Source organism: Phodopus roborovskii, unplaced genomic scaffold (genome assembly GCF_943737965.1).
Source record: "Phodopus roborovskii unplaced genomic scaffold, PHOROB, whole genome shotgun sequence".
Lineage (NCBI taxonomy): Eukaryota > Metazoa > Chordata > Mammalia > Rodentia > Cricetidae > Phodopus > Phodopus roborovskii.
In genome coordinates, this window is record NW_026126409.1 from 17,909,048 (window position 1) to 18,114,900 (window position 205,853).

At 42.9% G+C, this 205,853-nt stretch overlaps 6 protein-coding genes across 8 annotated transcripts; 2 read left to right on the top strand and 4 right to left on the bottom strand.

Moving 5' to 3' along the window:
* The first annotated feature begins 21,386 nt into the window (after positions 1–21,386).
* Positions 21,387–24,631, top strand: Ccdc70 (coiled-coil domain containing 70). Of its 2 annotated transcripts, none has more exons than XM_051182337.1 (2): positions 21,387–21,448; positions 23,706–24,631. In XM_051182337.1, exon 2 carries the CDS (start codon positions 23,776–23,778, stop codon positions 24,445–24,447), a length of 672 nt encoding a protein of 223 aa, XP_051038294.1. In that variant the 5' UTR covers positions 21,387–21,448; positions 23,706–23,775; the 3' UTR covers positions 24,448–24,631. The 2 variants fall into 2 exon arrangements, with proteins under 2 accessions (XP_051038294.1, XP_051038295.1); XM_051182338.1 differs by lacking the exon at positions 21,387–21,448 and adding an exon at positions 22,248–22,325.
* An 11,563-nt stretch (positions 24,632–36,194) lies between these two features.
* On the bottom strand, positions 36,195–85,511 carry Atp7b (ATPase copper transporting beta). The gene is made up of 21 exons (XM_051182109.1): positions 85,254–85,511; positions 70,631–71,861; positions 65,865–66,122; positions 64,362–64,525; positions 57,956–58,117; positions 55,810–55,886; positions 54,189–54,363; positions 52,630–52,863; positions 51,888–51,979; positions 50,845–50,972; positions 50,574–50,728; positions 50,021–50,155; positions 47,369–47,563; positions 45,924–46,106; positions 44,797–44,950; positions 41,752–41,895; positions 40,297–40,439; positions 38,969–39,172; positions 38,771–38,888; positions 37,569–37,671; positions 36,195–36,956 (listed from the first exon to the last, which is right to left on the bottom strand). The coding sequence occupies exons 1-21, from the start codon at positions 85,494–85,496 to the stop codon at positions 36,683–36,685; spliced, it is 4,572 nt and encodes a 1,523-aa protein (XP_051038066.1). The 5' UTR covers positions 85,497–85,511; the 3' UTR covers positions 36,195–36,682.
* Positions 85,512–103,939: 18,428 nt separating this feature from the next.
* Alg11 (ALG11 alpha-1,2-mannosyltransferase) lies at positions 103,940–112,855 on the top strand. The gene is made up of 4 exons (XM_051182097.1): positions 103,940–104,040; positions 105,133–105,363; positions 107,347–108,278; positions 110,390–112,855. Exons 1-4 carry the CDS (start codon positions 103,997–103,999, stop codon positions 110,659–110,661), a joined length of 1,479 nt encoding a protein of 492 aa, XP_051038054.1. The 5' UTR covers positions 103,940–103,996; the 3' UTR covers positions 110,662–112,855.
* A 1,560-nt stretch (positions 112,856–114,415) lies between these two features.
* On the bottom strand, positions 114,416–146,838 carry Nek5 (NIMA related kinase 5). 2 transcript variants are annotated; one of them, XM_051182095.1, is made up of 19 exons: positions 146,620–146,838; positions 145,016–145,100; positions 143,574–143,671; positions 142,673–142,756; positions 142,522–142,592; positions 141,409–141,495; positions 139,519–139,573; positions 136,997–137,197; positions 136,858–136,922; positions 135,829–135,895; positions 135,020–135,136; positions 133,586–133,672; positions 131,783–131,884; positions 128,849–128,917; positions 126,996–127,122; positions 124,981–125,106; positions 121,845–121,976; positions 116,557–116,665; positions 114,419–114,805 (listed from the first exon to the last, which is right to left on the bottom strand). In XM_051182095.1, exons 1-19 carry the CDS (start codon positions 146,734–146,736, stop codon positions 114,652–114,654), a joined length of 1,953 nt encoding a protein of 650 aa, XP_051038052.1. In that variant the 5' UTR covers positions 146,737–146,838; the 3' UTR covers positions 114,419–114,651. The 2 variants fall into 2 exon arrangements, with proteins under 2 accessions (XP_051038053.1, XP_051038052.1); XM_051182096.1 differs by lacking the exons at positions 136,858–136,922; positions 136,997–137,197; positions 139,519–139,573 and having other exon boundaries at positions 114,416–114,805.
* Positions 146,839–150,812: 3,974 nt separating this feature from the next.
* On the bottom strand, positions 150,813–177,412 carry Nek3 (NIMA related kinase 3). The gene is made up of 15 exons (XM_051182110.1): positions 177,245–177,412; positions 175,748–175,841; positions 175,563–175,660; positions 174,325–174,408; positions 172,345–172,412; positions 172,173–172,259; positions 169,156–169,210; positions 164,580–164,780; positions 163,637–163,709; positions 160,326–160,372; positions 156,064–156,157; positions 154,916–155,065; positions 154,031–154,165; positions 151,741–151,864; positions 150,813–151,311 (listed from the first exon to the last, which is right to left on the bottom strand). The coding sequence occupies exons 1-15, from the start codon at positions 177,359–177,361 to the stop codon at positions 151,215–151,217; spliced, it is 1,524 nt and encodes a 507-aa protein (XP_051038067.1). The 5' UTR covers positions 177,362–177,412; the 3' UTR covers positions 150,813–151,214.
* A 4,470-nt stretch (positions 177,413–181,882) lies between these two features.
* Positions 181,883–200,517, bottom strand: Ckap2 (cytoskeleton associated protein 2). The gene is made up of 9 exons (XM_051182092.1): positions 200,363–200,517; positions 192,440–192,521; positions 190,809–190,881; positions 189,884–190,707; positions 188,725–188,932; positions 187,998–188,168; positions 186,770–186,839; positions 183,398–183,647; positions 181,883–182,392 (listed from the first exon to the last, which is right to left on the bottom strand). Exons 1-9 carry the CDS (start codon positions 200,469–200,471, stop codon positions 182,140–182,142), a joined length of 2,040 nt encoding a protein of 679 aa, XP_051038049.1. The 5' UTR covers positions 200,472–200,517; the 3' UTR covers positions 181,883–182,139.
* Between the last annotated feature and the right edge of the window lie 5,336 nt (positions 200,518–205,853).

Below are 205,853 nucleotides of genomic sequence, written 5' to 3' on the forward strand. Positions count from 1 at the left end.
AATGGGCAGGCTCTGGCTCACTTGCCCATGAGCGTGACATTGCATCTATGCCTCCAGAACTCTCTGAGTTCTGACTACAAACACGTGCTGCCTACCGTGTTAGCTTCCCCGGCACCTTGGCTGTCTGCCCACACGTTTTGCACTTGCCATACGGGCAGTGTCGTTCCACTCTGCTTCTATAATCCAGACATTGATCACAGAACCCCCAGTGCCTCCTACATATCCCAGTTTCTTTCATGCCAACCTATAGGCCAAGAGTGACCCTCAAAACCACTGTGAGAGACAGATTCAAGGCAGGGCATCTCACAGTGCTCTTCCCATGCTCCACTTCCCACTAGAGATGATTACAATTCTCAAGAGGGAATTAGATACCTGGTAATCTGAAGCTATCTAAATCCCAGGTAGCCACAGGAGGATCCTACCCTTCTCCCTGTCTGTGTCTCTCTGCCTATCCAGCCGTCACTCTATAGTTTACTGTATGCCTTGACAGAAAACTCTTGGACACAGGCACATAAATTTGAGTCACGAGAGTGAGCCTCACTTAACTTTGCAGGGAGGCTGTAACTCTCCACCTCTCCAAGCCCTGCAGGTTTTGGATAGCTAATGTGGACCATTACAGGCTAGCAATTTTGAAATCCAACTCAATTCTGGAGTGTTGATCCCAGGAACTCGGTGAGTTCTTCTGAAAGAAAGCCTGTGCTGCCTTTCCAGGCCCACAAGGTGGTCTTAAACTCTGCCTGTGTCTGCTCTGTCCACAGCACTCAAAGAATCTGGGGTTCATTCCCAGGAACAAAAAAAGGGTGACACCAGACACAATTGAGATGACTGCGCCACCTGCCAAAAAGGATCTCGGGAGACAGATGTGCCCTGAAAACCCTCCAACCAGAAGCATTGTGGGCTCCAGCTTCTTACCCTCTAGGCAGGAGGAAGGCCCAAGCATGGCTGTCACTGCTGCGCTCAAGCCAGTGAACAGGCAGGAGGGCAGAAAGGCAGTTGCAGAAGATCGACCCCATCACGAGCTGCCAGGATCATCAGCAAAACACCCCAGGGCCGGGGCCCAAAGAAACGGACTTGGCCAAGTATTCAACAAGGAGTGCAAAGACCAGGGAACCAGAACTGAGCAACCAAGGCTCCCCGGCAGAGCTACACTGGCCCCAGCCAGACCTTGCACTGAGTCCCAGGAGCCACCGGCTGCCCATGTTGCAGGACAACCACTGAGGATGATCTTCACCAGAGACCATGGGGAGGGCTGGACTTCCAGGTTCGTGAAAATAGCCCCCAGTCTTCCCAATCAGAAGAAAACACCTCCTTCTGAGAGCCAGGCCTCACAAGAGAAAGGGGATGGAGCCCACTCCCAGGTCCCAAGGAGTGTCCTCTATGAGGACCTTCTGGTCTCCCTCCTCCTCCTCCTCCTGCTCTTCCTGCTCCTCCTGCTCCTCCTCCTCAGAGGACAGCGATGAGGACTGAGACTTCACCTGGAAAGGAGATGCCACCTCCCCGCTGAGAATGCCCAGATTCTCCCGGATGGAAAGGGAAAAGAATCCCAGGTGATTACTGTGTTCCTCTCCAGAAGGAACTGGGGAGATGGCTGTAAGCTGACAGCTTCACCTCCCAAGGAATAGTACCCTGAACACTCACTCCTCTCCGGCCTGGAATCACATCTGCATGCAAGGATCCTCGCCTCTGGGTGGACTCTGGACCCTGAATTGTGCTGTTGAGATGAGAAGCGATCTGAAAAGGGGACACCTGCCCTTCTCTTTTAGTTATCACTGACCTGTGGGTGATTCTGTCAATACAGTCTATGTTCATAATTTTCACCCCCTTGACATACTGTATGATTTTTATCACCATTAAAATCGTCTTCGAAATCATCCCTGTGTGGGTGTTTTCTGCGCTGGAGGCATGGGGTCTTTCACACTACCCATCATCCAATAACATCCACAAACCCATGTGGATGCAACCTACCTCATCGTGTGTGCCCTTCAACCGCTCTACCCTCCCAGCCCTGCCTTGTGAGCTCAAGAACCGTTGCCGTTGAGACGATTAATTTGCAGGCCTCCCTTTCAAACTTGTGAGAATATATTGTTTATGATTTATTAAAGCTTGACAGGGGATTCAGAATGCAAAGTCAGCCAGAAGATACTGAAGCAACTCACAAGCCTTTAATCCCAGCAGTCAGAAGCTAGGAGGTGGTGGTGGGTGCACTTGCTGTGTTAACAATCCTCTGGTGAGCTTGATTGTTATGGGTTTGGTTTCCTGGAGTCACCTGGAGGGCCTGTTTGCCTTATGTTTCCATTCTGTGGACTCCTTGTGCTCAAAGGCTAGATAGCCGTAGTCTACCTCGATGGCCATGCCCTTCCTCCTTCTAAAGCTGCCAAAGGAGAGCTAGTGTACACACCAGCAGCTGAGTGGAGGCCCTCTGCTCACGCCACTGTCTTCATACCTTGGTGGGAAAGGCGTTGTTCGCAGCAGCTCTTACCAGCCCAGGCAGAGTGCAAGCTCAATGTCAGGGTTGGCAACAGGAGAACTCATCCTCACTGCACACACAAAAGGAGCATTTGCCTGTTGTTGTGTAACCATGCAGCTACCTTATCTCTTTGTGTTGGGAAGGGGGAGGACTGGTGAAGTGATCTGGCCAATACAGAGCTCAAAGTGAATTTCACCAACCTGACAAGGATTTGAGGAGAATAACTACTTGCTTCATTATCCATTATCTAGTCCTTAAGATGCCTTAATTAGTTGCACTAATTGCCAAACTGGCTTCAACCACCATTTTCAAGTAGTGTCTCTCTGTCTCCATCTCTGTCTCTCCGTGGCAATGCCTCTCTCTATCTCTTTCTCTCCCCCAATCGCCTCAGGTGGGTCTGTGTGTGAGTGTGTGAGTGTGTGTATGATCAAGAAAGACAGAGAGTGCGTATGTGTTTTTGTGTTTGGGAGAGGGCGTGGCCCTCGCTCTCTCCCAGTGTCTACACTACCATGCCCGATTTCCCTCTGCCTCCCTGATTCTCTCTCATTTGAGTCCCCGATTGATGGCAATACAAGAAAGATACTCCCAGCGATTTGAGAATCCTCTGAGGGCATAGCTCCATTCATATTGTGCTTGGATTGAGTTTATCAGAAAGCTTGCCCCTTCCCCCTTGCTAATGATCAATACTTTGAAAACAGACTGAAGGTTGAAGGTCATGTTGAGATTGAGGGATATGGCCATGTTAAACAATTGCATTAGATGACAAGGATTAGATGTCAAGGTAGCCAAATGGAGTGTTTTGGCTTGTATACACGTGTCCTTCATATTCCTACATTCCTTATTGTTGTTAATCTTCTTAATTGACTCCTTTGGGAGTTTAATATTATGTACGCCATTGCTGCACATCCCCTGGAACTTAGGTATGGTAGCTTCATCTGACCACATCCACCTTCTAAAGAAAACAAGTCAAAGAAAGCAAGCCAGCAAACCAAAGCAAAAGCATAAAGGAACAAGAGAACAAACCAGCAAAACAACAAGAAAGAAAACACAAAGCCAACACAAACAGAAATCCACAACATCACAAAATCTTACTCCACACATAGACTGGTGGGGTTGGGGGTTGGGGGTGGAAGCCAAGGCTCTTCTCTTCCTGTTATGGCTTCGAAAGGTATGTCTATCTAAAACACGCCAACCAAAAGTCATTTTCTGAGTTGGCCATCTCCACCCCGTCCTCATTCCAGACTCCCCGATTGATGCTGCCGCGAACAAACATATCTCATTGTCATTAAAAAAAGAAAAAAAGGAAGAAAAAAATAACCTATTTCATTCAAACCTTTTTCTCGCTATAATCTATAAATCTCTAAAGTGTTTGAAGACAACCTGTGCTAAAATATATAGTTCTTGGTCTTTGAGAACATAACGCATGTGGTTACAAGTTCAATTCTATTAGGTGACTAATTACAAACCTACATTTCCTTATGATCTTATAGAGTGGATAACAGCAACCTTCAAGAAATAAAAATTTCCATTGCATTTAAGAATAAGCTGTATAGCTAAACTATCATGAACTAGGATAGAAATGTAGTTATAATGCGTCCTAACAAATTAAACTAAAATCTGTATCTATATCCTGAGTCCAATCCAAGGCAAAATACTTGAAACTAGTAGTTGCTGATTAAAAGTAGTTTTAATAATCTACCCTTTCATGGAATGGTCTCTATCCTTTTAGGAATAGATTCAATAACCTGCCTCTATATGCCATCGCATGTGAATTCTTTTTCTTCTTTTATTTGTTTGAGACAAAATCCTTGTATCTAATACACTTTGTTCCACTTTTTTCCTGCAGGTAACCAAGGACATTTTGTAACCAATCTCCTAAAACAATGAAAACACCCATAACCCCTTGAATGACACAAAACCACCCAGCCCACCTCTAGGGTATGTGGGCATAATCTTATTAAGTTCTCTCCTTCTGTCTGGGGGAAAGGATGACATCTTTAGGAGAGCCTGACAAGAAAACTCGGGGATAATAACTGTCAAGCTGGGTCCCTTGTTTTCCAGTCTCTGCAGAATGGGAGAGCTGAGGGCTTGTCTCAAGTCCTGGCTACACTACTCTGTGGGGCCAGATCATCTCAGCTGACCTCCTGGAAATGATCGGAGCAGGGTCTCTGAGGCTGGATCATCTCTGTTGGAAATTCATCAGTATCTGTGATCGAAAGCCAATGTGTACTTGGACTTGTTCGGCTTAATGATATTGGAATAGTACTGATGAAATTGTACTGGTGCGCCCCCTTCATTTTGTGTTTGGTTTGATCTGGTTTTTGGTTTGGTTTGGTTTGGTTTGGTTTGGTTTGGTTTGGTGTGGTTTGGTTTGGTTTGGTTTTCTTTTTTTTTCAAGACAGGTTTTACTCTGAGTTAACAGTCCTCGTTATCATGAATGAAACTTCATAGACCAAGGTTCTTTGGCCTGACAAGTGGTGGGATTAAAGGGGACTGTGTTTGTTTATGTGTGTGTGTGCGTGTGTGTATGTGTGTGTGTGTGTGTGTGTGTGTGTGTGTGTGTGTCTGTGTTTGTGGGTGTGTGTGTGTGTCCTCCAACCAGCTTGGCTTCAATCTTCCTTCAGGAGACTTCTGAGTTCCCACTAGGTCACATTACTCCTTTTCCTGGAAATTGTTTCTGGGCAGTTCTCCCTTCTTCTTTGGATCTTATTTATCCAAAGGAAGGTCTTATTTTCTTGTAGATGGTTGCTTTTTCTTTCCTGGAAGGACAGAAGAAACAAAGCCCTGCTCCAACCTTATCTTTTGGGAAGTTCCTAATCTAATTCTTATCAAATTTCATCTATGGCTTCTCCTAAATTTTTAGTTTTGCTTTATAAATTTCTTCATTCCTCCACCAAAATGAGGTTTTCTTTCCATAAGCATTAAGTTATTTAAGTGTTCTGGCAATGAGTTCCTACGGTAAGACCCTAATTTTGGGGTCCTGTTGGGCCGATGGGAGAGCCCCAGGACATGAGCACCAAAAGCAGGAGATGCAACAAGCAAGAGGTGTTTATTGAAGGAGTGTGCACTCGAGTGTCAGCACACTCGGGGAAAGCTGCACACCCCTCAGAGGGTTCAGGCTCTTTTTATAGAGAAGACCGCAAATCAGCATACATGCATGGGCCACATGGACAGTGAATACAAAGTATCATCTCATGTTTGAGAGGTCACCCAGGTGTGACCTCTTCTTCTTCAAAGGAAAAAAACCACAGAATGACTTGGAAAGACCCCAGACTGTCCGTTGGGCTGGTGTGACCCAGACAGGCCTGTTCATCTGGAACTGTTTGTTCCAGGGTTGGGGTCTATTTCCTTGTGGTGGGCCAATACCTGTGAGAAACTTCTTTCATACTCTCTGGCTTTCTCTTGGCTGTACATTTAGAGCCTACACACATTCCACAAACGTTTGATGATTCAGTAACTAGCGCTATTTAGCAAGATCCTCCTAGGGTATAACCACTGGCACCGTCACCATAGTAACCTCTCTTGTCCTCATAATTCCTGGTCTTTCCACCCATGTCAACGCCCATTCTTTGTGAGTTTCTCTATTCTGCTTGCAAGAACCATTCTCCTGCCCCTTTCCTACATCCTTGCTCTCCAAACTAAAGTCTTTCATCAGAATAAATGAAGCCAACAAACACCCTTACCATTTTAATTTCAAGATACAATCAACTCAATACATTTTGCATTTAAAAAAAAATAATTGTTTTTCTTCTGTTCTGTCTCAGGTCCGCCTTCGGGCATGAGACAGAGTTTGTAATTATCTTAAACGAGTATGCTTGGCTTTAGAAAAGGAGAGAGCACCACTACAATTCAAAGCCAGCATTTATCTCTTATTGGGCAAGGATTACCAAAGGATCGTTGGCATTATAGAAAATACACAGAGAAAAGCAGAAAGAAAGATTTGCGGAGATTTACACCATTTCAGTAGACCAATATATGTCTTTTCTTGGGGCAATATTTCTAAATTGTTTATCCCTCTTCTTCAGGCATCATATTGTCCTATGGTCTCTGGACTCCTTGAGTGGAATCTTTTATTCTCAAAAGGGACAAACCTAAAACACTTCCACATTCCTAAATATGAAGAGAGGTTCTCTTATGCCAACTTATATCTTAGTTTCATGGGTTCGTTTACATTAGTTGGCCATGATGCTGGATCAAACCTCATCCCTTCTAATTAACGAATATCTTATCAAATCAAATCTATCAATGTTGATGGGATACCTTTCTGTGCTGCATCTGTAGTGACTAAAGAAAATGAAGATTTAATAAGTCATAAATACTATGTCATGGCAATATGGGGATTGAGGGATATCTCCATGAGAAACTAATCGGGTTAGATGACAAGGATTAGATGTCAAAGGTGGCCAGAATAGGTGTTTGCATTTGAATGGGCTAGTCCTACAAATGTCCACATTGCACATTTTTTTTCAAGCTTCTTGATTGACTCATCCAGGTATTAGCATCATACACCTGGTTCTTGCCACACCCTTGGAACACATAATCAATCCCTCATCCTGACCCACCCATTCTTGATTTGGAACCAAGCCAAAGTAAGCAACTAAGCAAACATCAAAGCAACAGCGAACACAAACAAACAAAAAAACAACAAAACAACAACAAAGAAAACACAGAGCCAACACAAACCGAAATCCACAACATCAGAAGCATCTTACTCCACACATAGACTGGGGTGGGGGTTGGGGTTGGAAGCAAAGACTCTCATCTTCCTCTTATATGGCTTCGATAGATATGTCTATCTAAAACACAGCCACCTCCACCCAGTCCCCATTTCCCATTTCCCTTTTTTTTTTTTTTTTTTTTTTTTTTTGAAGTACTTTCCAGTAGGTGTCTGAGCAGGAACTGTAAATTAACTGTTGCTGGCTTTGAAGGGGAATTTGCCCATTAAGACGCTGTCCATGGTGTCTGAGCTTCACATACCCACTACAAAATCATATAGGCTCCCAACCACGTTAGAAGGGTGTGTTTCCCAGTGGAGATCACGCATTAGAGGGTGTGTCAAGGTTTTCTCCCAAACAGCTTGTGGGATCAGATGACGTCATGGAGCTTGTATGCAGCCTGGAAAGTACCTCCTTCTCAGTCCTGTTTGAGCCAGCCTCCTGAAAGCAGCCTGGAGCTTTTCGTGTGAGGGTCCACATCCAAGAGCTCACACAAGCTGCTGTCTACATCTGGGGAGACAGTTATCTCTCCTTATAGGCAGACTGCCTCACACTCAGCCATGAGTATGGAGGCACACAAGAATTTTCGGGGCCATGGAGCCCTTCAGACCCGGACAGACCCAGGAAAACCAAGAGGATCCATGGCTCTGATGGTTCCACCAGTGGAAGAGGAGAACCCGAGGGTAAGTGGAAACCTATATGGGTCAGAGGGAATCCATTTAGAGGATGTCCTGGAACTAGGCACCTGTGTGACTTAGGGTTCCCCCCCCACACACAAGGCACACACATAGGCTGAGCCCGATGGCCTGGGTGATACATGTTGTGCCCGTATCTGGGGGACTACTGTGGTCCCATGCTCTGTTAAAGTTGTCCCATTGATCCATGAGCCTGAATGTCTGAGACAGACAGGCATGGGAACTAATCCTCTTACCCATGGGTCTAAAGAGAGACCGGCAAGATGGTGGAGCTCCTCTTTAGCAAGATTGGTCCTAAGGTCGAGAGTAGACTCACTATCATCTCCATGGCCCCTTTGAAGCACACTTGCTTCTTCCAGCTTCAATGCAACAACACTTTCGTGTTTAAACCCTTTTATGTGTGTGTGTGTGTGTGTGTGTGTGAGAGAGAGAGAGAGAGAGAGAGACAGCATGACAGAGACAGACAGAGAGAGAGAATGTGCCAGTGAGCATGTGCGCCTGTACCTAGACCACGGCCGAGGCTGGACAGTTCCCGGATCCCTCTGTGACTATGCTCTCTCCTTTGTCACTAACAGGTGAAATGCAGAGACTGTGGGGCCTTTGGCCACACCAGGAGGAGCAAGAGGTGCCCAATCAAGAATGCCTCTGTGTTCCTAGTGCCACAGCCTCTGGCAGGCAGGAAGGAGAAAGAGAACAGGGATCCAGGCAGTCCTCAGTCACAGAGGACCAAGAGACCGAGCCATGGCCCCGGACAGAGGTGAGTGTTGGGCAAGTGCAAGGCCAAGGGGCTGGAAAGAGGGTAGGTTCCAGGTATGGCCTATCTTCTCTCCCTGCCCCTAAAGCCCCAAAGGGGCCCGAGATCTGCAAAGGCGGCTCCCCTTTGGAGACAAAGCTGACGTGTTTCCGAACCATCGACTGTCCCACAGGTGTGATGAGCGACAGAGGAAGCCTCCCTTTCAGAAATGTCCCATGGAAAGTCCAAGGAAGGGTCAACACATCCACTGGGCTGTGAGTAAAAGCCATTCTCTTAACCCAAAAGTCCGTTTCCCTGTGCCCTGCAACCAACCTGTCCCTTTTCCTGCCATGCTGCGTCTTGGCTCACCTCATGTGCCCTATGCCTATCAGCTATCCTAAATATCTGTGCTGTAGCAAGCGCTCATCTGTTCACTCTCAGGTTGGAATGGCACGGGTTTGACGAGCGAGCCTCTCTTCAGTGTATATCAGCTTTCTGGGAGAATGGGCAGGCTCTGGCTCACTTGCCCATGAGCGTGACATTGCATCTATGCCTCCAGAACTCTCTGAGTTCTGACTACAAACACGTGCTGCCTACCGTGTTAGCTTCCCCCGGCACCTTGGCTGTCTGCCCACACGTTTTGCACTTGCCATACGGGCAGTGTCGTTCCACTCTGCTTCTATAATCCAGACATTGATCACAGAACCCCCAGTGCCTCCTACATATCCCAGTTTCTTTCATGCCAACCTATAGGCCAAGAGTGACCCTCAAAACCACTGTGAGAGACAGATTCAAGGCAGGGCATCTCACAGTGCTCTTCCCATGCTCCACTTCCCACTAGAGATGATTACAATTCTCAAGAGGGAATTAGATACCTGGTAATCTGAAGCTATCTAAATCCCAGGTAGCCACAGGAGGATCCTACCCTTCTCCCTGTCTGTGTCTCTCTGCCTATCCAGCCGTCACTCTATAGTTTACTGTATGCCTTGACAGAAAACTCTTGGACACAGGCACATAAATTTGAGTCACGAGAGTGAGCCTCACTTAACTTTGCAGGGAGGCTGTAACTCTCCACCTCTCCAAGCCCTGCAGGTTTTGGATAGCTAATGTGGACCATTACAGGCTAGCAATTTTGAAATCCAACTCAATTCTGGAGTGTTGATCCCAGGAACTCGGTGAGTTCTTCTGAAAGAAAGCCTGTGCTGCCTTTCCAGGCCCACAAGGTGGTCTTAAACTCTGCCTGTGTCTGCTCTGTCCACAGCACTCAAAGAATCTGGGGTTCATTCCCAGGAACAAAAAAAGGGTGACACCAGACACAATTGAGATGACTGCGCCACCTGCCAAAAAGGATCTCGGGAGACAGATGTGCCCTGAAAACCCTCCAACCAGAAGCATTGTGGGCTCCAGCTTCTTACCCTCTAGGCAGGAGGAAGGCCCAAGCATGGCTGTCACTGCTGCGCTCAAGCCAGTGAACAGGCAGGAGGGCAGAAAGGCAGTTGCAGAAGATCGACCCCATCACGAGCTGCCAGGATCATCAGCAAAACACCCCAGGGCCGGGGCCCAAAGAAACGGACTTGGCCAAGTATTCAACAAGGAGTGCAAAGACCAGGGAACCAGAACTGAGCAACCAAGGCTCCCCGGCAGAGCTACACTGGCCCCAGCCAGACCTTGCACTGAGTCCCAGGAGCCACCGGCTGCCCATGTTGCAGGACAACCACTGAGGATGATCTTCACCAGAGACCATGGGGAGGGCTGGACTTCCAGGTTCGTGAAAATAGCCCCCAGTCTTCCCAATCAGAAGAAAACACCTCCTTCTGAGAGCCAGGCCTCACAAGAGAAAGGGGATGGAGCCCACTCCCAGGTCCCAAGGAGTGTCCTCTATGAGGACCTTCTGGTCTCCTCCTCCTCCTCCTCCTGCTCTTCCTGCTCCTCCTGCTCCTCCTCCTCAGAGGACAGCGATGAGGACTGAGACTTCACCTGGAAAGGAGATGCCACCTCCCCGCTGAGAATGCCCAGATTCTCCCGGATGGAAAGGGAAAAGAATCCCAGGTGATTACTGTGTTCCTCTCCAGAAGGAACTGGGGAGATGGCTGTAAGCTGACAGCTTCACCTCCCAAGGAATAGTACCCTGAACACTCACTCCTCTCCGGCCTGGAATCACATCTGCATGCAAGGATCCTCGCCTCTGGGTGGACTCTGGACCCTGAATTGTGCTGTTGAGATGAGAAGCGATCTGAAAAGGGGACACCTGCCCTTCTCTTTTAGTTATCACTGACCTGTGGGTGATTCTGTCAATACAGTCTATGTTCATAATTTTCACCCCCTTGACATACTGTATGATTTTTATCACCATTAAAATCGTCTTCGAAATCATCCCTGTGTGGGTGTTTTCTGCGCTGGAGGCATGGGGTCTTTCACACTACCCATCATCCAATAACATCCACAAACCCATGTGGATGCAACCTACCTCATCGTGTGTGCCCTTCAACCGCTCTACCCTCCCAGCCCTGCCTTGTGAGCTCAAGAACCGTTGCCGTTGAGACGATTAATTTGCAGGCCTCCCTTTCAAACTTGTGAGAATATATTGTTTATGATTTATTAAAGCTTGACAGGGGATTCAGAATGCAAAGTCAGCCAGAAGATACTGAAGCAACTCACAAGCCTTTAATCCCAGCAGTCAGAAGCTAGGAGGTGGTGGTGGGTGCACTTGCTGTGTTAACAATCCTCTGGTGAGCTTGATTGTTATGGGTTTGGTTTCCTGGAGTCACCTGGAGGGCCTGTTTGCCTTATGTTTCCATTCTGTGGACTCCTTGTGCTCAAAGGCTAGATAGCCGTAGTCTACCTCGATGGCCATGCCCTTCCTCCTTCTAAAGCTGCCAAAGGAGAGCTAGTGTACACACCAGCAGCTGAGTGGAGGCCCTCTGCTCACGCCACTGTCTTCATACCTTGGTGGGAAAGGCGTTGTTCGCAGCAGCTCTTACCAGCCCAGGCAGAGTGCAAGCTCAATGTCAGGGTTGGCAACAGGAGAACTCATCCTCACTGCACACACAAAAGGAGCATTTGCCTGTTGTTGTGTAACCATGCAGCTACCTTATCTCTTTGTGTTGGGAAGGGGGAGGACTGGTGAAGTGATCTGGCCAATACAGAGCTCAAAGTGAATTTCACCAACCTGACAAGGATTTGAGGAGAATAACTACTTGCTTCATTATCCATTATCTAGTCCTTAAGATGCCTTAATTAGTTGCACTAATTGCCAAACTGGCTTCAACCACCATTTTCAAGTAGTGTCTCTCTGTCTCCATCTCTGTCTCTCCGTGGCAATGCCTCTCTCTATCTCTTTCTCTCCCCCAATCGCCTCAGGTGGGTCTGTGTGTGAGTGTGTGAGTGTGTGTATGATCAAGAAAGACAGAGAGTGCGTATGTGTTTTTGTGTTTGGGAGAGGGCGTGGCCCTCGCTCTCTCCCAGTGTCTACACTACCATGCCCGATTTCCCTCTGCCTCCCTGATTCTCTCTCATTTGAGTCCCCGATTGATGGCAATACAAGAAAGATACTCCCAGCGATTTGAGAATCCTCTGAGGGCATAGCTCCATTCATATTGTGCTTGGATTGAGTTTATCAGAAAGCTTGCCCCTTCCCCCTTGCTAATGATCAATACTTTGAAAACAGACTGAAGGTTGAAGGTCATGTTGAGATTGAGGGATATGGCCATGTTAAACAATTGCATTAGATGACAAGGATTAGATGTCAAGGTAGCCAAATGGAGTGTTTTGGCTTGTATACACGTGTCCTTCATATTCCTACATTCCTTATTGTTGTTAATCTTCTTAATTGACTCCTTTGGGAGTTTAATATTATGTACGCCATTGCTGCACATCCCCTGGAACTTAGGTATGGTAGCTTCATCTGACCACATCCACCTTCTAAAGAAAACAAGTCAAAGAAAGCAAGCCAGCAAACCAAAGCAAAAGCATAAAGGAACAAGAGAACAAACCAGCAAAACAACAAGAAAGAAAACACAAAGCCAACACAAACAGAAATCCACAACATCACAAAATCTTACTCCACACATAGACTGGTGGGGTTGGGGGTTGGGGGGGGAAGCCAAGGCTCTTCTCTTCCTGTTATGGCTTCGAAAGGTATGTCTATCTAAAACACGCCAACCAAAAGTCATTTTCTGAGTTGGCCATCTCCACCCCGTCCTCATTCCAGACTCCCCGATTGATGCTGCCGCGAACAAACATATCTCATTGTCATTAAAAAAAGAAAAAAGGAAGAAAAAAATAACCTATTTCATTCAAACCTTTTTCTCGCTATAATCTATAAATCTCTAAAGTGTTTGAAGACAACCTGTGCTAAAATATATAGTTCTTGGTCTTTGAGAACATAACGCATGTGGTTACAAGTTCAATTCTATTAGGTGACTAATTACAAACCTACATTTCCTTATGATCTTATAGAGTGGATAACAGCAACCTTCAAGAAATAAAAATTTCCATTGCATTTAAGAATAAGCTGTATAGCTAAACTATCATGAACTAGGATAGAAATGTAGTTATAATGCGTCCTAACAAATTAAACTAAAATCTGTATCTATATCCTGAGTCCAATCCAAGGCAAAATACTTGAAACTAGTAGTTGCTGATTAAAAGTAGTTTTAATAATCTACCCTTTCATGGAATGGTCTCTATCCTTTTAGGAATAGATTCAATAACCTGCCTCTATATGCCATCGCATGTGAATTCTTTTTCTTCTTTTATTTGTTTGAGACAAAATCCTTGTATCTAATACCCTTTGTTCCACTTTCTTCCTGCAGGTAACCAAGGACATTTTGTAACCAATCTCCTAAAACAATGAAAACACCCATAACCCCTTGAATGACACAAAACCACCCAGCCCACCTCTAGGGTATGTGGGCATAATCTTATTAAGTTCTCTCCTTCTGTCTGGGGGAAAGGATGACATCTTTAGGAGAGCCTGACAAGAAGACTCGGGGATAATAACTGTCAAGCTGGGTCCCTTGTTTTCCAGTCTCTGCAGAATGGGAGAGCTGAGGGCTTGTCTCAAGTCCTGGCTACACTACTCTGTGGGGCCAGATCATCTCAGCTGACCTCCTGGAAATGATCGGAGCAGGGTCTCTGAGGCTGGATCATCTCTGTTGGAAATTCATCAGTATCTGTGATCGAAAGCCAATGTGTACTTGGACTTGTTCGGCTTAATGATATTGGAATAGTACTGATGAAATTGTACTGGTGCGCCCCCTTCATTTTGTGTTTGGTTTGATCTGGTTTTTGGTTTGGTTTGGTTTGGTTTGGTTTGGTTTGGTTTGGTGTGGTTTGGTTTGGTTTGGTTTTCTTTTTTTTTCAAGACAGGTTTTACTCTGAGTTAACAGTCCTCGTTATCATGAATGAAACTTCATAGACCAAGGTTCTTTGGCCTGACAAGTGGTGGGATTAAAGGGGACTGTGTTTGTGTGTGTGTGTGTGTGTGTGTGCCTGTGTGTGTGTGTGTGTGTGTGTGTGTGTGTGTCTGTGTGTCTGTGTTTGTGGGTGTGTGTGTGTGTGTCCTCCAACCAGCTTGGCTTCAATCTTCCTTCAGGAGACTTCTGAGTTCCCACTAGGTCACATTACTCCTTTTCCTGGAAATTGTTTCTGGGCAGTTCTCCCTTCTTCTTTCGATCTTATTTATCCAAAGGAAGGTCTTATTTTCTTGTAGATGGTTGCTTTTTCTTTCCTGGAAGGACAGAAGAAACAAAGCCCTGCTCCAACCTTATCTTTTGGGAAGTTCCTAATCTAATTCTTATCAAATTTCATCTATGGCTTCTCCTAAATTTTTAGTTTTGCTTTATAAATTTCTTCATTCCTCCACCAAAATGAGGTTTTCTTTCCATAAGCATTAAGTTATTTAAGTGTTCTGGCAATGAGTTCCTACGGTAAGACCCTAATTTCGGGGTCCTGTTGGGCCGATGGGAGAGCCCCAGGACATGAGCACCAAAAGCAGGAGATGCAACAAGCAAGAGGTGTTTATTGAAGGAGTGTGCACTCGAGTGTCAGCACACTCGGGGAAAGCTGCACACCCCTCAGAGGGTTCAGGCTCTTTTTATAGAGAAGACCGCAAATCAGCATACATGCATGGGCCACATGGACAGTGAATACAAAGTATCATCTCATGTTTGAGAGGTCACCCAGGTGTGACCTCTTCTTCTTCAAAGGAAAAAAACCACAGAATGACTTGGAAAGACCCCAGACTGTCCGTTGGGCTGGTGTGACCCAGACAGGCCTGTTCATCTGGAACCGTTTGTTCCAGGGTTGGGGTGTATTTCCTTGTGGTGGGCCAATACCTGTGAGAAACTTCTTTCATACTCTCTGGCTTTCTCTTGGCTGTACATGTACATTTAGAGCCTACAGTCATTCCACAAACGTTTGATGATTCAGTAACTAGCCCTATTTAGCAAGATCCACCTAGCATATAACCACTGGCACCATCACCATAGTAACCTCTCTTGTCCTCATAATTCCTGGTCTTTCCACCCATGTCAACGCCCATTCTTTGTGAGTTTCTCTATTCTGCTTGCAAGAACCATTCTCCTGCCCCTTTCCTACATCCTTGCTCTCCAAACTAAAGTCTTTCATCAGAATAAATGAAGCCAACAAACACCCTTACCATTTTAATTTCAAGATACAATCAACTCAATACATTTGGAATTAAATAAAAATCTATTGTTTTTCTTCTGGTCTGTCTCACGTCTGCCTTCGGGCATGAGACAGAGTTTGTAATTATCTTAAACGAGTATGCTTGGCTTTAGAAAAGGAGAGAGCACCACTACAATTCAAAGCCAGCATTTATCTCTTATTGGACAAGGATTACCAAAGGATCTTTGGCATTATAGAAAATACACAGAGAAAAGCAGAAAGAAACATTTGCGGAGATTTACACCATTTCAGTAGACCAATATATGTCTTTTCTTGGGACAATATTTCTGAATTGTTTATCCCTCTTCTTCAGGCATCATATTGTCCTGTGGTCTCTGGACTCCTTGAGTGGAATCTTTTATCCTCAAAAGGGACAAACCTAAAACACTTCCACATTCCTAAATATGAAGAGAGGTTCTCTTATGCCAACTTATATCTTAGTTTCATGGGTTCGTTTACATTAGTTGGCCATGATGCTGGATCAAACCTCATCCCTTCTAATTAACGAGTGTCTTGTCAAATCAAATCTATCAATGTTGATGGGATACCTTTCTGTGCTGCACCTGTAGTGAAAAAAGAATATGAAGATTTAATAAGTCATAAATACTATGTCATGGCAATATGGGGATTGAGGGATATCTCCATGAGAAACTAATCGGGTTAGGTGACAAGGATTAGATGAAAAAGGTGGCCAGAATAGGTGTTTGCATTTGAATGGGCTAGTCCTACAAATGTCCACATTGCACATTTTTTTTTTCAAGTTTCTTGATCGACTCATCCAGGTATTAGCATCATACACCTGGTACTTGCCACACCCTTGGACCACATAATCAATCCCTCATCCTGACCCACCCATTCTTGATTTGGAACCAAGCCAAAGTAAGCAACTAAGCAAACATCAAAGCAACAGCGAACACAAACAAACAAAAACCAGCAAAACAACAACAAAGAAAACACAGAGCCAACACAAACCGAAATCCACAACATCAGAAGCATCTTACTCCACACATAGACTGGGGTGGGGGTTGGGGTTGGAAGCAAAGACTCTCATCTACCTCTTATGGCTTCGATAGATATGTCTATCTAAAACACAGCCACCTCCATCCAGTCACCATTTTTTTTTTTTTTTTTTTTTTTTTTTTTTTTTTTTTTTTTTTGAAGTACTTTCCAGTAGGTGTCTGAGCAGGAACTGTAAATTAACTGTTGCTGGCTTTGAAGGGGAATTTGCCCATTAAGACGCTGTCCATGGTGTCTGAGCTTCACATACCCACTACAAAATCATATAGGCTCCCAACCACTTTAGAAGGGTGTGTTTCCCAGTGGAGATCAGGCATTAGAGGGTGTGTCAAGGTTTTCTCCCAAACAGCTTGTGGGATCAGATGACGTCATGGACCTTGTAGGCAGCCTGGAAAGTACCTCCTTCTCAGTCCTGTTTGAGCCAGCCTCCTGAAAGCAGCCTGGAGCTTTTTGTGTGAGGGTTCACATCCAAGAACTCATACAAGCTGCTGTCTACATCTGGGGAGACAGTTATCTCTCCTTATAGGCAGGCTGCCTCACACTCAGCCATGAGTTTTTGTGTTTGGTCGAGGGTGTGCACCTATCTCCCTGTGTCCACACTACCAGATTTCCCTCTTCCTCCTAGATTATCAGTTAATTCCCCAATTGATGGCAATACAAAAATGATACTATCAGTAATTTGAGAATTATTTGAGGGCATAGCTCCTTTTTTTGCCCCTCCCCCTTGCTATGGATCAATATTGAGGAAATTGACTGTTCGTTGAAGATTATTTTGAGATTGAGGGATATGTGCATTTTAAACTAATTGGAGTCAATGACAAGGATTAGATGTCAAGGTGGGTTAATGAGTGTTTTGGCTTATAGGTGAATCCTTCAGATTTCTAGATTGCTTTTTTTATCCATCTTATTAATTGACTCTTTTAGAATTTAATATTATGCACCCCATTTCTGCTCATCTCCTTGGCCTCTTGTATGGTAGCATACTGTGGCCAAGCCTACTGTCTAAACAAAACAAGTCATAGGAAGCAAGCAAGCAAACAAACAAAGAAAAGCATAAAGGAACAAAACAACAAGAAACTAACCAAAATCACAACAACAGAAAATTCTTACCTTCAAAAGCTGGCTCCTGCATGTTGCCTTCAAGCAGTAGGAAGGTCCAACTATGGCTGTCACTGCTGTCCCCAAGCCATTGTCCAGGCAAGGTGGAAGAAAGGCAGATTGAGAAAATTCACCCCATCAACATCTGGGGGAATATCGGCACAAGATCCCAAGGTTGTGCACTAAAGAAATGTACTTGGCCAAGTGTTCAACGTGGTGTTCCTAGGCCAGTGGCCCAGTGGCAAAACTGCCCAGCCAGTATCCTGTCTTGCATAGGGTCATACAGATCCCCAATGTCCGTTTCTGGGCCCCAAGCAAGAATCCTTCCCAGGGCCTTCTTTGAAACCCCCAGACTGGTGGTTCAGGTCACTCACTTTGGAGGTAAAGACATTGATATAATCAAGAGTTCAAGGCCAGCCCAGGAAGAAACAAGTTCCGGTTCAGTTTGGCCCACAAGCTATCCTGTCTCAGAAGTAAACACAATAGTATCTTTGCATTTTATGTTATATCTAATTATTGATTCTATCTCTTTGCAGAGGGAGGCAGGAGAATTGCTGAAGGGATCATTCCAGTCTGAACTACAAAGTTCATTCCAGGTAACCCTAGCCTAGAACTGAGACCTACTTTATGGTAAATAATTATCATCTGAGTAATTTTTTGTTAAAATATTCATTTTTTATAATTCTTAATATTTTTAGTATTTTACATTATTTTCAACTAATTTATTTCAACTAATTTAATTATTTCAATTAATGGGGAAAAAAGGAAACACACTTAGGCAATCACTAAGTACTGAGAGTGGCTCTTGGGATAGGTCCACTTGTTGAATGGTGAAAAAGTTCCTCTGCATCAATGATGCAGACTTGGAGATGTGCAGACCCAGAGGTTGATATAAATCATAGGTGAGCACCTAAAAGTCTTCAGTGCCACTTCTAGAGTCCCTACCACTAGTGGTGAGCTCCTTCCCTGAACCAGCTTATCCCTTCAGCCAAGAGTATGGAGGGGTTGCCTCAGTCATAGCGTATAAGCTCACCCTCAGACTCCTACATAGCAAGGCCTACTGCAGTTCAAGGCTCAGCTTCTCTGTCCTGAGAGTGCCAGAGGCCTGCAAAATACTGCAGTGAATAGGAAGAAAACATTAGTTTGGCAGAATCTAATCAAACACACCTTTCCCACTGCAGCCCAAGAAAAGGGCAATGAGTTTGTTACCCTAACATCCACGGGGCAGACTGTGGCCTTGTCTTGACAGACAAGATATATCGGTATATCTTATCATTGATTATACCTCCCTTCTGCTTAAGAAAATTGAAATCTCAAACCCAGGGAATAAGGCAGGGGAGGAAGAGCAGGATTGCCCAAGGCCTGAGCCTGGTAATCACTAAACAACTCACAGCTGTCTCACTAGGGGGCCCCTGCACTCGCTAAGAATGTGTGGCAGTACCCCTATTAATCACCCCACCTGGTGAATAACCCTCTGGGTTTGACATCCCTGTGAGTCTGTATATAATTCAAACAAGTCCACCACACCCTCCACAGAGACCCAGGTACACCTCACACTCTTGTTCCTAAAAAAGCATGAACCTCATAGCTTTGCCGGTTCACTTTAGTCTGCTGAGTTAGCTGTGTGCTTCTGCCCTGGGCTGTGAAGACATTTGACTGCTTGATCTAACCTGTCTGGCATGGGGGGATCTGGGGTTCCACCATCTCACACTGTATAAGATGGAACTCTTTCTCAATAGTGGGATCACTTGGGAGTGATCAGGATAGAGGGTTGTTTGAGCACTAAAGGTTTAGAGAAGCCTGCTTAGAACATGCTGTGTGTGCAGATCCAGCAATGCGGGCCAGCAGCCTTGCCTGTACCCACAAAGCATGGCTTTACTTCTGGGCAATGCAATAGGTCTAAACTTGCAAATCTGAGTGATGGAACAAAGGGTATAGATGGGGGGGGGTGTCAAAGGGAGAAGATACATTTAACAGACATGCTCTTCTCTTACTCCTGCTCCCAACAGCGAAATGAACTAGCACAATGTCAAGCAGAATGTGAATGCCATGAAATTAGGCTGACCTAAGAAGTGAGTTATGGAAATTCAAACTCCGAAAGAGAGAGCTCTGTTCCCTTCTTAGCTGACTCATAAAGAGCCATCAGTGGTGTCACTGAGAGGGGTTCTTCCCTGTTAAGAGTCTCCAGTGAAGATCCTGTATAAATCTGTATTTGATAAACCACTGGCTTCATTAAGATAAAGATGGCTGCAACATTCCAGTGACATACAGGCCTCTCCAGCATTCAAGAACAGATACTGATGTACCAAGGGTTCTAGCTCATATTTGGCACCTGCAGCATCTTGATAGCATGGTGTCCCACCCCTCTAGGCTCCTCCTCTGTCAGCAACCTCAGAAACCTTCAAGTGGTAGCAGCACACACCTTTCTCTGTGTGGATGTGCATTCATGGTAGGGTAGGGTGACTAGGCTCAGATCTTTGACACCCACAATGTGGAAAAAGCTATAGGCTCTTCTCGGGATACAAGGGTCAGGAGTACAACCTTGTTGTCATTTGTATCTAAAAATGTCCCCCCAAAGCCCATGTTTTGAAGGCTGAATCATCAGCTCATGAAGACCCTAACTTCACCAATATAATTGGGAAATGTTTCACATATTTGAAAATTAAGCAAAAGACTTGTAAATAGCGCATGTAGAAATAGCAAAAATGAAATTACAGTGGATATCAGGAAAGATATTTCTGTTTAGATACCTGTTTTCTTTGTAGGCAGAACTTGCTTGGTAGCTCAAACTGGCTTTCAACTTGTGATTCCTCTGCTTAGTCTCCCAAGTGCTGGGATCATTGGTACATCTACCTCAGAACAGAGATAGACTGAATGATACTTAAAATCCGGTAAGTACAGAGGGAAATTGTCTTAAGCAAAGGAATAAATTCAGTCTTAAGAAGATTTTGCTTCCTGGATCAGTCTGAAGGGTATTACACTAAATGAAGTCTGATACAAAAGAAAAATACTGTCTGGTCTCACATATATATGGAATCTCAGAAGAAAAAAGAATCTGAATATATGTAAACAATAAAACAAGAGTGGGGTAAAATGGGTGAAACATGGTGTGTCAAGTAGCAGATATCTGTGATTCATATTTCTTGATATAATTGTGTTGCCTTGAAGATTTTTTATAAGAAAGTAAATTTGGGGTGCTTTTAATTTATAGCCAAATTTAATAGCCAAAGGCTATCCACGTCTGTGAAATAATGGATTTGTTAGTTTTCTGTGCTATAGCAAAATTCTCAGTTAAAAAAGAAAAAAAGAAAGTTCTAGTGCTGGAAGTGAAAAACTGAATTGAGGAGCTTAACAGTAGATCTGAGCCAATGAGAAAAGAATCTGTGTACTCAAAAGCAGGTCCACTGATATTATCCAGTCCAAATGACAGAAATAAGGAAGCAAAAGAAACAAACCTTCAGAGGTTCTTGGGCCACCATCAGCTGCAAACATATGAACAATGTAAATCACAGAAATAGAGAAAAGAGGGTAAAAATAACGAAGCCTGTCTGAAATTGGATGAAAAACCACATAAAGTCTTCAAATATCTAAGAATCCCAACAAAAATCAACTAAGATAAACTAATAGAAACACAGACCAGGACACGCCCTAGTCAAACCACCAAAATGCAAAAGCAGATATAACAACTAGCAAGAATCCTTCATCCAAAAGGGATCCCTCCTGGAACATGGTCCCAGAGGCTCTTCCTGAAACAACACAGATGGAATCCCAGCTAACAGTCACTTTTGGTGAAGTCCAAGAAGAAAAGTATCAGCATTTTTCTAACCTTCTGGGTGCTCTCTCATAACTAGGTCTCTCATGTAGGGCCCTATCTCAGCCTCCAACCTGTGACTTAGAACTAAGTACAAAGGAATCACTGTGAGGAGTGTTGAGCTGAGCCCAAGAGACGCATCATCACTGGGATTCTGATGTGACAATGACTGCCTGCCCTCTGAGGGCTACAGAACTTTCCCAGTTGGGAAACAGCTAAGCAGTAAGTAAGCTTAAAATAAGTCCTACCCTAGTATGGTTATGAAGACCAGACATGTTTTTATTGAATTTAAAAGTGTCTACATAGATACATATTGTCCATTTTCTATTGTTCTTGATATATATATATATTTTTTATTTCTTTTAAGAGTTTGTTTTACATTTGTTTGTGAGTTTAGGTCTGAGGGTGTCACCACTGTATTTGTGTGTGTGGAGGGGTAGGGGATCAGAGAACAACTTGTTTGCTTTCTCTTTTCCATTATGTGACTTCCAGGAATCAAATGCAGGTCTTCAGGCTTGGTAACCAGTACTTTCCACCCCTAAGCCATTTTGCCAGCCTCCCCAAAGATAGTATAGTGGTAACTTGAGAAAAACTGGGAGATGATTTTTCAGCTAATATTCTAATTCAGGAAGCCCATCTATTCAGCTACTGTTTCTTGAACATCTACTCTGTGGACGAAATTACACTAGGCTAGGCCCTGTGCCTAGGGATGGGACACAGGGTGCTACTAACTGGACAGGAGGGCAACCCTGAGCTTGAGTCTGTGCAGCAGTGTGGAGAGGGCATCTCCTTGCCTAAATCTGAAAGAATTGGGTCAGTTAGTTTAAGCTATCCAGGGGGAGGGACTAATGGAGAACTTAGCATATTCCAGGGATTCTACACAAAGAACTATATAATGACATAAACAAAATCAAAGTTCTAAATTCAGTTACATTCATCCAACATTGTTTTACTAGCTGCCAGGTTATAGAGACAGCAGGAAGACATAATGGTAGGGCACTGGCACATAGACACAGAGAAGAGAGAAACAAGAAGTGAAGCCCACCCCAGAAGGTGAAGGAAACCTTAGTGTGGACACAGCTGGTGCTTTGGTATAGAGGTAAAACTGCTCAGATTGTGTCTAGAGAACTAACTATATATAGAACAGAGTGGTGAGACAGAAGGAAGTAAAGAGCTAGGCAAGCACTAGTCAATTGGCTTAGATTTTCAGCTTATGAAGTCTTTGGCTGTTTGTAAGCAAGTGTGGTGCAACAGGAAATCCATGAGGGGCAGTGAAGGCTACACCGTATAAGCAGATAATCTGAACCAACAGATCAACACCAGAGACCAGGGAGGCAGGAAAAGACATCCTACCCAGGATTGGCCATGGGAAGATGGAACAGGAAGTATCTCCACAAGATGTGAAGGGTCAGAACTGATAGGGCTTGGTGGTTGAGAAGTTTGATTAGGAGGAGCTTAGAGGTGAGCATCAGGTTTCCGATTAGTGTTACTGGAGAGACGGGAGGTCACCAGCCATATACACCATTGCCATCATCTTTTTATGTACACACACACACACCACATGGAGTGAAGGAGGGAGAAGAGGAGATAGAAAGAGAGGGAGAGACAGAGAGGGGGAGGGAGATTCTTTACTCTTTGGTCCGATGCCAGAAGAGACAGAAAGTCACAGGGACAGTCTAACTGTCCTGTAAACATCGCATGCTGCTTCACAGCATGGGGCTCTGGTGAGGACCACTGAGGACAAACCCAGCTTCCAAGAAGCACACAGTGGGATTTCTGCACCCCATTGCACACACTAGCCACATACAGCTTTCCCTGAACTCTAGGTATTCATCTTCCTCACCCTGATGGCCTTACTGGTTATTTGAAGCATGGATTGTCCTGATACATGCTACCTCAGATATATGGCAGTGTTTGGAGTCTTTATCTTCTCCCTTCCCTCCTCTTTACTTTCCTCTTTTCCCTTCCTTTGTTATTCTCTCCTTCCCTATATTTCTCATTGTCTTCCCATTCCTTTCCATCTTTCTCTTTCCTCTCTTCTCTTTCCCTTTCCTCTCTTCTTTTCTTTTTTCTTCAACTGGTGTTAAATAGTTTACGAACACAATTTTATATGACACATATGGATCCACCTCCCAAACAAAGAAATGGGATGCTGCCAGCCCCTTAGACCCTTCTCAGGTACTCACTCATCAGCTCTTAGTTGCTCCCCAATTGTTCAGCCACCAACCACCTTAAATTATCACATCACCCTTGTGTACTTTGATTCCTAGTTTAGCACCACAGTCTTTGTTGGGCAAGATTGTGGAACACTGGACCTTGAAATCACCATGTCAACCAGTTCAGAGCCATGGCCACCCAGCATTCTTCTGTATTAAGTCATGTCTCTCACTAATAGGACTAAAAGGGCAGTGGTTAAATTTCCCCACATCAGACAGTGCCTCCCATACTCATGGACGTGTTCTCTCTGGTGTACTCACAGGGTTTGACCAACTGACCTGGACGTGGCCAACAGCCCTGACCTCCAACCCACCATTCTGGCTGATTGAAAGATGTTTCCCTTCAAGGTGAGCAAATGGATGGGGCTGGCTTGCCTCCGGTCTCTGGTGCTGTCCTCACCCAGTATTCGTCAGAAGAAACTAATACACAAGCTACAAGAGGAGAAGGCTTTTCGAGAAGAGATGAAAAATTTCCATGAGAAAATAGAAGACTTTAGGGAAGAGATATGGGATTTCCGGGGCAAGATCAGGGCCTTCCGGAGCCAGATCCTGGGTTTCCGGGAAGAAGAGAGACCTTTCTGGGAAGAAGAGAAGCTCTTCTGGAAAGAGGAGAAAACCTTCTGGGAAATGGAAAAATCCTTCCGGGAAGAGGAGAAGACTTTCTGGAAAAAATATAGAGCCTTCTGGAGAGAGGACAAGGCCTTCTGGAGAGAGGACAATGCTTTATGGGAGAGAGACCGGAACCTTCTTCAGGAGGACAAGGCCCTGTGGGAGGAGGAAAAGGCCTTGTGGGTAGAGGAAAGAGCCCTGCTTGCAGAAGAGAAGGCTCTGTGGGAGGATAAAAAGTCTCTCTGGGAGGAAGAGAATGCCCTCTGGGAGGAAGAGAAAGCCCTCTGGGTGGAAGGTGGTGGTTTCCAAATCCTTGGGGAGCAGAGGCCCCAAAATGGTCTGTACAATGCCAATGAACAGTCACAGTCAACAGCCTTCCCCCGTGGCCGGGCATAGTGAACCCTGGACATACAGGGCCACGGGGTCTAGCCATCACTGCTTGGGATCCAAGTCCAGAGTGACCCCATGTACTAAAGGAAATAGACACTGATTTGTCTCTTTGCCATGAAAGAGATAATAAAGTCCTGGGGAGAGGTTTGAAAAAAACATCTCTTCAAGGAAGGTTGGCTGCATCCTCCCTCCATGTTATCTGATTCTGTGATCCTTGTATCCTCCAGACTGTATTGCTGGCCATGGGGGCTGGCTCCAGACAGTTCCCTGTGTCTTCTGCTTGTGTGGGGGCTTGTAAGGGTGATCTCTCTACTTTGGCCAGTTTGGGAAGCCTGACTTAGGTTGACAGACTTCTGGAAATCTGCCAAACTCCTTGCCACTCCTCAGGGACCCCGCTGCCCACCAACCTTATGCCAGTATTTCTTTTAAATTCATCAGTCTGTACCCTCCACATTCACTCAGTTGTTTGCTGCCCCTCAGAGCACTGCGCTCTGCCACTCTCACCTGGAATGCATCTTTAGCTCACACCCCCAGCAAGTTCCTACTCTCTGGGTTAGCTTCTCCAGGCCATTAGCCCCTCTAAGATGCCTTTCTACAAGTCTCCACTCACCCTCCCAAATAGATGGTGAGATGGCCCAGGAGCTACAGGGGTCTTATCTGTCTTGCCTCTGTATCCTCACACCCAGATAGGTTTCGCTGTACCTGCCTTCGTGTTGTCAGCTCTGTAGCCCTTGCGTGCTGACTTGTGTAAACTTTCCCATTACTCTGGGGTGACAAGGAAGGTACATCCATTATTGAGGGAATAGAGACCCAGAGACGTGAAGTGACTGCATGTGTCCAGAAACAGAACACATCTCCTCTGCCCAGAGCTCCAGATCCTTCTCTAACACAACCCAGCTCCTGGCAATTGTCTTTAGATACCACCTACCTTAAGAGGTAGAGTCTAGTGAGGTAGTTAGTTCGCTGGGACTGTGTCTTGAAGGGGGAGGGCTTCAGCACAGGCCTTAGACTAATAGACCAATCATCCATGAAGCAAAACCTCTAACACTGTAGACCCAGACTTCCCACTCTGTAGGGTAATTACCTTGGATATGAATGAATTAAAAAACTGGCTGACACGTGCTGAGAACAAGATGATGGTTTAGACACTCAGATTTCAAGAGTGATCACTAAGGTTCATACCCAACAAGACCTGTGGCATGACAGGAAACTCCAGAGCAGCAAAAGGTAAAAACCAAGCAGGCCCCAGATTCTACCAAAGTAAAAAACCAGAGTTGTGAACCCCAAATGGAAGGGATGGGGTGGGAAGTGTAGGGCAGAAAAGCACTTGATTGGTATGTGTGAGTGTGTGAGGTCATGATTCTGATTCCTGGAGCAGGAATTACAAGTATACAATGAGTAGAAATGACCCTTTTCTGTGTCTCATCAGAGACCACTGGAAGAGGCAGCTGTCCTTTGACAAGTGCCAGGAGAAGCTACCAGAGACGAGTGATGGGTCTCTTTGATTCTTTCTCCCTTTTACCCAGCACACAGCTGTGACCTTTCACTGTCCCAGTTTCTGCTCTTCCACCAGATCTATATATGGAAATGGGCAGGTCAAGAGGCAAGAGTATCTCCAGACAATAAAGGCTGGAAGAGACAAGTCTGTTTTGGAGTGATCCCTTGCTCTCCTCTTATGCTATTTGGGAGGGTGAGTGGAGACTTGTAGAAAGGCTTCCTAGAGGGGCTAATGGCCTGGAGAAGCTAACCCAGAGAGTAGGAACTTGCTGGGGGTGTGAGCTAAAGATGCATTCCAGGTGAGAGTGGCAGAGTGCAGTGCTCTGAGGGGCAGCAGGTGATGGATTCAATGTGCATACAGGCAAATTTAAAAGAAATGCAGACATAAGGTCAGTGGGCAACAGCGGCCCAATGAGGAGTGGCAAGTAATCATATATTTATATTTAAAGTTAAGGTGTTATTTGGTACCAGAAATCAAATCCAAGGCTCCCTGTATACTAGAAGAATTCATCAACAGTGTCACACCTCCATTTCTGCTAGAATTCATGTGTGACACACAGAGAACAGCATTGGCCTCACCTGAGCTTCTTAGAAATATAAAAATCATAGGCCTAACCCAATCTATTGACTTAGGGTCCTGCTTAATAAGGCCCCTGTGTTATCCGTGTGGCTTTAAAGATGGCAGCATATTTCTGTAATATGAGGGAGCATAGTAGGGGCAGTGAAGAATAGGTGAGGGTGATCATCTGCCTCCAGCTCACCTCCTTAGAGAGGACTATCCACCCCCCTGGGATGCTCATTCCAAGGTTACACGCCCTCCTCTACAGCAGACCTCTATAATTGGTAGATTCCAGATGCCCTAATCTCTGAAAAAACAAAACAAAAAAACAAAAACAAAAAACAAAAACACAGGCCCTGACCTCTTTCATTGAGTCTATTCTCCAAACCCATGGATCCACTTGGGATGATCACCAATAATTGCTTTTGACTGTATACCCCTGAGGGATGAAGTGTACTGCCATGTTTTTGGCCACAGCTGCCTTTGGGAAGTAGAAAACTGGAGATTTTCCCTTCCACCCACTCCAGACAGGACCCTAGTTCGTCCACCACCAGGCGTTCCTTGAAAGCTTAATGGGAAGCTTTCAAAACACATTCTCTTTGACCTCTAGAATGGGCAGGCTCTAAATTTGGCTTTTGTTACCCAATCTTCTCTAGACATCAAGAAAAAGCTCCAAGAGCTCAAGGTTTCCTGCTGGGGGATGTAGTAGACGGATAAAAGAGGTAGTAGTTTTCCTGATAAAAAGAAACCTGCCTCATGAGATTTCTGTGGAATGCTGAATTTAGGTTTGTGTTTGCCCAATAACAATCCTGTTTACAGAGTCCTTCTGTTTAGGAAATTATCACCAGCACTCACTTTTGAGGCCCACTTTGGACTTACTGGTAATGGGAGTGCAAACCAGTGAAACCACTACACAAATCGGTGTGGAGGTTCCTCAAAAAGTTAGAGATAGATCTGTCACTGTGATCTAGCTATAAAACTCTTGGGAATATACCCAAAGAACCCTGTATCCTACACTAGAGACACTTCTGCATTCATCACCACTCTATTGTACAATAGTCTGGAGTGGAAACTTCCATCAACTAAGGAACAGACCATGAAAATGTGGTATATTCACACAATGGAATATGATTCGGCTCTTAAAAAAAAAAAAAATAAAAGTAGGAAGTGAGCAGGTCAACAGTAGAGCAGCTGGAAATTATTGTCCTGAGTGACATCCCATGTTTCTCATGTATGGACAGTAGCATTCAATCTTTGGACATGGGTGTTCCATTCTGAATACCCATAGAGGGCATGAACTTAGTAGGAGTAATGGGGGTGTTACTTAAAGGAAGGGGAAATAGAATGCAGTGAGATGAAGGGTTAAAGGGAAATAATGGAACAGGAGGGGTTGAATTGGGGTGTGCAAGGGGGGAGGGCAAGGTAGAAGTGGGAATAAGGGATAAAGAACAAAAACTTGAAAGTAGGAAAGGTGGGAATGAAAAGGCATGCAGGCAAAGAAGGGAGTTGTAGGGAACACACACAAAGAAAGACAGAGGCTGAGCAGGACCTAATCCAGGAGTTCCAGTGCCATGCAATGCCATCCAAAAAGAAAAGAAGTGTAAATATTATGGTGGGGAAAAAACCACACAGAAATAACTGGGAACTGTGTCCTGAACAAGTGTCACAGGTAATCAGGTTTTTCGGTATGTGTGTAGTGTCCCCACAGACCAGAAGACTGCATCTGATTCCTTGGAGCTGGAGCTCACAAATGGTTGTGAACCATCACATGGGTGATGGGATCCTAACCCAGTTCTCTGAAAGAGCAGCAAGTGTTCTTAATGTGTCTGAACCCTAGAGCCTGTTTTTGTTGTAGGGTTGGAGAGATGGTTTAGCCATTAAAGGCTAGACTCACAACCAAAAATGTAAGAGATTACAATATAATTACAACATGTCTCCCCTCCCTTTCTTCTCTCCAACATAACCACCCCCCCCACACACACACACACACTTTGCACTCTTTCAAACTCATGGTCTCATTTCATTAATGGTTGTTACACTTAATATAAATAATCTAAATATAACTGGCTCATTCTGTATGGTGTTACTTTTATGTGTGTTTTTGAGGCTCACCGTTTGGTGTTGGATAACCAATTGGTCACTTACCTGGAGAAGACTCTCTCTCCCGCTCTCAGCATTCCTTAGTTGGTTCTTTGAGGCCTCGTGGGCCTTTCCTTGTCAACTTTAGTATGCCCTATTGTTCTCATTTAGCTCAAGTTTGGGTATTCACATTGGTAGGACTCTATGGATACAGTTTGAGATTACTAGGAGACAGTCTCAGAAATTCCCTGATCCTCTGGATCTTGCAATCCTTCTACCCAATCAACTGCAATGATCCCTGAGCCTTAAGTAATGGAGTTCCTATGCAAATGTATTTACTGGGACTGGGATCCACAACTCTTCAGTTTTATTGGTTCTAGCTTTCTGTAAAGGTCTCTGTTGCAGAGAGACGTGTGGGCCTATGGACAAATATTAAGATTGTAGTTAGGGAATATGCTGGTTTAGTGAAGTGGTTATAGGTTCCCCTCCAAAATCCATGACCTCATTAGTCCTGAGTAATTAGCTAGGTTTCCCACATAAAGCATATTATTGAGTCTTGAGTCCAATAAAATAAGAGATGGTTACCACCAAGGTACACTTGGCATTACAGTATCCATAAGGTTATACCATGCTGATGGTTGTGGTGGTTTATAGGCATCATACCTGGGTAGGACTATTGGTTGTTTCCTCCTTTGGAAGCTTGCATGGTGCCTTCTGACACCATGAAAGCCAGTCCTGACCAATAGGGACTTACCTTCTAACTCTGTGGCAGGCAACAAAGGTAAATAGCCTACTATTCTTATTTGGGGGGGGGGGGTAATCTCTTGGAACAGCCCTGAACAGCTCAAAAGAGGGCTTCTCATACTGGTGATGGAGTTTTATTAGGTGGTCTCTGGCTCTTGGAGGGAACATTGTTAGTACTGAAGAGAAAAGCTCATTAAAATTATATATATATATTTATACACTGAATTACATGCATGTGCTTTTTAAAAGATGAATAGCTAATAGTATGATTCCTTATAACTTTTCCATTCTCTTATTTATCTCCCTACCCCTTCCTAAGTAGAGTCCTCCCCACTTTTCCCATTTAGCCAACCAGATCCCTGGTCCTCTGTTATTCCCCTCTCTAATGCTCCATCCCACCCTACCCTGGCATAGGTCCCTGTTTTGTTGTTTGTTTTTTACTTTCCTGATTTCTGCAGTTACTCCAAGACATGTACTCACATCTGAAGATTTGAAGCAAGGAGCCTCCAACCACAGAACATGAAACCTTTGCCTTTCTGGGTCAGGGCTAATTCATCAATAGGTTATTTTCTAGTTCCACCAATTAACCTATAAGATTTATGAGCACTTTTTCCTTACAGATGAATAATATTCTATAGTATATATGTTCATAATCATCATTGTATATTGGACAGTTGAAGGACATCTAAACTGTTTCCATTTCCCAGCTATTGTGAACAGAGCAGCAATGAACACGGTCTGCCGAGTAGGATGTTGAGTTCTTTGGGCATGTGCCAAATGTGGAATAGTGCTGCTGTTAGTCTTTTATTCTTTACCCTTATCTTTGCTCTTTTGGGGGGCTGCCACCCAGCTCCCAAATAAATCACAGTCTTACTCTTTCTTATGAATGCCTGACCTTAGCTTGACTTATTTTTAGCCAGCTTTCCTTAAAGTATCCCATCTACCTTTTGCCTCTGGGATTTTACCTTTCTCTTCTGTAAACCTTTCACTCTTATTTCATGGCTAATCCCTAGAGTCTTCCTCTCCTTGTTCTATCTTGCCCCTCCCTCTCAGAGTAGTTCTATTTATTCTCTTAGCCTGCCAGCCCCATCTATCCTTTTTTCTGCCTCACTATTGGCTGTTCAGCTCTTTATTAAACCATCAGGTGTTTCAGGCAGAGAACCACAGCTTCACAGAGTTACAAACGCAGCATAAACAAAAGCAACACATCTTTACATCATTAAACAATTGTTCCAGAGCATAAACAAATGTAACACACCTTAAAATAATATTCTAAAACAGAGCAGGATGTTGAGTACTTTGGGCATATGCCAAAGAGTTTGTGTGTGTGTGTGTGTGTGTGTGTGTGTGTGTGTGTGTGTGTGTGTGTGTGTGTGTGTGTGTGTGTGTAGAATAATTTTTAGCTTTTTGAAAATTTTCCACATTGATTTCCATAGTGGCTACACCAGACTGCAATCCCCGACAGTAAATTAAAGTTCCCTTTTCCCCACACGACCTCTAGATTTGACATCCACTGTTTGGTTGCTGTTTGATTTGGTGTTCATGATTTGTTTAATCATACTGGGTAAGACAGAACCTCCAGTTTGTTCTGATTTGCATTTCCCTTATTGTTAGGGACAATGAACACGTGCACGAATTTTTTAGCCATTTTCTTCTTTTGAGAACAGTCTGCTCAGGTTTCAGGACCACTTTGTTTCTGAGTTCTTTATATATTCTAAATATTACTACTCTGTCAGATGTATAGCTGGGCTTCCTCTCCATCAGGCCGTTTCCTTACCTGTGTTAAAGTTCCACGATGTTCCACTTGTCAATTGTTGACCTTAATTATTTAGCAAATAGAGTTCTATTCAGTAGGAAGTCCTTTCCTACTCCTACATCACAGAGGGCACTGCCTATGTTTTCTTCTAGAAGTTTCAGTGTTGCAGGGTCTAACGTCATTTTTCTATGTGTGGACATGCAACTTCCTCTTCTGTTGTTGAAGTTGCTTGCTCTTCTCCAGCTTTTGCTCTTGGCATCTTAGTCAAATACTAAGTGGCTGAAGTCACATGCACTCATGTTTGTCTTTGATTTTGTTCCATTGGCTAACATGTCAGTTTTTGTGCCAGTAACATCTTGTTTTTATTGTTATGGCTCTTACAGAGTCATAAGATATATTACATATATTTTAAGATGTGGTCAATCAAAATCCACACCTCAGTCTTATGGAACACAAAAGATAACAGATAAGATGAATGGTGGTGGTGCATGCCTTTAGTCCCCAGCACCCAGGAGTCAGAGACTGGCAAATCTCTGTGAGTCCAGCCAGGTCCAGAGAGACCAGAGATACAAGGGGCATATCTCAATCAAGAACAAGACAAGGTTTTTCACTCTTTTCATACCTATTCAATACAGTACTTGAGTCTTAGCTTGAGCAATAAGACAACAGAAGAAGATAAAGAGGATACAAATAGGAAAGGAAGAAGTCAAATTATCTTTATTTGCAGAATACACACACACAAAAAAAAAAAAAAAAAAAAAAAACCTCTACCTGGAAAGTTCTATGGTAGCAGGATACAAAACTAACACACAAAACCCAGTAGCCTTCTTATATACAAATGACAGACTGAGAAAGAAATCAGGGAAAAATAGCTATCACAACACCCACCCACCCCCCAGCAAAAAATATCTTGCAATAACTGTAAACAATCAAGTGAAAGATTTGTATAATGGTATAATGAAACCTTTAGGACATTGAAGAAAGGACACCAGAAGATGGAAAGATGCTATGGATTGGTAGAACTAATATAGTGAAGATGGCCATCCTACCAGAAGCAATCTAGAGATTCAATGCCATCCCCATCAAAATTCCAAAACATTTCTTCACAGAAATAAAAAAAAAAACAGGTCTCAACTTCATATGGAAAACACACAGTAATAAAAACAGCTTAGTATAGGTATAAAAGCAGACAGATTGATCAACAGAATGGAACTGAGAACCCAGACATAAGTTTTCTCACCTATGGACACCTGATTTTTAACAAATAAGCCAGAAATACACACTTGGGGTGGGGGTTGGGAACAGGAACCTAGCATCTTCAACAAATAGTACTGATCCAACTAGATGGTTGTACATAGAGGAATGCAAATAGATCTATATTCACCACCCTGTAAAAAACAAAACTCAGATGTGATGGTGAGAGTTGTGATGACCATAGTATCACTCCAACATGTACTCAAAGTCAAAATACAAATACAGGGAGGCTGGGAACCCCAGAAGCACAAAATGAGAGATGGGACCTGCAATATGTCACAGCTAGTCATTCCTATAGTCACTGCATCTTTTCTATGCTCAGTGGTCATAGCTGATCAAGGCTGAACCACAGGAGCCACAGAGATTCTGCCACTACTGTATCCTGAGGCATCCACCTACAAAGACCAAGGATATTCCTCTACAAAATCCCGCTCCTGGGCTTTCTTCCAGACACCAGAGTGGGTTATGCAGCAGCTTTCTCCACCAACTTTCTGTTTCTACATTTAGCATCGTCACTGTAGGAATTAGAGGGTTTCGCTGGCACTGGGCTCAAACCAGGGGTTTTAAACATGTTAGACAAGCGCTCCACCCAAGTTACACCCTCTTGAACCATTTTATTTATGCTGAGAAGATATAATAGTCATTTCTACTTCAGAGGAAAGAATGTTAAATTTCCATCGATCTTATTTTCATTTTAGTCTTTGGATGGATGCTTTTACATTTGTTTATTCATTGTTTTGAATGGAAGAGAGGCAATGCTGGGATTTCTCAGTGTTACTTATCCTTCTCACATTCTATCCTGTAATTTCAGTTGTCATTGTCTTCACACAAAGGACAAGAGCAGACAGCAGACATCTCACCATGGAATGACCCTGAACAATGGTACTCTCGCCTGGCCCAAGCCCAGAGTGAAAATGGAACTCCAACAGCCCCAAACCAGTCTGCACACACACCCTCAGAGGGAAGCACAAACACCCTCAGGAAAAAAGAGCCAGCAGGCCACTTACCTTTGGTTTGTGCTCCAAAGAAAGATGGAATTGTGTTGTATGTAAACAAACCTTTTTATAACTCAGGAACTTTAAGTACATTAGGGAATGTCTTTGGAAATTCCCTTTTACTTTATTTTATTTGTGCTGGAGATTAACCCTAGGGCCCTGTGGTTCCCAGGCAAGTGATCTACCACTCTAGCCCTCTGACATAGGTATTTAAAGCCCCCAATCTCCCCAAATCTTTTAATAGGTAATGTTTTCCTACTTAAATAAAATTGTCGGATTTATTCTACCCTATATTTCTATTAGTTCCAATTCCATATTCAATTAGCACAGTAGTAGAGATCTATTTTATGACATGCCAATTTCCAAATGCCATTAAAATTGGAATTACCATTAATTTATTATAAAGGTAATCCTGTCACAATTCTTCACTTTATCAAGAATATCAGGAATGGGAAGATGCTGAAATTCAACCTGAGGCACGAGGAAGCTTTTCAGGGAAGCTTGCTAAATCCTCCCTGCAGTGAGCAACAGCTTCTTCACCATGGCACACAGAAGCTCCATGGGTGGGCTGTGAAGTCCTCTGGGGTGCACCAGAGACCAAGCAGTGCACAGCATGCAGGAATGCCCAAGGACTGGCCATCTACCTAGTCATGCCATCATGCTGAGCCACAACATGTAAATATTGGCCCTGAGATACAGATACTAAGAGAAAGACCTGTACCTTTGGTAAAGGATTATGTCACCAGCCTCTCTGGTGACACTTTCCACTCATCATGGTGTCCTGGTTTGGATGACAAATTATATCATTAGGGTATCCAGGCAGAACTTCACTTCCCCAGCAGAAGGCCCTGGTCTTGCTTTTTCCACTGTCTTCTATCCCACTCTTTCAAGGCAAGGTTCCCAAAGTATATCCTTTGCTGACTAATGCTTGTGCTGCAGAATCAACTGACTGAGGCAATGACTTCAACAAAGGCCCCCCCAGCAGTCCTGCATGCCAGGCAGCTGCCAGCCAGAGGCCTTCAGCAGAAGGGTCCTGACCATGGTAAGGCAGTAAGGTTCCTACTACTGATGGGAGATGTCATTCTATATATGTTTCTCATACTGGTTAATAATAAAGCACTGTTGGCCAATAGGAAAGGAAGATAGGAGGGACTAGGAGACAAGGAGGAAAGAGGAAGTAGGAAGGAGGAGTCAGCATGGAGAAACCGGGGAGACCAGACGTTTGCCTCACTCCCCAGTAAGGAGACCACGTGGAAATACGCAGAAATGGGTTAATACTTAAGACAGAGCTAGCCGATAAGAAACAAGTAACCAGGCCAACAGCATTGTATCAAATACAGAGTCTCTGTGTATTATTTGGGGCTGGCGTGGCGGCGGGCAGAAAAACCGTACTCCTTACATACTACCTCATGTCTCCCACTGCTAGAATCCTATTATTCTCTGTCCCTCCGAAGAAGTCCTCACCAGTCAGGCAGCATGAACTGACCATGCAGACAGAGCAAGCCACAGGCAACTCCTGGATGAAAAGAGGCAACTTTATCCAGCTCATTGGAAAGTTTCTGTAGAAGGAACTGTTCTGCAGCCATAAAAGATTCCTGACTCTTTGAACATCTAAAAAGTTATTTATTCATTTATTTGTACAATTATATAAATACTTTCACGTCTATATGCGAGCATGATGCCTCTGTTCTTAGGTTTAAAAAAAAAGTCAATACAATTAGCTTCTTTAGAAAATGATAACCTTATTCCAAAGGGAAAAAAATTCCAAAACGAAGCTAGGGATAAAATGGGTGGACACAGTGGGAAGAGACAAAGAACACACCAAATCTCTGTACTTGGAATTTTAGAAGATAAAACACAGCAGAAACTACTAATATGCAAAACTGAAACTAACCATCCAGAGTGAAGGTTAGTAACTGCACTCTAAGTTGATACAACTAATACATCTTCTGGCACATCTGCTCCTCCAGAGTGGAGGACCTTTATTTAGCTTACTCTGACTAAGCAAACTGATAGTTAAGACAACCGCAGAAGTATGGGAAAAAAGCCTTCATGCCCAACTAATTGTACACTGGCTGTGAGTTCCTAGGAAGACACTGGGCCCCTCTGAATCTGTTTCTTAGTTTTTAAAATGTACTACTGTGCTACTTTTGGGGGTAAAGAAACAGCCTGCAAAAAGGTACTAACTGCCTCTAGCAATAAGTGACATTCAATCGATTCAATAGAGGAATTTTTTTTTCTTTGTGGGGAGTAATCTGATTCCGCCAGTTTGTTCCAGGTAGTTCAGCCATTCAGTTAAGCTGGAGCCATTCCTGCCCTCTGATGCTACCTGATCACCAATGCACTGTACACTGGAGAGTTGTGGGTGTCCCTCTATTAGATGTCCCCTTAGCAGCAGGCAGCTCTCAAGAGAACTTCACTCTTCTGATGATGGCACATGCACTATGCATTTGTGACAAACTCCACTAGACCCCACTAGGTGGCAGGAAGGATCCCTTATGCATACATACCCCAAGGGACACTGCTTTAAGCACCACAGGTTGCAGCAGAGCCATATAGTGTGTGCTGGGTGGCAAGGACCCCACAGGAAAATGGACTCTGGCTTCCCTGCAGCTGTTTGGGAGCAGCAGGTACAATTCTGCAGAAGTGGGTCCATGTGAGACAGAACTCTCTCCTCAGAGTAAAGAGGGACACCAGGAAGCTTTTAGGCTGGGGTGTAAACCAGGGAGGTACCTTTAGGCAGCAAATGCAAGAATCAGATTATCTGGCCCAAGACAAGAATTCTATCCTCAGAAGACAGAGGGCAAGCATATCCCAGTATCAAGGATATCAACTACACAAGGCAAAAAACAACAGGCACATCTGAAGTACCCGTAGACTCACGTGGCCCAGGTGTGCTATGTAACTCCAAGCTTTCTGGGAGCTCCTGGTGTGGGAAAGCTCTGGAGAGAGCTCTCTGCATGGGAGGTCTCCATGGGGCTTGGCTAGGGGTTTGATACTGATGGTCCCTCATTTCACACAGTTATGCAAATGTAGTAGGCAGAGTACTGTGAAGAGTGCTGGCTTCCTCTCCAGTACTATAATCCAAACAGGGTGTGACTTTGCCCACATGGAAAACAGGGACAGCAGTGTGCTTTGCCCATCTTAGCAGGCTTCTGAAAGAGCAAACCTACACAGTCTCTGCAGATACACCAGACAAGTTCCCACATACTGTGGGAAGGCTAGCAGGACATTTGGGGCTCGTGATTAAGTTTTACTCTCCTTACTGCTGCTTGTTGGGGCTGCGCCTGCAGCCTCAACCATACTGAGTGTCACCTGAAAGAGCACCTTGGCCTGCCCAGGGCTGCCACCTGGAGCTCAGATGCACTGCTCTTCGTCCCTGTCACTCAGAAGCAGGGACCATTTGTCCCCACTGTCATCTGCTGTGCCACCATGCCGAGACAGTCTGTCTGATGTCAGGGAGGACAAAGACACTTGGCTCACATAGCTGACCTGGTCCCACGATGTGGCCCTAGGAGAATCCCGCCGTCGGTCATCCATGCCAACGTGCACGCTAACCTGGGATGCACTCAGGGGCTTCATGCGGCCATGGGCCTGTGCCTCATATCTCTCCAGGTCGGGCTTTCGATAGCTGGAAGGCAAGAATCCGAGGGTATTTGAATCACTCGTGACATAAGGCTCTTTTTCTCAGGTGAAATCTACATTGTTCAGTAACACATGTCACAAAATTTCATGGGTTTTGAAGGGAACGAATTCCCATGGTTCCAGTTCCCCTGACCCAGAAACTTTCTATGTAAATACCCCCATATACAGGCTGTCATTCGCTCTTGTTAAATGAATAAGTAAGTCAATGATTTACTTTTTTGGCAGTGTTAGGGACTGAACCCAGGGCCTCACATAAGCTAGACAGGTGGTCTACTAGTGAGTAGTATCCCTAGTCCATGAGCATCTTTGTTAAGGAGAAAAAAATGCTAATACACCAGAATCATGCGTTTACATGTGTTCATATAAAAAGCTCCTAAGACTATGAGAAAGGCCCAGCCTATGGCAACTGCTAAGTGGGCAGTTTCTTGTCCAGAGTGCTGAAAAGTAATTACAGAAACCCACTCAGGTCCTTTGTGTTGCCCCCAGATAAATAATGGGGAACAAGCACCAGGAAGCAGGCTGGCGTGCCCCCACCTGCTGTGAACTTACACAGTGGAGCCTGTGGGACCCCAGCGGGTACTCCAGGCCCAGGACTCACCACTTGAGCTGCAGAGAGGAGAGTACCACAGACACAGAGGAGGCTGCCATGGCCGCTGAGCCCATCCACGGCTGCAGCACAATGCCAATGGGCATGAAGACACCTGCCAAGAGGAAGGCAAGTGTCACCTGACAGCCAGGGGGCACTGAGAGTCCTCCTACAGTCTTCCAAAGCTGGCAGAAGGTGTGGCGAAGGGGACAGGAATCTCTCTTGCCTGTCCTGATTAGAACTATGTATTGGCAGCACCACCCAGCTCAGGGGTTGGGAACCACAGGGACCAAACACTGTGGATGGTCACAGTCCTTGTCTACAAAGATAACAATCTGGTCTCTAGGGAGGGCGGAAAGCCAGATCCCAGACAGGCATCTAAGAAGGGAATGAAGCTCCTGAGCCAGCACTGGAGCTAAAAAGACACTTGTCTGGCTTCTTGGCTCAGGAGGCTGAGGCAGACTGGGTAATTTCTATTATGGAAGTCACTACTAGCCACTTAGACACAAAAGAAAAACAGAGGCAGGAAAGCCGTGCTTAAGAACTTTAGGACAGGGGCTAACAAAGATGGTTTAGTGGGTGACTTACAGCCAAACTTAATGATCTGAGTTTGTTCTAAGGACTGCATAATGGAATGAGAGAGCTGATCCTGACAAGGAGTCCTTTGACCTCAATATCCATGTGTGCATACACACACACACACACACACACACACACACACACACACACACGTTAAAAAAAAAATAACTTTCGGGCCCTTTCAGCCTACAAAGCCTCGCAGAAGTGTCTGGAATGTTCCCTGGCCTGGTTTCATCATCATCATCATCATTATTACTGTTATTACTGGTGGTAGGGGAGGAAGGGCAGTTCCAAAGCAGAAATACCTTTTCTCTCCAGATCATTTGTAGGGATTAGACTAGAGTCTGGGCAGGATTCATTTTTAAGATAGGCTCTGAATATTCACTGTGGTGTCTGGCATAGCAGGTGCCTCAGAATACTCCATGACGCTTATTCCTCAGACCATATGTCTCAATAAAGCTTCAGGGAACAGAGTCACCTTAAATGAATGGCCAAGCCCTTGACGGCCTATGGTGGGCCAGAAAGAATGAAGCTATGAGGCCCTCTCAGAACGTCTCACACTGTGTCTGGCTGGCCAGTCCAAGTGATGGAGAGAGACCAAAGGTGACACACAGGTGACAGCTGCCCCTACCTACCTGCGGCAATAGGTATTCCAACCATGTTATAAATCAATGCCAGCACCAGATTGACACGGATCCTACGGACAGTCCTCTTGGAGAGATGAATGCTGGCCACCACATCCAATAAGTCATTCTACAGGAGAGGAGAATACTTGAATAATGGACTCATGCCAACCCCAGCCCCTCCTGTGACCTGGGCACAGCCGAGCTCACTCTGATAAGAACTACGTCTGCTGCTTCAATGGCAACATCTGTGCCAGTCCCAATAGCAATTCCCACATCGGCCTGGGCCAAAGCTGGAGAGTCGTTCACTCCATCGCCCACCATGGCTACTTTCTTCCCTTCATTCTGGAGTTCCTGGACCTTGGCCACCTTGTGAGAAGGCAGTACCTCAGCAAAGACTTTGTTGATGCCAACCTGAAAGGAAGGAAGGAAATCAATGCCTTGATGTGAGAGTTGAACAGAAGCAGAGACCACTGATGGGAGATGTCATTCTGTAAACATGTTTCTCTTATTGGTTAATGAATAAAGCACTGTTGGCCAATAGGAAAGCAAGATAGGTGCGACTAGGAGACAAGGAAGATTCTGGGAGACGTATTAGAGAGGAGTCAAGATGTAGGATGTGAGAAAGGTGGTCTAGACCCTCTCTCTGGTAAGATAAAACCACATGGAGACACAGATTGATAGAAATGAGTTAATATTAAAACAAAGCTAGCCAATAAGACACACTAGCCACAGGTCAATAGCTTTATAACTAATAAAGTCTCTGTGTGTTATTTGGTGCTGATGCAACTCTGGGACCAGGCTGGAGGGAAAATGCACGTAACAACCCACTGCAGCAATTAAGTTTTCACAGCTTTGCGTATGTCTGGCTGGTTATGATATGGTGGGCAGGGCTGGAAGTACAATGTTCAGGCATTCACCCCAGAGCCATGGTTTACCAACAAGCAGCCATCCATCAATACTGTCCTCATGCCCCAAGCTCAAATCTAACTGGGTCAACATCAAGAATTCACTTCAGTCCATCAGTTAAGTTGAACCAAAAAAAGCACTCCTGTAACACAATGCTCAAGTGACCATTTGGTTTTTGTTGTTTGTTTATTTTGGTTTGGTTTTGAAACAAGGTCTCAATGTAGCTGTGGCTGCCTGAAACTTGCTTCATAGACCAGGCTGAACTCAAACTCACAGAGGTTCGCCTGCCTCTGCCTGGGAATGCTGAAATTAAAAGTGTGTTTTTACACCAAATGCTTAGATCACTTTTATTTATTTATTTATTTATCTATCTATCTATCTATCTATCTATCTACAGTTTTGAGGCAGGGTTTCTCTGTGTGGCTTTGGAGCCTGTCCTGAACTCACTCTGTAGACCAGGCTGACCTTGAACTCAAGAAGATTCACCTGTCTCTGCCTCCCAAGTGCTAAAATTAAAGGCATGCACCACCACTTGTTTTTTGTTTTGTTTTGTTTTTAACTTATTTATTTTGCATCAGTGGGCTTGTTTGTAATTTTCAAGGACAGAGAATGTCTGGCTCCTGTCATACCTGAGTGGCAATGGCTCTGGCTGTCTTCCGGTTGTCCCCTGTGATCAGAGCCACATCCACACCCATGCTCTTCAGTGTGTATATAGCCAGGGCAGCCTCTGGTTTAACAGCATCTGCGATGGCAATCATCCCACAGAGCACACCTGAAACAAAGCATCTGAAATCAGCAACAGCACACCTGGCAGATACATGCATGAGTGCTAAGACACCTATGGTCATGCATGAGAAACAGTGCCCATCTGTGAGTGCTAAGACACCTATGGTTATGAGAAACAGTGTTCAACCCCAGTAGGACAGTAGGAAGCTGCAGAGGCCTCCATCCTTTAAAGGCTTCTGCAGTGAGGCCTCTGGAAAAGTGTGTTCCTGTTTTATCTGTGGTGGAGTAAGAAGGGGGACTTCAAATTGCCACCTTAGACAGAAGCAAACACAACAGAAAGCACTTTCCACTTCTAGGATCAGAGCTAGCATTGGATCAAGATGGAGATGGTGACAAAGGAAGGCCTCAACTCTTAAAGAACTCTGAAGAGTTCTTTAAGTGGGAGAAATGGTCTTCCCCAGGGACGAGACACCGATTGAATATCCAGTACCAAATGGTCGTCCTTGAAAATATACACATACATGCATCTACATTGTCTTAGTTAGGATTTCTGTTGCTTCAATGAAACACCATGACCCAAAAAGCAAGGGGGGGGGGGGAGGAAAGGGTTTATTTAGCTTACACTTCCAGATCATAGTCCAACAATGGAGGAACTCAAACAGGAACTTAAGCAGGGTAGGAACCTGGAGGGAGGGGTTGGTGCAGAGGCCATGGAGAAGCACTGTTTACTGGCTTGCTTCTCATGGCTTGCTCTGCCTGCTTTCTTACAGAACCCAGGACCAGCCCAGGGATAGCAACACCCACCGTGGGTTGGACTCTCCAGGATTGGTTACTAATTGAAAAAAATGCCTTACAGCTGTATCTCATGGAGGCATTTCCTCAGATGAAGTTCCTTACTCTCTGATGATGCTATCTTATGTCATTTCAACATACAAAACCAGCCATATGAATGTAATGACAGTTAATGAAAAAGAGGGCAAGGAGGGCAAAGGAAGGGTATAATGAAGAGTTTAGAGGGAGGAAAGGGAAGGGAAGATGGTGCAATTATATTATAATCTCAAAAATAAAAGTAGTAATGGCCTCAAGAGAAGAGACCAAGTGAAAAGACAGCAAGGCAACCTGAAAGGCACATCAAACTAACAGAAAGGGAGACTCCGTTTTGTCGTTGCTGTTGTTTTCAAAATAAGAAGAAAAATAATGACAAGCAAAAGGAAGAGGAGAGAAGGGGGGCAAGAAGGAAAGGAATGGAAGAGAACAGAAGGGAGGGAGAGGGAATGGAGCGGGAAGGGACGGAGCAGAGTAGGCCTCTTACAAAGCAGGGAAGGGTGAACTGTGTTCTAATCTCAGGCAGAGATTACCATCAATAGCCACCAGGATGGCTGTCTGTCCTTTCATCTCATGATCTGTCATGGCGTCATTGATCTCACTGGAGATGGTTAACCCATTGCGCCTCATCCATTCTCGGTTTCCAATCAGCACAGAGAAAGTCTGGGGGCCTGTACCTATTCAAAAGAAACTGGTTACTCCTGGACAGTCCAGCTGTACAATGAACTAAAACCCAGGGACATTTGACGGTTCACTTCTGTGACACTCCCCTTAGAGAACCAGACAGATAGATACACAGTATAAAGAATAGTAATGTGAATTAAACACAGTATTTCATGCACTCTACATGTGTGAAAGCACTGTTGGCATTTTAACATCATATAATGTCCTTACATGCCATCAGAGGTACTTATTTATGCCAATGAGTCTTTTGCCTGAATGTAGGTATGTGCACCATGTGCATGCTTGATGCTCATGGAGACCAGAGGGTATCAGATTCCCCTGAAACTAGAGTTACAGATGGTTGTGAGCTGCCATGTGAGTACTGGGAACCTGGGTCAGTTGTCTGCAAGAGAAACAAGTGTTCTTAACAGCTGAGCCATCTCTCCAGCCCCTGATTCTTTTTTTTATAGGGGTCAGAAGCTGGCATTTTAGATCAGAAAAAGAATATGCTGATTAGATTATTTTCTGGTAAGATTAGATGGCCCAAACTGAATCAATAAAATCAAGTAAGCTTGTTTCTATAATATATATATATATATATATATATATATATATATATACTATTTTTTGAGATAGTCTTATATTGATGAGGGGATATGAATATATGTCTACATACATACATACATACATATATATATCACTCTTATATATGCATCTTAAAAGCCAAACTACACTGCTCTATGTGATAAAAATCTAACAGAAATGTTTTCCTGGAAACCATGATGGTGTAGACAGAAACAGAATGGGTTAAAGTCTCACCTAGAGCTTCCTGAATTCTTCCTGCATAAGAGCCCCTTCCCCTCATCTTTGAATGACCAATATTTACAAAAGCTGCTTAAAGAAGTAACCCTCAAAGACACACTGTAGGCCCCATGTGCTAAGAAAGGAATTATTTTTGTTGTTGCTTACAAACGTTTGCATACCTCTATCACCTGCCTGCAGAACATCTATCTGCAGAGATGTTTATTCCTGCAATTTCTGTTTCTGTAAATATGCCTGTGACAGAAATCCCTTTTGGTGGGCATGAACCTCGAAGACCACCCATTAATTTCCTGACTTAGGTGAGCCACCATGTGGTTGCTGGGAATTGGACTCAGGACCTCTGAAAGAGCAGCCAGTACTCTTAAACGCTGAGCCAGATCTCCAGTCCTGAAAGTGGTGGCTAGTGGCCCATGCCATTAATCCCAGCACTCAAGAGGCAAAGGCGGATGGATCTCTGTGAATCTGGTCTACAAAGCAAGTTCCAGGACATCTAGAGCTATTACACAGAGAAACCCTGTCTCAAAAAAAAAAAAGAAAGAAAGAAAGAAAGAAGGAAGGAAGGAAGGGAAAGAAAGAAAAGGTAAGTGTATGGACACACAACACACACATATACAAGCAGTGCTGGACCTTTCCAAAGCATTACCTTGGGTTTCTGGCCACAAATAAATAGTTTCTTCTATCTCTTTAAGTATATCCTTAATCCCTGCTTGCTGGAATCTTCCATAACAATGTATTTCAGGTTGGCCTTATGCTCCTGGTACTCCTGTCCCCATCTCCCAAGTCCTGTGACTGAAGGCATCAACACACTCAGAGACTCTATAATAATCTCTAGAACCATGGCTCCAGAAAATTCAAGTGACTTGTTATCTGATATCTTCTAAAAGGACATGGCCCTGATGAGACACTACCCAGATTCTGGACGCTCTAATGAAAAAGTCACCTTAGGGACTGATACTATTAAAAGGCAGCACATGGCATCTAATAATATCACCTAAATAAAGATTTGTCATTTGCGGGATTCTAGCACTCTCTACCAGTTTAATGTAATCGTTGGAAAATGTCCTCAGGAAAAACAAAAAGGCAGGCTAGGAGATGGCTCAGTGGTTAAGAGTACTTGCTATACAAGCTTGAAAACCTGGGTTTTGATCCCCAGCACTTACATAAAAGCCTGGAAATATGAGCAAGTCTGTAACTCCAGCACTAAGGGAGGGAGCAGAGACAGAAAGGGCTTGCCAGCCCAGCCTGCAACCGTGAGCTCCAGGTTCAGCCAGAGACTCTTCAAGGGATAAAAGTGGAGAGAGACAGATCAGGACACTAACATCCTCCCCAGCCTCTGTATACACTCACATAAGCATGCCCCACCACCACGGATATATGTACATACATGCATACACGATATAAACACAGGAACGAAAGAAAGAAGTTAGAAAGACAGACAGACAAGGTAGGGGAAATGCCTGCAATCACACTCAGGAGGTGAGGCGGGAGAATCCCAGAAAGACCAGCCTGGGCTATGAATTAAGAGCTTGTCTTTAAAAAAATAAAAAATTCAAGAGGCACCTGTGGCTGGGCTGAGAGCAGGGTTTTTTCTTGGTGTGAGTAGACAGACCATTCCCCACATCCCTGGCTTTCCATCAGCTCTGAAAACATTCCACATCACAGCAGAGATCACCCAGATGGGAAAGCGATAGGAAGAACAGACTCTGCTACCTGCCACCAAGTAGCTATGAACCTAAGTCCTATGCTACTTTGGCCTTCCATAAACATCAGAATCTGGAGGCATCCAGCTAGGGTTAGTAGTGCACACCTATAGTCCCAGATACTTGGAAGGCTGATGTGGGAGGGTCACTTGAGCGCACAAGTTGGAAACTAACATAGCAAAGAAACCATTGCAAAAAAAAAAAAAAAAAAAAAAAAGCAAAGCAAAAAGCAGGCATTCATGGAGTAGGTAAGGCATGGAGTACCCAGCGATGAGCCTCCCATCTCTACAGGAAGGGAAACCACAAGTCTGGGAATGGTTTGGCTTGCCTCTGCTTTTACCCAAGATGGGTTCAGCTACCAACAGATCCAAGAGGGACAAAAGTGAGGAATACCTTTTCCTGTGGGAGAGTTGCCAACCCCATTCAGATGACCAGTCGTATCACTGTGAGTCAGGATGCTTTCCACATTGCTAACTTTACAGCTAATCCCACAGCCTGGCACTGCCTGGAAGTCTGTGCAGTATCCAAGGGTCTCTGTTCCAAGTTCCTGTGGAAGAAGCAGGAGAGCAGGGGAGATTGGGGTGAGGCCTGTGAGAAGAAAGAGGGAAGGAAGGGAGGGAGGGAGGGAGGAAGGAAGGAAGGAAGGAAGGAAAGAGACGAGGAAATGCACTGGGAGCTCAGCAGACTCAGCGTTGGTTCTCAGTCTGAACCAGGTTAAATGGCTACATCCTCCCTGGGTGAGTATCTCACAACCAGGCAGGCTGCTGATCCAAGGAAAAGACCACACAGATGTTTCCATGCTGACAGTGATTACACTACAACAATGGCTAGTGACAGAGCTACTGGAAGCTGCCAGGCAGATCACTCCCCATGTGTGATACCCAGGGAAGGGATGGGAAGTGGTAGAAGTCCTTAGAACTGCCAGCAAGCAGAGGTCCCCCTCCTGACCCATTAGAGTAGATGACAAACAACAGTGTGCTGACCCCCTCTGAGGGACAAACACAGAATGAAATTTCTCAAAAATCCTCCTTGTCAATGTTTTCCTGAGGTACCCACATCACCCCACACATCAATGATAGAATTATGTTCAAGCCACATGGACAGTGACGGCACAGTCCCCTGATGCACTCCTTAGAGCAGAAAGAGATGCTTCCATAACTGTGCCCCGCCCCCCCCCTTTCAGGCCTTTCAGCTCACCTGTGCTAGCTCCTCCCAGGCAATCCCACTGAGTGCTTGTGTCCCCACACCTTTGCTGTATAAAGAAGTTATTGAAGGACCTGTCACCCCTGCCTCAGACTTGGTTTCTCAGAAGGCAGAGGGGTCACGTCTCAGTCACTCTGTCCTGAGTGCGGTGTCATCCACTTGCTCCACAAGTAGCCATGACAGGGCTACTACAAAGCCCTGTCTGCAACAAGTGAAGACCACCTCTGAGGCAGCTGAGCACGCAAGTAGGTAGCAAGGTGGGGAGGCAAAGGCTGATGAGAGAAGGCAAGGGAATGCCAGGGCCAAGGTCTGCGTACCTCTTTGCAGTATTTAGTGACTGCCACACCTAAGGGGTGCTCACTGCTGGCCTCTGCAGTGCCCACCACAGCCAGAACCTTCCTGAGGGACAATGTAGCCATGTCCACAAGCAACAGGAACCGCATGACTCTCGGGACCCCATGGGTAATGGTGCCAGTTTTGTCAAACATAACAGTCTTTATCTGCAAGAACAATTTCATGTCAGGACTTAACTTGGAGGCAGCTTTCACAGTCCCCGGATCTTAAGGCAGAGCTTCTCCCAACCTGCCTTGGGCAGGGAACTACTGTTACCTTCCCAACTCTGCAGGCAACAACTGCTACTACCAAGAAACCATCACCCATCTGCCAGTCTATACAGCTCTGCTCTACCTTACCTTTGACCAAACAGAGGGCAGCAGGTCGCTCTGTTCAGACCATGATCCAAGAGCAGCAGATACACTGCTTGGATTCCCAAGCTCAGTGGTGGCCTCTGCCTTCAACACTGCTAAACTGTCCTCCCGCCAAAGATCCCCACCTCTCTGGGAGGGAGAAGGTCAATTTAACAGTCCGCCTTTCCCAGAATGCAACCCAGTGGCCCAAAGGAGCAGCCTATTCTACCATGTGATCCTTCAAGGCTTTCATGATCAGGCCCACCCTCAACACTTTCTCTGTCTCAGATTTTCTAACTGTTCATTAGTTCGTTCAACAAGATGTCTCCAGGTATCTCAGGATGCACTCTAGGGTCAGAACAGCAAAGAAAACTGAAGCAGATTTTGTGAAGCTTGTGAGCCACACAGCCACCTGGTCCCCTGGGGTCCTCTTCACCTACCTATTATTTCACCCCTGCAACACCCCCACTACCACTATATCTGACTAGCTCTTCCTCAGCTTCCCAGACCAACAGCACTACCTAGGAACTCTGGGATAGGCCAGGCCCCAGCACAGTGTTCTAACACTCAGGATTGGGGATACCTGTCCTTCCTACTTTTGGATACAGTCTCACTAAGCAGCTAGGGTAAAACCTGAACTCCTGAACCTTCTGCCTCAGCCTCCTGAGAACTGAGACTATAGGTACGCATCACCACGCCGACCAAGACAGGACAGAGGGTCTTGAAGAGTCACGGAATTCAGCTAATCCCAACATGTGAGTTGGCAACTTAGCTAACAGCTGCAGGCTCCTGAAGTTACCCAGTCTCCTCCTGCTGTAGTCAAGCCCTTACGAATCACATCCAGCATGTGAGACGGGGTCAATGACTTATCCATGAAGCAGCGAATTGTGCAACCATTAACCACTGCTGGTTTTGCTGTTACTCCCAAGCAGTCGTGGCTTCCCACTCCAGCCATCAACACTTATCCTCAGGCTTTCCTCTTAAGAAACAGTAAGAGATGCTATTTCTATAAGAACTCTGTAGAAAGTGTTATCCAAGTTCCCACAGAGAACAATCAGAACCTGACAGGGGCTCACCTTGTGTGCCATCTCCAGAGGCTTGCCACCTTTGATTAGGACACCATTCTGGGCAGCCACCCCAGTGCCCACCATAACTGCTGTGGGCGTGGCCAGCCCCAGGGAGCAGGGGCAGGCAATGCACAGCACAGTGATGGACGTCTGGAAGGCAAAACGGATGATCACCTCTGTCTGGGAGACATGCTTGCTAGGGTTCTGCAGAGGAGAGAAACATCAGATGGGGCAGTGTGAAGTGAGAACGCAGTGAGCAGAGTTTAGGGAATATGACTATATTCTGTGCAGTTTCAGTATCAGAGTTGACTTCCCTGCCGCATTTCCTCCTTTCCAACTTCTTCCTACAGCTTCCTTCAAGGAGGCAAGGCGGACAGGAGCAGAGTCATGTAGGTAGACCCTGACGGAGAACAAACTCAGGAGTTAGGCCAGGTAGGTCATACCCCAGCCCTGCTGCTAACTTCACCCCTCTCTGCCTCAGTTTCCCCAGGTATAAAGTGATTGAAGTAGCTCACAAAGTGCTTTGTGCTTATAAATGAGGCAATATGCACATAAACAGATGTCTGCACAGAACAGCACTGGCAAGGCACGTTAGAAATTACATCTTTTTTTTTTTTGCTTCATTGCTATGAAAGCTTCAGTAACTCTTCAAAGAATCTACATTTAGATGACACAAGGATAGTTATAATATATAATATAATTACATGTAATATAATATAATAGCAAAACCTGGGAACAATCAAAAGGGAATTGGCCAGCTAAGTTGTAGGCATGATGGAGTATTAGGCAATTGTCAGGAAGATGATGCACAAGCTACATGTACTAATGCGGAAAGGCACCAGTGACAAGGAGAAATTTAAAAGGCAGCATAAGGAAACATGCCATGGTTTTATTCATGCTGTCAAATTCTCTGCCTAATGTATTAACCACAGCATGCAGCAAAGGGTAGCACTGGGGGCACTTCTAGTAACAGTTTTTATTTTTCTGTGTATATTTCATTACCCAAAAAAAAAAAAAAAAAAAAAAAAAAAACAGAGGTCTACTCTACAGTGTGGTGGTACACAGTGAGACTGTTACTTGCTGTCTGGGATCTTCATTCACCTTGCTGCATTTTTATAATGGCTATGTCTGTGGAACATTATTCTAAGAGCCACTACATTCACTAATTACTTCTTTTCATCCTTTATTCTTTCATTTTAAAAGACACAAGTATAAAATAAGGTATATTGTAAGAGTCATTTAATTTTCATAGAAACCATTATATTCATGTAAAAGGGCATATTATTTAACAAATATTTGATTTTTAAGAGATAAAGATAATGTGATTTTTTTTTTTACAGTCATTCTTATTAAAATGACACTTGGCATTTTAGTGGCACTGATAAACTTCTAGAAACTAACATGAACCCTTGCTACAAATGATACTCTTGCCTCGGCAATGACAGTATCTAAATGAAACATGTAGTAAGAGGGCAAAGCATGGAACAGCAGAGAAACCACATACTCCCAGCTTCCCAAAAAGCAGAACACTTCACAGTCAGGCTGAGCACTCTTTGGAGCACCAAGGGGCTTCTTAGATGCTACAAAGCACTCAACTGAGACTCTTTTAACTTAAAATGCAAACACTGAGGGAGAAAATGGCATCTTAGATGGCATGAACCATGTCTGATGCACCTTTATCTTCAAGACCCATCTTTAGTTCTTTACTCCATGACTCTAAGTTAAAACAAGCCCTGGCATGAGATAAGATGAGGTGATGCTCCACTCATTAGGCAGTTGGTTGCATTGGTGGGTCATTAGCTGTTCAGTCCTGGAACTACTGGACTCTTAATCGTGGGGCTCCATGTAGATGAATGTAGCACTCCATTCATAAAAGCCACAGTGTCTTTACACACTGCTAAGTCCTTGAGAATTAGTTCTTGTTTCTTAAGCACATACATTTTTTTGAGGATACACTGTACTTTCCATTGGTTTTTGAAGATCAAGACAGTATTTCCTACAATAGGGTTCTTCACCTACTTCTTAAAATTAGAAAATGTGCATCCCCTTATTCTGCTGCTAAATAAACGTTTAATTATCAAAATGCTTTGTCTATCATGGCATACAGCTTTCAGTAACACTGAGAAACATTATTGCTTGGGAAGGCAGGATATTGAAATGGGTATTAGTGGATATATGTATCAAAAGTTACCTTTCCCCCTAAGATCTAGCATAGTATTGTACCATCAAAATTGTGCTCTATTTTCTACAATGTATGTCTTATAAACTCAGTAACAGCCAACAAATTGCGTATTATAAATCCTTGAAGCATCCCAACTGGGAGCCAAATGATGTCATGAGAATTATCTCGGAGTAGAAAACAAAGGGCATTTGTGCATGTGGGTATCAATGCCAATGACGGAACCCAGGGCCTTGCACATGCTAGGTGAGTTCTCTGCTGCTGAGCCATATTCCTGACCTTCAGAGAGCATCTTCAATAAGGACCTTTACAAGTAGACTCATTACCCTACTATGACTTACATTTTGCTTCCACAAAGTGAAAGAAGTAAATAAAATATAATGGCCAATGAAGCTCAGTGAATCCAAGATACAAAGACTAGGATTAGAGGCAAGAAGTTACATAAAGCATGACAACCACACTGTCCAAGGCATCCAACTTACAGGGAAGTATTTCTGAACAACACCAAAATCAACAAAACCGATGACAATCCATACCACCAATGTTAATGTTGAAATGATGATGATAAATGGAACAAAATATCCACTAAACCGGTCAGCCAGCTGCTGAATGGGTGCCTATGAAAATAAAGCATCAAGACCACAGGAAGTTACAACCTACAAAGACAGACAGGAGGAGTAAGGTTTGGGTCCAAGCTCCCTCCGTTACTATGTTTAGGAATCAATTTCTACTCGATAATCGGTGCTATGAAGCTTTGCAATCATCCCTCACATTTCTTTCGTCTCGAGGCAGGGTGTAATGTAGCCCAGGTAGTCTGAAACTGGCCGAAGCCAAGGATAAGCTTCCATCTTCCACCTCTGGACGAGTTAGGGATATAAAGTCTGTGTGGCCCCACCACTCCATTTCAGTTAGTGCTGGAGACTGGATCCAGGGCCTCTGCTATGCTAGGCTGGTGGTCTACCCACTGAGCTAAATCCCACTGAGATCATTTCTCAAAGGAAGGATTTCCTTGAATGTTTTAAGTCTCATCATTACCTTTGACATCTGGGCCTCTTCCACCAATTTCACAATCTGAGCCAAAGTGGTATCATTGCCCACATGGGTAGCTTTAATGAGCACAGAGCCATGAGCATTTATAGAACCAGCAATCACTATGCTCCCAGGTTTCTTAGTGACAGGCATGGCCTCTCCTAGAGGAGAAAAGACAGACATCAACCAGTCACTTAGCCCACTCAACATCACATGGGCCAGTGACTACCATGACACGTGACACTCACTGAAGGGAACATAAAACAAGCCACCTAACCTGTGATGAGGGACTCATCTGCCATGGTATTGCCTTCCAAGACTTTCCCGTCCACTGGGAACTTGCCCCCAGGGACAACCTTGATGATATCACCTCGTTGCACCAGCTCCATGGGCACTTGCTCCTCTCTGCAACAGAAGACACCCAGGTAACATCCTCCTGGCCTATAATCAGACCAGTTCCTAGGCTGATTACTGGACCTTTTACAGCTAGTCCTATGTATGTGAGAGGTCTAAATTATCAGACAAAACCAATCTTGCATCAAAAATATTCAGTAAAGGGATGGGATATAGCTTTGTGGTTCAGCACTTGCTTAGCATGTAAGAGGCCCTAGGTCCCATCCCCAGTAAAACTCTCTCTCTCTCTCTCTCTCTCTCTCTCACACACACACACACACACACACACACACACACACACACACACACGGGGGGGGGGGGGTGATAAATCTGTCTGTACTGGACATACACATATTTTTGAATTAGTGTTCTCTAAACAACACAGTATAAACCCTATTTACATATAATTGCATTATAAATGTATCTTAATTATTCTAAATACGATTTAAAGTATATGGGGAATATGAAATTCTATGCTAATACACTTCCACTTCAGAAGAGGGGCTTGAGCATGGGATGACTTGGTATCTGAGGATCCTAGAACCAAGTTTCATGGATGCCAGGGGGTGGTTATACTTGCTGCACATTGAGTAATAGAAAGGGGCTGAGCTTGAGAGGGGATTGCCCAGCTGACACCAGAGTTCCACTGTCATGCTAAGGGCTGGAGACTTTACCCTAAGAAAGCAGAGAGTTGCTGAAGGATTCCACTACACAGCGGGACAGACAGACTGCTACATTATAGACCTTTAGAAAGGTCACCAGTCTGAATGTGGAGAAGCACTAGAAGCCAATGCAGACATAGGGTGGTGCCTCAGGGTAATGACTATGGTGGCCTGAACAACATCATTAGCTACAGGATGGACACTTGTTGTGAACTATGTAGATGATGTCAAAGGATCTCAAGATCTACTGAAGGGCACAACCCACCTGAGGATTAAGTTGTCCATACCAAGGGTCACAACTGTGGCTTCTGTGGCTTGGAGTGACATGAGTTTTGCAAGGGCTTCCGAAGTTTTGCTCTAGGAAAGAACCAGAATATAAAAATGAGAGCTGACTGTCCAAATCCAGGCTGACACGCACAAGCATGGGGTCAAAGGTGGCTGGAGCAAAACACATGGTCACACCACCAACCGCTAAGGCAGCCATGCATGTCAGCACCACAAGGAAAGCCCGGGGCCAGCGCTGCCTAAGCAGATCTTGAAATTCCATTTCAGACAAGAACAATTCCAATCCGCCCAATGGACATTGCCTTTCACCCTCAATATCATTTCCTTACTCCCTCTTTTACAGGCTCCATGCCAATGCTGGGCTCAGTGCAGAGTGTTACTCATCACCCAAGCCTGAAGTGGAGATGTGAGATTCTACACTAACTACAATCCATTAGGCACTAAGAGACCATGTGAGCTCTGGCATAAAGTTCAGAGTCTGTTCCTCTGCACAATTACTCAAACAAAGGTTTTACTAATTAGCCAGATTAGCTGGGATTTCAGAAGGAACAACCAACTAGGAGATTAGTGACTGCAGCCCCTAATTACATGTGGGTTCAGATTCCCGTCATTCTCTATAGCGGTATGTAATTAGTGGTTCTCAACATATGCTGCCAATGGGCCTAGACTCAGATTACCCAAAGGAATGGTTCTTTGCTTAACCTGTAGCTAGCTGTGGCTACCTTTGCCACGTGCTCCAGCCACCGCCCAAGGGCGATGAACACGAAGAGCATGGGGGGTGTATCGAAGAATGTCACGGGGCTCTTCTCAGCCTTCTCAGCCACTGCAACCACCAGGATGACGAGGGAGTAGGCATAGGCAATGGTTGTGGCCAGTACGATGAGCACATCCATGTTGGCTGACTTGTGTCTCAAAGACTTGTAGGCTTGAACATAGAAGTACCACCCACCCAGGAACTGAAAGACAGGGAGGGCAAGGGTTAGACTAGGAGGAGGAGGTCCAGGAGCCCTCAGGATGATGATTCTAGGTTCATGTGCGTATCTGACATCACCCTGTTCTTGGCAATTATTTGATACTGATGACACACTCTGCCTCAGCCTCCAGGGAAGCATACTTTCTGATCAGAGTAGTGCTGGCCACAGAAGTAGATAAGCAAGAATATGAGACCTTTAAAATGCAGGCAGCCATGCAAATGTCCACAATAAAAGAATGGTAACAATGATGATGCTGGCTCATTTCTACTGTAAATGGTCTCTAGAGAGAAGGTAAACCAATGGCATATATCTATGATTGAAATAAAAGAGCCAGCATTATTATGTCTAACACAATCCCCACTTCCATTAACAAACATCTGTGCCTATGTAGAGGAACATGCATCCATACACATAAACACACACACACACACACACACACACTTGCTCTATTTATGAGATAGGAGAGATATATGTCTAACTTCTGAAGATACAGCAGCAATACTAGAGAACAGGACTGGGCCAGAGGAGGGTGTATTTTGTCAGAATACGGTTCCCTTTGCTTTCATATTGCTGAAATTACTTACAAAGCTGGTTTGCCATTAAAAGAAAATACAGGAAAGTAATTTAGCCTACAATTGGTTACCCCTAAATAGTTCCAGTTTTATATGCCAAAATGTACACGTGCAGGCATTCTCTTTGCATCAATATGCCTGCATGCACAGCAGACATTCTGCAAAGCCTGCCCAAGTTAAATGATAATTTTACCCAAAGGTGAAGACCATGGCTTTGCCTTTCAGGATAAACCATTCAAGGGAAGCATGAGTCCCAGGGAAATTCATCTAATAATACTAACAACAAAGGTAAACTAAATTAAATAATAAGCAAATCAGGGAGATGGGGACGAGATGTGACTGAGCAATGGCATACTTGCCTGGCATGTATGAGGTTCTGAGTCTTGTCACCAGTAATACACACACACACACACACCAAGAACAGACAAGCTCACTAAGTTTACAAGGAGAGGGTAGTTGTTCTGATAAGTTTCAATCACTTGCAATTATGTGTGAAGTTGACAGTGAGACCAGATCTTTCTTGGTTTCCACGTTTGCAGCCCCCTCTACACTGCCCTCCCTCCCGGTCATAAGACAGAAATAACAGTAGCAGCTACCCAGAGGTAAGGCAGCAAAATTGCAATGAAGTACAACTGGGACCAAGCTAAAGGGCTGTTGACACACTTGAAGAGCAGAGATCCTCTAGTATTGCCTGGGCACAAAGGGCAGAGGTTTGCCCAGCTTTCCAACACATACTTGCACAAAGGTACACAGAATGAAGAAGATGAGATTTAGAACGGACAGTCCTGGAATGATGTTATGGTCGAGCACCATCGGCTCATGGGGCTTATTGCTGGGGATTAACATGTAGATCATCAAGCCCATGACAGGGATGCCAAACACCAGGCTACACAGGAAAGACTTTTTCCACCTAGAAGGCAAAATCAGCAACATAGACACATCAGAACCACTTGGCACTGGGATCAGGGTGGATTTAAGATGGACTGAAACAAAAGTGAGGCTCACCCCTGATACGGTTATCAATCTAAAGGGATAGGCACCGCTATAAAGATGTTTGGGCTTAGCTCTGCCTTTTTATAAGATAGTACTTGACCACCAATTTATAGGAGCAGCAGTGGAGGAAGATGAGAACTGGCTCCAAAGGCTACCACTCCTAGCCTACAGCAGCCTAGAGTTCTCCCTGTTGTCTTACACAGATTCCCCTCAAAGCAAGAAATGGATGGGAACAGTTTCATTAGTATAAGCTTATTTACACAATTTTTAAACAACTATTTAAAATAAGAGTATATGATTAGTGTAGCTGTCAATAAACACAAAAGCTTAGGACCAAGGGTGGCTTCATGTGAGCTACCACATGCGTGATATTCCAAACAGGAATTCACTGGAGGTACTTTTAAGTTCTGTACCCTAGTGCAGACCGTGCATGCTCAGGCTGCTGTCTAAGGCTATCCAAGAGGCAGACCCACTAGCCTCCCAAACACTCACCTGACAGTCCCCTGCACCTTAGGCAAGCCAACTGGACCAAGCTGCAGGCACTCCAAAAGGCCCAGGAGGATCCTCACTCCCTGCTGATTCCTTTAGCTTAACACACTTCTCTGAGTCCCAGATCCTGGGTCTCCTGCTTCCTGGACCTTCCAGAATCTGCCTAAGCCACTGATGTCATAGTTCACTCACTCGTTCCCAACAAGACAAGAAGCCACTCTATGGCACTGCGCTATATACAACAGTAGCCTTCAAGTGTGTTAGAAGACTATGTGACCATCTGGAACTACGAATTAACCTATATTTATATCCTAGGCCATCCCACCCCCACCCCCACCCCCATTTTGTATTAGAGATTCTGGGGCCTTGTGCATGCTAATCATACATTCTCTCTCTGAGCTAAGCATCTTTCCCTGAACTGGCTGTTTCTTTTCCACTTAGTTCTAGAACTCATGCAAAGCAAGTGTAAATAGAATGTAAAAGAAAAAGCCAACCTTCCCCTCCCTCTATCCCAGCTGAGCCGCATACAGCATGTCAGCGACAAGTGACTATTTTATTTAAATTAATGAAACCAAATAAATAAATGTAAAAACCTCAGTTCTATACTCATTCTAGTGCATTTAAAGTGCACTACCAAGCTGAGCAGTACAGGCACAGCTGCTGCCAACATCCAGAAACTTCTACAAATGGCATAGTCCCAGCTGATGGCATCCCAAGAATAAAAAGGCAATGAGCACAGGTGGAAGCCTACACAGGAGCCTGGGGTGGCTGAAGCATAGCCAAGCATGATGACATCTCCATGAGGCAGAGTCAGTGGGCAGGGGAAGATGGAGACTTAGGCAGTGCTACCATTAACCCTCTGTCTTCTACCTACTGTTTTATTTCCATCTTGTGGTCCAAGTGATGAGCGCTGAGATTTCTCTGGGCCAGGGAAGCATGGAACCCGATTTCCTTGTGATTAAAAGAGTCAAGTGAAGAACAAGGGGAAAAGTACTGTTAAAATACAAACACGTGGAAAGCATTTCCAGCATTGGAAATTAAAATCTCCAAGTCCCTCTGGTGACCAAAGGTTTTCTCTCATGACTCATTTCCTCTTAGTCCCAAATGGCTGTCAAACCCTGTTCAGAGGTTCAGCACTCTGTATGCTGAGAGACTGTACCACCCTGTGAACATGGCACTTGAAAGGCCATTCCTCTCCCTAGTCTAAGTAAAGGCAGATGGTATTGTCACACTAACTTCACAGGTCCCAAAGCCAACCAGGGTTGACTTCAAAGATAAAACTTGAGATAGAGTTCCAGATGCCGTGTGGGCTGGTACTTCACCCATGCATGAGAAGGTGAGGACCGGAGAGAACAAGTATGCTAAAGTACTGGGTGTAGAGTGTAGGTCTCCAGGTTTCAGGCCAAGCAACTCCCCACTGTGTTCAGGGCCTCTCCACTTGACGAGTGGCTTTCTCCATGTCCTGACAGAGTGTGCCTCAACCCTGTACTTTCTCATGCCCTGCTGCCACCACCTTCATCTCATCATTACATCTCTGCTTCTCCTTGTGAATACACACAGGGAAAGCTGCCAGGCAGGAGATGTCTAGTTAGTCAGTGTAACAGAGAGGGCCCAGAGTGCTGGTGCTGAGCTCCTCCAAAAGGAAATGTCACGGGAGAAGGGCAAGTGAGCCAATACAAGACAAATTCTCCCATAATTTGTATATCAGGGAAAGCTGCCCCGGAGGCACAAGCCTAGAAGCCAGGAAATACTCCGATATTTCTCCATTAAGGACTGAGGTCCAGGAAGCTGTGCCAAATCACTGAGCAGGATGGAGGCAGCTAAGGGATTGACTGATTAGAAGTCAATAGTGGAAGTGAGCCTCATTTGAAGACTCCACTGAAAACTCCCCTTCTTGTTTATAGCATCATGGTGAGTCCTTAGCCCTACGAGTGATATGGGCCACCCTTCTCAGATTTAGGGTTCAGTAGAATGAGACCTGAGCTGGGAGTGCCATCTTGCCTCTTGTGAGCTGGGTATTTATGAGCAAGACCTTAACTCCTCTGAGGCTCTACTGCCATTTAGTGATCCAGCCGTGAAGTTAGTCAGCCTGCTTGTATAAAACAGCAGCAATGTATCCACATCCAAAAGCTCCGCCGGGCCACACAACAAACATCTACGCACACATGCCTGAGGAGAACACATTAAGGACAACATGGCATTAAGCCTGGTGTAAAGTTTCAATTCATAAGCAGTCGGGTTCACTAAGTAATTAAACCTCACCCATGGTTGCTACAGATTAATCTTACTTGGTTTGGGCTGTCTTAACCCATTCCCACCACCATGGAAGGTTAATCTCTCAAGGTCTGGTATGATACCAACATGAAGAAGGAAATGGGGGGAGAGGTCTGTGGACAGACAGAAAGAGCAGGAGGAGGGGATAGTCATGGCCCCTCTTTTTCCTAATGCAAAGATAACAGAATTCCCCTACAAGCCTAGCAGGGAGGTGAGTGTGGAATTACCTGTCTAGTGCACACATCTGGCACAGACAGAAATAATATTTGTAAATGGTGATTGTGCAGATTAATGCTTCACACCAGGTATCTTGTCAAGACTGATGATTCTCAGGAAATATTTAAAACTAAAATTATCATCTCTTCCATTTCACCCCTTTCTTTAAAAAAAAAAAAAACAAACAAAAAAAAACATTGTATAAGTGACTGTATATACATACATGGAAGTCTGGGAGTCTGGGATGACAGCTTTGGGGAGTCAGTTTTTGTAGACCATGCATTGTCAGGCTTGTACAGCAAGCACTTTCCCCTGCTGAGCCCCCAGCCAGTCCTGCCTCATCTTTTTCTTACCTATTACCGACACTGCTTGGGAAACCTGCTAACCTTCTTCAATTAATTAAGCGACCTTACTACTCTTTGGAAAAGTCAATAGCTTTTTGATGACTTTTTAATTCAGCTTGACTTTCTTCAACTATTATGTATTGTTCCTTTTTAAAAGTTGATACAAAGTTTTCAGGAATTAACTACCTCAATAATCTTGATGATATCCCGTGGGCCAATGATTTCAGGATCAAACTTCAAGTGCGCTTTGCTGGTGGCGAGGGCCACAGAGGCATAGGTGATGCCATTTGTTTTTGTGAGCTTGGACTCGATGTTGTGAACACAGGAAGCACAGGTCATCCCTGTGATCTGCAAGACAGGAGGACAAAAATCCCAGGACTGAGAGGAGCCTCTCCAATGTACCTCAGGGACATGAGTGACAGGCAGTTACTTCCTCCTCCGCAATTTCTCCCCAAGACACTGGACTCTTGCTCCTAAATCCATGTACAATATTCTATCCCATCAGCGTCCCAGTGGCTTCTAGGGCTTTCCTCCAGGCCCGGAATAGGCAATGGCAGTCATTTAGCCAATGGCTGCAGACCAAGGTTTGGCTTTTGGCTCTGAAAGAACCGAGTTTTTGGAAAACACTCTCCATTATGTTTTCTCACCAGCAACACTACAGCAATCACTGCATATCAAGTTCTTGGAAGTGCACCCTTGCAAAATCTTTGGGACTCTTCAAGTGTCATTAGTATCTGGTCTGCGGTCTTTATCTGGACCTTCTGCCCCAGTGCCCTGCTGGCTCCAGTGGAGTTAATGTCAGTGCCACCATTATCAAGAGAACAGGATTTTAAAAGTGACTGATAAGAGCTGCTCCTAAAACATGGAGAAGGTGTTGACAGGTGATGATAAGGCTAACAATAGAGGGGTGTAAGGAGTATGGTTTTTCCGCCCGCCACCGCTGGTCTTGTCCTGCCGCCGCGCCAGCCCCAAATAATACACAGAGACTCTGTATTTGATACAATACTGTTGGCCCGGTTACTTGTTTCTTATCGGCTAGCTCTGCCTTTAATTATTAACCCATTTCTGCTGATCTATGTATTTCTCTTACCAGGGAGCCAGTGGCATACTGCTTTCTTCAGACTCTCCATCTTGACTCCTCCTTCCTACTTCCTATTTCCTCCTTGTCTCCTAGTCCCTCCTATCTTCCTTTTCTATTGGCCAACAGTGCTTTATTATTAACCAGTATGAGAAACATATACAGAATGACATCTCCCATCAGAGGGGGAAAAATTAATAAATAAATGAGCAAAGGGACAGCACCAGCACAGCATAGGGTGTTCAGGCAGCCATCAGCAACCAGGCCTGGCAGGGCCCTGGGAACACAAAGAGGAGGAGGAAAGCCTGAAGCACTGGTTGGATCCATGGCATGAAGGCATGAAGGCCTGTGTGCACTCAACTGAGAAGTGTTGCTGAGCTGGCAGCTGCTGCAAAGCTATTGGAAGGGTGATGAACATCAAGACATGGGATTAAAACTGCACTTCAAAGTGTGCGGTGGAACTCTAGAACAAATGCCCTATGATCCATGAGAGATCCATCTTGAATTAGGGAGCAAGAAGGGAATTCACCTGTTACCGACACATTGGGCTTTCAGCTCGGCATGGTACCCAAGAGCAAGGCAAGAGTGGGAGGGCCACCCGGCAGAAGCTCACAGTGTTGCAGTAACAGACACTTACAAGTTGACAGATACTTCAGTAGAATACCTAAGTTCTCTTTCATCCTTGCACTCATAATTTTATCACACACTTACAACATGCTAGGTTCTACCATAGACACTATAATGCTCTCATCAGGCCTAAGAAGGAGGCCTCTAACCTAAACTGCTGACTGGCTTACTAACTTGTGCATCCTCTCACACCAGTGAGGGGCAGAGCTGAAGCCTAAACCCTGAAAACCTGGCTCCTATGTGTACTCTGAGAACCTGAGGTCTACACAGTGAGCCAAGTTGTTGGAGACCAGACTAGCAAATGTCCCTGCAGCAACAGGGCAAGGATTTTAACTATGGCGCCTATGTCATACCCTTGTGTCCTGTGACCCTGAAAAAAAAAGAAAAAAAAGAAACTTAGAAAGTGTGACATACCACTGCTGGATATAAATGAGACACATCAGAGAACATAGACTACAAATTAAGTGCAAAAGTTCTAGGTTGAGGTATAATTCAGAGGCAGAGTGCATGTCTAGCCTGTGCAAACAAATACGAGACCTGGCGGCGGGCGGAAAAACCTTACTCCTTACATATGGCGCCCACGTGACTAATAAGAACTAATAAGAATTTGTTAAAATTTAACAAAAGCTTTAAAAAGGGGTTTTAGAAACAACAGAACAGAAACAAGCAAGGCTTCTTACTAACAGCATTTTTTCGGTTAGACTCTGATTTGCAAGAGACAACCAGATATTTACGCGGCTCCTTTAAGGGATGATTCCTGACTTAGCATCAGCGGCAAAAAAAAAAAAAAAAAAACCCCGCACGGCTTTTAAATAACTCTGCTAACAATTCATTGGTGTGTATGAGAGCTGGCAATGGCAGGGAGCACATCTCCAAGCCGGCAGCATGCTTGCTGGATGGCAGCGCAGACCAAGGTAGTGAGGACAGCTTTTACTGCTGGCGGTAAAAGTACCTGCTGCCATCTTTGGTAAACTGCGGCAGAAACAACCATGACTTTCATTTTAGCAATGTTGTTGTTTATCTGATAAAAGATAAAGATTTACATTAAAGACAGATTCATATTAAGAAAAACCTCTAAAGGTTTACAGTATGTTTTAAAATATACGTAGGCTTGGGAGAGAAAAGAAATAAAATGGTTTTAAAAATACAGGGAGGAGCTAGGTGTGGTGACACATACCTTTAATCCCAGCACTCAGGAGACAGAGGCATGCAGATCTCTGTCTTTGCAAAGTAAACCTGGTATACAGAGTTAATTCAAGGAGAGATAAGAGTTACACAGTGAAACCCTGTCTCAAAAAAAAAAAAAAAAAAAATAGAAGAAGAAAGAGAGTAATAATAATGCCATGTAAAAATGAAAAGCTCAGAGAGAATGTATACTGTATGGCATTATATTGTCTTTTTATCGTTTGACTGCTGAAGAAACAACTGTTAAAGGAAATAATGCTGGATTAATTCAATTTATATATTTTAAAAATGCTTTGACTTCAAATTTTAAGTCTAAGGACAAGTTATTGGGGAAAAGGATTTCTATTTTTGTTTCCACAGAAAATGAAAAGCTATGGATTCCTTCCAGACTAATGTAGTTTGATCAAGCCAGACCCCCCTGAAATAGAGTACCAGGTGATCCTACATTCAAAACAGCCGGACAAAGCAGCCTTGCAGACTACAGCCAGGATTTCTGTGTCTTCTTAGGGTTCCCCATAACAGCGCCCCCTATCAGCAGGAAGTAGTTTGGAAAGAACGATGCCCAAATTCCCAAATATTGTTTATAAATGTTTGTTTTCATTTAAATGGGGTTGGTTATAAGTGGTTAATGATCACAGCCAATTCTTTTTAAAGGTAAAAAGGGGATTATGGTATAGATATGAATACTTTGTTTTGGAATGGATTTTCATTTATTGATAAAATTTAAGGAAAATTTTGTGATGTGTCTATTTCTCCTCTTGTTTAGGTATTGTGTTTCTATAGCTCATTTAGAAATGTAATGTATAATTTAATACAAATTACAGATAGTTACCTATGATAGTCAAAGCTTACAGTTAAGTTAGTTATGTTTTTCAAGATACACAAAGATGTATTTGCGATAGATAGGAATTCTTCAAACCTTTCAAAGACCTACAGAATATGGCATTTAAAATGGTTTAGGGTTTTTCTTGACAGTGCAACATAAATGCTCCTGGCAACACCACCTGCATCAGAAAGGAAAATGGACCTTGAAGAAAGGAGTTACGAAGTTTGCTCCCAATATGGCAAGACTAGCCATTTGGACAAGATACTGCTCTTGTCTGGACTGTTTGACTTTATGCTGTATAAACTAGACATGCAGGACACACAGAAAGTGACTGCAAATTCAGATGGACATTGCTACAGAGTTCCTGCTTCATGGAAGAGTCTGCCAGACAGTCTGCAGGACACAGAGAAAAGTAACTGACAAACTGCCAAAACAAGAAGACAGTTTAAAGTTTCCTGCTTTGCTGAAGAGTCTGCCAGACACACTATGGCCTATGGGCTGAAAATGGAAGATTACAGAAGAACTTCAGATGACTGACAAGGCAAGATGTCTCGGTCATTTCTAGAGTTTATATATTATCCTTCTGTGGTCTTTGAAGGAGTTGAAGACAGATAGTTATGGTTATAGTTTTTCTTAGTTAGGCTTAAAGATAAGTTACATATAAGTCTTTAGACTCACAAAGATAGAATAGATGATGGGATATTTTCTTAAATCTTGCTAAATGTTAATGGACTAAATATTGTTAACTGTGATTCTTATTTAATAACTGTTATGTGATATATTTTGCTATGTTAAGGTTAAAACCCTTCTTTTTTATTTAGACAGAAAAGAGGAGATGATGGGAGATGCCATTATGTATATATGTTTCTCATACTGGTTAATGAATAAAGCACTGTTGGCCAATAGGAAAGGAAGATAGGAGGGACTAGGAGAGAAGGAGGAAAGAAGAAGTAGGAAGGAGTTAAGATGGAGAATCTGGAGAAGGCAGAACCGCCAGCCACCTCTCGCTGGTAAGACCACATGGAAATACATAGAAATGGGTTAATAATTAAGACAGAGTTAGCCGATAAGAAACTAGTACCTGGCTAACAGCATTATATCTGATACAGAGTCTCGGTGTGTTATTTGGGGCTGGCACGGCGGCAGGACAAGACCAGCGGCGGGCAGAAAAACCATACTCCTTACACACAGAAGTTCACATAAAATGTTCAACTGGGTACGGTGGCACAGTCCTTTAATCCCAGCACTCAGGAGGCAGAAGCAGGTGATCTCTGTGAGTTGAAGCCAGCCTGGTCTACAGGTCAAGTTCCAAGCCAGGCAGAACTAAATAGTGAGACCCTGTTTAAAAGGCATGAGGAATGGCTTAAGGAAAGAAGACTACAGTGAAGCATGTTGTTTAAAAGTGTTTTCACTTTTTCCAATTTCTATTCATTTATTTACTTGTGTGGTTCATGAACCTAGGAATGCACTTTCCAAGGTCCACATATGGAGGTCGAAGAATTGTGGGAGTCAGTTCTTTATTCTCACTATGTAGGTTTTGGGGATCAGATACAGGTGATAGGCTGGTAGCAAGCACACTTGCCGGCTATATGTATTTATTTTAGGTATGTGTATGTATGCCTGGTGTGCACACGAAAGTGGGAGGTGTAGTTTGACATCAGGTGTCTTCCTTGACTGTGCTCCACTTTGTTTATCAAGGCAGGTAGGTATGTCTCTGAACCCAGAACTTGCCAATTCAGCTATTCTAGTCACAGGGATAGTCTGTTTCCTTAACAGTGGCACGACAGGAAGTCCTCCAGGCCTGTCTGGCTTTGTGTTGGGGATCTGAACTCTGATCTTCAGGGTTGCAATTATTTCCTGAAGCATCTCTTGATTTAGGTTTTCTATGCAGTGTCTCAGTGGGGCCAAGGTATCTACTATGTGTGATGAATCCTACAGGATTGCATCAGGATTCCTCCCCATATTATGCTCCCTGCTGTAGCCAGTAAATATTAACTCTACCCTTTATCATACAGCCTCTGGGACCAGCACAAAGGATAGGTGCTTTAGGGAATACCACTTATCAGGAACTCAACGTACTACACGTCCTCATGTTTTTTCTTCAAACGTTTATTTACTTACCATTAATGGCAGAGACAAAATACACAAGGAAGCAAAGGCCCCACTTGCCTCAGTGAAGCAATATTACTCAATTGTGCCTGAGGGGAGGGAGTCTTTACATATCCCTTTGTTCACACAAAAGCATTTTCTTCAAATATGTTTTAAACAGAGGATACAGCAAATGCCAGAATTAGCTATGGTTTTCAATAACTTGTTGACATTCAGCTACAACAACAGATGGACAGAATTTGCCTCCTACTGTTTTAAGACTCTTGGTCACTCATCCTGTAGACATTGGTGTCTCTACAAGTCACCCCGATCTTTGTGTTGTTTTTCATTTTGGGGAAAACAGGATGGAATCCAAGGTCTCAAGCATACTAGACTAAGATCTACCTACTCCAGCCATTGATATGTCATTGAATGGGGCTCACTACTCCAAGGACTTCAGTATTCTGTCTAGAAATACCTACAGTTGGTTGACCTTTAGACTTGAAGGACTGTGCCACAATGAGCCTCCTAGTTTACCACGTTTACTTACCACCATTTGTGCCTTCTCGTCTCTCAACTTTTACACTTCATCATCTATCTCTCTTGACCCTAGGTATACCCAGTAGAATGGCCTCCTCTCACTCCAATCTTCCTCCCCAGACTAAACAGGTCAAACGAAAGCAAGCATACAGCCCAGCAGCCAGCAAGTATAAGGACAGCAGCTGCCATAGACTCAGCCCTACACCCTCCACAGCCTGCACTCTCTAGGTGATAGCCACTGTACTTACAATCAGTTCGATGTCACCTTCAGAGACTGTATTGTCCTCCATGACTGTTGCTTCAAAGCCCAGGTCCTGGATGAGCTGAGCTATTTGGGGTGGCTGGATGACCTCTGGATTATACTTGACTTCTGCCTTCCCCGACATCAAGGCAACCAACACAGAAAGAACACCTAGAACCGTTGAGTTACAGCTGAGACACTGGATATGATAATGGGCTGGTATTGTCAGCACAGTTTAACCAAGAAAAATACATCCCTAAGGTTCCTGCAGAGCACTAACTCTCAGAATTTGCTAGGCATGAGCGGGGGAGCCATGAACAACTTTGATGTCTCCTAGAACAGACCTGACAAAACTCAGTATCTCCCAGGGTAAGTGCCAGATGACATTTTTAAAAAGGTTCTTCAGGTGACTCTAACTTATATTCGAGAGAGAGAGCTACTGCTCCAAAAGAGTATGTCTCAAACATCAATGGGCATATGAGACACCTGAGGACCTTGTTAAGTCAGACTCTGATTTGGTGGGTCTGAGACTCCAAATGCCCATCCAGGCCAAGCCTTTAGAAGGCCCACTAATTGCATGCACTTCAAAGCAACAGATGTAGCTGTGGTAATCAGAATCACTGTCACAGAACGGGCATACCTTTCTTTCCCTTTCCAGCATTCAAGATTTTCTAAATACAGTTTTACTTACTCTTCTCAAACTTTTAAGGATTTCCAAAATCAAAAACCCTATTAACCATCCAGCTAATACTATCATGTTAGTTTGTGGGGGAGGAAGAGTCACATTCAAATAAGTGAAAGGTGCTTTAGAAAATACACCATGAATAGCAGCAGAAATGTAAGTACTATGAAATTATATTTTAATTTATCCACAACCAGGCCACAGTTGACAAAGGTCCTCCTGCAACAATCCCCATTTAGGATGATGACCCAAGAGCTGTGGTAGTTTTGAAGAATGACCAGAAGGCTGGTAGAACAGGACATCCATCCAAAGTTAAGCCTGATGAAGGACCAGCAGTCAGAGCAGAAAGTTTCAAGCAGCACTGGTCAACTGCACTCCGGTGGGACAGGCAGAGCCTCTACTAAGGGATTTCCAAACAAAAACAAGAACAAGATTATCGCTGCCCTTGCAATTTTAAGGAGCAGTATTATGAACATCATCTGGAGGGAAAACCCAGCAGGCACAGAACTTATAGCCCCTAGCATCAACAGGACAGATATCCAAAACCGGAGAATTTAAGCGCAGGCTAGTTTTCCATTTTCTAGAGGACTGGTGTGGGTAGGAGACTGAATAATACAGGGAAAAGCTAATTGAGAAGAAATCTTTCCATAGAACACAACATGACCTTCGGACTAGACTTCCATGGCTAATGTCCTCAGAAATATATACTTTGTGACAAAGTAAATGCTACCTAAAGGACAGAATGCCAATCTACAGGGACATTAGACAAGCATCTATATTATCATGTGATGGGCTTGCCACTGGATGGCTGGGTGGCAGGCCTCTTACCAGCATGCCTCTGAAGACTCCTTTCTATGTTAGACACACAGGACGCGCAGGTCATGCCTCTGATCTGTAAAAAGCACTTCTGTGATGCTGCTGTTCCCGGCGATGGTGGGGTATCTGACGAGTGGCCGGGGTTACTGTTTGTAGGGATCCCTCTAGTGTTGGAAGCCATGTTCTGCACAGACACTGGTGTGCCACCCAGGGTATGTGGCACAGAATTCCCAGAGCTGAAGTTTCTGACATGGTTGATAGGAAAGTCTTCTATAATAAAATGTGAGAAATAATTAGAAGACAGAAAGCAATTTTGCTAGTTACAACAGGAGGTTCAAGCATGACAATACTCAGATTAAATCTCCTGGAGAAGCTGCATGGGAACTGATATTGCCAACACTGTCTCTCCCCCCTGTATCTGTCAGATAGCTTGGTCAGTGACAAGCGCTGCAAATGTGCCCACCAGGCCTGTGTTTTGTGTTGTCATCCTTCTGATGATGCCTTTGGTAAACAAAGTTCATATGTTAATAAAAACCAACCTTTATAAATGCTTATTACTTTTAATAGATGCTATCTCAACTTGGCAAAAATATTAATGCAGTTTTCTTTGTGCATACATGTGACTTCTCTGTGTGTGTGTGTGTGTGTGTGTGTGTGTGTGTGTGCGCGCGCGCGCGCACATGAGTATGTGTTTGGGCACACAGGTATGTGTTGGTGCATGTGGATATACATGTATGTGGGAGACAGAGGTTGAGGTTAACATCACGTTTCTATATATATGGGGTACAAGTCAGTATAAATTCATGAGGAGGATTCAAGTTGATATCACATGTCTGCACATCCATGTGTGGGGGCACATGAAGAAAGACATGCATATGGAGGACAGAAGTTGACATCACGTGTCTTCTTTGATTACTCTTCACTTCATTTATTGAAACAGCATCTCTCACTAAACCCAGAGCTACCTGGAAAGAAAGCAGTCTCCTTCCATAGCCTGAAAGGACCAGCATCTTCTCCCCCAGAGTTCCAGTGACACAAATGGGCTGCCTCTTGGCTCTATAATGTCTACTGACCTTTTATGTCTATCTGTGAACTACTATAACACTGTATATTTTTTTGAAGGCACAACTTACTTAGAAAAGATATACAAATCTAAAGGGTAAGCACCTCTCCAAGTCTAAAAGACATTAAGTTAGCTTCTTCCTACTACTATAACTATAAATTGCCACAAACTTGGTGGCTCAAAGGTCACAAAGTATTAGAGTACTCTAGTCAGTTACACAACACTATAATCAGGGCATCAGGAGGGCTGTGTCCTCCATGAGGTTCTATTGGAGAATCTGTTTATTCCCAGGTTCCCAGACCCAGTTCCTCATATTCAAAATTGACATTCTCAAATGTCTCTTCAGTTGTCACATCAAACTGGCCCAGCCAGGAAAGGTTCTCCACTTTTACTGGATGATGGGACATAACTGGGTCAACCTGGATAATTCAGCATCTTCCTACCAAAGATCCATTCTTTTCATCCCATCTATACTGTCTATTATGGTATTTAAGATCAAACATTCAAAGGTTCCAGGTACTCAAGTGTGGATACCACACCACAGGGACCATTCTTTTATCTACCACATATACACACAGACAGAACTAGCCAGCACTGTGGTGGATTGAATAAGATGGGCTCCCTGGGGCTCATGTGTTTGCATATGTTTAGTTCCCAATTGGTAAGCTATCTGGGAAGGATTGGGAAGTGAGGTTTGTTGAAGGAGGTGTGTCACTGGGAGTGGGCCTTGAGGTTTCAAAGGCCCATGCCAGCCCCACCCCCACCCCCATCTCTCCACCTGTGGATCAGGATATAGCTCTCAGCTACTTCTCCAGTACCATGCCTGTCTGCCTGCCACGATGCTCCCTGCCATGATGATAATGGACTAAACCCCCTGAAATTGTAAGCAAGCCTCCAAATGAACCCTTTCTTTTATCATAAATGTTGCCTTGGTCTTGTCTCTTCACAGCAACAGAACTGTGACCAAGACTATATAAACTAATATAGAAACATATTCATCATTCCATCATTCATCATAATGCAAAATACTCTTAAGTGTATGTAGAAATAGAAATAGTGTGACTTGATGATAAGACTGCCATTTATTCTAGTACAGGAGACAGGATGACTAGTGACCACTCATGCTGACAACAAGCTATGGAGTCCAACTTTTTCTTCTGAACAAATCTCAATGTTTGTCGGGATGGGTTGCTCATTTTCTGTGACCTGGTAAATAACCTCCACTGATCTTGTGTACCAGCTCTTCAGCATCATAAGCTCAATGACAAGTTAACCTAAATGAAAACTGTCCATACAGGATATCCAGTTAAATTTCATTTCCAAGTCATTGACACTCTTCTCTAATGTAAATATACCTTCATTGTGAATATATTTATACAAAAGAAATCATTAGTACTTATCTGAAATTAGCTGAGTGTTTATATTTTTAGTCACTAGATCCCACACACTTAGTGAATATAATCCTCACAGTTCAACCTAATATAAGTTAGTTCTTTTCTTCCTGTGTTTGCTCAATCAAGTTCAATTCCTTTTAATATGTAGTTCCATAGTCATTCTCTTTTGGTGCCAAAACCTGACTGTACCATAGAAAGATTAAGCCTCACACAAAACAGTTTATATTGAGCCTTTTCAATATGTCTTTGGAGTACAAGATTTACTGTTCTGTTATTTTCTTTATTGACTTTGTTTAAACACAAACACACCACATTCTTTCCAGGGTGTGGAGAACAAAACGTGGTGAGGAAACAAAACAACCCTGGGAACAAAGAAAAAAGCATGTGGCCTCTGTATTTCCCATGCTGCACCTGCTGGGGTGGGAGCTGTGGCTGGTTCCCGAGTGGAGCCGGTAGAGTATTCCAACAGAGGGGTCTTTCCAAGGACACAGCTCAGCTCAGTGGGCAGACAGACGGTATGCAGGCTGGGAAACAAGTACAGAGGCCCTGGGTGCTGCTGGGGCTTTGCCTGGGTGTTCTCTAAGTAGCCTTAAGGGCCAGCACAGACACACCAAGAGCAGCAGCAGGCTCCAAGCAAAAGGCTCAGTGGCCACCATGATCTAGGCCACCATGATACAGACCAGGGAACTAAGGTATTTCACAACATCACAACTCAGAGCTGTCTGCTCAGCAGGTGTCCCAGTCAGCTCTAGTCCCCAACTGGGTAGACTGTGGTCAGGAATGCTTAAGCCCAATGCATTTGACATTAACCTGGGCTACAAAAGTAAAGAGGGAGGGAGGGAGGGAGGGAGGGAGGGAGGGAGGGAGAGAGGGAGGGAAGGAGGGAGGGAGGGAGGGAGGGAATACCCTGTCCTTCATTTTGGGCCTCTCTGGTACCTGCTGCCTCTATCCCCCTCTACATGTCCTCTGCTCTACTGAAAGCCTCCCTAAGAAAGCCAGGCTCCTACTTTCCCTGTGTGTAGAGGACTGATAGCCTCTCCCTAGCTAAATGTGATAGAAGCTGCTCACCTTGGCTTCCATGGCCTCTTGAGCTGCCCTCACCTCCAGGCTGCCATCTGAGAAATGCTACCTGTGTTCTCATCCCCAGCACTCCTTCACTTATCTCCAGCTTCCACACCATCCTTCAGCATCTCAAAATGGGAGCCCTTCCTTATGAGCCCCAGCACACCCACCCTTCCATAAAGGCTCTGTCTAAAAGCCATCAAAGGAAGCAGGAACAGTCATTGTAAAATCCTTTCCTTAATTTCTACTTTTAACAGACAACCCTTCAGTTGCTGCAAGTTTTGAGGCTTTGTTATTTGGTTTTTTGAGATAGGGACTAATATAGCCAACACTAGGCTTGAACTTGCCATGTAGCTGAGGGAGGCCTTGACCCTGATCCTTCTGTCTCTACCATCCCCATGAGGTCTGAAATGTCAGGCATGCAATGTGCCACAATGCATGGCATTTTGTTTTTCAGACAGGGTCTTGCCACTTAGCCAAGACTGTCCTTGAAAACACACACACACACACACACACACACACACACACACACACACACACACACACACACCCCGCATCAACTTTTTGTTTGTTTGTTTTGATTGTCCCTCAGCCTCTTAAGCATTGGCTACAGGTATGTGCCACCATGCCCTGTAAGACTAAAGTTCTGCTGCTTGTTGTTGTTGTTGCTAAAGATTTATTTGTTTGTTTGTTTATGCAAGCTGTGTCCGGCCTGCATGTATGCCTGTATGCTAGAAGAGGGCACCAGCTCTCATTTTAGGTGGTTGTGAGATGCCCTGTGGTTGCTGGGAATTGAACTCAGAACCTCTGGAAGAGCAGCCATGGCTCTTAACCTCTGAGTCATCTCTCCAGCCCCCAAGTTCTATTGCTTTTATGTTGTTCTGTGTTGTAGAGAAATCTTCAGGGAAAGTAACAACTGTCCCTTCAGGAAGAGAAGAGTCTGACAGTCCTATCATATTCGTTTAGAGAATACATGCTCAGACAATGCTCATTTAGAGACTCTCAGGATTCTCTCTAGGAAAGAAGCCCATCATGAATCTACCATCTGAGCATCAGTTATATGAGAGGCAGTAACTGGAAACAGCATTTTCACTCTCCTGCTACTAACAAATGGCAAATGAGCAAAGGTCAGCAAACCTGACTATAACTGCCAATGTGTGAGGCAGTGACAGGGATCACTTAATTCAACTACCTGAGAACCATCATAAGACATCAAGAGAGAACCCCAGATACACTTCAAACAGGTAACAATGACATACCAGAATTCACTGACACCTCAAATCCCATGTCTTCTACAGCAACTCGGAGCTCATCTGAGCTAACTACTGAGGGATCGTAAAGAACTGTTGCAGTCCCTTCAGCCACAGAGATGGATATTCGCCGCACACCTTTTCTCTGGGACAGCATGCCTTCGATGGGCTGAACAGATGATGCACCAGTAATGCCAGTGATGGTGAGCTGTGCAGTGTTGTACCAGCCCTGCTCCTGAGGCCTCTGGGAAGAGCCAGGGAAGGGAAAACTGGAAGACCTTCTCTGAGGCTCATCGCCCTCTACTCCATCAGGAAGAGAAACCTTAAAGTGCCCAGGGGGCAGTGCCTCAATGGCCGTCTGCAGGGACAAGGGGGTGGTACAAGAAGGGTCATACTGTATTTGGGCAGTTTTGCTCTCCAGGGACACTTGAATATTTTGAACCCCTGGGAGTTGGCCTATATTTCCTTCAATATTCAAAACGCACGATGTACAGTGCATCCCATCTATTCTCAGTTGGAGGGTGGCGACGTGGTTCCCCTGGTGCCCCGGGGTCTCAGAGTTATTGGAGTTCTGGTTAGGAGAGACTGCTGGTCTCTTGAGGTTAGTGTTTTCCAACTTGTCTATGTCAATTGGTCCCAGCCTTAAGGGGGCCGTTCTGCTCTTGAGGGCAGCTTCAAATCCCATGTCACAGATGTGGTCCCTGAGGTCCTCAGGTTGAATGAGGTAAGGCTGGTAGGTGATGACTGCCTCTTGGTTGCTGAGGGAGACTTTGACTCTCACAACCCCTTGTAGTTTCCGGATCTTGCCTTCGATGGAGCTGACACAGGACTGACACGTCATGCCCTCCACACGGAGCTTAACCACGGCCTCCTGGGCTGGGGAGGACCTGGACGGCCAGGAGGCTGCCTTTCCTTCTTCAGCGCTGGCCTCAAAGCCCATATCCTCAATCTGAAGGCAAATCTGCTGCAGGTTCATGACTGATGGCACATACTTGACGGTGGCATTGCCTTGTTCCAGAGAAACCTTAATGCTCACAATGCCTTTCAGACTCGAGATCTTGTCCTCAATGGACTTGACACAAGAGTGGCAAGTCATGCCCAGGATGCTAACCACACTGGTGGTGGCTGGGAGTGAGCAGGTGTGGTCCAGACCCCCCTCATAGCCAACATTGTCAAAGGCGAAGCTCTGTTTCATTGCTTGCTCCCAAGGACGTGCAGGCTTGGCAAGCTTAGGTAAGACCTAAAAGGAAAGGAAGTCACATTTTTATCCTTAAGGCTGAGTATTTTTGATAGGGATGCCACACTTGCATTGCCAGTTCTATAAGCACCCACTGCCTGAGGGAAAGTCATGAGCGCCTCCCCACAGGCTCCTGAAGATTGTGAGAATCCTGAAACTCTGCAGAAGGTCTGCTCCTGGGCATAGAAATCCGACTTATCCAGAGTTGAGCTGGAACTACTCCCGAAACCCTGGCTGAACATCAACAGTAAATTTCCCAAAGACTGAATGCTAAGCCCATACGGCTACTCAACCACCTGACAAGCTGTGGTAACAGAAAACAGAGCTAGAAGCAGCCACTCAACAAGAGAGAAACAAGATTTTCATACCGAGCAGCCCAGGACTACATGTCTTATAGCAGGGGACAGCAAGGTAAGTCCACCAGATGTTCTCCTTAGGCACCATCCCCAACCCCTAGATCCAGCCTCCATCCCACATCCTGCCACCAACCTCCAGGCTTGGGCCAGGGCACATACCTGTGCAGTAGCCAGGCCTCATCCTACCACCTGACTTCATTCCCCCGCACCCCCAAGCTATATCCAACTCCAGGCCCAGTTTGGCCCCATGTGTCTTGCAAGATCCACCCTGGTGAGCTTAGCATCTCCTCCTTTCCATGTGCCTTCCTCAGTCCCCAGATCCAGCCCAGGTTCAAATTTAGTGTCCCCCTCCTCATCTGACCCCAGCCCACCCCACCCCAACCTCCAAGCTTGGACTAGAATATCCATACTGTGCACCAGTCCACCCCTCTATGTCCATCTGACTCCATCCCACCCACATCATATTTACTCTCCAAGCCAAACCCAGCCCGTGTGCTGTGTGTGTCCCAGTATGTTATGTCCATATCAGACTCAGAATTAACAAAAGAAGTTCATGTGCCCAGGTCTCATGACAAAAAAAAAAAAAAAAAATACAAACATGAAAAATCAATACAGTATTCTAGCCACCCCCAAACCCCAAACCCAACAGTCCTACAGAATTGTCCTCCAATGAGTCAGAGATGAACAAGGACACATAACAACAAAGATCAAAGAAATTCTGAATATTACACAGGAACAGTAAAAAAGAAGAAAACTGTACTCATTTAAACATAAAAGACTGTATTTCTAGATTCATCCAAACCACCAAAGTTAAACCAGAAGAAATTAATAACCTAACCTAGCCTAACCTAAGAGATACAGAACAAAAGGATACTGGAACAATCACCCCAGTGTCTTTCTCTTTCTGATGACTATGCCTTCAGCTACTTCTCCAGTACCATGTTTGCCTATGTGCTGCCATGTTCCCCACCATGAAGACCTCTGAAACTATAAGCAGGCCCCCAATTAAGTTCTTTCTCTTGTAAGAGTTGGCCTGGTCATGGTGTCTCTTCACATCAATAGAACAGCTTATGACAGAACTTGGTACCAGGACTGGACCATTATCATGACAGGCTGACCATGCTGTTTGTTGGAAGAATGTGAACTTTGGGACTTTGGATTAGGAAAGAAGTTGAATGCTTAAAGTAAGGCTTAATGGGCCACACTAGTAGGGATGCAAAAAGACGATGATGCTGAGAACAATGTATGTTATGGCTACCTGGCTCAAGAGATTTCAGAGGACAAAAATATTAATAAGTGGCCTAGAGACCATCCCTGTGAAATATTGGCAAAGAATGTGGCTGCCTTTTGCACTTGTCCAAAATATCTACCTGAAGCTAAATTGAAGGATTTTCAGTTAATGGCTTTGGCAGAAAAGATTTCAAGACAATCTCATGGCTATCAGTGTCTACTCTTATGCAGATCTGTAACAAAAAAAAAAAAAAAAGGCAAGCTGAGCAAGGAAAAATACAAATATACACTTTGAAGAGAAAAGGAGTACCAGGAAGTGTAATGGAGTTAAGTACAGATATAGAACTCCCAGCTACTTTGCCAGCACTATGTCTGCCTGCATGCTGCCATGCTCCCAGAGATGATGAGAATGGACTAACCCTCTGAAACTGTAAACAAGCCTCAAATAAATTAGTTTTCCTTATAAGAGTTGGCCTAGACATTGTGTCTCTTCATATCCAAAGAACACTAAGACAATTAGATAAACAATACCTAATGCCCCTGACTAGTTCTGAGACAGATGCTCCTCTAAGGGTCACAAAAGAGCTGCTTAAACTATTATACAGCCTATATTTCCAAGCCAGGCAATGGCAGCACACAGCTTTAATCCCAACTCTTGGGAGGCAGAGGCAGGCAGATCTCTGAGTCTGGGACTACAGCTGGGTCTACAGAGCAAGTTCCAAGACATCCAGGCTATAAAGAGAAACTCTGCTTTGAAAAACATAAATAAATAAACAAACAAACAAATAAATAACAATCTATAGCTCCAAACAAGCATGCCACTCACACCCCATCCACAGCCTTCACTGCAGCTCTACTACTGGCTAAAGATACCGTAACCAACCTATACACAGACCCCCCCCCCAAATACAGATGTGCTCTGATGCAGCCATCTGGTGGAAACAAGGCTTCCTCACCCAATATAACACTCTAATTCAAAATGGCACTTTTATACACAAATTCTTACAAGCCTCCTAGTAGTCAAAACTGAACACTATCATTCACTTCAGGGGACATCGGTCAAATTCCCAATGTCTCTACCACTAACAGTTTGGCTGACAAATATGCTAAATAATACCACACACACACTCACCCTTCCAAAAACTAATATTCTTCCCCCATTACTCCAGCAGAGCAAAACAAAATCATTCCACAAGATGGCTCCTGGGATGGGTCATGGTGCTATCAAAATCAACTGTTAAACTCACCCAAGGCTCATAACAAAAATTCTTTTCTTTTCAGCTCTGCATAATCTCTTCCACCCCAGACCTCCAGCCCTCACTCAGTTCCTGCTGGCATGGGATTACCTATCCCACAGGACAAACAACTGCTACAATAGGCCCCCTCTGTTAGCAAAAACCAGTCAAACCACTAACCCCAACTCTGCTTCTGGCTGACAGGCAGATTTAACACAAATGACTCTGTGGAGAAGATACAGACTATCTTCTTGTTCTGCTAGACACAATTGCAAGAGGAGTTCAAGCCTTTCCCACACCAAACAGAAATGCCACAACAGTTTCAAAATCACTACCACCACAGACATAATAATACTCAGTTTGGGCCACTCCTATTCTCAGTAAAAAAAAAAAAAAAACAGCGGCCCCAAATTTATCTCCAAATGCCTAACCATACCCTTTAACATCAAATGATTCCCAATCCCCTGCAAAGTGGAACACATAACTGAACACGAAGAGTCCCTAACCAAACTATCCATAGACTTGCATTTAGAGTGGACCAAACCTCTCCCACTGGTCCTCTAAAGGTCTGTTCCCTCCTGTGTAAGCCATAAACCCAAGTGCCTTTCATCTTTTAGAAGGCAGATCCCTTGTGACCCCAGGATTGCCAGCTCTCTCCATTCAATGCTAACTTCCTGTGCTCCAACTTCCTCTCCTCCAACAAAGCCTGGATCAACATGAACCAAACACTCCCACACCCCCTACTTAACCTCAACCTCCATCTTGAGGTTGGGCAATGGGTATATCTCAGAATTCCAAACATCCCAAACACCCCTACAATGAGAACAGAATGGGCAATTCAAAGTCATTATCACCACCTCCACAGCAACAAAACTCCAAGGGCTTCTGCCTGGAAACCATGAATAAGACAGGGCTGTCCACTCTCTCAACTCCTTTTCAATACTGTGCTCAAAGCACTAGCTAGAGCAACTAAGACATAAAAAGAAAATTAAAATACCAAAAAGAAAAGATTAAGTCAAAGTATTCTTATGATGATATGGCATACACAAAAAAAAAAAAACCTCAAAAATCCCACCTGGAAACTTCTAGAAAAGATAAAAATTTCAATGAAATGGCAGGATACAAAAATCAACTTACAAAAAATAAATAACCTATCTATACACCAACAACTGACACACAGAGAGAGATCGAGAGATCATGGAACCATTCCCGTTTATAATAGCATCAATGATGATAAATTATCTGTAAATAAACTTAAAGGAGGAGAAAGTCATCTACAATAAAAACTTTAAATCTTAGAAATTGAGGAAAATACCTGAAAATGAGGAGACACTCCATGGACTACAATCAACATTATAAAAATGGTGCAACCTCAAACAAAATCCCCATCTCATTCAAAAAAGAAACAGAAAAAAAAAAAAAAAAAAAAAAAAAAAACTATCCTAAAATTCATATGGAACCACAAAAGACCCCTAATAGCCAAAACAATCGTGAACAAAAAGAGCAATGCGGGAAGGATTACAATTCCAGACTTCAAAATATATTATAGAAGCATAATAATATGATAATGGTACAAAATTTGAGATTTCATCTTATCCTAGTCAGAATGGCAAAAGGTCAACTAAACAACCCATAGCAAAAGCTGGAAAAGATATAGAGAAAGGAAATCCTTGCTCACTGTTGCTGGAATTGAAAACTGGTACAGCCGCTTTCAAAACCACTGTGGAAAACCCTCAAAAGCTAAAAATAAATCTACCATATGACCCAGATATACCACTCCCCGGCATCATGTCCCAGAGACTGGAAATCTTACTCCACAAATACTTGCTCGGTCATGTTCACTGCTGCCTTCTCTATTTACAATAGCTAGGAAATGGAAACAACTTAAATGTTCTTCAGCTGTTTAATGAATAATTGAAATGTGGTACATATACACAATGCAGTACTGAAAAGAAAATAAAGTCATGAACTCTGCATTTATATGGATGGAACTAGAGAAGATTACCTTGAGTGGGACACCGCCTTAACCCTGTATGTCTTAGGAAATGTTAGCTGTACTTGATCACCTTTGGGTGCAGGCTACAAATACACACTCCCATGGCCCAGAAGCACTGGAATGTACAGGTGGTCTACATGCCTGTGAACAAAGCTGTGGAGGTATGCTGGGGTGAAATACAAAAATCTGCTTTACACGGTACGCACCAAAACCTGGTTCACTGTCTATAAAATCCCTTCAAAGAGACAAATGCCAACAATTCAACGTGAAAAGGAAGACAGTTTGCCCCCCAAAAAGGAAAACAAAATTAGCAAAAAAGAAAGGCTAGGCCAGGTGCTGTGGTACACACCTGTCACCTCAGCACCTGGGAAGCTCAAGTGGGAGGGAGGGTCACAGGTTCCAGCCCAGCCTGGGCTGCACAGCATGGTCCTATCTCAAAAGCAAGACATGGGGGCTGGAGAGACAGCTCAGCAGTTGAGAGCACTGGCTGCCCTTTCAGGGAACCCAGGTTCCATTCTCAGCATTCACATGGTGGCTCACAACCACCCAACTCCAGGTCCTGAGGGTCTAATGCCCTCTGTTGGCATCTGCAGGGACTGCATGCACATGATACACCAGACATACAGACAGGCAAAACACCCACACTCTTTAAATATAAAGGTTAAAGACACTTTTTAAAGAATAGGCCTCTCTCTGACATCCTGAAAGGCAACTGAACCTCTCTGGTGGGCAATCCAGCAATACCTACTAAAATAAATTCACACAGGTTTGACTCAGCAACTCAACTTCTAAGACTTATCCAAGGAATGTTCAGGCTAAAATGAAGTGCCTAGCGCAACAAAGACATTACATTCCATAAAAGTAGAAACTACACATATCTATCAACAAGAGGAGTCTGGTGAAGTAAGTTACTATATAGCCTCACAGTAGAGTGCTACACCGCTCTTAAAATGAATTAGGCATCACTGTACATATCCATACAGACTGGTATCTGATATATCGTTCAGTGGCAAGAACAAGGAACAGAGTATGTAGTGTTCCATGTTTAGGTTCTCTGTTGCTATACAACTCAAACTTAATGGCTCATAATGGCAGCTCAGTTTTCACCTTGGATGTGAGTCAGTAGTGAGGGATCATCCCTGCCCCATATATCATCATATACAATGGCCTGGATGGAGCTGATTCACTCATCATATGCCTGCTAAACTGAGCCTAGCTGCCCGCTGGCAGGTCAGCTGAAGCTGTTGGCAGTGAGGTTGGTTCACCATGTAGCCTTCCCTTTTGACTAGCTAGCGGATCTCACAGGTAGTAAGGGGATCAGGCTGTATTCCCAAGGAGCAAGTCTCAATATGTAAGCGGTATCAGTATTCCTGCTGGCCAAGGTCAGTCCCAGGTAAACAAAGTTGTGTTGGAAGGGAACTAACACAGGGCTTGGATAAAAATAGCAGTAACTGTGAGACAAGAGACGGTTACTCAAGTGGATTATTACGGAAATGCCTAAGAAACCACTATGGTATGAAGAGGATGGTAGGGCAGCTGAGGAGGTCATGTGGCAGTGATACAAGGAAGTCACTTTTAATATGCAATTTATATGCAGTGCACAAAATTCTAAACACTAATTTAAAACAACATTATGAGCACAACATAGGCCCAGAACAGTGACTTGATTGTGATTGGCAATGATTAAAGACTGATTCAACTGAAAGAAAAACAGTTCGGAAGAACTAAGAATCGATTTAAGAACATTTACTTCCGCACAGCATAACAGAAAGTAGAAACTGCCTCACTGAAATAAGACAAAACCCTCCAACCAGCTAGTGTGCTGGAGAAAGGAAGCTCTATAGATTCTCTCTATATCCACCCTCCATGGGGTCCCAGCTCTGCCTACAATACACCAAAGTTAAGGCCAGTGCCAGCTCTCAACATCTGCACAGCTGAGTCTACATGTTCCCAGCAGAAGGATTACGGAAGTGTTAGAAGCAGTTTATCAGTGACAGACAATACTAAGTACTCACCCAATTCTAGTCAGGCAGGTCTTCCACAACAGGCATCTATCAGACAAAGCTTTTCAAACAACAGTTATGAAACACTTGGCCATCAAGAACCATCGCCTTCATTCTTCTGTTGCAGTACTGAATGGACCTAGGGCCCCCTGTGTGCGTGAGTGTCCTACCCCGGAGCCACACCATAGCGAGAACAATCTGCTGACAGTTACACAGTGTTTGGATAGCTTTTAGTGTAGACACATGATGTGTACATGCTCTTAAGTCCATTCTTTAATGCAATATTTGTAGAGAGAAGAAAAAGGAACCCTCTTTCTGAGTTTTATATTTAAAATCAACACAGGCTTAGATTGAAAGTTCTGCCAAACAACCCTGGAGTTAGACCGAGGCTAGGCTAGAAACTGTGTCCAGGAGCAGGCTTATGGAAGCCTTTTTTTTTTTTTTTTTTTTTTTTTTTTTCACCTCATTCCATCCATCTGGGAACTCTTGCTGCAGACCTACATCAATTTGAGGAAAAATTTTTGGTAGCCCCTGGTAGAATCTTTTATGGTTTGTTTGTTTTTATGTTGTTTGAAGCAGGTGTCACTGTAGCCCAGAACCTCGGTTGTCCCACGGTTATAGGGATGCTGCTTTGCTCAGCCTCTCCTCCTAAGTCTCTGTTATCAGACTGGAAAGGGCAGATGACGAAAATGATAGCCAGACTCACAGCAGCTCACACAGGGCTAGGGGTGTAGCTCAGTGGTAGAGTGAGTGCTCCGTATTCAGGAGAGGAAAGGAGGAGAAAGGGATCTCTTGCAAATCAGCATGACTAGGTGTCAATCTCTAATATCCCCAATATGGAGGAATTGATGTCTCTATGTTGAGCACTGCAAACATACAGGAATACCCATATGCCTATTCATCAGTACATACCTTTTTAAGTTATCTTTAAGTATTATAAAATAATGTTTTTAAATGTATATTTTGAAACTTTAAAATTTTTAATTTAAAAGACACTCATCACTTTGTGTGTGTTGTTGTTGTTTTGTGTGAACATGGATATGTGCATATATACAGTACTTAAAAGGCAATAAGCATCTTCCTAGCAAAAGTGAGTAAAATTGATAAACTCTCTCTTTATATATATAGATATATAGATATAGATAGATGATAGCTTATAGTACCATAATGTTATGTTACATGTTGATTATAATGTATATAATGTTGACAATATATACCATATATATAGTATTATTAGCAAAATAAATTCACAATAAAAATTGTAATACAGTGGTACCCTCTCCTAGTGACACTTCACACTGTCTCAGTGGGTTCAGAGGCAGGGACAGGGCTCCATGTTGTCACTTGCAGCCGCCTGAGAAATCTCCTTATTCTCTTACATACCTAGATACAGGCAAAACTAGATCATTGACTATAGCAAAAATTGAAGCTCTATGAAGCACAAGCGAACATGGAGCAGAGTCAGAGAGTAAAAACACAAAGGCGCTCGCAGAAAGAATAAAGTCCAGGGTGTGGCTCCTCATGGTAGCCCAGTGATGGGCCTTGGCATTAGTCAGATGCACCACTTTCCTCAAAGGGTTGCTAATAGTCTTTCCTTTTCATTTTTAAAATTAAAACAAATAAAAACAAAACCTTTCATGTGTAGGGCCAGAATGGGGGTCACTGATTTGGACACACTGGCTGGCCAGAAGGCCCCAGGGATCCTCCAGCCTCTGGCTCCCCAGCACTGGGATTTCAGAGGCCATGAGCCTGGCTTTTACATGGATGTTGGGGTCTAACTCAGGTCCTCACGCCGGTGTGGCAAGCACTTCACCAGCTGATTCCCTAGCCCCATCCTTTTCTCTTTAATAAATGAAATTATAGAGTGACTTTAGAGGTGCCCCAAGTGGGATTACAATCCGATTTTTAAAAAACAGGATTGTACAAAAGGGTTAGGACATGTTCTTTTACTATAAGGAGTTTCTGATGGGATTCCTAGAAACTGTAAGGTTTTAAGCAGAGAAGAGAGAAAGGCCTTAAGCAAATGTCAATCACGCTGGAACCCTTGATTCTCGGCAGGCAAGTAAGAGGATTTTAAGCAGATACTGGCTGGTAAAGGGTTCTGGATTCTCCCCACACTGCATTGGCCTTCCCTTCCTGTCATTTCTCACAGATCCTCCTGCAAAATTGTACCAGCTATTTCAAAGAAATCTCAGCGCTTCCAACTAGTCCTATTGTAACAACTACTCCACAACACACACTTTTTTGCCTTCGAATGTGTATTTTCTTCAATAACTCTCCACTTAAAGAAGAGTGGCTTTCCCTACCAAACAACAAAGGCTTAATTGATAGGTTAATCTCTATCAAATAACTGTAAAAGTCTTACAAACAAAAAAAAAGTTTGACTAAAGTAATCGTAAAGTAACCTAACTGAAAACCACAAGGTGGAGCTGGAGAGTTGATTTTGGTGGTTAAGAGTGTGCTGCTCTTTCAGAGGGCTGCCCTTCCATTCCCAGCACACATGTCAAGTTCACAACTGCCTAGCATGCATTCCAGAGCATCTGATGCCCTCTTCTGGCCTCTGCCGGTACCCGCATGCATTGCACATACCTACACAGATACACATAATTAAAAATAAAAACCAAGCGATATGATTATGTAAAAGGGTTACGTGGAATGTGTAAACACATATCAACTCATTAGAATGTCAGCACTGGCACTAACTATATTTATACCACACGACAGAAATCAATAGACTTAGGGTATTGTTGTTATTGTTAGACTGTTAAATGATCATATTTGACTATATTTGATGAATGAATTTTATTATTACAAAAAAAAAAACTAAAGTAGTTCTCAACTTTCCCAATTCTGTGATCCTTTACAGATTCCTCGGATTATAGTGACCTCCCATCATAAAATTATTTTTGTTGTTACTAGTCATAACTGTAATTTTGCTAGTGTTATGAATCATAATGCAAATTTCTGTGTTTTCCATGGTCTTTGGGGGTCGCAGCCCATAGGGTGATAGATGACCTCTGCTATAGTGGCAAAGAAATGTAGTTCTTTCTGCGGGGAAGCACAGGTAGACCAGCTTCATGTAAATCAAACACACATCTTTAAAAAATGTCGCTGTGAATCTAATGCAATGTTTATAGCAGCATTACTGAACACATACATGACGAGAACTCATTATTACAGTCTTCAGAAAAAGAACTGGGAGTGGCTCACAAAGCCACTTTAAAGTATTAAGATATTAAGTATAAAGATATGAAGATCTTTTCACTGACAAGCTGACAAGCTTGTTGGGACCATAAGAAAGCACATGCAGAAACAATTCACAACCAGTGTTTACAGAAAGGTAAATGTGTACTTTTTCAAAAAGCAGTTCTCAAATAGGTAGTGCTTATCAAAATGCTAAATGCCCATTGCCTTTGTCCTAGGTCCCAGGACATTTTCTCTGAAACTCTGAGAATTTCATTATGTGAACATATGAAAAGATATCTATAGTTGCTAAAAGAAAAGAGTGCAGAACAGAACTAGGTCATGATTTAATTCTAAATTGAATAGAATGTATGTTGTGTTGTATAAGAAACACAAGATTTAAGCAAGAAAAACTTATTAATCTAAAAAGCAACTTTAAAATTTTTAATTACTTTGTGTGTGTGTGAGAGTGTGTGTGTGTGTAAGTGTGTGAAGGGCATGAGCATGCCATGACACACATGTGAATGTCAGAGGACAGCTTTCAGGAGTTGGTTCCCCTCTTTCCCTGTGTGGGACATGGAGATCAAACTCAAGTTTTAAGTCTCGGCAGCAGGAGCTTTCGTGGCTGCTACAGTGATGAGGATACCTCTTTAGATTATGGTGAAAGTAAGTGGCAATTAACACATACAATGCCAATTGCTAAACGGACATCCAAACTTTGATCCATAACAGGCTTGGATGCAATACACTGTTCACAGTGAACAAGTATTCAACTACAATGGGCTTGTAGATTGGTCCCTAGGGTCATAAACCAGTTACTTTAAATGTCCTCTACTTGAAGATTATTTAAATTCCTTCTAAAAAGTAATCTCAACTTTTTAAAATGGTATTTGAATAAAAATTATAATGCAGATGTATCTATATACTAACAGAAAATGTTCCCCAAACAATTAAGTTAAAAGAAGATCAGGCAATTATCTGGGCTCACACATATAATCCCAGCACTTAAGAGGCTGAGGCAGGAAGGTCTGATTCCATATTTGAAAATATGCACATGAGTGCACACAAACACAGTCATATATATACATATGCATACATGTAGGGGGAAAATGACCACTTTCTTCATTTTATCTTCCCATATTCCTCTCATTCCACCACAAATTTGTTTAGGAAGAAGTTTCCCATGAATTTTTGTTTATAATAGACCTAACACAGTATCATAATCAGTGATTTGCTTTAGTTGGTAAAATACCTGCCATCTAAGCATGAGGATCTGAACTTGACCCCAGCACACAAACTTTTAAAAAGCAAGGCACCACACACAGCTGTAATCCCAGCACCAGTGAGGAGATAGAAGGGATTCTTGAGCATGAAGCCAGCTAGTCTGGCCTAAGAGGAGAGCTCCGGGTTCAGTGAGACCTTGTCTCAAAACCTAAAGTGGAGCCCATAATGAAATGAGGAGTGCCTACTAAGTAAGGCTTCCTCGTCAGCTTCTCTTCTGAGCGGCTGCCACCCTTGCCAGGTTCAGGGGACTCTCAGCCCAAGAGACTAGTGCTGACCATTAAAATGCAGCATAGCTTGAATCTCAGAGTCTGGGTTTACAAAGGCCAGGAAGTCTGAAGCATTTCCCCAAGGAAAACGCTTACTAGTCTCCTTTCCACAACACTTAGCTAAAGATATAAACGTCAGCTATGAGTCTCGTACACCAGTGACACAGCATGCATCAGAATAAACGCTTTGTTATTCTTTAGGGTTCTAAAAGGTTGAGCAGTTTGCCTGCCTGTTTAATGTAGTTTAAAGAGCCTCAAAGTAAAAACTGAACGGTGACTCTCCCTGGAAAGCAAAGTAACAGAAATACACTGAGCATGGAGTTTGTGTCTGGCCTGCCTGACCTACCCAAACTAGCCAATTTCACACATCCCTGCCCAGAAAAAAAAAATTGGAAAGGGTCTCTTAGAACTATCTACAAATTCATCCAAAATAAAAAGCAGTTAAAATTGGGGGAAATTAAACCAGGGCCCATGTTCTACACCTACTAAGCCTTATCTCTGAACTTAAAAAAAAAAAAAAAAAAAAAAAAAAAAATGATTTTACTATTTTAAAAATAAATATCTCAGAGGATAATACTGGCACACACCTTTAATCTCAGCACTTGGGAGGTAGAGGCAGGTGGATCTATGTGAGTTCAAGGCCAATCTGATCTACAAAGTGATAGTTCCAGGATAGCCAGAGATGTTAAACAGAGAAACCCTGTCTCAAAAAAAACCAAAATAAAATAAATCTGAGTGTCCTGGTTAAAGAGATGATAGCAAAATATGGAATCTTTTAAATAAAACTGTTTGTTATCAATATCCAAGAACAATAGGTCCTTAACATTAGTCAATCTCTCTCTTTCCCTCCCTCCCTCCCTGTCTGTCTCTCTCTCTCTCTCTCTCTCTCTCTCTCTCCCTCTCTCTCTCTCTCTCTCTCTCTCACACACACACACACACACACACACACACACACACACAATTTGGTTTGGGAATTTTCAATGAGTGAATACCAGGAGAAGCATGGTGGTAGCAACCCTGTAATCCTAGCACTTGGGACACTGAAGCAGAAGGATTTTTGTAAATTACAGGGTTACACACAGTGAGTTCTTAGCCAGTCTGGTCTACAGAATAAGATCCTGCATAAAAATATTAAATAAACAAGAATGGGACAACAAAAATGAAGAGCAGAAAAACTCTTAAAAGAGGGGAAGTGTTTAATGAAGACTTCTCTTTGTCTCCAGGAGGATGGATGCCTTCAAAATGATTTTTCCCCACACCTGCCGATTCAAGGAAAGAATCCCATGTAGACCACCACCGGTCCACTTGGAAACGCAATTAAAACCACCACTCTTACAAAACCCTGTACAGACTCTTGAGCAAAAATAACCTTTGGCAGAACAAAACTTACATTGATTTGTTCAAGAAAAAGCAGATTCCCTTTGAAGCCACGTTTTTAAAGTATTTTGTCTGAGAAGTTGAGATCAGCAAAATAAGGAACATAGTTCATAAAAAGGAAGAAAGGGGAAGTATGAAGCAGGGACAGAGACCTGTGTAGCATGCTTGTCACAAATAAACCCAAGGGAGACCTGCCTGTCTAGTTTGTAGATTGGGAAAGTTGTGCTTAACAAACTTTCCTGAAAATATAAAGCAACAAGATCCAAACTTCACACTCTCACCTGACCCTAACCCTTGGACTTGACTCCTGTGAGTATGACACCTGTACACACACACACACACACACACACACACACACACACACACACACACACACAGCCAAGTTTCTCCTCATAGGAAACCTAGATCTACCTCCAAGTGCAAACCTAGTCTCAGTCCCCAGAGCCTCTTAGCCGGTGCACTGACCTGGGAACTCCTTTCCAGGGTTCTAGTTAAAACACACGGTGACAATTCTTCTTCTGGCTGGGGAGGATCTTTCTCCTCTGAAGACTCCAGGTTGGCCAAGCCCCGAACCCCAGAGCTCCTCCTGAAAGAGCACCTCTTGTGTACAGACAGTAATGTCACCTGTGGATTACTCAGAGTAGCCAGGAAAGATTGCTCCAGGTTCTGGTGCACCTTGCCCTTAGCTTTCTCCATAGCTAGGTCCATTGTCACTCCTTCTCTTCCCACTGATGCAGTTCGGCTTCACGACACTTCTGGTGGTGTGAGGAAAATGCTTTCAAAAGGTCTCATTAGCAGGGACAGGCACCCTTCCCAGCTGGGCAAATTACAAGCAGGGAGAGACAGTCTTCAGTCTGCAGCCAACTCAGGAACTTGCACGAATTGCATACTGCAGCCGGGTGCCTATTTGCTTTGTTTATCTCCACCCAACCCAATTGGCAGCCTCTCACTCAGCACAGGTGTGGGGTACTGTGGGCCCCAGCACAAAATCCATACACACAGTACTGAACAGCCAGGAGCCCAGCACCTAATCATCTTCCAAAGCTAGGCACAGCTTTCTTTTGGCCACCTGTACTCCTAAGAAACCTGGCTAGAGACAGAAGTGATGGGCCACTTCCTCGTAGTGCCAAGCTGCAAGGGTTTTCCTGGAATAATTTCAGTGCCCTTTTCCAGAGCTCCAGCACTGGCAGAGGACAGCCTACTGGGTAAGCGAAGTATTTCCCGGACAGCATGACTTGCATTCCCAAGCAAGTGTTAGAAAGCTCCATGTTTCCTGCAGCTTTGCTTTCCCTTGACTTCAGTCAGAACTGACTGCACAAACTCACAGCTAACAAGGTGCATTCATCCTTTATATTGGCACAATTGGCAGAAACTAATCCATACTTCAGGCTTCTCAGGCTACCTGTTCCACCTGAGGATTACCAGACAGAGACACACCAGTGTGGAAATGCAGGCAGTTGCCCTCTGTCAGGCAGGGCAGTCTCCTTTCCCATCCCCCACTTGACCCATTCAGAGTCTGAAAGGAAGGTGACTTCATACCCCATGGGAGGAAAACTCACAGACACTAATCTTGGCAACACCTACTATTGGTGTGTGGAAGGTACACAGTGCAGATTGAACTGTATCAGTGTAAAAAGCATCCACTCTGCTCATTTCTGCATTACTCCCCACAGCTGAATGAATCATGTTCAGATCACTGGAACATGTATTTAGAACCCATGCCCTTCTGTGTACACACAATGACACCTCTTTCTATCTGAAAATGGCCTCAAGAACTCTGGACTAAAAGATCTGTCCTTGAGCTACTGGTTGCAGGGCTAGAGCTCAGGTGGAACTGCTTAACATGTTCCACCCCAGGTTTCAGCTCCACTACTACAACCAACCAACCCAACAATCAACCAACCCAACAACCAGCCCAACAAATAACCAATCCAACAACCAGTCCAACCATCAGCCCAAAGTCAACCAACCCAACAGTTAACCAACCCAACAACCAACCAACCCAACAATCAACCAGCCCAATAATCAACCAACCCAATAACCATCAAGAGCTCTGTTTCTTTGATTGAGGGAAAGCAAGCCTACCAGTGGTCCACTTGCCAAAGGCATTCACTGTTTTTTCCTTACCATAAAGATCTGACGTTGCTATAACTTGTGAAGCATGTTCAGTCAGTCAATTCTTCCAAAATGTATATGCATTTTATTTTTATCTCCCAAATATGGACCAAAACCAAAAGAGAACCTGCCTCAATTTCCAAGAAATGCTGACAAAGACAAAGCCCAACAATGGAAGGACAGCTAGGACACCAGAGGCTTGGGCCCCCAGCCTTCCTGCCAGAGCTCAGCACTACAGCAGCTGGGACTACTCAGAGCCTTCCTAGCTAGTGGCCCTATTTCCTGCTGAGATGTCAGGTTCCTATAAGCTTGCTGATCCTTGAGTTTGTTGTACTGGGGGGCAACGCAGGTGGATAATCGAAGTTTATCTCTTTAACCCATTAGACTGTTGCAAAATTTTAGACATTTTGACAGAAATCATCTCCAGAGGTATCATGTCTTTTAAAATATGAATTACTAGAGTTTTAACTTTTCTTAGGTGATATAAGATCGTTACAAATACAAATGCTTTAGCATTGGATTCAATCTGACTTGACTGCATCTTAAGTCAAAATGATTCTATACTGATTGCTTTCCCAAAAATAATTTCCTGCACTGGTCTATAACCAGACCCTGACCTGGGGATGTCCCTGACATCTTTGATACCAGCTTGAAATCAATCAGATATACTTGAAATGGATGAAGTCACCTCTGCTTTAACTATACTGTGCTGGGGGAGGGGGAGGTAATAAGGATCAAACTTAAGACACTGACGCATGCTAAGCAAGTGTTCTACACTGAGCTATGAGCCTTCTGACCCAGATTGCTGGGATCCAATAGTTCTATGTTGGGTTGTTTGTTTATTTGTTTTTTTCAAGACACTGTTTCTCTGTGTAACAGTCTTGGCTATCCTGGAACTCATTCTGTAAACCAGACTGGCCTCAAACTCAGAGATCCACCTGCCACTGCCTCCCGAGTGCTGGGATTAAAGGTGGGTGTGCCAACAGTGCCCAGCTGGGAGCCGCTAGTTTTGCTGCCACCCTCGACCTTACTTTGGTAAGACCCTGATACACTGCACTCTATGCAACTCCATATGTTCACCCTTCTTCAGTGTCACAGTACCTCATGAGTGATCCTCATCTCCAAGGACCAGATATTTCAGAAAGGTGGCTAAAGTATGCCGGGATTTCTGTCCTAGATGCTTTTATATAGTTCATTCTGCTAACTCATGAAACATGGAAAATTTAAATGCTTTCTTGTCCAGTGTGTCACTTAGATAATCACAACACAACCAGAAAAGTGAGGAAGGGTCAGTTTGGGAAAGGTTAGACCTTGTCTTGGTGATGACTGGTAATCACCAGGAGACTTTTGTTGTTGCTGCTGCGAGCAGCAGGCATGTGTGCCTGAATGTTTGGGCTCCTGTTTTTACTTTTTGTTTCTGTGGTACTAAGGTAGATCCCAACACCTCCTACATAATGGGCAAGCACACCTGAAAGAATTTTTAAGCATACGACTTACAAAACTGTAATATAATTGTGATATGGAGATACAGTTCTGTTAGAACACAAAGACAGAGGAAGGCATCATTACAACGCTTACAGGCGCAGGCCGCTTTCTTGAGCCAGAAGATCTAATCCAAACTCCCCTTTCATCTTCCCCTCCCATCTGACCCCAGTCCCCTCTTAATCCCATTGCCCAGACTACTCTGATTTAGCCTGCCTGCCTCTCTTCCGAGTTACCTCTGTCCCCTACAGCAATTCCAACAGCACTGAGGTCATCACTATCTATCTGCACATGTATTCCTTGTTAGGGAAATTCCAGCCAGCAAGAGCAGAGCATGAACTTGGAAAAACAGAAGAAACTCTTTAATTATAAGAGGATTCAACCCAAGCTCACACTTTGAAAAGGTCCTGCAACTTTTATAGATCTGGAAACAGTGGTTGTCATTGAGTCCTGTGTCCACCAAAATGAATTTCCATCAGGCATGTTTACAGAAACAGACTTTTTTGGGGGGGGGGTTTTCAAGAGGGGGTTTCTATGTGTAGCTTTGGAACCTATCATGGCACTTGCTCTGTAGACCAGGCTGGCCTCAAATTCACAGAGATCTGCCTGCCTCTGCCTCCCAAGTGCTGGAATTAAAGGAGTTCGACACCATGGTCAGGCCAGGAACAGACATTTTTTGTACAGAGATGTTTTTCAGGTAGCAATAAATGTAAGTAAATATTTGTTAGAGTGATCAAACTTCAATGTAACCAAATTGGGGAGAAGGACAAAGTGAACCACCCAATGCATCGTCCCAATGTGACCACATTAAATAAATCTCCTTTTTTCTAATTTTTATTTTAATTTGGTTCTTTTAATTCAGGTGGCCAGACTTGACTTGAGGCATAGGTGGTGACCCTGCCCCTTATCCTCCTGTCCCCTCCTTAACATTAGTAGTAATTAGGGCATACAAACTTTGGCAGGTAAAAGGATATATTTCTTAGCAAACAGCAAACAAGATAGCTGTGGCAATTACTCTTCCAGGTAGTGTTTATTTTTCCCAGCAAAAGGTGTAGGGGGCGTCTCAAGGAGCAGGCAGAAATCAGCACACTTCAGTAAAACCAACTTATTTTACTTCTACCTAACCCTCTGGTTACTAGGCAAAGATTTCTATGAAGCTATTATAACATAGAGTAATAATTTAGTTTTATTAGGTATTTACAAATACATGCATATATGTGTAATTATATAAATAGTCTCATCATCTCCTGTTCATTATCTTTCCTAGAAGTCAAGTGCCCTCTGTCCACCAACTCTACAGATTATCCACTCTTGCTTCTACTGCCTAGTAGGTGCTCAGTTCTGAAAAACAGCTAAGCTCTGGAACACAAGGATCAACCATCCAAGGTAATGAACAAATGTCAGGTGCTAAGTAAGTCTGTTTAAATACATTTAAATAAATGAGTTGAGCTGTAGGCACAGAGTAGAGTGTGCTTTTCTTAACTAGAATTCTTAAAGGGGTTTTGGTTCTGTTTTTCTTTTTGATGGGGTCTTACTAGAGCCCTGGCTGGCCTTCAACTTACCACATAGACCAGCCCAGCCTTAAACTTGTGGCAATCTCCTGCCTCTGCTTTCTGAGTGCCACTGTTATAGACATGGCCCACCGTGCCTAGAAGTTCTCCCTAGAATTGTGCGATGCTTTTCTGTCCCCTTTATACAAATCCAAGGGCAAACTCCATTACTCTCTTATTCCTTCTGGAACAACAGGTCTTCCAGGTGTCTTCTTGCACCCATGTATTTTGACTCCCACATGTGCAAACTTTGCTGTTCCTTAAAACAAAACACATGTGCGCGCGCGCGCACACACACACACACTTATATATACATATATATGCCACACACCCCCTTTGCTGTCCCAAACAACTATTTTGCAAGCTGAGAAGCCTGGGCCCCAAAGGCAGATGGGCAGCTCATGTTTCCATGAGCCCCTAGGACAAAAGGGCCCTGTTCGGGGGAGGGGCATCTGGCGAAGAAAACTTTTCAACACTCAAAAAGATTACCAGCTCAGCCCAGTAGAGCTTCCACTAGGAAAGGCCTCCAAGAAAGACCCTGGGGCGGGTCCAAGGCACAAGAAGAGTCTCAGATTCTATGACAGGACAGGACGGCAGAATCTGACACTAAGCTGCATGCTGGACACAGAGTCCAAGGAAAGTTTCCCACACTGAGAATATGGTTAGCACAGACACCACAGTCACCAACCACAGCTAAGGGTCCATCCTTCATGCCAGAACACAGATCACTAAGACTGAAAGCCACATGTTAAGTGTACACACAGCACAACATCCCCAAAAATCTTTCTCTAGGGTCTAGCCCTGTAAACCTTGCCTGAGCCTCTCTCTCCTCCATGTATCCTCCCAGATTTTCTAGATCTAGCCTGGGTCCCACATCCAGTGTCTAAGACTAGTCTTACCACCTCTGCCTTTATCACAACCAGTCTCTAGGTTTCTGCCTACCCACCAACTCACAAGTTCATCCCACACCATACAAAACCTCTGCACCCAACCCCACACTCCAGGCTGAAACTGGGACATGCGTACTACATCATTAACCCAACCCCATCTGTCTACCTGACTTCATTCCATCTAAGCCATCTCCAACCTCTAGGCCCAAACGCTCTCATGTGCTCTCTTCTGCCCCAAGCTGCTCTGTCCATATCATACCAGATACAGAGAAAGAGAAGTCCACATGCCCAGATCTCATGGCAAAAATGCCAACAATATCAAAGATCAAGCCAGTACCTCCTCCCTTCCTAAATCCACCGGTCACATAGAAATGTTGTCGATGAGAATTAACTATATGAGCCCAAGGCACAAAATTTAAAAAGAACAATCATAAGCATCATAGAAGAATTCTAGGAGTTTACTGAAGACACAAAGAAACAACACAATGAAATTAAAGAGAAAGAGCTTAAGAATAAACTCCTGAGTGATGATCCGCAAACAGCCAGGCGTGATGGTGCACCTCCCAGCACTCGGAGGCAGAGGTAGACAGATCTCTTTGAGTCTGGTCTACATAGTGAATTCCAGGACAGCCCATGCTGTACATTGCTGAGATCTGAGATCTTGTCTAAAAAAAAAAAAAAAAAAAAAAAAAAAAAAAAAAAAAAAAAGGAGGAGGAGGAAAGGAAAGGAAAGAAAAGGAAAGGAAGGGGAGGGAAGGGAAAAGGAGGGGAGAGGAGGGGAGGGAAAAAGTGGGTGACAGGGAGAGAGCATAAACAAACAAAAGGCTGACAGAAATGATGAAGACAACCTAGGGCTTGAGAACAAAAGTCAATAAAGTCACAGAATACTGAAGAAGGCAAGCTGAAGAGAAAGATGGAACTAAGACCCAACTAGAAAACTTTAGGCACAGCCTTACAAGTAGAATGGATAGAGCAGAAGACAGAGCAGTAGGACTTGAAGATAAAGTAGACAAGCTAGACCAAATAAGGAAGGAATACAAAAAAAATTATTGGAAAGGGAAAATAAGGAACATACATGAAATGTGGGACACTATGAGAAACAAAACAAACAAACCAGAAAATCAAACCTTTGAATCATAGGCATGGATGAGGGAAAACAGACATGTAGACCAATGGAGCAAAATCTAAGGCCAAAACATAAAGTACACGTATGCTCGGACCTAAAATATATGCTGGAGGAAAGAAAGTGTGTACAGCAAATGGTGTTGGGAATCTGTATCTATCGCCACCCGTATCTATCGCCTCGCATGAAAACTAACTCCAGGGGATCAAAGACCTCAGTGAGAAACCTGCAACACTAAAATCTCTAAAGAAAACATAGGTGGTGCCCTGTGTTAGTGTTCAGGCAGTGAACACTGCCCTTGGGGTCCTGACAAGACATGCCCTCAGCCGAAGCCACTAAGAGCACCACCTGTGCACATTCACTACGTTCCCTTTAAAAAAGGCCCTGCCCACCCACCATCCCTCCCTCTCTCTCCTCTCTGTTCCTTTCTCTGTCTCTCTCTCCTCTTGAATTCTGTTGCATGTTGTCTTTCTCTCTCGTGCTCATTTTTTAAGTTACAACACCTTCCACATAACATAGGTCAGGAAAGGGCTTTCTGAATTGGACTCTATTTGTCTTAAGAATTAAGGCCAACAACTGACAAGAAGCTTGTGCACAGATAAACAATCAACCAGAAGTGGATGAAGTCATGGATCCTGAAGGAGAATCTACTACTTCCACTTGACTAATCCAGTGTAATTCCCAACTACATTCTAAATACTTGTTCTTATACCCACAGATAAAGTGTAGTCCTGATCCCTCGCCAAGGAGACTTCTCTTTGCAACAGATGAAGGCCATTTCAGAAAAACACAACCAATCAAAAAGCAGAGTTGTGGAGTCCAGTCCCAATGGACACATCCACAATACACATAGCTAAGGCAGAAGAAGGGGACAGGGGGACTGTAAGAAGTGGAGGATCCTGGAGTTTGCTGTGAGACTGTGACTCTTAGAAATGTCAGAGGTTACCCCCATAAAGTTTCAACAACATGATTGCATAAACATGAGCTGAACAAGAAAAATAATAGACATTCTAAAGTGGACAGAGGGCTAGGAGGAAGCACAGAAGTCCTCAACCCTACATGAAGATCTACGGTCAACTAAGGAATGCTGAGAACAGGAGAAAGAGTCTTCCCAGAGAAGGGCGACCCAATTGTTTTATCTGATACCAAATGGTCAGCCCTGAAGACACATGTACAAACAACATTATACAGACTGAGCAGAGTGCATTTATATAGAAATATGTGTATAGCCATATAAGTATGTGGCAATAATTAATAAAAAAAGAAGCTGTAAATTTCAAAGAGATGAAGGAGGGGGATATGGGAGGGTATGGAGACACAAAATATGGTGGATAGTTTTAATGACATCTTGATTAAATCTATAGTCATCTGAGATGAGGGAACCCCAATTGAAAGGAAAGAAAAAAAAAAGCCTCCATAAGATTATGCTGTAGGCAAGCCTGTAGGGCATTTTTTTTTAAACTATAAAATAATAACACCTTTAATCCCCAGCACTCATGAGGCAGTGGCAGGCAAATCTGTATGAGTTCAGGGTCAGCTTGGTCTACAATAATCCCAGACCATCCAGAACTACAGAGTAAAACCCGGTCTCAACATAATACTGACAAAATAATTTTTAAAAAGCTTTGTAACAAAGAGTTCCCAAAGTCCTCTAGCACAGACCACACCCTCCACTGTCTTCCAGGTCAGCTCGCAGACAGCACAGGCACTGGGAGACACAGAAATGACAACCACCCAAGGGGACACCAACAAGGGGACAGACACTAGGAGGGAGCAACGATTCCACAGTCCCAAAAAGCCATAACAGGTCTCCAAAGCTCCGAACCAGAGGGATCCCTCGCCTGGTAAAGGCATGTTCAGCATTTTTTAAACTGTGATTGATGTGCAGGGCCAAACCCATTGTGGGTGGGGCCACCACCTGGCTGATCATGTGATATAAAAGAAAATGGTTGAGCAAGCCATGGTGAGCAACAGTAAGCAGCACTCCTCCATGGCCTCTGCATCAGCTCCTGTCTCCAGAGTCCTACCCTGATTGAGTTCCTGCCCTGACTTTCCTTGATGACAAACAATCATGTGAAAGTTTAAGCAAAATAAACTCTTTCTTCCCCCCAGTTGCTTTGGGTCGTGGTGTTCTATCACAGCAATAAAAACCCTGAGACAGGAAGGGAGAAATGATGTAATTATATTGAAATCTAAAAAAATAAAGAAATAATTAAAAAAAAAAAAAAAAAAAAAAAAAAAGGAGCACAAGAGACATTTGCCCTTACAACAGTAGAGGGCAGCAGTCAGGTATGAAAAATATTCATTTAATCTTCAGACACCTGGGTGGAGCAAGGCCAGCTGCTGGTCAAAGTTCCCCACAGTGCCACACCACTATATAAGGAAGCTAGTGCTTCCCAGGATGGAACAGCTAGCTCGGTAGGACTTTTACTCTAGGGTACGAACAGGAAACGAAAACAGTTCTATTTGGCTAAAGAGCCTGGAGTGGAAAAACAGCAGTAGTTAAATTATAGGAAGACCACATAGGGCCAAAATAATGAGAAAAACTTCAAATATCAAAGTAACAGCTTCTACTTTACAGGTCATTGTGTGTACAGTTCCCTCTCTGGCTACTCTCCTCACCAAGATCCACCTAAATAACTCCAGCTGCATGGTAAATTCCAATGGGTGCAAACAATCTGCTGAATAGCGGGTGAGATAAAAATCCCCCTCCAGGCACTGCCTGTGCTCTCAAGCTTCACCACTAACCTGAGAGGTCTCTGGTGCCACCTGGAGGCCCAAGCACTTCCAGTCCTCTCACTCCCGACCACTGGAGGACATCCACGTTATATATAGCTCTTCCTTGTTAAGATTCCCGCCCCATTCCCAGCCTACAGCCCCTCTTCCTGAAACACTACAACATGGAAACAACCAAAAACCCATGAGCATCCTTGGACTCCACCACCTACCAGACCCTTTCTTCTCATAGCCCGGAGGAGGAACCCATTTTGGGCATCATGGTCAGCCTCCAGGTGACCCCATACTCCTGGGATTTGTCCTATTCTATTCCACTTTACTCTGTGTCCTACACTAACAGCCTAGTAGGCACCAAGGAGCTAAGTGCCAGAGTGTTGCCCAAGTCCCCTCCCATTCCCTGGCTCTCTCCCCACCACCCCCCCCCCAGCAAACCCTAACCCTAACCATCTTATCGCCTCTCTCTTCTTCAAGTACATTCTCTGGTACTCTCGTCAAGGCCATGGAGATACACCTTTCTTAGACTGATCAGGCTGTGTAACAAAGCACCTGAGGCTGGGTCTTTTGTAAAGACAACAATGGACTGGACTTCTCACAGCTTAGACCAGGAGTCTGAGATGAAGGTGAGCAGATTTTGGGGGAGGCACACTGCTCCCCTTGTCAAAGAGGCATATCCAGTTGCATCCTCATTCTGCAGAAGAGCTAAGGAGTCACTCCTCAAGCCTCTTTTCTAAATTAATAACTTCCTTTATTTTATTTTTTTTTTTTTTTGGAAACTAGGCATAATTACATCATCCACCTCCCCTTTTTAAGCCTCCCTCTTTTATAAGAGCACCAATCCCATTAGGTCTGCCCTCCCTAGCAAATTGCTTCCAAAGACCTGACTCCAACATAGGGACCTGGAGAAGACAGGCATTCATTCCCTGGCACCACATTTAGGAACCCAAATGCTTTGTCACCATCCCCCTTGATGAAATTCCTCCTAGCTATGGCCCAAGATTCACGACTAATAAAAAGTATCTCCTCTCAAATTCAGCAGTAAATGACCAGAAAGTCCCAGCAGCCCCACCTTCCAAAGAGAGCCAGCATCAACCACCAGAACACTTAGAAATATATAGCTTTAAGTGTATGGTTTTGCTTACATGTCTATCTGTGTACCACTGGGGTAAATCTTAGAGCTGCCATGTCTAGTGAAATCACTAAACACACTGGTATTATGGTTTTTTATATGTCTTAGATGTTAGCAAAACTAGATAACATATTGTTCATCTATCCGTATACATGTGAAACATTTTACAACACAAAAGGCTCAATTGCAGGGGCTGCAGGTATAGCTCAGAGGCAGGGCATGTGCTTGGTATACCTGTGGCTCTGTGTTCAAATCCAAAGCAATACAACCTGGGTTATAACAAACACAAAACAGAGAAAGGAGGCACTTGACCTCTACAGTGGATACTTCTATAGATGCCAAAAAAAAAAAAAAAGATGAGGGCAGCAGGTTGGGGACACAGGTCTGTGGTAGAAACAAAGCAAACAAACAAAAAAGTGGGGAGAAGAAAGGGCAGTTGAATGAACATATTATTAACTAATATTCTTCTCCCTCCTCCTCCTCTTCTTCTCCTTCCTCTGTGTTGGGGGGGTAGCTATGCTTGGTTGTCAATCTGACTACATCTGGAATTAACTAAAACCCTAGCCACTGGGTATACCTGTGAGGGACTTTTCTTGATTGGATCATTTGAAGTGGGAAGACCCACCCTAAATCTGGGCCACACCGTCTGGTAGCAGCCTATATAAAGGACATGGGAAAGGAAAGTCCTTGCTCTTTGGCTGCTTGCCCTCACTCTCCGTGGCAAGTTTGTTCCTTTACTAGTATTAGGGTGTACTTCTTCAGGGTTCTGGTGACAGAACAACCACTGGGTTCTTGACCTTTCCATTGGGAGGCAGCCACTGCTGGAATAGTAGGACCACAGTCTGTAACCCACTGTAATAAATTCTATTGGGGGGGGGGGTCGTTCTATCAGTTGTTTCTCTAGAACCCTAACTAATAAAGGGGATAAAAGTGTATGTGAGGTGAAAATGGTGCATGTCTGTGAGAGAACGACATGGGACGTTTTCCACCATCACTCTCCACTTTCTCCTTTAAGACACACCCTCTCACTCAAATGCAGGCTACTAGCCTTTTAGCTGGGCTGGCTGGTCAGCCCCTTCCTATCAGCTTGTCTCCGTCCCTACCTCCCGCGATGCCGGGCTCACCACAACCACCACCATGCCAGCTTCCTACGTGGGCGCTGAGTACTGGGCCCTCCCACCTGCACAAAGGCTCTCCCCCCATCAAGCCATCCCCTCAGCCCCAGTATCCTTATTCTTAGGTCGGGTGAGGTACAGAAGCACAGCCTATAGCATTACAATTTGTAACATTTATATTACATTTTTTAAAGCATTACATTTTATAGATGTTCATATGTATTTCTTTCCTATCCAATAAACTGACAAAATAATGAGAAAATGCAAAGGGATCAAGCAATGAAAACAAGGAAATGCAGAGGGCTCTTGCTATAGAAGAAAACGAGACAAAAGCTAGGGGAGGGCATAAGGTAACTGAGAGACTTCAGAATAAAAGGCAGAGTGAGGTGGAGGTGAGGAGAGGGTACGTCCTCTGGATTCCAGACAGGTAGAGAGGAGGGTCAAAGGTGGAATGTGACCTTTGAAAAGAAGGCTGAATTGCCCTCTGATTCTACAGAAAAGGAGAAAAAGCAATTTGTACAACGTAGTGACATGTAGGGAGATAAGGCAAAAGGACTCTAAGTTTAAGGCCAGCCTAGGCTACAGAATCTGGGCTCAGAGAACAACAGCAAAAAGGGGTGGGGTGGGGTGGGGAAGTTGTAGATCTAAATAAAAAATGGAGGGGGCAGGGCATGTAGAGCCAGGAGGAAAAGCCAAAGAAAGCATTACCTGTGGTACCAATGTCCTTAAAGTAAGAAGAGAGGTCACTTGTTGAGAGTATAAGAGACTGAGCCAAGGGTCCCTCCTACAAATATTGACAGTTCTTAAGGTCATAACCAGACAGATAAAGGGCAAGTCAAAGGCACATTGAGATAAGAAACAAACTGCTAGCAGAACCAACCACACAGTTGCCTGACTTTTTGGCACCAGCAAAGCTTACATTCTGAAAGTGCAGATTTCACAATTTCTGATCATTATTTGGCTAGGGGTTTAGCTCTGTGTACAAGCACAAAGCTCTGGATTCCATCTTGCCCTGGCTGGTCTTTATGTCAGCTTGACACAGGCTAGAGTCATTCTAGAAGAGGAAACCTCAATTATGGCAAGCCTGTGGAACATTTTCTTAATTAATGATTGATGTGGTTAGGTCCACCCCATGGGGAGTGGTGCCACCCCTAAGTGGGTGATCCTGGATGATATAAGAAAGGAAGCCACGATGAGCGAGCCAGTAAGCAGCACTCTTCCATGGCCTCTGCATCAGCTCCTGCCTCCAGTTCCCTGCCCTGTTTGAGTTCCTGTCCCCATTTTCCTCTGTGATCGACAGTGATGTGGGATTGTAAGCTGACTAAACCCTTCCTCCCCAAGTCACGGTGTTTATCACCACACTAGACACACCCCTAGCCATACAACGGAAAATAACGCTTTTCCGATCTGCTGCATCCACCTTTGAACTGCTAGTTTATTCTGTAACTTAAACAACAAAGGGTTAGTGTGCAGCTAGCACGTATAAGGCCTTCATCCCCAACATCATGACAAATAAATAAATAAACATTAACAGGCTTTATCAGATTTTCACCTGGTAACATTTTTCTTTTCTCTCATTTAGATCAGAACAATGGCCAGCCACTTGAGCAAGGGTAAGTCCTTGATGTTGGTGTAGTGGTTGTCAGTGGGTAGCAACCGTGGTCACCACTGTGGTCACCCTCTGATTTAAACTGAAATGACTGTCAGAAAAGCATTTAAAATCCAGCTAGGGGGCTGCAGAGTTGGCTCAGTAGTTAAGCACTCTGGCTGTTCTTCCAGAGGAAGATACCCAGCACCCATGTGTCAGCTCACAATTGTCTGTAACTCCAGTTGCAGGGAATCTACCTCTCTCTTTGGGACACCAGGCACTAACATGGCACACGGATACATAGGCAAAAACTCTCATACAGCTAAAAATAAATTAAAGAAAGAAAACTGTAAAAGAGAGAAAGAAAGGAAGGAAGCAAGGAAGGAAGGAAGGATGGAAGGACAAACGGACAGAAGGAAGAAAGAATAAAGGAAGCAATAAACACAAAATAAAAAGCCAGGCTTGGCAGTGTACACCTATAATACAGGCACTAAAGGACCTAAATCACCAAGTAATTACTGCCCCACAGAGAGGCCCCTGAAGAAAACACAACGGGTAAAATAATGCTGTAATTCATTCATTCTTGAACAACTAAAGCACAGCTTTACCAACTATGGAAAAGAAGGAAAGGCACTATGGTGACTCATGCCTGTTAACTCCAGCACTGGGTAGGAGGGTGTTGTAAGTTTTAGATCAGTCTGAGCTACACAGTAAGTAGTTGACCGGCCAGTGCTACATACTAAGATCCCCATCTCAGGAAAAGAACTATATTATTAAATACTCTCACCCCCTTAGATATTACCAGTAGACTTTTGACAGTGTATCCCTGGCTGTCCTAGAACTCCTCTGTAGACCAAGTTGCCCTCGAACTCACAAACATCCACCTGCCTCTGTCTCCTTAATGCTGGGATTACAGACGTGCATCATCACCACCCAGCTAAGTGTATGCTACCCGTACACTTAAGAACTAACTACTACCTATATAGCTGTTGGGACTTCCCTGGCCTCTAGAGTAGCAGCTAAACAACCTACTCTGTACTGGGAAAGCATAGTGGAGGATATGCTTTTGAAATGTTGTTATGTCTAGTTCCAGGTTTAAGCATCTCAGGAGTTGCAAAATTAAGCCAAACCATTACTTCAGTAACACCAGATGCTATGACCAAGTATCAAGTATGAAGTCCTAAAGACATGTTTTTGAGAAAGCTGGTCAGGCTGACCTGAGACCAAATACTAAATTTACTTTTATTAGCAGGCTTCCTTGATCAGCTTCTTTAACTGCTGCCTCAGTTCCCCCACCAAGACCTGGATGCCTTTTGCAGTGCCAACATTGCCTGAAGTAAGCACAGATCCCATGAGGCAAGCACTGGTCACTAATTCTAGTAAGTGTTACTGTACATGGGCACCTGAACTTCTGAGTGACCAGCTAGCTATAAGTCAGCATCTTGAACAACTTTAGGATAGATAGTTCACTATAGCAGTTCACGTAACAAAGGGCACAGCCTAAGTACAGCCCAGTGGAAGAGATGCATGGTGCTAGCGGAGATGGTTCCATGCCTTCTGCTGACAGACCACCCACACACCCAAAATCTTCACAAGGCTTACTTCCTGGAAGCTCCCCAAACTCATCATTTAGGAATTTTATGGAGGTTTCACTTCATAGGCAGGGTTAATAAAGTCATTAGTCACTTGTGACTAACTAATCTTCAGTCTCTCGTCTCATGGGAATGGTGAGAGAAAGAGTTCTAACACCCAAAGCACATGGTTTCTCTGGGGACCAGTCCCAATTCCAAAGTCACCTACAAGCACATCAAGGTTCTGCCTCTTAACAGACCTCAGAGACTTTGAAAGACTCTCCTTGTGAACAATGAAACATGCTCCTATCACTCTCCCTGAAGAACTTCCAAGGGTTTGTTCTGGTCAGGAACCAGGGACAAAGATCAAATATTCATTTCCTATTATCACATGTGTGCCTAAGAACTTGGACCCTTTCTGGCTTTGGCACAGTATGCCTCCCTGAGATCTGGATCACTCAGACCTGTATTCCAGTGGAACTTCTGGAAGTCTTATCTGCTCACCTACCACAATAGTCTTCTTCTTTGTCCTTATCCTTCCCCACCCCCCCTACCAGAGGGGAACCCTGCAGGTGTCCAGGCAGGGAAGATAGTAAGGATCAGGGAGTCTAATGCCAGGCTGTTCATTTAAATATTTAAAACACATTTGGGAAAAGATTTCCAGGCAACAATCACTTCAATCCAAGTACACAATGGAGCATAAGGTGTGACTACATAGAAACTCCTTTGCAAGGTACATGTGACCATGAGGGTGGGTTCTATAGCTAAACAGCCAGGAAGCTAGTGTGGCCTCTGACTGGGATAGCATAGAGGTCAGCAGGCCAATATACGTGTGACATTCCACCCTCAGGGTGGGTTCCACTGAGATCTAAAGATAGCAGACTAGGGAAGGAAGATTCTAGGATAATCATCCTGAGGAATTTGGGAGAGGTCTATCTCTGTAACAAAAACTGGGTGAGGTCTGCCTCCACAAATAGCAAAAAAAAAATTACCAAGTTCTTAGCAATATCATTCATATATATATATATATATATACATATATATATATATATATTCATTCACACACACACATTTTCAGATATTTTATTTCACCCCCCCAAGGAGACACCCTGCTTCATTAACATTCTTGGTTTTCTAAGTGCTTCTCTGTAAGTCCAAGGAGCTTTGTGCCTCCAACACCTACCCTGCTCCATTCTAAGAGAATGTAATTTCCCTAAAGGAAAGGTCTTAAGTCATGGTTGGATCTTCAGACCTCAGCATTTCTGACACAGTACTCAAAACAGCATTTGCTGAACAATAGCAGGAAAAAAAAAATGGTAATAAAATAATAGCAGCAAATGCCAGGGCTGGAGCTGGGTGTGTAGTCACTGGAGGGATGCTAGGGCCCCTAAGTAGGTATTCAGCATAAAATTAAAACAAAAGCCTATATCAAAGCATCAAGAGCACAAGGCCAGGGACTTGATTTTCAGCATTGAAAAAAAAAAAAAAGACAGAAAGGGGAATGGGTTGTGAGGATTGAATGAAAAAGAGTGAACACAGAGAAGTTAAAATACACCATCTAGCACATCGTCAGCTGTGACTCTGGCTAAAGACATTATCAATGTAATTCACAAGAGGGTGAGGTCAACATGGGCCAGAGCAGTTAACAACCACTCCAAGGAGAGGCACAGGTCTTGAATCTCATCTGGTTAGATAAAGACTTTGCTCTCTCATGGGACAGGGCAAAAGATAGGACATGTCTCCTCCTCTGCTCTTGCCAACCCAAACCAGTGTATGCTGTCCTCACACCATGGATCAAATGCAGTTTTCATACTCTAAGAATTACCTACCCACCAGACTCTCTCTCTCTGCCCACCCATTAACCCACTCTCCTTTCTACACGCCAGAGTCTAAATGAATTTCACTAACAAGGGACACTCAATAAAACTGCTGGATTAATTAACTTTATAGACCTGTACAAAAGGAGCAAGTCATCCAGACCTAAAGAAATACTCAAGTATACATATACTAAAAAACAAATATAGGCAAGGTGGTGGTGGCACATGCCTTTAATCCCAGCACTTGGGAAGCAGAGGCAGGTAGATCTCTGTGAGTTCAAGACCAGCCTGGTGGCTCCAAAGCCACAGAGAAACCCTGTCTGGAAAAACAAGGGGGGTGAGGGGTGGGGGGGGGAATCAAGTATAGGACTGGCTGAATGGCTCTGTGAATGAAGGCACTTGTCACCAAGCCTGATCACTTTTCCCCCACCATGCACACATAAAATAATGTATTTTCTTTTACTCAAGTACAAATAAGGCAAGATGGCTCACTGGGTAAAAGCACCTGCCTTTAACCTGATGACCTGAGTTCAGTCTCCAGAACATACATGGTGGAAAAAGAGAACTAACTCCAGCAAGTTGCCCCTGACCTTCATAACACACACACACACACACACACACACACACACACACACACACACACACACACACACACACTAAACGGTTCAAGTGCAAAGATCATGTCAACTTTGAAATAGGGAAAGAAAGCAACCAGCAGAACCACCCACAAGGGAACCATCAATGGGCTATGGGGATACCTATGTCACTTTGTGAAATAATCTCCAAAATATGGTTACCTGGAAAAAAAAAGTCGAATATACAACGTGATTTCAATTAGGCAAGGCAAAATATTTTAAAACAACAAACACACAAATCTTTAAGAATTGTTCATATGCCTGAGACCTACAAGTGTCAGTAATACTTGCGGACAGGAGACGAACGTGAAGAACTAGAAAACAGATCTGCTTTTCTTGCTAAATATATCCGTACTGTTTGCATTTTTAAGAGGTTGCATCAATTAACTGCTTGTATTACTAAAATGAGTGCTTTTAAGCTACGGGACTTGGATGTAGACCGTATGAGAAGCCAGGCGACGACTAATCCAGCCCCAGGTAACTATTTCTGAGCAACTAGAGCTTTTTACACAGCAACCCCACGCTCAAAGTGCAGAAAAGTGCTGGGCTCGAAAAGGTTGAACGCCAGAGGACCAGAGGCATACTCGATCTAGACGGCTTTCCTCCAGACCACCCCTTGAGCTGGGCTCTGTGGGGAACGTGTCCTCAGTCACGAGTCCGGGAGGAAGCGAGGAGGAAAGCGCTTCGGGCAGGTGCGCACAACGCGCGGGTCTGGGGAACGAAACTTACTTTCTGACTGGCCTCTCTGGCTGTGACCTGCCTCTCCTGCTCAGGCACGGTCCGCACACACGACAACTTCTTCCTGGGATCCATCCCCGAGCCCAAAGGTCACCCGGTCAGGGGAGGGAAGAGCGACTTTACAAGCCAGAGAGAGGAGGCGCGAAGATGCGCATCTGCGGTTCCTAAGGACCACACGGCTCTGACCTGCGAGCCCGGGCGCTGCAGACCCGATGCAGCGAGGTTCGCGGTGCTCTGGGGAGGAGGTGCAGCCCGGGACCGCAGCCGCGGGACACCTGCTGCCGCGCAGCTCCCTCTCCACGCCGCGTCCAGCTCCTGCGGCCGCCGGGGACCCGCCGCCACCTCTCAAAGAGTGGACTCTTGAACTGGAAGATCAGCTCGCCGCCCGCCCGGACCTCCCATTGGATCCCAACCGGCTGCCCCTTCCGCGGTGGGGGCGGGGCGGGACGCCCGCAAGGGGTCTTCCAGCCTGGAGGGGGGGCGAGGTCAGGGGACGCTGTCCATCACAGACCCAGACCACGCCCCCCGGCTCCCCCACGCCCATCACCACTGTAGTGCGGCCCAAGTGGGCGGGCCCATGCGCGCCCCGCCTGTGGGAAGCGGCTGTTTGGCAGCCCGTAGGAAGGCGGCGGGGGCGTGGCTAGAACGCACGCTTCCGCGGGAGCCAATAGAGTAGAAGAACAGCCGAGCGCTTCCGGGCTGCGAGATTGGGGGTGGGCAAGATGGCGGCGGACAGCGGGAGCTGGCAGCTGGACGCGCTGCTGAGGTGAGGAGCTTGGGGGCCTGAGCTCAGGGGGTGTCCCCTCCTCGGTGGACGTACTTCGGGCAGCCCAGCTGGACTTTGCCGAGGAGCTGTCTTTGTCGTGCCTCAGTTTACCGCAGATGTTACTGGCCGAGCAGCTGTTTGCCGCTCCTCTCTCTCTGCTTCTCTGATTCTCGACCATCTGTTGATTTACTCTTTTCCAGTTTGAGGTTTAATTTATAAATACATTTTTAAAGATAAATGTTATTTTCTATGTAGAAACTTATGTCATAGAAATAATAAATAGGGATGCTAACCTCCAGGTGATTACCACTGTTGTGATAGTTCAGAAGATGTTCCTGACTTATGGATGCCTCTACTGAAGTTCTGCCAACACTTTGTCAGGTTAACATTTTAGAGCCAGCAGCCCGGCCATGGTGGCGCACACCTTTAATCCCAGCACTCTGGAAGCAGAGGCAGGCGAGTCTCTCTGAGTTTGAGGCCAGCCTGGTCTACACAGTGAGTTCCAGGACAGCCAAAGCTATACACAGAGATACTTTGTCTCAAAAACGTAAAAGAAGAAAAGGAAAATTTAGAGCTAGTATAACGGCTTTGTGAGGAACAGTGGATATATGCTTTTGCCAGATAGATGCACCTTCATTTTTGTACTTTCTGCTTCAAGTTCTAAGGTGATTGTTAAAAATATAAATAAGCTGGCCAACAATGGTGGTGCACGCCTTTAATCACAGCACTCAGGAGGCGGATGCAGGAGGGTCTCTGTGAATTCGAGGCCAGCCTGATCTACAAAGCCACACAGAGAAACCCCATCTCAAAAAAACAAGACAAACATATATATATAGTATTTTAATTAAATACGGGTAAATATTGACTAGGAATTAAATGTTTACCTGGCATGTATGAGGCCCTGAATTCACTCACCACCCCTAGAGGTGGGGGAGTATTAAAAATAATTGGATATTTTGTTGTCAGACTTACAAGCTACAGAAATTCTCTCGGATACTAAGATATTAAGCAAATATGTAAAAGTAAACTTTAATTTGTAGCCTTATTTTTAAATTATCAGCAGATTGATTTTTCACCTTTTATTTATTTCAGATTTTTTTATTCACTGTTCTTTCCTGGACTAATTATATGTGGCGTTCTGTGTGTGTGTTTGGTCATTGTCCTTTGGATAATCAGAAGACATCTACAGAGAAAGAAAAAGTCAGTCTCAACCAGCAAAAATGGAAAAGAGCAAATGGTGGTTGCATTTTTTCATCCTTACTGTAATGCGGGCGGTGGAGGAGAGAGAGTTCTCTGGTGCGCCTTGAAAGTCCTGCAGAAAAAGTAGGTATGCATCTTTCTTAGCTAATAAGCTGTACTGCTGCTTGACTCCTAAGAGCATACTGAATTTTAGGTTCAGCACAGTGTTAACACAGCAATCTTTACAAAAATGAAATAAGTAACTATATAGTTTAGGTGAGCATTTGTGTATGCTTGTGTGCTCATGCATGTAGAGGCCCAGAGCTGATGCTGTGTGTCATACTCAGTGCTCTCCACTTTTTATTGAAGCAGGATCTCTATCTGAACCTGGACCTCAGGATCCTGCAAACATAGCTAGCCAGCTTGCCCAGAGAGTCCCATGTCTCTACCTTTCAGAGTGCTGGGATTATACACAGCTGCCACTATTTTTTTTTTTTTTTTTTTTTTTTTTTTTTTTTTTGGTTTTTCAGGACAGGGTTTCTCTGTAGCCTTAGAACCTGTCCTGGAACTCACTCTGTAAACCAGGCAGGCCTCAAACTTACAGAGATTTCCCCCTACCTCTGTCTCCTGAATGCTGGGATTTAAGGTGTACACCACCACCACCCAGCCCAATAACTGCCACTTTTATGTGGGTTCAGGGGTTGTAAATACTGGTCCTCACACTTGTGTGGCATGTTTTATTCACTGAGCCATATCCTTGGTCCAAGTCTATAGTTTAATAGTTAAATATTAATATAAATAATCAGGATATAATTATGTAGGAACGTAGACACACACACACACATGTTACTTATGTGTTCAAGAGAATTTGTTACATTAGAATTAGTTAAGTACCTGAGGAAGTCTGTCTGAAAATTGGGGTACCAAAAAAGGGAACAGTATGTCTATAACTACTTTAAAATAAATTTTTAAAGGTTTTTTTATTTTATACTTATATTACCTGCATGTATAAAATGCTCCATAAGCATGCACTGCCCATTTGATCCTTATGAGCTGCCATGTGGGCACTGGGAACCAAACCCAGGTCATATGTGAGAGCATCAAGTACTCTTGACCATGACACATGTCTCCAGAGCCAAGAACTAATTTCTTAAAGGAATATGATTAACTGTTCCTAACCAGTTAAACTTCATAATGTAGAGACACATTTTTGGAAGCAATAAGGGGGAGAAATACTAAATAATGCTTTAGAATTATGATTCTGTCAAGGCTGGGAGTGTAGGTTAGCAGTTAGGAGTGCTTGCTACTCTTCCAGAGGACCTTAGGTCAGTTCCCAGCATCCAAATCAGATAGTTTATAACTGCCTGTAACTCTAGCCCTCTGCAGACCCCTTGCCAGACACACATACACTTTGGCTTTTTTGTTTATTTTCTGTGGTTCTAAAGGTTGAACTCAGGACCTTATACATGATGGACAAGTGCTCTACAGCTAAGCTACTTAAAATAAAATTTTTATTATGTACTAAAAGTGGAAACCCCTCTCATTAATATGTCAGAAATTTCTGTTGGAATTTGATCCATTTAAAACCCATAGTAGAAGAAATGGCAAATAATTAGATGACATGATTTCTTAGTCTCATCAAATGACTATAGCATAATACCTTAGACTGGATAGTTTATAAAGAAGAGAAATTTATTGCTCATAATTCCAGAGGTTGGGAAATCCACAATCCAGAGCCAAAGGATGTGACTCATTTTGTAGGTGACTGCTACTTGCTGCATCTTCATGTTGTATATTACACCTGTACAAGGTTCAGTCTTCAGCAGCAAAAACTACATTTAAAAAGGCACAATTCCTGTTAAGCCCATTGTGAGTCCCTTTCCTTTTGTGCCACTCAATAGAGACTAGATGTCAGCTGCAGAATTTGTGGGTGACAAACTACAGTACATGGTCTCATTTGAAAACTTAAGAGTAAAAAAATCTCAAGGAAGGGTGGAGTTAGTAGTTTAAATGTAATAAATGAAAAAAGGGTAGAAAACGTTTTTAGTATAAGAATAAGCTTGTTTATGACTATGAGGAAATTGTAACATTTGGCTTAAGTTTAACCTAAATTACATTTTGTTCCAGGTATCCTGACGCGGTTTATGTTGTGTATACTGGTGACATTAATGTCAGTGGTCAACAGATACTAGAAGGTGCTGTCAGAAGATTTAACATCAAGTTAGCTCACCCAGTGCAGTTTGTTTTCTTAAGGAAACGCTACCTTGTGGAGGATTCTCGGTATCCCCACTTCACATTGCTAGGCCAAAGCCTTGGATCCGTTTTTCTTGGCTGGGAAGCACTGATGAAGCGTGTTCCTGATATTTACATCGATTCAATGGGATATGCATTCACACTGCCTCTGTTTAAATATGTAGGGGGCTGCCAAGTTGGGAGCTATGTCCACTACCCCACTATCAGCACTGACATGCTCTCTGTAGTGAAGAATCAAAACACTGGATTCAATAATGCAGCTTTCATTAGCAGAAACGCCCTTCTCAGCAAAGCAAAGCTCATCTACTACTATTTGTTCGCCTATATTTATGGTCTTGTCGGTTCTTGCAGTGATATAGTCATGGTGAATTCTTCTTGGACACTAAACCATATTCTCTCACTGTGGAAAGTCAGCCATTGCACTAACATTGTTTATCCACCTTGTGACGTGCAGACATTTCTGGACATCCCCTTACATGAGAAAAAGTTGACCCCGGGACATTTGCTGGTTTCCATTGGCCAGTTCAGGCCTGAAAAGAATCACGCTTTACAGATCAAAGCCTTTGCTAAGCTGTTACATGAAAAGGTAGCCAAGTCACACCCTTCACTTAAACTTGTCCTTATTGGAGGGTGTCGAAACAGAGATGATGAGCTTCGAGTAAGCCAGCTGAGAAAACTGTCTGAAAATTTGGGAGTTCAAGAAAATGTGGAATTTAAAATAAACATTTCATTTGATGAACTAAAGAATTACCTATCTGAAGCAACAATTGGGCTACATACCATGTGGAATGAGCATTTTGGGATTGGTGAGTTTTTCTTTCCAGCAAATTGTTTGCTACTGCAAGATATGCATTAAGGTCCTTGTCTTAATTATCTTTCTATTGATGTCTTAATTACCTTTCTATTGCTGTAACAAATGCCATGACTAAGGCAACTTGTAAAAGAAGCATTGGGAGCACATGGTTTCAGGGATAGAATCTGAATTAGCAGCACGAAGGCATGGGGCAGAAAACAGCTGAAAGTTTACATCTTGATCCACAGCATAGAGTCAGAGAGAGAGGCAGAGAATGCTTTTGAAATGGCAGGGCCTGCCTCAGTGACAAACCTCCAAGACCACAGCTCCTAATCCTTCCCAAACAGCTCCACCCACTGGGAATCATGTTCTCCTCCAAACCACTACAGTTCCTGTGATTGTTCTAGAAGCCTCTTCTAAGGCTCTAAGTCACTCTAACAAATCCTTGAAGTCATATACTTAGTCTTTTCAATTCTGTTCCCTTGGAGACCCCTGACTAATACAGAGTGGCACAGGTAGCTGCAGATGTGGCAAAGATCACTGGAGGAAAATGAGAGCAAGAGTAGCCCAGTAAAGAGCTAAGTGGGCACAGGTGAGCAGGCAGAAGAGGAGGAGGCTGCACAAGTGGTCACGGATTGTGCTTGGCAAATATGGAACTGGGATTTAATGACAAAAAGGAGAGGAGCTGGGCCCCAGGCTGCACACTGAGGAAAGAAAGAGGCCATCAGTAACCTAGGGAAAGATCAGTGTGGTAGAGAACAGGAAGTAAAGGTGAACCATGATAGATGGAGCATTGAGTTACAAAAGAGCACATGGAGTCTGGAATACAGACAGCATTGTTGCTAAGTCTGTTTATGAAAGGAAGTGAAAGAGTGTAACTAGGGAAGGCTGGATAGAGTAATTTATACCTTCACATACGTCATGTGGCAGGCAATAACCAAAACTTACCCATCACCTTGCTGTTGAACACAGGCAGCTGTGTGTTTTGTGAGCAGCAGACACTTTAGTTCTCAAAGGTAGTTTACACTTTCCTTTGGATGTTTTTCTCTCTCACTTTCTGATATATATTCATCCTTTTATCATCTTGGCAATATTGCATAGTCTTCTATTTTGTGTAGTATGTTCTTCCCTGCCTTCGTTGAGACAGGGTCTCACATAGCCCAGCCTGGCCTGGAACTTGCTGTGTAACTAGGGATGACCTTGAACTATTGATCTTCCCCTGTCTATCTCCCAGTGGCTAGGAATATAGGTGTGCACCATCATATGTAGTGTTTAATGTGCTAGGGTTCAAACCCAGGGTTTCATGCATGCTAGGCAATCACTCTACCCACTGAACTATAGCCTCAGTCCTAGTATATTGGCTTTATAGGATATTTCTGTAGTCCTCCATCTACTTGCCTTTTTGAATAAAGCAGCATTATTATGACACTTTGAAGACTAAAAGGCTTAAAGACATGGTTGCTGGGGAGGTAGCTCACTGAGTATACTGCTCACTGTACAAGCAATAGAACCTAGGTTAAGCCCCCAGCAGCCATGTAAAATGCAGGTGTGACAGCATACCTGTGATCCCACTACTGGTGGTAGTAGTGGTGGAGAGTCTAATGCAGTGGTTCTCAACCTTCCTAATGCTATGACCCTTTAATATAGTTCCTCATGTTATAGTGACCCCAACCATAAAGATTATTTTCATTGCTACTTCATAATTGTAATTTTGCTACTGTTATAAATGGTAAATATCCAGTGGTCTTAAGTGACTTGTGAAACAGTTGTTCAACCCCTTCACCCCAAAAGGGTTTCAACCCACAGGTTGAGAACTGCTGGTCTAGTGGATCTTTTAGCTCACTGGCCAGACAATCTAGACAAAACAGTGAGCTCCAACATCAGTGAGTGTGTGGACGATCACTGGAGAGCACTAGAGCAAGCCGAAGTCAACCTCTGGCTTGCATGGGTACCTTCACAGACAAGCACACACAAAGAACCTTAAATTTATTTTATATCATGTTAAATAAGCAAACTTCTAGACTCAGAAATGTTTAATCAAATGTTTCTTGGGCTCAGGATTTTTTAAGTTTTGTTCATCAAAAACTTAAAGACTTGTGTTGTTGTCGTTGTCGTCTTTCTCAGGAGTTGTGGAGTGTATGGCTGCTGGAACAATCATCCTTGCACACAATTCAGGAGGCCCAAAGCTTGACATTGTCATTCCTCATGAAGGACAAATAACTGGATTTCTGGCTGAGAGCGAAGAAGGCTATGCTGAAGCCATGGCTCATATTCTCTCTCTGTCTGCAGAAAAGAGGCTTCAAATCAGAAGGACTGCTCGAGCATCTGTAAGCAGGTTTTCTGACCAGGAGTTTGAAGTGTCGTTCCTGTCTTCTGTGGAGAAGTTACTTACATAATGCCAAATCTGTACACATTGTAGATATGTTATACAAAATGGAACTAGGGGTGTGGAGCAGAGGTAGAGCCTGTGCAAGGTCCTACATTCCATCCCCAGCATCAAAAAGTAAGAAGAAATACTTCATTTGGAAACACCTTCCCATGTAAATATTTTCTAAATGCATTCTCTATTGTAATAAAGGCAACCTGAGCAATATTTTCAGCAATGTGTATATAGAGAAGGTAGTGTTTAACAAAATGACAAAATTAGCTGTATGGAAAAATTAAGCTCATGTAGCTTAATATGCATTAGAATTTGGTCACAAAATCTGAACAGTACAAATCTCAAAGAAAAAACTACCAATCAAATATTTTTATATTCATCTTTTAACTTTTTGAAATTTCTTCCTTTCCTTATTTTAATCCTTGAATATTCCTGCCTCCACCTCCCAGAATGCTAAGGTTGGAGGAATGCAGTAACATGTCCAGTATATGATGAGCCTCACAGAGGCTAGACAAGCACTCTACCAACTGACTTGCATCCTAAGCCCCAGATCTTATTTTTCGAATCACTTTACTTTAGAAGAAAACTTACTGGGTATTTGTTTTATGATGATGCTGGAGAGAGAATGTAGAACCTCAAAGTGTAAAGTCAGAGCAGGGACATCTGAATCCCTAGCACTACAGAGTGCACGGAGCCAACCTCAGCCAAAGACTTCCTTCTAAAGGGAAGGGAAGTTCTGAGAGAAACAGCAGGTAATTGCTGGCACTTTGAAATTTATTCTTATATTTTGGGAATAAATTCTGTTAGAGATTAAACACAGAGCCGTGCTCATGGTACACAAGTGTTCAAACCTGTGAGTGCTTTACCCCAACCCCAAGTCCTAGCACACAGCAGCATGGGTAACTCTTTTGAGTATACCTAATAATTTTCTTAAAAGGAAAAAGCAGCTTCAAACAGGCATCTCTAACCCTACTCCAAAGCATCAGTCAAGAGATGGAATGACTGATTTCTTCATGGGTGTGTACAGATAGGTTGAAGTCAAAACACAGACAACAATCCTTCCCATAACTAGGTTTGTGTGGAAGTTTGTTAGAGCCAACCACAGTTCTTTTCTGTGAGTTTCTCATTTTTAACAGTCCTACCCACGTAATACTAAAAGTCAGCCTCAATTCATTCAAGAGAATATCAAGCTAAGTTGCTTTTCTGAAACTATGTCATATCATGGTGCCCCCACAGTGTGAAGGATCATGAGATGACATTTTGGTCGTAGTTAGCATTCTGGGCTGGACCTCGCTTCACCATTTACGGATGTCTGACCTGCTAACACTAAAGCTATGCCTTAATTTTTCTTTTATTCTTGGATACTTCATCTGAAATCAAGCTTTACCTTCAGAATTATGATGCAAGATATGAAGTGTATAAAGCTACTCTAAAGATTAAGCATTGCTTTAGCAAAAGTAGCAACCAAAAATACAGTGACCTGATTGGGAAAATGATGTATGAAGTATGTGCCGGCGTGGCTTTTAGCCCACTCTGTTATTTTATGGCTAGTCTTTGAGGTAAGATTTGGCTAAAGCTCACTCAGCCTACCCATTGACACAAAATAATAGGACTAAAGATTATAGAAATTGGAATGAAGAAAACAGGATGTGATGAAAGAAAGGATTCTTGATTTCCTAACACTGTTACACTAACTTATCAAAATTATTTTCATGAATCCAAAGCATAAAATACGGTTTACATGTATATTCTTTTCCATGTTCCTAACAAGCTACTGCAGATTTTTTTTTTAACTAGATTTCAGGTACTGTGCAAAATGTCAAGGCTCATCTTCAACTGTTTCTAGGAAACTTTTGAGTGGCTATTAAGTCCTCTACAGTTGTGATTTTTCAGTGGTCCAAGCATTCTCTCTCTTGAGTTCACAGCACTGGGGATTCACATTGCTACTTTACAGTGAGTAACATCACAACTCTGAAGTATATGTTACATAGTCTTTGTATAATATATTTATAAATAATTGTGATGTAGAGCTATTGATACAAAATCTACTTGTATCTAAATCTGATGGGTGATTTCTAATTCAATTAAAATATTTATATTATTTTTCCACTTCCTCTTTCCCTTCAGATCTTTCTACCTCTGGAATTCCTGGTCTCTTTTCCTTTAATTATTATTGCTACATGTGTATGCAAATAAATGTGTAAATGCAACCTGCTGCATCCCTTTGCTGTTGCTTGTCTGTGTTTGTTTTTAGGGATGACGACTGGTATTGGAAAACCAGTTAGGGGGTTCATCCCTGGGGAAAACTAATTCTCTTAGCAGTCATTAATTCCCTGTAGCTCTTAATCTAGGGAGGAGGCTGTCAACCTGTGTACTGAGACCCCTTTGGGGGGGTCACATATCAGATATCTTGCATAGAAGATATTTACATTACTATTTATAGCAAAATTACAGTTATGATGTACCAATGAAATAATTTTATGGTTGATGATGAACTGTATTAAAGAGTCACAACATTAGGAAGGTTGAGCACCACTGATCTAGGGATTATGCCATGTAAGATTTCCTCATCCAATTTGATAGTTCAACTGATGTGGTCAATGCTCAGGTCTTCTTTAGGCATACTGTTGAGATTTTGTGGGTACAGATTCCCTGTCTGTCATATCTAAAAGAATATTGCAACAGACTACCTGGTTCTCTAGCTCTTAAAATCTTTTTGCCCTTCTGTAATGTTCAATGAACCTTGGGTGTAAAGGTTGTGTTGTAGTGTATCAGTATTGGGGCTGGGCACCACATAAAAAGATGTTCTCTACACTTTGAGCAGATGTAGAGTTCTGTAATGGTCTGCATCTGCTGCAAAAAGAAGTGCCTGTGGTGAGAGCTGGAAATTACACTTCTCTGTGGGTATAAAGATAAGTATCTAAAATGCAGTTAAGAATTACACTGGTTTATGAAAGTGGCAGTAATACATCCTTCTCCAAAAGCCATGACCTCACTAGCCAGGCATGATCCCTTCTGTTGAGTAAGTCTCAACACTCTTAGCAGCCAAACCATCTCTCCAGCCCTTTATAGATGCTTTAAGTGAGTTAGAAATAGTTATATCTCACATACTTGGTTTGGTGTTGGGAACCAAACCCAAGTTCTTGTGCATGCTAAACATGTAGCTTATCTCTGAGCTATACCACCAGCCCCCATATACCTTACTTTAATAATTTCCAGAGTATTTTACAGGATCATAATATAAGCAAAATTATGATAAGTACCAGTGTTGTTATTAGTACTTTCAGAATATGTTTCAGAATGTTATTTAAAAGTATTCCTGACTCCAAAACCTTGATATGAATAAATGTGGAGTGCATCTGTGTTCATGTCAGTGAATACAACAGAAAAGTTACTTCTTTTACATAGCTATGATAGGAACTTCTGCAAATTTCTAGAAGAAAATTGGTTTCTGCAATTTACCTCATTTCTCCTGCTGTCCTTCCTCTTAACTCTACTTGCTCCAAAATGTAAGATCACCCTACCTTTGGGAAAACAACAGTTCCTGAATTCTATCGCTATTTGTTCCCTTGGACTCTATGTAAATGTTACAAGATACTTAGAAGGTAAGTGGAAGGGTTAGTACAGTTTTACTACCATTTGAGCAAGGACCAATAGCTGCCATATTACAGCCAAAGCTGGGTTGTTTTTTGTTTGTTTGTTTGTTTTGTTTTGTTTTTCCCTAATAAATTTCATTTTAAAGACAAACACATAGAGATAGGAACAAATAGTTTCAATTTAATAGAGCTAAGCTAAAAACAGCATTCATCAGAGTTGTCCCCCAAGAGCATAATTAGGGCAAAGTATAACTCAGTAAGATAGTGGATTTTCTTTAAGGACATGAATTCCCATCAATGAGAAATAAGCATTACTCATACTTGGACATTTTGACTAGCATTGGATGATCTGTGGCTTTAGCAATACAGATTAGACAGGCCAAACTCTAGTTAGACCTTCACTGGGTTTTCTAGACTGCCAAGTTTATCCTTTCTTTCTCTCCTGACTTTTCAGCATTCTTGGAGGAGCTGGGAGCCTCTTCTCTTTCTTCTGTGGAAGTTGCAAGTTTTTCTAGGGATTCTATTATTTCACTTCTCAACTCATCTTCAGATTCTTCAAATTTCCTGAAAGAATAAGCAGTCAAAATCAGTGTTATGATATAAATGCAGTAATAGGAAAACTAGTTTCTTTTTTCATTCCCTGCTTCCACCTAAGTGTTAATACAAGTAGGATTTTCATCAGATAACAAATTATTATATCAACCTGGCTTAGGGAGGAAGTATATGTGACTGAATGTGTGTAGATACAGACGCAGGTGCCTACATACATTCATGCAAAGGCCAAAGAAGGACATGGGGAGTCCTGCTCTGTCACTCTGCATTATTCATTCAAAACTGTTCTTCATTAAACTAGGCTCCAGCTAAGCCAACAATCATATTGCCTGCCTCTGCTCACAGCACAGGATATAGGCACACAAAGCCACACCTGGTTTAGGTGGGTGCTGGGCTCCGAACTTAGTTCTTCATGCTTATGCCTACCTAGAAAAGAAAAGTTTACTGTATAACATGGTTACATTGGGCTGGGGGTGTGGTTCAGTTGGTACAGTGCTTGCCTAGCCTATAAAGTCGAGCCCTTGCTACACGTACTGATTAAAGATGGTGCACATCCCTATAAACCCAACACACAAGAGGTGGAAAGAGAAGATACAGAAGTTTAGGGTTATCCTTGACTACACAGCAAGTTTGAAGCCAGTCTGGAATTCCTGAATCCCTGCCTCAAAAACAGAAACAAACACCACCCCCATCAAATGGTTACTCTAGAAGCAGCCCCATGTAGCTTGTATGTAGTGTTTGTTCACTATAGCAAGAGGTCATGTGATTCAGGCATAGTGGTGCAGGCCTGTAATCCTAGCACTCAGGAAGCAGAGGCAGGTTGAGTTGGAAGCTCTCCTAGTCTATAAAGTGTGTTTCAGGACAGCTAGGACTACACAGAGAAACCCTGAATATAAAAATAAAAACAAAAGCAGCCATGTGGAATGACTGACTAACTTACACCATGTTTGTTTAAGTGTACACTATGAGGTAAACACAAAGATGAAATCACCTAACCGTACATTTCCAAGAGCTAATCCTTTTATTAAGCAATGTGTGGCTGTAATTAACCAAAGGAAGATCTAGATGAAGATAGAGACATGATGGCTTGCCTTTGTAATTCATGGCAATGGATCTTAGAAAAAGTATTTCCCCATTCCTATGAGTACGAAGCAGCATGGGCCACCATAAAATGGACTGAGAAAGTAATGGGAGGCAACAAAGGTGACAAAGGACAACAGATAAGGGCCCAGCCCTGGAAGAGATTTGAGCATTTTGGTGGTGGTGGTGGTGGTTGTTTTGTTTTTGTTTTTGAACGTGTTTAGATGATTGAGAGAAAGCAGTACAGATGGGAATCCCTTATCCAAAATGCTGCTGCTCCTACACATTTCAAATTAGTTCTAAACCTGTAATATAAACATGGAAAATTACAGGGCTTGGGGAAGTGATTAGGCCATGAGAGCAAAGCTCTAATGAATAGGACATTGCTTTTATAAAAGAAGCCTGATGGAGTGTTTTTCCATTCCACTCAGTGAGCAGAGTTAGACAGTATCTTTGAGCCCAGGACTTAGTCTTCACCAGACATCAAATCTATTAACATCTTGATCTTTAAGTCAACAAACTGCAAAACTGTACACCTTCATCATTTATAAGTAACCTGCTCTAAAGCTTTTTGTTTTAGAGGGGATAGAGCCCAAACAAATCCATTTATGTTATAAAACGTGGTCCTCTTAAGAAGGACTCTATGGGCCATCCTCCATCTCACTTGCATATGACCTACTCACATATCACCATCCCATCCTGGATCCAGTTGCTCATCAGCCACTTCAATGCCAGAGGCTACCTCTGCCTCTTCCTGGTCTTCTTTAGGAAGCTGTGGTTTTATCAATTCCACTGAAAGAAATGGTAAAGATTAAGGTAGACTCATCTATGCACCTGATCAACAACATATGCCCACGATCCTATGGTGAATGCCATCCATGATGTTAAAACAAGACACTGATAGGGATACCAGCAGATATGTTGTGGTTTGGATGAGAAATGTCCCCCACAGACTCAAGTGTTTGAATAGTTGGGCCCCAGCTGGTAGTACTATGTGGAGAAGTTGTGGAACCTTTGTGAGATGTTTCCTTGGAAAAGAAAGTGGATTGCTGTGCAAAGAGCTTTGAGTTTCATGTCCAGCCCTACTTCCTGACCCATCTCTGCTTCCTGGTGCTCCGAGGTGTGCAAGCAGCTGCCCATACTCCTGCCACCACAGAGACATCTTCTGCCATGTCCTCCTGGCCATGATGGACAGTGGCTCCTCAAATTATGAACCAAAAGAAGTCCTTTGTCCCTTCAGTTGCTTCTTGTTGAGTGTTTAATATCAGTGATGAGAAAAGCAATTAATGCAATGTTCAGTTGTTTGGAGATGTGCTAAAGATAGTAGGCAATACAAGAAGACATTTTTTAAAAAACTGAGTATCATGATAAAGATCAGACAGAAAGAAACAGAATTACCCCATTTGGTGGTTGCATACAAATTATAAGAAAAGTATGAGTATCGAAACTCAAGACTTGTTCAAACTAAACCATCCTTATTCTCCTCCATTTCTGTTAAGTCCAGTGCACATCTGTGCTTTATGCACATGGTGGTGTGGTCTGCAGAACAAACCCAAAGTCCACACAGACACACCTTCACCACTGGTAGTGAGGCTTTGTGTCCACTCTTAGTATCTCAGATAATCCTCTTGATCTGGGCATGGTAACATCTGCCAGGAACATAGCACTTGGGAAGCAGAAGCAGGAGGATATACGAGTTTGAGGCAGCCTGGGTCATACAAGATATCAAACACGCTTTTATTTCTGAGACAAAACACCAAGGTCAATTGCCTGCTTGGATGGGATGTGACCTCCTCCTTGCATTATATTTGCATAAGCTTTTATTATTTCTTTTTGAGAGCAGAAAACTCCTTAGACCTTTTTTCCTTTCACAAGCTTCAGGATTTGTTGAGTGGGGTCCCATCCTGAGAGTACCACTGTCTTTGTTCCCATTTGAATCCAGCCTCTTTTCTGGCACAAGCCTTGGCTCCAACATCAAACTTCCTGATGATCTTTTTTACTTCAAACTGTACATTATTTTGTATTTCTTTTCTTTTTGCCCTGCTTGCTCTGTTCCATTATACAACTGCATAAGAAAAATTACTAATAACCACAAACAGAGTCTATTTTCAGGATTTTTGTTTGTTTTTGGGTTTTTTTTTTTTTTTGAAACTTCACTTGGTTACACAAGTATTCTCCTCTCCCCAGTCTATGCCACTATCTGTTGTCATTTGTTTCCTTGGTCTTGACCATTCAGACTTGGATAAGATGAAATCTCAAAGTGGTAGCTAAAGAGACTGAAAATTGTTTTAAATGTTTCTCAGCCATTTGCATTTTGTCTCGAGAATTCTGTTCAGATCCAAAACCACTTTTAACTGGGTTGTTTGTTTTCTTCATGTTTTTGAGTTTTTTTTTTTGTATATATTTCTAGACAATAGTCTTGATTTTAATGCAAATTGGTACATTGCTTTTATTATGTTAAGATATGTCCCCTGCATCCCTAGATTCTTCAAGACTTTAATCACAATGAGATATCAGACTTTGTAAAAAAAAAAAAAAAAAAAAAAAAAAAAGCTTTTTCTAAGTCTAATGCGCTGATCATGGGATTTCTGTCCTGATCATCTATTTGATGTGTTCCTGAATTTGGTTTATAAGTTTTTTATTGAGAATTTTGCATCTATGTTGAATGGAAAACTTGGCCAAAAATTTTCTTCCTCTCTTGGTGTGTGTGTTGGGGAGGGGGCAGTCGGGTTGGATATTTGTCTGGTTTGTGTATCAAGGTGACCCTGGCTTCATTAAAAAAAAAATTTAAAGTGCTCTTTTTCTACTTTATGATATAATTTAAGGAGTGTACTTGTTCTTCTTTGAAGGTCTGAAGGTTTAAAGACTTTGAAGAATCTACCTAGGTTGCACATTTTTTAGTTGGGAATTTCATTATTACTTCCATCTTAATTGGCTGTTGAGTCTATTTAAATTAATTACTTCAATTTGATTTAATTTTGGCAGGTCATATGTATTAAGAATTTCATCCTCTTTTATCTTTTCTTTCTTTCTTTCTTTTTTCTTTTTCTATATTTCCCAGTTTGGTGGAGTATAGTTTTATAGTGCACTGTGATTCTCTGAATTCTCTGAGTGTCTATTGTAATGTCTTCCTTTCATCTCTGCTTTTATTAACTTGGGTCTTCTCTCTCTTTCTTTTTTGGTCAATTTGGGTAAAGGTTTGTCAATCTTGATAATCTTTTCAAAGCACCAGCTCCTTTTTAAATTGACTTTTTGTATACGTTGTCACAATTGTTTCTGTTTCATTGACTTTGGACCTGACTTTTATTATCACTTCCCATCAACTCTTTTTGAGTATTGTTTGCTCTTATTTTCCATGAGCCTCAGGTTTAACATTAAATTATTAATGTTCCATCTCCAGATTTTTTATGAAGGCACTTAGTGATATAAACTGTGCATTTATGAATGCTTGCATTGTGTTCCATAGATTTGGGTATGTTGTGTTTTCATTTTCATCCAGTTCTAGGAAGTGTTAAACTTCCTTCTTGACTTTTCCATTGACATAATTTTCATTTAATAGTATATTGTTAACTTTCCACGAGCTTGTGTGCTTTCTGTGCTTTCTATTGCTGTCGATACCCAGCTTTATTCCTTTGTGGTCAGATAACACGAAGGATGTTGTTTCAATTTTCTTGTGTATATTTGTTGAGACTTGCCTTTGTCATAATATGTGGTTGATTCTGAAGACAGTCTCATGGGCTACTGAGAACAAATAAAATGTATTCTTTAGTGTTTGGATGCAGTGTCCTCTAGACCTCTGTTAGATCTATTTGATTTATGATGTCATTTATCCCCACCATTTCTCTATTTAGTTTTTGTATGGATCATTAAGAGTGCCCAGTATTACTGTGTCAGAGTTAGTCTGTGACTTTAGATTTAACAGCATTTGTTTTTATGAAAGTGGGTGTCTCTCTGGTGTTCAAATGTTTAGAACAGTAATATCTTCTTAGATTGTTTTCCTTTAAGGAATGTAAAATGTCCTGCCATATAACTTTTTATTAGTTTTATATTTACATCTATTTTGTCAGGTATTAGAATAGCTATATATACTTGTTTCTTTATTCCTTTCATGTTCAGAATAAAAATCCATCGGGGGCCCAGCTATGTGTGCTTGCCTGCTTGATTGACAGGACTACACACCCTTCTGCAGAAGTAAACATTTTTTGCCTTGCTGAAATACTTTGGATCATGTGATCATTTTCTTGGAACACTCAAATCCATTTCTAACACCCAGGCTGTCTCAAAGGCAAGGTCTTCCAGCCTCTGCTTCTGAAGTGCTAGAATCACAGGTATAGAGCATCTTGCCTGACCTATGATTGATTTCCCCAGAATGAATTTAATGTACTCATCCTAGGGAAAAAGTTAAGCAATAACAAAGATATAAACATTGCAGGAAAGAGTTATGCAACATAGAAAATTATATTTTGATTCAGTGGAAAATAAATCACTTAGTGATAAACCTAAGTTTAAACAAAGATGAATAATTATATAGTAACCATTTTGACTCAATAAGAAAATCTGTTAATCAAAATATAACATACATTAATCAGGTGTGGTGGTGCATACCTTTAATTCCAGCACTCAGGAGGCATAGACATTGTGTGTGTGTGTGTGTGTGTGTGTGTGTGATGTGAGATTTTATATATATATATGTATGTGTGTATGTATATATATACATACATATATATATATGTATGTATAATACATAATGTAGCTGTATGTAATGATGTGTGCTTGTCATCCCACCTACTCAAGAAGCAGGAAGGATCACTTGTGCCTTTGACGTCTTCTTGACAACACAAAGATTCTAGCAAGAAAGAGGGAAGGGTATTACTTTAAAAATAAAGAAAACTCAGAAGACAGAGGTAGGTGGATCTCTGTGAATTCAAGACCTAGTCTACATAGCAAAGAATTAGTGACACACGGTCATTTAAAAAAAAAAGTGGAAACAAAACAAAATGAACTATATTGGTTTGCATCCTCTACCCATAGGAAAATAAAGTGAACCCACTGAATACCTATCAGAGCTGAGCAATGCTAGATTATTTTCCCAAGAATGCCAGTCATTTTCATCAGTTGTCACCTTCAAATGATAAAAATTATACCTCTATCCTTAGAAGTTCATGCCAATTGTTACATCACTTGGAAACAGCTTGGTTAGAGCAAATCAGACAAGGCAAGATGTGTTCCCAGTTCTCTCTCCAAGCCAAATGCACTGTTAGCACCTTTTCTTTAATCTGATGTCTTTTATTTAAATATTTTTCTCTTGTTGCTTCTTAAGTAGCTGGGCTACACCACTATTGATATCAATGATGTCACAAGGTTGGCGGCTGTCCACATTGCAGCCCACAGACTGTGCAGTACCAGGATCTCTTTAATAGTTCCAGAAAGTTCTCTGGCTAAAGACCGGTGTCACATCTGCTGGGCAATGCTGACAATCTCATCGAAAGTGATATTTCCACTGTGTTTAATGTTCTGCTTCTTTCTGTCTCTTGGTGGCTCCTTGAGGGCTTTAATGATCAAGGCAGAGGGAGAGGGCACTACCTCCATCTGGGCCTGTCTGTTCTGGATGGTCAGTTTCACTGTAATCCTCAGACTTTCCCAGTCACCAGTTGCCTTGGCAATGCCATCACCAACTTTTTTTGGAGACAGACCCAGTGGACCAAACTTGGGGCCAAGGCAGATGTGGCACCAACCTCACCTCTGGCACACCTCAAGTACATGACTTTGATCTCATTGGGATCGAACTTGGGTGGCATGGTGGAGGCGTCAGGTATCAGATTAACCCAGATTCAGAACAACCAGAGAAAGTTGCACTGTTACCTCCTCTGAGCCAAAAGCCAAAAAGCCTGTTAGCACTTTTCTGTGTTCATAAAGCATCTACATAATTCCTTGGGGGTACCAGTAGCTTCGTTAAAATTAAACTACATACTAGGTTCTCCTTTACTGGCTGACGATGAGCTACTGCAGGCATGTGCTGCTGTCAAAGCACTCAGGGTCCCTGGCACATCACACCACCACCTCTTCCCATCTGGACTGCCTTCCATCACAATAACTTCTCCATCTGAAATGGATACAGCATTAGCAAAAATAAAGATGCTTCTTTGTTTCAGTTTTTATAACAGCACAGAATGTTAGAACCATGGATGTAATCACATTTCTCATTTGATTAACAAAGAGACCAGGGTATGTGTCTGTGTGTGTGTCTGTGTGTGTATGTGTGCGTGTGTGTGTGTGTGTGTGTGTGTGTGTGTGTAACAACTTTACTGCCTTTTTGTCACACGTTGATGAGAAGAGAGTCATATTTACTTTGTGAAGTATGTTAAGTTTCTATGTGCTTACTTTTTATGTTGAGTTCACCCTCAGATGTCTTACTGAATTTTAAGTCAGCTCATACACTTAGAGTAACTCACATTAGTGATACACTCTTAGCCTTTGGCACCCAAGGCAGACTCGTTATAGGACAGCCAATGACATAAAACCTGCGCATGTGGGCTGGGGAGAGGGTTCAGCAGCTACAAGTACTTGGTGCTCTTGTAGAAGTTTTCATCCCACATGGTCTCTTTTAACCACCTGAAACTCCAGCTTCGGGGAGATGCTGTCTATGGCCTCCACAGGTACTGTTCAAATGTGTATATATCTACCCACAGATACAAGGATACATAATTAATTATTTTAAGTGTATGTGTGATTAAACAATTTATATGCAATAGGCACTATTTGCATAAAAGCTATATACACCTTCACACATACTTTTATAGGGAGTGGGGATGAGGTAGTGTCTCATGCAGTTCACACTAGCTTTGAACTGTCTAGGCACCTGAGGATGATCTTGAACTCCCAATACTCCTGGACTCCATCTCTACCCTCCAAATGTTTGATTACAGCATGTGCCACCATTACTAATTACCAACACACTCTTTTTAAGGTTTAATTTTTCTTATTTTTAGTAATTATGTATATATGTAATTATGTATATATAGGTGTGTGCATGTGGTTACAGTACTTGAAGAGGCCAGAGGAGGGAGTTAGGTCTCCTACAACTATTTACATGGGGTTGTGAGCCACCATATTTGGTTGCTGGGAACTAAACTGCTTAGCTATCTCTCCAGCCTATTTCATCATCCCTAGATGACTTATTTATCACAATAGAATGTAAACACTGCATACGTCATTGTTATACTGTACTACTTAGGGAACAATAACAAGAAAACATCTATATGTGTTCGGCATAGATGAAAGATTTTTTCTGAATATTTTCCATTGGGACTAATTGAATCTAGAGATATAGATGGCTGTCCACTCAACTTATATCACAGTTTTAAATTTTAACCCATTCTCAGTGTTAAGTGATAAAGAGAAACAAAGGAAAGAACAATAAAAACCTCCCCTGCTTGACCCCAGAACTTTGTGCATGCTAGACAAACCCTTGACAGCAGAGTTGCATCCCTGACCCTAAGACCAATTTTATTGCTGAAAGGATAAAAATCATTGATGAAATTCTAAGTCTGTAATTAAGCTGGTGTTGGGAATTAAGTAAAGAAGACTCCTGTTGGGCACTGATGACACTCCCTCTGGAGTTCATTCTCTCCTTGGTTACTGGCCTCTTGGGCAAAAAATTGCCTTGACACAACTACTGACTTTGGACATACTGTCCTACTGTGCTTACAGGAAACAAACATAGAGAATGCTGAAACTTGCCAAGTCGGGGTAAGACAGTCTTTCAACTTCCCTGCTTCTGTGTTGGTCAGTCAGATATTCTAGGCCTTAGCCAAAGTTAGTTGCCCCTATGTTGCTGTGAGACTATGGGAGACTGTACAGGTACCCTGCTGTTTCTGTCTTCACTGTACCTTTTAGAAGCTGCTCACCTGAACTTCCTGCCTACCTTAGTATTGTTATCTTCCTTCTCAGGTCCTTGATGAAGTTGAAGATTAGACTGTCACAATTATTGTCCTCTCTTCTTAGATAGAAATGTTAGGCACAAGACTTAAACTTTCCAATTTAGGACAACTTCATAGTAATCTCTGTTATACCTTTACCCTGTGACTGGACATGTGATGGGAGATGTCATTCTGTATATGTTTCTCATACTGGTTAATAAATAAAGCACTGTTGGCCAATAGGAAAGGAGGATAGGAGGGACTAGGAGACAAGGAGGAAGAGGAAGTAGTAAGGAGGAGCCAAGATGGAGAGTCTGGAGAAAGCAGTGTGCCGGCCAGCTCCCCAGTAAGAGAAATACATAGATCAGCAGAAATGGGTTAATAATTAAGGCAGAGCTAGCTGATAAGAAACAAGTAACCGGGCCAACAGGATTATATCATATACAGAGTCTCTGTGTATTATTTGGGGCTGGCGCAGCGGCAAGACTCGGCGGCGGGCGGAAAAACCGTACTCTTTACAGACATGTAGCTTTTGCCAATTGCTCTTTGTTGAGTCACTGGCAGTAGGTCTTAATTTGTATGTTTTTACCTTTCCTTCTCCTAGAGTATACTTGATATTTGCTATTACTGTATATAGTTTTGTATCAAGCCTTTTTTCTTTAGACTAAAAGGGGAACAGTAGTGATAGGTCTGCCTCCACTCCTATAGCATGTTCAAAAGGCGTGGTCACAGGTGCAGACATGGGGTGGAGGGAGGAAAGGGTTTGAGGTCAGAAGCCCCTTCTAGTCATGGAAGAAGGCCTGTCTGCTCATAACAGGAAGGCCGCAGCAGTTACTGATTGCTTTCCATTTAAGCTATTTACTAATAAACTTCACTTCAACTTACTGGTCTGGTGAATCTATATATCCATGCCTTTAGACTCCCCTCCTTGTTTCTCCTTTCTCACTTAGGAAAGACAGCAGGTGTGATTTTCTTCCTTTACTTTTGTATGACAGAGCCATCAATTGCTAGGATAACTAGCAGACAAGTCTCAACTTGATACTCCTGAGGCCAAAACAATGTCTGTGCAAAATTAGCTTAGTGCCCAAGAAGTGACAACTATTCCAATACAATATGTGCTGGCAGCACAGTTGTGCCAGGCCTGGTTTTCCCTGGCTGCCAGTTGACAATAACTGACCAAAGACTCACCATCAGGCATGGTGGGGCAGGTGGAGGTGGCATCCGCTGTTGCCATTATTTGCAGCAGAGTCTGAGGTGCTCTGGTATCCCACTGCCTCCTGTTCTCCACAGCAACGATATCCGAAAAGAAACCCTCTTCGAGAAAGAGAGTAACTCATTAGTTCCATGGCAGCCAGAGTATAATGGCCACACCAAACAATTCTTAGGGCCTGTCCTGGTTTGATTTCTACTGTGACAAACACTGTGACTGAAAGCAATGTTTGGAGGAAAGGGTTTGCTTCATCTTACAGCATAGGGCTCATCATGAATGAAGTCAGGACAGGAACTCCAGGCAGGAACTGAAGCGGAGGCCATGGGAGAGTGCTGCTTACTGGCTTGCTCTCAGGCTAACATTCAGCTCCTTTTCTTCTACCTCCCCAAATCACCTGCCCACCTACATCAGTCATCAGTCGAGGCAATGAATGCCACACAGGCTTGCCTACAGGCCAACCTGATGTGGGCTGAAACTGAAACTCACTCTTCCCAGATGAGTCTAGGGGACATAAAACTAAGTAGCACAGGGACCCAAGAGTAGGATGTCCAAGCCACAGGAACCACCATCTAACAGATCTAACACAGATGACTGAAAATGCAAACAGTTTTCAAAGTTGTTCCATTTTATCATTAATGTTTGATTATCCAGTTTAACTAAAAGCTAAGGAAATACATGAATGGACAAATCACTGAGACATCTATGAGAATTCTCACTTGACTGTTTGTACCGACACAATCTCCATTTCCTTTTCATCTCTCTCTCTCTCTACCCATTGTGCCCTTTTCTTTGTCCCAGACTGGCTGGGAACTCATGGCAATTTTATCGTCCTGCCTCTGCCTTCCATGTGCTAGGACAGCAAGTAAGAGCCACCATGCCCAGATCCACTTTTTAAAATATATTTATTTTATTATTTATTTGTGTATGTGTGCATGTGCAAGTGGCCAAAAAAATGCATCTGATCCCCTGGAGTTGGAGTTTGGTTTAGAGCCACCTGGTATGGTTGCTGGGAACTATATTAAGGTCGTCTGAAAAAAAGCCAAGGGCTTTTAACTGCCAAGTCATCTCTCCAGCTCCTAAATCCATTTTCTCTTTTAATTTTTTAATTTATTTTTTCATTTTTTTATGGGCATTTGCTTCCATGTGTTTCTGTGTATCTTATACCCACAGAGGTCAGAAACAGGGAGTCAGATCCCCTGTAACTGGAGTTATAGACAGTTGTGAGCTGTCATGTGATGCAATCCTTTAATTACAGGAAGATCACATATTAGGCACCAGACATTTAGGCTGGATCTTTGTACATATCATACATCACTCTTACTGCTACAGCAACCCTGTGTGGTTATTACTACTGCCATTCCCCATGCCTCTAAAGAGGAAAGGGGGGTTCAGACCATGAAAGTAACTTACAAAAGAAGAACTGCCCCGTGACCAGAAACCACAGTGCCAGGGAAGATTCAGACTACCAGTGGCTCCGGAAACCGGTTTCCTATGTCACCACAGTGCTCAAGGATGACAGAACCCTACCTACCAGCAGAAGGTGTGGAGGCAGAGGAAAAGTTCAGGGGCATTCTCTGAGGAGGAGCTGCCCATCACCCTGGCAATGTTCTCTGCAAAGGTGGAGGATGCATGCTGAGGTTGAGGTACTTATCACACTGGCCCAGAGAGTTGTTCAGCAGGTACTGAGAAAAACTCACAAGTGTGACATTCCTAAAACAGCTGAAACTGCATATGGGTAGAACTGACCCATATGCATGTGCATGTATGTGTGTGGTAGGAAAGAATGCTAGATGTGTGTGGGGAGGGTAGGAAAGAATGCTAGATGTGTGTGTGTGTGTGTGTGTGTGTGTGTGTGTGTGTGTGTGTGTGTAGCATGAGGGAATGCTGGATGAGGGTATGTGCAGAAAAGGAGACTGAAGCCCAGTGGAGAAAGTTGGAGACAACTGCAAATGAAAAATTCCCTTTCCTTCCACCACTTTCAAGCAACATGTACCTGCTTCTGAGTCACAGAGCTCCTCAAAGGCTCTGTCTCTGTGATCTTCATGCTCCTTTAGAGGTCTGCACTCCCGAAACCTCATGCCATCTTCAAAGTTCAGAGTATCATTTAGTTTATCCACTGCCTGAATAAATTTCACAATTTTTCATGAGAAAGAAGCCATATTGGCAGTATGTGTGTGTCCCAATATATTAATATGGTAATATATTCGTGTGTGTGTGTGTGTGTGTGTGTAAAACAAATCCATATAGTTTTAAAGGTGAAACTGATATAGAAACAACAATGCTTTTCTTGCAAATAGCAGCCTGCCTGATCACAGAACAACTCAATTTTACCCAGGCTTTCTCTTTTCTGAATCACACTACTCACTTCAGGGTTTCCTTATCCAGCCCTGCTCTCAGTATCCAACATAATATTCTCTTTCTTCTACTTTTTAAAAGACTTATTTACTTTTCTTTTATGTGTATAAGTGTTTTATCCACATGTATGTCTGTATACCACTTGTGTGTCTGGTGTTCAAGATGGCCAGAAGAGGGTGTTAGATCCCTGCAAACTGGCATTACAGATGATTGTGGGATGTTATGTGGGGAATCAAACACCCCAGGTCCTCTGGAAGAGCAACTTTTGCTCTTAACTGCTGAGCCATCTCTCCAGCTTCTCCTCCTCCTCCTCGATAGGGTTTCTATGTGCAACTTTGGATCCTGTCCTGGAACTCTCTATAGAACAGGCTGGCCTCAAATTCAGAGATCCACCTTCCTCTGCCTCCTGAGTGCTGGGATTAAAGGAGTGCACCCAGTCTTATTTTTCTTCTTAAGCTGGGGCCTCGATATGTTGTTCACAGTGTTCTAGAATCCCCTACCTCTGTCTCCCCAGTAGTTGACATACACAAAAAACTCACTGAATGTATAACCAAGTTGAACAGGTCCTAAAAACTGCTGCTCATATTCCATTACCAATACTGAAATAGTTGTTTTGGTTTCAGGCATAGAAAGCACAGACTAAGAAAGAAAGAACACCCTAGCAGCTAAAGTTGTTTCCTCAGGCCAACCTCAGCACCTCATATCAAGGAAGCCAAGTGACCTATTCAGATCCCACAGTTCTGGGGCATCTAAGAAACACTAAGCCCCACCCCACTAATGAAGTCATCAGGTAGCAAAGTATTTTTAAAGATACAGTGACATAAAAATTGGGAGGACTCAACCCTGACTGTTAAACATGTTAACATGTTCTGCCACTGACCTGCATTCCAAGCCCCCAAGACATTTATGAGGATAGAGACCATGAGAGGGATGAGGGATAGCTCAGAGACCATGAGAGGGCTGGGGGTGAGATAGCTCAGTGGCAGGGAATTTTCATTGCATAACATATAAGGTGCAATCTCCAGCAACACTACTCAACAAAATTGATTGACAGGTATAATGTTCATATTTAACTCTTAGTAATCTAAAAGATGAATGTACAGTATTGTCACATCAAGGGAGCCCAGATGCACAACTGAGATTTACCCACAGGCAGCTCACACTTTCAGGCTACTTACACATGATTTTTAAATTAGCATATCAACTGTTGACTATATGCCATGCTTCATTATTGGCAAAAATAAGAAGTTAACATTATCAGAAAATAACTCATTTATAGAAGAAACATGAATTAAAATGGAACCATCTATCCAAGGAAATAATATCACCTTTTTAAATGAGAGGATAAGAAGTATTTGGAAGGTTCATTTATGCACCAGATACCTTGCTTCTAAGTGTATTTAGGAAATTCTCATTACAGCCTGTGCAACAATATCACAAACCTGAATACAGACTCACTTTGTCATAGCTGACCACAGCAATATAGCATACCTCTTTGTCTTGGATGGTATCTTCCTCAGGATTACACTTATCCAGGCTAATTTCAAACTTCAACCCTCTCTAGAATAAACAAGAAAAAAAACTTAGTTTAGCAGTTTAATAAAGTCTTCAAATTACCCCAAGGTCAATTCATTTTGACAGCTCACATACTTAAGATCATTAGTGTAGCCAACCTATACAGTAAGCATGAACCCCAATCATCTTTCTAGTATATAAGCAAAAGACAAGAATGTTCAGGTCTTAGTTTTATATATCTGCTTTAAAATTTTACTATCTTTTATGTTTGGAAGCCTAATTTGTTTCAAGTCTTTTTCAATATTCTAAAAGCTTAGAAAAAACCATAACTCTGTCACCTCACATCCAATTGTATATTCATAGTATCTAAATTCACGTTGCTGTATAATTCTATAGCTTAACGTCTACATTGAATCTGATGATTCATTTTAGAATAAAAACATTTTATTCATCAAGAAAAGTTAATCATAATTCACTAAAAAGTTAGGTACAGTATTCACCAAATTAAAATAATCATTCACTTACTTAACACTGCCATTTTAATGGGCAAAAATTCTATAATGTGACAAAATTCTCGTTACTCCACTGCAATTTAAAAACAATCCAATTCAATAACATGGTTTTCTTATGTGATGCTGGGGATCAAATTAGCACTTTGTACATGTTATATGAGTGCTTCATTGCTGTGCCACACCTCAGTCACAGGATGTAATTTTGACAACAAGCTTGGTGGGGGAGGGTGTGTGCATGCATGAGTGTGTACAAGCCTGTGTGTAAGGGTGGATCCTGATGGAAGCCCAGGATTGGATGCTCTTTAGGCAGAAGTTACTCTGGCACTGGATGTGGGACTATGAGACCTGGCTACATCTGGTAGGTGAGAGAGGCTGTGTGGAGGGGAGGTCAGGCTAGACCCCAGAGAAGGTTGTAAGGATCTGGCTGTTTAGAGAAGTAGAATTTTATAAACTCTTATTCACCTATCCCTGCTCTCTGTGATCCATACCCCTGCACAACCAAGAACACATTATCCATGGATAGATAGGACTCTGATGACATGAAGCTTGCATAGTCCTGGGGTAAGCTAGGTAATACATGAGTTTGTAAACTAATGACATGATTTCAGGCAAGTCTCAGATGCGCAGAGAACATGGAATAGGAGCACTGGCAAGATGGCTCAGCAGGTAAACGCACTTGCCGTGAAAGTTTGGTGACTTGGTACCATGGAGGGAGGAAAGAATCAACTCCCCAAAGTCATCCTCTGAGTTCTACCTATGTCCGGATCTCAGGCCTGGACCTTGAGGTTTAACATATGAATATCCAAGGAAAACATTTTTCATGCAATGGAAAAAGCAGGGTAAAGTCTCTAGAGTGGCTGTGTGATCCTCAGGCCTCCTCTAACTGAATTTATCTAGGATGGAGCTTTTCATTGTTCTGCCCCTCTCATGTGTGGAAAGGTAACATCCATTTTGCAAATAAATGTAGCAGTTTCTTGAACAATTAAATATGGCTGGGCCAACAGCTTGGTGGACAAAGTGCTTGCATTGTAAGCATGAAGACCTAAGAGTTTGATCTACAGTGAGCATGTGAAAACTAGCTGGGCAAGGTGACACATGATTATAATCCTAGCACTGAGGAGGTAGAGACAGATTCTTGGGGTCACTAAAGAACCAGTCTAGCAAACAAGGTGGATGACTCCTAAAGAACAGTGCTTGAAGTTGATTCTGACCTCCACATACATGCACACACACACATGCATGTGCACCCACACATATATGTATAAACACAAATTAATTATACAGTTGGGCCTAGTGCCACATGCCTGTAATTCCAGCTACTCAAGAGGATAAGGCAAGATGATCATGAGTTATTGAGAAGGGAGGCAGGAAGACCTAGAGTTTGAGGCCATTCTGGACAATGCAAGGAAACCCTTTCTCTTCTATTAAATAAAATGATAATGATAATAATAATAATAATAATAATAATAATGAGGTTTAGGTCACAGCTCAGTATTAGAGTACTTGTCTGTAATATGTGAGGGTCTGGGTTCAGCTCCTAGAACTGCAAAAAAAAAAAAAAAAAAAAAAAAAAAAAAAAGAGGAGAAATTAAACATGCCAGCCATCCCAGGCCAATGTAGTTATACCAAAGAAGATGTGTCTACCACTTTAAGACTTGCCTATTAGGGCCAGAGATGGCTCAACATGGAAGTTCCCTTGCAGGTAAAGCACAGGGCCCTTCAATGGAACCCCTCCACTCATCATAAAAGGCTGGGCATGACTATGTGTGCCTGTAACTGCAACCCTGAGAAACAGAAACAGGCAGATCCTGGAGCTTGCTTGACAGCTATGGTAGCCTAAACAGTGAGCTTCAGGGTTAGTTGTAAACCCTGTCCCAAAGAAATAAGGGAGACAGTACCTCAACATACATGGGCAGACACTTGCCCATGATCATCCCAGCTGTTTGCAATAGACAAAAGCTAGAAACTGTCAAAATATTCATCCATAGTTGAACTGCCCACCAATTTTGATACATTTATACAGTGGGATATTTATACAGTGGGATATGCTCAGCAGTGACAAATATGGAGAACATGGGTGAAACAACATGATTGAGCATCATGATGCTCCCTGTGGCATGAAAGAAGCCAGATGAAAGAGAACACTCAGGGATGGTAGCATTTATGCTCTGTGCTCTCGTCTAGAAAATGCAAATGAGTCCATTGTGACAGAAGGCAGGACAGCAGCTCCCTAGAGATGGCGTGGGAATGGAGGCTGGGAGAAACAGGAAAGAACTGACTAGAGAGCACCTGAGATTTGAGAAGCCCCACCCCACTAAGTGACACAGCAAGAGTCAGATGACCCCTGGGACAGGAGCTCACTGGGAAGCTCACACAGCCCTAGCAACAGCATCTCCACCTGTGTCCAGGTTTCTTCCTTGGGTGCATCAGGGTGGGTGGGCAGGTTACTCCTCTTCACCAGATAGGTTTTATGACTGAGGTCTGCATTCTCCTTTATGTCCTTTAATACAGATGACACACAGAGTCAGTGAGATTGGCTCTGTATGTTACTCACCATCTGTCCCTCCCTGAGAGGATGAAGAGCTAGTCACAGACACCTCAGAGCCTTCTGTATTCCTCCTTTACCTTGGGATTGATTTAGCTGTCACCAAATGCTTCTTTCACGGCTCTAGAAATGTCAACTGCCTGGCCCTGGCAGCATGCACAACCCAAGTTTGATCCCACAATTAAGGTGGGGAACAGACAAGGAGGGGGGAATGCCTGCTATACCACTTTTCTGAACTCAGACTTCCCATTGCAGACCTGCAGTGCATAAGGCTGATGGTGGCACAACTCTCCACTTTGAACGGAACTCTGCCCAAGAGAGACCCACCCCTTCCATCCAGCACAGGCCTTTGTATGGCTCATTTAGAACAGGCCACTTACTCGGACCTCTAAAGTGCCATAGTCTCAGTCCACCCCACCCCCACTCCCACCCCCACCCCATGCCCATGCCCATCAACTCTTCCACACAAAGCTTCCTCCTACTCAGCCATCTCATCTCTGCTCCTGTGCAGCTATGAGGCTTGACTGTGGTAGTCGCGTCCCATTATCATTCATGGCTGTGCACTCAGGAGTAGAACTGCATCTACTAGACAGCAGATGTGTCAGAGGCATACCCTTAGCTGGTCTCCTAAATGCTAAGTGCCTTCGGATGCGTTACTGAATTCTCTATGAGAGGCCATAAAGAAGGCACACTGGAAAACTCCACTAAGGTGGCAGATCTGCTGCAGTGTGGCAGGTGTATTCAAGGAGGGCTAGGTGGCCTCTGCAGAGCCCAGCAGGCCTAGGAAAAGGAGCAGTTCAGGGTGCTGTGGGGATTTGTGATGTTGGAATAGCTGTATGCTTTTCACACAGCGGGTCAAATACACACTAGTTAAGTCATCTCCTGAAGAGATGGCCATCTGCTGCAGTTCTAGAAACCTAAAGATGGAAGGATGAGTTTCCAGGGTAACACCATTGTGTGTTTTTCAAGAATGATGTCAACTGTGATCAGACTTTGCCTTACTTAATCTTGAAAAAGGAAGAAGTATGTCCTGGGAAATGTGAGCACCGCAGTCTGTACTTACACAGACTAAGGTGCCAATGACATCAAACAGTATAGTCTTGTGAGACCACCATTTTATAAGTGGTTTACCATTAACCTGTTATCATCCTGTGTGACCTCCAATGAACCATAACACTAATCTTCAGTTAGGGCTGACCACTTTCTTATGTAGAAAGAAACTGAAGGACTACCTCTGTCTCATTTCCTAGTTTCCTATAAGGAGACTGACTGTGTTTGCATATGCATGTGTCCATATGTGTACCCATGCAGGTACATATGTATGTGCATACATGCACATGCATGCTTGTGTGTACATGTATGTGTGTATACAGGTGTGTGTGGTTTTTTTTTTCTGTATATACACAGCCCACTCTCATCCACTAGGACTTGGTTGCTTGGCATGGACCCCGGGTCCCTCTAGTTCTTGGAAACACCTTTTAGCCCCTCCTTCTGCCATCTCCAGCCCTTTGGGACTCTGCCTACCCACAGAACCTCTCTCCACCAGGAACCCAAAGCTGCCAGCCTAGCTTTAGATATTAAATTTCTTTTAATATCTAGTCATTTTGTCACCTGTAAGTTGTCAGAACAATGCTCACTCTAATAGAGTGAATTTACCTTCAGCTCTCTCCCCATCCTTTCTTTAATTTCCTTCATGTCACTGTGGTATTGTTGGCGGATTTCCTCTAACTGTTTCCAGTATTCCTGAAAAGCAAAAACAATTTAAAACTTGAAAATGATCTCTACATACAGTTTTTAAAACATGTATACAAGTAATCATTTGCTTCTAAGTGTAATGATAAACTTACTTTGGCTGTGGTGTTTCGTAGCCTGGGAGGGACACACTAGTATGGGACAGAGACCTTTATTACAATCCCAAATCATGTGTAGCTACTCTGCATAGTCCATTTTTGCATTAATTGAACATCTTACCTCCTCAAAAGATGTGTAGAGGCTGGGGTGCACACCTTTAGTCCTAACTACATGGAAAGGTGAGATGGGAGGATCACTTGAGTTCGAGAGTTCAAGACTAACCTGTGTAACATGCAAAGACTTCACTCATCATCATCAACATCATCACCATCACGCATACACTGTCTTATCACATAGTGTTTCAGAATGTGACCATATTTGAAAATAGGGTCTTTGCAGATGTAATTAGTTAAAATGAAGTCATTTGGGGTAGAATGGACTCCTTAACCACTAGGGACCTGGCTTGGCATAGATCCCAGGTCCCTCTAGTTCTTGGAAACACCTTTTAGCCCTTCCTTCTGCCTTCCCCAGCCCTTTGGGACTCTGCCTAGCCACAGAGACTCTACCTCTCCACCAGGAATGCAAAGTGGCCAGCTGGGACTCAGGTAGGGGACCTTCAAGCTCCTTCCTATCCTCCATTAAAGTCTCTCCACTCACCATTAGTCCTGCAGCAGCCTGCCCACAGGTACCCCTCCTCCCAGAACACCTTCATCCTCTTGGCACTTGGCCTCTTGGTGCAGACCAGGGTCTCTCCGTCTTCCCCACAGCCTCTCTCAACCTTTCCTTCTAGGCCACCTCCATTCCTTTGTGAGTTCATGCTGAACTGCAGAAAATACTCTACCAGAAACCCCACAGCCACCACACTTGGCTAGGACCCAGACTGGACAACAGTAACCAAAGAATCTACCCAATAAAAGCCAGAAATATACACCAAGAAGTTCCTTAAACATCCTACCTCCAGATGCCTAGATGCCACATAAAAAAAGCACATAGACATGAACAACCAAGACAATATGCCTCCTCCAGAAGTCAGCAAAAACTCAAGCACATGACTACCCACACCAGTTCTGGCTTTCAGTCTCCAAAAGCAGGAGACAACGTTGCTACTGTTTTAAGTTATCTATTTTGTTGTGTTTCATTACAATAGTCCTAAAAGGTGCAATAAAAACCACTTTGTCAAATGTCTTATAAGCTCAGCTCTGTGTGTCCACAGGGATGCTGGGAGCAATGGTGACATATGGCAAGACGGGCTGCAGTGTGAAGGACCATGGCACATGCACAGAACTAGAAATTTTAAACCTGGTCCTTCATTCTGTTCCTTCTATACTGGAGCTCCTGGAGTTTAGTCCCCTCTCTGTGGCTTTGTGGCTTTTCTCTCTCGTTGGGATGTGGCTCAGCAGAAGATGGACGAAGACCCTGTTTATGAAAGGAAATCATTTATAGGGCATACTTGCAGATTCTGGCTTAATCTAGACTATTTACTCAAGACAAGAAGTATATCACCAAGCAGTCTCCCATGCTGAAATATTAAATGCTTTAAGCAGCATTTTATTTTTGCTTTGTTTTGTTTTTCAAGGCAGGGTTTATTTTCTGTGTAGCTTTGGGTGTCCTGGAACTCACTCTGTAGACCAAGCTGGTCTCAAACCCACAGAAATCCGTCCACCCCCCTGCCTCTGCCTCCCGAGTGCTGGGGTTAACTGTGTGCGCCACTGCTGCCTGGCCCTACAAGCAGCATTTCAACCCTGAGCAATTGGTGTTATCTATAAGCAACAGGTATTTTTGTGCTATAACTTCTGTCAGTTGTAGCTGTCAGCTTAAGCTCTTCCCAAGTTTTGCAGCCCTGGGGTGTGATAGCGAGAGAAAATGTAAGTCAGCCCTGGTAGCCCATGCCTGTACTACCCACCCGGGAGGCTGAGGCAGGAGGATGAGCAAGAGCTTGATGTTCCAGGCCAGTCCTGAGCTACATAGTGAGATTCTATCTATAAATAAAAAGTGAATGGTGGGTGGCCTTGGTTTTATAGTGGAATGAACTTGGACCCATCCATGTCTGAGGGCAGAGAAGCTGTGAGGAAACCCTTGAGCTCTCCCACAGCTGGAGTCTTACTCACCAACTGTCTTTCCACTTTTAACTTATACTGCTGAGCTTCAAATTTCCTCTGAAGATATGCAGCAAACCTGAGAAAAAAAGAATGTTCCACTGGAACACAATTCCCACCCCCCTCTGTCTCTCTCTTTCCTCTTCCTTCCTTTCTCTCTCATTCTCTCTGTCCCTCCCTCCCTCTCTTCCTCCCTTTTGTCTTTTGAGGTGCTGGGGATTGGCACATGCTCTAATGCTCAACTCCAATCCTTCAGCCCTTGAGGAAGCATTCTCATTAACCATCTCAGATACCAATTTGACAGGTGGGTTTTTCACCTCAGTGATAGAACTAATAATTCATCTGTAGTCTGAAGTTCGAAGATACACAATGCAACATCAGGAAAGAACAGCTTTGGAATCAAGAGGGAAAAAACAAATAAAATGTTTTATAAAAGAAAAGAAAATGAGTATATGAGGACACTCGGAGCAAACACCTTGCAATAAAGGTGAAGACTTGAAGCCCCGGTGGTGGAGAGGCACACACCTTTAATCCCAGCAATCATGGGGCAGAGGCAGATAGATCTCTGTGAGTTCAAGGCCAGTCTGGTCTACAGAATGAGTTCCAGGACAATCAAACCTATACAGAGAAATCCCGTCTTGAAAAACTGAGAGGGGGAGGGAGGGGGAGGGAGAGAAGGAGGGAGGAAGACTGAACCAGGGCATCTTGCACGTTAGTCAAGTGCTATAACACTGAGCAACACTGATGGGCTTTGGACTTTTATTCTTATCTTTTTGACAGGATATGACAAGGTAACTTTGGGCCTTTCTTTTTCAGGCTCAGACATAGCTTAGGTAGGTCTAAGTACTTGTGATCCTTTTGCCTCAGTTTCCCATGTGCTGGCAACACAGGTATGGTGATGCTAAGAATTGGATTGGGGTTTTTATTATTTCATTTTCTGATGCTGGTTTTGGAACTTTAGGTCTTGTGCAAACTGGTAAGTAGTATTCCACTCCCAGCCACCATAGATGCTTTTTGATTACATGGTTACATGATCCTTACCGTGGACTACCTCCCCAGTGAGCGTTCTGTACATGACCATGGGACTGAATTCTTCTTGCATGGACCTAAAATCATATACATGTGTCATGACTTATCATCCAAAATCTCTCCCAAAATCTGGAGTCACCTCCAACCCTACCTCAGGAGACAAGTATCGGGCAGTAATAGGCTCTAACAAAGGCCTTTTCAAAAGGGAATTGATAGATGGTCGATCCTGAGGACACACTTTAAAGAGCTGAGGTATCAAGGACTGTAGGTCAAGAGAAAAGTGGGGTGGTATGGGAGCAACACGTGCTTGACAAATCTTCAGAACCAGATGGTGTAAGTCGTTACTCTCAAACTGAAAGGACAAGGATAATTATCCACATTAGAGACAAGTTGAGTACTGGTAGTTAAAGTAATAAATACAACAAGAAACAAAAGCTAAGCAGTTGGTGGTGGCACATGCCTTTAATCGTAGCACTCGGGAGGCAAAGGCAGGCAGATCTCTGTGAGTTTGAAGCCAGCCTGGTCTACAGAGCTAGTTCCAGGATAGCCAGGGCTGTTATATAGAGAAATCTTGTCTCAGGAAGCAAAAAAAAAAAAAAAAAAAAAAAAAAAAAAAAAAAGAAGAAGAAGGAAGGAAGGAAGGAAGGAAGGAGATAAAGAAGGAAAGGCAGGCAGGCACACTGACTATCATCTATCTACCTAACTATCTATCATCTACCTAGCTACATATCTTCTACCTACCTATCTTCTGTGTGTCTGTCTATCATTTGTTTGGCATTGGCACAGAGCTTTGAGCATGCCAGGCAGCTGCCCTACCCTTTAGCCGCATCCCCAGCCTATGAATATTTCTAAGCTGCTGTCGAATGCACTATGCTTTGCCCTATCTTGTCATCAACTATATGTCATAAGTGGATACTTATCCAAGAGATGCTCTGCTACTTAATACAAGATTTATAATTTTAGTATTTTCATTTTGCTTCTGTTTTTTCGTTTTGCTAACTGAATGCAGGGCCCTGCATTTGCATAGTGTGTGATCTACCTATGAACTACACCTAGTCTTTAATTTTAACTTTTTTAGCTAAAAAAGTTTCATTTATTCTTAATTTTTTATTACCAAAATACCCTTTCCTTACACTTAAAAACAAAAAGCACAGGAAGTTATAAACAGGAAAATATGTATAATTTCACAACTCAGAAGTATAATTCTATATAATCTTTTCAAGAATGTTTACTTTACAGAGATAATCATGCTGACATGACTTTTTTTTTTTTGCTTTTTCAAATACTATAACATAAATACTATAGCATAAATATATCATCCACACTAAAGTCTTCCATTGTATGAAAGAAGCATTTATTTGCACAAAATAATGTTGGACATGCTGGCTTGGCAATAAAGTGCAGGTTTTGTTCAGACACCAGCTGTGTGGCTTTTAACATTAACAACAACAGTAATAATGGAGACAGCTGCTGCATAGACAAGAGTTGGCAAGTAAGCTGTCCTTGGAAAGTCCTGCCTACAGTATCGGCCTTAGTCTGAAGTGTCTGGGACCTGAGATTTGTAAAGAAATTCCACTCCTGTCCAGATGTTAAGAGTGGCTCTTTGGCTCTTTGCTCTCTTTCTGCCCTTACTGTTCTTTCTGCTCTTACTGCTCTCTCCACTCTCCTCTCTTTCTGCCCCTGTCTCCCTCTTCTCGACTATTCTCTTCTGTCCTCTCTGTCTCTGTGTCTCTTTGCCTCCTCTCTCTTCCCTTCTCCCTCCCTCCCCTTTCTAATAAAACTTCTCATTCAAGCTTAAAAAAAATTAAAAAGAGTGTCTCTTGGTCCGAGACATTTATGCATATAATATAGTTTATTTGAATATATGGTTTGCTTCTGGGCACCTTGGGAGTTTTGCACATGCCAGGCAGATGGTGCCTATGTGTCCAACTTCCAATAAAGCATGGAGATAAGGGACCTAATGGACTCAATGCTTCACTCATCAAGACTGGAAAAATCAGCACATCCATTAGAAGTCTGTGTGTGATTTACTACAGACTCTGCCCCACACACTCTTTACCTTCAAAGAACATGTGTATAATGGAAACATGCTCCACATGCTATTCTCTGACTTGGACTTTTTTACTTTATAGTATTGCCTAGATATCTGTTCATGTCAAAGCTGCATTTCTGATATTTCTCTGTGTGTATGCATGTCTATATGAAAGAGAGGCAGGGACAGAGAGCCTGCATCTTGCTATGTAGATCAGGCTGGCCTAAAACTCTCATTCCTTCTGCCTCCACCTCCTGGGTTAATTTTGTTGTTGGTTTTGGCTTTTTTGTTTGTTTGTTTGTTTGTTTGTTTTGGTTTTTCAAGAAGGTTTCTCTGTAGCTTTGCAGCCTATCTGGAACTCACTCTGTAGACCAGGCTGGCCTTGACTCACAAAGATCCACCTACCTCTGACTCCCAAGCGCTAGAATTAAAGGGATACGCCACCGATGCTTGGGTTCAGTTTTGGCTTTTTAAAGATGAATTCTCTCTCTGTTGCTCATGTTCACTTTGAGTACCTGAGTTGATTGGACCACAGGCACATGGCTACCATACCATACCACACACTCTTTTTTCTTTCAGAAGTTAATTTCCACAGCATGTTTTCAGTAATTCAAGATTCACATGATGAGCAACATACTTACAGGATGCTTGAGGGTGCAGAGCTCATATAAGACACATCCAAGAGACCAAATATCCCTGGAGAAGAGAAGGGTTTACATGGCCATAAAATGGCAACAATTACAGGTGGAAGTATTTGCCACTTTATGTGGGTACAGCTTCATTTTATTAGGTTTTCACAAGTGCTTTCAGATATCTTATCAATGCTAAAATAAAAATTAAAGTAAGAATTATTTGAAGCCTTGTAGAACCCTGGCAGACCACGGTTCTGGCAGGCAGACAAACATTAGTACAATATGACAACTACACATTTACTTCATGTGCCCAAAGAAAATGTGTGTGCAATGGAGCTGGGGACACAGCAGAGGAGAAAGGCAAGATTCTAGCATGCATGTCTCAAAAGTGGAAAGTGGCCGATCAAGGAAGATAAATTCTACTCAAAGCTCTTGACAGAGAAAAGGTTACATCACGAGATGGCACAGTCTCGATGAACATTTGGAAAACATGTTGGAAATATAGGACTTGAATTTTGTACTGTCCACGCTTATTTAAAAAATTACTTAATGTGGTACTGGGTATTAATTAAACTAAGGACCTTAAGCATAAAGCAAGTACTCTCCCACCCATCCACTACCCCATCCCTGTTAGTAACTATAAATATATAATTGGTATAAGGAGTCATTTTAAAGAATAAAAAGGATAATCAAATCTAAAAGGCAAGTGAAAATCTTAGCTGCCAAGGATCCCTAACAAGGATTCAGTAAAGAAAAGCAGAGTGGGACGGAGGTGTGCTCGGTGGCAGGCCACCTTATCATACAGGTGGGAGGGAACCACTTTTCTGAGGCATGATGCAGATGACAAGCTCAGCTGTAGTCAGGGTTGGTGCCAATGCTAATTCACAAGTGCCTTGTCTAAACTCATTTTCCTGTAAACAGGCAAAAACCCTAAGGGATGTGGCAGCCACTAGACTCTTCCTGACTGCCCTGGCCTCCTTGAGCAAAAGGATTTTCAGTCAAAGAGCCAGCTCGCCCACCCTTGTTCCAGCACCAGCCATCTCAAACACCCCACAAATGACCTGAGAAGACTGCATAACAACCCTGCCTAGGCTCCTGAACACACAGTTTGGGCTATTGAGATAGTTTATACTAAGCTGTTTTTATGTCAGAAGCCTAATGAATTCTAAATGATCCCACCAGTGTGGTGCCGAACAGACAACTTGAGCTCAGGGCAGACTCCTTCTCTGGCTATGTAAGCAGGCTGATCAGATTTCCATCTAGTCATCTGGGAGACATCCTGGGTTGCCTCCTGAGTACTGCAAAATCACAATAAATGGCTTTTCTTGGGGAGACTTTTTTATTTATTTTTTTCCTCATTGTTATAATTTAAAAAGGAAACAGTGGGAAGGAGTCATATCATACAACAGAGCTCACATGGGAGGTTTATTGGAAGAGCGTATCCTGTCTGGACCTCAAGGTCAGTACAGATGCTTGGATGCTAACACCCATTCCTACCAGATTCACTGCTGAGAGAAGAGTCAATTTCCTTTTAGGTGTCACCCTCTAATGAGGTCACACTTCCAGGAGTATATGGGAAGCATATACTCACTCACTCCTGAAACTCACTCTGTAGACCAGGCTGGCCTCAAACTCAGAGATCCTGCCTGCCTCTGCCTCTCAAGTACTGGGATTAAAGGCGTGCAACCTGGCTTGTTTTTGTATTGTTAAATGAAGAAAAATTGCTTTGTCTTAAATAAGTTCAAAAGCTTCCAGGAATATTAGTCATCAGAATTCTCATTTTACACATGAAGGAAGGAAAGTGCACACATGCCAGCAGAATAGATTAGAACATCAGACTCTGCAATTCAGTGTTACCCACCAGATTTGACAAGCATTCACTGACCAAGAGCAACTCACGTTTTATTGTTGTATGGTCTGTTCTGACAAATCTCTGGGGACAAATAGTAAGGTGTCCCAACACATGTCTGAGCAAGTTCCATGGAACTAGAAAATTAGAGTAAATAAAGAATATGTTTCATTTAGTAGAGTGAGAAAGGCTGAAGACAAGACTATGCAAGGAAAATTGTAAACATAAACAACAAAATTATACTTGTGCACAAACTAACAAAGACAGAAGGTTTTTAACCATTCAACGCCCATTCATGTGTGATGATGTGTGCCTTAATCCCAACAATTGAGAGGCAGAGACAGGGAGATATCTGTAAGCTGGAGGCTAGCCCTGTCTATTTAGTGACTTCCAGGACAGCCAGGAGAAGTCCTTGTCTCAAAAAAGAAAAAAAAAATCAACACCCAAATTTATACATACATACATACATACATACATATGTGTATATATGTAAACACACACATACATACTTATATGGAAAGAGAGAGAGAGAGAGCAAGAAAGCCAGGCATGGTGGCTCATGAGTATATTTCTAGTACAGGGAAAGTGAAGGCAGAAGAATAAGGAGTTCAAGGCCAGCCTCAGCTACATAACAAGTTAAGAGCTAGCCTGAGCTACATGGGATCCTATCACACACACACACACACACACACACACACACACACACACACACACACACACACAGTATGTATGGGCTAGAAAGGAAATTAAGAGCACGTGTTTTTCCAAAGGACCCAGATTCAGTTCTCAGCACTCATACTATGGCTCACAGCTATCCCCAACCCCAGTCCCAGGGGATCTGTTTCATTATGTGTGTGTGTGCGCACAGATGTGTGTATGTGTATAAGTGACAATGGAGGCCAGAAAAGCACGCGCTGGAGTTGGAGTTACAGAGAACACCAGAAGTGGGTTCTGGGAACCAAACTTAGATTCTCAAGAAGAGCAAGCACTCTTGAGCTCTGGGGCCCCATTGACAGACAATCACATGATTCAACATATTCATTTATAGTTCCATAAAATTGTGGGGATAATGAAACTTTTATCATCTTAAGTCACAATGCCTCAAAACGAACACTTTGTCAATTTCTGAATAGAAAGAAAGATAGAATTTTACAAGTGCTTACTTATTCAGTGTCCTTGCTGTCCCAAAGTCCCCAAGCTTTGCAACCAATCCATCCTTGCTAAGAAAAATGTTCTTAAAGAGAAGAAAAACCGTGTTCAGAAAAAGAATAAGAGCCACTGTGTCTTAGGCTGTGTGTTGGAGGGAGCTGCTACCTGAGATTTTATGTCCCTGTGTAATATCTTGCTGTCATGAATGTGCTTCAATCCTAAAGAAATCTGTACAAACCAGCACAGGATCTGCAGAAGGAGCAGAACAAGTCTACTGAGCAGTCTGCTGGCTTCTGGCGCAGGCCCCTGATGACACGAAACACGGGGACACTAACAGAAATGGAACACCCTAATTTAGTTTTATAGCCCAGAAAAGTGCCCCTACCCGCTGAGTCATCTTTCTGGCCCCACATGATATTTCCTTCTTTATTTTAGGTGTATGAGTGTTTTGTCTGCATGTATGTAAGTATGTATATAATATGCATACCTGGTATGTGTGGTAGTCAGAAGAGGGCATTAGGTTACCTAGACCTAAAGTTACAGATGGTTTGTGAGCCACCATGTGCGTGCTAGAAACTGAACCTAGGTCTGCTCTAAGAATAACAAGTGTTCTTAGCTGGGCGGTGGTGGTCCACACTTTTATTCCCAGCACTTGGGAGACTGAAGCAGGCAGATCTCTGTGAGTTTGGGGCCAGCCTGGTCTACAGAGTAAATATCAGGACAGGTTCAAAAGCCACAGAGAAACCCTGTCTTGAAAAAACAAAACAAAACAACAACAACAACAAAGAATAACAAGGGTTCTTGACATCCTAAGAAGCCATCTCTCCAATCCTGTCCTTATGGCTGTTTTAGACATGAAGTTCATCCTACATGAGATATGAATGCAAGAGATACTTCTTCCAAAAAAAAAAAAAATTCATTCTCAAAACTAAATTCTATTTCAAATACCAATAATATTCATGCATGGTTTTATGATTCAGATTTCCCCACCACAAACAGGCTTCACATAGTCGAGTGTGTAGAACATAATAAATTAACACCCCATGCACATTAGAAGTAGACTTACCTGATCTTCACTAAATAACACTCCCTTCTGCCTCCGGATCCTCTGCATGAGATCCCCTCCCTCACAGTATTCCATTACAATAAACAGCCTGCTATTCTCTGCAAGAAAACAGCATCATTTGGTGTGGGAGCTGTGAGATAGCATCAGCCTTTCAAAATGTAGAGTGTGAAGAATACAACAGGGAAGTGCTGTGCAATAAGAGTGGGTATAGCCTGGGGACGACTGGGTTCTCATCCCACAATAGTATTTGCCTTTCTTCTTTGCCTATTTGGCCTCCCGCAAGGGGTGGAGGAGCTCTTAACTGAGTAAAATGCAGGCCATGGGCACACAACAGTTGCTTGAAAACCATCACAAAGGTGCAGAGATTTGTATCTATTCTGTTCAGCATTTGGAGAGCTTGACTCCAGAACATGCTTAGCATTAAGAATTAATATTTACTAAGGGAACTCATTTTGCCTTAGGAAAACCATAATTTCTCCTTACTTTTCCTACATTGCTTCATATTCACAAAACCCTGTCTTTCATACTAGCCAGCTAATTTTGAGTAAATCAAAAGGATTAGCCAGGTGGACATGACCTGATCATAAGATTTATGTAACTCTGAACCTGGAGTTGGAGTAATGAGTGATTTCCAGCTCCACTTCCTGGCCATGTGGCAAAGTTTCACTTCTAGTAGAGAGTGGCCCCTGGTTAACAGCCAGCAAGAGAGTGGAAACAGACATGAGTACTTGGTTCTTGCAGTGGGAGATGAGATGTGATAGTGCCAGCAAAACCTACATTTACAGGGTCTCAGTCAGGACCTGGGGCTCTTGGCTAAGATCCTGTTTTAATTACCAACAAGCTGCCAAGCAATGTACAGGGGCAAAGGAGGTCATTTATACTGTGAAGAGGCCTTAGCAGTGTAACTGTATCCACTGCAAAGTGTCTTCAGAAATCCACCCTACATGGAATAAATGTATACTCCAGGCTATTACAATGGTCCAGTCCAGTCATTCATTGAGCAACTGTATACTCAGCATCTACTACCCTAAATTCATTAGTGTGTGTAAAACCCAGGACCTCATACATGCCATACAAATTCTTCCACCACCAGGCCACATTCTGGCATACCAACCATTGTCTATTTGGTAGAATGAAAACTAAGGAAGCCATCTATAAAAAGTCACTACAAGGGCTCAGCGTCATGGAACACACCTGTAACCTCAGCATTAGGGAGTCCAACAAATAGGATCTGGAGGTTGAGACAAGACTAGGCTACAGGAGACCCTGTCTCCACAGACAAACCTCACCAGATCAGAAATAAAGACATTTCAGATTACACTTTAGCTACACGGGAAAATGAACGTACTTACAAAACTTTAATAAATACACAATTCTTGGGAACACATCTTTTCTAAAGGTCACTGGTTTATTGGGATACTTGAATGACAGGAAAATCTAACCTTGAAATGCACTGAAGAAGGTTACAATGTTGGGATGCTTCATCTGAGCCAGAAGCATCACTTCTTTCTTAGAAGCTTCTTTTTCCTGGAAGGGCATCGAAGCAATGTTTTGAGACAGCATGTCTTGCAGAGGTAAATGGCTTATAGAGGCTTCCTTTCTGAGCACTGCCATCTGAAAACCCTAAAGGAGCCTCTGGCTTTAATGCCATGCTTAAAACTTTTCTCTCAAAGGCAGGGCCACTATGGGATGAAAAGAGTACCTCATATCTAACCATTGGCTCATCAGTGACTATTACAATCAAGGACATTAATAATGCTGGGGAAATGTTATTGTACTGAAAGTTGAAAATTGGTTTTACTTGCTATATGACTGTATACCCAGCTACCCAGAAGGCTGAAATCATTCTGGGCAACACAGTAAGGTCCTGTTTCAAGAAGTAAATGCAAATTATAAATAAATTGATAGGTAGATTTGTAGTCATTATCTGAACATCGTGAAATACTTCATCCTCCAGCATAAGCAAATTCTTTCTGAAACATAACATTCCAAAAGCTGCCACTGCTGAGAATAAAATGGTCATTATACAAAAACAGACCAGCAAAATTCCATATCCTGCATTTCTTCATTTCAAAAAATAAGCCATACATGCCTATAATGCTAGCACTCAGTAGTCTGAGGCAGGAGGATCCCAAATTTGAGGATACTCTTGGCTACAAAGGGAGATCATATCTCAAAACAAAAACAAAAACCAGTTTCTTGGGGCTGGCAAGAGGGCTTAGCAGGTAAAGGCATTTGTTGCCAAACCTGGGAACCTAAGTTTGACCCCTGGAGCCCCTAAGTTCGATCCCTGGAGCCCAAAGTAAAGGACTGATACCCACAAGTTGTCCTCTGACTCCACATTTATGTTGTCTCTCTCTCTCTCTCTCTCTCTCTCTCTCTCTCTCTCTCTCACACACACACACACACTGAGACTACCTTGTCTACATAGCTAATCTAGACCCTGTCTCAAAAACAAAGAAAGAGAGAAAGAGAAGGAGAGACAGGGAGGGAGAGCTAAAGGGAGGGCAAGAAGGAGGGTAAAAGGGAGGGCAAGAGGAAGGAGGGGGGGAGGAAGTAGGGAAGGGAAAGAAAATAGGAACACACAGAGGTGGATCAGCCAGGCATTCAGCTATCACGGCTTGTATCCAGAACGATGACAAGTCCTTTGTTCAATGGGAGGAGGGGGAGACCAAGAAAGTGAACAAAATATATGTTCTTGGATTGGATTTCTAGGGGATGAAAGAGAGTCAGCTGAACCTTAAAATTCATAATTGTGAAAAGGGTATTTGCTTCCATAATAGATTGACAATGTGCAGGCTAGAGGGATGGCTCAGCACTTATTGCTGGTACAGAGGCCCAGGTGCAGTCCTTACCACCCAGATCATGTGATTCACAATTGCCTGTAAACCAAGTTTGGGGGGCACCCAATGCCCTCTGACCTCTGCAGGCACTTGCACTCACATGGTGCACAGAACTCATACAAGCACACACACATACACACAGCAAATATTTTTAATGCTAAATATACCTCTTTAAATTATCAAAATTTTGAACTTAACTTTACCTGTGTAAAATTGATCTCCTTTATGACACAATAATTGCTTTCTGTTTTGGTTTTTGCCAAGTATACTTTCCCAAAGGTGCCTTTCCCGATGATCTTAATCAGGTCAAATCTATCCATTGTTTCAGGGGTCAGAGGCTCCTAAAATGAAGTCATAAACCTTCACTGTACACTTCTTGTGACAACTAGCCAGCAGAAGATGGACAAAGGCAAAGAACTGTTTGCTAAAACTTTCCACCCAGCTTTTCAAGTGTCAAGAAATTTCCTTATGACCACAAGTAATGTCGTGAAAAGGGTTTGGTTGGTAGATTCCAAAGTCAGCTTTGTAATCTTAGACGAGTCACCACCTCACAAAACCTTTCTTCTCTAGCTTCTAAACCGGAAAATTACTTGTGTTTGAAGGAGAGACACCTCATCGAAGGTGGTTGGAGCTTATAAAGAGCTGAAGTCCAAAGGCCCGGCAAGCACCATTTAAGTCTTAGTGGGAGGTACTGCCCTCTACAGGGAAGCCTGAGAATTTATTCTATCCGTGTTTTGGGTTCTAGAGATGTGGGGGACATTATGATAGTTAAGAAGTTAGGGCCTGGGGTACTAGCTTTGCCATTCAAAGGTCGTTGGTCCCACACAACAAGGGATTACCACAAAATCCCTGCATACATTTACGTAAGTGGAAAACCCATTCACAATTAGCTGCCTCTAGAACCGAACTATCACACGTCTAGCTACGTGTCTCCCTATGGGGATAAAGTAGTACTGGGCTTCCTAAAAATATAAAGCAAGGCTTGTTTGGGTCTGGGAACTTTTCTACTAGTTGTACCCCAATATGGAACAACACCCCGGTCTACTGGCTGTAGAGCTGCAGTCGGTGGGAGGTCCAGAGTTCTAGCAACCATGATCAGGCGACTGGCCTGTCACCTGGCTACAGGTGTTTACAGGGGGAAATATGTACTTTGTTGTAGGTTGCTTTCCTTCTTTTTTGTTTTGTTGTACTGGGAATCAAATCCAGGATCCCATACAGGCTAGGTAAGCATTCAACCACTGAGCTTTCTTTATAGCTAATCCTTTTAGGAGACTTTATTGAAATTGCTCTAAAATGTTGAAGCAGGGCTTCAGTTTGCCATCCCCCTGCCTCTGGCACAAAGCAAACTTCTAAACCCCTGGGTGGTCTATTGAGTAGGTTGTTTTCAAATGATTTCGACTTAGGTGGGCACAGGCTTGTCAGCAGACGCTGAGGCCAGCTTAAGTGGGGGCGGGTAGGGGCGCTAGAGTCCAGACTTTGTGGCTTGTGTGTTGCCATGGAAACTGACGCTGCCAGGTCTCCCCCACCACCTGGCCTCCCCCAACCTCTCTCCGCAGCCTTTGGGAGGCCTGAGACAGCTCTTGAAGAACAAACACGGTGGGTGGGCTCAACTTACCTGCTCAGCGGGCTTTGTGCAGTGAGCCTTTAAGTGTTCAGGCAGATCTGGCCCCTGGCAGCTAAGCTTCCAGGACGCTGGGGCAGGGCCACCGCGCAGGAAAAGTGGGCGGAACGCTGGGCGGGGAGCGGGGAAGGGGAGACCCACCGCGCTCTTTCCAGTTGCCTGTGCTCTGAACCCAAATGCAAAAAAAGCAACAAAGAACTTATCTCCACACTCCTGTGCTGTAAGAAGTCAGTCAGAGAAGGAAAATGAGGACACTGAGTTCGACCTCAAATCGGGGCGAGCACACTTTTTATTGAGAGAGGTTGGCAACCTGAAGCTCCTAGGTTGGCAACCTGAAGCTCCAAAGGTGCAGAAGGCAGTGCAAGGTCTGAAATTCGGGTTTTATAGTGGAGATCAAGAAGCTGGGAGAAGCAATTTGGGGTCAGAACTTCGGGGTAGGAGATCAAATTGCCTTGTTGCAACCTTTGGGTTCCAGGGTGTGTATTAGGGGTGGCTATTTTCTAGACTTCTATTGGCGGCATTGATTTTTTTTTTTTTTTTTTTGAAGCCTTAGACCGCTTTTTTTGCGCGTGGGGATGGAGAGTTTTAGTGTTTTGGCATGTATATGCTGTCTGCCACCTACAGAGGTTTCTGATGAGTGAACAGTGCTGGAAGAAAACGTGTTGGTTTGGTTATTGGGGGAGGTGGTGGTCATGATCTCTAGGGTTCCATACAAGCTAAGCAGTGTTCAACTGTAATATATATTCCCAGGAGAAAGTATGTTTCTCATGCAAGGTCTCAAATACTGCTGAAGGGTGTATTAAGATGGGAACCTGGGTCCACAAGCAAAAGGAGGTGCTGTTCAGGTGCTCTCAACCTAGCTCCATGTCATCTTTTTTTTAATGCTTGAAGTTCTTGTTGGTCACTATGTTCTGAAAGAAGCATGTACATGGAAACTATCATTTCCTGCCCATAGGCCCTAAAGTGTTGTGGAGTTTTGTTTGTTTTTTGTAAGTGGGGTCTCACTATGGATCCCTGGCTGGCCTGGAACTCACAGAAGTCCAGATGCTTGCCTCTGCATCCCTGCTGAAACTAAAGATGTATGCCACACCCAGTTCTCTTTTTAAGAGTAATCAGGACTGGCAAATCTCAGCCAACTAAGCAAACACAAGGAGTTTGGTTTAAAGTGGAAATCTCCTGATTTTCAAGAGGATTTATAGACTCTTTGGTGGCTAATGAGATATAATTATGCACATAATTTCATGTTTGTTTTGTCTGATGGATTGTAATGTTTGTACCCAGAGATTAGAGCTGATAAGGATATATGGAGGGTGATATAAATGGAAGTTGAGTGTCTTGGAAATATTCTTGTAACTATTCATGCCTTCTTGAACATGAATCATCATCAGAAAAGTGGCAAGCTAATGTTCAAGGGACTGACCTAGGAAGGGTGAAGCTGACAACAGAGGCCACACCCAAACTCTGCACCCTAATTGCTAATTTATTCCTCATAGCAGTGAAAGTGAACAGTTTGGACACTGCTTTGTTTGTATACTGGTCTCAACCACTAAACAGATAGCTCTCATTGTCAGGAAAAACAGGAATAGGAAAAGAGCAAGAGAGAAGCCTGAAGTAGCCTTATGGGATTGCATGAGTCAGTGATGTCAGTGTGAGGCTGTGCTTATTTAATATACATACAGATGGGGATGCACAAACATAGGTATGTAGACGGTCCCGATATGCCAGGAGTAACCAGCACAATAGTATCCAGATACTGGCTTTAAAACAGTGATGGGCACTGTGGCTTCTTGGAAAAAGAGTATTGATTCTGGGGCTGGAACAGAGAAGGTTCCAGGTTGAGCCTACTTTATCTAATTTAACTTAGTAATTTAAAAGGACAAGAACATCACAAGCCAGTGACACAGGGTAACATTACATTCTTTGCTCTACCACAACTAGAATCAAATCCTCTCAACATTGTGGGGCCTCAGTGACAGTGAGCAGAACAGGAACAGAGAAGTTAGTACCTACTGATGGAGGCAGGCAGCATCTGTGGCACACTGTGCTGATGTCATGTACTCCCTGAGAGCACATGAGGAGGACAGGGCTTACCTTTGTGAAGAACACTGGACACACCCAAATTGAGGATAAAAAACAAAATACCTAACCAGCACTCCTCAAAAATGGCAAGGGAAGACAGAAATTGCCAGAGATCTGACACTGGCCACATGACTGCATACAAGGGGACACACAGGGAGGATGGAGGTTTGCACAGCAGCCTTTGCATGCTAAGATAAACAAAAGCTGGGCTGTGATATAGTAGCTGTGGTAGATTACTTGCCTTGCATTCATAAGGTCCTGGGTTTGATTCCCAGCACTGAAAAAAAGGGAGTGGAGTTAAGTTGTTAAAAGCTACTTGTAGTCTATTTCAGCAGATCCAGGTAAAGTACTGAACTAGAATTTCTACCCAGTCTTCATCAGGGGTCAGGAGAAGCCGGTTTCTTCACTGGGGAAAGATTCTCCCTTCTCTAAAGTGTCATAGCATTAAATGAGGTAATGCATGGTGGGGTCCAGGATGTATGGGCATGGTGCCCCGCTTCATTCCATAACACTTTCTAGTTTCTGATGTTTGCAATATCCTTTTGGCTGTAATCCTGCCTCGGGTCCAGGACTGCAATCTTCTGGGAGGCCACCCCACTTGTCTTAAGGCTGATTCCCTGACCCCTGGCTTTTTGTAAAGCCTATGAGAAACATTTAAGGGGAGCTGTTAGTTGGTAAACATCACTGGAAATCATCTTGAAGCATCACCAAATTGGGTATTTACTGAAAAGTGGCACACATTTTTATGTCACAATTTAATATAATTAGATCCGTTTAGGAAATGTGTCACATAGAAACCATGGATAACAACAAATGGGTTGCTATAACTGTCTTAGCATTCCTAGGAGGTGGGCAATGTTATTCTCATTGTATAGTTGAGAAAATGAGGGATCAAAGGAGTTAAGTAATTTCCTATTATCACACACAAAGTTAGCCAGCAGCCTAGCACTCTACCTTTGTTCTATCAGAATGCAAGGCACATAGCATCTCTACACCTCCCATGTTAAAAAACAAACTCACAAGGGCACATTGTGGTACATTTTCTCAGTCTTCATTCCATCCCCAGTCATCAGTGTCTCCCCACATGACTCAGGTACATTATCCGAGGAGTTTCCCATCACATACGTCCTGCCATCCCACTTGCTTCTTTAGTTCTGACACCCAGTCAGGGTTCTCATCATCTTCCTCAAAGTCCCTGTGAAAACAGTTTGAATGAAGCTTCTGGATTAGGCACATGGTTTGTACTTCTTGATGGGTTCAATTGAGTAGAGGAAAAAAATTGTCCTTCCCCCAAAAAGTGTCACTAGTGTATTATCAAATGAAAACCAGATATATTGGCACATGCATTTAATCCCAACACCTTAAAGCTGATGCAGGAGGAACCTAAGTGCCTCAAAACTCAGAAACAAAAACAAGTCCAGGCTAAAAATACACTATGTGCAGGATCCATTTAGGAATTCATAGTAAAATGTCAGTATTGCCCACCATACAGGAGCAAACAGAAGTGCTCATTTAGGATGAAAGCAGTATAGCTATTACTATCTGAAATTACTGTGTTATGATATGGCATGTGCATATAGGCTCCAGTCCCCAATTACAGCATGCTAGGTTTTTTACAACATACGTGTCTTCCTCATCCAGCCGAGGTTCAAATCTCTCTGGATCCAAAACAACGGAATCTTGGTCTCCGTCAACACTGTCTGATGCTGTTTCTTCAGAAAGGGGACCTTTCAAGAACCCTTCTGTACCTTCAAAGAACAGCAATAGAAAGCATAACAGTCCACCTGTTCATTTTTAAATGGGGTCTCCCTACGCTGCCCAGGTTGGACTTGATCCCTTGGCAGATCTTCATCACAGCCTCCCAAATGTCAGCACTACAGACCAGAGCCACAGTGCCTGGAGAAGCCAGACAATTTAAACAGCATTTACTCTTTATGATTTAGGTAGGCAATAGACCCTGGAAGTAACAGAATGTAGATTAAGTTTTAAAGCAACACTTTTTCCAAGAGACGGGGTAAAATATACTAAAATCGTTTAAAGTAAGAAATCTATATTACTGTCTAAGCAATTTGGGGAGATACTGTCTCAAAACAAATAATAAGAAAGATCTAAGGAGTTAGCTCAGGACCTTATGCACTCTCTACAGAGCGCACCACTGCTGGGCTAGACACCAGCCCTCTCTTTTTAATCATAATCTATATTAGTCACTCAATAAGCATTCATAAAATAAACAAATATAACTAAATCTCTTGAAACATTGTCAAAAACTACCATGCCATTACAGGCTTTACTTGATGTGATTCATCTCAGATTTTAAGCAAGCAGGAAGGAGAGGTGGAGTGGGCGGAGGGGAGGCTGCCGTCAGGATTTATTATACAAGAGAAGAATAAACAAGCAAGGAGAGTTAACATTTGAGTTATCCAAGTTCTATGCACACACATGCAATCCTTAAATGCAGTCCTCTGGCCTGAAATCCTAAGGAGAATATTATAAATGGTTGTTCTGTCTAATAAGTTTAATGAAAATGTTTCAAAAATTAAATCCTGGCCAGGCAGTGGTGGCTCACACCTTTAACATTAATACTTTCGAGGAAGAGGCAGATGTGCGTTCAAGGCCAGCTTGGTCTACAAAACTACAAATTCAGGGCAGCCAAGGCTACACAGAGAAACCCTATCTCCAAAAAAGAGAGTCCTATTTTAAAGCTCTATTCAATATAACAGAATTTAAAGAAAATTTGAAGCCAGGCATGGTGATACACACCTTTAATCCCAGTACTAGGGAGGCAGAGGCAAGGTGGATCTCTGTGAGTTTGAGGCCAGCCTGGTCTCTACAAAATGAGTTCCAAGACAGCCAGGGCTATTACACAGAGAAACCCTGTCTTGAGAAGAAAGAAAGGAAGGAAGAAAGGAAAGAAGGAAGGAAGGAAGGAAGGAAGGAAGGAAGGAAGGAAGGAAGGAAGGAAGGAAGGAAGAAAACAAATTTTAGGTTTGAGATTACCCCTAAGACAACTATATATTTGCCTTAGCAAAAAGGGCTGTTCCTGGGCTAGGGACAATGTACAATAGCATGGGTTTGATTCCCCAGCACCACTACTAACAATTTAAAAAGGACTCTTTCAAACATAGCAGTATTGTGATTGCTAAAATAAGAAATCAGGAAATAGAAATAAAGCATCTGCATGAGAAAATTTAAACACAGGTTAAGCCTGCCCATACATAATTCAAGAACATCTAAAAGTGGAATTTTAGAACTTCAAAGATTTACTTATCTTTATTGTGTGTGTGTGTGTATGTGTGTGTGCACCCACACTTCTGCATGTACCACATGTGTGCCTGTGTACCAAGAGTGGATAGAACTGAAGTTGCCACGTGGTGCTGGGAATCAAACCTTGATCCTCTGAAATGCAGGGTCCTCTTAACTGCTGAGCCATCTTTCCTGCACCATCTTGACAACTTTAAAGTCACAGGGGTTTGAGGAAGAATGGGTGGGTTACTATTTAATGTGTGCAGCTCCAGCTTTGCAAAGAAACAGAATTTGGAGACTGGTTGCACAACATCGTGCATGAGTATAAAACTACCCAACTGTATACTCAGGGAGTATTAAGATGAGGACCTGGAGAGGGGTGGCTCAGCAGTTAAGAACACGTGTGCTCTTCCAGAGGACCCGAGTTTGGTTCCCAGCATCTACCTACATAGTGGCTCACAACTGCCTATTAACTGCAGCTCCAAGGGATCTGATTTCCTCTTATGACCTCCCTAGGAACCTGCACACCTGTGGCACACACTCACACAGACACAAACACAAAAATAAAAATAAATCCTCTAAAACTTACTAAGATGGTCATCTTCACTCCTATTTTACCATAGTTTTGAAAGTCAAAGTATCCTCATGATCATATAATAGGCGAACATTACCTGGTCTACATATTGTGTATGTTTGAAATGCCAGGCTGAGATCAGCATCCTTCAGCATTGACAACAAGGTCTCGGGGGGCTCTCTGAGCCACTGCTTACGGGTATGATGTTCACTGTACTTTATTACAGAACCACCTAGTTGTAAAGAGAGAATACAGGTTAAAAAAAAAAAAAAAAAAAAAAAAAAAGAATCTCCAGCATCTATCCTTCAGATCACATTTCAAGCAAAGCTATAATTATATGTGACTTGCACTGAAAATCTAGTTCACTCACCTGCATGAAGAGCACTGAATGTCTACTGCAGAGTGATACAAACTCTAGTGAATGCTACTACAGAGTGTTCAGTCTGACTATGTTCTCCCTGTATATATCCATGGGCTCCAAATTTTTGGATCTAAGATATTTTTTAAAAGTTAAGTCTGGAGCTGGAGAGATGGCTCAGTTGTTAAGAGCATGTGTTGCTCAATTACAGAGTTCAGATCCTGGCACCCACACTGGGAAGTTCACAAATGACTGTAATTCCAGCTCCAAGGGATCTGACAACCTCTTCTGGCTTCATACACATATGCACATATAACCTCTCTCTCTTTCTCTCTCTCTCTCTCTCTCTCTCTCTCTCTCTCTCTCTTTCCCTCTCCCACACACACACACACGTAAAATCAAAATTAAAAAATTAAAGTCTGTATTGAACATAATCACATATGCACAAAACCAGCACAGTGCAGCAACCATTTACATAGTATTTATGTTACATTATGTACAAGTGGTCTAGACATTAAAGTATATAAGAGAAAGTAGGTGTTACATGCATTTTACATGAGGTGACCGGCATGCATGAACACTGGTATCTGAAACCAGACCCCAAGAGGTGATGATGGTACTAACCTCTGTCATCCTGTGCCGTGAAACTGGAGGTAAGGATGGGTGCTTTTTCTAAAAATGTTAGAGATGAACTGGGAACATGTCTCTCCCACTGCTGCCTAGGAAGGCTTGCTGAAGCAACACTCCTCTGGTGCACTGATGGATTACCTGATTCTCAACGGGGAAGAGGAGGGTCAACACTATCATTTTCTGTTTATTTATCCACATTTAAACATGTACTCAAACAAGGCAGAACTACCTCTTGTCTCTTTCAAACTCACATGTAGCAAGAATCTTGTCTAGTCTTAGGAACAAGGAAATACCAACAAAAATCTTGAAATGAGGTCATGCAAAATGATAGCTCAATCCAGAATGAACCATCAAAGTGGCTGCATTAAAATATGAGTATCACTAACCTTTAGCATGAAGCACAGGAATGAAACTTCCATGGACTCATGCACACAAAGTTAGCTATAGTTCTAAGGACTATGGCATACCTTCCCTTCCCTCCCCACTTCCCTCTTAGTGTTTTGTAGGCTGAGGTTTTTACTTAGGAAGACAGCATGAACTCTATTAACAAACCACACCCCAGCCCTTAAATTCTCTCTCTTTAATAAAAAAATTGTATGACAGCTGGGCTTTGGTGGTGCACACCTTTAATCCCAGCATTCCAGAGGAAGAGTCAGGCGGATCTCTGTGAGTTCGAGGCCAGCCTGATCTACAGAGTGAATTCCAAGACAACCAGGACTGTTACACAGAGAAAACTTGTCTCAACAAAGTAAATAAATCAATTGTATATTATTAGCCATTTTGCCTGTATACATATCTATGCACCATATGAGTATTTGGTGCCCACAGAGGTCAGAAGAAGGCATCATATTCCCTGGGACTGCAGTCACAGACACTTGTGAGCTGCTATGTGGATGCTGGGAATTGAACCAAGGACCTGTGGAAGCACAGTCAGTGCTCTTAACCATGGAGGCATTATCTCCAGACCTTAATGTCTCTTATTTTGCAGATAACCAAAATATTTCTCTAATAGTAAATCCTGGATGAGGAATAAATACTGCCTACTTGCTAATGATACCCCCAGACCAAGTAAGGTGAACACTGGTCTTCACCCACAGCCCCCAACTACCTACATAGTAATGATCATAACTTGAGTCACTCACCCAGATTTCCTCTCCTCAATGCACTTCCAACTGAGTTTGTATGAGTGCTTTCCAATTCAGTATGGCTACATTTTCTATCATGTTCTTCCTCTTGCTTTATAAAAGATTTAAAAGTGATTAAATAATGTTTGTATTACTACATATGTGCAAACATGTAATCAGCCATTTTAATTAAAAGTAAAAAGTAATGCACTAAAAACATGAAGTCATAGAAACCCAAATATAAACATATTAGTAGCTATATATATGATATACACATGCACATGAATAACAGTTTGCTCATATAAATGTATATTAATATCCATGTATGTCAGTAGCCATTATTACAGATATGTGTGAAGGCGGGGAAGTAATGATTTCATTAGACCCAAGATAAATGATAAGTGGGTGTTTGTTGGGGAACACTTACACACCTCAGGAGCATTTCTCTGCCCTTCCTACCAGATGGGCTGACCCACCATAAAAGCCACGAAGTAAAGCCACACCTCAAGCTTCCCTCTTTCTGCTTCCAACGAGGCCACGACCAAGGGGGTGTGGCCACTGCTACAAGTTCACTGCAAGACCGCTACATATGTGTGTGTATATACACAATAGCAGATATATTTAACTATTTTTTTTCTTTTATTAAAAATATTTCTTTCATGCAATATATTCTGATCATGGCTTCCTCTCCCCCATCACCTTCCAGATCCTCTCCACCTCCTCACACACTTAACTTCATGTTCTCATATTCTCTCTTCCTCTCCCTCCCCATCCCTTTCTCCATCCATCCATCCATCCATCCATCCATCCACCCACCCATCCATGTCTGCCACTCTGGCAGCTACATTTTAAAAGTAGTAAACATTAATGTGTATGAATGTAAATGCTATTGAACTATATGCCCCCAAATCATGAAGATGTGGAGCCTGGGAAGAGAGAGAAAGGTGGCTCAGCAGTTAAGAACACTTGCTGCTGAATCAACTCCAGCCAACTCTTGTCTGACCACCATACCACAGCATATGTGACCCCAATCCCATAGTTAAATAAATGTAATAAAATTAAAAAGAAAATGGTCTTTGAGTATTCATTGCAAAGTCTTCCACCCTTGTTATATAAAATTCTACTATAGAAATATGATTAAATCAGTACTTTTCCAGATTGTCAGAACCCTAAACTTCGTGCAGTGTAGTAACACAATGAGTGTTCACTAAGTATGTACATATTCAGAGAAGGGATACAAATGCAGTCCCTAGCTGGCTCAGGCGCCATTCTCAGTTACTGGTTCAGTGAATAGACAGGAAGCAGGCCATGCTGGCACATTAACTTTTCTTGTTCTTATGCAGTGGTTCTCAGAATCCTTTTTGACACATCCATGGGACACAAAACATCTCTCGTCACATCACACTGATGGCTCAGCACACCTTTGGATGTTAAAAGCCCTCAGGATGCCACATGCCCTACTTCGGTTTGACCTCAATTTGACACAGTCTGTAGTCATCTGAGAAAGGAACTTCAATTGTCAGATTGCCCAGAAGAATGGCCTGTGGGTGTGTGTGTGCGGGGGTCTTGATTGTTAATTGATGGAGGAGGCCTAGCCCACTGTAGTGGGCCCTTTCTCTCAGCAGTTGTTGGGTCTGGACTGTACAGGCGAGCTCCTAAGCATGTACCCAGGAAAGAGCCATCAAGCAGTGTCCCTATGGTCTCTGTTGCAGTTCTTGTTAAGTTCCTACCCTGGCTGTTTTAGTGATGGACTTGGCCTAGCCCTGTAGTTGCTTTTGCTCAGAACTTTAGCATAGCCACAGAAAGGAACTGAGAACACCAATTACCCTGTTGAAAATTGATGTTCTCTTGTCCCACAACAGCCTCAAATTAGAGGTCACGTAGCACTGCCCGGGGTGGCCTACAGGGTTCTCTTGGTACCTCAGTCATGGCTTGTCTTATTTGCTTTTTGGCCTTCACCATGTTTACAGGCTGTACCCTTTTCACTTGGGAGGCCTTTGCTGAACATTCCACAAATGGTGGTGGCAAAGTTGGGCTCTGTATACTGCTTCAGCCAGTGACCCCCTAAGGTAGACAGACCTTTAGTGACACTGACGCCCCTCCAGGATGTTTGCATAATGATGAAATCACCAAAGAATGCTTCCTCAGAACAGGCCCAGAGAGTTAAGCAATACACAACATTGTTAACACACAATTTCCCAAGGGCAGAGTTAGATGTGTTCTGCAAAGGAAACACAAACTCCTCAGAAGATCTGAATTTCTAAATTCTTACTGTGGTACTAACTATATGGCTACCTAAATAAAGTAACCAAAATTCTCTAAGCAATATGCTAAAAATGGCTAAATTTTATATGTAAAATATGCTTCAATAAATCTAAACAATATCCCAATATTGCAATGAAATTATTTTTTTAAGATTTATTTATTTGTTATGTATACAGTGTTCTGCCTGCATGTATGCCTGCAGGCCAGAAGAGGGCACCAGATCTCATTTTAGAAGGTTGTGAGCCACCATATGGTTGCTGGGACTTGAACTCAACCTATGGAAGGCCAGCCAGTGCTCTTAATCTCTGAGTCATCTCTCCAGCACCATGAAATTATTTTTTTTTTAAAGGCACAACACCATCAGGGATACTTTACTTGCATCAATGTAGTAGTGAGTTATTATTTACAATCTAAGGTTCATTAGAAACTTTACAAGTTTAATTACTCATAAATTCCATGATGGGAATAATCTGCTGACAGTGCATCTTGCCCCCTTCTGGGGGGGTGGGAGACAGGCTGGCAATGATGCACACACTGGCCTTGGAAACTGCTTTGACAACCCCCCTATTTTGCTAGCATACACTTCACTATTGTAAGCAAAATCCCTCTGCAGAGACAATGAGCAGCAGGACTGCACTCATGCAAAAACTTCCTTAAGGCTGCCTCTCACTCCAGTGCCAGGAGCACAAAGCACAAGTGTAGTCTAATTCCTTGTTGACTAGACTCCTGGTGAGTCAGTCTGTAAATGGACATGATCATAGCAGGGCATCAAACAAAAAGCTGAAGAGGTTTGCTTTCCTCCTTGTCCTCATAACACCTCCTAAAAATGTTACCCAAAAAATAAAACAAAATAGAAGTCTTGAAGTAAAAGCAATTCCTCATATTCATTTTGTTGTTTTATTTAGTTGACAAAGGGTTTCACTATGTAGATCAGGCTGGTCAAGAACTCAGTGATCCACCTGCCTCTACCTCCTCAGTGCTGGGATTAATGGCATGCATCACTACCCCAGATGTAAAGAATTTTTTTTACCTGAGATGACAATGGAGAGCTGTGGTGATGTGTGCCTATAATTCCAGCACTTCAAGGGAAAGGACAAAACATTAAAGTTGTCCTTGGTTACACAGAGATTTGGCTATATTGAAGCAAGACTGAGCTACATGAGACCTGTCTCAAAGAAACTAAAACAAACAAAAATATTAAAGTACACAGATAATTATAAACAAATACAAACACTCAAGGAATGCCAACTGAAAACTAATTTTTAAAGAAAAATTGATCTTAGTTATGCTTCTTAGTTATAGCCAGAGTTATCAGGAGCAGAGGGAACCTCAATTGAGAGAATGCCTCCATAATATCCAGCTGCACAGCATTTTCTTAATTAGTGATTGATGGAGGATGGCCCAGTCCATTGTGGGTGGGGCCATCCCCTGAGCTGATATCCTGGATTGAATGAAAAAGGAAGAAAGGAGAAAGCAGGCTGAGCTCTGCTCCCAGAACCTCACACTCTGCCATGTTCCCTGCTGGGATGGACAGCACCTCAGGTGAGCCCATACCCCCACCCCTCTTCCTTTGCTTGCTTTTGTCAGGTATTTTGACACAGCAAGGAGAAAAGAATAAGACACTATCTCAAAACAAAAACAAATAAACTGTTAAATGGCAAACCGTGTGTGTGTGTGTGTGTGTGTGTGTGTGTGTGTGTGTGTGTGTGTGTGTAATCCACAATAAAAGCAAAACAACAAAGGCAAGATTTCTCACATCTGGAGGCAGGACTGACTTCTGTCATATCTACATTGACACCACTGCCATCGGCAGTTAAAAATAGGAACCAAGAATAAAAGAAGGTCTGAAGGACTTGGCACATGATACAGGGCAACAGCTCCCTGATGTTTCATGCATCAAATGGTTAAAGATGACTTAGCTGGAGGGGCAAGGGCAAATCTGAAACCTCACAGCCTGGCAACACACTGGATGCTCAGGGAGAGCCTGCTTCATAAATTAGGTTTAGAGCACTTACCATGGCATTTGCTTCCTCCCTCGGAGCTCTCTTGATTCTGCTGGGGTCTGCTTAGAAAGACAAGGTAGGAGAAACACAGGAATGCTCATCTTATTAAATTCTAACATAACCATTCCCCATCCCCTTCCCCCTGTCATGTTATGTGTTTTGAGAAAGCCCCCATTATGTAGCCCAGGTAGTCCTTAAACTCTGATCATCCTTCCTCAGCCTTCCTCGCTCTGGCATTATTGGTGGCTCACATAAGAATGTCAAAGATACTGGACCACAGCATTAACCTGAAATGGTATCAAGCTTTCAACACTCGCTAATATTCTCTAGATAATAAAAGAAGCAACTTACATTGTTCAGACAACATGCAAGTCATTTATGCCGACCCATTTAAGCACCAAGAAGTTAGAGAAGGCTGCACCCTCACATTTTAATGATTTTGGGGTTTTGTTTGTTTTGGGTTTTGAAGCAGGGTTTCACTAGGTAGCCCTCGATAGCATAGAACTAATTATGCAGATCAGGCTGGCCTGAGACTTACAGTGATCCTCCTGCCTCACCTCCAAAGTGCTGGGATTAAAGGCACATGCTACCATGCCCAGCTTCATTCAACATCTTAAAAATGGCTATTGAATACCTGTAAGGACAGGCCATAAAAACACGAGAGGAACAAGTCACACACAATCCCTGCCGCTGTGAATGATTTCACTCCTCTGGTCTCACTAGAGACTATGTTCCCATTTCACTGCCTCCTTTATTCTTCCTGCGACTGTCAATGAAGATATTCCAAAGAGGCCCTTTTGTTCTCTCTTTGGCTCTCAGACTATAGGAACAATAATCCCCAAGGAACTGGCATTTCTCCAGGAGTCTCATGCTGGAAGAGGGGAGAGGCTGAAACCTAGGGAAGACAGAGGGAGTCTGTCTTCTAGAAATAGATTCCATGTGGTTCTGACAACTGAGAGACTGAAACAAAGACAATGATGGGTCAGTCATGGGGGCCCACCTTGACCAGGACAATTTAGCCGTGCATATCCCTTGCCTGTTGTAGACCTGAGATCCTCATGTCAGGATCCTGGAAGATAGGCAAGGTGTGTGTGTGCAAGAAGGGAACAGAAAGCCATAAAAGCCACTTTACATTTAGTCAACATGGGACTGAGATGGATATCTGGCATAGATCAAGATGGCTAATGCTGGACATCTGAGGGCTATGAGTCAGCAATAAATTTATGGCTGATGTCAGATGTCCAGGGAACCCAAAAGTGACAGGGATGTAATCTGTTCTATAATTATACCTGGCATAATGCCACTTTTGTATGATTCTGTGTAAATATGGCCTTGATGTCAGAGGCAAGTGCCTTGGTCAGCCTGTGTGTGCTGGTCTACCGTGTGCATCCTATGGATGCTGGGGTGCCTGACAGCATCTGACTTCTGTGTGTATAAGCAGATAAAATAAGTCTTATCTACAGCTGTATTCTCTTTAAGCTCCTAGCCTCGGAGACACTGGAGCACAGATCTCAGAGTGGGTGTCACTAGTCCTCTTGGGTCCTCTTCCCAGTATGGACACCATAAAGAGCCCTCGGTTCTCTTTTCACCTTTGTCTTTAATTGGCTAATTGAGGACAGGGGCTGAGCCTTGCTTGTTATGGCCACTTTGGAAACCGCTCTGATGCTAACTCCTGTAATAACTATTTTGGAATTGTAAAGCTACGTTTTTCCAAAATGTATTAAAATTCTTCTTAGCACTTTCTTGCCCAGTGTTTCCTACTACCTTGGGATGTGAACAAAAGCCACAAAGTAGTACCAGGGGTAAAATTATCGCCAAAGCAAACTTGGAAAGCCAAGTGAGTAGTTGTCTCCAGAGCGACAGAAGAATCTGCCTGTGAACTGGGCCTATATCCATGATGCTGCGACACACTCTTTCAGTCTGGCCCACAGTCCCTGGCTCCTAACTCCTGTAGCCCTTCATCCTAACCCAGAAAAACAAACTGCTTTCACAATGTTTCTCTGGTAGTCCATAAGGACATCACCATGGTACACAATGCCCAGCTGGGAGTGACCCATACCTAACTCTTCTCTATTTTTTCTCACATCTGTCATCTCCATGGACTTCTTTAGAAGGAAGTTGCTGATAAAAGGAAAAGAAATTTTTAAGTGCTCTGAAAAAATTTAGATGACAAGTTCCAAAAGAGAAGTTAAATTAGATTTGGTGCCTGCTTAGGGCAGTCTATAGTCGTATGAAATTTTTAGGCAGTTGTTACATGGATAATTCCTTTTGAAAAGGTCTTTTAAAAATTTTATTTATCGATAAATGTTATCTTTAAAGATTTATGGTCACAACAAACTGAATGAAAAGCATACACACCTGTTTCCACACATGCATCACCTCTTACACCAAATGACACCCTGAACTACATGATGTTCCTGCTGCAGTTGGTGAGCCGACACTGACCAACACTACCACTCAACGCTACCCTTCTCTGTAGAAAAGGCTCTGCCTTTGAAAAATTAGTTTGCACAACGGTCCATCAGAAACTTGGGGATACAGTTTGCTTAAATATTAGTGTTGTATTTTCATGGTTAGATCCCTTTGAGCCTTCAACCTAACCCATAATAAGCCAAAGTAGATAAGATTCTAAGATAAAAAAAATGCACATTCTCTCATCACTGAACTATCCAAACTAGGTTCTTCTTAGTTCCTAGAAATTAAAAAGTACAACATCGAGTCAGGAAAAACCTGCAGAAATAAAATTGATGCTAGGAAGGATTTACTTCCTTGTGAAATATTAAGTCTCACAAAGTAGAATTTAGCTAGAGACCACCTCTGATATGACTGGAAGGTAAGGATCATACTAACCAGTCTTGTTAGCAACTGCAGGACAGAGAGTTCCACAAAGTAGCTGAAGTTCAGGGTTGCTGAGAAAGTTTCTGCTAAGATCTGTTCACTAGGATTTATCTCCAATTAGGCTCCATCCCCATAACAAAAGGAGACAACATAGACTTAGAACCAGCCATTAGGCTTATAAGGGGGCAGCATAGGGTGACAACATAATTAAGTACTGGTCTGCCATTTAGTCCCCTGTGCTCTTATCAGGTTTTTTGAGACAGGGTTTCTCTGTGTTACAACGCTGACTATCCTCTGCAGGAACTCACTCTGCAGATGAGGCTGGCCTCAAACTCACAGAGACCCTCCTGTTTCTGCCTCCTGAACTCACAGAGATCCGCCTGTCTTTGTCCCAAGTGCTGTGATTAAAGGTGTGTGCCACCAGTGCCCAGTGAAAATTATATTTTCTTTTTATGATACTTCTAAAAGCTTCCCAAAATTCTTACCCCCTTTTTTCAGTTTCTTGGGCTCAGATATTTTGGTTTCATCCAGTATTTGCTCTCCATACTCTCTGATGATCTGAAATTTAAAAAATGGGCATTTAAAGATGGGAAAAACACTTTACTACACCCCAAGCAGTCCTTAAACTTGTGATCCTCCTGTCTCAGCCCACAAAGCAGGGATTACTCACTGGCATGGCAGGACATACCCAGACCCAGCTAAAGAAAAATGCTTTCCTTTGGACACCACCATGATGCCATATAATTATCACAGTTCTTCAACACAAGAGCACTTAAAAGTTGGAAAATAAAAATGCCATGTAAAAGCAAATGTAAGGAGATGTGTAAAACCCTAGCTACTTGAGAGGCTAAGGCAAACCTGCCAGTGTGGACCCCCAAACCACAGCCCAAGTTTGATCCTTAGCAAGAAAAGAAAGGGGAGGGGTCAATTAACACTATAATTTAAACAGTGAGACAAACATAGTTTATGTGTCTAGAAAAAGATCTGAAGGGACCAACAAACTGAAGCTAGAAATCAAAATGATCGATAGACCCCACCCACAGTAAGTGAAGCTCTAGGCTCAACCCGAGCACAGGAAAGTGTAGCAGTTACTGGAGAAAGCTATGGGAGGCAGAAGAGGGAAAGAAGTCTAACCATTTAAAATACACCTCTGAATTATGGGAGTTTTTACAAGCATGTGTAATGAGTAAATTATGCTTAAAAGACAACAATATGCTTAGAGTCAGAGAGATGGCTCAATGGTTAAAAGTGCCTGCTGCCAAGCCTGACAGCCTGAGTTTGATCACTAAGCCTATTAAAGACGGAAGGAGAGAGCCAAGAAGTCCTCTGACACCACCACACACACCATGGTATGCCCATGCCCACCGCCAGATAAGTTAAAAAGAAATGTTACCATGCTAGGACCAGTGAGAGACACCCTTGCCATACCTCAGGGGGCAAGCACTTCAGGACAAGTGGCGCTAAACTGCCTCTGCAAAGCAGGGTAGTTGCGGAGGGACGCTGCGAAGGGCTCCTTTTCAACATCTGCTTGACAAGACATTGAAGCTTGTAGGAATACTGAGCTGGCAGTGGGTGGATGGGCCCCTGACATATTTTCAGGATAAGATTTTTCCAACTATTTGCCTGAAACTGAAAAGTAAAAATGACATTTTAAAATCAGATATATGAAAAGAAAATATAGAAATATCAGCTGAAGTAAATTTACATTTTCATAAGTAATGTTTATTTTGGAAAGGCACCTGCTGTTTTCCTCTATGGTTGTCCTTAAGGACAATTCACAGCCTCCTGTGCTTTGGAGGAAGATGAACATGGATATCGCAACCCTCCACATGGACATCTGGTGTCTATCATTGTCTGCTCTGGGTATTTAATCAGTGCTAGCCTGCCATGCGTAAACTCGGGGTGGCATCAGAACAACAGTGGTTCTCAACTTGGGGTGCACTTCAGAATCACCTGATTTAAAAAGACAAATTCAAGACCTCTTTGGAGATCCTGATTCAGTTATGGAGTGGGCCCAGGCGTTGGCATGTTAAAAAGTTCCTTAAGCTATTCTTTTTAAAACATTTATAGTTCTAAAGATTTTGTTTTTATTATGTGTGTATGTGAGAGACAGAATGATAGACAGAGAGTATATCCAGGTGCCCACACACAGGGACCAGAGGTGTAAATCACCAAGAACTGGAGTTGTAGGCCTCCATGTGGGTGCTGCTGAGGACTGAACTTGAGTTCTCTGCAAGGGCACTGAGTGCTCTTAACCCTGGATTGCCTCTCCTCCTGCCCCATGTTTGTCACTGGGACTCTCAGACTTTTTTTTTTTTTTTTTTTGGAGTCTTCTGTCAGTCATGCACTCCTTGGGCTTCATCCTCCCAGGTACCACCAGGCCTAGCTTGCCTCCTTAAGCTGTAAAGCAGGCACTAGAAGTCACTGCTATTGAAGGGAGATGTCCTATCATGAATAACACATGCTTTATGTTGTGTTCACATCGGGTGCTGAGGGGACATTTTCTGCTCCAAGAACCTTTTGAACTGTGTGCTCTCAAGGAGAGACAGATGAACAACTTATTTCTTTCGCAAAGTGAAGACCTAAATGGGATCAGCTTTGAGTGTTGCTATATACAATCAGCTACTGCCAAACAAGCAACTACTATCAAATGAACAGCTACGATCAATCAGCTACCACCAAACAACAATCGAGCAACTACCACCAAATAGGCAACTACCACCCAATGAGTAACTACCACCAAAAAAGCAATTATCACCAACAGCTACCAACAAACAACAAACAAACAACTAGCACTAAGTAAGCAGGGCCAGCCAGTGTCTCTTGTTAAATTATCTGAAAGTATCAAGAAAAAAAAAAAATACCTATTAGGGCAAATTCTGTTTTCTCACAATTTAGTCTGGAAGCTAATAATCATAAACATGGGACAGATGCTCTAGAAAACTTGAGGGTTCCTACAAAGCTAACCATACACTGCTAAGACACAGCTGCTCCTACCTCCAGCTCTCTGGTTCCAGACCCAGGTGGGAACCCTGTCCTTACACCCTTGACTAGTCTGACCCAGGACCCTTACCCTCTCTTGCCCATCCACACCAAGTCTCTAGACTCAGGCAGGCTCTCTGGGTAAGCCTGGCTCAGCTCCTTCCTCCCATGCTGCTGTGGAACAATCTTTGTACACTGTAAATGTATATTATTGACACTAGTTAATAAAGAGCTTACTGGCTTATACCTGGACAGGAAGAGATTGGGCACCCCCATTGACACACTTCCTCCAAATTCTTCCCAAATAGAACCGCCAACACCAAGTATTCAAGTATCTGCACCTATGTGAGACACTCATTTAAACTGCCGCAAATGTGTAGTAACTTTGGGACACCATGAAAGATCAACTATATGAAATAGCAGCATAGAAGAACTCCAGGTCAATGGCACAGATCAGATCTCCAACAGGATCATAGAAAAAAGTCCCACAACTAAGGAAAGACACACCCATACTGCTACAAGAAGCACACAGAATACTAATTAGAAAGAACCAGAAAAAAACATTAAAAGATTCAATGTAAGCTGGACAATGGTAGTAAATACCTATCAGGACTCAGGAGGCAGAGGCAGATGGACCTCTGAGGTTCAGGCTAGCCAGAGGGAGTTCCAGGACAGCCAGAAATTCACAGAGAAACCCAGTCTCAAAAACAACAACAAAAAAACACTTATTATAGAGAACAAAGAGAGAGTAATGGAAACTGCAAGAGAAAAACCACAAGTCAATTCTACAGGTAAACACGTCACAATGACATCTGCCTTCTCAATTGAAAGTTTGAAGGTCAAAAGAGCCTGGAGCAATGTGCTCCAAGTTCTAAAAGACCACAGATGCAGGCCCAGGAAAACTGTCTGCTGTAGTCCAAGGAGAAAGAAAAAAAACTATCCATGATATAAGCAGGCTGAGAGAATTCATGTCCAGCATAGCAGCCCTATAGAGAATACTGGAAGCAATTATTTCAGACTGGAGAGAGGAATAAGTATAGCCATGGGACTGTATGATGAGAGCAAATGAAGATACAATCCTTAAATACAAAATAGGACCAAGAACACATTAGAAAGCAAAAACAAAAACAGTCCAATCAACAGACTTCCTCCATGATGGACTATAACTGTAAAATGAAATAAACCCTTTCCTCCCAAACTTGGTTTTGGCCAGTGCTTTATCACAGAAACAGAACTAATACACTAAGCATAAACTATTCCATGACCCACAACAGAACTACTTGGTATATAAATTAACTGGATCCAGGGACTCTTAACAACTACATGTGTACCTATGTTCAGATCAATTTACAATGGAAAGAACACATATGCAACCTAACTACCCCAGGGACAGGTAAATCACTAAGCAAACAGTGCATGCACATGATAGGATATTACTCAGCCCTAACAAGGAATGGAATTCTGACCCCTGCTGCAACATAGAAAGTGAAGTGAACCCATCTGAAAAGGACAATTAGGTGCTGGAGAAATGGCTTGGAGCTTAAGACTACTCGAGGCTCTTGCAGAGGACCCAAGTTCAATTCCCAGTACCTGTATAATGGCTCACAACCGTCCTCCAGTTCTGAACTATCTAACAACCTCTTCCAACTTCCCCGGGTACCAGGCACACATGTGGCAAAACAGTCATATACATGAAATAAAATAAAAAGGTTGAATGCTATAGAATTGTACTCCATGAAATATACAGAATACACAAATTCACAGAGGCAGAAGGATTAGAAGTTATCTCAAGCTGGGGAAGAGACTTTCAAAGTACTGTTTCTGTTTTGTGTGATGGAAAAGACCCACAAATAGACAGTAGTATCAGGACATGTCATGAATATAATTAATCAATACAATTAATATAATTGATGAATATCATAAATGTAGTTATCAAGTGAATACTGTGAATGTAATCTGATAGGAGATGTCATTCTGTAAATATGTTTTTCCTATTGGTTAATGAATAAAGCACTGCTGGCCAATAGGGAAGCAAGATAGGTGGGACTAGGAGAGGTGGAGGATTCTGGGAAAGGTAGGATAGAGTCGTGATATGATCTCAGGAGGAGAGGACGAGTGAGTCTGGCATTCTCGGTAAGATAAGACCACATAGAAATATACATATTAGTACTTATGGGTATATAAGGAGTAGGGTTTTTCCTCCCGCTGCTGGTCTGGTCCTGCCACTGCGCCAGCCCCAATTAACACACTGAGACTCTATATTTGATATAATTCTGTTGGCCAGAATTCTTATCGGCTAGCTCTGTCTTAATTATTAACCCATTTCTATGTATTTCCACGTGGTCTTACATGGTCTTCTTACCAGGGAAAGGGGCCAGCATCTCGTCTCCCCAGTCTCTCCATCTTGACCCTCCTTACTACTTCCTCTTTCCTCCTTGTCTCCTATTCCCTCCTATCTTCCTTTCCTATTGGCCAACAGTGCTTTATTCATTAACCAGTATGAGAAACATATATACATAATGGCATCTCCCATCATGGGTTAATAATTAAGACAGAGCTAGCCAATAAGAAACACTAGTCACTGGCCAACAGTTTCATAATTAATACAGCATCTCTGTGTGTTATTTGGGGCTGATGTGGTTGTGGGACCAGACTGGTGGGAAAATGCCCATAACAGTAATCAATGAATATTACACAAATGTAATTAATGAATAATCACAAGTATAATTAGCATCTTGAATATAATTCATGCTACTGAATTGTCAACTTAAAATTAGCTACAATAGCAAATATATATATATATATTTTTTTTAAAAAGGAGAAGAAAAGCTACATATAGGAACATAGCCTGTAATAGACATTTCCTGTTGGTACAGGACTGCAAAATAGATCAACACAAAGATAACAATGGGAACAAATGGAAACTTTCATAACAAATTCTCCCTGGGGAAGTGAACCCCATTTCAAAAACTGGCACCTCCCGTAGGACTTAGCAGGGCATGACAAATGGCCCCATACTTACCGGATGCTTCAGGGCGCAGAGTTCATATAGAATGCATCCTAAGGACCAGATGTCACTAGAAGCACAAAGAGACAGCATTGCAACAACTATGTTATGCATTATCATGCCAGGATGTGCATTTTCTCTTATTTTTATTACACTTTAATTTGTATATGTATGAGGACACACATGGGTCACAGGATACATGTGGGGTCAGAGGACAACTCCTGGGTGTCTGTTTTCCTCTTTCACCATGTGTGTCCTAGAGACTGACCTCAGGTTGTCAAGCATGGTGGTAAACACTTTTACCCACTGGTCAATCTCATTGTCCTCCATATTATGATAACAGCCCTCCAGATCTAGCCCTGGCACTACAATTGGTGCCCTGACTTACTATGATCACCCCTGCCTGCACAGCAACCAACCTGTAAGCTTCCTCCAGGACCCATACTGAATGCCCAGCTAATAGGCTCCTCTGCTCCAACGTCCATCCACTCTACCCAGCAGTCTCTATGACAACACACCAGCCTTGGAATAGGATGCACAACCTGCACAGCAGTTCAGTCCCCTCTGTCCACTTGACTTCATTCCACCCAAGCCATTTAAAACCTCTAGGCACAACCTCCCCAACATCCTCTCCTCCACCCCAAATAGCTCTGTCCATTTCAGACACAGAACTCACAAAAGTAGTCAACAACCTAAACAGAAAGATAGATATATAACACATGAGGATAGTGAAGTAAGAAAAAAGTCTTCCAGATAAAACAACCCAGAGATAATAATTCATAGCAGAATTCCACCAGACTATCAAAAAACAATCTACAGTCAACTCTTCTAATTATTATTCAAAAAAGAAAAAGAAAATCAAAAAGAGAAATAGCATTCTCAATCTCCTTCAATGAAGACAGCATCACCCAAAGACTAGATCTAGGAGAGACAGAACAAAAGGAAGGAAGGGAGAGAGGGAGGGAGGAAGAGAGGGGGAAGAGAGGGATGGGAAGAAAGGGAAGGAGAAAGGAACAAACTGCAGGCCAATGTCCCTGAAGAACATAGAAACAGAAATGTCCAGTAAAATCATTAACACACAGAATATAGACAAACATCAAAAATATTGTTCACCATGATCCAGTTGGCTTAACCCTGAAATACAGGAGTGGTTCAACTCAGGCATGTTAATAAATGTAATAAACCACATAAATGGACTTACAGACAAAAATCACCTGAACATCTCAAGAGATGCAGAAAAAGGCCTTGACAAAAGCCAACATGCATTCATTGTAAAAGTTCTAGAGAATATGGGGCTAGAGGGAACATATCTCAATATAATAAAAGTGATATAAGAGAAACCCATAGCCAACCACATCCTAAATCAGTTCCCAACTTTCCTAATGCTGCAATCCTTTAATAGTTTCCTCATGTCATGGTGACTTCCAGCCATTAAATCATTTTCACTGATACTTCATAACTGTTCTTTTGCTACAGTTATGAATTGTAATGTAAAGATCTGATATGCAGTAGATGTGATATGCAATTCTTGTGAAAGGGTCATTCAACACCCAAAAGGGCCATGACCCACAATTTGGGAACCACTGTCCTAAGTGAATCAAAACTTGACACAATTCACTGAACTCAGGAATAAGACAGGGCTGGCAATCACTCCTACTCCATACCAATATTGTGCTCAAGGTACTACCTGATCTTGAAAATCGTGGCCATCTACTTCCCATCCCCAGTACTCCCATCTGATGGACAGATGAAGAGACTTTTAAAGGCATGAACAAAGTCTGGAACCAGGTAGGTAATTCAGACCACCCTTACAGATTGCTGAACCTCCTTTCAGCTACAAGTCCCTCACAGCTGTGATTACAGCAGTTGGAAAGCCAGGACTCTCCTCTAGACACCTGAGAATACAGATTCCATGTAAATCCAAAATACATTTCATGCCATTTGATCTCTATGGTTTTGGTACTCAAATCAAAGACATGTGCTAGGCAAAATTATTCTACTAATGAGCTGGATAAACCAAAAACCCAAGTGTTGAGGAATATTATTTTCACTAGGCAAAGATGGGTTATATTTATTTATGCTGTAGAGTATTACTTTAACTATGTAAAGATGTGTTACATTTGTTTCTGCTGCATTTGTGTAATGATGCAAAGATGTGTTGTAATTGGTTCACTTTGCCTGCCTAAGGCACCGACCTGGTCTAATAAAGAGCTGAACAGCCAATAGCTAAACAGACAGATAGGGCTGGCAGGCAGAGAGAATAAATAGGAAGAGAAATCTAGGCTCAAGAAAAGCAAGAAAAGAAGAACAAGAGGAGGAAAGAACAAGAAGAAAAGAGAACAAGAGAAGAAGAGAGAGAAACACCTGGGGCCTAGGCAGCTGTCAGAGAGAAGACACAGAGTAAAACATACAGAAAGAAAGGTAAAAAGCCTCAAGACAAAAGGTAGATAAAGAGAAACAGGCTAATTTAAAAGAGCTAGCCAGAAATAAGACAAAGCTAGGCCAAGCATTCAAAACTAGTAAGTCTCTGTGTCATGATTTGAGAGTTGGTGGCCTAAAATTAAAAACATATTTTCAGAAAGCAGAGTGGGGAAGGTGGCTCGGTAGGTCAAAACACTTGCCCCACAAACCTGGCTACCTGACTTTGACTTTCAAAATGCACATAAAAATCAGGTGCAGATTTGGACAGCTGTGATCTCCACACTCCCACCTCAAGATGGAAAGTGAGACAGTAGCACTGGCTAGGAGCTCCTGGCCCCGCTGGCCTCAAGTGTGCAGTGCAGCCACACAAACAACCTAAGAAGCAGACCTCCTCCAACAAAGCCAAAGGACCAACTTCCAAAAGAGTGTCCTCTGACCGCCACACACAGGCGTATGTATACACACATATTCACACAGACACACAAAATAACTAAAATAAAACTTTAAAGCAGATAAGCTCTATGCATCTGCACCAGATTCCAGCATCAGTTTGCAGGCTAGAGGCCCTCCCATCAAATGGCCAACGTTATCCAAATAAGGACACTACTCACCTTTTATTGTTATAAGGCAGGTTTTCCCAAATCTCTGGAGGCACATAATAAGGTGTTCCCACGTATGTACACGCAAAGGCCATGGGACTGAAAGCACAGAAAGGCAGTGATTCTGAAGCTCTTCTGAAGATGGCTGCTCTGATCTGTGTCCCTAAGTAGGACAGATACATACCTGGAGAGGAGGCGGGCAGAGCCAAAATCTCCCAATTTCACTTTCCCACTTTGGGTGAGGAAGACATTCTGCATTGAAAAAGAATTAAGTAGATTATGTCTTGATCATCCTAGCTATGATAGTGATCTCTAGAGCAGCTTTCAAAGCCTCCTGATGGTGGAGATAGGGGTAGAAACATCGACAGCTGGGTCCCAGAGAGAATGAAAGAATAGCACGATCCCCTCTTAAAATAGCTGCGCATTCCCCTGCCTAGGGATTCAGGATGACTGTCCTGAAGTCTAACAAGCAAATGTCAGGTAGCATCAGATCAGATCAGTGGGAGCCTGTGTTGGGGACTCAGTGGCTGGAGCAGGTGCTACTCACTTTCCACCTAAGAACACATGCATTTATTCGGTGGACACTAAAACGGCTACATTCCCATACACTTTCAAAGAAATTTTAACTCCGTTTTTACATATACTATTTTATTTGGTTAGTATAAATTCTAGGTCAAGGGGTGTAAAGTTTTGCTTAGGATAATTAAGTCTGTAAGATCTACTGCATGGAACCAGGCATGGAATCCCAGGACTCAGAAGTCAGACAGAGGTAAGTGGATTTCTGAGTTCAAGGCCAGTCTGGTCTACAAAGCAAGTTCCAGGACAGCCAGGACTCTATTACATAAAGAAATCCTGTCTTGTAAAACCAAAACAAACAAACAAACAAAACAACAACAACAACAAAAAAAAAAAACAAAGAAAAAGGTCTACTGAACAGCTGACATGGTATCGAATGTCTCCCTTGGGAGGCAGGTGGTCTCCTGGAATTAGAGGCCAGTCTGGTCTACATAAGAGATCTAGGACAGCCAGGACTACATAGCCAGACCCTGTCTTCAAGCAAACAAACAAACAAAAACATGACTGTACACCGTGATGACCATGGTTAAATGATTTTTTTGTTTGTTTTTGAGACAGGGTTTTTCTGTGTATCTTTGGCTGTCCTGGGACTTGCACTTAGAGCAGGTTGGCCTCAAACTCACAGAGATCCACCTGCTTCTGCCTCCAGAGTGCTGGAATTAAAGGAGTGCACCACCACTGCCTGGCAATATAAGCTATTCTTGAGAATTACTAAAAGAGTAGATTTTATTTATTTCTATGTGGTAGGGATTTGACTCAGGTGGTCTGTGCTGGCCTCAAACTAGAAATCCTTCTGCCTTGGCCTCCCAGGGGCTGGGATCACAGGCAGGTACCACCATGTCTGGTCTAAGAGTAGATATTAAGTAATCAGAAGGCAGGGGACTGGAGGAGTGACTCAGTGGTTAAAAGCACTTTTGCTCTTCCAGAGGACCTGGGTTTGGATCCCAGGACACATACCAGGTGGCTCACAACCATCTGTAACTCTAGCTCCAGGGAATCTAACCCCCAGGCCTTCTTGAGCATCTATACTCTCTCATGCATAACACACACGTACACTCCCACATGTGTACATACACTTAAAATAAACCTAAAAAAGTAAACAGACACATCAATTAACATGACTTAATCATGTTACAATGTGTATATCATATTGTATACTATAAATATATAAAATTTTGTCAATTTTACCTTCAATAAGGTGAGGAAATTTTTTGTTTTCTTTTTAGTTTTGTTTTTTTGAGATAGGGTTTCTCAGGCTGGAGAGATGGCTCAGCTACTAAAGGCTAGGCTCACAACCAAAAATATAAGATAGGGTTTCTTTGTGTAGCCCTGTCTTGAAACTCATTCTACAGGCCAGGCTGACCTCAAAATTCAGAGATCCACCTGCCTCTGCTTCCCAAGTGCTAGAATTAAAGGCACTTGCCACCATCCTCATCTAAATTTGTTTAATTAAAAGTCTAATATAAAAAGGTATTAGATTGGCAAAATTTTCTAAGCTAAACTAAATAGAAATATCCCAAAAGGAGATAATAATAGGAAAAATGACAATGAAATAGTTTCCCCAGATCCCAAAATGCTTTATACTCACTTTGGACTTGATATCTCTGTGTAATACACGTTTCTTGTGAATGTGATTTACTCCAAGACAAATTTGTATGAACCAGTTAAGTATCTTTAAGAAAAAAGTATACATAGGATTTATGGGGAAGAATTGGAGGTAAATATGCTCAAAATATACTATATAAAAATCTAAAAGAACTCATAAAAATATTTTAAAAGAAAAAAGTATACACCACCTGTAAAGCTGTAATAACTAGCTGATGTCAACTAAATTCTGAGGAAACACCTCTAGGCCTTATTTTACCCAATTTTAAAAGTGAAAAAAAATTTTTTTTAAAAAGTGAGTTCTGCACTCATAAAAATTATACAGTTCAACTAAAATTCAGCATTATTTGGAGAAATGCAGAAACCTGATTCCCATTTTTTTGTCATCTCATATATGATCCAGATATATTTATTTTAATGAAATGTCTACCACACTTTTCTTCTTTTTAACTGAATATAAGTGTCTGACCGGGAGATGTGGTAGAGATAGTGGCCCAGACTGGACTCAAACTTGCTATGTAGCCAAGGATGACTTAGAACATATGAGCCTTTAGTCTCTGTCTCCCAAATACGGGGATTACAGAAATGCATCACCAAGCCCAGTTTATATGGTACTGGGGATTGAACCCAGGACTTTATGGATACTAGGCAAATGTTCCGCCATTGAGCTCTATGTCCATCTCTAAAGATTCCTTCCTTCCTTCTTCCTCTTCCTTCTCTTCTTCCTTTTTCTTCTTTGAGACGTTCTCACTGTGTAACCCATAACCTAATTAAGAAATTGCCCCATAAAAGTGGGCTGCAAGCAAGCCTGTAGAACATTTTATTACTGATTCGTGTGAGAACCCATTCCATTGTGGGCTGGTGGCCCTGGTTCTATAAGAAAGCAGGTTGAGCAAGCCATGAGGAGCAAGCCAGTAAGCAGCACTCCTCCATGGCCTCTGCATCAGCTCCTGCCTCCAGGTTCCTGCCCTGTCTGAGTTCCTGTCCTGACTTCCTCCAATGACATGGAAGTGTAAGCCAAATAAACCCTTTCATTCCCAAGTTGCTTTTGGTCATGGTGTTTCATCACAGCACTAGAAAACCTGACTAATAAGACACATTGCCTGGGGAAATCCATCAATAACAGACCATGAAAACAGTGACTTCTCACTAGGACCAGGTAATTACAGTTGCCCACATTTTAACCTTAATTTATACAAACTATGTAAGTCAGTTTCTTACCGTATCTTCAGGAAGTAACTCTCCTTTTTGCTGTTTAATCTTCTGCATTAGATCTCCTCCATCACAATACTCCATCACAATATACAGATGCCCTTCAGCTAAAATACACAGGAGCTGCCTTAGGGAAACCATAATTGCTAAAAATTAAATTCAGTATGAGCATATTTGGGAGGATTAATATTTACCTTCAAATGACTCTTTAAAGGCAACAATATTGGGGTGTTTCATTTTCGCTAGCAGAATAGCCTCTTTCCTAGAATTCTGTATATCAGTGAAAGACTGTAAAAAAAAAAAAGAACTTTTAAATTATTATAAATTTAATGCTAAATTTTAAAATAGCCTCAAACTAATATTTTGTGTAGTTTTATATGAGACTTCAATGCTACATGCAGTGCAGGGTTGTAAATCTACTTCGGCTCAAGCTTTCAAACTCTGAAACAAAATATACAATGACTTTTTGATTATGGCTATTTTGTATGCTGACCAAGCCTGGGCTGTATTAGAACATACATTTTTTTTTTTTTTTTTTTTTTTTTGTCCACATATAGGATGCAAACTAATTTTCACACGCACTTGGACTGGTGATGTGGCAAAGTGGTAGAGCCCAGGGGTTTGATTCACCACCACCACCACCACCAAAAACAAGAACAAATGTGCTTAGACATCAGCTGATGTTTTCTATTGAAAACACTACATAAAAACCCTCAAAGAAAACCAAAGCTGTCATTGCCATAGACTCTAGACTTGGCTCAGAAGAAAAATATGCAGAGGGACAAAGACGAATATAAATTAAGTTTCTCAAACTACTTATTCAAAAGTTATCCACAGATGAGATGTCAAATGACTTATAATCAAGAACAAACTATAGTGCCTGGGTGTAAAGCCAAGAGTCAGAGAACTTGCTGAAGGTGGGAAGGGGAGAGGGAGGGAAGGAAGAACAAAGAGAAGGAAGGGGAGGAGAGGAGGAGGGAAACTCCAGGATTTTCAGGCCAGCAGCATCAGCATCCAGTGTGAACGTGCTGAAAACGACTCACAGACTAGACAGGCCTATCTACAAACAGAGCAAAATACTGTTTCATCACTTGGGAAGCTAGGGCAGGAAGATGGCAAGTTCTAGGCTAGCCTGGTTTACACGGCTAGCCTGTTTCAAAAACAAAACAAAGTTGCTCTCATTAGTACAGTAGTATAATGAGTCTCCCTGGCTAACATGAAGGATACTGGGTTCAATTCCACAATGCAGAGTCAAACCATCCAGAGTGGCAAGGTATGTCAAAGGGTACAACAGTGACATGAATGTAGGGGTCACCAACAGCTTTCTAATTGGATTTAAGGCCTGATTCACAGGAGGAAACACATATTTGGTGCTACAAATCTGACCAAGAACCCATCATTGGAGAGCTCACAGGCACCAAGGGATAAACCTATTACTATTAGTCCACTAAATGAACATAGTGTCAACCTGCCCTCTACATACTATCTCTACCTGTAGATCAGTGCCATCCTCAGACCTTATCAGAGAGGTTGCTTTGCACATCACACAGTGGTTAACACAGGAACTCACAACTGGTCAGTGTGCAGAAAGTAAGAATCAGGAAGGGTAAATGACTTGTTAAACTCCAAGCACTTTCGCTATATGGGCTGCATGCTCACTTTCAATGGGAGTTGTTTCTGTTAGTGGTTACCTTGAGAAGTCTTACTTCCTTCATGGCAAACTTCTGATTGCTGCTTTCCTGCAGCACCAAAAGAGCCCTGCCGAAGGAGCCTTGGCCAATCACTCTCAGGACTGTGTAGTCGTCCATGCTGGGTATACAGAGAGCTCCACTCCTGTCGTCACCGCCGGCTCTCCCAAACTATATTTAAAAAGCAGAATCATTTGGGAATTTTCTTTTAAAATGTGAAGTTAATTCAAAATAGCTATAGGACTCAAAAGGGATATTTAAACACAGTCTGACTCCAATGTCTCCGTACAAAAGCAGACAGACTTTTAATACACTTTTGCTGGCACATGAACTACACAAGAAGCAATTATGACTGTAAGCACAATCTTAAGAAAGCGATGACTACCTAACATGTTAAAGGCCCTGGACCACATTAAAGGGGGGAAGGGGCGGAGAAATTGGGAGAGAGGACTACACTTAGAGGTGATACAATATTTTCATCACAGGAAAAATACTGGAATGAATTTACTTGACTTTTCACTGGGATGAATTTACTTGATATTCACAAAGCTAAATGGTGTTTTGTTGTTTTATTTGTTTAAACCACACACAAGTTGTAAACTATGGAGCACAAAAGATAATGTCAACACCACAGATCAAACTCTACAGGGTATTGTAAAGCTTCCAGTCTGTGGCTGGAATGGGGTAGTGAATGTCTTTAATATTAGCACTTGGGAGGCAGAGCAAGATGATCCCCAGGAGTCCCCAGCCAGTCAGGCATACATGGTGAGACACTGTCTCAAAACAACCCAACTAATACATTAAGCCTTCCAGTCTATCACAGATTTACCAGGAGACTATAGCAATAAATCCTCCATATAACCAAATCCATGTATGGTTTCCAGAAGTGAGGTATTTGAACATACTCAGGAGGTAGAAGATGGTGAATCATAGCCAGGAGGCACTGATAAGTCGGAGATCAACCTGTCTACACTGTGAGTTCCAGCCTGTCCCCACTGCCCTACCCGAGCACCAAAAAAACTATAGGAAAACAATTAAGTCCTTCACAGCTTAACCGGCCTCTAGTTTCACTCGCTGTTTTCCCGTTTCGGGTGCTTGAGGACTTTAAAGACTGAAAACGACTGATGAGCAACAAAGCTTTCCTTGGCTGAGACCACACTTGTACTTTTAAATCTCTATGTGTTTAATATTAATACTACACCCATAAACGCAGGCCTGGATAGGCTGCCTTCCCATGTTTATAACCAATTACGTGTTTAATAATAAAAATAAAAGGAGAAAAAGCTAACATGATTCGCTAGTGCCCAGATGCGGGGTCAGGGGGTCACTGGCCACGCGGTTTAGGTAGCGATCCCCGGGGCACATATACTGGATACCCACTTTCCTCCTACACTCTTTCTTCCGAGAAAGTCACGCCCGCCGCTGCTCCGCGCCAGCTGCAATAGAGGATCTCCGGCGGCGCGCATGCGCACCCCGAGACCCGCGCGCGCGCGCAGCCAACCGCGGCGGAGGTGCGCACGTTTCCCGGTGGTCCCGCAGCAGGCGTGAGCGCACCGGTGGCTTAGGACCCCGCCGAGGGGCCCCACCGAGTCCTCTCTCCACCGCTGCTGGCCTGGACCGCTCTCCTCACCCACCGCCCAGTGGCGCGCGACTCTTCTCCACAGGGTGGTGGCATTGGACGGGGCTGGGGGCGGGAAGAGACCTAGGGTGGGCGGGGCCGGGTGGGCAGATCATCTAGCCGGTTGGTGGAGGGGCCGGTGAGGGGGCGGGGAGAGACCTGGGGTGGGCGGGCCTGGTGGTCAAGCCATCTAGCCGGTTGGTGGAGGGGCGGGGGTGGGCGGGACCTGGTGGCAGAGGGGCGTGTTTCTAGTTGAGAGCTGAGGAAATTGGTTCTGGCCAGAGGCTTTGTTCCCAGAGTAGCCTGGCCCTGGAGGGGCAGTCTTAAAGCTGTTGCGCCACCTTGCAGTAGAATAGAGCTAAAATTTTGAGATTGTGCCGCCAGTAATTTGAGTTATTGCTCCAGATTAGGCGGGCAGCCCACAGAAATTGCACAGGAACAACACTTCTAGCATTTACCGTATGACCTTGGAAAAAGTGAAAAATAGGAGAAATCCACGTTCCTCTCTCAAGTCTGTGTATTTCTTCCCTTACATAGTAAAAAGTCATCAAGATTGTAGTTGTATCAGGACCTGATGGCACTTGCTTATAATTCCAACTCTCGAAAGTCTGAGGAAGGAAAATCCAGAATTGGAGGCCATCCTGGTCTAGATCTAAATAGCAAGTCCCTGGTAGGCAATCCAAGACTATGTCGCAAGTGTTAGATTTAGGGATGCAGAATAAAGGAACAAAAGGCAGGAGAGAGACCAAAGTCTGCCCTCAACAGGTGAGACTTAATTATTAGCATCCACCTTCCCTTGGGATTGGAAGTTGTGCAAAGGGGAGGGAGCCCATCAGGGCTCTAATAGGAGTGTGTGAGGAGCTGGCTATGAGGAAATTGATACAGCTTCAGAGGATACATGCAGAGTAAAACACTCTTAAGCAATTTATGACCTCCTTTTAGAACTGCTTGTTCAGGCAGAGGAGCTATGTTGACAACTGTCTTAAGAGAGTTTTCTCCCTAAGACAGCCTTCTAGTATGATCTTTCTCCTTTCCCTGCAATTTCCTAGGAATTTCACAGGAACTCCCATTTCCAGTAAAAGATATCTTACGCCCCCCCCCCACCAAACTCTTTAGATTACAATCCAACAAGCCTCAGGAGACATACTATGATCTCATCTATCAAGAAGGTCATGGAGAGTGGCTGTCCTCAGAGCCAGTGTCCCCCTTGAGATCATCCCAGATGAGTTTGCTGATGGCTCCCCCTCCTATAGAGGAGCATAAGGCATGAGATTCTGGATTCTTGTGCTGGAGTATTGAACTTCTCCTTACCACCTGGCAACTCTGTACTTAGCCTGGGGAGGGGTTAAGAGTATATATAGGTCAGAGAAGACTACAGAGCACAGGCTCCATTTACATGGCTATGGGGAAGTCTTCAGTTCTGCTGGGTAAGGCTTTCCAGAGCTGGCTGGTGCAGGGAGGAGTGCCCACTCACCTAATAGGTAACCCCTATGTTGTATAAGGAAGCCCAATAAATTCATGGGTTCCCCAGAGTGAACTCTGGAGAGATTGGCTCAGCAGTTAAGACTACTTGCTATTTTTACAGAGGACCAGGGCTCAGTTTCCCAGGACCCATGTGGTTAATAAGGTATATTTAAACAAATTACTCCCTTTTCTGTTCAAAATAGTAGCCACTAGATTTTTATTTTTATTTCTTTTTTTATTGCTTATCGTTATTGTTTCTGACCCTGCTCTGGAAGGTCACAATGGGGAGAGCACTTGGAGAACTGTAAGTGAAGCCAGAGAACAAGCAGATACAGTGCAAAGGATAGTCAAGAGAAATGGTGACCTAGGGGCCCCTTGCTGAAATATGAGGCACTTTATCGGGCTGAGTGAGGGTGACTGGCATGCCATTAAAGAACACTGAGGAGAGAGGAGAGGAATCTAACTCAGGGTCCCTCAGCTTCAGCACTGTGATCAGTATCTCTGGCCTCTGTCTACAAGTGACAGCAGTATTCACAACCCTACCTCCCCGTTTTGGTTTTTTGTTTGTTTGTTTGTTTGTTTGCTTTTTTAAACAGGGTTTCATTTTGAAGACCAGACTTGGCCTGGAAACCACAGATCTGCCACCTCGGGTGGGATTAAATGTGTGAGCCACTACCTTGGCAACCAAAGGAGGAACAGACCCAGATTCAATTCCCAGCTCCCACATGACAGCTCACAACTATCTGTTACTCCAGTCCCTGGGGGTCCCATAGCCTCTTCGGGCTTCGGCAGGTACAAGTGGTGCATAGATACACAAGCAGGCAAAACACTCATGCACATAAAAAAAAAAATCTCAAAAAGTTAATTTTAAAAAATGCCCTGGTGGGAGTGGTGCAGACTGCCTGTGGCAGAGAACCAAGTCTAGCTGCATAGATTAAACATCAGAGGATGAGACCAGGGGTGAGCAGGTGGCTCATCCATACACTGCACTCTTAGCATGCATGAAGCTTTCAGTCCCCAGGCATCACCAAGTCTTGAATATGAATGATCCCTAGTAAGCTTGTTTAGAATGGCTGATCTCCAGCCTGAGGCACTGTTTTGAAGGCTGGTGAGTGGGTAAATAGGGAGCCTGTGAAGGTTATAACTGCCCTGGGTTTACCCACACCAGAAGCAGTTCACTCTGTCCCCTGCAGCAGACAGGCCCATTCCTCTACCATGCCTGCCTCAGCATGGTGGACTGCATCCTGAAACAGTCAAAAATAAACTCTCCTTTCTTTCTGTCAGGTATTTTATCACAACAGGAAAGGTAAGTAATGCAAATTTAAATTTAGCAATGTATTTCAAAGGCAAAGTTTAGATTCCATTACTGTGGCCAAAGTATTTGTTCTTACAATGCTAAGGATCCAGAGCCTTGCAATGCTAGGAGAGTGCTCTATAGGGACCACATTCCAAACCCACATAACACATTTATCGAAATAAATGCCATACTGCAGCCAACTGTAGCTCAGAGAAGGGTCCTAAAATCAGTTCCATCATTAACTAAGTCAATAAACAAAATGTCATTGGAACATTATACAGGTATTTATTATAAACATATTAGGTACAAAGTCAATGTAAAATATAAATTTATATAGACTACATATTCAAATTATGCTTCACTTCTATAAGTAACTAGTAAAATGAAGACACTAACATTACATTTTAAAAACAGTAGTTCACTGTATTGTACATAGGCACATGGACACCTTCAAACCTACATAAAAGCACATGACAAACCACCACTGGAATAAGACAACACCCTCCTTTCTCAGGAGCGCTATTTCTCTCCTGCTGTGTCAGTCTCAGTCTCAGAGAACAGGGGGCACAGTGCTGTATTAGGGCGGCAAACAAAAGCATCCGCTCCCAACTCAGACAACTGTTCCAGTGAGGACACAGAAGGGTCATGGTCTTTTAACATATCTGGAAGTTGTAAAGTCTTCTCTTGAATGCGTCGTGAACGCCTCACTGGTGTGAGAAACTTCAGCTCTTTAAATGTGGAATTATTACCATGTTGCATCTTCTTTTTCATACTGAAAAACAAAATTATTTCACAAATTCAAAGACATGTTCAAGTGTTTATCTTACATTTTAACTGTTTCACATAATATACTTCTAGGTGGCAACCATGTGACAGACTGTATTATAGAAAGGGAGAGATAATATAAGTTCCTAGAAGAGAGCAATATGCATTCTGTAGACACTTGAATAGCTGAAAAAAAAAAAAAAAAAAAAAAAAAAAAAAAAAAAGCCTGATTTCTCAGTTCCAAGCACTACAGCTACAGTGATAAATGTAAACCAAAAATGTCTTGATTTTGAAAATGCTTGAGGAGGCTTTTTTCTCTCTCCCTCTTCTGCTCTCTTCCTCTCTTTTCTCTCTCTCTCTCTCTCTCTCTCTCTCTCTCTCTCTCTCTCTCTCCTGCTTTGGTTGGCCACCAGCTATACCCTGTTTTCTCTCCCCTCTACCAATAAACTCCACGTGGGCGCTGAAAAGAAAAGGAAAGGAAAGGAAAGGAAAGGAAATGCTTGGGGGGGAAGGGTCCAGGTTCAAATCGCAGCCTCACATGACAGGGAGCTCACAACTGGCTAAAGTCCCAGAGGAGTCCAACACCCTCTTCCGGATTCTGTAGGTATTACATCCATGTGGTGCAAAGATCACATACAGATCAAACACCCATACATATAAAAACAAATCTTTAAAAGAATGCCCAGGGAAAGGTGAGGCCTGTGGTGGAAACCAAGTCTAGCTTTTATAAAGTGGCACCATGTAGGAGAAAAAAAAAAACAATAATTCAGTAACCAAAAGGAGAAATGTCCCAATGACCTTCTACTTCTTTGAGAATTTCTTTTCTTGTTTTGCTGTTTGAAACAGGGTAGTCTAGGCTGGACTTCAATCCATAGCAACCAGTCTCCCCAGTGTTGCAATTACACACATGAGCCATTACAATCATGGGTCTGGATTTGACTATCAGCATTAACATTTTCTTAAACAAAATTATCCCAGGAGCATGAGAACAAATCACATTTTAAACATTTACCTTTGCAAGCATGGTGTAGAAGATACATTATATCTAATTAGGCAACCTGCTTCAGTTTTTGAATCAGGGGTTATACAATCATTGGCTGGATCTTTTGTTTCTTTGTCTCCCTTGTTTTCACAAACTTTAACATTCTTCTGATCCTCATTCTCCTCTCCTGGATTTCCTGGTTCTAGATTGACACTTGTTTCTTCAGTTTTGACTTCCTGGGTATGTCCCTTAGTTGCATGAGCCTCCTCAATATTTTCTCCTATTAAAAAAAAAATTTAAAGATTTAAACTTAAAATTTCAAAATAACAGAACCAAACTGCATTTCCTAATCATTACTTTTCCTAATGCCAGGGGTTTAACAAATACTTAATACAGATACAAACTTAAGAATGAAACCATCCCAGTTCTTAAGATTATGTGTCATGAAAGACACAGTTGAAGAACAATTAACTATTATATGAGATAAACATTTATGTGAAGTAAGAACAAAGGGTTGTTGGCACCTATAAAAAGGAATGTACTAGCTAGTTTTATGTCAACACAGGCTGACAGCAGTCAGAAGGATAGGTGCGGACCACAGCAGTCAGGACACATGTGGCCATTGCAGTCAGAAGGACAGGTGCAGATCATAGAAGTCATGACAGGTCAGACCACAGCAGTCAGAAGAAGAGGTACAGACTACAGTCAGAAAAAGAGGCCACACCAGTCAGAAGAACAAAGACTGTACCAAAGCCCAAGCTAACCACCGGGACTCCCTACTAGGTCAGAAGTCACGCTGGCCACTAGAAATCCAGTCCAAAGACTAGAAGACCAAAAAGGAAAGAGAAAACAAGAAACAAAGCACCATTCCAACAAAGACAAACTCAGAAATCAGGATCTAGCTGGGAGGTGGTGGTGTACATCTTTGATTCCAGCACTTGGGAAGCAGAGACAGGTGGATCTGAGTTCAAGGCCAGCCTGGTCTACAGAGCAAGTTCCAGGGCAGCCTCCAAAGCTACAGAGAAACCCTGTCTCAAAAAACCAAAACAATAAAAAAGGAGGAAATCAATCAATCATCAATCAATCAACCCAATCAGGGTCTAGACCTATAATCCCAAAACCAGATTCCTAAAGTCCAGTGTAAGAATATAATCAACAGGGGCTGGAGAAATGGATCACAGGTTAAGAGCACTGGTTGTTCTTCCAGAGCTCCTGAGTACAATTTCCAGCAACCACATGGTGGCTCACAACCATCTGTAATGAGATCTGGTGCCCTCTTCTGGCCTGCAGGGATACATGCAGGCAGAACACTGTATACATAATAAATAAATAAATAGAATACAATCAACAACAGCCAGGGCAATATGGCACCACCAGAGCCAGCTATCCTAAGACAGCAACACAAGATTTCTCTGTGTAACAGCCCTGGCTGTCCTGGGACTCGATCTATAAACCATGGAACTCCTACAATTGATAAATAGCTTTAGTCAAATGACTGGATATAAGATTAAAAAAAAAAAAAAAAAGATTCAGCAGTACTCCTATATACAAATGAGAAATGGGCAGAGGACGAAATCAGGGAACACCCTTCACAAAAGTCACAATGTAAATTATCTTGGTATAACTCTAAAAAAAAAAAGCAAGAGAAAAGACCTATATGACAAGAGAAAATTGAGAAAATTGGAGAAGATATCAAAAGATGGAAACATCTCCCATGCTCATGGGTCAGTAGGATTAACAAAATGACCATCTTACTAAAAGCAATCTACAGATTCAATGCAATCCCTATTAAAATCCCAACACATTTCTTTACAGACCTTGAAAGAACAATACTCAACTTTATATAGAAAACCAAAGCCAAAATACAACAGGATAGCTAAAACAATCCTGTACATTAAAACTTCTGATCCCTGATTTCAAGCTATAGAGCTATTGTAATAAAAGCGGTGTGATACTGGCATTAAAAACAGACAGATCAATGGAATAGAATTAAAGACCCAGATATAAATCCACACACCTGGGGACACCTGATTTTCGACAAAGAAGCCAAATTATACAAGAAATGCAAATCAAAATGACTGAGATTCCATCTTACACCCGTCAGAATGGCTAAGATAAAAAACACAACAGCTCATGTTGGAGAAGTTGTGGAGCATGGGGAACACTCCTCCATTGCTGGTGGGAGTGCAAACTTATACAGTCACTTTGGAAATCAGTATGTCAGTTTCTCAAAAAATTAGCAATTGATCTACCCCAAGACCCAGTTATACCATTCTTGGACATATACCCAAAGGATACTCCATCTGACCATAAGGACACTTAGCTCAACTATGTTCATAGCAGCTTTATTTGTAATAGCCAGAACCTGGAAACAACCTACGTGTCCCTCAACTGAGGAATGGATAAAGAAAATGTGGCACTTTTAAGCAATGGAGTACTTACTACTCAGCTGTTAAAAACAAGGATATCATGAAATTCACAGGCAAATAGAAATGGGGAAAAAAAATATGATCCTGACTGAGGAAACCCAGACTGAGAAAGATATATGGTATATACTCACTCACAAGAGGATATTAGCTATAAAGTAGTAAAGGTGACTATGCTACCATCCACAGATCTAGAGAGACTGGATAACAAGGAGGGTTCAAAAGGGGAATGCCTGGATCTCCATAGGAAGGGGAAGTAAGAGATTTGGTGGGTAGATTAGGCATGGGCAGGGATGACTTGAAAGAAGTAATATTTCAGGGTCAGGTAGAAACCTAGTTCAAGGGAATCTGCTAGCCATCTACAAGGATGACACTGGCTAAGACTCCTAGCAATAGCAGGTATGTAGCCTGAACTGCCCACCTCCTGTGACCAGTGAAGGGATTGAGACATCAACCCCAGGCACATAACCTTCGACCTATAGTCTGTCTTGCTGGGGTAGGGTTGCTTTGAAAGACTAAGGAAGTTGACAACAAATGGCCAGTCTAGCCTAAAACCCATGCCATGAAAGTAAGCTTACTTCTAACACTGCCTGGAGTGCCAGGACCCACAAGCTGGATGACCCAGAGGATAGAATTAAACAACGGGGAAAAAAAAAACAGTCAATGCCTTCATAGATTGGTTCTCAGCCCTACTGTCATTAGGGAGGCTTCATCCAGCAACTAAAACAGATGCAGACACTGGGCTGGGCTGGTGGAATCCTGCTGAAGAGGAGGAGGAAGGATTGTAGAAGCCAGAGGGGTCAAGGACATCATAACAAAACCCTGAGTTATAGGAGGGCATTGGAAGGAGAAAAGAGAAATGGGAAATGATATAATTATAATCTACATAATAAAGAAAAGAAAGTTAAATAAGATAAAAGGAAACCTGAATCAGTAGATTTTAGCAAAATTACAATTCACCTGAAGAAAAACTTACCCAAATTAACTTTTTCTTGACTCTTTGTTGTTAGAATATCTATGATTGTGTGTCGCATCTCTTCAATAGGCTTAAATTAAAAAATGTTTTGAACAAAGAAAGAAGTTTACATGGTCAAAAATATACATGTAAACATATATAAGTATATATATATATATATATAGAGAGAGAGAGAGAGAGAGAAAATATTAGACACTGAAAATTTTTACAATTTTAAACTAAACATTTACTATGAAAAATGAATTTAGAACACAGAATTTTATCATTAAAAGAAAAATAATCCCAATTTTTAGGCCTTTGATAACTACTAGTGCTTGCTTGATAGGACCAAATTAATGAACAAATGGAAAGCTATCATCTATTCAATAGCTGACTATACAGTTTAAAAGTTCTTTTAAAAAAGTACAAGTTGTATTTTTGTCTCACATTGTTAAATTCATCCCCCCTCACTCCCCGATACAGGGTTTCTCTGTATAACAGTCCTGGCTGTCCCAGAACTCACTTTGTAGACCAGGCTGGCCTGAAACTCACTGAAATATGTCTGCCTTTGCTTCTCCAGTGCTGAGATTAAAAGCATGCCACCACCTGCACGGTTATTTCTGATATCTTAAGGTTGGTCAACCCAATGTATTTCAAGTGTTCAAATTTAATTACCTGATAGAAATCAAAACCACCATGCTTGGTAATACAAGATGGTTTGTACGGTGGAAGCCCTGGTTCACAGCCCTAGTTTCAGAATTCATTGTAAAATCATCAGTTCTGTGTTCAATTTCTTGGCCAGTTTTGGTTCTGGTTTTCCAATTTACACTTCAGTGCCGCCTCTTTCTGTCTACAATGTCTATCTAGAGCCCCAGCTCTCACTTCTGTATCACCAAGCCAGCGACATAACTTTATGTAATGTCCTCTGTGGCCCATCACAGGAAATGTACAGGAGGATATCTTGCGCTAAAACAGTTTCATTAGACCTACATTTTAGCTTTTATCTATTTCTAAAGTCTCATAACCCTTGGCACACAAGTGAAAAGTTTTAGAGAGTTGGAAAACATGCATAACGTAATCTTCATTTCACACAATGAACCCTGTGTCTGCATGCTCTACTACTGACCTATTCCAGGTCCTTTTGTGGCCTTTAAATATTCAATCTTATCAAGTTACACTACAATGTGCTCAAAAATAACTGAGAATTGTTTACAATGAAAAACTGGAGATCAGTAAAATTTGATCTTACCTGAGCCCCTGCCAGAATGGCCTTCTCATAGATTGAGATAATATTTTCAATAGGACTTGTGACTGGTTCAATACGAACAAGACATATCCAATATTTAACAAGTTTTTTGGCATCTGGAATATTATGAATCAAGTCATTCAATGTGTCTAAAATTTCTTCTTTTGGGCATCCCTAAAATACAAAGAAATGAAATGTGTGAGCTACAAATTATAAACTAGTAATCTGACTAGAACAGTGAACAACATAAAAAGTTGATAGAGGGAGTTGGATACACAGCTTAGCAGCCAGAGCACTGATGATGATGCTCCAAAGAGAACCTGAGTTGGTTCCTAGCACCCATGTTGGGCTGTTCACAACTGACTACAAACTCTATAGACTCAGGGGACCCAACACTTGCTAGCCTCCAATATGGTACACATAAACTCATTTATTTAAGTACGCAAACATAAATAATAATAAATCTTTAAAAGGCATTTCTAAATTATAAAAACGTACAAAAATGAAGACTCTGCCTTAGAAGGCTGGAGAGATGGCTCTGAAGTTAAGAACATTGGCTGCTCTGCCAGGGGATGAGTTCAGTTTCCAGCACCCACATGGTAGCTCACAAACATCTACAAAGTGGGTTCCAGGGATATGACACCCACTCCTAGCCTCTGCAGGCATCAGGCACACACATGGACATACATACAGGCAAACAGCCATACATATTTTTAAAAAAGGACTCTACCTTCTTATTGATCAGGTTCAGGCATTCAGAAATTGTCTTGTTTACTTTTTCAGTAAATAATCTCTGTTCATCTTCTTCTGCCATGGTAGTCCAAAAGGAACCAACTGGGCTTTCCCTTTGTCCCTTTGGCTCAGACTGATTAGCTATTAAGTTAGGAGGCCTTTTTAGCCCTTTTCCTTTGCCAGTTCTCCACTCAGTCACTGGAGCTCTACAAGCAGAAGCAGTACATAAACATTACTTTGATTTTGATGACAGCATCCTGCTAAATGGAGTAAGTATATTTCAAATCTGGAGCTGGAGATATTGCTCAGCAGCACTGGTTGCTTGGCCAGAGAACCCTGGTATGCATAACTCCCAGCACCCAACACGGTGGTTCACAACCACTTGTAACTCCAGTTCAAGGGGACCTGACACCTCCTTCTGGCCTCTGTGGGCACCAAGAACACACGTGCATAGGCATACATGCCAAACACCCATATACAATCAAGAAAACATGAAGTCTATACATGTTTCTAAACTGGTGGACATAAAATGTATTTGTTTGCAGAGGCAAACTCTTGAACATAACAAGATCAAATATACGTTCAAAGGATCCAAGAATGTGAGCTGGGGAGATGGCTGGGAGGCTAAGAGTGCTTACTGCTCTTACAGAGGATCTGGTTTGGTTCCTCGCACCAACATGAGGAGGCTCACAACCACCTGTAACTCCAGTTCCAGGGGATCCAATGCACTCTCACACAAATTCTTAGGAGGCCTACTCATTTCTGAAGGGAAATGGAAGAGGAGTGGATGTGGGGGAGAGGGGACGTGGGGAGAAGAATTGGGAGGCATGGAGGGAGGGGAAATTGCTATCAGGATGTAATGTTTGAGAGAAGAATGAAAATAAAAATAAATAAATTCTCAAAGAACCAAAGAATGCATTTTAAATGGCTAAGTTGTATTTATCAACTGTTATTAGTGTTCAACTGAGCTCAAAAGCAACCAGCAAACTACACTTAAAGGTAAATTTTTGGACTTATTATTCCATATATAAATCTGTCTATGTGGCAGAAAATAATTGATTAAAGAAATTCTAATACATTCAAGGAAATTATAAGCTAAATTCACAAATGGTATTCTATTAAAAACCAAGAAGACCAAGTGAGTTTCATCTACTTACTTTCTCTCCTCTGTGGTTTCTTTGGACTGAGCCGATCTAGAAAGAGTTGCTCCTGCTACTGTGTATCTGCGCTGGTCCATATTTTCTGACTTTTCTGTCAGTCTGGTATTAGAAAAATGAGTCCTGGCTACACCTCCAGATGTTATACTTCTTGATGGTGCCTTATCTCTTTTTGTGTCCTGAGAAGGCCGGGTATTGACAACAGTTACAGCTGGTTCTGACCGTTGTAATTCTTTTCCAAGAGGCCCTTTTCTGATTGTAACATTGGCAAGGGTCCTGCCCAAGCCCTGTCTCATAGTGCCCTGGGTATTACTATGGAGGTTTCTAATAGGTGGTCGCACAAGTGTGTTCTTGGACGTAGTGCTCACAGATTTAGTGTTTACAATCTTGGTGGTAGCAGTCACACTTGAGGCTCTTATACTGATGGCATTTACAGGCACAGACTGAGCCTTTGTGGCTTTAGACACAGTGGGGGGAAGTTTCTTGGTTTCTGAAGGACTCTCACCTTTGACATTTGGAAGCTTTCTAAATGAATTAATCTTAGACTGAACAACCTGGCCATGATAATAGCCAAGCACTCGTTTTTTAGGCATGCTCGCCTCCTGTTTGGGCTTTTCTGCAGTTGTTTGCATCTTTTTATTTTCTTTAAGGTGACATGCCTGGTCTGATGCCATAGTCTGACCTTGGAAATCATCTCTAGTTGATAATAACTGCACAGTTTGAATATTATTCTTCAAGTTGTGTATTTCTGAACTGGTTGCTTCATCAGCTTTTAATGGAATGTAGTTTTTTTCAATCGTGTTTCCAATATTTTCTTTATCAGCCTACAAGAGTTAAGAGAAATCAGTATTTCAGAAATCATGTCTTCATTAAAGAACGAAGGAAAGAACGTAGGAAAGGTCAGAGTATAAGACACATATCTTACCATTTCTGTTTTGTGTTTCAGAACTTTCTTCCCTTCTTGAACCTGATCTTCAGATGTCATCACTTTCTGTTCTCTATTAGTTTTAAAAAAAAATTAATTAGTTCTATACAAAGGAGATCTACTTTTAGCGAAGGAAGGGAGCTTGTGTGTACCAACTAAGCAAATGCTCTACTACAAGCTACAGTCCAGGTCTCATATTTTAAAATTTTAAATCGGGGCAGCAAATAAGTTTTGTGTAGTTAAAGGAAGAAATGAGACAGGTTTAAAGCCTTAGCCCAACTTTATTTTTTTTAGCTATAAACTAGTATAGTATCTGATGATCCCTTAGCAAATAATAACTCTGTGTAAAATAAAATATTGTCAGACATTCTAGTAATTCTAAAACAGATCCACAAATTCAGAGAGTATGCTAAAATGTGGGGAAATGTGTTATTTGGTAGATCTGACAAAATCTGGTATTTTAGAGCTAATGAAACTTTAATCCTAACAAATACAGAGTACAATTATCTTCAAACTCTGCTTTCCTATTGGATGAAGTCCATCTACACTGAGGGCCACCTGCTGTCCTCACGGTCACAAACTCAAATATTAATCATACCTGAAAGATTCTCTTCTGTTTTGTTTTAGTTTTTAGAGACATGGTTTCTCTTTGTAATAGCCCTGGTTGTCTTGGAACTCGCTGTGTAGACCAGGATGGTCCCCAACTCACAGAGATCTGACTGCCTCTGCCCCCGATTGCTAGGATTAAAGTCATGTGCCACCATGCCTGTCCTTAAAAGATTGTTTTACTGCAACATCTAGGCTACTGTTTGACCAAACAAGTGGGTATTGCAGCCTATAAGACACATGACATTACCCACCACAGCTGCTAGCTGCTGTGGTACCAATCTATGATCTATACTTGAGGACAGAAGGAATTCAAGTTTGAGGTCAGGGTATTTAGAATGCAGACTCTCAAAACCAAACATTGACCGCTAGGCACAGCACAGCTTCCAAGTCAGCATCTTGGTACACATACATACACTCTGCCTTCTCTTTAATCAGGGAGAAGGCTCAGCAGTTGCAGCTACTTGCCACCAAGCCTGACTACCTCAGTTTGATTCACAGAGTACACATGCCTGAAGGTTACTCTGGCCTGCATATGTGTACTGTATCTTGCATGCACCAGCACAGGTGGGTAAGCAAGTGAATATACACACAGAATACATTTTAAAAATGTTTAATTGCTTCCCTTTAAGTGTTTGAACATATATAGAAAATGATGATCTAAAGCCATCACCCACATAAAGTAGCTACAGATACAAACTCAGATGTGCTGAAAGTATTAATATATAACAGGTTTTTTGAAGACTTGATGCCAAAAGAGAAGGTTAACTGTCATAGTGCTTTTTTCTTTTGTAGTGCTTTTGGTGGCAACCATTCTACTACTGAAATGCATTTCCATTCCCCTTAATGCTTTTAAATATTATGTGTTGAAGTAATAATGTGTAGAACCATAACTGTATTAAGTGTTAATAAAATTTTTTTCAGTTTTTTAAAGTTAAATATAATTAGTAGGAAAGTAAAAGTTAAATTGTGGCACATGTTAGATTCTTAGTAGACAATTCTAATGCAATTAAACTTGACCTCACCTGGATATCTGATTTTCTTGTTTGTATGGAAACATTGTTTTTCGTATTAACAGATATTCCTTGAGTTTTTGTTTTCTTTGTTCTAAAGATGGAGTAACAAAGTCAACTTTAGTTAAAACATCAAATATGGTTGATGTAAAAGTAATTCAAATTAATAGAACTGATGTTATAAAGGATTTGCTAATGGATTTGCTTAGGAGACATTAAATCACACAAAATAGAATTTAGCTAAGCCAGCACTGCCCACCCCCCCCCCAAAAAAAAAACACCCCAAGGTGTTTGGAGGCTAACCAAGCAGGTTAGAAGTAAGATTTAAGATGCTAAGATGTAAATGTTTATTCACTAGAATGGACCAGCCTTTTGGCTCTAATCACATAACAAAGGGCATCCCTTTTACAGGCTGCTCAAGGTGGGCAGAATAGGGTCACAACCATCAATCTAGTCCTGGTCTGCCATAAAAGTCCCCTGTCCTCTTATCAGTAAAAACATAATTTGCAAGATGGCCTGAGGTAACAGCTATTTGAAAAGAATAACACTGATGTACTTAAGAAATAATTCTGGCAATTATCTGTTGCTGTGTCAATCTCCCAACTGCCCAAGTGGCCAGACACAAAGTCTCCCATCTCTGTTTAAACTATTCAAGGTGTAACCTAGAGCCAAGAGCTGAAGCAGACTTGGTAATGACAACATATGTAAAAATGTACAAGCCTGAAGTGTATATACACTGATGGTTCTCAACCTGTGGGTCACAAGATCTTTGGAGAGTCTAATGACCCTTTCAGAGACCATAGGAAAACACAAATATTCACATTATGAAAAATAACAGCAGTAAAGTCACGTGTATTAAAGGGTTGCAGAACTAGGAAGACTGACAACCATTGACAGAAGCTACTGAAATGTGCTCTTCAAGGCCAGTTCTTTTAAAGAGCTTTCACTATGTGTGTGGAGTGATTCCTCACAGGGAAGGCATGTTATTTCTGTACTAAATATGGAGGTCCCTAGTGAGATGTCCTACGCCAGCCCCTTGTGCTGCTCAGATGGCTGGAGGAGTAGAATGCTCCCTGACAGAGTTCTAGCACTTCCTCTCAAGGGCACTCCAGACTCTCCAGTCAACTGATCATTGGTTAGGAAAACTCAGCAGGAAACCTGCAGGACAAGCAAAGATGCCAAGACTGCCCCTACCCCATCTCAACCAGACCCTACTCTGTGGGGTAGAGGAGGGCTCAGATCAAGCCTTAAGGAAATTTTCTGATAAAGCCAACAAGTAGGTTTTCCATTAAGAAAACAATGGAGGGAGCCGGGTGGTACAAGCACTCAGTGGCAGAGGCAGGCAGATCTCTGTGAGTTTGAGGCCAGCATGGTCTACAAAGCGAGTTCCAGGACAGGCTCCAAAGCTACACACAGAAACCCTGCCTCAAAAAACAACATCAGAGAGAGAGAGAGAGAACAATGTAGGGAATGTTGTAACCTTGGAATGAAAATGTGAGTGATGTTTGTCTCTTGTTTGTCTGCAGAAGAACTCTAGTATGTTGCAGAGACCCTCCTACCCATATGGGGGCAAGGCAAGAAGAACTTGAACAAAATTAGCTGCCTGTTTAGCTGGATAGAGCTGGATAAACTAGACTGCAAACTCACTTTCACCCCTAAAGCCTACATCATCTGTGCCCCCAGATTGGAGCTGCTGGCCCACAGATCCACCCCCCCCAACAAAAGATCCAATTAAGACTTGGGGCTCCTTCCATAAGCAGGAAAGTTTTGAATCCTGTTCGGAACAAGAAAATGACCCTGACATGACTAAATAGAGAAGGGCTTCTCTCGAAGGTCACAAGTGAACCATATAGTACCCTCCACTGAGGCTTGCCTGGGTAAAGTGGCTGCTGGATCCTCTTGGGCAGGAGCTTTAGTTGCAGCAGGGTTCACTTCCCTTTCTGCACCCAAGGAGACCAGGGGCCCCACCTCAGAGAGGCCACAAGGTGCACAGCTAATTTTTCAGGGCAAGAAAGCCGCTTAGCTGTGCATCTCTAGAGGCAGCCTGGAGATGAGCTATGCTGAGTCCAAATGCTCGCTCTTCCCAGGAGTCTTTCTGTTCTTGGGACTCCTTTGCCAGCTGGAGAACAGCTAAGAGGTAAACCATTTCCAATAGAGGCTCCTATTGCCTATAATAAAAACAGCCAATGGGAAACTTGACATGGAGAGGATAAAAGAGACCCACTGTCTAAAATCTCAGCAGTTACTCCAGCAACAGATTTAACAGGCTTCCCTAAGTGAAGTTCTGTTAGATAATGTAACTATGAATGTAAAGCTTCACGTGCTAACAGGTAAGGTTCTCCCAGCATCCCTCAGTCCCTACCTGCTACAGGGTATGGCTAGCATACCCTGCCCTCTACCCTGAACTCTCCAGCCCAGAGGCTGGGCTGCCCTTCCCCTAGAGGCTCTTGCCTATATAGTCCAGACATTTTGGTTACACTTTCTCTCTAGCACCTTGGGCCTCCTGGCTGCTTCACCTGGTTGCCTTCTCTCCCTTCTCCCCAGCAAGGCCCTGCTCAGCCTGTCCAGATCCACTCTGCACTCTCCCAGATGTCCCTGCTTCTGACTCTGCTCTCCCACATGAGGACAGTAAACTTCCTCCTCCATCACACCTAGGAGCAGTCATGTACTTTCCTCTCCTTTTCACTTCTCTTTTTCATTCAGTTTACCTGGAAACTCACAGGGTCTAATGCTTTAACAGTACATTCACAGGTGTTATTAATTTATTGCATTACCCTATGTGTGTGATTTGGATTTAATTTTTCTTTATATGCTGCATGTGTTTCAGAACTCCACCTGTGCCTGTTAAAATAATTATAGCTGGACTTGACAGAAGTTATTAATTCCTCAAGGAGGAGAGTCAAAGTCATTGTACCCTAATTTGAGAGAGGCACTCCTCCAGCTAGCTGTATGCAACCAGGCCCTAATTTTATAAGGCCTCAAGGTATCTGGAGATAGGGTATAAAGACTGGGAAAAACTAAGGGGAAGAGGGGCACAATACCCCTTTTAGGGAAAACTTCTTATAGCAAATGACAAATTTGTTGTGGTTATGTCTCATGGCATTTATTTATTTATTTATTTATTTATTTTATTTATTTATTTTTGCTCCTTTGTTTTGGGGGACAGGGTTTCTGTGTGTAGCCCTGGTTGTCCTGGAACGCTCTGTAGACCAGGCAAGCCTGGAACTCAAGAGATCAGCCTGCCTCTTCCTCCCAAGTACTGGGTTAAAGGTGTGTGCCACCATGCCCATTTTTTAAATTGTCAAGTCAAGGCAATTTACATGTAAAGCTTAAGATAGCTGGATGTTCCAGGACTTAAAATGATTTGTTAAAACTACAATTACAGATGTCTAGCTCACTGAGGACTCTATCCCCAACCTGTTTATTCTTGTTTACACAGAGGGTTCAATCATTCAAAGTTATTGCTATCTCTAAAGTTCTGGATGAGACTCAACTTTCAATGAGTTCTTAAAAAAAAAAAAAGTTAAGATATACATTTGAGGTTATATCTCTAATAAGGATTAAATTCTTTTAGATAGGATACATTACATAAAGACAGAGACAAAACCATAAAAGCTTGAAGCCAAGCCACAGAGGTCTGAAATGTCGAACAGGACTTATAGACTTAATGGTTAAAATGATCTGCGGTTCCTATGCGTTTAACAACAAAAGCTGACTTAAAGATGTGTGTCTTGTCAGTTGTGTCTTTGCTAACTATGTCCAGCTTTAACTATCTGGAGACACCGAATCATACAGAGCTGTGCTAAGAACTGACTGTACACCTTTTATTCTTCTGTCTCCTGATCTCTGCTATAATCATGCTCTTGTGATAAAATGAACTACTGAATATAAAAGCTGGGTTAAATAGACTTAGACTATAATTGTACTTTTGTGATAAAATATAAATTGACTTAGATTAAAAAAAAAAAAAACCTACAGGTCAAAGGGGTTCCCAGTTTCTGTGTGGACTGCATTTATTGTATAAAGTGTATTTTGGTACTAAAAGAGTTTCAATCTTAAAAAATTGTCATTTTTAAGGCTCAGAAATTTTAACAGGGATAAATTACCTTATTTTATAAAATCCTAATGTTGTTAAGAGTTGCTTATTGTAAACTGTTAAAGCAAAAGTAATTTTGAGCATAAAAATTAGAGATCAGTCACCTTTTATGTAATTAAATGACTGGGTAGGTCATGCACACCTTTTAGTCCCAGCACTGGGGAGGCAGAGAACTCTGTGGATTCCAGGCCAGCTTGGTCTGCATAATGAATTCCAGGACAGCCAGGGCTATGTAGAAAGACCCTGTCTCAAAATAAAATAAAATGACTAAATGTCCTTTATGTGCCCAGAATTGTGTCTGTAGTCACACTAAGTACAAATGTGATTCATTCACAGAGACAGGATGAGAGGAAGAGACCAAGTTATATCTCCCAGTACAGTCTTATGTATATGTTGTCAAAGGATATCCCTAAGCAGGTAACTCAAAACAAGTTTAAAAACAAAGTTTGTTTAATATAAAATACTATTCAAAATCAGGTACATTAAAAAAAAAAAAAACTAATTATGAAGAACTAAATGGGTCAAATTTACAATACACTTACATGGCAGGATGAAGTCTATCCTTTCCCTGGATGGGACAGACACCAGAGTAAATGCATGCTAGCCTCATTACAGAGGAAGAATACATGGGGAGTAAGAGTTGCCAGATCTGCTGCCCCAGCCTCCCACTACGCAGAGCAGATCAGAAAACCTCCCTCCTCTAGAGGGAAGATGAATTACCCTCATGTTTCCACAGACAGCAGGTGGATTCTCTCACCCAATGGAGGATCTCAGCATCTGCATCCCTAAGTGTCTTAAGCAACAGAAGTAAACAGCAATGACTCTCCACTCACTGTTTCCTGAAGTGACCGAGGATGCTGCCAATGGGGGAATTTTTAACTAAGCCTGTCACCCAACTAGTGTGAGGCCTGCATGCCAGTTCAATTGGGCAGGCCCTTTAGCCTGGCTTTCAATTCTCCATCTCTTGGCAAACCAGTCCCACAGATCAACAACAAATTGTGCAAGGAGTCGTCCGTCCCCACTCCAATATTACCCTTCCCCAGTCCTAAGAGTTCCAGATAATCTAAGACAGAGCCTGTCTTAGGGCCAGTCAGTACAGCTGGCTCAACTGTGGGCACTCCTTTAAACACTGAGTTGCAGGCACCATCCTACCTGAGGAGGAAACCTAGTCTGTGACAGTCACCCCAGACCAGCCTCTCATAGAAAACAGCTCTTCAGCCCTGTTCCCACTGCAAACCTGAAAGCCACTGCACTCTGTAGAAGCTTGAGGAATCCAGCAGGAGACATTTGGAGATAGGCACCACAATGCCTGTGCCTCTCTTTGGACTCATGGTGATATTGACTACCAGGGCTAGCCACCATGGCTCCCACGGACCTGACTTTGACACAGAGAATTTTACTAGCTCTGTTATATCTGGTAATAACAGGTTTGTTAAAAAAAAAAAAAAAAAAAAAAAAAAAAAAAAAGAAAGAAAGAAAGAAAAAAAAAAAGAAAATCTGATTTCTTTAATGAGTTATGCCTAGCTGTGCATCCAAGTAATAGTTGGTCCTTGTAGATGATATATTTTTCTGAAAATGAATAAAGCCTCATAACTCTGTAAAAGGCATAGATCTACTAACTGCCGAGAAAAGGAGATTATATGCCTATCTGAATAAAGAGTGCTATTACTGTGGTAACTAGGTAGGGCTAGTTAGAAACATGGTAAAACAGAGAGGAAAGCATAGCCAACAGAAGGGAAACCCTACAGAGCCCCTGGTATTCTTGGAATGGCTACTGGAATTAGCTTAGTTACTATCTCTAACAGGGCCCTTCATAATGCTGTGACCCTTTAATATAGTTGTGGAGAACCCCAGCCATAAAAATTATTTCACTGCTACTTTATAACTATAATTTTGCTACTGTTACGAATCATAATGTAAATATCTGCTGTGCAGGATACCTGAAGGGGTCACTACCCACTGGTTGAGAACCACTGTATTAGGCCTTTGTACCTCCAACTCTCAACTGCTGGCGCCAGTTTAATATCACTCGAGTAGGGGCCTGATAGAACCACATCAAATACAGATGGTTCTGACCTCGAAGCCACTTTCTCAGGTGGTGAAAACAACAGGGCTCAGAGTGACCAGTCCCCTATTACACAGAATTTTAACCTGGGGCTTTATAAAAAGATGTTTAATAGTTCCACCACGAGAACAATTTATTCAGAAAAGAGTAACACTGATATACTTAAACAATCTGGCAATTATCTTTGCTGTGTCAATCTCCCACCTGCCCGAGTGCCCAGACTGTATTCTCCTGGCTCTGTTCAAAGTGTAACTGTTCAAAGTGTAACCTGGTGGGACCCAAAAGAGATTTAAGGATGACAGCATATGTAAAATGTACAAGCCTAAAGTGCACATAAGGTATTGAAATCTTCTATTCAAGGTTGGCTCTTCCTTGGGCATTAGCAAGACAAATGCTCCTTAACTAATCACTAAGTGTGTGGAGTGACTCCTCCCTGGGAAAATATATTATGTCCATATCACTGAAATGGGAAATTTCTCAATTTAGAGAAATGATCCCATTAATCAGAAGGTGCTATCTTAAAGTTACTATTGCTGTGATGAAATACCCAGACCAAAAGCAACTTGGGGAAGAAAGTGTTCTTTTCATTCACATGTCCATGATCAAAAGCAGTTTGATCTGGGCAGGAATCTGGAGGCCATGCTCTGATTGCTTTTTTATAGCACTCAAGACCAATAGCCCAGAGGTGGCAACGCCCACAATGGGCAGGGCTCTTTTCCATCAATCTCTTAAGAATCAATTAAGATGTCCTGGGGCAGTAGTGGCCCACTACCTTTAATCCAAGCTCTTGGGAGGCAGGTGGATCTTTCTGAGTTCGAGGCCAGCCTGGAACTACACAGTGAGTTCCAGGGCAGGAAAGAGAGGAGGGAAAGGAGGGGAGGGGATGAGGTGGGAGAAGGGAAGGGGGGAGGAAAGGGAGGAGAAGGGAGGGGACAGAGGTGGGGGGAGAGATTAAAAACGGGGGGGGGGGTAGGGGCTGGAGAGATGGCTCAGCGGTTAAAGAGCACTGGCTGCTTTTTCGGAGGACCAGGGTTCAATTCAATTCCCAGCACCCATATGGCAGCTCACAGTGTCTATAACTCCTGTCCCAGGGGATCTGACATCCTCACACAGACATGCATGCAGGCAAAACACCAAAAATCTAATAAAAATAAAAACATAAGAAAAGAAAGATGTCCTACAGACTTGCCTACACCCTGATCTTACAGAAACATTTTTCAATTTAGATTCTTTCCCCTCAGAGAACTCTAGCTTGTGTCTAGCTGGCACAAACCTAACCGGGATGATGCTGACAACTGCTGAGTAAGAAGAACACATTCTCTGGAGTCCAGACTCTGGACTAAGGATGTAAACTCTACGATAGAACAAGGGCGGTCCATCCTCAGCAGTACCAGAAAGACAGACGGACGGACGGACATAGCCGACAGACAGAAAAACAATCCAGTTTCCTAGGGATCACCATTTCGACAATACGGTTCCAGAAAGCCAGTCTACAAGAAACAGCCGTAGAGACCAAATACTACTAGTCTCCAAATTTTGACCCCTGCCCGCCCCGCGCCAGCCTCACCTCCCGAGCTTAGAGCAGAGCAAGCCAGCGCGCAGGCGCAGTCGGGGGTCCTTGCGGCCCCGCCCCCCTCAGCCCTCAGCCCCGACCACCGAGCTAAACGGCCGCCGCCCCCGACTTCCAGCGAGGCGCGCTCCCCACGGCCAGCGGCCTAGGCTCTCCGGAGGGCGCGAGGCGGGTTAGGGGCCCAGGCCCCGCGCCGCCGCTCACCTCTGAAGGCCGGCTGGTCTCTCTTGGTCGGGGGCAGCTGCAGGTCCCGGGGCACCGGCAAGGCGTTGCTCCCAACCCGGCCAGCGCAGCGTTTCCTGGACTCTGCCATCTCGTACTGTGCGCGCCTCGGCGCCGGCGTGGATTGAATGGACCAATGAGCGCGGAGGGGCGGGGCCTTGTCGAGGGGCGGGGCCGTCCCGGAGTCTCTAAGAGTTGGCAGCCCTGGGCGTGAGGTTTTCGAAAGTCAAATAATGCTCTTCCAGCTGGATGGACGCGGGCGGAGCGGGAACGTTGAATCCTTCAGGCTATTAGCAGGACTAGGGATGACAAGTTGGGACAAGTCTTCAGACACAACCCCGAGTAAGGCAAAGGACGGCAGATGGCTGCTGGTGAGCTCACCGATCACACAGCTCAGAACGTCCCTGAGGAGAGCATGTTCACATCTGCTCTTTGGAGCTGCGTTACTGAAGTGGGTTGTGACTACATCTCGCTTCCTTACACAGCTTGCAAGCAAAACCTTAAATTGAGCTCTAGCTTTGTACTGTTATTATCTTATCGAAAGTCTCGCAGTGTGCCACGCGCTGGACTAGAACTTGAAATCTTCCTTGGCCTTCCTTGGCTGCAAGTTGCACCCAGCCCTTTACATTCATTTGTGAACTGCAACAAAGGTAAAAGACAAAAAAAAAAAAAAAAAAAAAAAAAGCTATAACTTTTCCTCCAAGGCAGTATATAATTCTCCTGTGAAGATAAACTAACGCTTACTGGGTGGTTTTTCTATGTTTGTATATTTAGGTGTGCTATTATAATCGTTCACACCCATCATTTAAACATGTCACCTGTATAAAACCCAGACAGTCGGACAGTGGTGGTTCACATCTGTAACTCCAGCCCTCAAGGAGATGACACATATGGAATATTTCCCCCAAAAGGCTGCATCTTCAAACTGGAACTTTTTTGCAAGGCTGGTTTATTGATTAGAACCTCAGTGTGGAGAGGTTGGAATGTTGCAGGTTCAGGGCCCAGCTATGTTTTATCTTGGGCTATCTTTAGCTAAATAGCTATCTCTTGTCAACCTTGGAACAGCTTTCCCAGACCTTAGGACAACTGAAGGCATGTTGGTGGCCTTGTTTTATTTAAGCTAGAGAGAGTGCTATTTTCCTATTACTTAAGCCAGAGGGTGGCTCTCCCCATCTAGCTCTCAGCTGTGGTCAGCCCCCCTCCCCCACCCCAGGGAGGGGGGTGCTAGTACACTACTTTGCTAGTGCTTTTTTTAAGGGTTGGGGTGGAACTCTGTGACTTGGTCAAGTGTGCTGCCATTGAGCTATTTGAGCTATATCCTTGGTGCTTCTGTAGTTTTTTGTTGTTGTTTTGTTTTTCCTTTTGAAATATCCTAGTGTAGCTTTACCAACTTTGGGAGAAGCAACAGCTGAACAGCTGAACAGCTCTTATTTTTAAAGACAACACTGCTATTTTACACACTCATTACCATATGGCTGATTGCTAAGTTTCCAGTGTGCTGGCCAGTCTTGGCTGTCAACTTGACTGTATCTGGAATCCACTAAAACCTAAGCAGTTGGGCATGCCTGTGAGGGATTTTCTCCATTGGATCATCTGAGGTGAGAAGACCCATCCTAAATCAGGGTACATCTGGTGGCACACAAAAAGCTTTTGCTTTTTGCCTGCTGGCCCTCACTCTCCCTGGCAAGTTCATCTATCCTGCTACAGAGGGCATTCGTTCCCTGGTATAAGAACTTCAGAATTCCGGTGTAGACTGAAGACAGCTCTCTTAAGAATCCTCCAGAACTCCAGCACCTGATTGAGACTGCTGAGATACAGTCTCGTGGACTGAGCAATTACTGTATTCTTGGACTTTCTATTGGGAGACAGTCATTATTGGACTACTTGGGCCAGAGACTGTAAGCCACCCTCATAAATCATGACTAATACAAGCAGACAGTTCATTTTGGGAGACTGGTGAGAGAGCTTGCCATGCAGACATGAGGACCTAAGTTTTGATGCTGAAAACCCAGTTAATTTTATGTCCTTAGGGGTGTGTGTGTGTGTGTGTGTATGTGTGTGTGTGTGTGTGTGTGTGTGTGTGTGTGTGTGTGTAGTTAAAACAAACCTAGAACAAAAGATAAACCCTGGATATTTCAATACACTGAGTTAGTAAGAAACCCTCTGAAGCTACTCTATTTTTCAACATGGCAATTTCTCCTTAACTTTCAGATGTGCCCACCCCAAGAAGAGCTTTTCTTTCTTTTTTCTTTTCTTTTTTGAGAATGTGACAAAATCACATCATTCTCCCTTCCCTTTTCCTCCCTCCAATTTCTCCTATATACCCCTGCTTGCTCTCTTGTGGACATGCCAAAGTGGACAGGGAAAGCCCACAAAGTCACAACACTACACAAAGAGCAGCTTATTTTTAAACACACTCAAAACCATCCCACAGTGTTAGGTGGTAAGATTCTTCTAAGAGGTCCGAGAAGACTTCTTTCAAAACAGGGCATTGTCAACACAGCTGACCATAAATGTAGACATATGGTTGCTGTTGATTGGCTTCCCCTGAGGGTTCATGAAACAAGTTATGTGCTTTTAGGAGGACAGGGTGGGTCAGTCCTAAGGACAGATGCCGCGCCGGTGCTGCCAGAGTACTGCCACGCCAGCCCCAGTGGGGACAGTGTAGTAATGGCTGAGATGAATCGCATGGCTACCTGTCCAGAGGTTCACACCACACATGGTTACGCCTCCTGGGAAGAAGTGGCCATGTCCTTGCAGGTTCTTACTTGGCTGACTGATTGGAACAGGTGCTGAGTGTATTTGTGCTATGTTAATAATAATGCTTTTAATCATGAGTATTCTGGCCTGTAGCTCCACTGTTAGTTCAGTGAAGCCTAGAGAACATTTAGATAAAGTTTTAGGAATTGAAAGAGATGCAGACCATCGATCAGCAGATGAATGTCCTCTGTGCCCTCAATCACAAAACCCATGGTGCTGGCTGAGACTCCAGGTGTCAGCCCAAGGCCTAAGAAATTAATAGAGTTGAAGCTATGTGAACTTGCCCACAATGTGACCCTGCCTGAAAATAGCCCACCTGCAGCAAAGCTGCTGTTGGATTTACTACAATCTTAGGTGGAAAGTCTATGTTTGGCTCATATTTCATAAAGATCCTAGGTTCTGGGCCAGGTCTGTAGTATATTGGAAACGCTATGACTGGGATCTTTGGGCCCCTGAAACAGTATAAGAGTTCATAGGAGAGAGCTTGGCAATGCTGTTGAAAGTTTAATGTTCAAAAACAATGATTATTCTCTAAACTCAGTGAACCAAGTGTCTGGCAAGCTGACCACAAGCAGGCCAAAATAGAAAAAAGTTTCCGGCTATGCACTTGATCGCATGTTTCAAGGGAAATTGCTGATGTGCATTAATTTCTGTAAAATATCTGTAATTTTTTTGAATTGTGGCCAAAGATCTGTTCTTTGAACTTTCTGCATAAAAACCCTATGCTCTGAAGTAAAAATCACAGCAGTTGCAAATCTCAAGTGTGTTTGTGTCTGTCTGTCACGTCGAAGCCACTCCTGACCTGGTCATCGGAGTCTTGGTCTCCACTGAGCAGTCTGCGGCAGAGTACCAAGCTGGCGGAGGGTGTGGGGATTGAAACACTTAACAGACCACCAGGAGAAGTGAAGAGGAAGCTGCTGCCTTTTATTACAGAGAGTAATGGGCTTATATACCCAAGCCAGGGGCTGGGCCAAGCATAGGAGAAAGTCATGCACCACCCTCACCTGGGGTCAAGGCACAGGACTGCACACTGGAAAGTTATGAGAACAACCTTGTTTGATCAACCTTGAGAGCATGGGAGTTCTACAGCTGAGTGGGGGAGGAAGAGAGCTGTAAGGGACAAGTACTTAAATTTCCCAACTGACAGAATGATGATAGTTGGGAAGGAAAGGCTAAAGACCTGGCAAGGTTGGTATTGCTAGGAATCTCACTGAATTCAGAAAGGAGGAGGCTCTGGCAAAAATGTTCAGTGTAAGAGTAGAGCAGAGAGAAATTACAGAAACTAAAGAAATAGAGTCTGCTCTTTGGATCGCAAGCCCCTATATATTGTTATTCCATATTAACAACAAATATAAAGGGTCTAGAGTAGGCAAGACAACTGTGAAACAGTTCCAAGGTGAAACAGGAACTGAGTCTGTTTTAAAAGCTTATAAAGCCACGATAATTGAGACAGTGTAACATAAAGACAAACAATGGGATGCAATAGATTTCAGAACTACAACCAAGCTATCTGGCCAGTTCATATTTACAGTTTCCAAAAACAACAGTGGTGGTAACTGAAATTCTACATGCAAAATGTTAACTTTGATCTTTATCTCAATTTGATACAAAACAAAAACTGACAACCTCAACATAAAACATGTACCTAATATAAGAAAGAAAACTACTAAATAAGAAAATACAGAAAAAAAAAAAGCTATTTGGCAAAGATCTCTTTTTTTAAAAAATAGTTTTTGTTTGCATGGGTACTTGGCCTGTGTGTATATCTATTGCATCAAATGCATGTTTGGTGCCCTTAACCGCCAGAAAATGGCTTTGAATCCCCTGGATTTGAATCCTTCTCTCCCTCCTTCCTTTCTTTGATCCCCAAGACCTTTTCATCTGTGGTATTTTGTTGTTTGTTTTTAGGGTCTTACTATGCAGCCCAGGCTGACCTGGAACACTCCTCTTACCTCTGTTTCCCCAAGTGTTAGGATTACAGGCATGTACTACCATGTCTGGTTTGAAGAACAAACTATGTGACATTGGACAGAATAATAATTAAAGCCGTTTGCTCTACCTGGGCAACAGGCATGGATCCATGCACAGACCTACATGTAGGCAAAGCACCCACACATCCAAGGTTAATGACCTAAAAGCTTCAGGTGGGCAGAAAGTCCAGGAAGGAAAGTTGACTTGATTGGTGACACCGTAGGCTGTCAGGATGGAGGATGCCTCTGGTAAGATTAGCATGCCAACCTGAATTGGTATCTATCACTTTGAGACTGCAGGGGAACTGACCTACAGATGGACTCTTCAGTTCCTGAAGTTCCCCTTTCCGGCCCTATAAAACGTCCAAGCCCCCTGCACTGTGTGTACAGTCTCTAGGAGGGACTGATGTCTTTCATTGTCCTTATTAAATGACAATCTGTTTGGGGTCGACTTAGGCTTTATTTCCATGTCACCTCCATCAATATAGATCTAGTGCACATTTTTTTTTTTTTAAAAGGGAGGGTGGGGTGGTTAATTGGTAAAGATGCCTGCTGCCAAGCATGGATCTCCAAGATCCACACGGTGGAGAACCAGCTCTCATTAAGTGTCTTCTGGCTCCTACAGGCGAGGGCTTGCATGTGCCCCACCCACACGAACACTCATGAAATACGTTATAAAAATTAGTCTAAAAAAGTAATCTAAAACAAAACCGGAGAAAGAAGAGGGTATCCCCTAATACACC

Excerpts from the sequence above, each read along its gene's own strand:
- Alg11 (XM_051182097.1), top strand. The coding sequence starts at position 103,997 with ATGGCGGCGGACAGCGGGAGCTGGCAGCTGGACGCGCTGCTGAG. Across the intron at positions 104,041-105,132 it reads CAGCTGGACGCGCTGCTGAG|ATTTTTTTATTCACTGTTCT; the intron begins GTGAGGAGCTTG and ends TATTTATTTCAG. Across the intron at positions 108,279-110,389 it reads GAATGAGCATTTTGGGATTG|GAGTTGTGGAGTGTATGGCT; the intron begins GTGAGTTTTTCT and ends CGTCTTTCTCAG.
- Atp7b (XM_051182109.1), bottom strand. The coding sequence starts at position 85,496 with ATGGACCTAGCTATGGAGAAAGCTAAGGGCAAGGTGCACCAGAACCTG. Across the intron at positions 58,118-64,361 it reads AAGGTGACATCGAACTGATT|ATCACAGGGATGACCTGTGC; the intron begins GTAAGTACAGTG and ends CCTGTCTTGCAG. Across the intron at positions 52,864-54,188 it reads TTCTGTGTACCTTTGTGCAA|TTCCTGGGTGGGTGGTACTT; the intron begins GTATGTGTTGGA and ends CCTGTCTTTCAG.
- Nek5 (XM_051182095.1), bottom strand. The coding sequence starts at position 146,736 with ATGGATAGATTTGACCTGATTAAGATCATCGGGAAAGGCACCTTTGGG. Across the intron at positions 121,977-124,980 it reads CTGCCCCACCATGCCTGATG|ATGGAGAAGTTATTGTGATG; the intron begins GTGAGTCTTTGG and ends TATCCATTTCAG. Across the intron at positions 114,806-116,556 it reads CCAGGATGGGATGGTGATAT|GAAATTTGAAGAATCTGAAG; the intron begins GTGAGTAGGTCA and ends TTATTCTTTCAG.
- Nek3 (XM_051182110.1), bottom strand. The coding sequence starts at position 177,361 with ATGGACGACTACACAGTCCTGAGAGTGATTGGCCAAGGCTCCTTCGGC. Across the intron at positions 172,413-174,324 it reads ACAGAGATATCAAGTCCAAA|AATGTCTTCCTCACCCAAAG; the intron begins GTGAGTATAAAG and ends TTTTCAATGCAG. Across the intron at positions 169,211-172,172 it reads CTGCCTTATAACAATAAAAG|TGACATCTGGTCCTTAGGAT; the intron begins GTGAGTAGTGTC and ends TTGTGCTTCTAG.
- Ckap2 (XM_051182092.1), bottom strand. The coding sequence starts at position 200,471 with ATGGCAGAGTCCAGGAAACGCTGCGCTGGCCGGGTTGGGAGCAACGCC. Across the intron at positions 192,522-200,362 it reads AGACCAGCCGGCCTTCAGAG|AACAAAGAAAACAAAAACTC; the intron begins GTGAGCGGCGGC and ends CTCCATCTTTAG. Across the intron at positions 182,393-183,397 it reads TCTACACCATGCTTGCAAAG|TATGAAAAAGAAGATGCAAC; the intron begins GTAAATGTTTAA and ends TTTGTTTTTCAG.
- Ccdc70 (XM_051182337.1), top strand. The coding sequence starts at position 23,776 with ATGTTTCCCTTCAAGGTGAGCAAATGGATGGGGCTGGCTTGCCTCCGG.